The 270719-nt window shown below is 49.0% G+C and overlaps 16 protein-coding genes and 1 pseudogene across 32 annotated transcripts; 8 read left to right on the top strand and 9 right to left on the bottom strand.

Annotated features, from left to right (window-relative positions):
- Positions 1-1533: 1533 nt before the first annotated feature.
- Tmem134 (transmembrane protein 134) lies at positions 1534-7273 on the top strand. Of its 4 annotated transcripts, none has more exons than XM_057780001.1 (7): positions 1534-1768; positions 2639-2703; positions 3096-3185; positions 3291-3367; positions 6612-6656; positions 6805-6858; positions 6973-7273. In XM_057780001.1, exons 1-7 carry the CDS (start codon positions 1595-1597, stop codon positions 7011-7013), a joined length of 546 nt encoding a protein of 181 aa, XP_057635984.1. In that variant the 5' UTR covers positions 1534-1594; the 3' UTR covers positions 7014-7273. The 4 variants fall into 4 exon arrangements, with proteins under 4 accessions (XP_057635984.1, XP_057635983.1, XP_057635986.1 ...); XM_057780000.1 differs by having other exon boundaries at positions 6938-7273; XM_057780003.1 differs by lacking the exon at positions 6612-6656.
- A 4541-nt stretch (positions 7274-11814) lies between these two features.
- Cabp4 (calcium binding protein 4) lies at positions 11815-16179 on the bottom strand. The gene is made up of 6 exons (XM_057779347.1): positions 15826-16179; positions 15394-15424; positions 15169-15312; positions 13208-13317; positions 12225-12372; positions 11815-12124 (listed from the first exon to the last, which is right to left on the bottom strand). Exons 1-6 carry the CDS (start codon positions 16177-16179, stop codon positions 12096-12098), a joined length of 816 nt encoding a protein of 271 aa, XP_057635330.1. The 3' UTR covers positions 11815-12095.
- Positions 16180-19680: 3501 nt separating this feature from the next.
- Gpr152 (G protein-coupled receptor 152) lies at positions 19681-21288 on the top strand. Its single transcript, XM_057779025.1, has 2 exons — positions 19681-20904; positions 21091-21288. Exons 1-2 carry the CDS (start codon positions 19681-19683, stop codon positions 21286-21288), a joined length of 1422 nt encoding a protein of 473 aa, XP_057635008.1.
- Positions 21289-26276: 4988 nt separating this feature from the next.
- Coro1b (coronin 1B) lies at positions 26277-32077 on the top strand. 3 transcript variants are annotated; one of them, XM_057779022.1, is made up of 11 exons: positions 26277-26414; positions 27064-27266; positions 27601-27723; positions 27827-27956; positions 28160-28341; positions 28426-28545; positions 29085-29189; positions 29272-29417; positions 30142-30199; positions 31036-31299; positions 31404-32077. In XM_057779022.1, exons 2-11 carry the CDS (start codon positions 27066-27068, stop codon positions 31527-31529), a joined length of 1455 nt encoding a protein of 484 aa, XP_057635005.1. In that variant the 5' UTR covers positions 26277-26414; positions 27064-27065; the 3' UTR covers positions 31530-32077. The 3 variants fall into 3 exon arrangements, with proteins under 3 accessions (XP_057635005.1, XP_057635006.1, XP_057635004.1); XM_057779023.1 differs by having other exon boundaries at positions 26333-26407; XM_057779021.1 differs by having other exon boundaries at positions 26333-26421.
- A 222-nt stretch (positions 32078-32299) lies between these two features.
- Ptprcap (protein tyrosine phosphatase receptor type C associated protein) lies at positions 32300-34558 on the top strand. The gene is made up of 2 exons (XM_057778971.1): positions 32300-32780; positions 33879-34558. The coding sequence occupies exons 1-2, from the start codon at positions 32778-32780 to the stop codon at positions 34482-34484; spliced, it is 609 nt and encodes a 202-aa protein (XP_057634954.1). The 5' UTR covers positions 32300-32777; the 3' UTR covers positions 34485-34558.
- A 185-nt stretch (positions 34559-34743) lies between these two features.
- On the bottom strand, positions 34744-41584 carry Rps6kb2 (ribosomal protein S6 kinase B2). 2 transcript variants are annotated; one of them, XM_057777975.1, is made up of 15 exons: positions 41435-41584; positions 41126-41166; positions 40911-41031; positions 40566-40634; positions 38617-38764; positions 37283-37340; positions 37106-37206; positions 36892-36982; positions 36719-36809; positions 36499-36606; positions 35957-36019; positions 35769-35846; positions 35571-35678; positions 35368-35480; positions 34744-35142 (listed from the first exon to the last, which is right to left on the bottom strand). In XM_057777975.1, exons 1-15 carry the CDS (start codon positions 41510-41512, stop codon positions 34953-34955), a joined length of 1458 nt encoding a protein of 485 aa, XP_057633958.1. In that variant the 5' UTR covers positions 41513-41584; the 3' UTR covers positions 34744-34952. The 2 variants fall into 2 exon arrangements, with proteins under 2 accessions (XP_057633958.1, XP_057633959.1); XM_057777976.1 differs by having other exon boundaries at positions 35571-35675.
- A 1264-nt stretch (positions 41585-42848) lies between these two features.
- On the bottom strand, positions 42849-53658 carry Carns1 (carnosine synthase 1). Of its 2 annotated transcripts, XM_057779804.1 has the most exons (10): positions 53602-53658; positions 53214-53240; positions 51200-51473; positions 50458-50547; positions 49726-50213; positions 49316-49490; positions 49144-49229; positions 48291-48522; positions 47917-48197; positions 42849-45696 (listed from the first exon to the last, which is right to left on the bottom strand). In XM_057779804.1, exons 2-10 carry the CDS (start codon positions 53214-53216, stop codon positions 44470-44472), a joined length of 2856 nt encoding a protein of 951 aa, XP_057635787.1. In that variant the 5' UTR covers positions 53217-53240; positions 53602-53658; the 3' UTR covers positions 42849-44469. The 2 variants fall into 2 exon arrangements, with proteins under 2 accessions (XP_057635787.1, XP_057635788.1); XM_057779805.1 differs by lacking the exon at positions 53214-53240 and having other exon boundaries at positions 53602-53657.
- A 6962-nt stretch (positions 53659-60620) lies between these two features.
- Positions 60621-67263, bottom strand: Tbc1d10c (TBC1 domain family member 10C). Of its 2 annotated transcripts, none has more exons than XM_057778962.1 (10): positions 67228-67263; positions 66871-67048; positions 66124-66223; positions 65892-65999; positions 65689-65795; positions 65406-65520; positions 64726-64791; positions 64407-64596; positions 61545-61699; positions 60621-61267 (listed from the first exon to the last, which is right to left on the bottom strand). In XM_057778962.1, the coding sequence occupies exons 2-10, from the start codon at positions 67020-67022 to the stop codon at positions 60920-60922; spliced, it is 1341 nt and encodes a 446-aa protein (XP_057634945.1). In that variant the 5' UTR covers positions 67023-67048; positions 67228-67263; the 3' UTR covers positions 60621-60919. The 2 variants fall into 2 exon arrangements, with proteins under 2 accessions (XP_057634945.1, XP_057634944.1); XM_057778961.1 differs by having other exon boundaries at positions 67210-67234.
- Positions 67264-68407: 1144 nt separating this feature from the next.
- Positions 68408-71420, top strand: Ppp1ca (protein phosphatase 1 catalytic subunit alpha). The gene is made up of 7 exons (XM_057779312.1): positions 68408-68546; positions 69008-69139; positions 69286-69516; positions 69971-70075; positions 70471-70694; positions 70774-70908; positions 70982-71420. The coding sequence occupies exons 1-7, from the start codon at positions 68492-68494 to the stop codon at positions 71090-71092; spliced, it is 993 nt and encodes a 330-aa protein (XP_057635295.1). The 5' UTR covers positions 68408-68491; the 3' UTR covers positions 71093-71420.
- Positions 71421-71436: 16 nt separating this feature from the next.
- On the bottom strand, positions 71437-77675 carry Rad9a (RAD9 checkpoint clamp component A). Of its 2 annotated transcripts, XM_057779310.1 has the most exons (11): positions 77526-77675; positions 77362-77432; positions 76802-76930; positions 76321-76435; positions 76135-76234; positions 73644-73753; positions 73446-73555; positions 73308-73372; positions 73079-73213; positions 72158-72365; positions 71437-72069 (listed from the first exon to the last, which is right to left on the bottom strand). In XM_057779310.1, exons 1-11 carry the CDS (start codon positions 77557-77559, stop codon positions 71974-71976), a joined length of 1173 nt encoding a protein of 390 aa, XP_057635293.1. In that variant the 5' UTR covers positions 77560-77675; the 3' UTR covers positions 71437-71973. The 2 variants fall into 2 exon arrangements, with proteins under 2 accessions (XP_057635293.1, XP_057635294.1); XM_057779311.1 differs by lacking the exon at positions 76321-76435 and having other exon boundaries at positions 76135-76202.
- A 13627-nt stretch (positions 77676-91302) lies between these two features.
- Clcf1 (cardiotrophin like cytokine factor 1) lies at positions 91303-100607 on the top strand. Its single transcript, XM_057779154.1, has 3 exons — positions 91303-91370; positions 97326-97492; positions 99272-100607. The coding sequence occupies exons 1-3, from the start codon at positions 91355-91357 to the stop codon at positions 99764-99766; spliced, it is 678 nt and encodes a 225-aa protein (XP_057635137.1). The 5' UTR covers positions 91303-91354; the 3' UTR covers positions 99767-100607.
- An 8495-nt stretch (positions 100608-109102) lies between these two features.
- Positions 109103-110702, top strand: Pold4 (DNA polymerase delta 4, accessory subunit). Of its 2 annotated transcripts, none has more exons than XM_057778967.1 (4): positions 109103-109376; positions 109642-109731; positions 109913-109983; positions 110356-110702. In XM_057778967.1, the coding sequence occupies exons 1-4, from the start codon at positions 109280-109282 to the stop codon at positions 110413-110415; spliced, it is 318 nt and encodes a 105-aa protein (XP_057634950.1). In that variant the 5' UTR covers positions 109103-109279; the 3' UTR covers positions 110416-110702. The 2 variants fall into 2 exon arrangements, with proteins under 2 accessions (XP_057634950.1, XP_057634949.1); XM_057778966.1 differs by having other exon boundaries at positions 109913-110024.
- Positions 110703-138994: 28292 nt separating this feature from the next.
- Positions 138995-146713, bottom strand: Ssh3 (slingshot protein phosphatase 3). Of its 2 annotated transcripts, none has more exons than XM_057779755.1 (14): positions 146465-146713; positions 145978-146015; positions 145200-145428; positions 143630-143745; positions 143483-143554; positions 143223-143288; positions 142951-143139; positions 142781-142874; positions 142498-142626; positions 142338-142384; positions 141568-141714; positions 141157-141357; positions 140790-141063; positions 138995-139898 (listed from the first exon to the last, which is right to left on the bottom strand). In XM_057779755.1, exons 1-14 carry the CDS (start codon positions 146528-146530, stop codon positions 139614-139616), a joined length of 1953 nt encoding a protein of 650 aa, XP_057635738.1. In that variant the 5' UTR covers positions 146531-146713; the 3' UTR covers positions 138995-139613. The 2 variants fall into 2 exon arrangements, with proteins under 2 accessions (XP_057635738.1, XP_057635737.1); XM_057779754.1 differs by having other exon boundaries at positions 145978-146018; positions 146465-146712.
- Positions 146714-147837: 1124 nt separating this feature from the next.
- Positions 147838-157748, bottom strand: Ankrd13d (ankyrin repeat domain 13D). Of its 4 annotated transcripts, none has more exons than XM_057779609.1 (15): positions 157511-157748; positions 156837-156972; positions 156622-156746; positions 155843-155888; positions 155619-155762; positions 155226-155415; positions 151788-151854; positions 151053-151144; positions 150799-150860; positions 150573-150696; positions 149279-149436; positions 149057-149173; positions 148805-148968; positions 148630-148721; positions 147838-148207 (listed from the first exon to the last, which is right to left on the bottom strand). In XM_057779609.1, exons 1-15 carry the CDS (start codon positions 157598-157600, stop codon positions 147994-147996), a joined length of 1821 nt encoding a protein of 606 aa, XP_057635592.1. In that variant the 5' UTR covers positions 157601-157748; the 3' UTR covers positions 147838-147993. The 4 variants fall into 4 exon arrangements, with proteins under 4 accessions (XP_057635592.1, XP_057635591.1, XP_057635593.1 ...); XM_057779608.1 differs by having other exon boundaries at positions 150799-150942; positions 151063-151144; XM_057779610.1 differs by having other exon boundaries at positions 150573-150703; positions 151063-151144.
- Positions 157749-161498: 3750 nt separating this feature from the next.
- Grk2 (G protein-coupled receptor kinase 2) lies at positions 161499-182160 on the bottom strand. Its single transcript, XM_057778669.1, has 21 exons — positions 181821-182160; positions 169899-169975; positions 168448-168521; positions 168231-168332; positions 168037-168111; positions 167819-167880; positions 167185-167236; positions 166830-166921; positions 166337-166436; positions 166174-166252; positions 165958-166088; positions 165634-165728; positions 165457-165564; positions 165189-165255; positions 164853-164953; positions 164129-164195; positions 163954-164049; positions 163554-163716; positions 163273-163409; positions 162881-162994; positions 161499-162804 (listed from the first exon to the last, which is right to left on the bottom strand). The coding sequence occupies exons 1-21, from the start codon at positions 181931-181933 to the stop codon at positions 162640-162642; spliced, it is 2070 nt and encodes a 689-aa protein (XP_057634652.1). The 5' UTR covers positions 181934-182160; the 3' UTR covers positions 161499-162639.
- An 11362-nt stretch (positions 182161-193522) lies between these two features.
- On the bottom strand, positions 193523-269348 carry Kdm2a (lysine demethylase 2A). 3 transcript variants are annotated; one of them, XM_057777257.1, is made up of 21 exons: positions 269258-269348; positions 266378-266481; positions 243575-243713; positions 242709-242787; positions 242208-242254; positions 236751-236929; positions 232260-232366; positions 231693-231786; positions 230405-230558; positions 229026-229141; positions 224884-225010; positions 222321-222715; positions 209349-209432; positions 207000-207269; positions 206461-206592; positions 204724-204813; positions 202083-202789; positions 200064-200227; positions 198382-198540; positions 197522-197737; positions 193523-196668 (listed from the first exon to the last, which is right to left on the bottom strand). In XM_057777257.1, exons 2-21 carry the CDS (start codon positions 266417-266419, stop codon positions 196487-196489), a joined length of 3483 nt encoding a protein of 1160 aa, XP_057633240.1. In that variant the 5' UTR covers positions 266420-266481; positions 269258-269348; the 3' UTR covers positions 193523-196486. The 3 variants fall into 3 exon arrangements, with proteins under 3 accessions (XP_057633240.1, XP_057633242.1, XP_057633239.1); XM_057777259.1 differs by lacking the exon at positions 269258-269348 and adding an exon at positions 268546-268673; XM_057777256.1 differs by lacking the exon at positions 269258-269348 and adding an exon at positions 267675-268422.
- LOC130879144 (60S ribosomal protein L36a-like) lies at positions 233760-234080 on the top strand (annotated as a pseudogene).
- Positions 269349-270719: the final 1371 nt, after the last annotated feature.

Here is a 270719-nt window from a genome sequence, read left to right as displayed (position 1 = left end):
GAAAAATGTAAACAACAGAATGAGCTTGGTACGTGACACCATGTTTGTAAACTGTAAACACATCACACAGGAGACAGTGCCATGTGTGGGACAGGACAGGCATGGTCTGCTGAAGCCCAGAGAGGCGAGGAGGAAGATGAGGGAAAAATGAACCACCATAACTAGATGGGAGCCTCTTTCACAGTAAGGAGGTGCATAAACTGAGAAATGGAGTCGCCTAAGTTCTTTATAGGAGATCATAAAATGAGAGCGTGGGTGGGCATGGGGGACAAAAACTTTGTGAGCTAGGAAGATGTGGGTTCTGATCCCAGATGCTCCACTTTGGCAACCTGCCCATTCAGTCTTGCCACGTGTATTTATTTACTGAGCATGAACTCAGTTCCAAACACTCCTGGGCACTGAGGAGAGAGCAGTGAACAAAAACTAGGGGCTACAGAAATGGTTCGGGGAATTAAGAACAAGTACTGCTCCTGCAGAGGACCTGGGATCAAGTCCAGCTCCAAGGGACACGGTCTTCTGGAGTCGGCTGGTACTCACATGTGCACACACACCACATACATGGAAGCCGCCACTCAAACACAGTGACGGGAGAATGAGCAAGAGCATTGAAAGTCTGAGGCCAGCCGGGAACTCACACACATACACACACACACACGCTTGTCTACGATTCAGTGACCCTAGGTTCAAATGCCGTCATGGAATAAACCAGGCATGGTGATACAAGATGGCAGCAGAAGCAGGAAAAGTTCCAGGTCATTATTCCATTACATATTGACTTTGAGAGTTTGAGAACAGCTGCATGCACTACAAGAAATCTTGTTTTAAAACACACACAGAGAGAGAGAGAGAGAGAGAGAGAGAGAGAGAGAGAGAGAGAGAGAGAGAGAGAGAGAGAGAGAGAGAGGAGAGAGATATCATGGTGGTTGGTGTATGCCTGTAATCACAGTACTAGAAAAGTTGAGGCAGAAAGATTCAGAGTACAAGGCCAGTTTGAGCTACATAGACAGACCCTCTCCCAAGAAAAATTAAGATAGAAAGGAGTGCAGACGTGGTGCGAGAAAGAATTTAAAAAAAGAAATCACTCTGCCTGCCTCGCGAATTCTGAATTCGAGGAAGCCATGTAAGAACTGAGCTTCAGTTTCTATATCTGCAAAAAGACAAGAACATTCCACCGGAAGCCGTGGTGAGTAGCATGGAGGAACAGGTCCATAAGTCTCGAAGACACAGGACCGGTATTCAGGCCACACCTTGAGGCCTGAGCCACTGGCATGGGCACTCCTCCCTCCTTCCCGCCCCTGCAAGCGGGAATCTAAATTGTGTCTGGTCACAGTCCGGGCTGTCGCTCACCAAGGCAGCCTCTAGGTGGCGCCGCGGGTTCCGCCTCCCGCGAGACGCTGACGTGATCCCGAATCAACTCGGCGCTCCGCCGCTCAGGCCTGCGAAGAACGAGCGGGCAGGGCGGGGCCGTTGTAGAGGGCGGTACTTCTCGCCTAGAGCGACGGGGCGGGGCCTCCGGGGGCGGGACCTGTTTGGTGGGCGGGGCTGAGGCGAGCTCAGATGGCTGCTGCGCTGGGCGCCTAGGCGGGCGGGGGCCATGAGCGCCACCCGACCCCAGTTCAGTATCGATGACGCCTTCGAGCTGAGCCTGGAGGACGCGGGGCCTGGACCCGAGTCCAGTGGGGTCGCCCGCTTCGGGCCGCTACACTTCGACCGCCGGTCCAGGTTCGAGGTGGCTGATGAAGACAAGCAGTCCCGGCTGCGCTACCAGGTGAACGGCCCGGCCCATCTCACCCTCTTGTCCGGGATAGGGCGGGACTCCATGCCGGGCCCCGGAGAACCCTAATTCCGGAGACTCTTCCTAGAGACCCCAACGGAGCGGGAAACTTTTCCCCAGTCGTGTCTGCTCATCCAGAATTATGGCCTTGCCCTCTGAACTTGAGTTCGGTCCCCATGCAGCTTTGGAGAGCCACAAGCCCGGACCAAGAACTCAGACCTCAGCAACAGTGGAGAGCCCACCTATCCTGGAGAGTGACACCCCACTACCACCCCTCCGGGTTTGGGGAGCATTTTGTATCTAAACCAGACCTTGCCATTCCTTGCAGCATTCCTTGAGCCCCAGGCTACACGACCTAGGTAAAATCTGCATCCTGTTTTGAGACTCATCCTGGCAGTGGAGGACCGCTACCCTTGACGTGTTTGCTCATCTCTTAACTCCAACTACACCATAAATCATTGTCCCAGATAGCCTCCCCCATCCCTAGCGCTCTTTGAAACATGGGAATTAGAGACCTGTGCTCTACTACACCAATTCCAGAACCTCTCTGTTGGACCCCAGAAAAATCCCAAGAACCCCATTTGGGTGGTCACCTGCTCCTGGGATCCATGGTGAGAGTCAGCAGGAGCTCTCCACCCACTCCCGCTGACTTCTGTGCAAAGCCCCCAGCGGACACCTACTTTCTATCTGGGTTTCAGTTTCTGTCATCAAACCGGTTGTGCTGGGAGGGCAAGGAGAGGCAGGAGAGCACCTGCCAGACATGCCAGGCAGCAGTTGTCTGGCTGGCACCTTTTCTCCTCTCCCGAGAGGAGAGTGAAAAGGCCCAAACCCAGCAACCTCTCTGAATCTTGTGTTCTGCAACAGAACCTGGAAAATGATGAGGACGGAGCCCAGGCCTCTTCAGAGCTCGATGGGGGAGTCAGCACAAGGTCAGGGCCAGGTGGGGACCCACCCTTCATCCCAAGCCCCATGTCTCTAACTCCTGTCTGCAAAAATCTGCCCAGTCCCCACCCCACTGTACTCATCTGTCCTATAAGGAGCCCCTCCTGGGATCGCCTGGCCAGCTGGGTCACCTTACCCTAGAGCCCAGTGTCTCCAACTTACCATCTCCTAGGAATCCTCAGTTTAACTCACCCCCCTCCTTCCCTCTTTCATTTCTCTTACACACACCCCACTCTATAATTCACTCTCACCCCCAAGCTTGTCCCCTTTTGGGGCCCTCTATCCTGCAGGGTTTCGCCTCAGCCCCTGCACACACACCTATTTTATCTTGACTCTATCGTTTTCTTTCTCTCTCCCTCCCCATCCTTTTGTCCCTCAGGGATTCTGGGCGCATATCCATCCGTAGCTCTCAGTGGTCCTTCAGCACCATCAGCAACACCACCCAGCGTTCCTACAATGCCTGCTGCAGGTGAGAGCCCTTCACTCGGAGTTCAGCTGCTTCTGTCTGCCAGCCAGCCCTGGCTCCCCACCTGCTTCCCCTCCTTGACATCTGTCCATCTCTCCTGCCACCCAGCTGGACCCAACATCCTTTGATCCAGAAAAACCGACGGGTAGTTCTGGCCTCCTTTCTGCTCCTGCTGCTGGGGCTAGGTGAGTGTCCTGGTGGCCTGGCTTCCCTCCCTCCCATAAGCAGGCTCTGTAGCCACCTGGCATTTTGGGCTTCCCTGTTAGAACTGAGCCCCAGGGTCCTGATCATCTGTCCCAAGAGTCACAAAGGGTAAGACTGGAACCTGACTTGGGCTTTTTAAATTTTATTTTATTTGGTTTTTTTGAGACAAGGTTTCTCTGTAGTTTTGGAGGCCTGTCCTGGAACTAGCTCTTGTAGACCAGGCTGGCCTCGAACTCACAGAAATCTGCCTGCCTCTGCCTCCCAAGTGCTGGGATTAAAGGCGTGTGCCACCACCGCCCAGCTTAAATTCTTTTTTTAAAAGTTTTTTAAAATTTATTTTGAATATTTATTTTGTCATCGCTTCTCGGCCTTTTGGCTAAGATTAAGTGTGATATTTATTTTGTATGTGTATGTACATGTATGTATTTTGTATGTGTATTTTGTATGTACATGTACCATGTGCTTGCAGTCTCCAATGAAGTCAGAAAAGGGAATTGGATGCCCTGGAACTAGAGTTGTAGAGGGTTGTAAGTCACTGCGTGGGTGCTAACCAAACCTGGGTCCTCTGCGAGAGCCATCTCTCCAGCTCCCCTACCCCCTTTTAAGTTTTTTGAGGCAGAGTCTCGTGTAGCCCAGAAAGTGAAGTATGTATCATCTTGCCCCTGCCTCCCACATTCTGGGATTACAGGTGTGTCCCACCATGCCCCTGCCTCCCACGTTCTGGGATTACAGGTGTGTCCCACCATGCCCCTGCCTCCCATGTTCTGGGATTACAGGTGTGTCCCACCATGCCCCTGCCTCCCATGTTCTGGGATTACAGGTGTGTCCCACCATGCCCCTGCCTCCCATGTTCTGGGATTACAGGTGTGTCCCACCATGCCCCTGCCTCCCATGTTCTGGGATTACAGGTGTGTCCCACCATGCCCCTGCCTCCCATGTTCTGGGATTACAGGTGTGTCCCACCATGCCCCTGCCTCCCATGTTCTGGGATTACAGGTGTGTCCCACCATGCCAGCTTACTCTCTTTTTGTTTTAATTAATAGATTTATTTATTTATTTATTTATTTATTTATATTTATTTATTTTGAGGCAGGATTTATCTGTGTAGCTTTGAACTTGCTCTGTAGACCAAGCTGACCTTGGTCTCAAACTCAGAGATCCTGCCTCCGACTCCTGAGTGCTGGGACTAAAGGCGTGTACCTCACCCCTCCTCCCAAACCCCACTCCACCTCCTGGCTTATTTTCTTTTTAAATTTGACCTGTTTATAAATCTACCAGAGGACCCGAGAATGGAGAGGTAACAGCTTCCATTTATTCTGTGTTACCTATTGGCAGGTTCATTTTCCCTACCTTACAGAGGGGGCAAGTGAGAGGCAGAGTCTGGAGCCTGATTATGAAGTCAGGTCCAGGGTTCAGGATACTAGTGTCCCTGAGGTCAGGTATCAGGCCTGCTTCTTCTTTTTCTCGGGTCTGTGATCTGACCAGGACCTTTCTCCACCCCACCTTGTTTAGTGGGGAAACTGAGGCCCAACACAGGCAAGTTTCACAAATAGATATTTCTACTTCTTTATGGGACTGAGATGCAAATTCCCCCAGAATATCCAAGGTTGAGGTCAACAGGGGGCCATAAGGAAGGACCAACTATGGCTGCTACCCTAGGTCCCCTTCCCTTCCTTCTCCAGGAAGATCAAAGACCCCAGCCAGCTAGGTCTCCTGGCCAGAAATCAAATCTCCACCTCTAGATATTTGAGTGCAGGGGACAGAGCTGCAGCTTGCCAGCACCACTGCAGGCCAGGCACTGGTGACATCTACTGCCAGCTTCTCCCCCAACCCAGCAAGGCAAGCATTGATAGCACCCTGGTTTTGGAAGTAAGGACACAGGCTGGGACTGCAGAGGGCCTTCCTCAGGCGGTAGCTGGAGGAGGATGAGCTGGGATTTATGCCCACACCTGTGACTGCCAAGCCTCGGGATCACCAGAAGGCCACCAAGAGCTCTAGGGAATTAGAAAAAGATGTTTAAGCAGAAGCCAAAGCCCTGAGCCAGGGGCAGGGAGTGAGTGTGAACCCCCTTCTGAGGTGTTCTTTGTAGAACATGGAGTCTACAAAAGTCCACGGTAGCCCCAGCCCCGTGGGCCCACTGGCTCCACCCTAATCCATCAGTTCTCAAGGACGGATACAAAAAAATGTGTCCAGGTCTGACCTCTCCACCAAAGGCCGTATCCTTGCCTGGGACAACAAGCCATCCCAGACCTCTCCAACCCAGGGTCCTGTTTAGTCTCATCCAGTGCTGGTGGATCTTAGAAAGCTAGGTTCCCTCCAGACTCCAGATCTGAGCCTTGGCTGTACTGTCACCTCTGTCCTGAATTCTTCCTCTGCTTGTATGATGGCCACAGCTCAGCTTCTCCTGGGTCCCACTGGGTCATGGTTAGTCTACTAAGGCACCGCACAGAATGCATAGCTCGGGGCCTGGCAGTGCCATGTTAGTGCTCCCTGGGCTGACGTGAGGCAGCTGCTTCAGGCTCCCACAGACCTCTCCTACACGTGGATCTTGTTGGTCCCTCCAGTAAGAAGGGCTGCCAGACAAGCACCTATCTGCCTTTCTATTACATTTCCTCAATTCTTTGTGTGTGTGCAGGGGTAGAAGGAGGGCGCGTGCATGCCGCAGTCCAAGGGTGGAGGGGTCAGAGGATAATTGCAAGACTCAGTTCTCTGTTTCCACTACCTGGGCCCAAGGGCAAGCTCTTCTACCCACTGAGCCATCTTGCTGCCCCCCATTTGCCCTTTTCTTTTGGCTGGGAGAAACAGCCCTGGTTGTCCTGGAACTCCATATGTAAACCAAACTGGTCTCAAACTCACAGATCTGTCTGCCTCTCCCTCCTGAATACTGTGATTAAGAGCATCCATTACCATGCAAGGCCCCATCTGCCTTTTTATGATGGAATTCTTGGTACCTGGCATGCAGAGGGTGTTCTGTAAGTGGCTGTTGAGTGACTGAAAGTCACACCAAACAGCAGTAGAAACTCCCATTTCATAGCTACTTCCCAGGGTCTGCCAAGTATGCTGCCCTGAAAACACAGCTTGGTAAGCATCCTGGGAAGATATTCTGCCAGGGGGGCATCAGTTTAGGTAGGAGATACATCTGGTGGGAGCCGGGCTGAGAGTCGGGTGTGGAAGACCCTACCCTCACCCCTCCCGTCCTTCCCCTCCACAACCTCGTGTGTACAGTGCTTATCCTGGTCGGCGTGGGACTGGAGGTGGCCCCCTCTCCAGGTGAGCGCCCCTCCTGCCTGGGTCCTCGGCAAACCCTCCCAACTTCTAGCACAAATCAGCCACCTTCCAGGAGAGAGGGAGGCCTTCCCGGGCAGCCATCGCCCCTAGGGACCCCTAGTCCTGAGCTGTCCGTTTCTTCCTGCTTCAGGTGTCTCCAGCGCCATTATCTTCGTGCCAGGTTTCCTGCTGCTAGTCCCGGGAGGTGAGAGAGTGACGTGAGGTGGGGCGGGGCATGGGTGGGGCGGGGCCAGATCCACTTACTGACAGACACCGCCCCTCAGTTTACCACGTGATCTTCATCTACTGCGCTGTCAAGGGCCACCGGGGCTTCCAATTCTTCTACCTGCCCTACTTTGAAAAGTGAGCTGCAGCTGCCAGTGGGATACCAGAGCTCGACGGCCTCAGGCCGCCTCCACATGTCCCCGGGGCGGTTCTCCAACCTACGCCCGGATCTGTCCCTTTCACTTGGAAGGAAAAGGCCTTCTGGGAGCCTCAGCCACCAGCACCTCTGGATTTGCTCAGGAAGCTTGGGGCATGCCAGTCTGGGGCGTTGCCCCTTAACCTGGGCCCTGGACTCCTGGGTTGGTGTAATTTTGTGCTAATAAAAGGGTAATTTATCCCAGCGGGACAGTTGCAGTTTACTCTCCCACCAGGTCTGGCCCAGCCCCTTCTACATAGGTTTAGTGGAGGACTCACCTGGGGTGTGGAGGACCACCAATCTCTAATGGCATCTAGGACAACCTGGTGATCTCAGATGTGCCAAGGTCACCATTATGTCCAGGGCAGAGCTGAATGGAGAAGTGGTCAGCCTTCCTGCCTTCAACCCTGAGGAGATTCAACTGGCCCCATCTGTGTAGCATGCCAGCACTTGTCCTGGTGGCCTTATCAAAGGGCACTGAGAGATGACGCAGGCCTGGGGCCTGGAGGCTGGTATCCCAGTTCCAGCCTGACTCTGGGGCCCTAGGCTGCCGTATGCATCTCTAAATAAGGGTTATGTGGGACAGTGCTCCCCCACCCACTGCCCTACTTCCGATACCCAGCAGCTGGGAGGACTAGGGAGCTGATGGGGGGGTGAGAGCACAGCTCCTCAGCGGCTGGGAGGACTAGGGAGCTGATGGGGGTGAGAGCACAGCTCCTCAGCGGCTGGGAGGACTAAGGAGCTGATGGGGGTGAGAGCACAGCTCCTCAACAGAGCACCACACTGACAAAGACTTTTGTCACCAAATGTTTGAAATACCATCTTAGATTTTTGGAAAATCTGGTCCTCTAATAATGTCTAAAAGTTAAACAAAACCTAAAACAAACAAAAAACCCAAACTCTGTATGGAAATCTGGGCTCATGGTAGTGCTCACGAAACAAGCTGTGAAAGCACTTCCCTAATCAAGTCTTAGAATCCTACTGCCTCAGCATCATCTCACACACACCCCAAGGCCCCCAGTTTACAGGTGAGAACCAGCTCTTCAAGGATGAAACACAACCTGAGCCCCTTCTGAAACTCAGAGAGAGGGAGAAAAATGGAAGAAGGCTGGTGACCTCTGCAGGCCACCAAAAGAGCAGCTGAGTGGTGTTCCCTCCAGACAAAAGCAGGAATGTCCACAGAGAGATCAGGCGGCTGGGCACCTGAGTCCTCTGCCTTTGCTGAATGAGTAGACACCTAGTCTTTTCACCTGCTCCTCTCCTGACCACCCCAAACCTCCAGTCAGAACACCTTAAGTAACTTACCATTCTGCAACCAGCCAAGGCAAGGACCGTAGAGGTCTGGTGAGATGGCACCATGGGTTAAGGCACTTGCTGCCAAGCCTGACAGCCCGAGTTCAATCCCTGGGACCCACAGGATGGAAAGAGAACAGACTCCCACAAGCTCTTTGCTGAGTTCCACATATGTTCCATGGGATGCTGGAGCACGCAAGCATGCACACACCATAAAGAGAAAACCGAGGGATGTGCTGGAGAGATGACTCAGAGGTTACCAGCACAGGCTGCTCTTCCAGAGGTCCTGAGTTCAATTCCCAGAGACCACATGGTGGCTCACAACCATCTGTAATGAGATCTGGTGCCCTCTTCTGTCATACAGGTATACATGCAGGCAGAACATATTATACATAATAAATCAATAAATAAATCTTTTTAAAAAATGAGGAACCGGGAGATGGAGCAGTGGATAAAGCATCTGCTATGCAGTCGTGAGGATCTGAGTTTGAATCTCCAGAATACACAAAGCCAGACACAGTGGATGTCTGTCATCCCAGCTTCTACAGAGGTGGAGGTGGAGGCAGGAAAGTCCTGGTATCTTTAGTTCCAAGACAGCAAGAGCCCTGCCTATCTCAAAGTGGAAGGTGAACAACTGAGATTTTCTTCCTTCCTTCCTTTCCTTCATTCTTTCTTTTTGTTTTTGTTTTTCAAGTCAGGGTTTCTCTGTGTAACAGCTCTGGCTGTCCTGGAACTCGCTTTGTAGACCAGGCTGGCCTCAAACTCACTGAGATCCGTCTGCTTCTGCCTCCATAGTGCTGGGATTAAGGGTGTGCGCCACCACTGCCCAACTCCGACTGAGGCTTTCTTCTGAACTCTACGTCTGTGTTATGGCATCCTCCTGCCCCACCCCCTAGATTTTTTTAAATTTAGATTTATTATTTTGTGTGAATGAGTGTTTTGCCTGGGTGTATGTCTGTGGGCCACATGTGTGCCTGGTACCCAGAGAGGTAGTGAGGCTCCATGTGGATACTGGGAATTAAACACAGGTTCATTTACAAGAACCACTGAGCCAACTCTCCAACCTGATTTTTTTTTTTTAGAAAAGTGAAAAAGACAAAATCCAAGCCCACAGTTTGTATTATCAGTACATTCACACAGTTATCGTCCAACAAACGACGAGAACATAGAAAAAAAGGGACATTTCAAAACTGTTCATTGAAAAGAGAGCTGGCAAGATGGCTCATTGGGTCAAAGCACTATTGCCATTACACATCCCAGACAGCTTGACTCTGATCCCCAGATCTACTGTGGAGAGAGAACTGACTCCCCAAAACTGTCCTCTGTCCTCTACATGTGCACCATGGCAGGCACTCGTCTACACTCGCAAACAACCTTAGCCTATCCAGGACTCACTCCATAGACCAGGCTGGCCTCGAACTCAGAGGCCCGCCTGTCTCTGCCCCTCAAGTGCTGGGATTAAAGGCATGCGCCACCACGGCCCGGCTATGATAATGTTTTTTAAAAGACAGTTGCACAGTGTACTCTGGCTGGCCTGGAACTCGCTCTGTAGACCATATTGGCCTCAGATTCACAGAGATCTACCTGCCTCTGTCTCCCCAGGGCTGGGATTAAAGGTACCTGTCACCATGGCTAAAAAAAAAAAAATAAGTAAATAGATTCAATTCCAATTCCATTCTTTGACCCAGTATGTATCACTTAAAGCTGAAATGTAACCAATGAGCTTTCTTCTTTTGTTAAAGTTACATCATTCATTTAGGAAAGATTCACACACTTGTGTGTGTCAGAGGACAACTGTGGGGTCATTCTCCCGTGGCATGTGGAGCCCAGGGACTGAACTCAGTCTTCAGGCGTGGCATCCGCTCAGCCATCTCGCTGATCTCGCTGGCCCTCCTCTCTCTCTCTCTCTCTCTCTCTCTCTCTCTCTCTCTCTCTCTCTCTCTCTCTCTCTCTCTCTCTCTCTTTCCTTTTTTAGTGAGGCTCTCAAGCCCAGGACCTTGCCAATGTTATGCAGGCACTCAGCCACTAAGTCACCCTCCAGCCCAGAGCCCAGAGCTAGCCTCTTGCTGATTAACCCATCTCACCCAGATTACTCTGACCATGAGACTTCTCTAAGATCTGAACAGACACGCAGACACAATAAACAGCATCCCATTATCTCGAGGCACACTCATAGGAGAAACAAGTATTTCCTTAGCGGCTGTGGGTGGGTGGGTGGGTGGCGCTGCCTTTAATCCCAGCATTTGGGGCGGGGCAGAGGCAAGAGGGTCTCTGTGAGTTCCAGGCCAGTCAGGCTGTCCAGTCTCAAAGGAGAAAAGAAAAAAAAAAAAAAAAAAACAACTTATCTCTTCCTCAGCCTTCTCATTTAAATCAAAATTCTTCATTTTCCTCCTTGCCTCCTCTGTAATGGTATATTCTGTGTCCCTCATCCCCCAGGCTAAGCTTCAATGAAGTCCCCTGCCGCTCGCTCTACCCTTCTCTCCGACACCTGTAGAAAAGGTCCAGGTCACATCTTTCCTTTGTGTTACTTTTGCCTCTGCAGAGACTTTTTTCCACTCAAGGCCCTGACCGCCCTCAACATGCCCGTTTCTCATCCTCGAGGCCTCTTTGCTTGGTTGACTTTTCAGACTCTGGATGTAAGCGGGTGGTTCATTACCCCCCCCCAGACTCAAACGGGGGTCTATCACTCGGGAGTGTTAGAGCCCAGGCCCCCAAGCCTCAATCCAGGACTGAATCCCCCAGTGTCAGTTCCTCCAAGAATCCACACGGAGGTCCCCAAGCTTTGAGGATCTAAGAGCAGCCCCTCCTTTCCCGTTCTTTCACTGTTGGAACTTCTAACTCTCTTGCCTTGGCCTCCTGTACTGAGATTAACCAGCAGGTTCTGCCACACCCACATTCCAGTTCACTTTTCATTTATGGCAAGGGGTGCGTGGTGGGCAGTAGAGGGTGCATGGAGGGCGGCGGGAGTGTGTGGTGGGCAGCAGGGGGTGGGTGTGGACAGAGCATGTGCATGCCAAAGAACAACTTTATGAAGTTGGTTCTCTCCTTCCATCATGTGAATTTTTTGTTTGTTTTTTGTTTGTTTGTTTGTCTGGGGGTTGGTTTCTTTTTTTTTCAAAGAGGGTTTCTCTGTGTATCCCTGGCTGTCCTGGAACACACTCTGTAGACCAAGCAGGCCTGGAACTCATAAAGATCTACCTGTCTCGGCCTCTGCCTCCCAAATGCTAGAATTAAAGAAGGGTGCCACCACTTCCCAGCCCCCACCATGTGAATATCAAGGATCCAATACAGACTTGGTGACAAGAGCTTTTACCTGCTGAGCCATTTTTACCAGGCCCAAGTTCATTTCTCAAAACAGCACTTTCTGCACACAAGTAGTGGGAAGTGATTTGGCCACCCTCTCAATCCACCAGGTCCTAAGAATTCCCCACAACACACTCTGCCTGGTTTATTCAAATACAGCCAACGCTGGGGAACTCCCTACCTCTCCAGGGCCTGGAGAGATTTCAAATCTTGTTCTCTACTGAGAACTGCACCCAGCTGGGATTTTTCCCTCCGCAGTTTGGGAGTGGGAGGAGAAAACAGTGCTGCAGACACGAGAGGCAGGCCTACTCAGGGATAGCCGCAGCCTACAGTTGGGGAGGAGCTCCCAGCCTCAGGAAGGGCGTGGTTGTCTGGTTCTCGCAGGTATGTGGGCCTCAGGGGCAGTAGGTCGCCCTGCAGGTGCCTCAGCCAGTAGATAGCATCATTACAAATTCTGCAGGAGAGAGGGGTAGAGAAAGGCCAACCCAGGTCAGGGATTGAAGGAGATCCAAAGTGCCTGAGGTATGGGCGGGGTGTCTGTGAGGCTGACTCACCGTCAAAGTCTATGGTGCCATCCCCATTGAGGTCCATGTCTCGCAACATCTCATCCAGCTCAGCGCCCTCTAGTGGTTCCCCCAGCAGTGCAGGCGCTGCCTGTCGCAGCTCCGCCACTGTGATCAGTCCATCCCTGTCCTTGTCAAACTGTCAAGAGAGAGAGTCCAAGCAGGGTTCCTACCCTGTTGTCTCTGTATGTGGCTCCATTCTGGTTTGGTTTCTTTCTTTTTTTATTTGAGATAGTGTCTCACTATGACATCCTGCCCAGGCTGGTCTCAAACTCACAGAGTCTCTTTTGCCTCTGCCTCCCAAGTACTGAAATTAAAAGTGTGGGCCAGGCCGGGCTGTGGTGGTACATGCTTTTAACTCTAGGACTTGGGAGGCAGAGGCAGGAGGATCTCTGTGAGTTTGAGACCAGCATGGTCTACAAAGTGAGTTCCAGAACAGCCAGGGCTGTTACACAGAGAAACCCTGTCTCGAGAAACCAAAAAAAAAAAAAAAAGTATGGGCCAACATGACATGCTTAACCTCCTTGGGTTTGTTTAATCGTTTGGTTTGTATTGTTGAGACAGTGTCTCAACTCACTATATAGTGGATACAGCCTTGAACTCCTTCTCCTCCGGCCTTCACCATCTCCCAAATCCTTGGATTATACGTGTGCACCACCATGCCCTGGCTGTGTTTGGTGCTAAGGATTGAGCCCAGGGCTTTGTGCATACTGGATATGCACTATGCCAACTGAACTACATCCTGTTCTCAGTTCTGTTCTTGCCACTGCCTGACCCAGGGCCATGATGCTCCCCGCCAGGTATCTAAACCTCTCCATCCTCAGAGATCAGTTTCCCTGACTGAAAACCTCACAGGGTATGAGCCACGTCCTCTCTACTTGTCTCTACACCCTAGTCTTGCCTCTCTGGACCCCCTGAAAGCAGGGATTTCCCAGTAAATGTAGTCCATGCTTACCACCGCTTGTACCCCTTACCTCTCGGAAGGCAATGCGCAGCTCTCGTACACCCAACATGTGAGCTGTCTCCTCCCTCAGCTTTGGGCTGATCAGCTCCACAAACTCTTCAAAATCCACAAAGCCACCCACTGTGGACCCAGGCAGAGTGTCAGAATCTGTTCAGGGAGGATGCTGTATTCTTCTGCCCCGCCCCCTCCAGGGCTCTGAGCCCAAGAAGGCACATCTAGTTCCTCACTCAAAGAGGGGTTTCTTGGCTACTGGGGGTCAGGGATGCTCCTCTTCTCCATGAAGCCCCAGTGGGCCAGAAAGAGAAGGCAGCCCAGGTTCAAATCCTGCTGTATGAGGTCTTGGGTGGTTTACCAATCCTCTTGCTCTCTGGGAGGGGCCTGGAAGGTGCTTCACGGAGCAGTGCTACAGCTGCTGGAAATCAGGGCTCAGCTGGGTGGAGCTGAGCAGGAAGCACAGATTGTTATGGGATATTTGTACACTGTGTGAAGATGTATCATTGTGATTGGTTTAATAAAGAGCTGAATGGCCAATAGCCGGGCAGGAAGAGGTTAGTTGGGACTTCCAGGGATAGAGAGGACTCTGGGGAAAAGAAAGGTAGAATCACCAGCCACACGCAGAGGAAGCATTATGGGCAGTATAGAGAGATGAGGTAATGAGCCATGAGGCAGAACACAGATTAAAATAGATGAGTTAATTTAAGTTATAAGAGCTATTGGGGTAAGCCTAAGCTAAGACCAAGCTTTCATAATTAATAATAAGTCTCTGTCATTATTTGGGGTTGGCAGTGGGGAAAAAAAAGTCCATCTACACTAAATCCTTTAAAAAGCACAGCCATATCGGTGTCGTCCCTCAGTTCTAAGATGTCATTAGTCCCCTAAGATTCCAAGGATCAAGCAACACCTTTGGGGGAAAGAGACGCACGGCCCTAGAATGAGCACTGTGCTTCTTGCTTGTGTTTGAGGCATGGACTGTGTTAATGTTAACCTGGAGCTCAGTCTGCAGCCCAGGCTGGCCTTGAACTCACAGAGATCCTCTGCCTCTGCCTCCCCAGTTTGGGATTATAAGCATGTGCCACCACGCCTGGCTCTGGTTAATTTTTTGTGTGTCATTTCGGAAGAGGGAACTTCAATTGAGGAAATGCCCCCATTAGAGTAGCCCATAGGAAAGCAAGTCTGTGGGACATAATGATTGATGTGAGAGGGCCCACTCCTGGAAAGGTGGTGCTGGGAGGTATAAAAAGGGAACTGAGGGGCTGGAGAGATGGCTCAGTGGTTGAGAGCACTGGCTTTTCTTCCAAGGGTCCTGAGTTCAATTCCCAGCAACCACGTGTTAGCTCACAGCCCTTTGTAATGAGTTCTGGCACCCTCTTCTGGCCTGCAGGCATATGTGCAGACGGAATACTGTGTACATAACAAATAAATAAATCTTTTAAAAAAACAAAAATAAGGAAGGTAGCTGGCCAGGAACCTGGAGATAAGCCAGAGAGCAGCAAATGTCTCCACAGTTTCTGTTTCAGTTCCTGTCTCCAGGTTCCTGACTTGAGTTTCTGCTCTGACTTCCCTCAATGATAGATTATAAACTGTAATACGAAATAACCCCCTTTTCTCTCCATGTTGCTTTTGGCCATGGTATTTATCACAGCAATAGAAAGCAAGCCAGGGTGTGTACATCAATGGCAAATCCCATGCTCGTTTTGAAATTGTTGTAAAAAAAAAAAAAATGATGGCTCCATGAATAAAGATTCCTGTCACCAAACTGGATGACCTGAGTTTGAGTAGATCCCTGGGACCCACGCAATAGAAGAACTCACTCTTGACAGTTGTATTCTGACCTCCAGATGCATGCTATGGCACACACACACCCCACACACTAATAACTAAAATTAACAATAGCATGGATGTAGCCCACCCCTGCTCTAGGTAACCAGTCTGGCTCCCAACCCCGTCACCCAGCAGGGCTCCGCCACTGACTGCGCATCTTCACGTGCTGCGACACTTCCAGGAGCTCCATCTCCGTGGGCATGTAGCCCAGCGTCCGCATGCAGTCACCCAGCTCCCGGTAGCCGATGCAGCCATCCTGGTCAGTGTCAAACTCCTCAAAGGCAGCCTGCAGCTCTGTAGAAGTTAGCGAAGTCAGACCAGGAAGTCGTTCCCAGGGTCACTTTCCACCTCCCAGCAACAGTGAGAGACACTCACCCTCCAGCTCCTCAGGACCCAGTTCCCGATCCTGTATAGGAATAAGGCAACATGTCCCCACTTGCCACAGCTCCTCTAACCTCCCACCCCAAGTGCACTGTGCAGGGCTGGCCCCACCAAAGCAGCTGAAGATGGCTGAAATCCTACAGACCCCAGGAGTAGACAGCCACCTTCTCCCATGCTCTTGGAGCTCCAAATGGGTTCTCCAAGATGCCGGGTGTGAGGAGGACTTCTGCTCCCTATGCCAGTTGGTCAGAAGCCAACCTTGTCCCGCAGTCACTCCCTCCCCCCCACCCCCGTCTGGGTACAAGAAGCCACAACTCTGCCCTGTCCTGTCTTTCCCAATCTGGGACAGGAGGCCCAGACAGTAGGGTCAGGAAGGAATAAAGATAAGGAGAGTTAGTCTCAACCCCCCACCCCTATACCCCTGACCTTTCCGAAGATGCGGTTGAGCAGGGGCCCATAAGTCCTTTGGGCAGCATCCTGCTGGGGGTCAGAACGATGTCGGTGGGACTGTCGGTGAGAGGCTTGCCTAGGTGGTGCTGAAGGTGGCTCACCCTGCCCCACTTTGGTCTTTGGGGCATTCCTGCTGCTTCCCGAGGCCTCGGAGCCTTGGCCAGAGGACTGCTTCCCAGAACTGGCCTTCTGGGACCCTGGCAGTCGCCTCTCCTTCTTGCTCCTTCTTCTGGTCAAGGTGGGACCCTCAGCAGCACTCCCGGGAGATACAACTCCTTCAGGGGTCTTCTGGTGGCCAGGAACCCGCTGAGAGCCATGCTCTGTTGCCATGCAGAGGATAACGGGACTTAGCGATGCAGCTCCCTGAAGTGCCCTTGGTTCTCAGGGCCCAGAAAACTGCTTAGGGGCCCCGCAGGCTTGAGATGATCACCTGGGATCCACAGTGAGGGGGATTAGGGTAAACGAATCAGGCAGCAAGCCTAATCTGTGCCCTCTGCCCTAGGGTGTCCTGGCAGCACCAGATGGGTCTTGAAAACTGTTCTTAGGAGTGAGGGTACCAGGACACAGCAGCTGCAGTGGGCTCATACTTAAACTCAACCACTTCTTACCTAGTAGAAGCAGACAATTCATCCTTCCAAGTCTCAGTTTATCCATCTATGAAATGGGAGCACACTACTGCAGAGTTAAGCACTCATCCCAGAGTGTGACATAGCTAAGTTTAGTGTAGCAAAGACCAGTGAAGGCCCCTGAGGCAGGATGAGGACTACTAGAAAAGACTGAGAGTTGTCACCTTGGGTGTGCAATGGAGTGACCTCCTAGTTGGAGCAGAGGGCATTTGAAACTTTAGAAAAGAGGCCTTGGATGCTGACAGAGGGGTGGGATTGACATATTGTGCCCTGGACTAGAGGAGCCCCAAGCAAAGGGTCTCTGTTACCTAACCTTGTTGGGATGGGGGGCCCTGGCTGGTGACTTAGCCCTATGGGGCCACGGTTAGAGTTTCCCAGAGAGAAGACCCATGAATGATTGATGCTCCCTCAGCTTGGGTTTCCTGCCTGTCCGCCTTCATATCTCCACTGGGCGCCATGCGGCAGGCCCCATTGTGGGGCTGGTTGGTGGCGGACCTTGGGCAATCAGGCAGCACCCTGCTCCTTCTACCTGGCCTGCATCTCCCAGGTAAGCCAGGAAATGCTACAGGCCCTGAGGGAGGGGCATCCAGGCTCTGAAGCCATCAGGGCTAGAACTCATACAGGAGACTCTGCCAAGAAAGAGGCGGCGGTGGGAAGCTGTGGGGATAGTGGCTGCAACTGTGGGTTCCAGGCATGATCCAGCCGTATTCGGTATGTAGCTGGTAGCTAGTCCCTCTCAACCCTCAAAGGGATGCTTTCTTCCCTCCACCAGCTGGGGGAGGTAGAGTAAGGACAGCAGAAGACACTGGGGACTCATGCCTGGGCGCCCCTCCCCCACTTCATTGTCATCATCCCACTGAGTCCACTGCCTCCTCTCCATAGTAGCTCCAGGGACAAACACGGGGGCAGCACGGGTGGCAATGCAAGACACTGAAGAATCCTAAGCTGCTCTCAGGACACTCCGGGCCAGCCTGCCAGGGTCTGGAGGCACAGACCTCACCTGGCGTCCTGAGGAGGGCACTAATAGCACTGTCCCTCCGGGAATTCTAAGCATTTGAAACCCCATATTAGGATCACGTGAAAGGGTAATCCAATAGTTTTCTTTCTTTTTCTTTCTTCCTGTTTTGAGATGATGTCTCATGTATCCCAGGCTGCCCTCAAAATCCCAACTATCAAAGGCTAGTCTTGAACTCTTGATCCTCTTGCTCCACTCTCCAAATGCTGAAGCTTCGGATGTGCACCAGTTGCTGCTTTTGTTTGAGAGAAGGTTTTAAAATCCTGTTGTCTAGGCTGACCTTGAACTCATGGCAATTCCCCTGCCTCTGCCTCCCGTTTACTAAGATTACCAGCATTGTTACCTTTAAACGGTTTTCTTTTCTTTTCTTTTCTTTTTTTTGAATTTTTCGAGACAGGGTTTCTCCGTAGCTTTTGGTTCCTGTCCTGGCACTAGTTCTTGTAGACCAGGCTGGCCTCGAACCCTTTAAACGGTTTTCAAACCCTGTCTTTGCGCACACTAGGGGGTTGCTCCTGCACCTTTAATTGGAGCACCCCTTCTCCATCCATGGAGATGGCACCCCTTCTCCATCCATGGAGATGGCACCCCTTCTCCATCCATGGAGATGGCACCCCTTCTCCATCCATGGAGATGGCACCCCTTCTCCATCCATGGAGATGGCACCCCTTCTCCATCCATGGAGATGGCACCCCTTCTCCATCCATGGAGATGGCACCCCTTCTCCATCCATGGAGATGGCACCCCTTCTCCATCCATGGAGATGGCACCCCTTCTCCATCCATGGAGATGGCACCCCTTCTCCATCCATGGAGATGGCACCCCTTCTCCATCCATGGAGATGGCACCCCTTCTCCATCCATGGAGATGGCACCCCTTCTCCATCCATGGAGATGGTCCACTCCAGTGCTTTACCTTAGAACAAGACTTGGAGCTGCAGGGAAAAGAGCTAGGCTGGGCCTGATGGTGCACTCCTTAGAATTCCAACACTCAACAAGCAGAGGCAGGAGGATCATTTAAACTTTGAGACCAGCCTGTCTTGTCTCAAAGAAACAAGAGGCAGGGTCAGGAGATGTGAGTCAGTTGGTAGAAGGCGTGCCAGGCACACACGAGGCCTTCGGTCCAATCCTCTCAAGCCTGTATAAGGTGAACACAGTGGTGCATGGCTGTAATCTGAGCGCCAGGTAGCGAATACAGGAGGACCAAGAGTTCAAGGCTACCCTCAGCTCTGTAATGAATCTGAGGCCATTTTGGGCTACGTGGGATCTTGTCTCATGCCACTGCCCCCCGGCTTGTCTCAAAAATTGAAAAACTGGGCTAGAGAGATGAGATGGCTCAGCTGTTAAGGCATTTGCTGCTCTTGCAGCAGAACCAGGTTCAGTTCCCAGCATTTGCATGATAGCTCCCGACTGCTATGTAACTCCAGTTCTAGGGGACCCGATGTCCCTTTTTGGGCTCCACAGGCACCATCACACACAAAGTGCATGTATATACATTCAGGTAAACACTCATACCCATAAAATAATAAATAATTCTTTTTCTTTTTTGAGACAGAGTCTCACTATGTAGCCCATAGCTGGCCTGAAACTTGCTATGTAGACCAGGCTAGCCTTGAATTCAGTCCCCTATGTCTGTACTTCCCAAGAACCAGAATTAAAGGCATTTGTCACCATGCCTGGCCCCAAAAAATAAATTAAAAAAAAGTCAAAGCTGGCATGGTAGTACGTGTTGGTAACCCCAGCATTTAAAAGGCTAAGACAAGGATGGTTTCAAGTTTGAGGCAGTCCTGATCTACACAGCAAGTGCCAGGCCAGCCAGGGTTCCACAGCAAGACCTTATTTCAAGACAATATTTAACAGCCTCCTCAATAAACTTGAAAACCTCTGGTTTAATCTACTTCGGCATGTGGAATCTATGTGGCAAGATGGTTAAGTCTAGACTGAGTTGCTGACAATATCTGGAACCTTCACCAAGTCACAGAGTTAGTGGGCAATCCTCTCCTCGCTGGTAACATTGATTATAGGGGGACCACATGAGATTATGTATGTGAGTGCCGGGCACGGGCTAACCGCTGGCCCAGAGAGGAGCAGTGCCTGGTCGGGTGGCCAGCACCACCTCTCTCACACCCAGCCATCGCATTTGTTGATTCAGCAGACTGGCAGTCCATGTCCAGCGCTACCCTGAGGAACCGGAATGGACGCTGCTATGGAAGCCAACCTGGGCGCTGCTGGCCACGGTCCCCGCACAGAGCTCAATGACGAGGACTACTACCCTCAGGGCAGCTGGGACACTGTCTTTCTTGTAGCCTTACTGCTCCTGGGACTACCAGCCAATGGACTGATGGCATGGCTGGCTGGCTCGCAGGCCCGACACGGGGCTGGCACGAGACTAGCCCTGCTCCTGCTCAGCCTGGCCCTCTCTGACTTCTTATTCCTGGCAGCAGCGACTTTCCAAATCCTGGAGATCCAGCACGGAGGGCACTGGCCACTGGGCACTGCCGCCTGCCGTTTCTACTACTTCCTATGGGGTGTGTCCTACTCCTCCGGCCTCTTCCTATTGACAGCCCTCAGCCTGGACCGCTGTTTGCTGGCACTATGCCCACGCTGGTACCCAGGGCACCGCCCGGCCCGCCTGCCCCTCTGGGTGTGCGCTGGGGTCTGGGTGCTGGCCACACTCTTCAGTGTGCCCTGGTTGGTCTTCCCTGAGGCTGCTGTCTGGTGGTATGACTTGGTCATCTGCCTGGACTTCTGGGACAGCGAGGAGCTGCCTCTGCGGATGCTTGAGATCTTGGGGGGCTTCCTGCCCTTCCTCTTGCTGCTGGTCTGCCACGTGCTTACCCAAGCCACCACTTGCAGGACCTGTTGTGGGCACCAGCCTAGGCCTATGGTCCGCCATGGCTTTGCCCGTGTGGCCAAGACCATTCTGTCCGCCTATGTGATTCTGAGGCTGCCCTACCAGCTGGCGCAGCTGCTCTATCTGGCTTTCTTATGGGATGTCTACCCTGGATACCTGCTCTGGGAAGCCCTGGTCTATTCCGACTACCTGATCCTGCTCAACAGCTGCCTGAGCCCCTTCCTGTGCCTGGCAGCCAGTGCTGACCTCCGCGCCCTGCTGCGCGCTGTACTTTCCTCCTTCGCAGCTGCTGCCTGTGAGGAACAGCCTGGCAGCTTCACACCAACTGAGCCACAGACCCAGGTGGCCTCTGTGAGCCTGACTCCGCCAAGACAGACAGCTGAAGGCCAGCCACGGTTAGATCCCGTGGGCCAGCCTCAGATGAATCCCTCTGTCCAGCTACAGTCCGATTCTGTGGTCCAGCCTGAGGTGAGCCCCTCAGTACAGCCACGGTCAAACTCTGCGGTCCAGCCTGAGGTGAGCCCCTCAGTACAGCCACAATCAGACTCTGTGGTCCAGCCTGAGGTGGACTCCCTAATCCAGTCACCATTGGATCCTGTAGTTCAACCTGAGGTGAACCCTTTAACCCAGTCACAGTTGGAACCCATGGATCAACTTCAAGTGACTCCTTCAGCCCAACCACAGTCAAATTCTGTGGTCCAGACTCAAGTGGACTCCCTGACCCAGGCACAGTTGGATTCTGTGGCCCAGCCACAAACAAGCATGGAGGCCCAGACCCCTGCCTATGGGGCTGAGTCAGCCTCTAACCCTGGTGAGGAAAGCTCCCCAATTCCATCCCCAGATCCCAAGCTTGGGGCCCCTGAGAACCTAGATGAGCCGGCTATTCTTGAGGGAGAAGGCCCGAGTAATGTCCCACCACAAGAGGCCCCCAGCGTCGGTCCTACTTGAGTGACTTGGAAGCCCAGGCTTGCCAGGGCGGAGGAAGAGTCAGAGAGAGCCAATGGCGCAGCTAGGCGAGAGGGGGAACATGAAGAAACAGTGAAAAACCCCATTGATCCCCGTGAGCCTGCCGGGAGGGCTGAGAAGAAGTGAAACCGGTTAGCCAAAGGTCCAAGCTAGGGTGTTGTATCTCCACGCTGGCCTCACCAGGCTTTCCCGTTACGACCCCCCACACTCACAGCCACCCCACATCCTTGTCCTGCTGGGTTCCAGTGCCCCCAGATCCATGCTTCCCCTTCTTGCCTCCATCCTGGTGGAGGAAGACAGCAGGGGGCACTTCCTCTGATGGCCCTCTAACCTTTCCCTCACTTTCCGCATCCCTGTCCGGTTCTCTAGCTTGGGCATCAAACAGAAAAGGCCCTATAGAGAAGAGAGGCTTCTAGGAGCCCACAGCAGGAACCAGTTGGCTGAGCCCAGCCAAGCTGACTGAGACATTCTCCTGCCCCTGACACACAGAGCCTGGGACATGATTTCCCTAGCAAGGTGCAGCCAAGAGTGGGGAGCAACCACACAAAAGTGAGGAGCGGCCAAGCCTGGATTCAAATCCAGCTCTGCCACACCCTGGCCTGGTAACTGGGCAAGCTTTGGGGCTGTTTGAGGGTTAACTGAAAGAGTGAATGGGGTACCTACAGGAGCCTGGCACATAGCGAAGCTCTGGGCCAGATGACCTTTACCTTCACTGACATACAAACATGGCTCTTCAGGGGCTGGGACTGGATAGCAGAAGGACAATGCCACCCTCTGCCCGGAGCACCCAAGATCCTCTGATTGCTTAGGTTGACAAAGTTAGAGGGAGACTCACAAATCTTCAAAGTCTGACTCCATCCAAGAGCCTAACTAACGTCACCTGCTTCCAGCCTTCAGTGACGGCCAAACAGGATCGGGGTGGGGGTGGGGGTGGGGGTGGGGGGAGCTGCAGGGTGCAGGGTGTGCTGGAATTTGAACCCCAGGACACACAGGCAGAGATCCCTGGGCACCATGGTCCCTGGAAGGGCAAAAGCTCCCAGAGTCATAAGGCTGAGCCAGTTCTTCCTCTCCAGCTGCAGATGCTGCAAGGGAAAAGCGAAACAGGAAGTGCTGCAAATTGTTTGCCACCCACCCCCCTCCCATCAGCCCCTCTTCACCCAGACGAGTGTTCTCCTCCCAGCCTCTCCCAGACCAGGTCTCCCTCTCTGCCCCCTTCGCATTTGTGAGTGGATGAGAGAATGACCTCAGCAGCAGGTGTCGCTGATGATGGAGTTGATGGGAAATTTTTCCTGGGAAACTTGCATCTTAAAAAGGCAAGGTGGCAGGCTGTGCAGGCAGCGGGGAGGGGTGCAGTCAGATCTGCATGTCTGCCGAGTTTCTGGTCTGTAAGATGGGGGTGATGTGCCGGGCATGGCTCACTCCTGCAATCCTAGCACTCAGGATGCCAAGGCAGGGGTCTCATAAGTTTGTCAGCCTGGGCTACATAGTGAGATTCTGGGTCAAAAAGCCAAGGGTTAGTGAGACTGGAGAGATGGCTCAGCAGCTAAGAGCATATAATATTCTTGTAAAGGACCAAAGTTGGTTCTCAAACCCCACACATGGCAACTTACACACATGAAATTCCAGCTCCAGGGACTCTAGTGCCCCCTTCTGATCTCCATGGGACCTGAACACACATGTGTACATATACACATGCAGACAGATACACATATAAATTGGATTAAATAAATCTAAAGAAAAGAAAAAAAGGAGAGACTGGGGATATAACTCAATAGTAGGAGGCTTGCCTAAAACATTCAAGGCCTGGGCTCAGTCAGCAGCTCTGCAAAATGATGGTATGCTCTCTTGCTGGTGATCACAAGTATGGGGTACACTCATGAGAAGGCACAGAGTGGCCGTGGCAGTTTCAAAACGTAATAGTAGCCTGATGGGATGACAGGCACTGTCTTAGTCACTGTTCTGTTGCTGCAAAGAGACACCATGACCAAGGCAATTCTCATTAAAAGAAAGTAATTGGGGGGCTTACTTGTAGTTTCAGAGGCTTAGTCCATGATCATCACGGCAGGAAGTAGTGTGGCAGGCATGGTCCTGCAGAAGTAGTCAAGAGCTACATCCTGGTCTTCAGGCAGAAAGAATGAAATGGGCCTAGCATGGGCTATTTATTTATTTATTATGTATATAGTGTTCTGGGCACCAGATCTCATTATAGATGGGTGTGTGTCATCATGTGGTTGCTGGGAATTGAACTCAGGACCTCTGTAACAGCAGTCAGTTCTCTTAACCTCTGAGCCATCTCTCCAGCCCCATGGGCTTTTTAAACTTCAAAGTCCACCTCAATGACACACTTCCTCCAACAAGGCCACACCTCCGGATCCTTCTATCAGTGAATCCTACTCCTTGGTGACTAAGTATTCAAATATATGAGCCTATAGGGGTCACTCTTATTCAAACCACCACAGGCAACAAAGTCAGTGGGAGAGAGAGATTTCTGAAGTATTTGTTGAATTAACTCCTCTAACGAATATATATATTTGGTTTTTTAAGACAGGGTATCTCTGTGTGTGGTTCTGGCTATCCTGGAACTCACTTTGTAGACCAGGCTAGCCTCGAACTCAGATCCTGAATGCTGGAATTGAAGGCATGTGCCACCACTGCCTGACTCTAACAAATATTTAATGACCATTTACCTACCAGATAGCTTTCTGACCTGCCTTGCACTTTAGAGATTCATGTTTACAGTTCAGGGTGTCGCTAAAAGTTGCTGGGCCCTGGCTTCATCATTCATTCATTGTGTGGCCTTCAGCAAAGCTCTTTGACTTTTGGGGACTTGTTTTGCCCATTTGTAAAATGGGTATTATAATGATTGGCCTCTCTGTCACGTTTGGCTCTTTGGTAGAAAGTAAGCCTTCAATCACGGCCAGTCGTTAAATTTGATTTGCAAATGGGCACCCTGAAACCAAATGAGGCCTAGGCCAGTGCCCTCCTGGCAGGTAGCTTGGGCACCAGTTTACCCATCTCCTTACACTACCATGGTGCCTCCTCCTCAGGAAAGGTTCACCTTCCCCCTGTCCCTGTCCATTTGCTGGAGTTCACAGTCTCTGAGGGCAGAGCCTAGATTTTGGTCTCCTTTGGGGTACTCTTCAGGGATCCTATCCCTTCTCCTGACAGGGGTCCCAAAGCCTTCTCAACATCAGATCAGAAAATAAAACTTCCCTGCCTTCAACTGTGGCCCACCCCACAAGTTCTACCCCTTAAGGAGTGAGCCAGCCCTACCTCCAAGTTCCCCAGGGGGAGTCTCACCGGTATGGGAGAATTGCTACCCAGAAGAAAGAGCTGCACCCTGGGAAGTTTACAGGATAAAGAGGAGTTTTCCAAGTGGTCCACAGAACAGGTTTGTGTTGAAGAAGATGGAGCCAGAAAAGGAGAGCACAGCCCCCAGCTCAGGGAACACACCCCAGGGGACTTGCTGCCTTCTGGGGGACTCCTTCCTCCAGGTAAGATCCCTGTGTCCCCCCAAAGGAACCAGATGTTGGTTCTGAGGACTGTGAATATTAATATTTTGCAATTCTATCTTCAGGCCTGCTGCTCATTTATTCTCCAGCATGAAGTGGTTTGACACTGGGTGCTGGGCGGGGTCTTCTTCTGGGTACCAGAAGGACAAGGCGGGGGGGCCCAAAAGGGCCCTCAGCGGAGGTAACACCTCAGCGGAGGCCTGGAGTCATTGAAGGATGAGCCCTCCTCCAGGCCAGGAAGAGCTTCCAGAAGGAGGAAGGGAACAGGATGTGCCTGCCTGAGGAGGCAGTGAGGGTTTGTATCACTAGATACATGCTGAGAGAGGACAGTGGTAGGTGTCCCAGATGGTCGGCAGGAGTCAGGCAGGAATTCTGGGAGAGGAACATGGGGACTGTGGATTCTATTTGCAGTGGGGTGATGTGGGGGAGGGGAATATTTGGAATTGTCACACCTGACCTGATGTGGGCTTCCCACAGAACCCCTCAACGCCTGTTATGCCACATCCTGACTGCCTGGCTCCGGGGTTTGTGAACAGTGAGAAACCCAAAGTCTTTGGGAATAACAGAACAAGATGGAATCCCAGCTGGGAGGCCTCAATCAAGCAGCTGTCCCGGCTTCTTTCTTCACAGAGTGTGGTGACCACTGAAAAGGGTCACAAGTCCACCTCCCTCCCACACACAGGGGCGGGCTGGGGGGCTTCGTGTAGGCTAAACAAAGCACTTCTTACCTCCCTGCTCTTGCTTCCTCCCATGTACCTGTTTTCTTTCTGGGAAAGACACCCACTATCACCACTGGTCACCCAGGGAGGTGGCCGCAGAGGAAGGAATGCTATCTTGTGGGTCCTAAGGGGGCCCCTAAGTTCTCCAGGATAAGACAAGATAGGCGAATCTGAGGAGGCAAACAGGCAAACTTAGGCTCCTATGAAATGGAGGAAAGGAAGGTGCACAGGAGCCACAAGTCATCTTCTACTTCGACTTTTACTAAGCCCACGCAGGAACCACACGTGCCCACCAGGATGTATGATGGACTTCCACTTCTTCGGGTTACATAGTTAACCGACATCATGCACTCCCAACCTTGAAACTGGCACCTATGGCTGGGTGTGGTGGCATATGCCTTTATTTGCAGCACTTTGGAGGCAAACGCAGGCAGGCAGATCTCTGTGCATTCTGTGCCAGTTCCAAGCCAGCCAAGTGTGCATACTAATAGGGTCCTGTCTCACACACAAAACAAAAAACACGTGAAAAGGGTGAAGGCGGAGCGAGAGGATCCTGGCCGGTAGCAACGGGTAGGGAAATCGGAGGGCAAGTTTCACCCTTCTCCAGGAGACTCCCACGGTTGTGGCTGTACCTGTGCGGTAGTATGAACCAGGCCCAGCCCGGTGCAACTCTGCTAGTTGAGTGAGGGCCTAGCGACCAGGCCTCGCCCCGTGGGCGGGTCATTACAAAGCCCCGCCTTCTGCGCGTGACCTGCCCCGCCCCCGCTCCACTCCTCTGTCACTTCCTGATTCCCGCTTCCTGCTTCCCAGAGGCTGGGATCCGGAGCCGCCCGAGGTTGCAGCCGCAGTCCCGGGCGCCCCTGGCGAGCAGTGAGCGGTGAGCGGTGAGAGCGGCAGGGCCGGAGTAGAGGCGCAGACGTGGGCTGGGGCGGGGGGCATGAGTCAGAAGAGCGCATCCCCTCCGCGGCGCCCCACCCTCAATCCCAATCCCCCTCCCCCAGCGGCCCATCTTTCCTTTCCTGGGCAGGGATCTTTGGAAGTTGGGTCTCTGGTATTCTTTGGACGGTGCTCTAAGGCCACTTTGAGGACCTGGCAGCATCCTCGAGATCCCTGTTCTGCCAGGGTCTCTATGCCGGACTTCCTGCACCTCTTTACACATTCCCTGGGACTCAGCTGCGGCCTAGTTGGAAGACCAAACCCTTATGCTGCCTTGTCTCCCCATCACCCAACCTCCAAACTCTGGTCGTGTAAAGCTGCTTGGAGTCATTTGGGAGCTATAGATCTAAGCTCTGTGTTCCTTGCAGCAGCATCGGCGTGCGCAGGCACACACACACACACACACACACACACACAGAACAGAGCTACGGAAGGCCTTGGGGGGAAGAGTCTGTTGGTCTTCACCTATGAACCCATTCTATATGTGGGGAAACTGGAATTCCCAATGTCATCATGACCACTTCCCTGGTAACATGGCTCTGTGTGTCTCTTTGGAGGCCAGAGCTGATCCAGGTGTCTCTGCCCTGTAGACATGTCCTTCCGAAAAGTGGTGCGACAGAGCAAATTCCGGCATGTGTTCGGACAGCCGGTCAAGAATGACCAGTGCTATGAGGACATTCGAGTGTCCCGGGTCACCTGGGACAGTACCTTCTGCGCCGTCAACCCCAAGTTCCTGGCAGTGATTGTGGAAGCCAGTGGCGGGGGAGCCTTTATGGTGCTCCCTCTAAGCAAGGTGGGCCGTAGGGGGTCAGGGTGGAGAGGAGGAATGAGGACATGCTGGCCACACCTGTGGACAGGGTAGTTTGTGCCATTTCTTGGCCCATGGCTACTGCTGGACAAGTTATAGTCCAGATTTATTGCCCAGAAGGTGTTGGTGCAAATAAAAAGTGTTTATTGCCACCAAGTTTGGATGGTAGGCTGCAGGCATTTCCTGCACAGAGTCACATCTGGGCCACCAGAAACGAGGGTAGTCACCTCATTCTTTCATCATGAAAGGGCCACAGATGCTGGGAGGAATGGGGACTGGGGCTGTTGGTTCCTCTCTGACTGCACCTTAATGCCTACAGACAGGCCGCATTGACAAGGCCTACCCAACAGTGTGTGGGCACACGGGACCTGTTCTGGACATTGACTGGTGTCCCCACAATGATGAAGTCATTGCCAGTGGTTCAGAGGACTGCACAGTCATGGTGAGCATAGGACTGTTCAAATGAGGGTCTCGGGGTGTAGCCAAAGGTTGCTGGCAGTGGGGCCAACACAGGCCTGCGCCCATCTTCCCTCTCCCTACCACAGGTATGGCAGATTCCAGAGAATGGGCTGACCTCACCTCTGACTGAGCCAGTAGTGGTGCTTGAGGGGCACACCAAGCGTGTGGGCATCATCACCTGGCACCCCACAGCCCGGAATGTGCTTCTCAGTGCAGGTCTGCACACTCCCTGCCCCTTCATACCCTTCTCCAGGGTGGCTGTGAAATGTTCAGCAGCCTCTCACAGGCCAATCCGGAAATTGATGCCTACAGAGAGGGAAACCTAATTTAGAACCAGTGGGCAGAGTGGGTCTAGTGGGCTGACGGCCCCACAGCTGTAGCCCTAAGCCTGATAGAGCTGCTGATCGTTTGCCTCCCAGGTTGTGACAATGTGGTGCTTATCTGGAATGTGGGCACTGCAGAAGAGCTGTACCGCCTCGACAGCTTGCACCCTGACCTCATCTACAACGTGAGCTGGAACCACAATGGCAGCCTCTTCTGCTCAGCTTGCAAGGACAAGAGTGTCCGCATCATCGATCCCAGGCGGGGCACCCTGGTGGCAGTAGGTATCCCAGAGGGCAAGAATGGCAATATAGAGACTCAGGGTCCTGACCTGCACTGCACTGACCACCTGTCCATCCCACAGGAGCGGGAGAAGGCTCACGAGGGGGCCCGGCCCATGCGGGCCATCTTTCTGGCCGATGGCAAGGTGTTCACCACCGGTTTCAGCCGCATGAGTGAACGTCAGCTGGCACTCTGGGACCCAGTGAGTGATTTGCCAGCCTAAGGCGGGCAGGCTTGAGACCTGGGCCTCACCCTAGGATACTCCTCCCTGGGCCAGGCAGACAGAGATCAGCATTGAGGAGAAGCCTGCACTGCTTAGATCCTCAGCCTGGCCCTTGAGACTTCCCTCCCTTCCCTGACTCCAGCTCTCTGGCTCTCCCTGGCTCTCCTCCAGTGCCTCCTACACTCTTCTTTCTGCTTGCACAAACCATAAAGGTACCCTCCTCCTGGGAGCCCCCAGGCCCTGCCCTGCTACACTCTGTCTCTCAGCAAAGTGAACTTGAGGGCCCCTTTGATGGGCTAGTACCATCTGGCCCTTCAGCCTTCCTGTAACCAGACTTTCTCAGCCCTTGCCTGTTGGTTTGGGAATAGGATTACGGCCCAGAGAAGGCTGGGAGTGGAGAAAACCATTAGCATGTTGGGGAGTGTTGCGGTCTGTTGTGTGAGACTGGCTGATGCCAGCCCTGGAGGGTTCAGAATGAGAAGATTCTGACTTGGCCCCATTGTCCCCCATGTACTTAGGACAACTTTGAGGAGCCTAAGGCCCTGCAGGAGTTGGATTCAAGCAATGGGGCCCTGCTGCCCTTCTATGACCCAGACACCAGTGTGGTCTATGTCTGTGGCAAGGTGAGGCTCGGTGGGGCAACAGACTGGGGCTGAGAGGCCGGGAAAGGGTCTGGTCAAGTGCTCAGCTTCTTTACCCCCACAGGGTGACTCCAGCATCCGGTACTTTGAGATCACAGACGAGCCTCCCTATATCCACTTCCTGAACACATTCACGAGCAAAGAACCCCAGAGGGGTATGGGTAGCATGCCTAAGAGGGGCTTGGAGGTCAGCAAGTGTGAAATTGCCCGGTAAGAAGGTTCTCTGAGGCAGCTATCTATAGGCAGAGTTTATTTGAGGACTGACCCAGTCAGGATTGGGAGGGGCGGGTTGGCTCAGACTGAGCACGGCCAGGTCATCAGCATCCACAGTAAGAGTTCAGATGATGGAGGCTAAGTTAGGCATGGTGCCATACACCTGTCATCCCAGCATTTGGGAGTTCAGAGGACTGCAAGTCCAGAGGCTAGCCTGGGCTACATAGTAAGTTCAAGGTCAGTCTGAACTGTATAGCAAGACCTTGTCTCAAGAAGAAAGCAAGGGAAAGGGCTGGCAGTGTAGATCAGTTTGTGGCGTGCCTGCCTTGTGCTAAAGCTGCGGATCCTGAGGCAGAGCTGGGAGAATCAAAAGTTCAAGGTCATCCTTGCCTCTACAGGATATCCAAGGCCAGCCTGGGATATAGGAAACCATGCTTCAAAAAAATAAAAGGAATAGCACAGGCCTTTAATCCCAGTTTCCTGCAGAGGCAGGCTGGTCTCCATGAGTTTGAAGAAAGGACGGTCTACATAGTGAGTTTCAGAATTCCACAGCTGTACAATGAGGCCCTGTCTCAAAAAAAAAAAAAAAGAAAAATCACAACCACAAAGTTGCCTAGAATCACTCTAGAAGCACCCTTAAGAGAGGGAGGCCATAAGCAGAAGTCACCAGGCAGCCTGTAGAAATGTCCAGGTTCCACCGTGGCTCCCCTCCCTTTTCCAGGTTCTACAAACTGCATGAGCGCAAGTGCGAACCCATAGTCATGACTGTGCCAAGAAAGGTAAGGCTGTTGACCCTGCCCCCCATGCCCTTCCCAGCAGAGGGGCCACGCCAGGGCAATGGGCAAGGTTGGGAGATAAGCTGGAGGGATGACACAGGGTGCGCTGAGGCCCTGCAGTGACAGAGGCCAGGCACTAAAGAGCAGGGTGGCAGGGATAGAGGGCCTTCATAGGAGGAAGGACCAACAGTAGGACTGGGTGGTGCTCTCTTGGGAAGGGGCTAGAAGGACAGGGGCTCTGGCCTTGAATCCCATTGGGGAGGGGCCTGGCTACACATGACTTGTCCTCAGATGCCGAGCCTGGAGCCTGGAACACATTCCTGCCGTCCTCCATTTGGTATTCACAGGCTCAGTGTGCCAGGCACGTCCTGGAGCAAAGCCCACAATCCTTCTATGGGGCTCGCGGGACTCACAGAGCCATACAGCTGGCCCTTGTGGTCTGCCGGAGAGGGTGCCAGCAAGGGCTGTGCCCAGGAGGATCCAACAAGACTTGAGTGGGAACGTTGGAAAAGAAAGTGAAAGGGGAGATTGGTGCTCTCAAGGTCCCTGGGGATCAGATCTTTGGAGGATGGGTTGATAAGAGTCCACAAGTCAGACTGGGCGGTGGTGGCACACACCTTTAATCCCAGCGCTCAGGGAGGCAGAGGCAAGTGGATCTCTGAGTTTGAGGCCAGTCTGGTGAATTCCAGGTCAACCAGGGCTACACAGAAACCGTCTTGAAAAAGAAAGAAAGAAAAAAAAAGTCAGGAGGGTGTTGAGGATGCAGCTACTTAGAGACCACATGTGAGAGCCCTCGTAGGGCCCCCAACTGATTCTGACCTCTCCTGCCTGGTGCGCAGTCTGACCTCTTCCAGGATGATCTGTACCCTGACACAGCCGGACCTGAGGCTGCTCTTGAGGCAGAGGATTGGGTGAGCGGGCAGGATGCGGACCCGATCCTGATCTCACTACGGGAAGCCTATGTGCCCAGTAAACAACGGGACCTGAAGGTCAGCCGGCGAAATGTGCTATCGGACAGCCGGCCTGCAAGTTCCAGCCGTCCTGGAGCCGCCACCGCTACCACAATTACGGATGTTCCCATTGGCGCCCTTGCTGGGGCTGGTGTATGTGTCCTATATTTGGGGGTGCTTTCCAATTGGCTGGGCCTTGGGCCTTTACTGTAGGGGTAGGTTATGGCTGGTGCCCTCTAACTTCCATGTTTTTGCAGGAATCTGGGAAACTGGAAGAGGTGATGCAAGAGCTTCGGGCACTCCGGGTGCTGGTCAAGGAACAGGGGGAGCGCATCAGCCGCCTGGAGGAACAGCTGGGCCGCATGGAGAATGGGGATACATAGGACCACCAGGGACCTGCTCCCGACACTGCCTCCTCCGCACCCCCTCTCACCTAGCTTCTGTGGCCAGGTCACAGCAGGCAGTTTGCTGCTTAGTGCCTCTGGGGCAGGTCATGGCCAGTTTGCACCTCTCCACAGCCTGGGGCCCAGGTTGGAAGCACCATCTGGCTTTTGGAAGATTTTTGTACCAAGGCAAACTCCCAAGTACTTCAAGGGACCATCTTCTCGACCTGCCCAGCCCACTGCCCCCTCCCCAGATAAAGCAGCAGAGATGGTTCTATATTTTCATTTTAAATAAAGTGCTCTTTCTAAAGCCAGGTTTGACCTGCTGCTGTGGAGGGTTGGGGCGCACTAGGAAGGAAAACTGCAAACTTTATGTGGAAAGTAGCTCCTGCGTACTTGGATTCCATGCAGAGAAACTGAGGCAAAAAGGCTGTGAGAGATGGGTTAGTGGATAAAATCACTTGCTAAGCAAGCCTGATGACCTGAACTTGATCCCTGCAACCCACGATAGAGAGAGATCTAACTTCCGTATATACCCACATGTGCAGGCATGTGCAGAGTTGTTTTCCTGAGACAGGGTTTCTCTGTGTAGTCCTGGCCATCGTGGTACTCACTCTGTAGATCAAGGTGGCCTGGAACTCAAGAGATCTTTGCCTCTTGTTTTGATTTTTTTTTTTTTTTTTTTTTTTTTTTTTTTGGTTTTTCGAGACAGGGTTTCTCTGTGGCTTTGGAGCCTGTCCTGGAACTAGCTCTGTAGACCAGGCTGGTCTCGAACTCACAGAGATCTGCCTGCTTCTGCCTCCCGAGTGCTGGGATTAAAGGCGTGCGCCACCATTGCCTGGCTCTTGTTTTGATTTCTAAAGGCTAGTCCGGTACACACCTTTAGTCCAAGAACACTCCAGGGGTAGAAGCAGGAGGATCACCTTGAGTTCTGGCCAGCCAGAGCCACACAGTGGATGTCCTGTTTCAGTTAGATGCATACTTCCTCCCTTTGGAGTTCTGGTCTTAGATCCTGTGGCCACAACCTCACCTAGAGAGGCCTGGGAAGATTTGGTATGGGTCTGGGGATCCTGAGAGGCTGAGACCCCATGAGGGTCCTATGATAGGCTAGAGTGGGTGGGGTGTTTCAGGCAGGAAACGGAAGTGTCAGTAACTCCTACTAGCTACTATACTTGAGCGCGCTCCGGAGCTCACTTCTCACTAAACAGCCAGTCAGAGGTGGGTGCCCGTGCAAAGGCCATCGGATCAATGGTGAGCTGTGGAGCCCTCTGGGTTCTTGGGGCACAGGGGGCTAGGGATGGACTTTCGGGATTTCAGAGCTAAAGGGTCCCCTCACAAGAGACCTGGGGTAGAAATGCCCAGGACTAACATAGGGTAGAACCTGGCCCTCACCTCAGAGCTGGGCTTCCTGGAATTCAGGGTAGGTCCTGCAGTACCTCATTCTAGTTGTGGCCTTACTTCAAGACCCTTGGAATAATCCCTCATCTGATCCCCTCGCGAGCTGAGTTTGGGTGTGACTCCTTTCCTGGAGCCTGGTGTGCTAAGGGAGGCTTGCACCCAGCACCCCTCCCCCACCCCTACCACACCCCCCACCTGCTTTGTTCCAACCGCAGGCTTCCTTTGATAGCTGTACGTGCTGCCCCAAACTGAGTCTTGGCTCTGCACAGCCTGAGGCCCTCCAGGGCAGAATGGGGAGCTGAACGGAAACCCTGCAGCTGGGGCAGCCCCATGGTTGAGAGGAGGGGCTTCAAAGATTCCCCCCATCCTAGGACCAGTCGACCTCTGAGTTGATCTAGATACCTCCATCATGGCCTCCAGAGAGTCACCTGCTTCTTGGGCCCCCAGCTCCCTCCACTGTCCAGGCAGGCCATTTTAACACATTCAGCTAATGGCCACTAAACATCTAGGTGCCATCATGGTTTTAAGTGGTATCCCCTCCCAATTCCATCATCTAGGAGCTTATTCTGATGGGAAAGGGAACAGAATAATCCATTTTTCTCTGGTGTGGGATCTGATGGGAGAAGAGTAATTAAGGGGCCGGTTAGCTGTAGAGGTCTGGTGGGTCTCATCAGCCATGGCAAGCAGGCAGGCTTGAGGCTGTGGAAGTCCAGCATCTGAGCAGAGGGCCAGCCATTGCACAGGCCTCAGGCAATGGCAGACCAGGGGCAGTGAGAAGTGACTGCAGGGTTGAGTTGAAGGCAGTCACACTAGAGCAAGGCCTTAACCAAATAAGGGCTGGGGATTTTCTGCTTGACTGTCCCTGTTTTGCCTGAGGCAACTAAGGACTGTGTCAGAAGAGATCAGAGATGGTTGGTTTCATCAGTAACTTCTTCCTGCTGTCTCCCACAGGCTCCGCCTGGTACCCTCAGATTTAGGGTGCTGTTAGCCCTGCCCGGGGCCCTGGCCTCCGGGGTAGGCACAGAGGATGGTGCAGGCTCCAGTGCTGTCACCATCATCCTGCTGTTCCTGCTGCTGCTGCTGCTTGTCACTGCCCTGGCCTTCGCCTGGCATCGCCTCAGTCGTGCCTCGGGGGGCTACTACCACCCAGCTCGCCTGGGTGCTGCGTTGTGGGGCCACACCCGCCGCCTGCTCTGGGCCAGCCCTGCAGGCCGCTGGCTTCGGGCCCGCACTGACCTGGGATCCCCAGAGGAACCAGGGCAGCAAGAGGATGAGCAGAATGCAGAAGAGGATTTCATGATGGATGGTGGCCCTGAGGAAGCTGGTCCCCAGGAAGAGGAGCAGCGGTGTGAAGCCGGAGCTCAAGCAAAGCAGGCCCCAGCAGCATATGACACAGACAGTGAAGGGGGCCTGGGCCTCAGCTCGCAAGGTCCCGTGGGCTCAGGCAGCAGTGCTGAGGCCCTTCTGAGTGACCTGCACGCCTTTTCAGGTAGCGCGGCCTGGGATGACAGTGCTGGAAAAGCAGGGGGTCAGCGCCTCCATGTCACCGCACTGTAGGAACCAGCCTGCTGTCCTGTCCCGATGAAACAAAAACCAGCCTGGACCACCATCATCCCACGCAGCTTCTCAGACTGCCACCCCGACCAGTTCCCAGAGTGCCCCCTCCCCTCCCCAGGTACTGGGCAGATACTGAAAATAAAACTCCTTAAGTTCTGAGGTCTGGAGTCCTTCAGCAACCCTCCTCTCCCTCCTCTCCCTCAATGGGCCATTCTGGGGTCCTGGGGTCCAGAGAAAGCTACTCTGCCATGATTCAGTCCTTTAATTCTCTAAGGGCACAGGTGAGGTCCCTTCTGGTGGGATGGGCATTAGACCCGTGGTGAGTCGCTGCCAGGGCTGCACGCTGCAGCCCTCCAAGTGCATGATTACAGGGCTCAGTCACCCAAGAGATAAACACCCAGGTGGGAGGTGGTCGGGTCCTCATAGCCGACAGGGAGCCGGCCTCAGGGCTGCCCACTTCCTCTGTTCTCAACGTCCTGGGCGCCCACGGCCCTTCTTGGATTTCTTGGTCCCTGAGGGGGGACGAATGGGAAGAGGGGCAGTGCTTGTGGGTGGTGGTGGTGATGGTGGTGGCAGGAGTGGAGGTAGAGATGGCTCCATGGGCTCTGGTGGGCCAGGGCTGGGCCGGAACCCCTCAAAGGGAGAGAACTTGAGGGGGCTGCAGGAAAAACCAAGGCAGAGTCAGAGCCTCCTAAGCTTAGGTAGGAATACTGGCAGTAGGCCCACAAACTGCCGTTTTAGCAGCCCATTGCAAATGTACGGGGACTGGGGTCCCGCGGTGGGCAGGAGACTGAGGCTAGCCCTAAAGAACAGCTTGGCCAGCAAAGGTAGTCTGTGCTAGAGAGACCCACCCCAGTCACACGCCTGCCCTGTCCCTGGGTACCTGATGGGGGTGCGGGGGCTGCTATTAAGGCGCCTGGGGGAACGCAGCTTGGGCTGGAAAGAGAAGCCTTCCTTGATGCTGTCCAGGACAGAAGGTGCCACGTACGTGAAGCCCTGTGGGGAAAGGCCAGGTCAGCTGACGCTTGGCATTTCAGTCTCTGGCTACAATCCCTGCTCTGGTCCCCATACCCCCCACGCCCTTACCAGGAAGGCTTGGTTGGCACTCTCACTGAGGGCTGTGTCATCTGGACTATCTACTGGAGTCTGCCGTGTAAAACGGGTATCAAACTGGCTCACGTCCTCTTCTGACTGCTGTGGGAAGATCCATGTTGAAAATTAGGGGGACCTAAAGGGCAGAGTCTCCACCTGCCATGGGGGCTAAAAGGATCCCCAGATACTCACCAGACTCGGCCTAAAGGGAGGGTCCACCCGGCGGGCTAAGAGGTCATCCCAATTGATGTGCCGGAAGAAGGCGTGCCTCTGAGGGTGGAGGGTGCCCAGGAACATGTCAGAGACTCACCTTGCCTAGCTCCCTGCTTTAGCCCACATCATCCTCTGGCCCCAACTCCTTATGCTATCCCCAGACTCACCTGCACCTCAGCAGCATCTCCTGGGCCACCCCCAATTCGCTGAACAGGATTCCGCTTCAGAAACTGCAGAATCAGAGAAGAGGTGAGGGTGGATGCCTTGTCTCCAGAATGGGGAGAAGGCAAGAAGAAACAAAGTATAGGCTCTTGAACATGGCTTCTGCCCACTGAACTCCTCAATACTTTCAGAGCTGGGTTGAGTGCCCTCTTCATGAAGCCTTGGCAAAGCTCCTGCTCAAGGCCACCTCAGAGAGCTTAGGATCTATGTGACACTCCCCCCTTAACAGGATGATAATGGTGTTTCTGATGGAATACAGCTAGCTCACAAGAATACCCTGCTGATGAAGACAGACCCAGGACTGCTCAGGGCAGTGGTGAGGCTCTCAGAACCCAGGCCTGAACTCAGTGCTCCTATTATTTCCAGAGGCAAACTGCACAGGATGGGCCTGGCCTTCCCCAGGGCCTAAGGACACTCAAGCATATGTACAGGATTACTGACAGGGCTTAGGGGAAGAGATGGGAGCCTGGACAGGAGGGAGCCCCACCTTTTTGACAAGGTCCCGGGCATCCGGGGTGAGGTAGGGGGGCAGCACCAGCTTCCCTTTCATGATTTTATCCATAGTTTTCTTTCGGTTCTCTGCGGTGAAGGGCGGCTGGAGGAGGCAGAAGGTGAGAGCAGCCTAGGGGGTCTTCCCACCCAGTCCTGCCCCAGCCTGGAAGGGGGTCTCCCCAACACCCACCCTCCTCCCAAGGAGCTGGACTTGCCGATCCAGTGAGCATGTCGTACATCAGGGCCCCCAGGCTCCACCAGTCCACTGCCCGGTTGTGGCCGCTGCGCACTAGAATCTCTGGGGCCCTGGAAGGCAGGTGAACTGTCAGTAAGGGCAAGCCCTCTCTGGTTATTCTCTCAGACCCAGGGCCAGTCAGGTGCCACTTACATGTACTCGATGGTGCCACAGAAGGTGTGCGTGATGGCACCGTCATGAATGGACTCTTTGCAGAGTCCAAAGTCTGTCAATTTGATATGGCCTGAGAAAGAACATTAAAGGGTAACACGGGGTGAAATATGGCCCAGGCCTACGGGTGGGTTCCTCAGCCCTGCCCCGCAGACCACCAAGACAGGGGGTGAGCATGCGCCTGCAACAAGCTCACCCTGGCTGTTGAGCATGATGTTCTCCGGCTTGAGATCCCGGTAGATGATGCCTTGGGAATGGAGATGGCCCAGGGCCAGTGTGATCTCAGCCAGGTAGAAGCTGCAGAGACAGGACAAGGTGAAGGCAGGGCAAAGGTGGAGTGAAGGCAAGGACAAGCATCCCCCCAGAGACCCACCAGGCTGTGTCTTCCAGGAAGATGCCTTCTCGCTCAAGATGTGTGAAGAGTTCGCCACCTGTGACGCAAGCACAACCGCGGCTGTGTACTCAGGCCCAGCCCTGCTGCTGTCAGTTTCTTCTAGAGAAAAATGGGGCGTGTAGATCCCACCCTACCTGCCTCCCAGAGCTGCCGTGGGGACTCAATTCAATCAGCAAACATCTACCGTCGCCTACTCACTCGGTGCCTGGCCCTGTGCTGGGTGAAGCTGGGGCAGAGTTGAGGAGACCCAGCCATTGCCCTCAGGATGCTCAGTCTGATGGGGAGACAGATATGCGCACAGCACTCTAGGATGACAGGCGCAGGTAACAGCTCTGAGAACTTCACCACGGAAGCTAATCTCAACACAAAGATGGAGAAAGGGCAGCGCAGGTGTGGCTTTCGGGGTGTCGATATAGTGAAGAAGGATGCCGAGCATGCATAGAAGCTCATGGAGCTCAGCTGGTACTAGAGAAGCAGGTAGAAAGAGTGGGCCTCGGTCACCCTTGGTAAGCAGTGGTGTGACCGAAAAGGCCAAGGCTTTGTTTGGGTAGATGCGTGCTCTAGGAAGATGGCCTTTGCAATTAGTGGAGGATATACAAGAACCCAAGTGGGCTAGACCCTCAAAGCCAGTTTAGAAACAGACTTGCTGGGTATGGTGGCACATGCCTTAATCCAAGACAGGGACAAGGAGTGTCTTTGAGTTCTTTGTGGTAAGTTCCATGTCAGTCAATGCTATACAATGAGACCGTGTCTCAAAAGGTCAAAACAAGTAGGTGTAGTGGCACACGCCTTAACCCCAGCGCTCAGTATGTAGACACAGGCAGATCTCCTGAGTTTGAGGATCTGAATTCAAGATGGATCTCCTGAGTTTAGGGCCAGCACAGTCTACATAGTAAGTTCCAGGCAAGCCAAGACAACATATAAGCAGACCTTGTCTCAAAACAAAAACAAAAACTAGACCTTATAGAAACAGTAACTATCCATGAGACTTCCAAGATGAAGAAGGATGCAGCTAGATGGGGACCTGGCACATGGGGGACAGGCAGGAAAGGTAGCAAAACTGGATGGAATTCCCTCCAGACATCTAGACAAACTCCCACCAGACCCATACACCCCACAAACACTAGGCACTGGATGGATGTTTGCTGAATGAATGAACAAATGGAGGACAGACAGATGGACATATGGCCAGGCATGGTGTTAGATCCTCCCAGCCATCCTCCACCACCACGTCTCTCAGGATTCCCTAAGTCCTCATGCTCCCCATGCTCGTCCCCTGCTCCCCCACTACTCAGCCTTGCCCACACACCTACCACTGAGGCACTCCAGGATGAGGTAGAGTTTGCCACCTGTCTGGAAAGCATAGGCCAGCTCCACAATGAAGGGATGCTTCACAGATTCTAGAATGTTCCGCTCAGCCCGGGTATGTGCTGTGTCCTTGGCATTGCGTACAATCTTGGCCTAGAGACGCAGGACTGGGTTAGAAGGTGAAGTACCAGAGTGATTTCCTTTTGCCTCTGCTGTTTTACTGTTTTGTAGAACGTTCAACCCCAGTATTCAACCATGTTGGTGTTCTAGTAAGTACAAGGGAAGTCAGGTTTCAAATATATATTAAAATACAACTTGGGGCCGGGCGGTGGTGACTCACACCACCCAGCATTCGGAAGGCAGAGGCAGGCGAATCTCTGTGAGTTCGAGGCCAGCGTGGTCTACAAGAGCTAGTTCCAGGACAGGTTCCAAAGCTACAGAGAAACCCTGAGTCAAAAAAAAAAAAAAAAAAAAAAAAATACAACTTGGTTATATAAGCGTCTAGACTCTAGGTCTGTGTAGACATGGACATGCAGTGATGTCATGATCATCTCATCAGGACAAGATGACTAAAGGACTGGGGACAAGGCTCAGATGTTAAAAGTACATGCTATGTAATCATGGAGATCTGAGTTCAAATCCCCAAGTATCCACATAAAAAGCCAAGGGTGGGGGGCTGGAGAGATGGCTCAGAGGTTAAGAGCACTGACTGCTCTTCCAGAGGACCCGGGTTCAATTCCCAGCACCCACATGGCAGCTCACAACTGTCTGAAGATCTGGTTCCAGGGGATCTGACACCTTTACACCAATGCACATAAGATAAAGTTAAATAAACGATAAAAAAAATGTTTAAAAAAAAAAAAGTCAAGGGTGAAGCTGGGTGGTGGTGGTGCACGCCTTTAATCCCAGCACTCAGGAGGCAGAGGGCGGCAGGCAGACCTCTGTGAATTCAAGGCCAGCCAGATTTACAAGAGCTAGTTCCAGGCTCTAAAACTACAGTGACACCCTGTGTGTGTGTGGGGGGGGGAGCCAAGGATGGCTGTGTGTGCGCCTGTAACCTTAGCACTGTGGGAGGTGAGACAGACAGATCACTGGGGCTTGCTGGCCACCAGTCCAGCTCCAGGCCAGTGAGAGACCCTGTGACATGAGAATAAGAAAGTGATAGAGCAGGGGTCCTACGCTCCCCTCCGGCCTCTGTCACGTATAAATCACACATTGGTTTAAGATGATCAGGATTTGTGAAAGATCGTTAGTCAGTTGCAGTTAAAGGCTGCCCCACTACCACACCTGTCTTCTTGCTTCTCAGCCACGGCCCTTCTGCTATCTTTTTTTTTTTTTTTTTCGAGACAGGGTTTCTCTGTAGCTTTGGAACCTGTCCTGGAGCTCGCTCTGTAGACCAGGCTGGCCTTGAGCCACCGCCCGGCCCTTCTACCATCTTTTGCCACTCAAATTTCTGTGTAATCCTACTGCTATGAGTAGTAAACCTTTTCAGGAACTGGTTTATCCTCTCAGTTCCTCAACCTTGACACTCTGTTTGTTGTATCATTAAGTAGCCCAGGCTGTCCTAGACCAACTCAGAGCCTCCTCCTGCTTCATCCCATCAAGTCCTGAGACTACAGGGTGTATCCTACCAAATTCAGCTGAACTACTGACACACTGAGCCAGACAAGTCTTTGTTGTGGGTTCCTATTTATCTGCCTCTCTACCTTCTAGTCACCGAATGTCAACTGCACTTCCCCTACTAGTCCTGGCCATCAAAACTTGCCAATGTGCCCCAGCAGGCAGGTTGCTCCCATTTAAGAATGACTGAAAAACAGTACGTGAAATAGCTACTAAGCCAGCAAGTGACAAGATAGAGTTTGTCTTTATCATATTCACAGTTGTCCTCCCAAAGCTTGGAACAGGTTGTGGGGTGGAAGCGACTCAGCATTTGCTGGCTGGGCAAATAGCTCACCTTTCTCAAGACTTTCATGGCGTATATTTTCCCCAAGTTGGTGCCTTGCACTTTTCTCACCTGGAACACCTGTAGGACAGGGGAGGCAGGATCAACATTCCTCACACATCCTATTTTCAAGGAGCCCCACCCTAAAGCTCTAGGACTGGGACCAAAAGCACTAAACTCAGCTCAAGGGTGGAGCATTTAAGATCTCTATCAGATCGAGAGGACCTGCCCTTCCCTCCTTCAGGTTTCCAGCTCTAAATCGCTTCAGAGGCTCCACACAGAAGCCTGTTGGGTGTGAAGGATGGTCTGCTGCCTCAGGCTAGAGCTGAGATCACCATGAGAGGAAGGGGTGCGTACCTTCCCATAGCCCCCCTTGCCCAGCACACTCAGAAGCTCAAAGCAATGGGGCCCGATACGTTCAGGGCCCAGGTTCACGCTGCTCTCTGTCAGCTCCACTTCTTCATAGTGTCCCACCGTCCTAAAGACACAAAGTTAATGAGAGCAAGGCTCTGGTGTACCCCAAGTCCCATCCCCTACTCCGAGCCCCGGTCCCCAGAAAGACCCTCACTCACTCCAGGCCAGCAGCCCTCAACTCGCCAACGGGACACACCTCCTGTGAGAAACCGAGGGGTAAGAACCATGGAGATGCAAGAACATCTCCCAATTTAGGGGGAACTGCTTGACCCAGGGGAAAGGACCAAGAATGGAAGACAGTAATGGGGAAAGGGTAGGGAAGAGCGACCAAGGGCAGAAAGGGAAGACTGGGTCCAGGGGCTGGGGCTGGATCTGGGAAGGATGGGGCACTCAGAGTAGGGAGTGCCGTGCCTTTGGTTAACCGGCTGGACTCCCGGGTCCAGTCGTGCCCGGCGGGAAACACTCACCGCAGGGCTGAACTCCGGCTCGCCCTCGCCTTCGCTGCCTTCCTCGGTTTCCAAGTCTAGGTCAAACACGGCTGCCATGGCCCCGCCAGCCCCGCCGGCCCCTTGGCCCGGACCAGGCGGAGTTCTGACTGACAGCCCTAGGCTTGGGCGCTGCGTAATCTCTCCGCGACGGCAGCTGCGCGCGCTGATGACGCAAAGTAGCTTCGCCCACTCTCTCGCAAGCCCTTTAGCCAGACGGGGAGGAAAGATGGTGGCTGTCGCAAAGTCTCTCGGGAGTTGTAGTTCCCTAGATCTGGACACGCCATCCTGCAGTCTTCTGAACAGGCTTTACTAGACTGTCTCTTCCTAATCCTGCTCTCCCGGGTCCGCACCCGACGCAAGCAACGCAGAGCCTCCTATTTTGGCTCTGGGGCAAGTTCGAGATTGAATGGGCAGAATCACAGGCGCTTGCAAGTTTGAGTTAAAATGGCAAATCGTCAGCTGTTCTTGGAGCTGAGTTGCCAGGCAAGTAGTGACTGCCAGAAACCAGTTGACTGTATTAGGGACACTCCCCACAATCTCCCTAAAGCTCACAGACCCTGCAGGTCTGACATTTGCTGGGTGACTGCCTGGGCTTTGTTACCAGGCTCCCGTTCTGAAGGACTCAGCAGACCGAAATAAATATGGCCTTTTATGAACTTAAGCATAGTAAGTGTTCCTGCTTCCTGGTTCAGAATAGGTACTTAAATAGAATGAATGTGTTTGAAAGGCCAGGCGGTGGTGGCCTTTAATCCCAGCACTCGGGAGGAAGAGGCAGGCGAATCTCTGATCTACAGAGTGAGGTCCAGGACAGACAGTCTACACAGTGCAACCCTGTCTCAAAAACCCAAACCAAACCAAACCAAAGCAAAAGAATATGGTTGAAAATATGAAAGAGAGATGGTGAGATGGTTGGGCTGGGGGGTAGGGGGATAGGAGGGTGGGGAGGTTGGAGGGTAGGGGGGTAAGGGGGTAGGGTGGGGTAAAATCACTTTTCACACAAGCCTAACTACTTGGGTTCTATTTCAGACCACATCTGTGATTTTGGATTTGAGTCTGTCTGGATGGATCGTCCCACTGCACGGGGGAGGCCCCTCGTGATGCAGGGTGTGAACTCAGATGTACAGAACTTATGGGTGTCCAGGCCAGCAGAGTGTTTACTATCTGGATGTGACATAGGACTGTAGTTCAAGCAAAAGAAAACCTCAAATTTAGGCCTAGATGTTAAGTATAAGGGAGGCCCCTGCCAAAGGTCAGCCCAGGGGCTCAGACAACGGGGTGTTTTTCCTACCTCTCCCTCCCTCTCCCCAGCTCCACACCTATTGAACCTGGGCGGGGCACTGTCGGAAACAAACCTAGCCCAGAAAACTTAATTAGTTGACAAGTTTTTATTGGGTAGGCATGACTCGGGAGCTGTCCACAGTTCCTGTGCTGGGCAGAAGCAGGCATTTTCAGAGTAGGTTCCCAGAATGCAGAAGGCAGTGCCAACAGAAGTCCTGCAGCCAGGCTAGTTAGGTACCCAGAGGGCAAAGCAGCGGAGCTGGTAGAGAACGTGTGGAGTTCACCAGAGGAAGGTGTCAGGAGCCCGAGTGCTGCTTCTGAGTGGGTAGGACCTGGAAGCTGAATGAGTGTGTAAAATAGTAAACAGGCCAGGGTGGTGGTGGCGCACGCCTTTAATCCCAGCACTCAGGGGCAGAAACAGGCAGATCTCTGTGAGTTCAAGGCCAGCTCCAGGACTGGCTCCAAAGCTACTGGAGCAAGACTGTCTCAAAAACAAAACAAAACCCAAAAAGCAAAACAGTAAACAGAAAAGGCTGGTCTGTGCATCCTGTCTACATCCACTGAGTTGGCTTCCTCATCCGTGACACGGGGACATTAGTGTCTGCCTGGAGGTGTAAAGGGAGATGGTTATTCCTGCTGCTCAGGCCACAGTCACAGTGAAGCACTGCTGGACATTTTCAGCAGGCTTTACAACTATCCTAGACTTTAGACAGGAACGCTAATCTCAGGTTTCATGGGCTTTGACCATGGACAGAGATCCATGTAGGTTCCCTCCTCCTATAGGTGACATGAAGAGACAGACCTGAAGGGGTAGTGGGGAAGACCTGGGTTTGGACCCACTGCCATCTGGACTGGGCACGACAGTGTGGACATGAAGCTGCTGTTTGTTAGTTACTTAAAGGCTAGAGTGTCCCAGGCTTTATCTTTTAGGCCACCAGCCAGCTCTCATATCATGACACGGAGAATTCTTATTAGTTATGAAAGCTTGGCCATAGTTTAGGCTTCTTTCTTGCTAACTCTTATAACTTAACCTGTTTCTCTTCTTTTGTTTTGCCTCAGGGATTTTTAGCTTTTTACCTTTCTTTCTTTCTTTCTTTCTTTCTTTCTTTCTTTCTTTCTTTCACTGCTTTTTGTGTCTGGCTGGCTGGCAGTTGCCTGGCTTCTGGCCCCAGGTGTGTCCCTCTCTTTCTCCCTTGTTCTCTCCCCCTCTTCTCTCTCAAGCCTAGAACTTTCCTCGTACTTATTCTCTCTGCCAATGAGCCCTGCATACCCCTCGGCTTTCTATTAGACCAATCAGGTGCCTTAGGCAGGCAAGGCGAAATAACACATCTTTACATAATTAAACAAATGCAACATAAACAAATGTAACACATCTTTACACCATTAACAAAGGCAGCAGAAACAAATGTAACTCACTTTTACATAGTTAAAGTAATATTCCACAGCATAAACGAATGTAACACATCTTCGCCTAGCTAAAATAATATTCCACAACACTAGAGTTCTGGGGATACCTGGGAATAGATGGAGGCTTTTGGGAAGTCAAGAAGACCCAGAAACGTCCAGATATTTGTTTTATGGTCCTTGAGTCCAGAAGACTATGATGTCAAAATAGCTCTACTGCTCTGGAATAGACCTGAGGCAGAGGAGTGTGCTGAACTATGTTTGGGCAAGGTTTGGAAGGAGGGGCAGAGAAACAGAGCATCACAACCCCTCCCCCTAGCACTTCATCCCTGCTATTTGAAATGAGACAGGAAATGGGCAACTGGGTAGTTGGGTCTGTCAATGCCCAAGCCCTGACAGATGCCCAGCAGGCGGAGACGGGCCTCAGCAGGGCTGGACCCAGCACAGGCCACATTGCAGTAAGGCTCCTCATACTGGCCAGGTATCAGGGCCTCCTCCAGCAGGTTGAGTCGCAATAGACCCTGGTCATGGAGGGCTTGCAGAGTCTCTCGACTGCTAGGGGAACTCAGCATATCTATGTGCTGGGACACCAGGCACATGATGCCCACCAGGTAGCCACGGGCACGAGGGTGGGCAGGCAGGGCCGGCTGCAGGCCACAGGCCACCATGGCAGAAGCCAACAGCAAATCCACACCATAGATCTCCAGGATCCAGTCTCGAAGGTAGAACCCTCCCATGCGTGGGTTGATCTCGATGAGCTTTGGCCCGGCCCCAGTCATCTTGAGCTCCACATTGAAAACTCCATCTAGCAGCCCACAGCCCAGGCAGCAGCGAAAAGCTGCCTGTACCAGCTGGGCCTCCTGCTCTGGTGCTAGCCCAGTGGGCATGCAGGCTGCAGTCTCCGTGAAGCCAGGCAGCCTTGTGGGGCCATTATCAGAGACAAAAGCAGCCAGCAGCCGTCCACCAAACACCACCAGGTCCACATCGTGCTCTGTGCCCTCGACAAATTCCATCAGCAGCATGGCATTGCCCCAGCCCAGCCCGATGCCTGGGTGGTCAGCTTCACCCTGCAAGTCATGGAGGATCCGGGAAAAGTGCTCGTGGCACTGGGGCCCATCCTTTACCAGCTGCACACCCACCGCTCCTGAGCCAAACTCCAGTTTCATCACACCTGGCAGGGGTACCTGGTCGATGGCTCTCTCCACATCAGCCTCACTCTCCAATGGGCAGCAGGCCACAGCATGGAGGGAGGTCGCAGGCCAGGGTGGGCCCGGGCATCGCAATAGGTGTAGCTGGGTACGGCTCTTCTGCTTCGCCAGGTACATGGCAGCTGGGGGGCTGCAGGGCAGACCCAGCTCACAGCAGAGCAGAGCGGTGAGCACCAAGCAGTCATCCCAGAAGGAGAAGCAGCCGTCTAGCTTCAGATTGCGTGCCCGTACCAGCTCAGCCAGCTGCTGTGCGTTCTCCTCATCTCTCCGGTGCTCCGTCACATCGAAGTGGATGAAGGTCTGCACCAGCTGGGATGCAAAGTGGTTAGGGTCCGATTCCACCAGGTGCAGCTGCAGAAACAGAAGCGAGCAGGAGGGACCTCTGTGTCAGCAGGTGTCGGGTCATGGAGGAGACAGGATGGTGTCCCACAGGGGAGGCTGAATCATAAACACCAGGAGCTCAGAATAAGTTTATTGATGACGTGTTGAATAAATGGGAAATGCAGAGGTGGGACACCTGCTTCAGACTGGAGGGGCAGGAAGTCAGAAGGAAAAACTTCGGGAGGAAAGAGCAGGCTGGGCTTGAGGGGCCAGGAGCAAGGAGAGAACACCAGAGGGCTCACTAGGACATGCTCACAAGCAGCCCCCCCTCTCCCGCCCTCCCCACACCCACCGCAGGGCTTGGAGACCAGCCATTAGGGCTGGGGCTGGAGACAGGTGGCTTGGTTATCACTCATTTTGCATGTTCTAACACTGTAAAGTGATGTGCAGGACTCCTGAGGGGCCATGTCCCCAAAGCTTGTGGTTTGCTGGAGGAAACACAGGCACAAGGCAGCTGATACTCAGGGCAGAAGCAGCCACTGATGAGGGGAAGGGGCTCTTTGCAAGGTAACTTGGCATCAGGAGTCTTTCAGTACTTCAACTGGCATACACACTATCAGGTAGGAACTGTGATGCCAAGGCTGTTTGGGAATTCCTCAAGGACCGTGCATGGTGGGAAAAAAGGTGAGGAGGCCACTGTGGTGGACTAGGGCCAGCCTGAAAGAGCCTCAGCTTTCCTGTTTCAATAGGAATGAGGAGGTCTGTTGCCTGGTTAACTCCATATCCTACAGTGTGAGTCCCTGCTCTCCCAACAGTAGAGTTGACTTGAGATCTGCAAACTACTCTTTTGCCCCCAGAGGACCCTATGTGCCAAGCTGCAGGAATTCGACTCCAAAGACCTTTTTCCCAAGGCAGAGCTAGACTCCTTAACCAGTTGTTCCAGACCTAGGAGCTACAAGGTTTGACAGTACACAATTGTAATTCCAGCATTCAGGAAGCTGAAGCAGGAGGATTGTGTTTTGAGAGCCAAGTCTACATAGTGAAACCCTGGCTAAAAAATAAAGCATGGAGGGGCAACTCAAGAGAGTAATCCCAGCCCTTGGGAGACAGAGGAAAGAGAATCTCCAAAAGTCAAGGCCAGCCTGATTTTCCTATTAAGTTTCAGGCCACCCGGGGCTGCAGAGTTAGACCCTGTCTGACATAAATAAACAATCACTGAAATAAACAAAAATAAAATAACATGTCTGAAATCCCAGAATCTGGAGATGGAAGCAGGAAGACCAATTCAAAGGCAACTGCAGCTATTTGAGGAGGCTGAGACCACCAAGAGCTATATAAGAACCTGTCTCAAAGATCCCAAACTACTGAGGGCTGGAGAACTGGCTTAGCCACTAAGAGCGCTTGCTGTTTTGCAGAGGACCAGAATTCAGCACCCACATTAGGTGGCCTGGATCCGATGACACCCTTCTCTGGACTCCACTGACACCGGCACACACTTGTGCATATCCCACACATACAACATACATTTGAAAAAGTAAAATAAATCAGGGCTGGAGGGATGGCTCAGCAGTGAAGAGCACTAGCTGCGCTTCCATAGACCAGGTTTGAGTCTCAACACCCACACGGCAGCTAACAACTGTCTGTAACTCCGGTTCTAGGGGATCGATGCTCTTTTCTGGCCTCGGTGGGCACCAAGCACCACTTTGGTGCACAGACATGCACGCAGGCAATACACCCATATTCATAAAATAAAAAAAAAATAAGAAAAGAAATAAAAACTGGGGCTCTAGTTCAGTGACAGAATGCTTGCTCGCATAGAATACGCAAGACCCTAAACTCAATCCCTAAAACAGCAAGGGAAAACAAAAACAAAACAATTAACAAGGTGGTGCACACTTTAATGTACCAGCACTAGGGTGGAAGAGGCAGGAGGAGGATCTCTGGGAGTCTGATGCTTGATTACATAGCGAATCCAAGACCTCTGCCTTCCAAGTGCTGGGATTAAAGGCGTGTGCTACCACAGCCCGGCAGACCCTTTTCAAAAATAAAGAAAATAGAGATCTGAGCTCCGCGACTGACCTGGAGTACCACCTGCTTCTGGCACATTCCAGCCAATCTGACCCACCTCTTTTCCTTCTTTGCCTTCTGAGGGGCCTTTCACAGCAACCGGTCCCGCCTCGGCGAGGAGGCCCCGCCCCCACCTTCACCAATCAGACCGCGACTTGGGGGTCGGGATCCGCCCCCGCCCACCTTCAGTCCGTAGTCGCGCGCCGCCTCCCACACGAACTTCTTGCTGACGCCGCCGGCGCCGATCACCAACAGTTGCTTTCCTTCCATCAGGTGGCGCCCCGAGCGCCGCAGCATGGTCTCCACCAGCGATGCTGCCGCCGCCTCCTTCACCGAGCGTCCCAGGCGCGGCGCGGCCCACAGCCCCTCAAGCGCGCCGCACGCCTCCAGGCACAGGCCACTGTTCAGCTTAAGGACCGCGGGGGTCAGCGTGCGGCCGGCCACTGTGAGAACGAAGTCCACGCCTGGGCCGGGCGAGGATGCGCGGACTGAGCATCGCCCTTCCCCTCAACCCGGTCCCCACGCCACTCAGACCGAGCCGCGCCTCCGGTGCTCACCGAGGAAGTCGATGTGCACTTGGCGCCCACCGCGCTGCTCAACACTCAATCCGGCCTCCAGGGCCAGCACTGCGGCCAACGCGGCTTCTGCTGCTTCTTTGATGCGCTGCCCCAGGAGCGCCACCTGCGCCGCTTCTTCCAGGCCGCACTGGGCCAGCGCCACCTCCAGTGTTCTCGGCAGGGTGTTGTGATGCCGCACGAGCTGGTCCCCACGGCCCACACCGCACACCACCTGACCACAGTGCAGCTCAGAAGGGGCTGGCCAAGACTCACCTTTCTAAGTACCCCTTCGACCCCTGAGCATCTTCCCTGCACCAAAATACAGGCCCCACCTTCTCTGCACATCAAGAACTCCTTCTTCCATCAAGACTTAAACTGTATAAATCACTCTTGGCTTCACACTGGCCATCTGGTCCCCAGATCCTTCGGGGTTATGCTGGCTTCCAGGCCCAGCTCGAAGATTCCAAACTTGCTTGCTCCTACCTGCTATGGCACTCTGGTTTTTCCTAGCCTTAGGGTGTCTCTTGAAGACCCTCCTCATCTCCTCTGGAGTTCTGCTGAGTACCCAGGTCCCCCCAGCTTGGAGCCCTTCCTGTGGGACTGACCCTAAATAGGTTTCTTCTGTAAGGAGGAACATACTGGAAAAGGAATCAGGCCCCTGGGTCCTGAATGGGGGTTGAGCAAAGGGGCCGCAGGCTCCTGATAAAGAAGGGATCAGGAGAGTTGAACAGGAAGAAATGTCAACCTCAGGAGTCCCCACAAAAATCATTTCCTCTCTGCACCAGGCCCTCATTATATCAGTGGGATTGGGCAGAGCTGGGGAGGACAGGGCCACGTCTTATGCAATTCTCACCTTGCTCAGTAGGGGCCTATCACCCTGAATCCGACACACCACTGCGCAGATGCGCACAGCCAGCTCGGGGCCAGGTGCGGGACTGCCTGGGGGAACAGTGAGAAGTTAACCGGGAGACGGGGTGTAGGAGGCCAATCTCTGCTCCCAGTTCCCGGCTAGCACAGGCGAGAACCTGGCAAGGGCAGGCGGGCAGGTGGGCACATGGCCTCCACAAGGACACTCTCCTCCTCCTCCAGCTTCTCCAGCAATGCCAGCACGGTGTTCACCACTGCAGACGGCTCCACCCGCAGGTGCAGGCGCAATGCTTGCTGTCCCCGCCAGCGCCAGCCGCTAAGCCTCACAGCCACCTGCAGCAGAAAAGGGAGGACCCTCCTCACCACCACCTCATGGGCCTGAAATGTAGGGTGCTCATGCCACTATTCAGTATGTAAACTGAGGCACAGGGCACTGCTGTGGAGAAATGGGGCAGTGGCAGAGCTGAGAGTTTGGGATTGTTTCCCAGTAGGACTTGGTCATCGTCACATGGGTTCCCTCCTCTGGGTACCCACAAAGACCTCAGCGCAGAGAGGGATCTCCTGTTACCTGTGATGCTTCACCCAAGGCCTCGGAGTGCACAAAGGCCTCTATTTCCTCTTTCACCAGTGTTTCCTGGCCCTCCTTCCCACTCAGCTCCACCAGCCGTAGTCCAGGGCTGGCATCCCCTCCCCGAAGCAGCCCTGGAGGCCTATAAGTGAAAGCCAGGGTAGCTGGCACCGCCACACCGGTCTGCTGGGACAGCAACCACCTCGTCAACAGCCGGTCCTCCAGCAGTCGTGCCAGCTCCGCTGAGGCTCCTGTGGGGCAAGTGAGGTTCCGAGCCAGCTCTGCCGCCTCCCTGCCATGGCCAGATTCTGGCCCCAGGCCTGCCAGGAAGTAGGTGGCATGCCGAGGGGGAACAAAATCATCCAGGAATGTCAGGCCCCCTGGATAGAAGCTCACAGCCTTGGAGACCAGCAGGGACGCCTCACCCTCTTGGCCTGGAGCTACCACCTTCATCAGCCATGCAGGGGACAGGCAAAGGAGCATGTTTCCTGTGGGCAAAGGGAAGAAAGTGGCTGGCCAGGGAATGCTAAACGGTGCCAACACCCTCCATCTCCTGCCCAGGCTTCAGTGTCATGAGAGTCAGTGACTCCCAGAACCCACCCCTGCTCAGAGCAGCTGGTCCTGTGGAATGCAGGCAATTGCCAAGGTTGGTGGGTATTTTGGGATATGGCCGGGCTAGGGCGGGGCTGCCCTTTCTGTAGGAGAGAGTAGGGAACTTGGGCACACACTCACCAGGGCTCTGGACCCCACCCTCCAGCAACAGAGACAGAAAGGTGCTGGGGGAACCCAGAATGCACAAGGTCACCTCTGCTCCAGGGCGGCCTGAGGGAAGAGAATATCGCCATGTCCTCCTCTTGGCTGCCCTTCTGCCCATTTTCTGTGACCTCCCCATTCCCACCCTCAGAGGACAGAGGGAGCTCAGCATGAAGTGGGAGGGATCTGCCATCCTGCGTTGAGACTGACTGTTTTATCTGCATCTGATCCAGAAGACTCATCCTCCAGAATCTAACCTGAGTTTGGATTTTGCATGTGATCTCAGAAGGGTCACTGTTTCTCTAAGCCTCAATTTTCCAGTCTGTATGATGGGAACAAGTTTGTGTTCTAGCTGCAGATCATTTGGTCCACACAAAATTATTCATGACCCACCTGATCTATGAAACAAGGAGGCATCTTGGGATCGCAACTGCTCAGCTGCCTCCATAGCATCTCCTAAGACATCATTCTAGACGTTTCTGCTCCACAGTATATGCAAATGGTACCGTGGAATTCCAGGGAGCAGGTGGGGTAGGGTCGGACATGGTGGGGAGCCCTGACCGGATGTCCTTGGAGACAATACCTGCCTGCCTTAGGCCCTCTGGTTTTGCCTTTAGACAGACCAGAGCCTGGGGGAGACAGCCTGAACAGACAGAGAAGCGACTGGACTGAAGGTCCCTCCCTGTCTCTGGAACACCCCCTTTGTGGAGCCCAGAGGTACCTGTACAAGGTGCCTGGCTGCGGTCCTGGGTCTCAGGAAGGCCAGCTTGCTGCAGACAGCTCTGAAGGAGACCATAGTAATACACAGTCCAGGCCCGAGCCTCAGCCTCTTCTGGGGACCCCTTGCAGTCCAGGCTAACATCCTGGCGCCAGGGCCCAGGGAAGCACCCAGTGGGTGGCAGGGGAGCGCTTCCTTTCCATGGTCCTTCCTTTCCATCCAGGTCCTTGGAGCCCAGGGGACAGTCCCACTCCGTACTCAGTGGATCCTGGCAGAGCTGAGCGGGGGCAGAAACGGTACATCTTGGGCAGGATCGGCAAGGGAGCACTTCAAGTCACTTAATGGTATAAACCTGCCTCCCAGTCTTCCCACCTGGTTCCCTTTCAAAGGACCAGAAGAGGGTGGAGGGAAGGCGTACGTGGCTAGACGTGGTATCCTGAGGCTAGTCGCCTGTTAGGACTGCCGAGCCCCACCCTACACTAACTGGCTTTCCAGGGGCCCAGGGTTTGTTCTTTGCATCACTGCAGTCCCAGTTCCACACAGTGCGGACACACAGTAACTGCTCCTCAGATGGCTACTCACTAAAATACCTCAACCATTGTCCAGCTCTGGTCTCTCTGGGCCTCAGTGACTCATCTACTATCATGGACCTTGCTGTCACCTATTACCCATTAGGTGTATTTATTTTCTATTCATCACCCCTATGCAGGGCCTCTGGGTGAGGACTGGAATCCTTTTCTTTTCTTTTTCTTTTTCTTTTTTTTTTCTTTCTTTTTTCTTTTTTTTTTTTTTGAGACAAGGCTTCACATAGTTCAGGCTGGCCTCAAGCTTGTACGCTATGGAGCATGGCCTTGAACTTCTGATGTATCTGTCTCTCCTTCCAAGTACTGAGATTACAGGCATGTGCCACCATGGCAGTTTTACATGCTAGTGCTGGGGCTGGAACCCTGCCTCCTGTAAACTGAGCCAGCCCTCTGCCAACTGCCTTCAACCTCAGTCCCTCCATTCAATCTTGTTCTTCTTCATTTTTCCTTTTCTTTCTTTCTTTCTTTTTTTTTTTTTTGAGAAGGGGTTTTGCTCTTTTGACAAGGCTGAGAACTCAAGGCATTCCACTTCCCAAGTGGAGAGATTACAGGTGTACCCCACTACATCTGCTCTCATGGGGAGGGGGGATTAAATCAGGGCCCGCCCACTACATGCTAGGCCAGCATTCCTCTAAACAAATTATAGCCTCAGCTCTGTTTTGCTTTTGTTGTTTTGCTAAGTGGCCCATGCTGGCCTTGAACTGTCAATCCCACCACACCTGGCTAAATATCTCTATAGGCGTCTGGTGTCCTGGCACTGTCTTCTTTGCAGGAAGTCTGACACCCCCATCCCCTCTCTGAGGCTGGGAGTCTCAGCATGATAGAAATGGGGACATCACTCCTTGCAGTGTCTGGACCTATACAAGCCTGGAAGCTGGGCCTCTTTCAGGAGATAGACTGAGCCACCTTGGACAGGTTGTTTCTTTCTCTGGCTTGGTTAGCTCTCACCTGGATGCCTGGTGCATGACTTATTCCCACCCCATTGGTTCCAAAGAAATATCAGGCCTGAGGGGGGGATCATCTATTGGTTCAGAAACTGTAAGCTATGCCCCAGACATCCAAGGTCTGGGCCTCAGACCTTCCATGCATCTCAGGACACCAGGCCTGAATTCTTTGTGTCCTTTCCTAGAAAAGTACTCTGATGGCACGGACTGTAGGTTCATCGCTGTGTCCCCAAACCCAGACCAGTCCTGGGCACACAGGTGGTAGTTAATAGGTGCTAGCGGAATGAGGAACTGTCGTTGGACTGACAGCACCTACCTCCTGGGAATAATGTGGCCCAGGTGAGCGCCATGTGCACTGGGTAGGGGTCAAGGAATGGAGCTGGTTATGGGGTGGGAGCTGTCAGAAGCAGGACTCTTTGGGTGCCAGTTCTTGCCCTCCCTCTATCCAGGGACTTGGGCCTTTGTGGGAAGGGACCACAAGAGACTCACCATCTTGAAGGTGGAGAGGCTGAGAGACTAAGGGACAGAGAGACAAAGCAGGGATCAGGGCAGCCAGGTCCCTAACAGACCTTTCAGCCCTGAAGACTTTAAGGAACCCAGATACCCTCTGTCCTATCCCTGCCCCACCCCCACCTCAAGGAAAAAAGAGAGACTCTGCTCCATGGACCCCAAGAGCCATGCACCTCTGAGTCCTCCACCCCACCCCACCCCCTGTGTTACTCCAGCTATACTGGGGTGTTGGCTCAGCCCCTGCACCCAGGGTCCCTGTGAGTATGTAAGGTTAGTGTCCAGCTCTACAGGTTCTCAGGGTCCCCAACCTGCATTCCCACTTATCCCTGCTCCCTGCTTCCCCTGGGGTAGGACAGGAACGGGGTACCTGCTGGTAGCAGCAACTGAGCCAAGCTGGGCAGTCGAGCGAGCGGGTAGGCAGAGACCGAGGGAGTGCGGCAGTGGTGGAGGCACTATTGCTAGTGGTGTGCCCTTATATAGTGAGCCTGACCATGCTGGGGCGGGGCAGCCTGCATTCATGCCAGGGCCCCGCCTCCCCCTTTCCCTTGTGGCTCCCCTTCTCTGCACCTCAGGCTTAGGACAAGGGACTTGTGGGCCCGAGGTGTTGGGATCCTACGACTGAGAGAGGTAGTTCACAGGACAGAGGGGTATCCTTGGACACAGCCCTGATCCCAGGCAAAGACTGTCCAGACACAGACAGATCTACAGTGAGATCCACAGGGAGAAGGGAGGAAAAGCCGAGGGTGATCACGGTGAGGAGAGGCAGTGTGGGGAGGGCTGAGTCCAGCCTAAAACTGGCACTGACTGCCTGGGGTCGGGCGCAGGCTGAAGCCTATCTTTAGTTGGAGCAGAGCTCCTGGTGCTCCCAGCCAGGCAGCTGTCAATCCTAATCAGGAGTCCCTGGCTACCGGGGACACTCTCTCACAGTGCCTCCTGAGTCAGGGTCTCTGCCTATTAGGTAGCATGAAGGCAGCCCAATAAAATGCTGGTGTGAAGCCAGCAATACACTGGTTTCCATGGCAGGGCCACCAGCCAGGAGCAGAGCTTCCAGAGGCCCGCACACCTGATCCCTGCACCTGCAGGTGCACCCACTGTCTTCCTGAGAACCACACAGTCCTATTCGGAGCTCGTGCTGTCTGCTGTGTGTATCATTTACCTGAGCTCTGGGCTCAGAATCTGGACATCTGCCCTTCACTTTCCTTCTGCCCCAGATTCACCGTAGGGTCTAGCCCCATATGGCCTCTACCTTCCCCCAAGCACTCTGATCCTCCCTCCCCCTGCTTAGCTTCCCAGAACTGTATTGTTCTCAATACAGTACAGCAGCTTTGCAAGGAGAGCATTAAGGAGGCCCAGCATGCCTTGGGGACAGAGGTAGCAGCTTTTGTAGTTTCCCAGTGAGTGCCAACACAGTAGCCTGTGAGGGCCCCCTGTCTCCCTCCCTGGGCTCCCTAGTCCTGGTCAACCCGCTGGACTTTTCCTGCTATGAGAAATCCCGCTCCAGGTCCACACCCTAATTGTCACCATTCTGAGTCCTACAGTGAGGGGCGCCACCCCGGGAACCCCACCCATTCCTTGCTGTGTGTATGGCCTGAGCTCCAGAGGGTTCTACTGTGGGGACAAAGTGGAGTACAGAGGGGTCGTGCAGCCTCTGGAGACTCAGTTTCTCACTTTCAAATGGGGGTTACTGTGCATTCTTTACAGGTCTGGCGGAGTAGGGGTTCTGGATACTAGGTGAGCTTGTGATTCCAGCAAATTCTTTTTTCCTTCCTTTTCTTTCTTTTTTTCCTAATTTATTTACTTTTATTTTATTTGCATGTATGTCTGTGTGAAGGTGTCAGATCTTGGAGTTACAGTTGTTAGCTGTCATGTGGGTGCTGGGAATTGAACCCAGGTCCTCTGGGAAAGCAGGCAGTGCTCTTAACCACCAAGCCATCTCTTCAGTCCTTCCCCCCCCCACCCCAAGACAGGGTTTCTCCGTGTAGTCCTGGCCATCATGGAACTCCCTCTGTAGACCAGGCTGACTTCAAACTCAGAGATCCACCTGCCTCTGCCTCCACAGTGCTGGGTTAAAGGTGTGCTCCACCACCACTGCCCGGCCTGCAAGTGCTTATTGCTGTAACAGGCCTGTGTGAGAGCATGCAGTAGCTCGGCTCCTAACACTGCAAAAGCTGCTAGGGCTCTGCCTGCACGCGTAGGGAAGCGGGAAGCAGGCTCAGAGAGGTGGTGTGGTCTGTCCAAGGTCACACAACTGGTAAACGTTAGCTAGCTGGAATCCTTCCTGTGCTCCACTGTGTGTGCTGCTCAGGGAACAGCATGGGAACAGCATGGTGCCGTCTACACCCCCCCCCCAAAGCCCGGAGAGGCGTCAGGGCCACTTGTGTTTGTCTAGCAGGTGAAAAAGAAAATTCTGAGATGTCTTAAATGTACCTACAAGTAGTGGAGGGGAGGGGAGGGAACAGAAGTAAACAGCTAGCAGCTTCTAAACTGTTGAAAGGTTGGGCCACACTCCAGGAGTTGAACCATGAGGGTGCCATTGTTTTTACAATCCAACCAGTTAAGAAGCAATATTGCAGCCCAGCACTCAGAAGGCAGAGGCATGTGGATCTCTGTGAGCTTGAGGCCAACCTGATCTACAGGGCAAAGAATAAGTTCCAGGACAGCCAGTGCTACACAGAGAAACCCTGTCTGGAAAAACCTTAAAAAAAAAAAAAAAATCCCAGCACTAGACAGGAAGGAAAATTGCTGTAAATTTCAGGCTAATCTTGGCTATTTAGTTGGCTTACTAAGCTTACTGAGTTTGTGGCCAACCTGGTCTACATAGTGAGTTACAGTTACAGCCAGGGCTACACAGACAGCATTTGGGAAGCAGAGACAGGTGGATCTCTGAGTTTGTGGCCAACCTGGTCTACATAGTGAGTTACAGTTCCAGCCAGGGCTACACAGAGAAACCGACTTGAAAACACAACCAAACAATAACAAAACCCAACAAGACAAAGACACTATAGCTGGGTGTGGCGATCCCAGCAATCAGGAGGCTGAGGAAATACGGTGTGTTGAAGGCTAGCCTGGGCTACATAGAAAGACCCTGGCTTGAGGGAGGCATGGTAACCCACACCTGTAATCCAAGCATTTCAGAGGCAGGTAGGAGGATTAGGAGGAGTTCAAAATCATTTTGGGTTACATATGGAGTTTGAGACCAGTCTGGGCAACATGAAATTTTGTTTCGAAACACAAGCAAATAAGGCCCTGTCTCAATAAGAGAGAACCAGCCAAGCATGGTGGCATTCACCTGTAATCCTAAAGTAGGAGCACCATGTCTTTTTGGTTTGCTTTGGTTTTTTTTTTATTTACATGAAAGGATAATATTTATTTAAACAGAGCTCAAATGGGGTAACCATGGTATCATCAGAGTGCATCCAAAGGAAAAAAAAGGGAGGAAGAACCAAATGAGCCTCAATCAACGGCACTCCCACACCTTAACTGTTTGATCTACACTGCCAGTAACCACATAGGGTGCCGTCTTGTGGAAATCCAAGGAGGTAATAAAGTATTCAGATGCATTGAGGGTCTTCATGCATTGCTTGTTCTTGTAATCCCATACACGGAGAGTTTTGTCATCAGCACAACTCAAAATAAACTTACCCCCAGAATGGAACAGAACTCCACGTACCCAATTATCATGACCCACTTAGTTTTGATTGGTCCTATCCTGTTCCTTTCCCATCTTTCTTCTAACCTTTCTCCATTGTGCCCCTTTGCTTTCAATATTGGTTTTGGTTTTTTGAGACTGGGTTTCTCCGTAGCTTCTTGGTTCCTGTCCTGGAACTCAGTCTGTAGACCAGGCTGGCCTCGAACTCACAGAGATCCGCCTGTCTCTGCCTCCTGAGTGCTGGGATTAAAGGCGTGCGCCACCACTGCCTGGCGTATCACCATGTTTTTGTAGCCAGCTTTGTCTACAGCAAGTTTCAGCCCAACTTAGGTTACCTATCAATAGCCTGTCTAAGAGAGAGAGAGAGAGAGAGAGAGAGAGAGAGAGAGAGAAGGAAAATAGCCAAGTATAGTGTACACACCTGTAATCTCTACTTGAAAGATGGAGGCAGGAACAGGAGTTAAAAGTTCAAGGCCAGCCTTGGCTGCATTAGCAAGTTAAAGGTTAGATGTTGAAGAGATGGCTCAGTGTATGGCTTAGTCGTTAAGAGCACCCACTTTTCTTCCTGAGGGCCCAGGTTCAAATCTCAGCACCTACATAGTAGCTCATAACTGTCTGCAACTCCAGTTCCAGGGAATTCAACATCTTCTTCTGACTTCCTTGGACATCAGTCAAGCAATGGTACATATATATACATACAGGTAAAACATTCATATACACAAACAAAAATACCTGATAAGATGATTCAGTGGGCAAACACACTTGCTGCCAAGCCTGATAACCTGACTGCAATCCTGGAAGCCATAGACCCAACTCCTGCAGGTTGTCCTCTGACCTACACACATGCTGGGCAACGGCAGAACTGCTCCAGTCTTCGGGCCAGTATCATTGTGGTGGTTCAATAAACTATATTATTTCAAGGACATCTCTGTCTCAAGAGTTATGAAAGGATGACCAATCCAAGTTGAGCAACTTGAGTCTGAGCTTAGGGCACTGATTTGTGGGCCAGGCATATGGGAAGAGCTGTGTCAATGTCTGCCTGGCAGGGTTAGGACAGACTCTGCCTGGTGTCATTATGAGAGTAAAACGGGCAGGGAACCAAGAGGGAAGCTGGAATGGGGGTGGTAATCTGCCCATTACCTGTAGGGGAAAACTGAGTCTCAGAAAGATCCTGAAAGTCTTTCCTGTTCAAGAACTTGGCAGGAAATCCAAATCTGGGCTCTGAACCTGGGAGGCTGCGGGATCGGAGATGTTTGTCGTGGGTGAAAGCACAAGATGGAGATCAGGATCAGAAGTCCCCTTCCCGCCCATCCTAGGGGGAGGATTCACTTGGCCTTCCACTCATTGCTGAGCCCTGCTCCTGTCCCAGTTCATAGCTTTTGTAATGTTACAGGTTGACAGACACCTCTGGCTGTCATCCCAGCTTGTCTCACAGGCTGACACCTTAGGTATACTTCCTGACTCAGCCCCTTTCCAGATAGTTTTTTTTTTGTTGTTTTGTTTTTTGTTTTTGGGGTTTTGAGACAGGGTTTCTCTGTGTAGCTCTGGCTGTCCTGGAACTCACTCTGTAGACCAGGCTGGCCTTGAACTCACAGAGATCCACCTTCTTGTGCCTCCTGAGAAGTCCTAGCTGCCTCTGCCTCCCATCGTGGCCTTGGGCTGCATGCTAACTTCCCTCCTGACCTCCTTTTCTCTACTAAGGCTGTCAGGACCTGTTCAAAGCTGGGCAGAGATCTGAGCAACAGCCTTATGAACCCCACATAAAATAATAACTAAGCTGTAGATAGATACCCTAGTGAGTGACGAAGAGGCAGGAAAGGAGGCCCCAGAAGTCCTATGTCTTTTTTCTTTCCCTTATTGCAGTGGGGATGGACCCCAAGGTCTCGCACAAGCTAGACAAGTGCTCCTCCCTAAGTGGTTTGCAGCCCTCTATTTACTTTCTTGTTTTGAGATGCAGTCTCCCTAAGTTACACAGGCTGACCTTGAATTCAGTAGGCTGGGCAAGACTTGAACTTGTGACTCTCCTGCCTCGGTCTCCCATGTAGCTGGGAGTACAGGCCTGCACCACCAGGCCTAGCTTTTTGAGATGTTTAACACAGGCCATCCTGGAGAGTAGGCCAAAGTGGATGTCCAGGGTTGCGGGAGGAGGGACTGCTGGTTCATGGGATGCCAAGAGTGGAGGTTGACTTTAGGACTGACATGGTAGTAAGGATTCAGCCAAGTTCACTCTACTTCTAAGCCTCAGCCTCCCTAGGGAAAGTATGGATAAGGCTCTGGCCTTCTGTAACTATTTCCTCCAGACCAGGCTTCATGTGCGGGACACAGGTCTGCCTGGCCCTGGCAGGTACCACAAAAGTGTATATGAGGTGCTTTGCTTTTCTTCCTTTTTTGGGGAGGGGATAGGAAGGGGCGGTTTAAACAGGATCTCACTAGGTAGCCCAAGCTGGCCTTGAACTCCTGATCCTCTTGCCTCCACTTCCTAGGTGCTGGGGTTCCAGGTGTGCATCATCTGGTTTGGCTCCCAGGGTGCATTTCTACAGCCCCATCACTAGAACATTCCAGGTTCTGACGGGACCATGCCAGAGTCCCAGCACGGCTGATAGGGAACCTCCCACCTGAACCAGGGACCCACACCTATTACCCCCAAGTGTGTAAAACTGGTATGTGGTTTCCTGTTTGCACACTTTTTCTTTCTCCAACACCGTATCACAAAAACTGATACCAGGGACTTTGTCATGACCAGGGTAGTGCCACCATACCTCCAAGGACACACTGACCTCTAATCCGAATCTTACACAGGAGAAAAACTCAATTAAAGAAACAAAGCAAAGAAACAAACCAACCCACTCCTGAGCCATGGAAGAGTACCAGGTCTTAGCCCATTGCTTCATAAGGTCTCTCCCTTTGTGTGGGTGGGGGTGGATTGCTAGTCTCCCTCCAAATCAACACTGTCTGTCCCTCCCTCCTCGAGTGGACATCTCCTTCTTCCCTTCACTCTGCGCAGCCTCATTTCTGTTGCCTCCACCACAGCCACTGGATGGTTTCCCTCGGAAAGGAGGGCAACCAAGCCCTTCTCCCCAACTCCTGTCTGGCTCCCACTTCAGGGTGCTAGGAAGCTACCCAGGGGGCAGCCAGGACTGGGCTCTGTGGAGAAGAGGCAGCATCAGAACCAGCTCTGTTGTCTTGACAATGGCTCATGTCCCAGGCACCCTAGGCACCCACAGGGGCAATTACTGAGTGTAGGAGAGGGTTTCCATGGTGGCGGTCCCAAGGGGTACACCAGGCTTAGGGGAGAACAAGGGCTGGCAGGACCTTTCTCCTTTGTCCTGAGCACACTAGGTCTTTGTTCTTGTCTCGCTCTCTTTGACAGATGGGACCAGGAGCATGGCTGGGGAGGTCAACATGGCTTAGAGTCCCCTGCCCAAGGGAGGCCTGAGTCATCTGGGGGAGGTAAAGAGAGGCTGGAGTCCCCCTCTGGGGCCCAGCTCTCATTGGGGAGCCTTCCTCTGGCTTGTAGAGAAGCCTGTCCTGTACCCTGGAGGCTGCCACTCATGGGCTTGCAGCTCACTCCTTTCCCGTAAACACCTTACCCAGCAACCAATGGGTAGCCTTGGCGTGTCCCCATATGGGACTATGACAGGAAGGGGGGACGTGGGCAGGGGGGAACATGGCAATAAGTCCAGGGTAGAGAGTGGAGGAATATTTGATCCAGCTCTATCCAAGCATCTTCTGTCAGGTTTTATTTGAGGTTCCCCAACAAGAAGCCCCTGGGGGTACCATATCCCAGCCAGAAGCTTCACCCCTACGCTCCTTCAGTGCTGGCTTTGATGCTGGCAGGCACCAGGTCGCTCCTCACAATATCCACTCGGTATCCTTCCTTTATCTTTGTGCCTGACACAGTCCCTCAGGTGGGGAGATTCTCCCCTCCTCTAGGTGCTCCCTGCTGGGAAGAGAGCAGTCACACAGCTCCGAAGTAAAGTGCAATACACATTTCTGGAACTGGCATGGCTCTTCAGATGATTAAGATATGGTACGCTCAGAAGCGGGTGTCCAGGAAAGAGGTGGAGCCTCGGTGGGACCTGGAGGGACCCTCAATAGGGGGTCCCCGGGCCCTTGTCAGGAGCCCATGGAAAGTCTTGCCACGAGTCTGTGGTTTGCGCCGTGGTGGCCTGGGCTCCTCTGGGGGCTGCACCACTATTCGGGGTATCTCAGGTTTGGCGCTTCCTCGAATCCTTGCCAGTTGCTGGGACTCAAAGATGGCTTGGGCTCCAGGAAGGCGGGCCTGTGGCAGAGGTGCTGGCCCAGGAGATGACTTGGGCAGCTGGGCCAACTGGATCCTGATTTCCCGTTGCAGATCTCGCTCAGACAGGGCTACACTGTGCACCTGTGAGGAACAGTTGACGCTGCCTTTGCCTGGACTGGGGTGGCAGGGAGCAGGAAGCCTTGAGGTCCCCATGGGCAGGCAGTACACCACCCCAGGAAGTGGCTGAGGGCTGAGACACAGCTTGGCTGGGACCCGAAGAAAGACGGCTGGGGCCTGGGGTTCTCACATTCTCTGCAGCTCAGAGTGCAGGAGCTGCACAGGCCTCACCTGGGCTGTGTTCCCAGCTGTGCAGCATGGGCAAGGCCACTGAGCCTGACTAGCTGAGAGAGATACCCACCTGGGACATGAAGGCCTCTTCCTGCAACTGAGTCGGGGGGATGGCTCGAAGGGCCCCCAGTGTCTCCAAGAGTCCCGGGCATGCTGCACGCTGTTCTACAGTGCCCAGTGCCAGGCGCATGAGTGTCAGCCCAACACGGAACAGAACCTTGGCACCTGCAGGGAGGGGAGTTAATCACTCCCAAGAAACCAGTCTGCCCGATCAGTTCTTCAGCTGAGTCAGCCCTCAGACATGCACCCTCTTACCTCACTCTCCTCAGCTCAAGTCAGGAAAAACGGCCAAAGACTGCAATTTGTTAATTTTTGGAGACAGGGTCTCATGTAACCAGGCCTCAGTCTGCCTATGTAGCTGAGATGACCATGACCTTGATCTGAGTCCCCGTCTCTTCCTTGCTGGATTACAGGCACGTGACACCAAAGTGCCTGGTTTTTTGTCTTTTTTGAGACAGTCTTAATCTGTATCCCTGTCTGGCTGAAACTTAACGCATAGCCAAGGTTGGCCTTCAACTCACGGTGATCTATTAGCCTCTGCTTTTGAAGGCTCCGATTAGAGGTGTGTGCTACCAAGCTCCATTTGTTTTGTTTGGTTGAGACAGGGTCTCACTGTAGCCCACGCTGGCCTGGAATTCATTATGTAGCCCATGCTGGCCTTGAACTTGCAACCATTCTTCCACCTCTGCCTCCTGAATACTGGAATTACAGGTGTGTGCCACCACACCTGGTTATCTATTTAGTGTGTGTGTGTGTGTGTGCGCATGCGTGCATGCGTGCATATGTGTCTGTGTGTGTATGAACTGCCATATCACATGTGTGAAGGTCAAATAACCTCTTCTAGAGGTTAAGGGCACACTGTTAATCCCAGCATTTGGGAGGTAGAGGCAGGCAGATCTCTGTGAATTTGAGGCCAGCCTGGTCTACAGAGTGAGTTCCAGGACAGCAAGGGCTATTACATAGAGAAAGAAACCTGTCTCAAAAAATAAGTCAATTCTTTTCTTCTACTGTGTGAGACCTGGAGGTCAAACTCAAGTCATCAGACCTTACCTGTTGAGCCATCTCATCAGCTCACGCATCTGGCTTTTTGTTTTCTTGAGATAAAACTCACTCTGTAGGCCATGCTGGCTTGGAACTACGTGACCCAGCCTTGCCTTGAATTCAGAGCAATCCTCCTGCCTTGGTCTCTGAGCTGGGATAAGACACGTGGATTATGATGCCTAAGGAAGACTAGAATTTGAGGACACAGGACCTGTAGGGGGTAAGCCAGTCTCAGGACACTAGACACTCACAGGCAGGGCAGCCAGCCAGGAGCCAGGGACTGCCAATAATCTTATGCCAAGCCTTCTCAGAGTCTCAGTATCCTGTCTCCTCAAGGAGCAGTTGGGTTGGTGCCTATTAAGGCCTTTCCATCTTGAATCTGCCACCCTCTAATTCTAGGAAGGTTCTAGGCGGAACTTCATTTCTTCCTAAACCAAGAACACAAAACTCATAGCACTTGTGAGCGTGTGTGTGTGCACGCACACACACACATACAGAGAGAGAAGAAAGAGAGAGAGAGGAGGGAGGGAGAGAGAGAGAGAGAGAGAGAGAGAGAGAGAGAGAGAGTAACCTTGGCCAGTCCTAGGGCCTCATAATCCCTTTCCGGCATCTTCTGAACCACTAAGAGCAGATAGGATGTCAGGGAGACCCAGAGACAACTGTGACTTAGAAAAGAACAATTGCCGCCGACAATGTCATCGATGCTATTAAAGGGACCTGTGCAGTGCTTGTCCCCAGATAGAAGGGATAGGGATCAATTGGACCAGGATCAGCCCTACCTCTTTGGGATTAGAGGCTAGAGGAGAGGGGATATGTATGCTTTGGGTACCTAGGCCAGGATTTTTGTTCGTCTGCTTTTAAGATTTGGAGACAGAGTTTCATATAACTCAAGTTGGCCTTGAACTCAGTGTGTAAACAAAGAGGATCTTGAACTTCTGATTCTTTTGCTACTGCCTCCCAAGTGCTGTGGTGACAGCCATATGACACCATGCCTAGTTTTACACAATGCTGGAAATTGGGTTAGGAACTTATTGCATACTAGGCAAGCTAGCTATATCACCAGTCCAAACTTGAACCTGACTGTAGGAGCAATCTCTAGACATATGGAGCAGCAGAAAGCAGAGCCCTAAAGACCCATAGTCCAGCTTGGCTCTGCTCTGATGCCCCTTCCACTCTCTTTTCTACCCTTACTTCTCCATGCCCTTCCTCCTAAGAGTCACTTGAGTTGGCTGTGACCTGATCTCCCCGCCTGTGGTGGCCTTCCTGGCCTCTAACTTCCACCTGCGTGCCTTCCAGTTTACCACCTTCACAGAGAAGCCAGAGCCATCTTTAAAAACAGCCACCACCTCCTGCTGCTCTCCTGACACCCTGTCACATCCCTTGATTTATTTTCTTCATGGCACTTATGACATTCTATAAATATCTTCTTAATTCGGGTACTGTCACCTCCTAGCCCCACCCCCACCAGAACGAAAGTTTCACAAGCTAGCTGTCAGCGTCAGCTTGCAGGGCCACTCAGGAAGAGCCATGCCACAAGGCCCTGAGGAGCATCTCCTACTGCTGTGGACCATGCCTCAGGCCTGTACATCCTGAGCCTCTGACATTCCACGTGTGTCTCAGCCAGTCTGGCTGTTGCCTAACAGACCCCTGGCCCCCATCCCCATCCTTGCACTCAGCTGCCCACTGTGTCCTTGTGACAAAGCAGAGGCTCTCGCACGTTACTCTGGGATTGAGTCAATGAGGTGGACACACTTAGGTCCATGTGATGCAAGGCTCCAAAAGGGCCCAGCAAATTCAGAAAAGTGAGCTAGCCCCCCAAGGCCCCACTCACCCTCACTAAGGAAGGCATCCCAGATGCGCAGCACTGTGGGGAAGGGCAGCGAGCGGGTGAAGAGGCACAGGAACCACTCGGGCAGGTAGAGCAGCGGCCCAACGCCTACCTGCTGCAGATGTTGGTACACACGTGGGAGCAGCCGCCGCAGAAGGGCCATGAACACCTCAGCATCCAGCTGCACTGCCTCCTACAGCCAGGCTCCTCATCAGTCTGGCTTGCCAGTGCTGCGAACCTCCACTCCCCAAACCCAGGCTTCTGATCCCTCACTCCCCCGAGCCCTTACTTCCCATTTTCATATCCCTACCCAGCCTCTCACCATGTGGGGCCCATAGTAGCCAGGGAGGTAGACCTCGCAGATCTGCACCAAGCACCAGAAGGCTTCCTGGGGGCAGGGCGCATGCCTGTGAGCCCTCATGAAGGGAGGGTCCAGAGGGGGAGAAGAGGTAGGGAACAGGCACAGGGGCATGGACTCAGGCCACTCCCACCCCACTCAGAGCCTGCCCTGTCTTGAGGTTGAGGGGTTGGAAATCACAGGGCCTGAGATTCTGTATTTGGGGGCCATAAGGCCCTCTAGGAAAAAGTTGGGAAGTTTTCAGAGTTTATATCCCAGAATCCGAAGGCCACTGGCATCCCACCCTGGGCCAAGGCCATGGTGCTCCAGACTCCCGGCTCAGTGTCACAAACCTTAAGCTAGGGAAGCCAGTGTGAGCAGATGCTCCTGGCCAGCCTGGGCACAGAACAGAATTCAAAATGCCAAAGTGAAATTTTCTTCACTGGGGTAAAGGTCAGGGTCAAAGGTCCCAGGTTTAGAAGTCAAGGATGATAGACTTAAATGTTACTGAGACTGGTGGACATGAGGCTTTGGTCACTAGAATAGGGCTTGGAAGTAAAGGACCACAGTTCCTGAGGTCCGAATACCTGGGGTTGGAGCTCAGGACCCTGGGGGCACAGGTGAATAGGGACTGAGGATCTTAGAGCAGGGTCAAAGTCACTCACCTCTGGGGGCAGATGCATGAGCAGCACAGCAGCTACAGGGCCTTGAGCCTGGCAATAGCCCTGCTCTGGCCGGTACAGAGTGTAGGCCTTGAGAATCTGCAGCAGCCCCTGCTGCCTGTACCAGAAGATCTCATCAGGGCTAGCCTAGGCACCCTTCCCTGCCCTTCGGGTCCTCTTGCCCAGGCCATCGTCTCCCTCAGTCAATGGTGTAACTCTGGACTAGGGAACTGGCTGAAGCATCTAGCATGAGGACTTGGGGTCAGTGGGTATTCCTGGCCCATACCCGTGTCCCTGGGGTGACACAAACATCTCGTGCAGAGGGAACTGGCGGTGCAAGTCCCTGCCAATGGTCTCCATCCACTGCGGGTCTCCAGGTGCCGCTGCTAGCTCCTGTGGGTGGTAGGAAGGTGGATGTGAGGACTTAGGGTAGCAAGGAGTTCTGAGAGGGGAGGAAAAGGCAAAGCCGGCCACTGCCAACTTCCTCACCTGATAAGTGCCGGGGTTGTTGTTCTGGCACATCTGGGCCCCGCACAGCAGGGGCCAGCACCGGGCTCGCAGGGCAGATGGGATGCCCTTCCGGCACTGCATCTTTACCTGCGGGTGAGGTCCAGTCGTTATGTTAGGGCAGCCTCTCTCATACCTTTCCATTGGCCAAGGGGTCAGAGGCAGCGGGGATTAAGAGCTAGGGGGACGTAGACACGGACCCCTCTTCCCTCACCTTCTTGTATCGTCGAGACATGGTCTTCTCCCAGTGTGAGGTCATCTCCACCCACTTCATCTCCCGCTGGCGGATGAGGTCTGCAGAGGGTTGACCAGGCCTGGAGGCACATGGCACAGCATTCCTTGGAACATATACCTTCCCGTCCCAGGCCATCAGAGAAACCCCAGCTCCTGGCTTGGGGATCGCTGAGGAGTCCTGGACGGGCATCTGTGGCCCAGAAGCTGCCAATGGTTGTCATGGTTAAAGGAAGGGAATTTGGCTTCAATGGGGAACAGGAACAGGAGACTGAGGGGGTGAGGAGGTATGTATTGAGGGAGGGTCTGTTTGGCTGTCACCCACAACAGAGACAGTTCACAGGGATGCTGACTGGACAGTGCCCTGGCCTGGAAGCCAGAAGTCCTGGGTGTGAATCTGCTCCTGTTTCTGATCTGCTGTGTGATGTGGGGCCGTTTCTGTCTGTCTCTGGACTAGCTGTCTAAGGGAAACCTGAAGAAGCAAAATGAGAAGAGGTACAGACTTCCACCTGGTGCTCTGGGGCCAGAGATTAAACAAGGGAAGATGTGCAGCTATAGGGGAGCGTTCAGACCCTCGGAGGATAAAAGAGCCATGAAGGGACATTGCCTCCACTACCCTTCTTACCTGAGCTCTGGGTTAGTCTCTACAGCCAGCCCCTGAGGCCGGGCCTACCTTCAGAACTCAGTCCTCAGTCTCTGTACCCTGTCTCCCTACCCATGACTCACTTACCCCAGTTCTGCTGAGTTGCCACCAATGAAGCCATAGCGGTCAGCCTGGCGATATGGACCGGGCCCACTTAGCTCCGAGTCAGACCCTAGAGAGCTAGAATCATCCTGTAGTTCTGATGACAGCACCAGGTCCTCCCCCAGGGTCTGGGCCATTGTGCCCTAGACCCCAGTGTCACAGGCTGCAAGACATACAGAGAGCCAGCGTGAGCAGCCAGAAGCTGTCAGGCTGAGGCCGGGGATTCCAGTCACCAGTACTCAGCCACAGGAGACTAAGCCTCCTCTGTCACTGGGGAGTGGGCCAAGCCCCAGGTGCAGCCCCAGCCCCAGCAGCCCACCTCACCTCCTCGCTGCACCTCACCTCCTCCTCTCACTTCCTCCTCAGTCTCAACTTCAGCAGCCTGTTGGGGGCCCCTCCCAGGTGGGGGGAACTCCCCCCTTCCTCTATGAGGCTCTTCCTGCTTGCCCTAGTGCCCGAGCCTTGAGCTCCTCCCATCCACAGGATGCTGGGTGTGATGAGTCCCTTAGCTCACCAGAGATGAAGATGACAGGCCACTAGCAGGTAAAACCCAATTCATGGTTCCAATAAGAATTATGCTTTAATGTTTTGGCTCCTCCCTACTCCGCTTTCTTTCTTTTTGCGGAGTGAAGGGGTTACTGTCTGGGAATGAGGGTCTCATGTCACCTGGGAAGAAGATGAACTCTCTATATACTTGAGCATGACCTTGACATTCTGATCCTCCTGCCTCCAGAATCCTGATGCTGGGATTTCAGGCACTGGAATTTCAGGTTTATGACACCATGCCTACCTTAATGTTTTACTGTTTAAAAACAATATCTTTTTCTTTCTTTTCTTTTTTTTTTCTTTTTTTTTTTTTTGGTTTTTCGAGACAGGGTTTCTCTGTGGCTTTGGAGCATGTCTAGCTCCAGAACTGGAGATGGAACTTAAGGTCTTGCACATGCTAGGCAAGTCCGAATACTCCACAAAGTACTTACAACATGAACGCGGTGCAATACTATTACATCACTCACAGAAGAAAAAAAAAATTGATGCAGCAGGTACCAAGGCAACCTGGACCAAAACACGCTCAGAGTTCAGTAGCAGGTGTCCATAGCCACAAAGCCCGAGGTGAACATAAGGCCTGGGTCTGGAGTCCACTGTCAACATCACTAAGCATTAGTAATATCATTAAGCCTTGGCTTGAGAAGTCAGCGATTAGCCTGCTCACACCACAACCTCACGGAGGGCTGGGGTGAGAAGAGACCTTTGAGAGAGAAAAACAATTTCCACAGTACTTCCGGCCCTAAGGCCTCGGAACGCGGCAGGGCGAGTCCTCCGGGGTGGAACCAACTCAACCCCGCCCTACCAAGCCCCGCCCGCCACCTAGCTAGGCTCCGCCGACTCCCCCGAGGCCCTCCGAGCTGCGGCGCTTGCCGTCCAGCGGGGGCGCCAGAGAGCAGAGGACGGCGGGCGCGGCGGGGCGGGGCGGCCAGCCGAGAAGGCGGGGCGGAGGGCTGGGGGCGGGCTGGGGCGGGCGGAAGGAGAGCCAGGCCGGAAGGAGGCTGCGAGAGGGCGGGAGGCAGGAGAGGGCCTGGAGCTGCTGGGCAGGAGCGGCGGCGCCGCCATGTCCGACAGCGAGAAGCTCAACCTGGACTCCATCATCGGGCGCCTGCTGGAAGGTGGGCAGGGGTAGGGAAGGTGCGCGCGCGCCATCCCCGGGCCCGTCGCCGTCCGGAAGTGGCGCGCGGGCGGGCCTGCGGCTCCCGGGGGCCAGCGTCGCTTGGGCGGGGACAGGCCGTGAGGTTCCGTGGACACGGCCACCTCCCCGTCCGCGCGCCGGGGCTTTGGAGTGGGCCCCGGGGCCGGGGCCGCACGCGTGGCCCGGACTCAGGGTGAGAGGCCGGCGAAGCTAGCTGGGAAAAGGGCCCGGAGCGGGGAGGCCTCGGTTGACAGGCGTACTGAAAACAGGCGTCTCTCTCAGGCCTCCTGGGTGGCTGAGAGGGTCGAATCAGCCTTCGGAGGCCTGAGGCAGAGGTTTCGGGGCGGCTCCCTGGCAACAGTTGCCCATGATGGGAGGGTATGACGCCTACCCCGATCCTGTCTGCGAGGTTAGGGTCCTAAGACCCCATTCCGTACCCAGTGCAGGGCTCACGGCCTGGAAAGAATGTGCAACTAACAGAGAACGAGATCCGTGGTCTCTGCCTCAAATCCCGGGAGATTTTCCTGAGCCAGCCTATTCTTCTGGAGCTTGAGGCGCCTCTCAAGATCTGTGGTGAGCCCTTGCTCAGAACCCCCTCGCTTCCTGGAAATAGCCCCCACTCCCGCCCCACTGCCTGGTTTTCTTCTGCTTTATAGCCTATTGCTGGCCCTGGGTTCAAGTTTAGATCTTGCTCCTATCTAGCCTTCTCTGGTTCCTAGGTGACATCCATGGCCAGTACTATGACCTTCTACGGCTGTTTGAGTATGGTGGCTTCCCCCCAGAGAGCAACTACCTTTTCTTGGGGGACTATGTGGACCGTGGCAAGCAGTCTTTGGAGACCATCTGCCTGCTGCTGGCCTATAAGATCAAATACCCTGAGAATTTCTTTCTGCTCCGTGGGAACCACGAGTGTGCCAGCATCAACCGCATCTACGGCTTCTATGATGAATGTGAGCTGCCCAGAACTACATTCCCTGCTCTTCATAGGACCCTTACATTGGTCTGGTGCCCAGAGACCCCTCGTGTACCATGACATGCTGTCATCACTGACACTTAGGAAGGGCTCCCCCCACAGTCCTGCCTGATGACACTCACCTCTGTTAACTCCCTTACCTGAGCATCTAAGGTATCTATCTGTAGGGTGCCTGTATGAATAAACCAGACCTGCTTTTAGTTTGCCCTGTTTGTGGGAGTGGGTGCCAACATCGACCTTGGGCCAGACTGGAGTTTAGGTTCCTGTGTTAGAATTCTGGAAGGCAGGATTAGGAGGACTGTGGATAGTGCAGGGAGGGGGGCTCGAGCCCAGAGTAACCCACACAATACCCTGGGGTGCGCAGAAAGCTAGCCCGAGGGTTGCATGGGGTGGGTGGTCTTCCCTGTGAGACATCTCCTTCTCCTGTGCAGGCAAGAGACGCTACAACATCAAACTGTGGAAAACGTTCACCGACTGCTTCAACTGCTTGCCCATTGCAGCCATTGTAGACGAGAAGATCTTCTGCTGCCACGGAGGTGAGAGTGGCAGTGGGGCCGATGCTTGGGGTTCCTGGACTACATCCTTAGGGGCCTTGGAAAGTTGTTGGCATAACTCAGTTTCCTGGAATAGCTCTCCTTGAATCTCATCTTGGATGTCACTTATTGTAGGAAGTCACTCACCACCCCCCAGTTTGGCTGCACTCTTTCCTGTTGTGGCATTTGGCATCCTGTAGGCAACTCACTCATCTCCTTTCCCCCATGGAGGTCTGCTCCTTGCTCTTTTAAAAGCTGAGGGATAATGAATTCCACCTGCCTGAGGAGTCCAAAAGAGGAGCCCATTGGTGGTGGGGAGGGAGGGACTGATCCCTCAAGAGCTTCTGGGCATGGGAGAGCCCTTGCTTTTCGGTTTAAGGAAAACCTCCTTCCTCCAGGCCTGTCTCCAGACTTGCAGTCCATGGAGCAGATCAGGCGTATTATGCGGCCCACAGATGTGCCTGACCAGGGCCTCCTGTGTGATCTGCTGTGGTCTGACCCTGACAAGGATGTTCAAGGCTGGGGCGAGAATGACCGTGGTGTCTCCTTCACCTTTGGGGCCGAGGTGGTGGCCAAGTTCCTGCACAAGCATGATTTGGACCTCATCTGCCGGGCGCACCAGGTGGGCAGGTGGTCCTACGGCAGGCTGGGGATGGCCAGCTACCTAACTTGTAGACTAAACATTTCCTATCCTTGCCCAGGTTGTAGAAGATGGCTATGAGTTCTTTGCCAAGAGGCAGTTGGTGACACTCTTCTCTGCTCCCAACTACTGTGGCGAGTTTGACAATGCCGGTGCCATGATGAGCGTGGATGAGACTCTTATGTGCTCCTTCCAGGTGGGTGTGGGGAAGACGTTGTCACGACTACCTGACTTAGTGCCAGGAACCTGACCCGCCTTTTCTCTTTCAGATCCTCAAGCCCGCTGACAAGAACAAGGGGAAGTATGGGCAGTTCAGTGGCCTGAACCCTGGAGGCCGTCCCATCACCCCACCCCGCAATTCTGCCAAAGCCAAGAAATAGCCTCCATGTGTTGCCCCTTTGCCCCAGATGATGGATTATTTGTACAGAAATCATGCTGCCATGGGTCACGGTCCCCTCAGGCCCACCCATCATGGGGAACACACAGCGTTAAGTGTCTTTTCTTTTTTTAATGAATCAATAGCAGCGTCTAGTCCCCCAGGGCTCCCTCCCACCAGCACCTGTGGTGGCTGCAGTGGAATCCTGGGGCCAAGGCTGCAGCTCAGGGCAATGGCAGACCAGATTGTGGGTCTCCAGCCTTGCACGGCTGGCAGCTGGATCCTGGGGCAACCCATCTGGTCTCTTGAATAAAGGTCAAAGCTGGATTCTCGCCATGGCCTCTGTCTCACTCATCCCAGACAGTGGGCCAGCAGCCCTTTGGTACGAAGCCACCTGGGGAGGCAGACTGACTGGCTGGACATGGGCCCAGCCAGGGCAACCCCACTGGCATGCTCAGGTCTAGAGGCTATTAGGATGCCAAGCCAAGGCCCAAGTATTGGGAAAGCAAGAGAAATCGTTCCTACCAACCACAGAAGGTCCCAGAGGTTTGATAGGAAGTTCATGATTGGCAGAGGGTAACTAGCACTTTTTAAAGAGGCAGGCAAGCCTGAGGAAGGCATGGCCTGTGGCTCTACAGTAAGAAAGAGGTGAGGAACCTATCTGGTGGCAGTTGGGCACCAGAAAGAGACATGATTGACACAGTTGAGTGAATAATATAGAACATAGACCAAGCGTGGTAGCCTAGGCAGCTCTGAGATAGCTAAGTGGGGCCTACCCTAAGCATAGCCCCTTTTCCATGCCCAGGGACTGAGGACCAGCCCTGCCACTGGCTGGGCCTGCTTCTGGTCCATGGGCCATTGGATATAGGCTTCAGTTTCTCAAGTTCAGCCTTCACCATCACTGTCTTCAGCCAGCACAGGGCTGGGACCCTGTGGGGAGTGCACAGGGGCCAGGATGGAACCAAAGAAGAGTGAACGAAACTGGAAAGAGAATAGAGAAAGCCCAGTCAGTTCTAGGAGCAGCTTCCTTCCTCACCTCACAGTTCCTACCCCAACTTCCAGCTCCTACCTTCTTGGGTGGGGGAGTCCCAGGCACTGTACTGGGCTCAGCTTCCTCCTCTTCCTCTGAGGAGGGTGCAAGGTCATGGGAGGGCTGGGAGGCGCGGGGGAGGGAAGTGGAAGGCTGCGCCCGGGAGCCCTCGCTGCCCACGGTGGTTTCCATGGCAATCATGTAACAGTCGATGTCATCATTGGTAAAGTCATCTAAGGGGGGTGTGCTGTAGGCAGAGACAGTATTAGCAAGGAACAGGGAAAGAAGAGGGATCCAGAGCAGGCCCCACTTTGCAAGGGCTTGAGGCCTCAAGACTGCTGGTGAGCTTTTGGTTTTATTACTTCCTGATTTGGCTGGGAGGAAAGGATGCAGGGGTTAAGTGGGAGCTTCCTGCAGGGGGTGGAACTGGAACCCCTTTGATCAGAGTTCAGGTAGAGGCCTGAGGGAGGCATCCTGGGGGCCAATTTAGCTCAGCTGGGGGAGGGAAGCAACAGTCCTGTGAAGAGGGCCACATGGGGCCCAATCCCTCACCTTCCCAAGGGAGAGGAGCTGGAGAGCACCAGAGCCCGGGGATATGCTGGGCCACAAGCCAGACCAGACTTCCTCTGCTTCCACTACACTGATCCCAGCCTCCCCAACCCACCTGCCCTTCCAGCCACCTGCTTCCCAGCACCAGGCAGCTCCCTGCCTCCCAGCAGCCCTTTCCCTCCTATCCTGGGAAGAGGCTCAGAGGGGTGGCCTCAGCCAGAGAAGGAAGCCAGCAGGACCTTGGGGATGCCTCTTTGGATGGGAGGGGTCTCAGTACAGCTGACCATGAAGGCTGGGAGCCCTGCAGAGGCTGGGGCCTGACAGGAAATCTGTACTGGGGGAGGTGCAGAAGGTAGCAGTAGCAGGCTCAGCCTGAGGGGCAGAGAGGGAGAGCAGGGTGGGTGTCCTTACCTGTGAGCCTCCTGAGGCACTGGCTGGCAGGGCTTTGGGGAGCACAGGTCCTGGGAACATGGGTCTTGTTCTAAGAGTGTGGCCAAGACAAAGTGGCCGTCCAGCAAAGAATCCTCAATGGTAAAGATGACTGGCCTGAGTCAAGGAATGGGGGTGAGCTAGGCCAGCCTGCTCTGCTCTGGACATCCCAGAGCCCTCTCTCCTACCCGGTCGCCAAGCCTAGAATTACCTGCCTGGAACATCAAAGTGGACGCTAAGAGACAAGTTTGCCGACTCTGCAAAGCTCAGGAGACCCTGGGATGGAAGAAGCAGGCAGTGAGAGCCTATGTTGGGTAGAAAGACCAGCTGGCGGTGCTAGAGAACTCACCCGAAATTCCTTGAGGCAGAAGGTGACAGCTATCCCTTCTGGGGCCTGCAGCTGCTGGAAGTCCTCCTCTCCAATGCTGGTCTCAGTCACCATGGCTTTGTTGGCGTTATCTACAGGGCAGGCACAGGGGGAGCTAAAGGTCTTGAGCTCTGGCCTCAGCCCAGCTGTTCCCTCTTGGGGGAGGTCTAATTCCCTCACCTGCCTCCTCCTCCTGGTAGCTGCGCAGGATGACCCGCTGGCCATGGCCAATGCCCAGTGTGACCTCAGTCAGCGCAGGGGGAAAGGACAGAACAGCCTCTGCCAGAACCCTGTGACAAAGGACACAGCAGATGTACGTGAGGTGCTTTGTCCACTCGAGGACTGGGGAGGTATGAGTCAAGTATGTACAGCCTCAACAAAGCCAGGGCACGCAGGATGGGCCGGCAGCGCTGCACGGTGTGGAACAAAGGACTGTTTGCTAAAACAAAGCCTGGGCCCGCAGGATGGGCCGGCAGCGCTGCACGGTGTGGAACAAAGGACTGTTTGCTAAAGGACCAAGAAACACAACTACAGGGCAAAGGCCCGGCACATCCCTAGTACAAAAGGGGGAAAATGGGAAGCTGGGTGCAGGGCACACTGCTCTTCGTCGCAGCTACTTTGAGGGGTGGGTGGGGTCGTTTAAAAACATGTTCTCTTTATGTAGTCCTGGCTGACCTCAAACTTGGAGCAATCCACCTGCCCTCTTCTTAAATAGCTGGGATCACAGGTGTGCGCCACCATACCCAACCCAGCTACTGAACCCAGGAGCTCCCGGTCAACTTGTATAAAATAGCAACACCTTGCACCCACACACAAAAATGGAAAAGGGTAGATCCTTTTTGTTTTGTTTTTGAGACAGGGTTTCTCCAGCCCTGGCTGTCCTTGAACTAGCTCTGTAGACCAGGCTGGCCTCCAACTCACAGTGATCTGCCTGCCTTTGCCTTCAGAGTGCTGGGATTAAAGGCGTGTGCCACTGCCACCTGGCCTGGTTCTGGTGTTTTTTGAGACAGGGTTTATATAGAGCTCTGGTTGGCCTGAAACTCATAGAGTTCTGCCTGCCTCTGCCTCCCAGGTAATAAGATTAAAGGTGGGTGTCACCACACGAGGCCTTGGCTCCCACCTTCTAATGATACATATTACTGAACGTGTGCAGAAAGGTGACACCTAGATTTGCTTCAGGAGCTGGAGCTGGAGCTCAGTGGAATGTGCAGTCTTTGGGTTACAGCCGAGCACTGGGGGCAGGGGAAGAGCACCTGGTATCTATATTTGGATTTTCAAAAATCATTTTTGTGGGCGTGCATGTGCTGCGGAGGGAAGGGGCGTGCAGATGCCCTGGCGCACAGGTGCCCTGGCGCACAGGTGACGATCCGGGACAACCCACAGGAGTCAGTCCTCCTTCCGCCGTGTGGGTTCTGGGATTTTAAACTTGACAGCTCAGCCCAACTGCTGAGCCAACTTACTGACTTCTGTATTTGAAATTAAGTTAGAAAGAGAAGCAGCTGGGGCTGGGAATTTAGCTGGGTGGTAGAGTACCTAGCAAGCACAAGGACCTAGGTTCTGGAGCCAGTACTGAGGGGGGAAAATATGACAAAATTGCAATTGCTAATTTTTAGTAAGAAACAACCCCTAGTGCAAATTTCTCTCCATCACTATTAACAGACCCTTGGAAAGCTGATATTGGGACCTGAGGGGACTTTCAGTCACTCAATGAAAAGTGTCCAGCATGGGCAGGTGAAGAGTCCACTGTGCTCTGGACTGGTCTTCAGGGACCTTCACCTCTGCTGGAGCCCACATTCTCCTTGCCCTGCAGTCTCTTGATGCCGGCTGGTGAATTGCCCACCTAGATTCCAGCTTCCTTCCCAGGCTCTTCCTTTAACTCAGAGTCTAGACCCTGGTAGTTAGGAAGCAGCTGCTTTAAGGACACCTCAGAAGAACAAGCAGATCAGAGGGCTTTGAAGCTGTGACACAGGTCAAGGACAGACTTCAAGGATACTGAGGTCATACAAGAGATCCTTTCTAGAAAAGTAGTCAAAGCATGCCTGAGCAGCAGAGAGCCAAGCCAGGCATCTGGGATACAGAAGGCAGAACCCCATGTCAATGGGCATGGGGGTGGGCAGTAGCCTATGTTTTTGAAGAGCCAGGTAAGGGCCCAAATGTGCACTGAGCTGGGAGGTCTTGACACAGAAACCTCGTTTCCCTCATAAGAAAGCGGTGTCTTGCCTTTATGTATGTTCTATCGAGCAGAGTCAGCCTTCCTCGGGCAGTGGGCCTTCTCAAGTCTGTGTTTATTTGAGACAGAGTCTTTCACTGGCCTGGGGTTGTGAATCCCAGGAATCTTGTTTCTACCCCTGCCCCCCAAGACTAGAATTACAAGTGGACAGCACACATTTTTATAGGGGCTCTGGGACTCAAAACCAGGCCCTCACGCTTGCTCATCGCTTGCTCATCGGACTTGCTGAGTTATCTCCCCAGCACAGACGCCCTTGTTGAGAGTCTCACAGTATCTGGGTTAGTCTATAAACTCACTGACCTTGAACTCCTGATCCTCCCAAGTCCACCTAAGAACTTCTGGGATGACAGGCGTAAGTTAACCAAGCCTAGTGAAAACGGCACATTCCCAGAATGACACTTAAAAGCCCCAAAGACGAAGCCTGAAGCAGGGCGTACTCACCGTGCTGGGGCACGGAGCAGGTGGGGGCAAAAGGCTGGGTTGAAGACAGCTTGTAGGGACTCACAGTCCTGGAAGGAGAGGTTGTGTGTTTTCTTGACCCCTGGAAAAGGAGAAAGGGTGTCAGTGGGCTTGACAACCTTCACTTCCCCCACACCCACGAAGGGAACTGGTCAGCCGCTTGCTCACCATACTTGCAGTGGAGCTGGACCACCAGGTGGCTGTTGCTGCCACTGAGTGAGATGCAGCACTTCTCCACAGACTTCTCCACCATCGCCAGAGAGCGGAAGACGGACAGGAAGGACTGGGTAGGGTAGGACATCAGCCTGGCACTGTGCCTCCATGAACCAGATCTACATCCCATGTAGGTCCTGGTCCATCACTGGCCCAACAAAGCTTTAAATGGGGCTCCCACTGAATGCAGGATGTCTGCACACTTCCAGGCCATGTCCATGCTGTTTCCTTTGCAGGGAAGCGCTGCTAACCTTTTCTTGACCAACTCGAATGTCACCACCCTCTCCACAACTCTTACAACCTTCTAATGTCTAGACATCTTTACATCCCTGCACTTTGCATGGAATTGCTCCCATATGAGGCTAACTCCCTAGTAATTATTCACTGAGTGAACTGGCAGAGGCACAGCTGTGAAGATGCTTCGGCTGGTTCTCACCTTCATCAGGATCTTACAGCGCAGCAGGTCCTGACCAGGGGAAGCTGCCTGGTACTGCTGGAAGAAGAGTGGAGCGAAGAGAAAGCAGGCATAGGCAGAACGGGAAGAGTTCACAGTCCGCAACGAGAGCTGAGACACAAAAAGCAGGGAAGATACAGTCAGGGGCAACGGCAGGCCCACCCCAATGGTCTTCTTTTTCACCCTATGGCCCTCCTCTTCCATCGCTTACTGAAATTCTCCTTTCCTCCTTCCGTATAGCAAGACCTTCTGCATGTGAACCTCCCAGTGTTCCGTGGCCCAGGGTCTGCCATGCTTGCTTTCCCCGTTACTTCAGCCCCACCCTGCCTACCACTTGGCGCTTTAGGGAGGGCAAGTGCCCTCTGTACACACATGCAGCCTCAGAAGTCAGGGCCCAAGCTGATGCCCCACCAACCCCAGAGGAAAATAACTGCGCCGAAACACCTGCCCACACCATCATATTATGCAAGGCCGAGAGTGAGGGCCAGTCTAGGCTCCCCATTCCCCATCGAACCCGCCCCCACTCGAGTCCCACCTCTTACCCCGTCCTTCAAGGGTTCCAGATAGAGCTCGTCCCCGATTCGGGATAGCGAATGGACAGCCTTGCCCAGCACTGCAGGGAGATTAGGGGGAAATTAGCAGAAAGAGATTAAGGGGCTCCTAGGGCTTGTTCACGTGTCCCGCCGCCAGGCACATCCAAACTCACCCTTCACGTTGCCGCCGGTGATCAGGCACCTCATGGTTCACCAGCACTGAACTTGAACCTAATTTGCAACCATACCCGGACCAGACCTGACCCACAGCGAATCCCAGTCACTACGAACGAACACTTGAGTTCCCTTCCCGCGCACCGTCTCCTTCCTTCCCTCCGCCCCCCGCCAGTCCGGCCTCCGCACCCTTATTGGTCCACCCGAGGCACCTCCGTCACGTGAGAAAAACGTTCCTTGGTTCTGGTGTCACGTGATTCAGTCAGTTCCCGGGGTGTGGCCTTTGTCACGTGACTCCAGAGTGCGAGCTCCTGAGTCATTCATCAGGTGTGGGTCCCCCCTGCCCAACTCTAACTTTCCACCACGCCTTGCAGAGCCCTGCAGCTCCACTGGGCTCCGCTGGGCACATGGGACGATGGGCCCATAGGACGGAGCTCCGAAGAGCAAGGTGCCTGCCCCAAGGATCAAGCCCTGGACCAGAGTCCCGGGACGAGTAGACCCTCCCCGGTCGTTAACTTACAGTAAAAGGGGTTACAGGGTCAAAGCAAGACAGCCCGTGGACTGGGAACTGAAGTGGCTGCAATCACCAGCTCCTCCGAAAAGTTAATGTAACTTGCTTCAAGAGCCAGGAGAAGGAAGGGCTGTTCATTCTGGTTTCAAGATCCTTCATTGATCTCCATAAATACACGGATTTATGGGTTCTGGGGCAGAAAAAAAGGTACAAGCATGGACCTGACAGGAGGAGCAGAGGTGCAATTGAGTGGGGGCATATCAGTAGGTGGAAGGTCCTGAGTCTTGGTTGGGGCTGAAGCCATGAACTGGGAAGCCTTGCAAAGGCTAAAGCACTACACATGGTTTGTGTACATCTTTTTTTTTTTTTTTTTTTTTTTTTTTTTTGGTTTTTTTCGAGACAGGGTTTCTCTGTGGCTTTGGAGCCTGTCCTGGAACTAGCTCTGTAGACCAGGCTGGTCTCGAACTCACAGAGATCCGCCTGCCTCTGCCTCCCGAGTGCTGGGATTAAAGGCGTGCGCCACATCTTACCAGTTACCCGAGACTGTGAAAGGATGAGGGTTATCTGCTGGAAGACCTTCGCCTTGCCCTGGGTTCGTTCCTTCAAGTATTGAAGGGACTGCTCGGAACAACATATCTCCCATTACCCCTGTAGTCCTGTGGATGATAGGAGGCTCTATTTGTTACCCAGCCCCTCTTTGTTTTTCTGGGCTCTTCTTGCTTTCCCTTTCCACATCCAAGGCACCCAGCAGTGTAAATGTAGAAGCCAACCTTCAGCTCGTTAGGCTGGGAGTTAGCCTGTGCAGTCCTGCCCACTCCATTGTTCAGTAGCCCCTGGCTGTCATCTCCAGGACAGATGGCAATATGGCCTCTCTTCCCTCTCCACTGCGCTCCTTTCAAACACACAGTTTCCAATGATCTGCCTCCACCATTAGCTCTCCTGGCCGGAGTCCAGTCTCAAGATCTTGAATCTGCAGGATCCAGGTCCCACCCAGTTCGCCCACCTGGGATCACCTAACCCAAAACCCTGTCAGGCCCTTTGGCTGTCACTTCAGTTGCTTCCAAGGTTGTGGCCTTCTGCCTCTCTCATGCTGGCATCTCCTCATGGGCTCAGCAGCAATGGTTCCCTTTGTCACCATGGTGTTTATCGGTTTTCCTTTGTGTTTAATATTTGTGTTCCCTGCTATTGTGGCAGCTGCATGTAGGCAGGGACTGCTTCTGTTTTGTTTGTTGCTCTGTGTTCCTCAGACACAGCCTAGGATTCATAGGTGTTTAGCCAGGTATGATGGCTCATATTAATCCCTATCTCTAGGGAGACTGCAAGTTTGAGAGGCCAACCTGGGCTACATAGCAAGACACTGTCAAAAAGGAAAAAAAGAAGTTGCCAGGCAGTGGTGGCATGCCTTTAATCCCAGCACTGCATTTGGGAGCCAGAGACAGGTGGATCTCTGTGAGTTCTGTCTACAGACTGAGCTCTAGGACAGATTCCAAAGTTACACAGAAATCCTGTCTCAAAAAACAAACAAATAAATAAATAAATAAATAATTCACTCTAAGTGGTAAGAAAAAGGGATCCAGCTTGCACCCTCTGCTCATAGCACCCCCTTTCCTTATAACCACCCCCCATACTCAATGCACCCCCAAACATAACTGCAGAGTCAGGCATGGTGGCATGTGTTTGTAATCTCAGCTTCTTGGGAGGCTGAGGCAGAAAAATCACAAATTCAGCCGGGCGGTGGTGGCGCACGCCTTTAATCCCAGCACTCGGGAGGCAGAGGCAGGCGGATCTCTGTGAGTTCGAGACCAACCTGGTCTACAAGAGCTAGTTCCAGGACAGGCACCAAAAACTATAGAGAAACCCTGTCTCGAAAAAAAAAAAAAAAAAGAAAAAAGAAAAAAAAGAAAAATCACAAATTCAAAGCCCATTGAGATTACATAGGGAGTTCAAAGCCAGCCTTGGCAGCTTAGGGAGAAAGGTGTGGTGGGCCAGGGTGACTCGAGTGCTTGCTGTGCAGGTCTGACAAGACCAACCCCGGAAGCCACAGTGGAAGGAGAGGGCTGATTTCTAAAAGTTGCCCTCTGCCACAATTGCTCTGTGTCATGTATGTACCAACACTCTCAACACACTAATAGAGGAAAAAACTAAAGGACTGGAATGCATCTCTGAGTAGAGCACTTGCCTAACATTTTAAAAAGCCTTGGTTTAAGCCAGGTGTGGTGGTGGAGCACGCCCTTAACACCAGCAATTTTGAGGCAGACGCAGTCAGAAACCAGTTGATCTACAGAGTGAGTTCCTGGGCAGCCAGAGCTATACAGAGAAACCCTGTCTCGAAAGCAAACAAAAGCCCTGGGTTCAATCCCTAGTCCTACACTGACACAGATTTGGCTGTTGATTTCCTGTTTCTTCCTCCCAAAATATTCTCCCACCCTAGCCAGGATTGGGTAAGTGTGGTCCTCAGACATTCTCTGCTTCCTCCCCTGACTCCTGCCTGAGCAACCAGACTCAACAGGAGGCAGACCGCAAGACTCAGTGGAGGCGAGGAATAAGGCTGTTGACCGGTACACTTCTGCCTGACACATCGAGCCCAGGCACTGTCCACCTGAGGTCATATGCACGGGCAAAAGGAGATGGGGATGCTTTGGTCACCCTCCCACTCACCTGCTCAGTGCTGGAAACCATCTGAACCTTCTACTGTACACTGGACTGTGGGGGTGGGCTGGGGACACAGGGAACACAGGATGCTCACCCTGACCCCTTCCAACCTGACACTTAGATCCTTGCAGGGCTTCCCTGTGCTGTGCCTCGGCAGTGGTCTAGTGGGAAGGGTTCTAATCCACCTCTCTGCCTTGCGGTCCTCACATCCAGCCATGCACTTTTGCCCCAGGAGCACAGTGGGAGAGGAGGAGCTGGGACCCACAGAGACCTTGTCCATCCTAAAAGGAGAGCAAGGTGTGGTTCCAGCTCTACACATAAAGGACCTGGAGCGAGTCAAGACCCCTCTCCGCATCTCCTTTTCTCCCTCGAGTGCAGTTGGATGTGATGCTCTCTTGGAATTCAACTCCCAAACTTTAGAGTGCCCACCTTCCCCACGTTAGAGGCAGCTTCCTACAAGTAGGTACATCTGTGTAAACAGAAGTGTATCTGGAGATGGCAATGCAGAGTGGCCACCATTTCAAACCTTGTGAATCATTATCTTCAGGTATCCCTTCCCTTCAATTGCCTCTCCTCATCCAGCTGCTTAGGGCTGAATCACAGGAATCCCAAACCTAGGACTTTGGTGCTCAGCCATTCACTAGTTCAACCCATCCTGGGTGTGATTTCCCAAGTATGCGGCAGAGACAAGATAAAGCTTCCTGCTCTTGGACGACAGACACTGTGAGGGAAGGACAGAGGCATGCTGGTGAGGGGGAGGAGAGCCTCCTCTAGAAGAGCGTGACCAGGTTAGACGTTTTCCTGAAACCTGAGGGAGGGAGCGAGCTGCACCAGTGAGGGTCAAAGCTCTGACCAGCAGTGGAGCAGAAATGAAGGGGACACAGCGGACAACAAAGGCTCACCAAAGCCCCCATGAAGCTGCACCTGGGAGAAGGCCAGGAGTCTGTGACTCTGGGAACATGCTGTCAGTCAGTCAGATCGGGCACATCAAGAAGGCTCTGTCCCTCCAGGGCATGTCCTGTGCAGTCCTACTTATAGTATAGGCGGCCCGGGTGGCGTTGCTCCGGGAGTTCTGCTAGACTGGAGTCATCGAAAAGCAGAAGGGCAAAGGAGTTTGGGGAATTGGGGTTCACTTGGGTTTGTCTTGAGCTAGGCTGTACATACAAGAAATGGCCTTTGTGTACTTACTCTGGGATAGCCAACTGGACAGGGTAGCTCTGACTGTTGGGGCACTAGGAAGGGAGAACCCCACTTGGCCTGTTTGTGATGCATGTGTGCTGCCAACCCCACTGCCAAGTCCTGCCCAGGCTTTCTTGTTTCCTGGCCTTTGTCCCAGCTATCAGAACAATGTTTGGCAGGTGGCATTGGTTTGGTACATTTGTGCTGAATAACCGGAGAGCAAAGATTCAGAACCTTTGCTAGCCTTGAAGGTTGTCTGCTGAGACAGAGTGAGGTCTAGGTGCCAGGGCTGCCCGGGTCTGAATCCTGAATCCATCACAAGTTGTGTAAAAATGGGCATGTGGCTGGTATTCTTAAAGTCGGAATCTTCTACTGTGTTGGACTGGCGGTACTCAGGGTCACTGCTCCCGGGAGCTACTGTGTAGTGCTCTTCCAATGATGATGGTGTCCTACCTACTCCGTGTAACCCATCCTTACTGTAGCCTAAGCTTCAGAGAGGGCAACAGAGAGACCGTCAGTATAGATACAGGATGAAGCACACAGGAATCCTGGAGGAAGGTCTCCCCCGTGAAATGGCATAGAGAAAGGCGTAGAGCGCACAGGCTGGCGAGCCTTCTGCGGGCTCCGGATGGGATAGAAGAAAGAATCAGCCTTGAGAGCAGCCAAGAAAGCTGGCTGCTGCGGCGGCTGCTTTGAGCCACCACATGTGGCTGGCTGCTCAGGTCTGGGCTGTTGCTGGTCCTTAGCCTCCAGAGCAGGGAGAATGGAAGAGCTTGTGGCTCTCAAAAGCTCCCCCGAGGCTGCCGTGAGATAAAGATGTGGCCGTGCTCCAGACACACAGACACCATGCACACATGAGGGACCAGGTCTTTTCAGGCTGCGTGGCTGGACGTGGAAGGGAGATGGAATGGAATTTTTCAAACCCACAGAGGGATGAAAAGGGGGAAGCTCAGCTTGTTCACCAAAACCTGGCATGCTGGAGTTACAGGGCCCCCTTGGAGTGCAAGTGAGGTAAGTTTAGGACAAATCAAAGGCAGCATGCTTCACCCAGCAGGGGAGGGCACCGATGGAACTCATTACCCCAAGATGTGGTCCCGCTTGGAAATATAAATAGCTTCACAAAAGGTTTAGATAAATCCATGGCTGACAGCTCCATTCATGAGTTAGAAGGGAAAAGAGGCTGTTTGGGGCCCCCTGGGCAGGCATCAGGAGGCAACCTGACCTCCCTAAAGACCACCCCTTGGCGGTCTTGTTAAAGACAAGCCTCTGGGCACAGCATCCCAGAAGGTGATCCTGGGTTTCTGTGCATCAGGGTGTGGCCCGGGTCCCCCAACTGACTCCTCAACTTCCCCACCACCCACCAGCCACTCTGGAGAAGACAAGGACATGGACCAGCTCTGGGGAAAGCAGTTCAGCCAGGCTGTCCCCTATGGGACCAGCAGAGGGAGACAGACACCATCCAGTCGCAGATCCCAGGGTAGGGCCGGGGTGGCTGGCCTGACTGGGGTCAAGCATGCATCTGTGGGTGCCAGTCTTGGACCCAGCCTGGTGATAGGGCCCATAGGGGAGAGGGGGCAGGGAAGGTATCCTAGGGTTTGCTTGTAGACGTGAAAATGGGAAGAGGCTTTCAGGGACACAGGGGCAGAATGGGGAAGGGGTTAAAACCGGGGTGGCTACAGAGCCAAGTTGCCTGCTTCTACGATCTTGAGCAAGTTGTACAATTTGAGCCTTGAATTCCACGGTAAAATGGCAACAGCATCTTACAATAGCATCTGCCTCAAGAGGACCATGTGAGAGTGTCTGTGGGAAGTATTTAGATACTTTTTAATTGCCCTGCTAGACGGATAGCGAGCTATACTCAGTAAGCAATAACTACATACATGCCTGGGAGACCAGAAGTCTCTTGGCTCTCCTTGGAGCTCAGCAACTTGCGAAGCCTTCACTACCTTATGTGAGCCTCATGACAACTTGGAGGATTCTGTGAGGGTGAGAGGGCAATTGTAGTTGGTGTATCTGGGCCTCCACTCTTCCTCCAGTGCAGGAACTAGAACTCGGCCTTGTGCATGCTTGGCCACTGAAAATTCCAGATCCATATACATATGGATCTGTTAGAGTTCCTTGTGAGTTGGAGGTTGAGGAAGGGCCAGCTCCAAGTGCCCTGGACTGCACTGAGCCTCATAGCAAGGGGCCCACATCACTGGCCAGTATTAAAGTCACCTTTCCATATGGCCCTGGAAGGCAGGTTGTCTCTAGGACCACATTGGACAGCAAGGCATACACAGCAGCTATTTTGGGACACTTTGGGAGGTAACGGGACAGCCCAGAAATGGGTACCAGCTTCTCCCAGCTCTGCCTGCTGTCCTGTTTGCCATCAATTTTTCTGACTCCCCAGGGAGGTCTTCCCTGACATCTCCAAACTCCATAGCCTTCCATGTACCCTCAGTCCCCCCGCCTTTTTTTTCTCTTTGAGACAGGATTTGTCTATCCTGGACCTAGCTTTCATAGACCAGACTGGCCTCAAAATCACAGAGATCTGCCTGCCTCTGCCTCCCAAGTGCTGGGATTAAAGGCTTGTGCCGCCACCTCTGGGCCCTCGTTTCCTATTTCATTATCATCGCTTTGTTCTGAGGCAGGAGCTCACTAGCCCTGGATGACCTGGAACTCAGAGGTCTGTCCGCCTTTGCGTCCTCTGTATTATGATGAGCTGTGTGCTTCTCGTGGTTTTGTTGGTGGTACTGTTTGTTGGTGTGCAGTGTTGGGGATCAAACTCAGGGCCTTCTGTATGCTAGGCAAGCACTCTGCCCCTGAGCTCGCACAGTTCCTATCATATTTATGTAACAAATCTGACAAGTTGACCCTGACACAAATTCATGCAGATACTCTATTAAGGACCACAAGAAACACGCTGCTGTCATATTGCCATCACCCCTGTCTTGGCGAGGATACCTAGGACTTGCCTAAGGTCACTTAGTAGAGGAAGGATGTGTTCTCTCCTCTTTCTGCCACTAAGCCTCCTTACAACCATCAACACATCATGGATGGCCTTGGGGAAGGGGGCTGTCTCTGACCCTTGGTCTGGATAGCCTGGAGAGGCCTGAGAAGAGAATAGTGAGGAGAAGGGAAGGGAGAGGGCGGGAGGAGCCAGCAGTGACTCAGCAGGGCAGGATAAGGATCTCCCAGCCCAGGGAGAGGTAACCCCACTCCTCTGCCAGGGGAGACAGAGTCACAGAGCCTGCGGCATGGGCTGGCCAGGGCAATGGAACATACTGGGAGAATGGCAAGGCAAGCAAAGGAGGAGTCAAGCACCCGGGGGTATCCCTTCTGCCTCTGCGCACACCCATCCCCCAGACACCCTGATGGATGACAGAGAAGGCTGTGGTTGGGCAGAGGGGAGACAGCAACAAAACCACACAGCTGGATGCCTCTCTGCCTCCCTCCAGCTTCACAGGGGAAGAAGGGTGGGGTGTCCTTTGGGGAGACCTGAGCTGGGCCAGGTGTGGGTGGGGGAGCCAGGGCAGGGCAGGGAAGTTGCTGAGGTAAGAGGAGTCCTCTGCCCCTGGGGTTTCCGCTGACATCAGGGCCAGTTTAGGGTGAGGCAGGGCCCTCTGGGCTGGAGTGTGCTGGAGAGAAAGGGAAAGTGCCCACTCTCTCCCACCTTCAGCTTCCTCCTTCCCTACTCACAACACTGCAGGAGCCTTTTGTACACCATGCAGAACACTCCCAAAGGATGGCTGAACCTATCTAGGGACTTACTTTGTGTACCAGAATACTTTATTTAAAAATTTTAATTAGAGCCGGGCGATGGTGGCGCACGCCTTTAATTCCAGCACTCGGGAGGCAGAGGCAGGCAGATCTCTGTGAGTTCGAGACCAGCCTGATCTACAGAGCTAGTTCCAGGACAGGCTCCAAAGCCACAGAGAAACCCTGTCTCGAAAAACAAAAACAAAAACAAAAAAAACAAAAAAAAATTAATTATTTATTTATATTTTATAGATGAGTACTCTGCATATATACCTGCAAAGTCAGAAAAAGACATTAGATCCTAGTATAGATGGTTGTGAGCCACCATATGGTTGCTGGGAATTGAACCCCGGCCCTCTGGAAGAGCAGCCGCATCTCTTCAGCCCCCATTGTGGAGCAGGGAAAAGGGAAGCCCAGGTCTTGCTGCTTTGGTGGATGTCTTCTACTCCTACTTTAATGCTCACGTGTGGCTCCTACTCCCTTTCAATGGAATCCAGAATCTAGCTGAGGTTTCCAGTGTGCTTAGGATCTGGCCTCTCTTAGACACAGGAGAGTGATGGTAAGCCTCTCTTAGACACAGGAGAGTGATGGTAAGCCTCTCTTAGACACAGGAGAGTGATGGTAAGCCTCTCTTAGACACAGAAGAGTGATGGTAAGCCATCTGGCCCAGTTGACGTTCGTGTCTGTGGTGGAGGGACCAGGAATCCTCAGGTACTGGAATAATTTCTACAGGTCTCAAGGAACACCTTGGGGCCCCCTGTGCCCATAGGCCTCATAGCCAAGGGACTCAAAAACGTTTGCAACACAAAACCTGCTTTCAAACTCAGTCTCTTCTCTCTTTGGATTCCTCTAAAGGCAGCCCCTAGGTTGGTCCTGCACAGTGCAGTCAAAAGGACATGGTCCCTGAGGTCAGACAGTGCGGGGTTCCCACGCCTGCTCTGTCACTCAGTCTACTGCAGTAGGATGGAGTGACTTTATCAGCTCATCACCTGCTTCTAGGAACCACAAAGGACAGCACCTGTCCCATAGGGTTCTCGCAAAGGTAGGATGAAATGGACAAAAACGGACCTGAAGATGTTTCAAGGTAGTGGTGGTGGGGTCAGTGTTTTAAAAAGCTATAGGTGGTGGTGGTGGTGCACACCCAGCACTTGGGAGGCAGAGGTTGGCGGATCTCTGTGAGTTTGAGGCCAGCCTGGTCTACAAAGTGAGTTCTAGAATGGGCTTCAAAGCTACACAGAGAAACCCTGTCTCAAAAACACCAAAAACAAGCTATTATATTGTTTAAGCCAATAACCCCCAAGAAAAAAATTATCACTGGGGAAGCAGAGACAGATGGATCTGGATCTTTGTACTCCAGAGACAGCCAAGGCTACACAGAGAAACCTGTTTTAAAAAATAACAATGCAGGGGCTGGAGAGATGGCTCAGTGGTTAAGAGCACTGGCTGCTCTTCCAGAGGTCCTGAGTTCAATTCCCAGCAACCACATGGTGGCTCACAACCATCTGTAATGAGATCTGGCGCCCTCTTCTGGCATGCGGGCATATATGGAGGCAGAAAGTTGTATACAGAATAAATAAATAAATCTTTAAAAAAAAATAACAATGCAAAGCTGGGGGGGTGGGGGTAGCGCAAGCCTTTAACCCCAGCACTGGGGAGGCAGAGAGGCAGGTGAGGCCAACCTGGTTTACAGAGTGAGTTCTAGGACAGCCAGGGCTATACAGAGAAATCATGCCTTGAAAAACAACAACAAACAAAAAAAGAAAGAAAGAGAGAGAGAGAAAGAGAGAGAAAGAAAGAAAAAAAGAAAGAGAAAAAAAACAAGGAAGGGGAGAGGGAGAATTACTGGAAGCCACTTGGTGACTCCTGCCTTTCCCACCTACACAGGTCAGCCTCTATCCTTCCATCCCACGGCCCCTTAAAGCTCCTTTCCTTTTCCTTAGCAACAGACACAGAGGAGGCCCTCAGGAAATGTCTCCACACCCTCTGTGGGCTTGTGGGTCTGTCTAAGCCCTCCCTTGATCACCTGTCAAGAGGAGACCAGATCAGAGGTTTCTCTAGCTCAAGAAGTAGAGCCTCCTTGGGCCAGGTTCCCTTACCTGGAGAGCTCCCTCCAATGAGAGCTATAGGACAAGAGAGGAAAGGACCTGAGAGGAGAAAGGGAGGGGTGGGATCATAGCCAGTCCCTGAGCCAACACCCAGTCATTTTTAACCCTTGGTGAGCAGCCTGGCCATCACCTATTGCCAATTCTGCCCCTCACTCACCATACTTCTTGGGTCTGACACCCACCTGTGACCTGCTGTCTAGAAGGTCAGAAGAGGGCAAGCTAGCATCTCAATCAATCACCAACTCACTGATTACTCTTAACATTCAGGAGAGAGGGTAGAGGGGGTCAAACCGGACTGCACCCTGGCCAGTGAACTCGGGTAGCCCGCCCCATCCTCACTCTTCACCCTGCCTGCTGCTGCTGGGAGCTGTGTAGTTGGTACCCAGTGGACCCTCCTTAGGCCTCCTATCAACTTCCCGGGACCCTGAAAGCTGTTCCTACCACTGGGGCTAGTGATGGCATTTAACAAGTGATGCCAAACTTAAGTTCTTGAAGGCAATGTTGAAGGAGTTCATTTCCCCCTGTTACAAGACAGAGCACCACAAAAGCAGCTGAGAAAAGCATCCTTCAGGATCCCACAGGACAAAGAGGATGCTCTGGAGCTGGGGGAGGAGTCTGGTTTCTCCTCCAGCCTCCACTCTACCCCCACTCACACTCGCAGAGTGCTGGAGTTGGAAGGGCCCTGACCAGGTTCTGAGAGTCACCAAAAGTAAGGAGAGAGCAAGAGCAGCATCATTCCTCAGCTGGAAACCAGAAGACAGCACCTGTCCTGCCCCACCCTGATCCACAGAAACCCTGGGGGGCTCTCCTGATTCACTTTCCTTTTTTCCTTCTCCCCCAAATTCCAGCAGCCCACCCCTATTGGGGATTTGGCAGGAGGCAAAGTCTTTACTCCAGCCCCCACCCCACCCCAACTGGCAGCTTCTTGCTTGCTGCCTTTGCCCAGACATGGTAGAGGGGCACTGGCAGCTTGGAGATGGAGTTGATTTTCCCTTTGGCACTGAAGGAGTTGGGGGTTGGCCCCCAATGGGTGAGGGGAGAGGGCAGGGATGCAAGTCCAGACATGGGGCTAAGGGAGAATCTGACTTTCCTAAAATGTGGGGTCACTACCTTAAGAATCAAAACAGGGGAGGCCCAGGCGCCAAGCAGGAACCCAGTTGTCCTGTTCCCCACTGGCCTGGATCTGCCAGAACAGCTGCCCACCGCTCCTGCTAGCCAATGTCTTGAAGACGCCTTGCTGTGGCTGAGTGGGGTAACCTGGAGAAGCCTCTCCCCAGCTTTGCCAAAGGCTGCTGCTCTTCATCCAGTCCTTCATCCCCGTCCTTCACAACTACAGCTCTCCTTATTCTGGCTCCGAGCCATTCCCCTCTGTCTCCTCTCTCCTTTCCCAGGTCCCTTGTCCTGTATCCCTCCTTTCCTCTCCCCCTCAGCCTGCCTTCCTTCTCTCTTCATTGGGGCTGCTTTTCCCACTGACTCAGCAAGGTGCTTTATAAGGTGCTGAGGGGGCTCAGCCAAATCCAAACCACATTGTCTGCAAAGCCTTCCCACCAGGGGCGAGCTGTGGAGCTGTTCCCCTTCCCTTCCTTGCTCCCTCCCTCAGAAGAGGTAGTAGATGCCAGGGGGACCTCCTGGTCCACTCTGGGTCAGTTACTTGTGGGCACCTGCCTTCCTGACCTTGGCACGAGCATCAAGAGATGATTAGGCTCATTGGCCAAGAATGTCATTGAAACTCCAGAGCCCTAGCTGGTGGGGGTGGGGAGGAGGGGGAGAGGGAGGCCAGAGCGCTTTTCATAAGGGCTCCTCCAAGGCACTTTTCATCAGAGCAGCTACTGATGCTCTAGAGTCCCCTGCCCCCACTCCAGACCAGCTCGCCATTCTTAGCTTTCTCTTCTTGTTCAGAAAAAAAAAAGGGGGGGGGGAGATGAGGGAGAGAGAAAGGAAGGGAGGGAAAAAAAATAGAAAGAAACAACCCAACAACAAAGTCTGTCCCACTCCAGTGAGGTAATTGAAAACAAACTTCTTCCCCACCCCCCCACCCCCCCACCTCAGTTCTCCAGTGCAGAAAAGGGAAATGCTGCCCTGGGAAACTAGCACCGGCCATGACTGATGCCTACCCTGACCCACAGGCCGGAGGGGCTGTGTTAGACTGGCAGAGTGCCCTCCTTCCCCAGGGGCACCAGCAGAAGTGGGGGATGAATGTCGCATGCCACTCCTGAGACAGGCATCACCTTCCAGGTCTGGCTGCCACCCGTATCTGCCCCTATTGTGACTACAGATAAACAATACAGCAACTTGTCACCAAATGACTTAATTGGCGGTATGCTTCTACAAGTACCCAAGACTTGGGGACCAAAGGACTGTACCCCAAGAAAAATCACAAAGTGGGGCTGTCTCCAAGGCCCAGATGACAGCTGTTTCCTCTGCACTGCTCTCTTGCTCACTCACTCTCCCTGGCAGCCCTTTGGAGAGGGAGGAAGGGGGAGGAAGGGAGACCCTCCTGGGAGGGTCTGGGCTTATGGGTCCCCTAGGTCTCCCACTCAGTAAGTCCAAACCCAGGCCTGAGGCGAAGGAGGGAGAAGAGCGCTCAGTGCCAAACCACCCCTACCTCACCACCGGAAAAACCAACAACCCCAAACCCCAAAGGGAAGAGGATGCCAAATGTCTCGATGGGGAAGCATTTCACAAATGGGATGCTGGGTCTGGTCTGCTCATGGCCTTGAATCTGCGCGTTCCCGCTGAGTCACCCGTGAAGCCTCTGGTGTTGAAACTGGTCCGGTGCCTTGTGCTGATTAATGAATTACAAATCCCCCACCCATGTGCACTCTCCCTGGTCACTGGGAAGAATGAAAACCCTTGTGAACTTGAGGAAGACGCAGGGCCTTCGTGCCCTCTTCCCTCCTCAGGGGGCATTAGGAGGTGGTTAGTCACCTGCCCCAGCCGCTGGCGGCTCACTTAGCTCTAGCTTTTGGAAATGGGACAAGCATAAGCGGCGGGACAATAGGCAAGGGGGGCGGTCAGCCCAGACAAAGGGCAGCAGGAAAAACACCATCACTTGCTTGGAGGCCAGCTTGCTGGCATTTGAGAGAATGTGTCATTGCATTTACTCAAGTGGGAGGGGGAGGGAAGGTTGGAAATGAAGAGGCAGAGGTAGGGTGGGCACAGGGACCCTAAACCCAGCAGGGAGCAGAGGGAAGGCCGGCATGCCGACACCACGGAAGAAGCCCACACCAAGGCCAGCTCCCTCTCCAAGCTCTCAAGGGTTTGCAGAGGGACGATGCCCTCCCTACCCCCTCCCCCAGGAGGCCTAGGGTGGTACCGTCGCAGCCTTGCCTCACCTCACCCCCCCTCAGTGTTGTGGGAGGGAGAGGAGCCCCAGAAGCCCTCCCTTCCCTCCTCCCCCCTCTCCCCCCCACCCCGGGGAGGGCTGCTACAATTTGTGGTTACAGCTTTACACGTCAGAAAAAAAAAGTTTGCAGAATGTCCCACACCGAAAAAAAAAAATGCGAAACCGAGAGAAAAAAACCTGCGAGTGGGCCTGGCGGATGGGATTATTAAAGCTTCGCCGGAGCCGCGGCTCGCCCTCCCACTCCGCCAGCCTCTGGGAGAGGAGCCGCGCCCGGCCGGCCCGGCCCCCAGCCCCATGGACCTCCGAGCAGGTAGGAGCCAGGCGTCCGAGGCCTCGGCCTCCGCCCCCGCCCAGCGGCAGTGAGATCCGGTTCCCGTCCTCCTCCCCACCCCCGGAGCCCCACGCCGGGGCCCGGCCGGGGAGCAGAGCTCGAGCTGGGGAGGTACGGCCGGGCGCCCTCGAGAGGGGCCGGGTGGGGACGCGGCATTCCTGGAGTCCGCTCGGCGGAGCCGGGAGGTGGCCGAGAGCGCGGCGGGGAGCCTGGACGACCCGCAGACCTGGACAGGCGGCCACCTGGAGCCCCAGCGAGGCGGGGTCCCAGAGAACCCGAGGACACAGAGCCCCGCGCCGGAGTCGGGGCGAGCGACTCCGAGGCGGGCAGCGAGGGTGCGGGGGTGGGGTGGGGGGACAGGACGCGGCGCGAGGGAGGAGGGGGCCAGGAGAGGAAGAGGGAGGGAGGGAGGCAGAGGGGGGGAGCCCGCGGCCGAGCAGCGGGAGGCGAGGGGAGGCCGACACCTCGGGCCGCGCCGAACTCCTTCCTCGGCCGGCGGGGAGGGGAGGAGGGCGCGCAAGAGGAGGGCGGAGGGCAGAGCGAGCCTGGCCGGGCCGGGCGGCCGGGCCGCGGGACTCCCGGCTCCTACGCTGCGCGCGGCGTGGCCGGAGCCCTCCATGCTGCCCACCGCCGCGGAGCTGGCGGCAGGTAGGGGCGGAGCGGCGGGGCGGTCGGGGCCCCGGGCCCGCGGTGGCCTGGGAATGATTACTGCGGGAGGGGGGTAGGGGGGAGACGCAGCCCGGCCGGACCCGTCAGCGGCCCGGGAGCGCCGAGAGCTGCCGGCAGCCCCTCGAGCGGCCGCTTGGCCGGGCGGCCTGTGGCAGGAGAGCGGGCAGGGCAAGGAGTGGACACGCCGGAGCGGGCAGCGGCTCAGCCGAGCCCCGAAGCCCGGCGCCCGGACCCCGCCTCCGCCGCCACTGCCGCTGGAAAGGAGCGGACTGGGGGGCGGGGCCGGGGGCGCCGGGGCCACACAAGGGGAAGGCGCCACCGCCGCCGGGAGGGGTCCGGGATCGAGAGGTCACGGTCGGGGAGGTAGGGCCAGCGACCTGCCAACTCCCACCGCCCAAGTTCTCGGGGCTGAGCACCTCAAGCAAAGTCCGCGCAGCTTCTTCAAAGTCCCCACACCCATGTTCTCACCTACCTTTCTATTACACTGACTTGCAGGAGGCTTCCCTCTGGGAGACCCCCAGTTTCTGTGTTCTCCAGAGCCCACGGGCAGGAAGAACTGCCAGAGGAGGAGGGAGGGCAGACGGTGGAGGCTTGATAGCGGCAGCCCGAATGGTGGAGAGCATCAGGTGTACCTCTTTCGCCCCCGGAATCTGACCTAGGGAAATCTCCGACGTTCATTGTCTCTGACAGGCACCCAATCCAGGACACGCTGCCGCTGCCGTACCGTTCGCCCCCCACCACGGAACACAAGTTCTTATTTCCCAGACAAGTCACACCCCTCTAGCTCTAGTGCCCCGTAGCCACACTTCATCATAGAGGAGGAACAACTAGAAACGTCAGCCACTATCACTGGGCAGCCCCAGAAGCGTCTGCTGACTGGAGTAATGGCCCCCGGGCTGCACATTGTCGTGTCCAATTCGCACTTGTGCAGGCCACCCCTACACACTAGCTACTGATGCCTGACACTTCACATTCTTCCCCAGAATCCCACCTGCCTGCTCACACCCTGGCTCCTGCACTCTGCAACCCCTCCCACACCCTTGTGCACACTCTGACCTCAGCACCCTTTCCAGTTCACCCGCACCCTTGCTCTGAACTATTTTCTTCGTTTCTTTTCGGGCGGCTTCTGGCCTCAGTGGGCTGCTCAGCCTGTGGCTGTGGGCTCTCCTCTGATCTCCCTGAGTGCTTCAAGAGCCCTCTTGTGGCAGGCACATCGGAGCAGCTTTTCCTCAGCCCAAGCGCGGCTCCTGGACTGACTTCACAGGGACCGATCAGCATTGCCTTCTTCTTCTTTCCCTGCCTCTGGTTTCTACTATCTTTTGGACTAGAAAGGAAGAGGATGAGAAAGATGGGCATGTTGGAGAGAACGCGGAAAGCCCCACATGATTCAGCCAGGAGAAACTTTAGCAGGCACAGCGCTGGCTGCTTATGGAAGCCCACAGTCAGTAGACGGTTTGTGGCAGAGCTAGGTCTCCTGGTTTCCAGGCCTACCTTCCCACCAATGCTCCCATCCCTCAGCAGCCTTGGGGGAAGGGAACCTGAGAAGACAGAAGCAAAGGAAGGAAAAAAATAGAAAAGGACAGCCGGTCTTGAGGATGGAAAGAAAGGTCTTTCCCTGGGTAGGATCCCTGGATCTCACACCCCTTCTTTGGCTACTCCCTCCAGCTCCCCTCAGTGGACTTCTCCAAGGTCACCCGGATGCTGGTTTTGGTCTGAATTGAGGGCAGGACCTTTTCTCTGGCTCCCATATTCAGCCTAGACTATAGAACTTCTGGACCCAACTATAGGACGTACAGCTGTTAGCCCCTAGTCCCAGGTGCAGTCTTCCCCCTCAACCCTGGACATCTGCACTGCTGAGCCCCCCACCCTCACTGAGGGTGGTCAGCCTATGAGACGGGCCAGGAGCTGAGAGGAGGTTGGCTAAAGGCCTGCCTGTGTAGCATGTGGGGGTGGCCCTTGGGCTTGATGGGGCTAAGGCAGTGTGTGTGTGTGTGTGTGTGTGTGTGTGTATACATGAGGGGGCCTTGTTTCCCAGGGCCCAGGGATCTGGATAGAATTAGGGGCTGGCCCTGGCAGGGGCCAGGATGGGGAGTGTAGGGGTGCTGCAGCAGGAAACGTGAGCTGCACTCATTAGCTCCTCGTGCTCAGCCGGATTTATAAACACAAGGAGAAGGGGTGTAAACAATCAGTGGGCAGCAGCCAGAGGCGGGACAGGCTGGGGGAGGGGCTGCGATGCAGCCTGATGTGGGGTCCACCTGCACCCGGGAGCTGGAGAGGGAAGCAGAGAGCTGGGCTCTGGGCAGGGGGAGCCCCTGGCTCTGCGGTCACACTAAGCTCAGGTGTTCTCTGTGCAGGCCTTCCAGCTTGGCTGCCTGAGAGCTGGGCACATCTTACCCTGATCAGAGCTGTCACAGGGCAGCTGTCCTGTGCTTCGCCTGTCCTTACTCCTCTCCTGGCCTCCACTCTGATTCCTACGGTTGCTGCTCCTTTCTGCTTCTCTCCAGGACTGGTCGGTCAGTAGGCTCCTTCTGCTCTCCGTGTCTCCCCCTCCCCAAGCCTGCAGTGATACAGTTACCTCAGAACTGAAATATTCCTGGAAACACCGGCCTCGTCTGGTTAATTTCATGAGCCGTTTTTCTGCCCAGATGACTTAGCTTTTGTTTATCCAAAGGCTTCTTCTCCCCTGTTGTCCCCGTGTAAGGAGTTTTCTCCCCAGGGATATCCACAGGGCCCAGGAAAGGAGGGGGAGACAAGCTTCAGGTTGGGCTCCTGACGTTATGGGACAGACAGAGCCTGGTCCAGGATTCCCGATGACGGGGCTGCCTCTGGCAGGGTTGGGTGAAGAGGCCAGCCAAGCCTCCAGTTTTTCTGCTTTGGCAGGACTTTGGCAATGCCACTAACTTCCAGCAAAACCATACTTCATCTTAAAAACTGTCTTGAGGCTGGGAGGGCTGCTGCGCAACTCATAGTTCTAGTCTCCAAACTAGCCCTCCGTGATAGCCGCAGGATTTACAGGGCGTTTGTCCAGATGTCCAGGGCTTGGTACAGAGGACTTGGACGTATCTGGGGATTCAATAATCAGGGACTAGAAAGGAAAACAGTTAGGTAAGAACTAGGGCTGAAAAGGTCCAAGGAAGGAACACGGAAGAAAGTGGAGCCTATTTGCCCAGGAAGCAGCTGAGTGTCTGATCCTGCAGTCTGAAACACATGTGAAATTGCACATGTGTGCACATACACACAAGCTAAGATCCTTTCATTCCTGTGTGTGACTGGATACACACTCTTCCGATGCTCCGCCTGCAAAGCTGACTTAGTCAAGCACCCGAGAGTCTGTAAGGAGTACCAATGCCACAGCAAGAATCCTCAACTGCTTTCTGGATTCTGTATGAGACAACAGTCCTGGATAGTGACTTTTCGCGGCTCCTAATGACAGACTCTAACCATAGTCTTAACTCCAAACCTACCTGAGTCTGACTACTGTCAGATTGTTAAACCTATCTATCCACTTGTTTCTAAGCCATGTGTCGTTACAGAAGAATCTGGAAGTATAAAATGTAAACTAGAGCAAAGAAACCACTTGACCTCATACCTATCCAAGCTTAAAACCCAAACTTTCCCTGCTTTTTGTGACATGCCAAACACCATTCTATCTGATGTGTAAAGCAACAAATTCACAGATTTTACTCTCAGCTAACCTTCTGCCTGCCCAAACCTAACCACATCCCCTTCCTGGACTCAAATCTCAACCACACTCACTCAACCAAATCCCAAATCCAAATTCATCTGAAATGTTAAGACTAGCCTAGTCCTTAAACCTAACCTAGGCCACAGCTAATTATATTCCTACCCTATCCTAGCCCAGATGGGTGCTGATTTTGATCTTGGATCTCACTTAAAAGCGGTGGTGGCGCACGCCTTTAATCCCAGCACTTGGGAGGTAGAGGCAGGCGGATCTCTGTGAGTTCGAGGCCAGCCTGGTCTACAAGAGCTAGTTCCAGGACAGGCTCCAAAACCACAGAGAAACCCTGTCTCGAAAAAAACCAAAAAAAAAAAAAAAAAGCCCTTTAGAAAACTGTTTTCTACTTGACTCTGGCCCATCTAGTGGCCTCAACTCCTGTTTCTGGAACAATCAAGCCTTCCGTTGTCTTTTGTGGGCCCGGCTGCCTCTTTACACCTCTGTCCCCTTGGTGTCCCTCCAGCATCCCAGACAGACAGGGCAGACACTAGCAGGCATGTTGATACAGGCCTGTAATCCCAGCTGCTCCAGAGGCTGAGGCAGAAGGATCGTAATTTCACAAGCAGCTTGGGCAACTTAGGAAGAACCTGTCTCAAAAAACAGAGAAGAGCCGGGCGGTGGTGGCACACGCCTTTAATCCCAGCACTCGGGAGGCAGAGGCAGGCGGATCTCTGTGAGTTCGAGACCAGCCTGGTCTACAAGAGCTAGTTCCAGGGCAGGCTCCAAAACCACAGAGAAACCCTGTCTCGAAAAACCAAAAAAAAAAAAAAAAAACAGAGAAGAGCTGGGCCATAATTCAGTGGTAGAGCACTTGCCTGTATGCCCAGGCCTTGTGTTTGATTCTAACCCTTCAGGGAAAGACAAGAGGGGTATCAAACTTGCTCCTAAGGGGAATACTACATCTTGAGATAACTCCATCAGACCTCATCACACCCAGGAGCGATATCCTAGTGTATACTTACCACTTCTCGCTCCCCAAACCATCTTGGATCCTTCAGCCTGACCTTGGCTGGGAAACCCTACTCCTACCTCTCCTGGTTACAGCCTCTCTCTTCACTCTTCCACACGGCTCACTGCTCACAGCTCGCCAGAATTAACATACGCCATATCCCCAGCCCTTTGTTCCTGCCGCAGTAGGACTAGAAGACATGGAGAAGAGGCCGGGACACACCTGGAACTCTGGCATATTATCATAAAGTCCCTCAGGCCTGGTCTGCCCTTCTGAGTACACGCTTGCACACAGTTTTGGCACATCCAGTGACATACATGCCAAAGTCTCAGCTGACAGATGCAGTCAAGCATCTCCTGATAGACACAGATGCCAGGACTTTGTCCTTGCGCACATACCTCCACACACGCTCTTGGACCAGAACTGTTTCCCTTCCTCCGTCCCCTCCACCTCCCATCCAGTCTCTCAGTCTCACCCCCCTTCCTAGCCCAAGGTGGGGACAGACACCTGAGGGGCTGCCAACTGTTTCCCTGCTTGGGCCTGGGCCCACCCTCATACTTCTTGCCCATCCTGTCCACAGGGGACTCGTGGGGGATGTTAGCTTGCCTATGCACAGTGCTGTGGCACCTCCCTGCAGTGCCAGCTCTTAATCGCACAGGAGATCCAGGGCCTGGCCCCTCCATCCAGAAAACCTATGACCTCACCCGCTACCTGGAGCACCAACTCCGCAGCTTGGCTGGGACCTATGTGAGTATCCTGTCCCCTGTCCGTTTACTTTGGGTACTAGATAAAGAGGGAAGAGAGGCCTTTGGGAAGAGAGAGCATGGTGCAGGGGTCCTGGTGAATGATTGGGTGATGAGAGGCCCTTTGGGTCCACACGGTTTCTCCATCTGGCCTATCTCCTGCCCTTCCCTCTCAGGTGCGCCCCCATCCTGGCCCCAGGACTAGGCATGTGGGCAGGCCTCGAACCCGCCTTGGCCCATTGCCCCACTGGCTGCCAGCCCAGCTGCCTGCCTCCCCCTGGGGGCTGGGGAAGTCTCCTCTGTTTACACCGTGTTGTGGTGTCTCTTGCAAGGGTGGGGCTGGGTGGGGATGGAGGGGCCCCACCTTCTATGCTTGTGTTCCAGCTTGACTCTGCCCCCAGACCTGGGGCCCTGCTGTTCTAGACCCATGGGCCTCCCTCGGTCTGCCTCTCCCATCCTTCACAGGCCTCTTGGGGAGCGGGGGTCGTAGGAAAAGTCTACAGAGAATCCAGGGCAGTCACAGCAAGGGGTTCGGGGTATGGAGGGTGGTTCTACCATAAGAATTTGAGGGTAGTCCAGAGAGGTTCATAAAGCCCAGGAGAGAAGGGAAGAGGATAGGAGGCGCTGAGGACCATGGGGAACAGGCCCCCTCTTCCCGTGTTCCTCTTCCATATCCCAGACCCTACTCCCGAGCCAGGGAAGAAAAGGGGAGGAGGGTGGCGGGGGGGGGGGGGCTGGCTTCAGCCCCAGGATACACCGAGGAAATTAGTTTGTCTCTGTGCTTGTCAGCGTGTGAACCTCCCCCTGGGCCCTTGCCTATCCCAGGCCTCGCCCCTCTCCTCTCCCCCTCCCAGATGCACATCTCCCACATCCCCTTCCCTGGGCCTCAGGCCGATCCCCTGAGGCATTGACAAGGGCTTTGCCCTCTTCCTATACTGTACTGCCTTGCATGCCCTTCCTCCTTCCCCTCTTGAGATGTCCTCAGTTTCTCCCTTTCGCAGCTCTGCTCCTAGCGACTGAGTCCTCTTCTCTGGGGTGTTGGTGAGTATCCTACTATCCCTTGTCCCTTTTGCTTGAGGAACCAGGTTTGTCAAAGAGGAGTTTTGGTGCCACCCAACCCCTTGGCCTTTGATACAGATTCTCCTCTGGCTGGTTTCCTGCACAGAAAACCTCTGCTTGAGTCTGCTACCCTTTCTAATTCCCGACCCTTTCTCTCCGGACATCTTCTGCCAAATTTCTTGAAGGAGTCGTCTACACCCTCTGCCTCCACTTCCTCTCCACCCACTCATTCCTTAACCCCCTGCAATCTGGCTTCCAGGCCACAGCAGCCGCCTCTCCCAGGTCACCAGGCATCCTCTCACCAAACCCGACAGCATTCTCTGCGGCTCATGCTCACATTCTGCAGCTGCCTGCGGAACTCTGCTGCCTTCCTGAGCTCTTCCCTGGCCTGCACTCTCAGAGGCCACCTTCTGCCTCTCCAGCCTGGCCTCCAGGTTCCTCGGGGTCTTCTTCTTCTCTGCCCTGCCCTGTGGTGGGCACTCTCCGCCCAGCCAATCAGCACATCCTTCCTGAGTGGCTCCTTCATGGTTTTCTCTTTCTGCACCTCTCCATAGGAGAGGCCATCACCCCACCGCTTCACCTGTCACCTCCATGCAAACGACACACTTGCTGGAAAAGCTCAGGAGCTCTATGAGGAGGGCTACCATGTTTGGGAGGAGGTGTCTCTCTGGTGGCAGGCTGCAGTCTGCCCTCCTCCTTCCCCATCATGCTCTCCTTTTCACAGCTGAACTACCTGGGGCCCCCTTTCAACGAGCCTGACTTCAATCCTCCTCGGTTGGGGGCAGAGACCCTGCCCAGGGCCACTGTCAACTTAGAAGTGTGGCGAAGCCTCAATGACAAACTGCGGCTGACCCAGAACTATGAGGCCTACAGCCACCTCCTGTGTTATTTGCGCGGCCTCAACCGTCAAGCTGCCACAGCTGAACTGCGGCGCAGTCTGGCCCATTTCTGTACCAGTCTCCAGGGCCTGCTGGGCAGCATTGCAGGAGTCATGGCAGCTCTTGGCTACCCACTGCCCCAGCCTCTGCCAGGGACTGAGCCAGCCTGGGCCCCTGGCCCTGCCCACAGTGACTTCCTCCAGAAGATGGGTGACTTCTGGCTGTTGAAGGAGCTGCAGACCTGGCTGTGGCGCTCAGCCAAGGACTTCAACCGGCTTAAGAAGAAGATGCAGCCTCCGGCAGCTTCGGTCACCCTGCACTTGGAGGCCCATGGCTTCTGATCTCTGACCCTTAGCTCCCCCAGACCCTCTGCCCCAGTCAGCTGTGCTTCCATTCTGGGGTGAAAACCCCTGCATACCAACATTTGTTGAGCCAGGAAACAGACAGTGGAAACTCTGTCCTCCTCTACCTTGGGTGGGGAGTGTGACCCTGTCCCTTGACTAGCTCCTAGAGTCCTAGGGTCTCAGAAAAGCGGTCATGCTCGAGGAGTCAGATGGCTCAGGCGGGCGTAAAGGTGCTCGCTCCCTGCTTTCTGCTCACCACTGCCAGTGCCCACTCCGCTCTTCAGGTGGTACTTGCAGAAACACACCTGGAGGGCATGGGTGGGGCCACTGTGGCGTGTGCCTTTCTGGGCTGAAGCCCCTTGGCTTCCCTCCCTCTCCTTGGATGGGTGTTGCTCCCCTACCCCAGTAACTACATATCCAGTTCAGGAAACAAGATGACCAGTCTCAAGAAGGGTGTGATAGGGAGTGAGGGGTAGGGTCTGTGCTGGAGGTGGCCTAGAAGCCAGAAGATGTAATACTAAGAGAGGTGGGCAGGGACGGACCAGACCCAGCAGTCACCAAGGCGATTGGTGGCACAGGGCGGAAACCGAAAGCTTTTTTGAGCATCAGGACCTCGCCTTGAATTTTCTTGCCAGCATCTCGGTGCCTCCTCTCGGCCGCCTTTCCCAGGGTATCTGTGGTTGCCTGGCCTGGGGAGGGCAGCCATAGCCAAAGCCACAGGGTTTCCTGAAAGTTTACATTGCAGTAGCATTGTGGGGTGAGGGGGATGGCTCCCCAGGCCCTATCCCCAGCCCCACCCACTCATGACTCTAAGTTTGTTGTATTAATATTTATTTATTTGGAGATGTTATTTATTAGATGATATTTATTGCAGAATTTCTATTCTTGTATTAACAAATAAAATGCTTTCCCCAGAACTTGGACTCCGCCTGGCCCGACAGTCTTCCTGGGGCTCATTGCTGGTGACCCTAGCCTTGCCTACCAATTCCCACTGTTTCCTTATATCTGGAGGTACACAGAGCTTGGGGTGCAGGCTCTTCCTGGTGGTCCTGTGCAACACAGGCTCCTGGAACCCATCCACTCCTTTGCCACACCTGAAATGTCTTGGTCCTCCTGAAGCTGTGGGTGTCATGTCTTTGCTTGGCTTCCTTGCCTCTGTACTGCTTTTCTGATCCCCAGGTCTGTCTGGCCGTGAATTTTTCCACTTTGGTTCAGCCTGCACGTAGTGGGGAGGGCCGACTCTTGCTGATCACTAAGCCCTGACATTCAGTCCCAGACTCCCCCAGGCTCCCATCAGTGGCTGCCTGCTGGAGCCCTAACTGCAGTCTTCTCCTAGGGAGGGTGATGAACACTAGCCAAGTCCGTGTTCTTTGCTATGGATCTGTTCTTTTCCCACCAATGTAAAAGCCTATTTGGAGGAAGAGAATGTGTATTGGATTGCAAGAGAATTGGAAAGATGGGAGGGATAATCTCAGTTCTAGTGTCATTTTATAGCCCGCTAGCTGGGCAGCCTCAGACAAAGTTTCCTTGCCTTCGGTGTCCCTGTCTTCAGTTTCCCCATCTGTAAAGTGGGAATAATTAAATATGCTTATGCAGTTGTTGGAGAGGGTGATCGAAATCTTAAAGGTGCTTGGCTATGGCAGCAACCACTCTAGTAATTACAGATCAGTTGAAACATCCCTATGTCATGAGATTTTAGTTAGGAGCTACTGGGTAAATTAATGGGTTAATTGCTCCCAGGAAACACATGGCTATTTTATGAGAAGAGCCTCCTAAAGATAATGCCTTAAGCAAGGAAGTAACAAATGATGGAGTGCCAGTCCCCTGACAGATACTTTAAAGACCTAATTACCTGCCCTTCACTGTGCTGGTTGGGTATATTAAAGCCAGAAGACTCAGGCCTAACTTGGCTCCTGCCGCTGTGGAACCTGCAATTCACTTAGGAAGAAAGATCAGTTTCCCCAAAATTATATGGAATAGAAGCACATTCACATGATGTAGTGGATGAGGCAAGGGTGAAGTGAGCGTGTGGGCGGAGGAACTTCTGCAGCCTATGGGCTAACCAACCTCAGTGTCCTGTCCTAGAGTGAGCTGGCCCAAGGGGAACATGCCCTGCTTCTATGGACTGGGATACCTGACCAGACACTCACAGGACTCTGCCTCTTTGCCTGAGAGGCCTGAAAGGGCACCAGGGCTTTCTCTATGCACAGGAAAAAAGGATATTGACTTGTGACATGCAAAACATTACATGGGTAGGAGGAAGGCAATAAGGAAAGCAAGGGTTCTGTCTTCCAGGTCTTTCTCTTTAGTACCCCCCCCCTTTGTTCCTTCTTTCCTTCTCTCTCTCCCTCTCCTTTTCTTCCTTTCCTCTCTCTCCCTCCTCTGTCTCCCCTCCCAGCCTCCTCTGTGGCCTTGGCTGCCCTTGAACTTGTAGTCCTGCCCCCACCCCTGCAGTGCTGGGATAACAAGCACACACCACCATGCTCTGCTCTGCTCTCCTTCCCTCTGTGCAGTACCCAGCTCAGGCTCCAATCTAAAGGTTTTTTCTCATTATTCTGTAACGTAGAACAAGCAATTTAGAAATGGGAGTAGTAGGATGATCTCCCATGATGCTGGGCTATGATGAGGCAGATTTGCTTAAATGTAGAAAGACCTAGGCAATGGGCTGGCAAGATGGCTCAGTGGTTTGAGACACTTGCTGCCAAGCCAAACAATATGAGTTTTATCTCTGGGACCCACATAATGGAAAAAGAATCCACAAATATTAAGAAAGGTAAGAAGTCAAGCAGGCAGACCCATGCAAATGGAAGTCTAGGACAGGGCTGTACCTAATGGGGTGAAGGGTCGAGGCTGGGACCACTTGAGAAGGAAGTAGTACCTGAAGTCATTGATGTATTTAAGTGCCTGGCACAGCAAGCGTTCAGTGCACCCTTTGCATATGGCACAGGGTGGGGTTCAAAACCATTCTCAGAGGGCAGGAAGATTTTGGACGGGTGGAGAAGACAGGGGAGGAACAGGTAAATCTCCTCAGGCAGACAAGCAGACTCCAGGGTTGTCAGCCATACATCCTGATAGTGTTTTAGCATCCTTCCCGTCAGTAAAATCCTTGGTATTTGATTTAACTGGTGGAAAGACTACAACAAGAGCGTTTTAGAAGTTGAGAGCCGATCAGCAGTCTCACGCTCTAGGAAACAGAGAAGGAAGTGGAGGTTTCTGCTGACCACTCCAGTGGACAGCAGATTAGCATGGCTTCTCTCAGTGTGGCAGCTGGGGGTGTGGTCAGCACCACACACACACGCACACGCACGCACGCACGCACGCACGCATCCTGAAAGCCCATCTCCCTAGTTTGACATGGGTCATATGGAGAGAGCCAGGTAGAGCTGAGAAGATGGGGCAGGGAGAAGAGAGGGAGGAGAGCAGCTGCCCAGGGCTCAGTTGGGATGTAAGGCACACCCCATTTCTTTCCCTCTTTTACCCACCCACCCCTTCCTCAGGTCCTGCCACTCACCCTGTGCTGGAGCTCAGTCCAGCTCAGGGGATTCTAGGCAGCCAGATGAACACCTCTGCAAACATACTAGCTCGGGCGGTTAGGAAACCACAGGCAGCTTGTTTGTTTTGGGGTATAGGGAGCTGTGTAGACTAGACTCTCTTAATAAATCATAGTGATCCTCCTGCTTCAGTGTTCTGAGTCTGCCACCATGCCCACCCCATAGGAACCTTTGAAACAGCAGGTGAGAGGCAGTCACCAAAATGTGAGTCCGAGAAAGATACAGTGTGAAGAAAGCCGAAGTAAATACAGAGTCTCAGTGCCCTGTAGTAGAGAGACAGGGTCAGGAAGGCTTATTGTTTGTCTGTTTAAAGAGAAGAGTTCGAAACATGTTATTAGCAAATGTGGAGGTGGTAGCTGAGGAATGGAGAGATCTGGGGTGTAGACAAAACGGAGAGAATCCCAAAGCTTGCTGGGAAGAACCAGGTGATCTTAGCAGACACGTTTTTCTTGAGTCCCATTCGTCGTGGCATTTCCTACCAAGACAGAAATATCTACCAGAGCCTCTACCCAGAGCCTCCCAGTGCTGGCGCTTAGCTTCCAGGAGGCTGCTTTTTCTCCTAGGTGCGGGTTTTTGTCTCCTGTGCATCTTCTCCATGCACATACGATGACAGGGAGGTTTCCAGTGCACAGTGCTGTCTGGAGACAAGGAGGAAGTCAAACCCTTCCATCTCCACTCTTGCTCCTTCCTTTCCCCTCTAAGGACACAGGACTTCTGGACACAGTGCCTCTAGGCAAGAGGTGGGGGCAGAGTGAAGAGGGCATTTTTCAAGCCAAGGACCAGCAAGACAGGAATAGCAAAGTCAAGACATGAGGGACCTTAGGTGCTAGAAATGGAATTGTTGAGCTGCTGCGCCACACATTACAAGCAGCATAGACAGCAGAAGAAACAGGCAGGGAACGAACCGGAAGAGGCACTTCATGGGGAGCACTGGGATTCACACCTAGAGAAAGCTGGGGTGGGGAGGCTCACGGTAGCCACAAGTATGAGCAGGTTCAGAGAGCTTTCCAGAACTTTAGTTTTCTCCTTCCTTCCTTCCTTCCTTCCTTCCTTCCTTCCTTCCTTCCTTCCTTCCTCTTTCCTTCTCTCCTTCCTTTCTTCCTTCTTTCCTTCCTTCCTTTTTTCCTTCCTTCCTTCCCCTTTTTTTCTGGTTTTTCAAGACAGTCTCTTGTAACTCAGGATGACTTTGAATTTACTGTGTAAACCAAGGATGGCCTTGAGCTCAGAGACCCACCTGCTTCTGCCTCCTGCATGCTGAGATTAAAGTCGTGGCACAACCTGTGCTTGACAAGTTACAACTCTTAAGTGTGGTCTGAAGAGTCAGAAGCTCGGGTACTGAGAAACCACCATGCAAATCTACCTGGACCTCTTCAGTGTGATAGAGGCAGGGCGCTGTCTCCAGAAGTCCTGTGTCCTCAGCGGGGGAGGAGCAAGAGTGGAGATGAAAGGGTTTGGTGTCCTCCTTGTCTCCAGACAGCCCATGCATATGAAAACATCACTGTCATCTTATGTGCTTGGAGAAGATGCGCAGGAGGAAAGGCAGCTCCCTGGAGATTGGGTTAGCAATGAGGAAGCGCTGGGTAGAGGCGATTCATCATAGCTCACCAGAAGATGACAACAGCCGGGACGCGGGACCCCTCAGCCACGACAGCCAGGACGCGGGACCCTCAGCCACGACAGCCAGGACGCGGGACCCTCAGCCACGACAGCCAGGACGCGGGACCCTCAGCCACGACAGCCAGGACGCGGAACCCTCAGCCACGACAGCCAGGATGCAGGGACCCCTCAGCCGCGACAGCCAGGACGCGGGACCCTCAGCCACGACAGCCAGGATGCAGGGACCCTCAGCCACGACAGCCAGGACGCGGGACCCCTCAGCCACGACAGCCAGGATGCAGGGACCCCTCAGCCGCGAGGAAACTCATGGATGTGCTCATCTCACACAAACTCATTCACCAGTTGCCACAGCCACAGCTACCCAAAATGGAGAAGGCAGAGAGAGGGCAGTCCTTGTTCCCCTTAGCCTAGAATACAAAGGTCAGCGATTCAGGCCTGGCTGCAGATTCTGATGGCTGTTTCCTCTGAGTTCTCCCTTCTTCTGTGGAGCCATAGTTATCCCTGCCTTTGTTCTCTCAATTCTTGAACTCCCTGACTCAGTCTGGTGTCCGCGTTTCCTAGTAGGAGGGAAAGCTTGTGGCTCAGTGGCAAAGGTGGTGGGGGAATTGTGAGAGATCCGTGGGTCTGGGTTCCAGTCCTTTTATCTTAACCCTCAGGGTCCCTAACCCGGCTAGTTCAGAGATGACTTGGAGGTCCCTCCCCAACTTTCCTTGACCTTCAGGACTTGGCTCTTAGGGACTAACGAGGACGTCTTCCCTTCTGGACAAAGTCTGACACCTGGTGGCCATAGTGAGAAATAACCAAAAGGGTGCTTTTTCGAACCTGCCCAGCATTTCTTCTGAACTGTTTGTAGGCCCGGGGTGAAATGGGAGCTGATCAGCGAGGGTATGGGAAGTTCCTGGGCAGGGCAGAAAGGACACTAGAGGCCCAGGGAAGCCTTCTTGTTCCCCAAGTTCCTACCCTTTTAAATCCATGAAACCCCAAACCTAGCCGGCTAAGGAGCTGTGTCTGAGAGGGTGGAGAGGGACTAGGAAGGCGCTCCTGAGGGAATGTGGCACATGGGGAAAGGAATGAAGGCAGGAAGAGTAAGGCAGGCGTTTGGGGCGTTCATCTGGCTGCCTAGAATCCCCTGAGCTGGACTGAGCTCCAGCACAGGGTGAGTGGCAGGACCTGAGGAAGGGGTGGGTGGGTAAAAGAGGGAAAGAAATGGGGTGTGCCTTACATCCCAACTGAGCCCTGGGCAGCTGCTCTCCTCCCTCTCTTCTCCCTGCCCCATCTTCTCAGCTCTACCTGGCTCTCTCCATATGACCCATGTCAAACTAGGGAGATGGGCTTTCAGGATGCGTGTGTGTGTGTGTGTGTGTGTGTGTGTGGTGCTGACCACACCCCCAGCTGCCACACTGAGAGAAGCCACGCTTAATCTGCTGTCCACTGGAGCGGTCAGCAGTGAGTCTCAGTACCAGAAGGCTGCTGGGCTTCTGCTCAAGTTATTTGTTCCCATGGTCTCACCAGGACTTTGACCTTGGACATGGCAAGGCTTTGGGTATCTCCAAGGTGCAATAGTTAATTCCTTCTGTTTCCATCACCAGCTTTGGAGAGGTCAGTGCTGACCAAGTATACTTTGCATTACAAGACAGAACTGAGCCTCAACACAGACTACCAACCTAATCTCTGATCTGAGAACTGAATATCAATTTGGTAGATGAGCCCAGAAAGCTGCCTGAGTGGGGCTAAGTGTTCCATGTATGAAGGAAAAAAGATAGAAGGCCAAGGGCTAGTCAGTTCCCCAAACACCTCAGAAAACCATCGGATGCTAAGCAGTGCTGACTGGGAGAAGGTGCCTCACCCCAGGTCAGAAGGCCAGTCCTAAGGTCCCTGAACTCAGGTAAACACTCTGGATCTCTCTCTGGGGCTGAAGGAAGCTAAAGCCTGTGGGAGCTCTTTCCAGACAGTGTGGGAGTGGCTAGCTGGGTCTGAGCCAGGCAGAGCTAGGAGGGGGAGCAGGTAGGGATGGCCCTCCACAGAGGAAGTTAGGGTGTCAGGGGCTGCCAAAGAAGAGAGAGGAATGGGCCCAGGAGGTAGTGGGAGCTGCTGTGGCAGCCCAGCGGCACACCCCATTTCACGCTCCCTGGGCGGTGGCAGGCCCCACGGCTATCAGCTTTCAGGGGTGGGAGGAACCAGGAATGAGGAGGGGTCTGCCCCACCCATGGTTCCCCGCTTCCTCAGGGCTTTGTGGACTCAGGAAGTGGGTGCCACATACCTTTGGTAACTGTCCCCAGTCTCTTTCTGAGGCCCTTTTAGGGAGGAGTGGTCAGTCCCACAGAGCCTAGGAGCTAGTCCACTATAGAGCACTCAGCCTGACTAGACCTAATCCTATGCCCTTCCCTTCTTGGTAGAGAATCCTCCCTGTCACCCTCCTCAACTCTGCATGGTCCCTTCTCGCTGGATGTGTACACCCCACCCTGTCCAGGAGACAGATGGGGGGATTAGGCTGGGGCCAACCCAAACAACGGGGCTGAAAAGGGCCTTCCAGGTCTTTGCAGTGTGCCTTGCCTCACAGCTCCTTCCTCCTCAAGAAGCGGATGGAGAAGGCTAGGCCAGAGGGGGCTCCTGGAGACACAGCCTTCTCCTCCCCACTGCTGGGCTCCTCTCTAGAGCTCTTCTCTGAGAGCCCCGGTGCTCGCTAAGGCAGATCTCAGAGCTTCAGAGGAGGGCACAGGCCTGCAAGCAGCCCCCAGTAGACTTTGCACCCTTGGAAAGAAGAACCGGATAGGATCTGCAGAGGGTGATTAGTGCTGGGTCAGCCCAGTGCTGGTTCCCAGACTCCCACTGGCCAGCACTTTCCCCCACTGCCAGGAAGTTGGTGAGGGGGAGGTGGTAGTGGGGGTGAGTCAGCGATGACAGGAGCCCCAAGACAAAGGTCATGGGTGGAGAATTGAGAGACACTGTTTACAGCAATCTGCCTCCTGGAGGTCTTGTCTCGATGCGGCCATCCTCCTCTAGCTCTGAGGAGTCCTCCTGCTCTCCTGTCCCCGACTAACAATTGGATGCCCCTCTACCCTGCAAGCCTGGGAGCTTCTGGAGCACAGGGAGGGCTAGTTACACAGTATCCCAGTATCTGTTACTAAGACCCTAATCACAGCTTACCTACACCCACTTGCAAACTCTTTTGATGTCTATTTTGAGTTAGTTTGTAGGAAACACTTAGGACAGCACTTGGCACATGGTAAGTCCAATATGAGGGTAAGGTTTATTGATATTATTTACTGCCAATATACACATTCATAAGAAAAAGAAAAGATCTGTCAATTAAGAACTGGGGATCTATACCAGGCACACCTTTAATCCCAGCATTCGGGAGGCAGAGGCAGGTGGGTCTCTGTGAGGCAATCTCTGTGAGTTTGAGGCCAGCCAAGTCTACAGACTGAGTTCCAGGACAGCCAGGGTTACACAGAGAAACCTTGTCTCAAAAAAACAAAAAGAAAAAAGAACTGGGGATCTGAACCCATGGGGATTTGGGGACTAGACTTCTGGCGTCCTGTTTGGAATGGAATCTTCCTGACTAGCAAAGTGGACAGAGGCAGGCTGTCGGGCCTGACAGTGGACACAGAAATCGCATGCCTGCGCTGGGTGGACAGAGTCTCTGCCAGCAGACTGTGAGAAAGGAGCCCTCTGAGCCCATGGACTTCTCCAGCCAGGTCTCCTGGGGCCGGTAGGACCAGGGAAAGGCCCGGATTAGTCCAAACTCTCTTTGGACCTACAGATCTGATCCCACAGCACTCTGGGGCTAACCGGCAGGAGTAAAAGGTTCCAGCCGGGCTCAGGGGACTTACAAACTGGCCACGGGGATTAGTGAGGCTGAAAAGAACATTTGCCTAGGAAGGAAAAACGGGAAGTGAGAGGCCGAGGATAACTCTCTATATGTCCCTGGGGACCCAAGTGGACCAATGAGGAACCGGGGGAGGTGGTGAAGTCTGGGGCATCTTGACAGGTCCTTGGTTCTGCCTAAGCCCTCCTCACTCGGAACACAGCAGCAGCTGCCCCGCCCGCTGCCCTCTGACAACTGCCATTGGCTAGAGGTAGGGCCCCGCCCCACAAAAGCCGCTTGCCATTTGCTCAGGTCTCTAATGTTTGCGTACTTGTGGGGGCGGAAGACAGGCGTCATTCTCTGGAGCCTAGGGACTTCCTCTCTCTTGCTTGTCTGGGTCAGCTTGTCTGTCCATCGCTGGCCCATCTCTCTCTGGCCCTCTCTCTCACTCTCAGCAGCTGTCTCTCACAGGCCCGCTGCCCTGCCTTTTCTTTCCCGCTATTGCCTCCTGCTCTGCCTGCCTGGGTGGCCGCCATGGGCCGGAAGCGATTCATCACTGACTCCTACCCTGTTGTGAAGAAGAGGGAGGGGCCCCCTGGGCACAGCAAGGGGGAGCTGGCACCAGAGCTAGGTCTCTGAAACGTGGGGGTGGCAGGAAGAGTGGACGTGCAAGGACCAGAAAGGACTGTGTGCGTGTGCGTGTGCGTGTGCGTGTGCGTGTGCGTGTGTCTTGGCTAGTAGGGGAAGTTAGCATGTCTCGCACTTCCAATGAGCTGTCTGACTGCAGGATGGCAAAGGCTAACGAGTGAGGACACAGCCAGGACACAGTGGCACAGCTACAAGTCCAGGGCAGGGCACAAACTGGGATGGGCCTGAGGAGCCGTATGTTATTGCAGGAGAAGACACCCAGTCCCTCAGCCAAGAGGAAGCAGAGCTGGAGTTGCTGAGGCAGTTTGATCTGGCCTGGCAGTATGGGCCTTGCACAGGTGAGAACCCCACGTCCAGCCCATCTGACACATCCCTGAGCCAGTTCTGTCATCGATGTGTCTCAGAAATAATCCAAGAGCCTGCACAACTCTTGGACACTGCCTCCTGAGACTGACATTTGGGGAGGCTCAGGAACTGCCGTCTGGACTCTCTAGCCTGGACTCTCTGCCCACCCTGCAGGTATCTCGCGGATGCAGCGCTGGCATCGGGCAGAGCAGATGGGCTTGAAGCCCCCTCTAGAGGTGCACCAGGTGCTGAAGGCACACCCCGAAGACTCCCGCTTCCAATACAGGTCAGGACAGACCAGTGCAGCTTTCAGGGGAACCAGGGCTTCTTCAGGAGTTACCACCCTTTGGTCTGTATAGGAGCTGCCCTGACTTGGAGAAATGGGTACAGACTTAGGCAAGAAGGGTCTTCTAGGTAGGTTCCTGGCCCATGATAAACCCCTTTAATGATCCTTACCTCTGCGAGCTATGGTGAGGGGAGAAGTATATACAGGGCCCATGGGGCTATCCATGAGTACTGGGGTTCACCAAAGCCGCAGAACCATAGGTAACAGTTAAGAAGCGCTGAAGGTCCGTCAAGGACTAGAACTGACTCTGCTGTGCCTTCCTCCTCCACAGCCTCTGGCATCTCTACCCGCTCTGAGGTATCACCTAGGGTGTCCTTCTCTTGATATCTAGCTACCAAGAACTTCAGGACAGAATCCATGGCCAGTAGATTCCGCTCTGCTCAGCTCTGGAGAAACAGCAGGCTGACTACGGAGGTCCTCCTGGTTCAGTCTCTTATCTGCCTAAGCAACAGGCTCCTGACACTCCTGAGACCCTGTGTAGCTGAAGTCGAACACCTCAAGGACCTAATCATGGCCACCAGACGCTACACTCGCGACACTTGTACAGCCTGGCACAAAGCCAAATGTCAGCATATGAGAATCAAGGAGTTCACTACTGCTTACAATAAAGTACATTAAGCCTGAAATCTGATCTTTAGTCCCTTAATATGGCTATGTGCTAGCTGGCAGGCCCCAGAAGGTAAGTCGGCAGGAGACCCAGCTATAGTGATAGGACAAAAGTTGCTTGGGTTTTTTTGTTTGTTTGTTTTATGGTTTGGTTTTTCAAGACAGAGTTTTTCTGTGTAGCTCTGAGAGTCCTGGGCTCTCTCTATAGACCAGGTTGGCCTCGAACTCAGAGATCTGCCTGCCACTGCCTCTCGAGTGCTGGGATTAAAGGCGTGTGTCACTACACTACCAGGCTTTCATATCTGGCTTTCTAAGGCAATCTTTTCAAGAGCTGAGCAGCCTCTGGTGTGCCCTGGCCATCCTTAGGAGAGCACTCTGAATCACCGTCCCTGATCACACAGCAAAGCACTGCCGATGTGCCCAGCTGCTGAGACCTGTTAAGTTCCTGGTACCACAGGTCTCCATGGGGCGTTACGACCACTGAAATATAGCGAAACAGACATGGAAACAGCCATGTCAGGTGGTGGTCAGCATTAAGTGGAAACCAGGTGAGGGGTTTGTAGGGGGTCAGAGAATGCCGAGGTAGTACTCGGGAGAAGTTGGACAGGAACAGCCCCGTAGTGAGGTTGTGTTTGAGAAGAGACACTCATTGGGGGAAAGGCTGTCCCTGTGCAAATGTTCCAGACAGAAGGTCTGACAAGAAGAAAGGCTCCGTGGCAGGGACATTTCCAGCCTGCTCACCCAAGCGTGTGCAAATCAACGCAGCAGGGGACGAGGCCGGACAGGTAGCAGGCCAGCCCCCCTGGGCACTGTGGGACCTGATAAGAAGTCTGGATTTTACAGTCAGTGAGAGGAGATCCTGGGTGGCTTTAAGGAGTGATAGTGTTGAACTCATGCGTTGGAAACAGCCTGTGGAGCCGGGGGAGCAGACGGTGGTGAGAGGGCCCTGTTCGGTGGGCTAAGGAGGCCTGCATGAGAAGAGGGGACAGGGATGTGATGTGGAGCACGGTGGGGGAGACAGAGCTGGCAAGAAGTGGCCAGATTTTATTTTGAGGGGACAGCTGACCGCTCAGGGTTGCTGATCTTGACTGGGATTTAAGGGACTGGAGCCAGGGACAACTCCAGTTATCAAGTTATGAAGGTTTTGGCTTGAGTGACGGGAAGATCAGATATCCCATCATAGACAGGATGGTAGGAGGAGGAGAGTAGGAAGGGAGCCAAGAACCAAGAGCTTTAGGCATTTTGGCTTTCTGGGGAGGTGCTGTGTATGGAACCTGGGGTGTTGCCTATAAGAGGCGAGTGCTCTATGACTGAACCACACCCCCAGCCAATATGTTACATTTGAAGTGTTTGCATCCTAGTGAAGATTGGTGTAGGCAGAGGATATGGTAAATCTGGAAGTCTGGAGAGGTCTAGATTTGAGATAAAGCTTTGGAGAACTTTCAAGTGGCATTTAAGGTCACAAGAATGAGCTGGGCACCGTGGCACTCACATGTAATCCCAACACTCTAGAACCTGATTCAGGACTGAAATTTCAAAGTGAGTTTGTCAATATAGCAAGACCTTTCTCCAAAAAAATTCCCAGCACATAGTAGATCTGTGTGAGTTCAAGGCCAGCCTGGTTTATGTAGAGAATAACCGGGCAGTTAGGGTTACACAGACAGATCCTAAAAAGTCTTTTTAAAAAGTCCACCCATCAATCAATATATCAGTTTATTAAGATTATAGAGAGCTGGATGGTGGTGGTGCACGCCTTTAATCCCAGCACTTGGGAGGCAGAGACAGGTGTATCTCTGTGAGTTCGAGGCCAGCATGGTCTAAACAGTGAGTTCCAGGACAGCCAAGGCTAAAATGAGAAACCCTATTTCTGAGAGGAGAGAGATATAGAGAGAAGAGGGATCTAAGGACAGCCCAGCTCTATACTTAGGCCAAAAGAATGGGAGAATAAAGCAAAGGAGATGGGGTGGGGTAGCCTGCAGAGCGGGAGGAAGACCAGAGCAGGTAGAAGGGGTGGAGGGCTTGAGAGTCCTGGCAGAGGGTTTCAGCCTTTAGGTGTTCCCAAGAAGCCAATAAAATGCAATTTGAGAGAGCTGGCCTGGAGCACTGGTCAGAACAGCGCTGTGGTGTGATGGTAAGGGCCGGCCTGGAGCACTGGGAACAGGGAGCTTGTTGGTTTTGGTTTATGTTAAAGGGAGGGAAGATTTATTTTGGCTCATGGTTAAAGTCAGCATGGTGCTAGGGAAGGGTAGTGGCAGAAGTGGCCATGAAGAACAGTCTGGAGTGCCTCACACATTCCACGCCATCCTATCATTCCAGTTTTAGTGCCTGTGCTGCTGGGGTGAGCGCATGCCAATTCTGTGAGGAACAACACTTCGCTGTGAAGGAGTGGGGCTGGGGTGCAGCTAGAAAGGCATGAGATCAGAAGAACCGTTCGGTTTAGGTCTTTGTTACAGATGGAGTAGCCTAGCAGCTTACTTACACAGTGCACACAATCAGGAGTGGTCCCAGGATAGGATGTGCTGCAGTTTGTGAGTGAGGCCATGGTTATGGTAGGGAAGCCTGGAGACTCTAGGGGAATCTACTGTGAACATGCAGGAGGAGGGAGAGGGAGGAGATGCCGTGAGGGATGGGGACATTGGAGGAGCAGCTGCTCACTGAGAGTCTGGACAGCTTTGCTAAGTGCTGTCCCACTGTACCAAATACTGTTATCAGTGAGGCCTGAGAACCCACTGTACTGTTACCAGTGAGGCCCAAGGACAGTCTCATTAGATGACCATTGTCCATGCTTTACAGATAAAGAAACTGAGGCTGAGAGGGAAAATGCCCTGCACACTCAGCAAACAGCAAAGCTAGCCTTTGCAGCTGCCCCACCAGACTAGCCAAACACCTGCACTCCAGATGTTTAGGATGGACTTGATGAGATAAGGCCTACATATGGGGTGTAACACAAGTCCTGCCCCCAGGCAACCTAGGAGTCTACAGACACAGAGGTGCCGATCATCAGGAAGCAGAGAACATCTGGGAGGGGATAGGGCAGCCATCCTGCAGAAGCCCCCAGTGCAAGTGACTCCTCCTGCTCCATTGGACTTGCACGACTTACTCTCATACGGCCGAGCCTTCGGACCCAGCATCCCTGCTTCCTAACCTGCGGCAGCACAGATGCGGTCTCTGAATACTCTCGCTAGTTTTGTCTTTTGTCTTTTTGGGGGCAAGGGTGAAACAGGGTTTCTCTGTGTAGCTTTAGAGCCTGTTTAGCCAAATTTTATCTTTTTAAAATCTGCCAACTTTTAAGCTTGGTGGCCATAGTGACACATGCCTTTAATCTCAGCACTTAGGAGGCAGAGACAGGCGGATCTCTGTGAGTTCAAAGCCAGTCTGGGCTATAGAGGAAGTTACAGTTCAACAAAGGCTAACAGAGAAACCCTGTATTGAATAAATAAATAAATAAATAAATAAATAAATAAATAAATAAATAAGTTTTTATTTAAATCTGCCAATTTTATATTTGACTCCAGTCTCCAGTGATATGTCTGAAGTAGCTGTTTTGACCTAAAAATAAACGAAAACCCTTCAGCAAGATGTGTCTGTGTGACCAAAGACTGGCTTCATAAGTTTCTGACATCTGTCACAGCCTAGTGTGGTCTGAGCAGCACTGTGTAACAGAAACTAAATATTCACCTGGAGGAAATGGAAGTATCTAATCTTTTAAGGGTAAGCTAGAGCCAGAAGGCAGAGAGTGACATTTGGGCTGAACAAACAAAAAGGTGAGGAAGTGGGGGGTGTTCAGTGTTGGTTTTGTTTGTTTGCTTGCTTGTTTTTCGAGACAGGGTTTCTCTGTAGCTTTGAAGCCTGTCCCAGAACTAGCTCTTGTAGACCAGGCTGGCCTCGAACTCACAGAGATCCTCCTATCTCTGTCCCTGAGTGCTGGGATTAAAGGCGTACACCACCACTGCACAGCTTTGGCCATGGTTTTTATCACAGCAGTAGAAATCAAACTAAGATGGGGGCATGGACAGTCAGGAGCGATGTGTGCAGGGGTGTGTCATGTGAGTGATAGGAGTGATGTGTGCAGGGGTGTGTCATGTGAGTGATAGGAGCGATGTGTGCAGGGGTGTGTCATGTGAGTGATAGGAGCGATGTGTGCAGGGGTGTGTCATGTGAGTGGCAGCACAATCAAAAGCTAGCATCTGGGGGCTGAAGAGATGGCCAGCAAGGTTAAAAGCACTTGATGCTCTTGCAGAAGAGCTGACTTTGGTTCCCAGCACCCATGTGACAGGTCACAAGCACTCATAACCCTAGTTCCAAGGATCTGACACCCTCTTCTGGTCTCTGCTGGCACCAGGCACACAAATGGTACACATACATACACACAGGCACAACAAAACAACAACAACAACTACATCTGCCAGCAGACGTGTGTGCTTATGCGCTCAGCACTGGTCTGTGTGTATTTAAAATACACAGTTATTTTAAAGAGGATGCTCAGGTGGAGAGAGGTGAAATAGTTGCTCTGGGCAGCACAGTGTATGAGGTTTGATCCCAGAGTCCAGTTCCAGCCAAGTCTGTGCTCTTTGCTATGTGTGATAAAGCCAGTGAGCCAGGCTCAGATCAAGAAAGGGCTTGTGAGCTGAACAGTGTCTATGGTAATGAGAGTATCTGAAGGTTTCTGGGTAGAAGAGACAAGATCAAGAGAGCCATCCTAAAAAGTCTGTCTGGCCAGGTATGAAAGAATGAAAGAAAGATTGTCATCCAGCATGGTGGCACACACCTTTAATCCCAGCATTCAGGAGGCAGAGGTAGGCAGATCTCTGAGTTTGAGGTTAGCCTGATCTAGATAGCAAGCTGCAGGATATCCAGAGCTACATAAAGAGACCCTGTCTCAAGAGAGAGAGTGGTGGAGGAGAAAGAGAAAGAGAAAATGTGTTTATGTGTGTCTTGGAACAGGGGGAGTGGTACCATATGGAGAAAGGCCAAGTAGGAAGCTCCTGAATATTCAAGGCATGAAGTACCACAACCTTGGATTAACAAGGACAACGGAAGTGACAAGAATGCTGTGAAGGAAGTTGGCAGAGACTAGTATTTGGGAATCTAAGAACAGGAGGAGGCACCAGACATGACTCAGGGTCTGAGTTTGGGTGGTTGAAAGAAAACCGAAGCCATGAGCGGAAAAGCAGTGATGGGAGGGAGACGGGCTGCACTTTATGCATGGTCGCCCTGAGATGATGACAGATATCCCCATGAGAAGTCTGGTAGGCAATGAAAACAGAGTTCAAGTCCAGAAGAGAGGACAGGGGAGGGGGTGACGTCCAGAGAGAGGAGACTCAAATACACACAAGTGACACTGACCCCAAGAATGTGGGCAAATCTGTGTGAGTGGAGACAGCACTTAGGAAAGTTCTCTTTAGAGGGAGGTGAAAGAAAACCCAGAGCTGGGCGGTGGTGGCGCACGCCTTTAATCCCAGCACTCGGGAGGCAGAGGCAGGCGGATCTCTGTGAGTTCGAGGCCAGCCTGGTCTACAAGAGCTAGTTCCAGGACAGGAACCAAAAAAAAGCTACAGAGAAATCCTGTCTCGAAAATCCAAAAAAAAAAAAAGAAAAAAAAAAGAAACCCAGCCACCCAGAAGAAGTCTCCGAATGACAGAAAGACCAGTGCGTGCAACGTCACCAAGACTGACTCGGCAGTCAGCTGTAGAGATCTCTGGGGGCAGGGGCCGTCAGGAAGAACATTCAGAAGAATCCCAGACTCGAGCTCCACATTTCCCCCTCCTCTTTTCTTGGTCTGTACTTGGATGTCATGGCCATGATGAAGACCACACTAACCCTCAGGGACCACGCTGACTTGTTCTCACTGATCCACCCTCAGACCATGCTGCCAGCCAGGGCCAGCCTGATGGGAGGACCCACAGAGGCTGCCTGAACACCACACAGATGAGCCCACAGTGAGGTTCTGGGGGTTTGTAGACCATGGGCTAGGTCGGTCCTAGGCCCTTCTTGGGTCCAAGTTTGGCTCTTTGTAATCTGAAGGAAAAGGCCTCCAGTTCTAACTTTGAGGCTACCTCAGACTCCACAGTAAGAGGTGCTGATGCTCCTCCTCCTGCTGGCTCCAGACCTTCCTGCTCCCTGTGGTGGCCTCTTTGTGTTTGTTAAGGCACATCACGTTAGGACAACAACCCCTGCATTGTCCTCACTGCCACAGGGGGTTTGATCTTTGCCCACCCACCCAGGGTCAGTTCTACAGCTGACAACCTTCCCTCTGCGTGTTCACATCTGGTTTTGGTCTGCTTGTCCCATCAGCCTGTGAAATAATTTACAGGGGGAGGGCTGCTCGGAAGCCTTAGTGAAGCCCTGGCTCCACCTAAATCACTCCTCTGTCCAGTTCAGAAGCAGCCGCTTTCCTGTTTCCAAGCCTTGGCCTCCAGTGGCCAGCTGATCCAGCGCAGCCTATTCAGGTCCACTGAGGGACAGAGTGGAGGCAACCGTCACGTCGGGAGCACCTGTTCTTTCTCCATGTGCTCCTAGGTCACCAGGCCGGGTCCTAACTGCCACAGCCCCACACTGCTGAAGTGCAAATTCATCCAACCTCAAGGATGTTTGTTTGACATCCTTCATTGAAATCATAAACGCGGGCTGGAGAGATGGTTCAGGCATTAAGAGCACTGACTGCTCTTCCAGAGGATTCCGAGTTCAATTCCCAGCAACCACATGGTGGCTCATAACCATCTATGATGAGATACAGCGCCCTCTTCTGACATGCAGGTGTACATTCAGGCAGATACTGTATACATAATAAATAAAAAAATAAATAAATAAACCTTAAAAAAAATCGTAAATGTGGCTATCCCTTCCAGTCTCTATCTGGAAACCAAGCCTGCAGGTTCACTCGCATGTGTAAAATAACACATCTAAAGCTATTGACTGTAACACTCTGTGAGAGCAGAACATAAAGAGCAAAAACCAAAAAGAGTGGGGCCTGGTGGAGTTTAAGTACCTGATAGATACATTCCACAGAGTTCTTCATGTGCTGACTTATTTGAATTAATTCTAAGACATGTAGAGAAGTAAGAAAAAAGATTTGCAGAAAAATATGCATTTGAGCAACAATATGTATGTATAAGGCTGAGTATGTGACTCAGTAGTAAAATACATGTTTAGTGTATGTAAGATCCTGGTAGGTCCCAGCAACACACACAATTTGTTTTATGTATGCAGTCCCTCTAAAAAGGCAGTCAAGAAATTAATGCCATTAGGACTGGCAAGAATGCTCAGTGGTAAAGGCACCACCAAACCAGCTAATCTGTGAGCCTCATGACACACAGAGTGGAAAGAGATGACTCTCACAAGTTGTCCCCTGGCCTCCTCACGCACCATGGCATGTGCCTCCCTACCACTAAAACCAAACAAACACAATGTTTTTAAAGGAATTCATACTATTAGTTGCTGATGTGGGATGTCCTTCTGCACGCTGTGAAAATGCTGTTTTTATTGGTTGGTGAATAAAGTGGCTTTGGTCTATAGCAAGGCAGGAAAGTCAAACTGAATACAGGGAGAAGGAAGGGCGGAGTCGAGAGAAAGACATGAGCCAGTAGTCCAAGAAACAAAATGCCAGCAGACTGGTAAAAGCCACAGTCACATGGCAATGCATAAATTAATAGAAATGGGTTCATTTAGAAGTAGGAGCTGGTTAACAATAAGCTGAGCAACAGGCCAAACAGTTTGTAATTAATATTAAGCTTCTGTGTGATTATTTAGGGACTGGGCAGCCGGGAAGTGAAAGAGTTGCCCTCTAATTATAAGTTGCCTTTGACAGGAAGGTAATTTTTGCCTTAGAAATCATGAATAAATAAATAAATCGTGTAATCTTTAATCTCAGGAATTACTTATCTTGTTTATTTATTTATTTTTGGTTTGGGCCTTTTATTATTTTGGTTTGGTTTGGTTTGCTCTCTTGTTTTTTTCTCCCCACCTTCCAGCAATCAAACAACAGAGGCATGTGGACCTGTGAGTTCAAAGCCAGCCTGATCTACTCAGGGAATTCAGGCCAGCTAGGGCTAGAATATGAGGCCCTGTCTCAAAAAAAAAGAAGAAAAAAATTTGAGTAATAATTTTGAATTATTTAATTAAATTACCTATTCAATCGATTTAAAAAAACACTTATTACCAGATTCATGCCTATGTGTTTAAAGAATATTAATAATACCAGAAATCCCCAGGTGTGGTGAAATATATTTATAATCCCAGCATTTGGAAGGTGGAGGCAAGAAGATCAAGAGTTCAAGGCCAGCTTCAGCTACACAGTGAGCATGGGTAATGATGAGGATGATAACAGTGATGGAGGAGGAAACAAGGTCATGGGGTCAAAGGCCACTGTGCAGCATCTCTGTAGCTGTTGGACTCAGCGCTGCCCTCTGTGCTATGTTCACTGGGAGGGAAGGGGCTCCTGCCTAGTTCTGGGGTAGGGATCCTTTCCAAACTCTTCCTAGCAGTCCAGTTCCCCCTCACATGGCAGTGCCAACACTGGCACAGGGCCAACTTGTCAAGGCCACAGATTTAGCAGAGGTTCAAACATGACGGCTCTAGCATGGACGCAGGTGCTTTCGGTTAGATAGTTAGCAAGCACATACAGACACCTGTTGCTGTGGGCAACATGTGGAAGAAAGAACCCTCCCCCCCCATTAAAATATGCTCAGTCTCACTCTAGTAACCTCAGACCACACCCTCTGCCAGCCAGGTGCAGCGGAAACAGGTAGATGCTCAAAATAGCCTGGCTCTGGGAGGGAGCGTCTGAAGGCAGTGTGGCAATGGCCAATGCCAGTGCAACAACTTCCCCTAAGAATCGCTCCAACAAACAAAGCAGTGTGTGCACAAGCTTGCTCACTGTGGCATTGTGTGCATGTGTGCATGGCAGCACACTGAGAACCAACCCCCTTCCACCCTGCCCAGCATGCCACCATTCCTAGAGAAGAGAAGCAGATTTCCTGGCTGATGTGCAGTGATTGGCTTCCAAGATAAATTGTAAAATATGTAGTCAACTCCCTTTGTTCTAGGGTGAAGTAAACTATGTATTTGATTTAAAAAAAAATCAAAGCCAGGAGGTGGTGGCGCATGCCTTTAATCCCAGCACTCGGGAGGCAGAGGCAGGAGGATCTCTGTGAGTTCAAGGCCAGCCTGGTCTACAAGAGCTAGTTCCAGGACAGGCTCCAAAGCTACAGAGAAACCCTGTCTCGAAAAAACAAAAAAACAAACAAACAAAAAAATCAAAGAAGGGTAAGATAGAAATGTTGAGGCAGGTAAGAAGGGGAGGTGGATGCAAAGCCAAGCTTCTCTAAGGCTGTTTTATACAGTTTGGCTCTTGATCTGTGTTCAAGATGTTATATGAAGAGACTTCTAGGACCTAAATAACAAAACAAAACAAACAAACAAACATAAAGAACTCACAGATGTTGGGAAACCAGTCACATGCTTTGAAAAAATGTGGAGTGGGAAGGAGGGAGAAAATCTTCTGGAGTGGGATTTGGAATTGGAGCTAACAATGTGCATGTAAAGGAATCACATTTGCTGAGGCACAGTTTATCTGCAACATTACAGTTGTTGGTTTTTGTTTGTCTATTTGTTTTGGTAGTGTTGAGATCAAGTCCAGAGTCTTGTGCAAACTAGGCAAGTGGGATCAGATACCCAAACCTCTAAATTGGATTTTAAGTGCACATCTTTAATAAATGTACACACACATCACCATAACCACCAACCCCACGATGATCTAGAACATTCATTAGTCCAGAAAGCTTCTTACTTTTCTTTGTATCTAATTCTTTTCCTCATCCTATGCTGTTTGGTTTCTGTAACCAGAGCTATATCTTGTCTTTCCTAGAACTCACAAATACCACCATGAGCATGTCTGGTTCATCTCACTTTATAATATCTACAAGAGGGCTAGTGAGATGGCTGGGCAGATAAAGGCGCAAGCCAGGCAACCTGAATTTGATTCCTGGACTCACTCCACAAAGCTGGCCTCTGCCTACACAAAGCCGGCCTCTGCCTACACAAAGCCGGCCTCTGACCTATATAAAGTTATTCTCTGACTTATACATGCATGCCCCCCAATAAAACTGTTTTAAAGATTTAAAACTCGCAGTCTCCATGAAACTCAGCCACCCTGTTATGTGCCAGGCCCTTCACTGTGTGTGGAGTGGGGAGTGGCAAGAAGGGAGACAGGGGCGTCAGCCAGAAGAGGAGGCTCGTAAAAATAAAGTAAACCAAAGTGGAGGAAAAGAGAGAAAAGGAGATGGGGAGGGAGGTTCAGGCCACTCTGTCCCTCACTACCCCCAGCCGGGACCAGAAGTCAGTCATGCACAGTGTGCTCAGGAGTGAGATCAGAACGTAGAAAGGTTTGTGTTTTGCCAGCCAGGTAGCCAGAGAATGAGTGGGGCCTTTGTAACGCAGGCCTACTTAGGTAGGAAGGAACACTTGACTTCATCCCCATGGTCACAGGCCATAGGCCTGGGGGAGAGGTGGGTCACAAATGAGTCAAGCTGAACTCAATTAATTTTATGGCTGAGTAATATTCCATCATGTGAATAAGCCCAAATGAATTAGCCATTTATCAGCTGGTGGACATTTTCAATCATTTCTAGTTTTGGGCCCTGATGAATAAAGCTGTTATAAACAGGCATGTACAAGTCTTTGAACACGTTTCCTATTTATTTACTTTTGAAGATGTATTTTATTTCACGTGTATGAATGCTTTGCCTGCGTGTACACTATGTGCACACCTGGGGTCCATGGAGACCAGAAAAGGCATCAGATTCCCTGGAGCTGGAGTTACAGAGGATTGTGAGCTGTCTGTGGCTGCTGGGAACCCAGCCCCGGTCCTCTACAAGAGCAGCTGGTGCTCCTCACCATTGAGTCATCTCTCCAGCCCATGCATATTTTACTTTAGAATAAACAGTAAATTCATCCCCCAAAATGAGTCTACCATTTTACATTCCCAACGGCATACAGGACAGTTTTAGGGGTGTAGGGCAGTGGTTCCTAGCATGTGTTAAGTCTGAGCTCCATCCCAGTACTGAAGAGTGGGTGAGATTTGTGAGCCTTATATTCTCACCAACATTTGGTGGTGCCAACCTTTTAGGTTTCAGTCATTCTTTTAAAAAATGTTGCCGAGTGGTGGGTGGTAATGCACGCCTTTAATCCCAGCACGTGGGAGGCAGAGGCAGCCTGGTCTACAGAGGAAATTCCAGGCTACATAGAAAATCCCTATCTCGAAAAATCAAAATCAAAAATAAAATAAAAATGTCTTTATTGGGGCTGGACAGATGCTCTGCAGCTAAGTTTACTGTTCTGTCAGAGAGCAGGCTATGACATGTATGTGTGCAGGTGTGTGGTCAGAGAGCAGGCTATGACATGTATGTGTGCAGGTGTGTGGTCAGAGAGCAGGCTATGACATGTATGTGTGCAGGTGTGTGGTCAGAGGGCAGGGCATGACATGTTTGTGTGCAGGATGTAGTTAGAAGACATTGCAGAGGACAACTTTATGAAGTCGATTCTCCTTCTACCTTTACATGGTTTCTGGGGACTGAACTTAAGGAGCCAGACTTGGCAGCAAGGGTCTTTTCCCTCTGAGCCACCTCACCAGTCTTAAAATCCCTTTTACACCTTTCGAATTATTTACCCACGCCAAAAGAACAAGGATTTTCTCCTCTGTCTTTTTCTAGATATTTTGTGTTTTGGCATTCACATTTGGATCTAATATTAATTTCAGGTTAATTTTCAAGCTTTCATTTCTGATAATTGGTCATTTGTTTTTATCTTGCCTTTTTACATTTATTGTTAATATATATATATATTTTGGTTTTTCGAGACAGGGTTTCTCTGTGGTTTTGGAGCCTGTCCTGGAACTAGCTCTTGTAGACCAGGCTGGTCTCACAGAGATCCGTCTGCCTCTGCCTCCCAAGTGCTGGGATTAAAGGCATGCGCCACCACCACCCGGCTCAGTATATATTTTTTAGATAGGGTCTCACTATGTAGCCTTGGCTGACCTGAAATTCACTATGTAGCCCAGGCTGGCCTCAAACTCATAGAGATCCTCTGTCTCTGCCTCCCAAGTGCTGGAATAAAAAGCGTGCACCACCATGCCTGGCTCCCTCTATTTAAAAAATTAGTTTTTATAGGAGTTTATTAATTTAATTGTTGTTTTTGAGACAGGGTTTATGTTTGAAGACTTTGCTATCCTTAAACTTTCTCTGTAGACAAGGCTGGGTTTGAACTCAGGAATCCACCTGTCTCTTCCTCCCAAATGCTAAGATTAAAGGTGTGTGTCACTATGCCCGGCTAGTTTTAATTTTCTTAACAACTTTTGTTTGCTAACTTTATCATTTATTTGTGAACATGTGCATGTGTATATGGTGTGCTTATACATGTATGCACATACTTGTGGAGGCAGGACAACCTCAGCTGTCACTCCTCAGGAGTCTTTCATTTTGTTTTTTGAGACAAGGTCTCCTACTGGCCTGGAACTTACCTGTCATGCTAGGCTAGCTGGTCATCCAGCCCAGGGAGGCACCTGTCCCCACCTCTCAAGATCTGGATTACAAGAATGTGGTCTTACACAGGTTCTAAAGCTCCTGCTTAGGCCTGCATGTTTACAGAGCACACTACCCATTGGCTACGCTCCCAGCTCCTCTTTGTGTAATTAAAATAAAAAAAATCTCATTAACAGAGGTAGAGCTCAAGGTTCAGAGATTTTTTTTACAACTTTATTCTTATTTTAATTATGTGTATATGTGTGTGTCAGGGGTGCTGGGTGTGCATGTGAGTGCAGGTGTCTGCAGAGGCTGGATCCCTCTGGTGCTGGAGTGACAGGTGGCTGTGACAGGTGTGACAGGTGTGTGTGTCAGGGGTGCTGGGTGTGCATGTGAGTGCAGGTGTCTGCAGAGGCTGGATCCCTCTGGTGCTGGAGTGACAGGTGTGACAGGTGTGTGTGTCAGGGGTATTGTGTGTGCACGTGAGTGCAGGTGTCTGCAGAGGCTGGGGGCCATATTTTTAACATGATCACTTCATTCAACAACATTCTGATCCCTCCACAAAGAAGCTCTGCAACTACTGTCAGGCAGTTCCAGTCCCCTTGGCAACAGCCAACATATTTTCAATCTCTGTGGATCTGCCTGTTCTGAACATTTCACACAGCAAGAATCGCAGGGCTGGAGAGATGGCTCATCAGTTTAGAACACTTGCTAATTTCCAGCATCCACAGGGCAGCTCATAATGATCTGTATCTTATCTTCAGTACCAGGGGATTTGATGCCTTCTTCTGACATCCAGGGCACCAGGCACACATGTACTTCACACACATGCAAGCAGGCAAGACACTCATACCCATAAAAGAAAAACAAATAAGTCCTAAAAAGGAAAAAAGAAAAAAGCCAAGGATCTGATGCTTCTTCTGGCCTTTGTGGGCATTGCATGCATGCACAGACAGGCAAAATGCCCATAGACATTAAAAAAATTTTTAATAAAAATAAATAAACAGAATCATGTAGTATGTGCCCTTTTATATCTATATTCTTTGATATAATACAAGGATTTAAAGATTCACTTATAGCTGGGCAGTGGTGGTGCACTCCTTTAATTCCAGTACTTGAGAGGCAGAGGCAGGCAGATCTCTGTGAGTTCCAGGCCAGCCAGGGTTGTTACACAGAGAAACTCTGCCTCAAAAAACAAACAAACAAACAAGCAAATAAACACAGCCTCACTTATTTAAAAAAAAATCCAGGCTGGAGAGATGGCGTAGAGGTTAAGAGCACTAGCTACTCTTCCAGAGGTCCTGAGTTCCCAGCAACCATATGGTGGATCACCACCATCTATAATGAGAACTAATGCCCTCTTCTGGTGTGTATATACATAATAAATAAAGAAATCTTAAAAAAAGATTCACTCACAGTGTAGCCTACAAGTACTTGATTTATTTTGATGGCTGAATAATAATAATTCATTTTTAAAAACTTAATTATTGAAGCCAGGTGTGGTGGCATGTGCCTTTAATCACAACACTAGGGAGGCAGAGGCAGGTGGATCTCTGAGTTCGAGGCCAGCCTGGACTACAGAGAGAGTTCCAGGACAGCCAAGGCTACACACAGAAACGCCGTCATAAAAAACAAACAACAACAACAAAAAATTAATTATTTATTGAGTCCTGAGGAGGTGATTTAGTAGTTGGAAGCATCGGCTGCTCTTCCAGAGGACTAGGGTTCAAATCCTAGCCCCCACATAGTGACTCCCAACTTTCTGTAACTCCAGTCCCAAGGGATTAGACACTCTTCTGGCCTTTGAGGACACTGTATACTAATACATGCAGGCAAAACAACCACACACATGAAAAATTTTAAAAATTTAATGTATTTCTTTTATGTGTATGGGTGTTTGGACTGCTTTTATGTATGTACTATGTATATGTCTGGTACCTGAGAATGTAAGAGAATAAAATTCATTGTTATTTGTGAATTACTTGGAGATATTCTATTCTAACAGCACAAAAGAATGAAGACAGGCTTCCATAACAAAGAACCACAGAGTGTAGTAACATTTCATTTGTATTTTAATAAATAAAGCTCGCCTGAAGATCAGAAAAATAAAACCGCCACACTGGCCAGCCTTACAGACCAGGCAGCAATGACACACACCTTTAATCCCAGTGGCCACACTAGCTTGCCACAGAAACCAGGTGTGGTGGTGCACGCCCTTAATCCCAGAACTAGAGAGGATGATAAAATGGGAGGAGACAGATCTCAGTCTCAGTCTCATTCTGAGACTCCTGGAGGCGGTACCAGACTGAGGTCAAGGTAAGAGCCAGTGGCTGGCTCTTTTGCTTTTCTGACCTTCAGGTTGAGCCCCAATTTCTGTCTCTGAGTTTTATTGATCATGCTTCAACAGAGTGCCTCTTTCTCCCCCTCAAGACAAAGTCTCTCTGTGCAGTCCTGGATGGCCTGGAATTCAGGAATATGTAGACCAGGCTGGCCTCAAACTCACAGAGATCCTCCTGCCTCTGCCTCTCAAGTACTTGGATTAAAGTATGCACCATCATGGCCCAGCAAGTTTTAAAAATTTAAAGAAACACTCTATTCTATGTATCTATCTACGTATATATGTATGTATGTATGTATGTATGTATGTATGTATGTATCTATCTATCTATCTATCTATCTATCTATCTATCTATCTATCTTGCTTTCTTTTCAAGACAGGGCTTCTCTGTGTATCCTTGGTCGCCCTGGAACTCACTCTGTAGACCAGGCTGGCCTCGAACTCACAGAGATCTGTCTGCCTTTGCCTTTCAAGTGCTAGGATTAAAAGTGCATGCCACCACACCTGGCTGAATTACTTTCTGTGCATGAGTGTTTTGCCTGCACGTGTGTGTGTGTGTGTGTGTGTGTGTGTGTGTATGAGGGCCTGTGTATCTGTGTGCCTGTGTGAGTATCCACAGAGTCAAAAGAGGGTGCAGGATCCCCTGGAGCTGGTTGTCAGCCACCCTATATAAGTACTTATCCAAACTCTGGTCCTATGAAAGAGCAATTAGAACTCTTAAACAGCAAAGCCATCTCTCCAGCTCTCAGTCCTTAAACTTTAAAAAAAAAGATTTGTTTATTTATTATGTATAAAGTGTTCTGCCTGCATGTATGCCTGCAGGCCAAAAGAGGGCACCAGATCTCATTATGGATGGTTGTGATAGCTGGTGCTGGGAATTGAACTCAGGACCTCTGGAAAAGTTGCCAGTGTTCTTAACCACTGAGTCATCTTACCAGTCCATCCTTGAACTGTTCGGCTGTATTAAACAGGTTTGGTATTGCTTTGTTCTCTAGAAGGGCTTAGAAAAGAGCTGACCTCTTAAAGAGCAAGACAGTATTGCCAGCTATTCCAGCCCATCTGGTCTCTGCCTCTGTAGTGTAAGTCAGCTAGAGAGAGTATGTAAACAGGCAGGCTGTAGTGCCTGTGGTGAGCCAGACTGGGCAGGCTGTAGATTGTCCTCCCAGCTTCTAGGTCACGGTCCCTACAGCAGGGCTTCACTGAGGTCTCATGGCAATCAGAATATTAAAGATGCATTTCCATTCTGATTAGCCCACAATCCAGATTCTCACAGGACTGTGGGGTCTTCAGTATGTCCACGTCACTTCCAATGGTACAGCAATAGTAAATCTCTCCTGGTCTCACAAAGCCGCCCTACACGTGTGTGGCCAACCTTAGCCAAGGATTCAGAGAAGTCCCACAGACCTGGGCATTCTTCTTCTCCATAGCTATCTTTCCTGCAACCTGCTGTGGAATCTCCTTCCCTCAGTGATCATCTCTACCTATTTCTAAAACCCAGTAATAGTGGTCATACATATTTTATCAACTTTAGAGCCACTTAACCATAATGGGAATGCTCTGCCATGGTCTGAATCAGTAGTCCTAAAACTCAGTATTTTTCCCACTTATCATCTATCATAAAAGCCTACAAGCAATAAAACACGGTAGCGACAAACTTATCTGGGAGCTGGAGAGATGGCTCAGCAGTTAAGAGCACTGACTGCTTTTCCAGGGAACCTGGGTTCAATTCCCAGTACCCACATGGCAGCTCACAACTGTCTCTAATCCAGGATTCAACACCCCCACAAGGCATCCAGACAGACAAAACACCAATAAAATAAAAAAGTAAAAACCAGCCGGGCGGTGGTGGCGCACGCCTTTAATCCCAGCACTCGGGAGGCAGAGGCAGGCGGATCTCTGTGAGTTCGAGACCAGCCTGGTCTACAAGAGCTAGTTCCAGGACAGGCTCCAAAACCACAGAGAAACCCTGTCTCGAAAAACCCAAAAAAAAAAAAAAAAAAAAAAAAGTAAAAACCAACAGCAAAATTTGCATATCTGGACTCACTCGTGGTTTCTGCGAACAGCTTTCCTGAGGGTTTCTGGGTACATGGCTGGCTTTCGTCAAGGTAGCTCCAAGGTGTACTGACAGGACGCACAATGTGCTCAGAGACCTGGGACCATCTCGACGAGGTTAAGAGCACACAGGATAATCTGAGAACCAGGAAGAATGAAGTGGGGCTGGAGCCCTGGCTCAATGGCTGCTGCTCTCGCAGAAGATCTGGGTTCCGCTGGCAGCATCCGCATTCCAAAATCAAACTTCTGTAACTCCAGTTCCAGATCCAGCACTCTCTGCTGGCCTCACAGAGAAGCCACACACATGGTGCACGTACAAACACTCAGTGACACACATACACACATAAAATAAATAAGTACTAAATAAATAAATAAATAAGTACTGGTGGCAATGATGTAACACATGGTGCCATTAGGGATAAATGTGACAAGGAAAATCCTTTCACTGGAGAAATAATAGCTTACGACATCAAATACACGATAGAAAATGATGCAACTTAATGATACAATGAAATAAATAATTTAGGCAAGATTATCATCTGATGCTAAAACTGTGGCTAAGCAGTGGAGGTGCAACCTAATAACAGCACGTGAGGCCTTTGATTTGATCCCTACACACACAAAGAAAAGTAAAGGAAAATAAAACCAGTGGTTAAGGGGGCTGGAGAGATAAATAAATAAATAAATAAATAAATAAATAAATAACAGTGGTTAATAGATTATTGAGGAACAGGATATCCACACTTTTTAAAAAATATTTATTTATTTATTATGTATACAATATTCTGTCTGTGTGTATGCCTGCAGGCCAGAAGAGGGCACCAGACCCCATTACAGATGGCTGTGAGCCACCAAGTGGTTGCTGGGAATTGAACTCAGGACCTTTGGAAGAGCAGACAATGCTCTTAACCTCTGAGCCATCTCTCCAGCCCCACACGGTTTTAACTTATCACTTGGAAGAGAGAATAAAAGAGACAAGGGCTTTATTTATTTATTTTTGGTTTTTCAAGACAGGGTTTCTCTGTGTAGCTCTGGCTGTCCTGTAACTAGCTCTTGTAGACCAGGCTGACCTCAAACTCACAGAGATCCACCTGCTTCTGCCTCATGCTCTAAAAGGGTCCCTAGAATACCTTTCCCCTAAGTTTGACTTATACACTTTACACATATATTAGGAATCTCACATAGAGGGTCCACTTTTTCTCGGTGGAGAGTGACCTGGGAGCTCTGGACTCTCCAGAGCACAGGGACCTAGACCTTGACTGCTACATTAATTTCTGCTTAAATTGTGTGTTTGAACTCATAACTACTTCTCTGTCAGATGCCATGTTTCCTGGAAGAAAGGTTGTATCATATATCATCACATTCCTCAGTATACCCCACACAGTACCACATACATAATAGGTATTTAACATGTTCATGGAACTGGGGATGGTGGCACATATCTCTAGTTCCAGCACTCAGGAGGCAGAGGCAGGCTGACCTCTGAGTTCAAGGCCAGCCTGGTTTACAGAGTGAGTTCCAGGACAACCAGGGCTAGACAGAAAAACCTGTTTCCAAAAACAAAAACAAAACAAAACAAATGTTTATGGGACGGGAGAGATGGCTCAGCAGCTTAGAGCACTTGCTGCTCCTGCAGAGGGCCCAGGTTTGAGGCTCAGCACCACATGGGGGCTCCCATGCATTCCTAATCTCAGCTCCAGGAGGATTTGATGCACTTTTCTGACCTCCATGGGCACCAGGCATGCGCACCACACACATACATACATGTAGGATGCAGGCAAAGATGCATTCACATGAAGTAAAATGAATAAACCTGCATGATGTGGGATTCCCCTCTGTATGCTGTGAATGCCATTGGTTAATAAAGAAACTGTCATGTGCCTACACAGGGAACAGAGATAGGCAGGGAAAACTAAACTGAATGTTGGGAGCAGGAAGGGGGAATTTAGAGAGAAGCCATGGAGCTGCCACCAGAGACAGACATTCTGAAAATTTGCTGGTAGGCCACGAGCCTTGTGGTAAAATATAAAATAATGGAGACGGGTTAATTCTAGATGTAAGAGCTAGCTAGCAATAGGCTTAAGTAATTTGCTAAGCAGTGATTTAAGTAATACAGTTTCTGTGTGATTATTTCAGGGCTGAACAGCTGAGAAACAAACAAGCAGAGGGCAGCCAGGAACCAACAAATGGCCTCCCTACAACAAATTGCCGCCCACATAAAACTAAAACTAAGAAAGCTTAGAAGGGACTGGAGAGATGGCTCAGAGGTTAAGAGCACTGACTACTCTTCCAGAGGTCCTGAGTTCAATTCCCAGCAATCTATAATGAGAACTGGTGCCCTCTTCTGGCATGTAAGCATACATGGAAGGAATGTTGTATAAATAAATAAATAAATAAATAAATAAATAAATAAATAAATAAATCTTTAAAAAAAAAAAAAAAGAGGGGCTGGAGAGATGGCTCAGTGGTTAGGAGCACTGTCTGCTCTTCCAGAGGTCCTGAGTTCAGTTCCCAGCAACCACATGGTGGCTCCAAACCATCTGTAAGGAGATCTGGTGCCCTCCTCTGGCATGTGGGTATAAATGGAGGCAGAAAGTTGTATATATAATAAATAAATCTTTAAATAAATAAATAAAGCTTAGAAAAGAATTCTAGACACTAATAAACAAAGTTTAGCTGCATTCCCCCCATATGGGCTCTGCTTGCTAGCAACATGCTGAAGCTCCTTTATTTTTATTTATTTATTTTTCTGAAGCTCCTTTAAAAGAGGCTTTTCTGATTCAGCAGTAGCAGAAAAAAAAAGCTGCAGTTTCAAAATGGCGGCTTCCTGGTTTGCCAGCAGGAATGGCTCTGGTCTTTTGGGAGGTTCAGCTATGGAGCATTTGAATCGGGTTTGTGGGCCCGGGTCCTTGTATGCCCACTTGGGAAAGTAGCTGAGACCATGCCTGCAGCTCAGCACCTCTGGCCTGGGCAGGCAGCAGGATCAGGACTGCTAGGAGTGCACAGGCAGGAGAGCATGGAGGATTCCTGCCACCATACACAGAGATGTTTCCAGGCCACACAGTGCACTGCACGGCATATTTAGCTATTACTTAGATAAAAAGTTTATGTGCTGCATGCTCATTCTCAGAGTTAAAGTGCTGAGTGCAGCTCCTACCTGGCAGTCCCAGAGCTGGCAGTAATGGTACCTTCACCATTTTGAAAGTGGAGAGAGCCAGTATCCAGAGCTGCTGCAACCAAGCTACTTACCATTTTAAAAGCTCTTCAAGACAGTAAAGAGTTACAGATACACAATAAGGACAGATTCAGACATAAAAGACCACTAAATGGGTCACAATGTGTTTAAGAAATGTACGTAGGCTTGGGAGAGAGAAGAAAAAGAATATAGTTATAAAAATAAGTAAATGGGGGGGGTGGAGAGATGGCCCAGCAGTTAAGTGCTCTGACTTCTCTTCTAGAGGACCTGGGTTCAATTCCCAGCATCCACATGGCAGCTCACAACTGTCTGTAACTCCAGGTCCAAGGGATCTGATATCAATGCATATAAAATAAAGTTAAATAAAAAAATAAGTAAATGGTTTTTTAAAAAATAAAACAGTCTTTAAAGAGATAGAGTATAGACTGTCATAGATTAAAAGGAGTAAAAATAATAATAATAAGCCACAAAAAGATGGAATGTACACAGAGAGTCTGGATTATGTAAATTATTGTGTTTTCTTTTAATTTTTTTTGTCTGTGAATGAGCTAAGTACAGAGAGACATTTTATTGTATGGGCTGCTAAGCTAAACTAGCATATATATATTTTAAAGGCATCTTGATTTCAGGATTTGGGTCTAAGGATATGTTGCTTTTTTTTTTTTTTTTTTTTTTTTTTTTTTTGGTTTTTCGAGACAGGGTTTCTCTGTGGTTTTGGAGCCTGTCCTGGAACTAGCTCTGTAGACCAGGCTGGTCTCGAACTCACAGAGATCCGCCTGCCTCTGCCTCCCGGGATATGTTGCTTTGAAAAAAAGGTTCTGCTTTTGTTTCCACAGAGGATGAGAACCTGTGGATTGCTTCCAATCTAATGTGGTTTGATGGACCAAGACCTCCTGAAAGGTCGCTGTGAATACTGCACAAAAATTACTTTTCCCAATAAACAGTAGGAAGCAGTTTGGAGAAAAACTATGCCCATATTCCCAAATACTGTTTATAAATGTTTCTTTACATTTAAAGGGGGATATGCTATAGAGATTTGCATTGGTATGGATCTTGGTTTATTGATACAGATTTAAGGTCAATTTTGTTATACTTTGTATATGTATTTCTGCTCTTGATTAAGGTATTGTGTTTGTGCAGCTCATTTAAAAATGTAATGTATAATTAAGAAATATATATATATAAAGAAATATATAAACAGGTTAATAGATGATTATAATAGTCAAGCTTCTAGTCATGTTAGTTAGGTTTTCAGTTAGATAGGTATTCTTCAAATCTTTCAGAGACCTTCAGAATATGGCATTTAGAATGTTTTAAGTTAATCCCAGCACTTGGGAGGCAGAGGCAGGCGGATCTCTGGGAGTTCGAGGCCAGCCTGGTCTACAAGAGCTAGTTCCGGGACAGGCACCAAAGCTACAGAGAAACCCTGCCTCGAAAAAAAAAACAAAAAAAAAAAAAAATAAAATAAAAAAATAAAATAAAATGTTTTAAGAGCTTAAGACTTTTCATGACAGTGAGACACATCTGCTCCTGGCAGCACCAATTACTTCAAAAGGAAGATGGGCACCAAAGAGGCTCCTCATGGAATTTGCTAGCCATTTGGGCAAGAAACTGCTCTTGCCTGGACTGCTTGATGAATTGAACATGCAGGACCCACAGAGAAATGACTGATAAACTTGCCTAAAGGTGAGACGATCCTTCGGGGTTCCTGCTTCATGAAAGAGTCTGCTAGACACTCTGCAGGACACAGAAGAAAGTGACTGGCAAACTGCCAATATAGGCAGAACTGTCTTTGAAATTTCTTGTCTCGAGACCCACATTGGAGCACCAGGCTGAAATCCCAAGGTCCAAATGAGGAGCAGAAGGAGAGAGAGCATGAGCAAGGAACTCAGGACCGCGAGGGGTGCACCCACACACGAGACATGGGGATGTTCTATCGGGAACTCACCAAGGCCAGCTGGACTGGGTCTGAAAAAGCATGAGATAAAACCGGACTCGCTGAACATAGCGGACAATGAGGGCTGCTGAGAAGTCAAGAACGATGGCACTGGGTTTTGATCCTACTGCACGTACTGGCTTTGTGGGAGCCTAGGCTGTTTGGATGCTCACCTTACTAGACCTGGAAGAAGGTGGGAGGTCCTTGAACTTCCCACAGGGCAGGGAACCCTGACTGCTCTTCAGGCTGCTGAGGGAGGGGGAGTTAATTGGGGGAGGGGGAGGGAAATGGGAGGTGGTGGCAGGGAGGAGGCAGAAATCTTTAATAAATAAATGAATTAGGGGGCTGGAGAGATGGCTCAGAGGTTAAGAGCACTGCCTGCTCTTCCAAAGGTCCTGAGCTCAATTCCCAGCAACCACATGGTGGCTCACAGCCATCTATAGTGAGATCTGGTGCCCTCTTCTGGCATGCGAGCATACATGGAAGGAATGTTGTATATATAATAAATAAATCTTTTTAAAAAAAAATAAAATAAAAAAATAAATGAATTAATTAAAAAAAAAAAGAAATTTCCTGTCTCATGAAAAAGTCTGCTGGATACTTATGGGCCTGTAGGCTGAAGACAGATGCCCCAACATTACAGAAGAATTTTGTGTGACTGTCCAGGTAGCGAGATATCTCTGTCAATTCTAGAGTTTTGGAAGTTGCTTACAATGCACTTCCTGTTTACTTAGGTAAAAATATCATATCCTTCTGGAGTCTTTGATGAAGTTGCAGAATAGATAGTTATTATTATAGTTTTCCTTAGTTATGATAAAAGATAAAGTAGATATAAATATTGTAACATTAATAAGTAAAGAAACTGCTTTGGACCTATAGCAGGGCAGAACTTAGCTAGGTGGGAAAAACTAAACTGAATGCTGGGAGAAAGAAGGGTGGAGTCAGAGAGAAGCCATGTAGCCCCACTGCAGACAGATGTTGAAACCTTGCCAGTAGGCCATGAACCTCATGGTAAAATATAAAATACTGGAGATAGGTTAAATTAAGATGTAAGAGTTAGCAAATAAGCTAGAGCTAATGGACCAAGCAGTGATTTAATTAATACAGTTTCTTTGTGATTATTTTGGGAGTCTGGGCAGCCAGGAAACCAACAAGCAGTCTCCTACAACATCTGCAAACAGATTTCATGGACTAGCTTCTACATAGAAATGTTGGTTAGATGAATGGCCATTCTTTGTGAAGTGATGGAGGACCCACATTAAAGTACAAATAAGGGGCTGGAGAGATGGCTCAGAGGCTGCTCTTCCACAGGTCCTGAGTTCAATTCCCAGCAACCACATGGTGGCTTACAACCATCTATACTGAGATCTGGTGCCCTCTTCTGGCCTGCAGGGATATACATGCAGACAGAACACTGTATGTATAATAAATAAATCTTAAAAATAAATAAATAAATAAATAAATAAATAAATAAATAAATAATAAAGTACAAATAATATTCAGGGGAGATGATTTAGCAGTTCCGAGCACCAGCCACTCTGGTTTGGGTTCCCAGCATCTACATGGCATCTCACTACTGTCAATGCCAATTCTAGAGGCTCTGATGCCCTCTTCTGACCTCTGTGGGCACTGCATGCATGCTATGTAGAGGTCAAACATATATGAATAAAAATATATATTTTTTCAAAACAGAGTTTCTCTGTGCATCTTTGACTGTCCTGGAACTCACTCTGTAGACCAGGCTGGCCTCAAACTCACAGGGATCCACCTGCCTCTGCCTCCCGAGTGCTGGAATTTAAAAAAGCATGTGTGCCACCAGAGTCCAGCAAAACAAATATTTGTTTTTTTTTTTTGTTTTTGTTTTTTTTCAAGACAGGGTTTCTCTGTAGCTTTGAAGCCTGTCCTGGAACTCCCTTTGTAGACCAGGCTGGCCTCGAACTCACAGAGATCCGCCTGCCTCTGCCTCCCAAGTGCTGGGATTAAAGGCGTGCGCCACCACCGCCCGGCCAAAACAAATATTTTCAGAATGTTTTTAAGTATATCCAGCAACTCTCACATCACAACATGTAAGTGCTCACACCCTCTAAGAATCTTAAGGAAGGAAAAGTACCTCCCGCACTACCTGATGCCGGACCTGGGATCGTGCCCATACACTGTGCCTTTGAGTGCCCGGCCTGCAGCACTGATCCTTGAATGAGGAGAGTGAACCTTCCTCTTTACGGTCAGTCTGCAAACACACAATCCCACTAAAAAAGAACAGGAGCGCCCAGAAATAAAAGAAGTTACTTCAAAATGTAGGGATCTGGCCTGGCAGTGTTGGTGCACCCCTTCAGTCCCTGCACTTGGGAGGCAGAGGCAGGAGAATCTCTGTGAGTTTGAGACCAGCCTAGTCTACAAAGCAAGTTCAGGAAAGCCAGAACTGTTACACAGAGAAACCCTGTCTTGAAAAACAAAACGAAACAAACAAAAAAATTAGGGATCTAGAATTAGAATAATGCTTACTGTATATAGTCACTGCACTAAAAATGTAATGTTGTCTCATCTAATCCTTAAAATCCTGAGGTAAACTGGGTGGTAGTAGAGCACGCCTTTGATTGCAGCACTTGGGAGACAGAGGCAGGCAGATCTCTGTGAGTTCAAGGCCAGCCTGCTCTACAGAATGACAGCCAAGCTACAGAGAAACCCTGTCCCAAAAAACCAACCAACCAAACAAACAAACAAATAACCTTGAGGTGTGGGCCTGGCTCAGCACTTAGGGGCATTTGCTGCTCTTGCATAGAGGAACAGATTTGATCCCTAACACCCACATTTGGGGCGTGGAGGGGTCATAACTATCCTTAACTCCAGTTCCAGAGGATCTGACACCATTTCTGACCTCCATCAGCACTCACATGGTACACATACATACATACATACATACATGCAGGCAGGCAGGCGTGACTCCTACACACATAAATAAACAGGCCTTAAGACAAAAACATGGCTTGGCATGATCACTACCCATATTTGTGCCCATGAGGAAACTGAGGCTCAAGAGGTGTAATTAAGTCTGCACCCAAATCACATGCCATGCTGTCATTCTTGCTCTGTCCGTCTCACCCTTTTTTTCTCCTTCTTGCACTTAGTGAGGGGCAGTGACTCTAGTTGTAGGTAAATTGCATGGCTAGAAAAGACCTCGGGGATTATTTCAAGCTCCTTTTTAATTTATTTTTTATTTGATTTATTTTATTTTATTGAGACAAGTTCTCACTAAGTAGCCTTGGCTGACCTGAACTCGATATGTACATAGGGCTAGCCTTGAATTCATGGAGACCCACTTTTCATCTAAAGGCATGCACCACCACATCCTGCTTAAAGGTTCCTTGTTTTAATGAGACTGGAACTTGGGGTCAACGAAATTCCCTTTGTATGGGGCGGGGACAAGGACGAATACTGAAGCTGGGGGTCAGCCTGGGGTTCCAGCTCTTTGGAGGCAGAATCCGGTCCAAGGCCCAGATGCGCTGATCTCCCAGGCAGAAGGGTTCTCCTTCCACATTCTCTTAGCGCCCACTACGCCCGCCCGCTATGCGCTCGTGCAGGAGGAGTACCTGTGTGCGGCGGGCGCCACGCTCTCCGCGACACGATTTAGAGATCGGCTCCTTGCAGGCCAGAGCGAAACACTGCTCTCCGGACGCTGAGGTCCCGGGAGAGCGCGGACGCTGGGACACCCAGGAGAACTTGGCAGCGCTGGTCCCGGGAGGCAGTTCCCCCCACTTTGTCCTCGTAATGGTCTGCAGATTCGGTAACCTAGCTCCTAGCTTCTAAGGGAGCAACATTCTAACCCCTCTTACCCGGGGGTCGAAGTTCCCATGGAAACGAGAAGACGGTCTTTGCGCCTGCGCAGTTGCGCTAGACACGCTGGGAAATGTAGTTTTCAGGTGGGCTCTGCGAGGCCTGAGAAATGGCCACAAGATGGCGCCCGAGCGTCGCGTTTTTTTCTCACGAGCCAGAGTCTGCTTTCGCTGTTGCTGTGGCTTGAGGCGAGGCAGCCGAAGCCTGAAAGGTCAAACTCTGGTTCAGCGTCCTCGGTGCGGAGTAGAGGCGGAAGCGCGAGCTCTGAGGAGGGTTTAATTTTACTGTATTTTTAAACGGCCTAAAGAAGGCTTTGTTTTTTGTTTTTTTTTTTTGATTTTTCGAGACAGGGTTTCTCCGTAGCTTTTGGTTCCTGTCCTGGAACTACCTCTTGTAGACCAGGCTGGTCTCGAACTCACAGAGAGTTCTGCCTCTGCCTCCCGAGTGCTGGGATTAAAGGCGTGCGCCACCACCGCCCGGCTCAGGAGAAGGCTTTGAAGACGGGAACTAGCCCAAGGTGGGGCTACCTTGAGAGATGCGAGCTCCTCCTTACCCCAAGTGTTCAAGTAGGGCCTGCGGTGTCAGGTGGGAATTGAATGGGAATTCGGACCCGGACCGTACACAGGATTTTAATGTCCCTGCCTGTTGGAGTTGGGCGTTTCTAGGCGGTTCTCCACCTCTTGAGCACTATTGTAAAACCAGAGGCTTGAGAAACAGACGTCTCAGTGCCGGGAGTGAGGCTCCTGGATTGAAATCTAGAAACTCAGGATCGGACTGAGGCTCTCCTAGATTCAGTAGCTTCTTCTAAGGCTTGGTTCCTAAACAGCAGTGGTTGTAAGGCCTGCCCTTTGCCCGCCCGTCTGACAGTACTGGAAGGTGATTTGGGCGTTTAGGCAGAATGACCCTTTAAGGAGGTAGACATTCCCACTGCTGTAAATAGGTGCAACTTCCTGGAACGAAATTGGGCAGTGTCTCATGAAATAAAAAAATGCAGTCTTTGCTTTAGCAATCTTAGAAATATGTCCCACAGATTTAGTAGCAAACAAAATATTTTTGTAAACAAAAATACGGACAAGAGTACTTAGTCAAATGTTACTTGGAATAGGATTGATTGATTGATTGATTGATTGATTGATTTTAGTTTTTCGAGACAGGGTTTCTCTGTGGTTTTGGAGCCTGTCCTGGAACTAGCTCTTGTAGACCAGGCTGGTCTCGAACTCACAGAGATCCGCCTGCCTCTGCCTCCCGAGTGCTGGGATTAAAGGCGTGCGCCACCACCCGGCTGTGTCCCTGCTTTTTGAGCCGAGCAAGAAGCAGGAAGCGGGGCTGCCCTCCCAACCCTCATCTCCCCAGCCCTTAGCAGTAGCCTCAGCAGTCTGGTGTGGCTCCTGCTTAGCTGCCGGAGGGAGCTCAGTATCTTGGGTCAGTAATGAACTGGCTTCACTGCACCCCTCTTTCTGCCCCTATGCCTGCCACCAGATGGGTTTAAATGACTCTTATTCCAGAGAGCACTCAGAAGCTGAGCTCTAGCTGTGCCTAAACAAAACCAAAGAGTAGTGGGGGTGACGGTGGGGAGCAGTGCTTATGGCTTCCCAGGTTTGCTTTGTTTTACAAAAACAAACCAACTCTGGGTACGACTTGGAAGTGATATAGCCAAGGCTGAGACTCAAGTCCACCTGCCCCCACACACACCAGACTTCTCCACTTTAAGGTTAGGACAGGACTGGACTACCCCAAAACTGGGAAAGACACTTTGGTGAAACTGGACATGCATGTCTGGAGTCAGTTCTGGCACTGAACACGCTTACCCGGAACTAGTGGAGTATGTCATCGTGCCCTGAAACACAGAGCATCATCTTGGGACTAGGATGAAAATGACATCTCTTTTTGCTTTCGTTTTTCTGAGACAGGATTTCTCTGTGTAACCCTAGCTGTCTGGAACTCACTCTGTAGACCAGGCTGACCTCGAACTCACAAGAGACCCTCCTGCTTCTGCCCCCATGTGCTAATATTCAAGGCTTTGGAGGTGATTCCTAGGACCCAAACCTTCTCAAGAACTAGCATCAAATGTCCTAAGGAAGTCCAGCCTTAAGGACAGGCTTTTTGTCCAGGTAGGCAACACAGTTTCTGCTTCCTCACAGTTAACTCCCTGTGCCAGCAGAACCACAAGTCTGATGCCCGTTATATGCCTGCTCCCCCTGCTCCTGTTGATGGGCAGGATGGCTAACATTTACCCAGGCTGTTCCCTAGAGATGAGGAGATAGCACTGGCCACCCCTTCCCCTCCCACAACACACCACTCAACCAAAACAGGTCTGTGACAGGACACCTGGGAGCAGGTAGGAGAGGGAGTGTGGTGTCAACAGAGAAGGGTCTGATTGAAAGACAGATGGCTTTGTCACCAAATGGAAAAATACTTAGTATGAAAATGCTTTTATTTCTCAGGACAAAGCCAGATACTATTTGACTATGAAAAACTTGCCTGGCCAGAGGTCTTCAAGAATAAGAAGACTCCCTTTAGCCCAGTGCCCTTGAGGGCCACGGAATGACTTAGGGCAGCAGCGGAGACTCTGGTCGGCTGTGGGGGGAAGGGGAGTTGTGAGCCCTCAGAGCCTGTGGGGCTGGGGACTGAAAGTGCTGTCTGCCTCTGTGGCCACTGGTCCCCTGGCCTAGCTGCCTGTACGACCGGTAGGAGAGGGTGGAAGGAGCAGGACAGAACAGCCAGAAGTCGAGGGCAAGGGGGACACGAACCAGAAACTTGCCCTAGAAATTTCTGGCTTTAATTCCATGGCTGCATAAAGTGTTAGAGTTGGTAGGAAATGAAACCAGGGTGTGACTACCCTTAAAGGCACCTGGAATGGGTCTACCCATATACCTTATGTAGAAAAGTCGTGAGCCCTTGACAGGTAGACCCAGGCCTGAGACCTAAAGCTGCAGGAAGTGACAAAGGTCTAGGTACTGCTGGGGAGGAGCTGTATGGAGTGTGCGGGCCCACGGGTGCAAAGGGTGCTCATCTGAGGAGTCTGCTTAGTGTCCAGGGGACATGGTATAGAGGCCTAGGCCCCACCCTCCTCCCTGCTGTCGTCTACACTGGCCTGCCTCACTACTCTCCGGAGCCTCGGTGGAGAGGACATCCCAGCCTCCCCCTGCCTTCGCCCCTGCTCTTGGAAGGCCCGGGTCCTGCTGGCCACCAGGGCAGCACTATGAAGGGCAACCACAGACTGGCGAGACTTGAGGGCAGGCCAAGGCCCCCTGCGAATTCGCTGACCACCTTTGGCTGCTGAAAGCTGAGAGAAGCGGTGAAGAGGCTCTTCATCTGAAGGCTCATGGGAAGAGAAAACCTGGGTGGGAGAGGAAAAGCCACAGGGCGCTCAGAGCCACACTTCCCAAGGAAAAAGCAACACCCAGCCTGTTCCTTGGCTCACCACATGACTTCAGCCACCTTCCCCTCTCACCCCTCTGCCTTTGCACATTCAACCCAGAGAGCCACAGCTGCAACCCTGACAGGTGCCAGGCCTGGAAGGAGCTCTGTGGACACCAGTGGCTGGGTGTCTCAAGGACACTTGCCTCTGACAATACTCACCATCAACCCACGCCTCCCTGTCGGTCCATACCCTGCACCTAAACGTTCTGCCTGCACAGATTCCTTCTTTTGGGTCAGCCATGTGACCTCATGTCACATGTGAGGCCTGGCTTCCTCAGGCAAGGGCCAGCTTCCTGTCTTTGCTTGTGCCAAACAATGCTCAGCACACAACATGCTTGTGACTTAATCAGTAGGTGGACTGTGGGAGTGCAAAGGCCTTCTCTGCTCCTCGGCACACAGGACGAACTTCAGGAACGCTCCCCTCTGCTCTCTAGTGCAGGGAGCTTTTCCAGCCATCAGCTGGCAGTGGAGCTCATGGCCTGGGCACAACGCTCACTCCAAAGCTAGGAGCCAAGGCCCTTAGGAAACGACTGGACTGTTCCATGTTCCAAGTCAGACCTGCAACTGCTTAGCCCCTGGGGCCACTGCTCTTGCCTGGCTTGGCATAAAAGGAGGAGCCCAAAGGTGGTCCCCATCTTTAGGTACTCAGGGTGTCTTGAGTTGCCTGGCACAGAAAAGTGTAAGGTGGTCAGTGTGGAAGAGGCAAGACAACACCGTACTGTGAGGGGCCTACGGGGCCCTAAGTCAAGCTCCAGCACTTGCTCCCATATTCTCTTCTGCCAGACAGAGCTCTCCAGCCCAGCCTCACCTCGGGCAGGTCTCCAGCCTCTGGAGTACTCTCTGGCTCTGAAGATGGCTCCAGGAGACTGATGGAACGCATGACTCCTCGGAGATTGATGCGGGGCCTCAGCCCAAGCTCTTCTTTGGGGGTTTCCTTGCTCTCCTCCAAACCCATAACCATCACCTCCCCACTGCCCCCTGGTTCTGGTGGAAGAGGCGGCAATGGCGTAGAAACTTCAGGTGCCACGGGCTCCTCGGGGGAGACCACACCCACTTTCTGCTCCCAGACATGGCTCTGCCGGCTGTGAGGAGGTGGCTCTGAGTCAGCTTTGAGTGACATAGCAGCCACCCCCCAGTATACACATCAACTTCTCCCTTGTCCCCTCCCCCTATACCTGGCAGTTAGAATGCCCTGGTAGGTCTGTAGCTGGCGCAGGAAGCCAGGGTTGGGGCGCACGATGGGCCGGAGCTCCTGCACGTGGATCAGGGCTTGCTCCAGGCCCCAGCCATACTGTTTCATGGCATAGGCCAGCACCGTGGCAGCAGAACGGCTGACACCCATCTTACAGTGGACTAGCACCCGAGTGCCCTGTGCTCTGTGGAGGTGGGATGTGGTCAGTCCATTCTCCCTCAACCCCAGTAGCCTGTAGACTGGCAAGGGGCAGGCAGATAAGGGAATAGGACCCAGCAGAGAGGACATGAGGATAGAGAGGACAAGATGGGCAGGAGGGCACCAGTCCCCACTGGGAGCTGGGCTTAGCCAGTTCTGTGTGGGCTGGGGCAGCAGAAGCTGGGAGGAGCCCAACCTGGCATCCTCAATGAAGCGGTGTGTCTCCTTCCAGTAGGGCAGCAGCTGTGTGGACTCCTCATCCCAGACACGCACGTTGTGATACTTGAAGCGGTCAGGAAAGAAGTTATCAATCTCTCGGGCCATGTTCAGGATGTGGCTTACCCTGTTCCAAAACCAGACTGATGTGGCCAAGGAACCAGGCTCACTGGCCATCTCTGTTTGGTTCTTGGTTTTGAGTCAGGGGATGACAACACTTGGAGCAGGAAGAGAACTGAGCCAGCAGCCGGTCAACCTTGCGCACACTGTTGACTCTGCTGGGAATGAGTTTCCCTGACGAGGCAGCAACACTAACCCTCTTCCATGATTCTGAGAACCTAAGCTGAGGTTAGGGGCTCTCAGCAACAGGTGATAAAGGCTGTAGCAGGTCTCCCAGAAGCCCATGGTGGGGATGGCAGGTGTGTTTCACAAGTGGCAACCACATCCTTACTAGAAGAAGGTATTTTCTTCTGCCTGAAGAAGTGACCAGGTGGGAAGGAACCTCTTCTGCTTGGCAAGTGTCCACCAGCGCCCCTTGTCTCAGCACAGCTCAGACCTCAGTCCTGCACTGTCATGTGTGAATAGTGGGGCCAATGGCCAGGCTGCTGAGGCCTTAGAACCCAAGTGAATCCAACATCCCCAGGACTTGCTTAAAGCAGAAACAGCAGTGCTGAGGGTGATCTCAGGTTCCAGAAACTGGTCACGGAAGGCTGAGAGAATGACTGGCAGCCCTGAGGCTGGGGACCCTACCTGTTTCTCTGAAGTTCCTCCATATTGGCAGCATTCCACTCAGAGCCCTGTGGAGTGGGAGCAGAAGAGCACCGGGCTCCCGCGGCTTGTCTCTAGCTACAGGACCTGTCACGGTAGCTCATGGGTGACCTGGTCCCTACCTCTAGCAGCCTGCACTCACCAAGTAGAGGTGGGGGAAGATGCGGGAGGCCCGGTCTTGCTGGGCCATGAGCAGCAACATCTGGTTGTCAATAAAGTCACGGTACTGCTGGAGAGGGCATCCCAGACGCAGCTCCAGGGCCTGGCGGATCTATGGGTGTGGCGCAAGGGAGAGAGTTCAGGTCCCCAAGCCTGTGAAGCTTCTGAGGATGGTACCCTGGCCCATCTACACAGAGCTACAGTCAGGGACTGGGGAATGCCTCAGGGCTGGAGTTTCAGGCCCCAGACATAGCCACCCTGCCCACCTCTTTGGAAGTGACACTCTCTAGGTCACTGCTGTCCAGCACCTGCCACAACTCAGCCAGGATCGCCTGCTCCATCTGCTCCTGTTCTGAGGCCCTGGTAGTGATCCTTCAGTAAGAGGTCTTTCCCTCACTGGGGTCCCCCCCCCATCCTTCCCCTCCCCAGCACTGACTGTCCAGGCTCAGCAATAGGTGGTCGCAGGGACTCCAGGTCAGACATGGCCATCCACTCATTGAGGCAACCCTGGTCAGAGTTCAGTTTCTCCTGATAGTGAGTGGCCCAGACAAGGGCACTGCCCCCTGGCACAAGGCCACTGCCTAGAGCCGCCTCACATGCCTGGTGCAACACCTGCAGCGTGGCCCTGGGACAAGAAAGAGAGGCTAAGACACGTGGTCTTACTTGGTTCCCTCTCCTGGCCTAAGGCTAGGCCACTGCAGTACTTACCACATGGTCTGGATGGAGATGGGTTTGAAGATTCGGCTCAGACCACCAGATGTCACACTGAAGCCCCTGCAGGAGACCCAGGGACCAAATACCAGGCTTTCAGAGAACCTGTTCATTTGTCAGGTTGGGGGAGGCTGAGGCCGAGTCAGGTGACTTTCCCAAGATCAAGCAGTAGAAGAGCAGGTCCCAGCCCCAGTCCCATTGCTTTGTAATGCCTGCCTCCCCTTTCTCCTCTTCCCCCTCCTGTTGCCACCTCTTACCCATCGCCGTCCAGGTACACCTGGGTATCACTCCAGAGGGGCAAGACCAGGCCCAGGGTACAGCTGTGAGAGCTAACAGGGGACAGGAGAGCCATTGGCCCTTAGCACCTCACATCTCTGCCCCAACCCTCCTCTCCCTGCTCCTACCTCCTATCAGGAAAATCCACCCCCAGAAGAATGGTCTCCTGACTCAGACACTCTCCTGTGGATACTACCAGCAGGTAGCGGAGTCTTGGGGGCCGGGCTGCCTCCAGCTGGGCTGCCTGGGAAAATGAAAGAAGCCCAGAATCACAGGAGCTCCTGGCTCTGTCCTTCACTCCCACATAGACATACCTTGCTCCTTGCTAGCCCCTGCTCCCCTCAGCTCCCATAGAGCCCATCAGTGGCTACGTGAAGACACAGTGCTACTCAAATTTTGCAGTTTATGGCTCAACTGCCTTTAGAAGCCTTAAATGGGAGTGTAAGGAAAGGTGGGGAAGCTGGGTGCAGTGATACACAACTTTAATCCCAGCACTCAGGAGGCAGAGGCAGACAGATCTCTGTGAGTTCGAGGCCTGGCCTACAAAGTGAGTTCCAGGACAGCCAGCATTGTTACACAGAGAAACCCTGTCTCGAAACACTCTCGTCCCCCCCCAAAAAAGAAGGGAGGATAGCACTAATAGAGGCAGGCAGCCTCGTTTTTCTCCCCCCGCCCAAGGCAGCCTTATTTCTGCCTAGCAACAAGTTGTTTTTTTTTTTTAAATATGTTACTTGTAAGGACGCTTTGTCTGCATGTATGTCTGTCCACCACATGCATCCTGGTATCCAGAAAGACCAGAAGAGTGTCAGCAATCCTGGGACTGGAGTTAGAGATAGTTGTGAGCTACTCAGTGTGTGCTGGGAATTGAACTCAGGGTCCTCTGGAAGAGCAATCAGAGCTCTTAACCCCTGGACCATCTCTCCAGTCCTGCAAGGAGGTTTTAAAAAACCTTGCCACTCGCCAATATTTTATTTGAGAAATGCCTTCTACGAAAGGAACGATGTAGGGCCTCATTCATCCTAAAAGGATTTCATCTTATAATGGGTTGGAACAACACTCCTGGGGCTGGAGAGACAGCTTAGTGGTTAAGAGGACTGGAGTTCAATTCTCAGCGTCCACATGGCAGCTCGTACCCGTCTGTAACTCCAGTTCCAGGGCCGACACCCTCACACAGACATATATGCAAGCAAAACACCAAATAACATAAAAATAAAAAAAGAACAACATTCCTGTTCTGAACTCTGCTTTACCAAAGCCTGCATCTTGTTTTTCATACTTTTACTAACAGCAAGTATCTGCCTACACACACACAAGTTCGGGAGCTGGCTCTTAGGTTCCAGTAAACCCCAGTCTTCTGTGGGAGCTCTGTTTGCCTGCCTGGCACACCAGTTGCCAAGGCGTGCTTCACAAACCCTGGGAGTGTGAGTCCATTTCTGGGCAGCTCACTAGTATCAATAGGGGTCTCCTGTGGATTAACAGAAACCTCCCTCATGTACCCCCATCTCTTGGGTCATGCAGGACAAAGCTCCCTTGTCTTTCACAGTCCTCTGGAGAAAGATAAGCCCTTGCCCTGTTAAGATGCCTCTGGCTGAAATGGCAGAGTTCTTGGGGTTTGGGTAATCCCCCCCAATTGCCTGGGTGAGCCCTAATCTCACAGTATTGCTCCTCAATAGATAAAAACTCTGCTGGGCCCCTTACCAGGCGGATGTCATCCTGTGGCCTCAGCAGCTCCACCATGAGGTGCAGGTGCTGTCTTTGCACTTGTTTCCAGGGGCTCTGGAATTCTTGCCCATTGTCGGTCTGGTCCTCAGTGGGCTGTTTCTCACCCAGGGCTTCCTCCATTGACTCAGAGCCGGCCTCAGCTGTATCATTGCCATCTCCATTCTGAAGTCCCAGAACAGCCCCTCGGAGTACCGCAAAGCTCTGCCTGGCAGAGCGACAGGGAAATGGCTCTGGTCATAGGTTTTCAAACTTTAGCAAGGGTGAGTCCCCTGAAGGGATTGCTGAAATGGATTGCTGGCCTGCTCTTCTGAGACAGCCCTCCCGGAGTGAGGCAGTTTGCGTTCTTAATCAGGACCCTGGCAGTGCAGCACCCAGAGGGCCAGCCTTGGGCTCTCATCGGGGATGTGTCTCTTTTTTGGGTAGGTTCAGATGCTCGAAGCTTGCCTAGGCACCTATACAGCTTCAGGTCCTATCCTGCCCTTGGGCCTGTGATCACTGGCCTGAGCCAAAGTTCTGGTAATGTGTGAAATCATCCACTGACCAGGGCCAAGGTAGCCCTGCTGGTTCTTCCACAAGCCAGGGATGTAATGTTTGCCAGTTCTACCCACAGCACCTGGCTCTCACCTAAGCCTGGGTTTATCTGAGAATACTTCAGTGAGTCCTTGGTCCAAACAAGACACCTGGAGTTCACAATGGCAGCGACCAGGCCACAGGCTACAAGGAAGCCATGTGTCGTGAGTGAGAAGGGACTCACCTGCGCTGGAGACGGCCTCTGCGCCTGACCACTCGGTCCTGCTGAGAAAGCAGCCCGGGGACCGAGTGAGCGAGCAGCCCCCAGGAAAGGAAGCACCCCAAACCTCTCCTCCTCTTCCCTCAGGGAAACCCTAAGTGGGAAGAAAAAAAAATCTCCTCCCTCTGAAGCCGATCCCCTCCACAGGCCTCAGGGGAGTCCCGACCAGGATCCGGCCACAGCGGGGCTCCCAGGGTAGGGGGTAACAGAGTGTGGGAGGGATCTGGGCGAATCTGGGCCTCTGCAAACTGGGCTGGCTCTCAGGACTCCACATCTACCTAGGTCGAGCTCCTGGAAGCTTCAGGACCTCCCATGTGTCCTGGAACGTGAGACTCAAGAAGGTCCCTCTCCGCCTACTCCCAGGCGTGAGGCCGTCTGCCAGGGGCAGGACGTACTCCCTTAGGCCCAGCTGGCAGGCAACTGCGAAAGGGTAAGTCCAAGCTACACTCACCGTGGGTCCCACAGGCGTGGAGTGGCCACTAGCCGGCGGCGAGCGACTCACTGTGACCAGCGCCATAAAGCCAGGCCCGGGTCACCTGGACGAGAACCCGGCACGACCCCTCCCACAGCCCTTCGGTCAGACTCTGCCTTCGCACGACCAGGAAGGAGAGATTGGAGCCACTTGGGCAGTGCACCTACTTGGGAGCGGCCCTTAAAGGGCCCGACTCATGCCCAGTCCGGCCTCACGTAGCTCGTACCGAGCGGCCGCGGCCCCTCCCCTCCAGTCTCGGATCAGCTCGCCCCGCCCCGTCCACGCCGGAGGCGTGGCTGAGGGTGGGGCCAAGGGCGGGGCGCAGGTGAGGGGCCCAGACCTTACTTTCTCCCCCTGGCCTCAATCGCAGTTCCCACAGGAAGCGCCCAACCTCCTTGCTACACCTCGTAAAATCACCTGATTAGCTTTGAACCTCAAGGAAGGAGCAAGAACGATAGTTTTTTGGTTTTTTTTTTTGGTTTTCAAGACAGGGTTTCTCTGTGTAACAGCCTTAGCTGTAGACCAGGCTGGCCTCGAACTCACAGAGATCTGCCTGCTTTTACCCCCTGACTGCTGGGATTTAAGGAGTGTGCCACCACTGTCCATCACTGTCTGGAGTCTTTTTTTTTTTTTTTTTTTTTTTTTTTTTTTTTTTGAGACAGGGTCTTGCTACGTATCTCTGACATGCTTGGAATTCACTATGTAGATCAGGCTGGCCTGGAGCTCACAGAGATCCACCAGCCAGCATCTGCCTCCCAAGTACTGGGATTAAAGACTTCTGCCACCATGCCTCGGGGTACTGAGTCTTTAATCTATAGTTCCATTCCATACTTGTTCTCTTTTTCACTTGGCCTTCTTTCCTCCACTCTGAGGAAATGTAGGAGATAAACAAGCTTCTAAGGAAATGAGTTTGGGTCTTAGCAATAGTCCACAAAGCTCATAGGCATTTCAAGTCCACTGTAGTGGTAAACCAGACAAGGCTGAGCCTCTTCCCCAACTATTGCCGTAGCCGGTGGGGGTGTAACTTGCTTAAAGTCCCTCTGGTAGAAGATATTTGGATCTGGGTAGGAATCTGTGCCTACGCTGCAGGGACGAGGGAGGAAGCTTCCCTAGGAAAGGGTAGAATAAGGGGTCCCAGCCTTTTTTTCTCCCCAGCAGGAGTATGGGCCAGGTGCTGGGGATGCACGCACCCAGGGGAAATCTCGGAATCTCCTGGAACACCGGCTCTGTGAGGGGATGGCCTTATTTTACAGCTGAAGAGCAAGAGGATCCAAAGCTGGAGCTGAGGTCACCATCCTCAGTCGTCCCTCACCCAGTGTCCCCCTGGCTGCAGCCCAAGGAGGACATCAAGCCCACTGCTGACGGTCTCTTTATTTCCACCTCGGCCACACTGCCAGCCTACCTCCAGGGCTCCAGACCCCAAGCTCAGCAGCAGTTTATAAATAAATAAATAGAAAACAGGCAGAAGGAATGACCCCGGAGGGAGAGCCTCTCCAGGGCCAGCCAGCTCAGTGCTCCGTGAGTGACAGCCGCAGAATCCGCTGTAGGTCTTCTTCCTCCTGCTGACCCCGTCGTTCCTGCTCCTCCTGTTCCCTGGAAGACAACTCCAGGGCCAGGCGAAGCTGCTCCTCAAAACTTGGGGGTGCAGGGGATGGAGGTGTTCTCTGAGGAGATACTGGCCCCATGGACTCTGTGGACAACTGCAAGCTCTCCTGGAGGGCCCTTGAGGACAAGGGTTGAGGGGAGAACAGACCAATGAGAAGGCTTGGAGAGAAGCCTTCGTGAGATGACCTCATGTCATCGTGAGAGACAAGAGAGACAAGCAAGACTCTTTAGGCCTGGCCTGTTCCTTTTTTTCGTTTTTTTTCGAGACAGGGTTTCTATGTAGCTTTAGTGTCTGTCCTGGAACTCGCTCTTGTAGACCAGGCTGGCCTCGAACTCACAGAGATCCGCCTGCCTCTGCCTTCCAAGTGCTGGGATTAAAGGCGTGCACCACCATCGCCCGGCTCTGGCCTGTTCCTTGTAGTGATCAGCATTTTGTCTTGGGAAGGTATGGAGCCCTGGGGTTAGAACTCTCTTGTTTCCCATCCCTCCCCTCTACCAGCCAGCCAAGGACCCACACACAGTGTTCCTAGGGGACTTACTGCTCCAGCTGAAGCTGCTCTTCAAACACCGTGACTTGGGGAGGAGGAAGAATGCCAGGCCGCGTGTTGGTCAGGGCTTCCCACACAGTCACCTGCAGCAGCCAGAGCCCAGAACTGTCACCTCAGACCTGTGGCTGTAGAGGTCACGACCTACCTTCCACCTGCATCATCCCACCTGCTCTGCCTCTGTGCCGGCCTCAAGTAGGCTCTGCTGGATGGCAAACTGCAGCAAGTCATCATCCTCATCTCGAAGGGGTTCACTGCGTTCAGCACCCAGCACACTGTACCCCTCAGGTACCTCAAACACAGTGGGGTCCACCTCACATGGAAAAGGGCTTCCTAGGCAGGGTAACAGGGGTCACATTCAGCCCCAAGGCTGATCAGACAGCTGAACAGTCGCCTCGCCCTCCTGGAGCTACAGCCATACCTGAAGTCGAAATGGCAGAACTGGGGGCAGGGACCCACACCGAGCTTACAGGCTCATCACAGCCACACAGGTTACTGAAGGTGATTCGGGCATTGAGCACGTGGAAGAGGGGAATCTCTGAGAGGAGAGAGCCAGGCTTGAGCTGCTTGCCCCCTGCAGTAACCCCAAACCTGACGGGGGTGTCATGCCTACGTCCTGGTTGCCCCTTGGTCGTCTTCTCACCAATCTTGACAGGGAAGCCTGGTGGGAGACGTAGCGTGATGAAATCCCGCAGCTTGGCAAAATGAGCATTGCTGATGGCCATCAGGTCAATGATGGGTGTCACCTGATCACCCAGGGACAGTGGATGCTCCTCACTTAGCCACAGCGTTGCCTTGAACCTATCCAGCCGACCAGAGAAAGTGGGTTAGGACCCCTGGCACCTCACCCTTTCCAGTCACCTGCCTGTGGTGCCCTTCTCCCTGCTCAGCTCCTATTGACTGTTGCCCCTAGGAACTCAGCACTGGTTCTAAAGCCCGAGGTGTCTCAGCCCTTGGCCCATTTCTGGGGCTGAGGGCTCTGTGCCACTCTTCTGATCTGCATGAGGAGGGGCAGGAGCCAGCCTGGGCTCATCTCTGGGCCTTGTCCACAGCCCTGTCTCTGTCTAGAGCTTGTCGGCACTATACGCTTGAGTGTGCTGGCCACACAAACACAAAAGGGCTGTTCTCGACTTCGGGGTTTAAATCCCATCTCCAATCAGTGTGTGAGTAGAGACACCTGAGGCTGCGTGGAGTCTGTTAGATCTGCTCTAAGGCACTGTCGCCGTGACTACATCCGTGTGACATGAACATCTTCTAAAGAAGAAAACAGACTCCCAGGAGGGAAGATCATCTCCTTGGGATATAGACCACTGGGCAGCAGAGCTGTAAGCTCTTCCCGCTCTGCCATGCTCTAGTTCCTGGCACATGCTCACTGAGTTGAACAGAAAAAGAAGCCAGGATTGGTGTAATCCCACCACTTGGACTGTTTTGAGTTGGAGGCCAGCCTGAGCTACATAATGAGCCACAAGCCAGGGCTACAAAGTAGAACCCTGTACCATAAAGCCCAAAATAAACAAACAAAAAGAAAATACGGGCTAGAGAGATGGCTCAGTGGTTAAGAGCATTGACTGTTCTTCCAGAGGACCTGAGTTCAATTCCCAGCAACCACATGGCTAACAACCATCTGTAATGAGATTTGGCACCCTCTTCTGGCCTGCAGGCATACATGGAGGCAGAATGTTGTGTACATAATAAATAAATAAAAATCTTAAAAAAAAAAAAAGGCAAATACATTGGTGATGTCACCCACGTATGACCAACTCCCTGGGCCCAGGTACATGCTGGGTGTCAAACATGCGCCCACCCTCTGGAGCTCGTCCAGAGAGAAGCCGACTAGGTGAGCAGACCCCTCACTGCAATGCACTCCATGCATGGCAGGACTCTGCCGCTGCCCAAGGTCTTCTGGTGGGACTCTCCAACCTGACCCCAGACCTCACCTCTGTACTTTGCTGGACATCTCAATGGGGCGGCCGATGTTTCTTGATTCCAGGCTGAAACTGGGGTCAAAGTACTCCTCGGGGGAAATTGCTGTGGGGTTGGTGGGGCTGGCTGCCTGCTGCACTGGAGCCTGGGTGGACCCCAGGGCAGGACTTAGCCTTCAGTATGAACAGAAAGTGCCCCACCCACCCCAGTCTGGCCCAGCCCTCCCCCAGCCACGCTCACCCCACTGTGGGAGGAGTGCTGCTGGGCCATCCCCAGGAAGGACTGGAACGGAGTCTTCCCCCCTGAGAAGAAGTAGTGGGAACCATGAGGGAACTTTGGGCAACTCCCCAGCCTGTGTTCCGCCATTGTCTGCCTGGGAGCCCCCTGTTGAATGGGAGAGAGAGGGTTCTGGGAGAGAGGGAGGCCTCCCACCCTGCCGGGGTGGTCAAGCCCTGGCCCGGACCACAGAATGACCAGGCGGCAGGCAGTCGCACCTGGGTTTACCTTTGCTCCTTAATTTGTCTTGATCAGAGAGGTGCTCCGTTCTTGTGCGTGTCACCAGCTCCACGTTGGTGGCACTGTACACCTGAGGATCGGGGGATACATGGGGAACGCAGGGTTCAGAGCCTGGTTTTCATCAGCCCAGGATCCAAGTCCTTCTGTTCCCTGAGACACAAAAAATTTCCCCACAGGAGAGCAAATGGTAGGGTCTGAACCCCAGGAGTCACTAACAGGGACATGTAGTCAGAGAGGCAAGAGAAACAAAACAAAAACACCCCTTATTTCATCTCAGAGCCTAAGGAGGGGTCAGCAGGGGCTGGATCTCTGGGCCATAGAAAGTTACTTTGGCAAAAAAAAAAAAAAAAGAAAAAGAAAAAAACAACAACAACAACAACAACAAAAAACAAAACGGGGCTGGAGAGATGGCTCAGAGGTTAAGAGCACTGACTGCTCTTCCAGAGGACCTGAGTTCAATTCCCAGCAACCACATGGCACATTGTGGCTCACAACCATCAGTAATGAGACCTGGTGCCCTCTTCTGACCTGAAGGCATACATGCAGGAAGAACCATGTATACAGAATTAATAAATCTTTTTTTTAAAAAAAAAAAAAAAAAAAAAAAAAACGATCTCACCTCTCTCTCCACAGCATGAAGGGTAAAGGAGCAGCCCCCAGGTCCCACAAGGCTATCCTATCCCTAAGTCCCCTAGCCCAGTAGCCCCTCTTGCCTTGGCCTCATAGCCACTAACAGTCTCCATCTTCTCAGACCGCCATCCCCAGATACCACATTTGTTCCTGCAACAGACCAGACAGGAGTAGTGATGACACGCACCCCTCGCCTAGTACACAACCACAACAGACCAGACAGGAGTAGTGAGGACACGCACCCCTCCCCCAGTACACAGCAAACGTTCCTTCAGCGAGCCGGTGGCCCTGACTACTCAATTGCCAAGGTCCCTGCCCACAGTGACACATGGAGGGGCCTGGACTAGGACTGGACGGCTAGAACATCTGCACAAGGGCAAGACCAGAAGTGAAGAGTAATTGTTTTATTGTTATTTATTGTTAGCTATGACAATGATGTTAAAAATTGTGTGGAAATACAGAAGCATTTATTATTGAGATGATAAAACATCTGGGATGATTGTTTCCTCTTGTTGCTATTTGAGACAAACACATATCCCTGGCTGTCCTAGAACTCACTATGTAAACCAGGCTGGTCTTGAATTCATAGAGATCCACCTGCCTCTAGCTCCTGAGTGGTGGTGGCAATTTGAAAAAAAATATTGGGGCTAGATAGATGGCTCAGTGGTAAGAGCATTTCCTGCTCTATCACAGGACCAGAATTTGAATCTAGTACTTATATCAGGCTGCTCACACACACCTGTTATTTCGGCTCCAAGGTTCTGATACCTCCTTCTGGCCTCCTCAGGCAGTACACACACACATATGCAAGCAAACACTCATACAAATAAAGTCTTTTTGTTTTTTTGTTTGTTTGTTTGTTTTTGCTTGTTTGTTTTTCGAGACAGGGTTTCTTTGTAGTTTTGGAGCCTGTCCTGGAACTAGCTCTTGTAGACCAGGCTGGTCTCGAACTCACAGAGATCCGCCTGCCTCTGCCTCCCAAGTGCTGTGATTAAAGGCGTGCGCCACCACCGTCTGGCTTTTTTTTAGTTTTTCGAGACAGGGTTTCTCTGTAGCTTTGGAGCCTGTCCTGGAACTAGCTCTTGTAGACCAGGCTGGCCTCGAACTCACAGAGATCCGCCTGCCTCCCAAGTGCTGGGATTAAAGACGTGCGCCACCACTGCCCGGCTCAAGTCTTTTTATTTTAATATGAAGGAATTTACTAAAAATCTAGTGGAAATAATGAGTGTAGCAATGTTCAAGAATATGTAACCAATATAAAGTTATGTTTTTATTTTCACTATGAACAAATCTAAACCTTAAGAATGAAGGGTTGGGGAGATGGCTTTTAGTGGTTACAAGCCATATTGCTTTTTTGTTTGTTTTTCGAGACACAGGCTTTCTCTGTGTCTCAGAACTCATTCTGTAGACCAAATTGGCCTTGAGCTCACAGAGATCCACTTGCCTCTGCCTCCTGAGTGCTGGGATTAAAGGTGTGCGCCACCACCACCTGGCTTACATATTGCTCTTTTAGAGGACCCAGGTTCCATTCCCAGCACCCACATAGTAGCTCACAACTTTCCTTAATTCCAGGTCCAGGGGACCCAATGCCCTCCTCTGACCTCCATGGGTACTAGGCACATATATGGTACACACCCATACATGTAAGCAGAATGTTCTCTCATAAAATAAACATATAGATCTAATTGTTTAAAATTAATGAAATTATATTATGATCTGACCGGGTGTGGTGGTGGATACCTATAAACCCCAGGGACTCAGAGACTGAGGCAGGAGATCAACTGCACTTCATTGTCAGGACAGCTGACAAATTTCTGAGTTTGAAGCCAGCAAGGTCTACAGAGTAAGTTCCAGAACAGCCAGGGCTACACAGTGAAAAATCTGTCAACAAACAAAAATAAAACAAGCTCAAGAATTGGAATAGACATTTGTCAAAAAATAAAAATGAATAAAATGACCCAATTTGCACATGAGAAAACTTCAGCATCATTAGTTTTTAGAGAAATGTCAATCAAAACTACAATGAGGCACCACATCCCACTCACCAGCCTAGCTGGAATGCAAGAATCAGATAATGACCAATAGCAAGCATCAGTGAAAATGTGGAGAAACTGGAACCCTCACACTGTTGGAGGCCATATAAAATGATTCAGGCCATTTGGTAAAAAGTCTGGCATTTCCTCATACAAAAAAAAAAAAATTGAGTTGTTATCTAACCCAGCAATTCCACTCAAAGGTTAGGAATATGTCCAGGAGAAATGAAATGTTCACACAAAATTTATATAAAAGTACATAGTTTGATTATTCCTAATAGGCAAACTGTAGGAATAACTCAAATGTCTACTGATGGAATTATATAAATAAAGAAGTAAAGAATAATTATGAGGACTGGAGAGATGGCTCAGAGGTGAAGAACATTTTACCTGTTTTTATAAAACTGGTATCAGTTCCCAGTACTCACATGGTGGCGTACTATCATCTCTCTCCAGTTCCGAGGGCTCTGATGCCTCTTCTGGTCTCTTTGGGCACTGCATGCACACAATGATCATAGATACATGCAGGCAAAAAAACCCTCATACACATAAAATATAAGTGAATCTTAAAAAAAGTAATTATGAGCCGGGCGGTGGTGGCGCACGCCTTTAATCCCAGCACTTGGGAGGCAGAGGCAGGCGGATCTCTGAGTTCGAGGCCAGCCTGGTCTACAAGAGCTAGTTCCGGGACAGGCACCAAAGCTACAGAGAAACCCTGCCTCGAAAAACCAAAAAAAAAAGTAATTATGGTACGTGCACGATCTATTCAGCCATAAAAAAAAGAATGAAGAGTTTCATGCTATAGTTACAGTTTGGATAGACCTTGAAAACAAAGTAACAAATCAATACACAAAAAGCAACATATTTTCAATTTCATTCACGTGCAAATAGCAACAGAGAATAGATTAGTGGATACTTAGGACTGCTTGAAGGCAGACCGCAGGTAAAGGGTTACTTTTTGAGATGATAAAACTTTTAAAAAGTTAACTGTGGCAATGGCATATTTTTTAATACAAACCATAGTAACCCTTGTACCCCAATCTAAGCAGCCTCTAGCGAAGGGGGATCAGCCTCCCATAAGTATCAGGGACCTTAAGGATAGTTCTGCTTTTATTAATGTTGGTTTACACTGGGCGTGGTAACACACACACACACACACACACACACACACACACCTATAATCTCAGCACCCAGGATTTGAAACAGAAAGATCTCTAGTTCAAGACCAGCCTGGGTTACATAGTGAGACCCTAACTTTTTTTTTTTTCCGAGACAGGGTTTCTCTGTAGCTTTGGAGCCTGTCCTGGAACTAGCTCTTGTAGACCAGTATGGCCGTGAACTCAGAGATCCTCCTGCTTCTGCCTCCCGAGTGCTGGGATTAAAGGCGTGCTCCACCACCTCCTAGCTAGAGACCCTAACTTTTTAAAAAATGCGTGTTTTCCTATCTCTCCTCCATCACCACCCATGCTGTGCCAGGCCCCAACTGACCTCTCGAAGGCCACATTGCGAGTGTCCAGGTGGGTGGAGACAATAGGTGAGGTGAGGCGACTGGCTACGTGTTCCTCACTGGGCCGCATGGCAGCCAGCAGAGCTTCCGGTTCATGCAGAGCTGGACCTAGTGTCTCTGTGTGCACCACCTGCCGGTCATGGTCCACCTCCATCACCAAGGCTCCTGCCTCTGTCAGTGGCAGGGGTGTCACAGGAGGGGAACGGATCAGTGAGCTATCCTCAGTCACCTGCTGCTAAGTAGATACACTCTCAGCCCCTGGGTCCCTCTCCATCCTCAGCTTCAGTCTCCACTTCCAGGAAGTGCAGAAGTCACAGGGAGAATCTGAGCATGCCATTCACATCTGTCCATGCAGTAAGTGCCCCAGAGCTCACCCTGACCCCTGAAGATGAAGCTCCTCCGGCCACGTTGCCAGGTCATGTGCTCAAAGCCCAAGAGACTGGTATCCACTCGCAGGCTCTCACCACGCTTCCACACGCGGTATACATCGCTCGGGCACATCTTAGACACAAGGGGTACTGCAAGGAGTCTCATAGCCATCGGGAACCTTCCCCAAAGAGCCCGCTCCAAGCCTAGCAGTCAGTTGGTCCCCACTCACCCCAGCTGGTGAACTCCCACTTCATTTCCACGTAGAAATCAGGGGCCTAAGAGAGACCAAAGCTGCCTGTTAGGGCCTGTGGTCTGGTGCCCTAGCCTAGTAGGCTTTGAGGCTCATAGTCCCCCATTATTCTTTGGGAGCCCACAAATTATGCTGCAATGCCGTGACCCAGCTACACTCCCACTCCAATCACACCCTGCCAAGGAGAGACCCTAAAATATTCTATACATAAGGAAACTATAAGCACCGGTGGCCTGGGGCCAGTCAACGTCAACACGGCCAACAGGCCACTGTGGGGGCCCTCCAGTCAACATCAACACGGCCCACAGGCCACTGTGGGGGCCCTCCAAGGGCCTTTGTCTTTTTTGTGTCTCTGAGTCCTGATCTGGAAAGGGGACACAATGACCCTTCCAGGCACAAGGGTGCTTCTGCCCCTTGCAAGCTTAAGGATGAAGTAGGGATTCCAGGGTCCAGGCCATCTCTACCCAGTCACCCTTCTGGAAATTTACCTTCCCTAACAGGCCCAAGAGATTCCTGGCATCAGGGACCCTTAGTGCTGTGCTGGTAAATGTTTTCCTTCCAAAAGACCAGTCTCATATGCATGGGCCTGGATCCTCTATTGCTTACATGCCCTTTGGCAGAGGTAAACACATAGATGGGAAACATACTGCACAGCCTATGTACTTAACTCTTCAAAGGCCAGGCCTGTCACAGGGACTTGGTGGCCCCTGTTGTGTTACCTCACTTCCTTACTGACCACATCCTGTACCCTACCATACCTGACGGAGTTTATTGAGCAGTTCTGGAATGCCAGCCAACCTCTGTGTGGCCCTCTGGAAGTCCCGATACTGAAGTACCAACTGTACCATCTCAGGGTCTCCAGTGCTGACTGCCTCCTGCAGGACTGGAGATGAATGATCGCTAGGAAAGCCCTCTTAGTGACCCCAGGCTCGACTACTCACTCCCACCCACCAAACCCTGCCCTGCATAGTACCTGCCCAGCCCTGGTGGCTCTCTTTACCCACGTTGGCATTATGTCGAAGAAGGACTCTCACAGACTCCAGGTTCCCCAAGGACACAGCCAGCTCCAGGGGGGTCCGCCCTCGGGGATCCTCCTGTTCAATGTTGTGCTGAGGGAGATGGGACATTCAACACAAGGCAAGGGAGAGCCAAGGCAAGGAGGTCACCGGACTGAAAAGAGCTAGAGTTACTACGGAAATAAGGAGAGTAACCGGGTCAGTGAGAAGATAGAGGGTGGCCTATGTGGGCTGGAGGATGCTGGGTTAAAGGGGGCAGTGAGAGCTAATGACAAGGGTTTGCTCATTTCTCCTGCCCGCTGCTAGCTTGAGTTGGGGGCCTAGCTGCAGAGTCTAGTGAGAGATGTCAAGAGTCTGGATCGACTTGAGGACCAAGAGCAAGGTTCTCATCCTTAATCTAGCTCAGAGTTGGAGGGTGAATCCGGAGCTTAATGCAATATGAAGTGTGCAGAGAACAGAGCTAGGCCCAGAGCGGGGAGATGCAGCTAAAGGGCAGGTGACCTGGGCTTCAGACAGAGCTGAAGGTAAGGAGTCAGAATGCGGCTGTGGAGCAGAGCGGGGGCAAGTGTATTGCAGGATGAATTCCGCACCTCGGCAGGGGGGACCAACCGGATCCACTGCGGGTCCTCACCTGGCGGCTGTGCAGCGCGGCCTCCAGTTCGCGGTGCCGGTTCGCCCAGACTAGCCGGTGCAGTGGGAAGGTGGGGCCCAAGGCGGCCATGCTGGGCCTCAGCGCCGCATCCCGAGTGAACGGCCCAGCCCTTCTTGGCCTGCGCCTGGCACTGCCCCCGCGTCTCCGCTCTGAGCCGCACCTCAGCTGCACCGGCCACAGCCCCGCAGACCCCTAGCAGAGCCGCGGCAGCAACAGCGAGGGCGGCAGGGAGGGCGGGGCTGGGGACGGGGCGGGGCTACAAAGGATGGGGCGTGGCTTTGGGCTCCGCGCCCCCTCGCCTCCTGCAGCCATGGCAACCACTTCAGGCCTGCGTGCTGGAGGCGGGCAGAGAGGAGGGGGGTGTTGTCCAGTCTCCAGGGCAACCATATGCGCCCCTGGAACAGCCGGAACCTCATTTCGAGGCCGCAAGGGTCGGTAGGGGGCGTTCCGGTGGGCGGGGCCTAGCTGCATCTCCTTCAGTGCCCTCAGGCGGCGCCCAATGCCCTGGGCAGACCACCTTTCTAGAGGTCTGGAAAGGGAGGGTAGGGCCGGGAGGGGACGGAGAGCTTGATGGAGCGGGGATTGGGCCTCGAGCCCTATGTATGCAGTGGGTCCTGGTCTGGACCGTCGCCCACACCGTGTCCTTCCACTCAGCCCACTCCTGGATTCTACAAGCACCGACTGGCCTTTTGTGTGCGGGTAAGATGGGAATTCTTGCCGGGCAAGGCACTTAGTTTCTGGAGATGAGCGCCCACCCAGTAGCAGCCCCTACGCTGACCAGTCACCAGTCGAAGCCTCTTCCCCCAAGGAGTTGCCTGGCCCTGATGCCTAGAAGACATCACATCATGAGCAGGGAATCCTCCAACAGCACTGGAGTCAGGAATAGTCATATGGGGTTGGAGAACACAGGCTTTCTCCGTGGGAAATTGGCCGTGATGCACATTGCCACCACGTGGGTCCCTTTTGCAGAGGCTGCATTTTACTGTCAATGGGGAAGGAAGGACAGTTTCAAAACAAGGCCGGCACTTCCACCCACACAGGAACTAGGGTGCAGGCAGTTATCTTAGTTCTGGCCCCTGGTTCTCTTCAGTCCTACCATGGGGTCATTGAGGATCCTGATCTTGGTGAAGCCATAAACCAGACTTTTCAAAGCCGATCCACTTGTCTGTTTCTCCACTTTTAACCTTTACATTTGATTATCCGTTCATTCGTGTGTGCTCATGAGTGCAGAGGTCAGAAGACAACTTTTAAGAGTTGGTTCTCGGGCCAGGCGTGGTGCCGCTCGCCTTTAATCCCAGCACTCGGGAGACAGAGGCAGGAGGATCTCTGTGAGTTCGAGGCCAGCCTGGTCTACAAGAGCTAGTTCCAGGACAGGCTCCAAAGCTACAGAGAAATCTTGTCTCGAATTAAAAAAAAAAAAAAAAAAAAAAATTGGTTCTCTATGCTGGGCAGTAGTGGTGCAGGCCTTTAATCCCAGCACTTGAGAGGCAGAGGCACACCAATTTCTGAGTTCCAGGTCAATCTTGTCTACAAAGCAAGTTCCAGGACAGCCAGAGCTAAACAGTGAAACTACAGAGAAAGGGGGAGGGGGAGAAGGGGGAGGGAGAGCCCGACTGCCACCTTTACCCCTTTTCTCCTTGTGGTCAGGTGGCTTATAGCTCTCTGGAATCTCTGCTACTCACCTTGTGTGGTGCAGACATCTGTGATGTCTGTACTTAGGCAGGAGCTCAAAGGCTTCTCTTGGCCTCTGAGACTGTCCTGTCCCCATGTCCTCTCCACCCTAACCCTGGAATCGCTAGTCTTGAGGATTTCTCCACCAGCTCTTACTTCTCTGACAGCCATGTGGACCTCTCCTGAGAGTTTGTTCCATTCTCCTTCTGCCACGACGCCGCTCCAGAGCACCTCTGGTCATAGGTACTCTATGTTGCCCCAGTAGGTGTCAAAAACCAAATCCCAACAACGCTTTATTTTCCTCCTCCCAGGCCAGTTGTGCTCTGGCCTATCTTACCTCTTTTTCGTCGTTGTTGAGTTTTTTGTTTGATTTGTTGTTTGGTTGTGTTTTTGAGACAGGGTTTCTCTGTGTTGTAGTCCTGGCTGTCCTGGAACTCACTCTCCTAGACCACGCTGGCCTCGAACTCACAGAGATCCACCGGCCTCTGTGTGCCACTACCGCCTAGCTGTTTGTGTGTTTTTTTTTTTTTTTTTTTGGTTTTTCAAGACAGGGTTTCTCTGTGGTTTTGGAGCCTGTCCTGGAACTAGCTCTTGTAGACCAGGCTGGTCTCGAACTCACAGAGATCCGCCTGCCTCTGCCTCCCGAGTGCTGGGATTAAAGGCGTGCGCCACCACCGCCCGGCTGAGCTGTTTGTGTTTCGAGACAGGGTCTCATTATGCAGCTTAGGCTGGCTGGAACTCACTATATAGACCAGACGGGTCTCGAACTCCTACATTCACCTGCCTCTGCCTCCTAAGTGCTAGGATCAAACGTGTGTGCCACCATGCCCAGCTCTACCTTACCTCCTGAATAACATCATGGCCTTCATAATACACTCCAGGTCTGACCACCTACTTCTCATCCCTACGCTTGGCCTGCCTACTGCCCTGCTCAGGATTTTCTCCTCTCTGGCCTCTTTCCCTTCTCCCTTCACTATCAGCATTACAAGACCATCTTCCCTGGATAAGAGCGCTAACCTTGTCTCCTTCTCACAGTGACCAGATCAGTTCTCATGAACTCAGCCTGCCTGAAACTTGAGAACTAGCCAGCCATTACTGGGAGCAGACACTTGTAATCCCAGTACTTGGGAAGTGGAGGCAGAAGGATGAGGAGTTCAAGGACATCCTTGGCTATATAGTGAGTTTGAGACTAGCCTCTGCTAACCACCAGGAGCTAAGCAACTTTAGCTCCTCAGTCTGTTCATATATCCAGGATACAGTCACTGAATATTCTGGGTCTGTGCTGGCCTTTCAGGGCCCCAATGCCTGGTTCCTTCCTTTGTGTTTGCTGACTGAGACACTCATAAGTGCCTGACCTTTTCTGGTCTTAGAAACATCTCCACACCGGGCGGTGGTGGCGCACGCCTTTAATCCCAGCACTCGGGAGGCAGAGGCAGGCGAATCTCTGTGAGTTCGAGACCAGCCTGGTCTACAAGAGCTAGTTCCAGGACAGGCTCCAAAACCACAGAGAAACCCTGTCTCGAAAAACCAAAAAAAAAAAAAAAAAAAAAAAGAAACATCTCCACAAGCTGGGTGATGGTGGCATACGTCTTTAATCCCAGCACTTGGGAGGCAGAGGCAGGCGGATCTCTGTGAGTTCGAGACCAGCTTGGTCTACAAGAGCTAGTTCCAGGACAGGCTCCAAAAGCCACAGAGAAACCTTGTCTCGAAAAACCAAAAAAAAAAAAAAAAGAAAGAAAGAAAGAAAACATCTCCACCAATGACCACTCTGATGCTGGAGGCCCACCTCAAATGCCATAACCCAAAACCACACAGTATCTTCCCTAGAACTATCTCCTCCTCTGTGCACCCCACCCTACACTGGACAGAGCAGGCAATGGTGCTTACATGTTCTGTCACCAGCTCCAAAGAGCTGGAGCAAGGAAACAGGATAAAGAAGTTCATTCTTAGGAGATAGCTTGAAGTTGGGGTATCCCTCAAGCCCAGTGACCCCAGTAAAGGTTGCACAGTGAGGCCAATGGCAGACACAGCCAGTGTGGATAAGAAACACATGCGCTGAGAGGGCATGGGGGGTTGACATATAGGGGAACTTGATAAGGTCAGTATGTCCCCAGCCATTCCAAACATGACAGCTGTTTTGGACCATGGACCATTCCTGCTTACTTGGGAAGTGAGCAGAAGAACCCACTCCTCCAGAGAGGGAAGGATGGGTTACTAAGTTCCTCCCCTCTCAGGCCCCAGACAGAAGGGACTGAAAAGTGATCACCAGCACAAAGAACCAGACAGTGAGGAATCAGGCACCATTTTTTATAAAAACGCATAGTCTCATTTCCACTCTTTAAAATCACATTCAAAAATCGGCAAAGAAACGCCCCGGGAGTGAGTAGACAAGAGGAGGAGGTGCGCTGACCCAGCCCCAGGGGAGAGGGCGCGACACCACACACGGCTGCGCGACTGGTACAAGGGGGCATGCGGTGGGCAAGGTGGCATCTGTGGGCGGTGGCACTGACAGGACGTAGGCTAGGGGGCTGGACAGTGTGGGTGGGGACACACTGACCAGCCAGGACAAGGAGGACTGGCCCCAGCTGGGCTCCTATGCTGTGCCACCCACCTGCCCAAGATGTCCCACTGTGGTCCTGGGCAGGTGAGCCTCACCCAGCCCAGGGCTGGGGGCCTAGGTTCAAGCTAGGCCAGTGTGGCCCAATCCACAATTGCCTTTTCTGTGCTCCTGAGTCTGGGCACGCAATGGGAAGAAGAGGGGACTTGCACAGAGGCCAGCAGCAGCCACTGCCAATGCCAGCCTTCTGACCCAGCCCTAGTGTCCATGAAAGGGGAGAAGGGGCAGTAGTGACACAGAGGCTTTTCCTGAACAAGGACCTAGAAGCCAGTCATGTGGAGACCTCCAGGTCTGGGGAGACAAGGGCCTTCTGTCACCAGTGGCGAGAGGGCAGAACAGCAGGGGGTCTGTCCCTCTGTGGCACGTGCGCTGTGATTGGAAAGTTCAAGTAGTATCCCTAAGTTGCACCTTCCTTCCTAGGGTGGGGGTGCTGGGCCACCCAGTGGTGCCACAGGCTGACCACAGCCCACAGAGCCTGAAGTGGCCCACTACCAAGTGTGGCTTCACCCCATGGAGGTGCAAGAGGGCTGCTGAGGGTTGCTCCTCTTCCCTACAGGAAGACACTGAGAGCGAGGACCCAGGGGAGGGGGCAGGAGAGGAGTCAGGGAGGGGTGTTAGGCAGTGGCTGGGTTGGTGGCAGCAGGAGCCGAGGCAAGCGGACCCCTCCCTGGGGGCTGGGCCAGGCTGGGGCCACAGGAAATCACAATAATTACAAAATAAAACCTTTTCCGCTTTGCGGGAAAACAAATAATAAAAATTCAACAAAATAAATTAGAGGTTTATAAAAGGCGGGTGGGCAGGCGGGCAGCAGATAGGTGGGTCAGAGGCCGTTGGCACTGCCACGCTGGATCAGTGGCACTTTGCTCAGTTCCACCACAGGTGAGCGTGGCTTGTTCTTCATCTTGGGCACTCGCTGCACCAGCTGCTGGGCCTCGCGGTAGGCATCACGCAGCTCTTTTTTCCATTGTACCAGCTCAGGATCACTCTGTGCATGTTCAGGCTCCATCAGCCTCTGCCGGACAGGCACCCGCCCACCTGCACCCGCACCAGGCCCCACTTACGTCACACTGCAGGACAAACTGCTTGCCACCGCGGATCTTCAGCAGGAGACACTTGCGCTCCTTGATCTGTGTCTCTTCCACTGACTGGATCTCTTCCATGGTCAGGAGGCTCTGCTGCAGGATGGGAGGGGCAGAATAGGCTGTGAAGAAAGGCCCTGGGGGGGGCCCGGTGGTTGTGGTGCACGCCTTGAATCCAGCACTTAGAAAGCAGAGGCAGGAGGATCTCTGTGAGTTCAAGACCAGCCTGGTCTAGTTCCAGGATAGCTAGTTCCAGGATAGCTAGGCAGCTAGAGCTACTGCACAGAGAAACCCTGTCTCAAAAGAGAAAGAGAGAGAGAGAGAGAGACAGGCCCTGGAATCTACCCTGTGCCCTCATCAGTGCCCCTTCTTACCGGAGCCTCGCCTTCACCCCGCCACTCAAGTCGGTTGGGGAACAGGTAGAAGTACCGCCGCTGCCACTGGGTCAGGAAGGGATTGCCCATCTTGGACATGTAGCCATGCATGATGCAGTCCTTACCCAGGGCATAGTCTGCACAAGAGATGGGATGTAGGCTCAGCATCCCACCCCACCCCCTTTCTGGCTGTGGTCTTGGTCAGTTTCTTAGCAGAGCCCACTTTTCATTTCTACAATGTGCCAACAGGCCTGGTGTCCCCCATGGTCAGAAGTCCTCACCCTCCTCATGGCCCAGCTGTTTGTTTTTGGCTTTCTTTCGTGCCTCCAGCCGATCTGTTTCAGTATTGATGGTGTCAAAAACAGTCTCTGCCACCTCCTGCTGCCACCGCTCCGAGATGGTGAGAGGGAAGTTGCGGTACAGTTCCTGGTCACTGTCCAGTAACTTCACCAGGTGGATATGGCAGGGAAACGTGGGTAGACAAAGGATGCCAGGATATTGTCAGTCACAGGCCTGCATAGGGCCCTAAGTCAGGGATGCCTCATGTGACCACTGTCCCCAGGGAGGTTGGGGGTTGAGGAACCCACAGGGCTGCCACAGTGTCTCATAGGGACCGAGGAGGGGCAAGGGCCACCCAGAGCAGGCCAGGCTCAGGGTTCAGGGCCGGGCATGGTGCAGTACCTTGATCCCTTTTGTGTCCTCTTCATCAAAGGAGCCAATGTCAAAAGCATCAGCTGCATTCACCTCCCCACGTGGGGGGATCAGTGGGGGTGGGTACTGCAAAGAGCAAGGGTTGGGCATCAGCTGGGGTGGGAGGCCATGGGGTTCCCCATCCTTCCCCTGGAAAGGCTCCTACCTTCTGTAAAAAGACCATCTGCCAGTCCAGTGAGCGGAAAAAGGGGCTTTCTTTTACCTCCTGAGCCCTGTGGAGAGATATACCTGTCACCTGGGCTCTGCACCTCACAAGCTGGGCTAGGTCCAGACTGTGAGGTCATTAGCTCAGGCTTGACTCAGATCTTAAGTGAGTTCCATAACTCACAGTCCGTTAGTTCATCTTGAAATGGGAGACACAGTTCCCACATCCTGGGCTGGTGTGGGTACTAGCACCACTTTGCCTGGCAATTAACCAATATCCCAGCAGACATAAAAAGCTGCTCTTAAGCTGGGTGTGGTGCCACACACCTCTAATCTCAGCACTGAGGAAGTGGAAACAGGAAGATGAGGAGTTCAAGGCCAGCTTCAGATACAGAGTTAAGGGGAGTCTTAGCTACTTGAGGCCTCATCTTGAAAAATAAGCCCCACCTCATTCAAAAACAAAACAAAAAACTATTATAATTATGGTTATCATCACCTCACTACAAAGACTCTCCTGGGCCTTCTGAAAGCTGTTTCTCAGTTGGTTCCAAAAGTGACACACCCAGCCAGCCCTGCCACTTTGAGGATACTGGATAGTGTGGGCCATGACCTCCCTTGTGAGCACTTCACAAGGTTGAGACCATGGAGGAGTTCAAAGGAGGAAACACAACCACTGTTCTAGGGGGTATAGCCAGAGGCCCAGCAGCCTGCAGCACGACACTCACCCACGGCCGAGACAGCCTAACCGCCGATTAACATCCCTCTGCAGCAAACCTTCCAGCAGGGACCGGAGTTCAGGGGAGAAAGAGTCAGGCAGCTCAACAGCCTTCCAGGAGGAAGAGGGGGAAGATGTCAACAGGAGCCCAGGAAGAGCCCTCGGCTCTGGGGGAGGGGTAGAAGCCAGCAGCAGGAGGAGGTAAAGCCCAGCCTCCTGCTGGTCCCCAGCAAGTGTGAGCTTTGGCAGCACAAAGGAGGCCAGAGGCTCCAGGGTTAGGGAAGGGATCACTGGCTCAGGAGCTGTGCTGGCACCACTGTGGCCCTTACCAGTACCCTACACTCACCATTGTCAATGTCATGCGGTCAATCTCATGCTTGTCTTTGGTCTTGTGCTGCCGAAAGGGGCTGTGTCTGGACAAGAGGTCAAAGACCAACGTCAAAGAACAAGAATGGGAAAACTGGGATAGATTACATGAGGAGGTTTGTGAGAAGTGAGGGGCTCCACCCCTCATACCCAGGCCACGGAGGGCTCCCCTCCCTGCCTCCTATCTGGACTGGTGAACAGGGTCTCAGGGCCTCACCCTACTTGCCCACCTGGGATAGCCTACTCACCCCCGCAACAACTTGAAAAGCATGCAACCCAGGGAGAACCAGTCGGCACTGCTGTCGTAGGCCACACCCTTCTGCAGGACTTCGGGGGCCATGTACCCGTGTGTGCCCCTGTGGGAGTATAGGTTGTAAGCGAAGGGGAGGAGGTTCGGGAAGGGAAGGAATGGTCTGGGCACTCACACACTGGCATGGGGCTTCTTCTTGGAGAAGTCACAGGCTAGGCCCAAGTCCGAGATTCTCACATGGCCATGCTCATCCAGGAGAATGTTGGCTGGCTGTGAAGGAAAGCCCAGTGAGCTGCTCGGCCAGGAGGAGGCCAGCTTGGGCCTTCACTGGAGGGAACTACAGGTTTCTGGGAAAGGCCCCAGGTAGGACACGCCACTCCCTTCCCCAATCACTAGTGAATTCAGAAAGTGGTTCAGGCAGGGAGGGAGGAGGGCAAGGCAAGGAGACAAGCTAACCTTGTCACAGACCTAGAGGGAAGGATGGGTGGTGAGCCCTTACCTTTAGGTCCCTGTAGACTACAAAACGATTGTGCATGTGTTCAAGACCCAGGATGATCTCAGCCGCGTAGAAGCGCATGTCGGCCTCGGAGAAGACTCCGTGCTGAGACAGGTGGTAGTGCAGGTCCCCACCTGAGGGGCAGCCCTCCAGGTGAGACTCAGCTTCCTGCCCAGGTCCAGCCCTAGGTCCACCCCCTAGGGCTGGTCCTGGGCTCACCATTCATGAGATCCAGGATGAAGCTGAGCTTGTCTGGTGTGTGGAATGCATACGACATGCACACGATGAAGGGGCAGTCCTAGGAGGGAGGGGAAGGTGAGCAAAGGCCAGCTGAGGCTTGCTCAGAGGTCACTATGGGGGCCCGCTCGGCCTCCCAGCTCACCCCGGTGCTGACGAGGGAAAGCATGATCCGCTCGTTCAGAGCCAGGGTCTCTCCCTGCTTCATCTTGATGCGTTTCTTGTCCAGACACTTCATGGCATACCTATGATGGAGTAGGAGGTCAGCTGTGTCAGCACCCCCTGCAGGGCAGAGCCCCAGGCTGCCTCAGCAGGCTGCTGATGAAGACCAGATGCAGGACAAACACGTGACACAGCCAATGCTTTAGAGAGGGCAAAAGGTGCTGGCAAATTAGTCTCTGAGGAGCCTGAAGGAGACAGAATTGCCAAAGGAAGACAGGAAGGAGGGACAGTGGCAGCAGGGGATAAGGTATGGTTCTAGGCAGAGACTGAACATTCAGCATTCAGGGACAGTAAGCTTGGGACACTGATCCCCGTAACAGCTCTTCCCTAGAAGGTCCCAGTCCCTCATGGTACCTCTAGCAGCCTGACTCCTCCCTCAGGCACCCCACCCAGTGCCAACTGATCAGGGTGCTCACATCTTGCCTGTGTCTGCTTTCCGGCACCCATAGACCTCACCGAAGCCCCCACGCCCGATGATGCGATGCACACTGAAGTCGTTCATGGTCAGCTGCAGGGTGGCAACAGCTGAAGTCACTGCAGGCCTCCTGGGCCCAGCACCACAGCAGAGGTATATGGGCAGCAGGGACAGGCCCTGGTACTAGGATTCCCTACTCTTGAGATCTGGCCACACATCTTTCTCCAGCTGCCCCCACTGGGATCTAACATTGGCCCCCTCCCGTCCAGAGCCACCATGGTGAGGCTGATGGCAGAGCCCTGGCCACTGCATTTCCCCATGGTCCTCCGGCATGCCAGCACCCTCGGCCTACTCACGTGGATGTTGAGCTCTACATTCTTCCACTGGCAAAACCGTGTGAACTTGTCACTGGGAAAGAAGGGGATACACACTTAGGCAAACTTCAAGGTATTGAGAGGCCATTAGAGCCTGTCCCACCCACTGCCCTCCCAGAGCCCTGGCAAGTAGACATGGAGACACCCTGAGCCTGTGGTCAGCTCAGGCCACACACCCTCACTAGCTGAGCCATGGTGGCCTACTGGGATCAGAGAGATAGCCTCCAGTCAGACCTCCACCAGGGCACAGCAACTACTCACACAAAAGCTCATTTCCAGTGAACTCACCCTCTCAGCTACCCCACCCCTTCTATGGCTAGGTAGCCATGACTGCAAATGCTGCTCCTAGCATTCTGCCTAGGCTCTGGAGGTTCGAGCCACAAAAGGCAATGTGTATTTCAGGCCTAGCCCTGCCTAGACCCTGACACTCCACAGAACAGGGAGACCAGCAAGGTGATTCCAGAAAGAGGGTGAGAGAAGAGGACAAAGAATCTGTGTGACCGCCCACAAGCTCCTTTGATGGAGTATGAACAGACCTGGCACCTGCCAGTGCAGAGCCAGAGAAGCTGCCGCTTGTCCTGCTCAGACCCTCTTCTCCCTCTTCTCCCCTACTCACCTCTCAATGAACTTCTGGAACACATCCCCTCGGAGGTTCTGACAAATCTCCTCAATGTATGGCTGTGGGGAGGGAGCTGGGAGTTGGTGACCAAATCTATTAGCCCCTGGTGACCCCGGTTCTGCATCCAGCCCCAGGCTTCAGGACCCCAGCTGGCTAAGGCAGGAGGACCTCACCTGGGGAGGGTGGGGCCATGAGAAAAGGAGCCCAGCACGTACCTGGAAGAGATCTGGAGGCACCTGCTTCTTCACCAGGTGGCCCTGGACATGCTCGGTAGCATTCTTTGAAAAGGGCTGGAGAGGACAGAGGCAGCTGTACATCCCATACAAGGCCCTTTCTTCCCTTCCAACCCCAGGTTGCTGGGGGCCAGTATATGAGCTGGCACCCAAGGGCAGCTGACTAGGACACTCACATGTGAGCAGGCCAGCAGTTCTTTCATGATGTAGGAGTCAAAGATCTCCCGGCTACGGACCACACGCTCCTCCTCTGTCTCCAGCTTCTCATATTTCTTGATCTGGAAGGCACAGCCATAGATGGTCTGTGGCCAGGGAACGGGGCTAGATCCCAAGTGCCTCACAGACTCAGCGAAGGCACCCAAGCACCTCTCTCAGCAGACCTTGACGTCGTACCTCTTCATAGAACTCCACCAAGGGTTTGGCCTCTTCCAGGTGGTTCAGGCAGAAGTCTCGGAAAAGCAGGTACCCTGAAAGCAATCAGGCTTGGTCATGCTGAGCCATGCACACCCTCCTCTAAGGGCCTTCTCATCACCATGGGCATTCCTAGACAGAACTAGCAAAGGCAGCAGGAGAGATGGGCTGTACCTCACTCAGGAAGAGTATAAGCAATCTGAGCACCGAGGCTGTATTTCTACACTATCCCCAGAATCTGCCTCTGGAGATGATGGTTGGAAAACACGGGTACTGTGGCAAGTTAAGAGGAGCGGGGTGTGCTGGCTCTGCATCTCATGCCCTGACAGACACCTCCACCCCCAGCGTGGTACTGCCTACTATGGGGTACGGAGATATAGGGAGGCTCTTCTTCTGTTTGTTTGTTTTCCAAGATAGGGTTTCTTAGTGCAGCCCTGGCTGTCCTGTAACTCTCTCTGTAGCCCAGGCTGGCCTCGAACTCAGAGATCCTCCTGCCTCCTGAGTGCTGGGATTAAAGATATGCACCACCACCTCACCGCTGGGATGCCTGAATTGTGCTGGGTGACTTTCTATGTTCCTTTAAAGCGCATTGGTCGCCTAGTGTTGTTAATGGCCTCTAATTCCAGGTGTCTCTGATAGTACCTACCAGCCATCTTTTCTCCTACGGTTAGCCTGATCCTTTAATGAGGACTTGTGAACAAGGCTATGAGGAGAGTGTGCTTGCTGACATCACTGACTCAGGTCTACCCTGTCTGCACGGGCAACTGGGCTCAGGGTTCCATTAATCAGATTTGAACAGCAGGAGATTGACCCCCAATGCCTGATCCTTCCAGGCCACCCACAGTTCCACACTGAGATCCCAGCCTCAGAAAGCCCAACTCTGTCCCCTGTGTGACTAGAGGCTTCCTGGGATAGGACCCCAAGCTTTCCCTGGGCTGGGACATGGGGTGGGCGGCATACTTCCAAGACGAGGGTATACGCCACACACCAGAGGAAGGACGGAGGGACCAGCTCCAAGGCACGTTGCTCACTTAGGGACTAGGGGGGTGGGAGAGTGGCTCGGGTGGGGGCGGGGCCAACCACAGCTCTACAGGCACCACAGGAAGGGCCCCGCCTCTTCCTGTCAGTTCCACCAACGGCTCAGAGCAGCTGTGGCTGCGCCAAGGGGAAGCTGCAACTCTCAAAAACAAAAAACCCAAAGGAGGAACTTCCCTGGCGCCTGGGGAAGACTCATGGGCCCCCACCCCCACCACAGGGCTCCCTGGGCAGAAGCCATGGGCTGGGAGGCACAAAGGGTCATCACTCTTTACTTGGGGGGAGGGGTAAATAAATGGGGAAACCTCCTGGGTCAGGGGTATATGACAGGGTGACAGGAAGCTAACCCTGGAGTCTTCTTGGAGAGACCTCAGGCTGGGAGAGGTGGCTGCACTTACCTAACTTCTGTGAGAAGATCTTTTCAAAGGTCACCTCTCCTCGGTCCTCTAGGTACTTCTGCATGACGCTGCGGATACTGAAGGCAAAAGGGCACAGTAAGCAGGGCCCACAGAGACCTGAGGCTACAGGCCCTGCCCAGAAGCCTGGATCAAGGAACTACTCATTTTTAAAAAACAAAAGCATTATTTATTGTGCGTGTGAGGGGTGCACACATGCCAGCCTGTGTAGAGGTCAGAGAAGAAGGCATGGGAGTTGCCAGGCATGGCAACAACACCTTTACCCACTGACCACTGAGCCATCTTCTCTGAGGCCTTTTTTTTTAAAAGGTAGAATCACACTATAGCCCACGCTGGCCTTGGGCCCACAGAGGCCCCTGCTTCAGCCTCTCCAGTGGTAAAATTACAGGTAAGTGCCACCATGTCCGGCTTGAAGGAACCATCCTTCAATTCAGTGTCTTCAAGCCCCCCAGGGAGCTCCCAGACCCCCAGCTGGCCTGGTCACTCATTTTGTTCATGGAAGTCACCTCAGATGAACCCAAGGTTACGGTGGGCAGCAGCTCCTCGCAGCCTGTGCCTACTGCCTGCAGAAGTGTGTCACACACTGCCACACACTGACTCTGGTAACTTAGCCAAATGGCAAAGCCAGGACCTGCCCATTAGTTGGATAATGGACAAATCAACAAAATGTGGCTCTGTTCTATTTGGCCATTAGAAGGAACAGAGCATTGAGACACACTGCCACATGGGCGACCCTTGAAGCAGCGGCACTTCACAAGCTCAGGGAGAGGACTCAGATCTGTATGAGCCCACGTGACTCCATGACAGGTTCATTGACAGAAAATAGACTTTAGGTGCTAGGGACTTCAGGGAAACTGCCAAAGGGCCCGTGAGTTTTTTGTTGTGGGTGTAGGTCAGAGGAGAGCTTTGGGAGTCAGGTCCCAGAGGTTGAACTCAGGTTGCTTTACCAGCTGAGTCACCTCACCAGCCCAGGGGTAGTATTTCCCTCAGAGTGAGAGGACACTCTGGGAGGAGGGCAGCACAATACACTGAACACTCACAGAAAACATTGGATTCTGTTTTCACTTTTTTGCTTTTTTCACTTTTGGGGAAACAGAGTCTTGCTGGTGTAACTAAGGGTGGCCTCAAACGTGTAGCAATCCTCCAGTGTTGGGTTTACAAGTGTGTGTTACCACACCCAGTTTCTAATTCTTTTTTCTTTTTTCCAAGACAGGGTTTCTCTGTGTTGTCTTAGTCCTGGCTGTCCTGGAACTCACTCTGTAGACCAGGCTGGCCTCAAACTACTAAAAATCCGCCTGCTTCTGCCTCCTGAGTGCTGGGACTGAAGGTGTGCTCTACCTCTCAGGCTGAATAATTTAAAGTGATGAGTTTATATTGTATTCCATCTTCATCCTAGCACTCAGGAACATCAGGGGTTCAAGACCAGCCTGGGTCACATGAGACCCTGTTTCAAAAAGAAAAGCCCAAGCATCATTGTGTGTCCCTAGCACATTGATAAAAACATGACTCCTGTCTAGGGCCATAGGGGAAGGACTGGTCACCAACGTTCCCGAGACAAACTCCACCATCCCCATCTTGTTGATCTCACTGCAACACTGTGCGGCCTAGGGACGTCTCACTGATACTTTGGGACTCCTTATTGTCTCTACCCTTTTCTTCAGGGTCACGGGTGTGCCGGACCTGCCAAGCTGCCCCAACAGCCATCTCTGCTCACATTTGACCTCCTCTAGCCTAGCTCTTCAGAGAACACATAGCTGCCCAACTGAGGGCACATGAGAAGCCAGGGGCTGGCGGACATGTGAAGCCCAGCAGATCCTGCCCAGGAGACTATGGCTGCTGAGGATTCACAGCCGCGGTCCAGCTCTCCATGTCTGGCACTGCCTCCCCTAGAATCCCTGGCAGGTCAAGCATAGGCTGGCCTGGTCACCCAGGCTAGAGTCAAGGCACTGTTCATGGTGTGAAACCTACACCTGCTTCTAGGCAGGTGTGTCCCTGGTACAGACCCCTTGTCTGTGATATCAATGGGGCTTGTGGTCAGATCAGCTCGGGGTGGCGGGGAGATGCTGTGTGGAGATGGTGGACCTTTGCCGGCTTCCTGAAGTACAAACAGGATGCCATCAGGTGGTGAAGCTCAGGTCAGGTGGGGGTGGGGTGTTAAGACAGGTGAGGAAAAAATTGGCCCAGCAACAAGAGGCCCACAGGTCAGGGAAGAAGGTACAACAAAAACTACATGAGCTAGAAAGATGGCTTGGTGGTTAAGAGCACTGGGTGCTCTTCAGAGAACCTGAGTTCAATTCCCAGTAACTACATGGTGGTTCGCAACCATCTTTAGTGGGATCTGATACCCTCTTCTTGCATAAAGGTGTATATAGAGGACTCATCTACATAAAAAATAAATAAATAAATCTTGGCTGGGCAGTGGTGGCACCCACCTTTAATCCCAGCACTTGGGAGGCAGAGGCAGGCATCTCAGTGAGTTCAAGGCCAGTCTGGTCTACAGAGCGAGTTCCAGGACAACTAAGGATACACTGAAAAACCCTGTCTTGAAAAAAATCACACACTCACCAAAAAACAAAAAACACAAACAAAAACCTGCATGAAGGGAGGACAAAACTCGGGTGCTAGGGATTTCAAAACTAGGGTGCAGTCTGAAGGTATAGCCCTTAGGAGGCTAGATCCAAGATAGAGCAGGAACCTCACTGGGTCACTAAGGAAGTCCGGGTAGACACTCTGATAAGGTGAGGAGGAAGTGGGGCTGGGGAGGTGGCACAGGCTATTGGGCTATGGTGTAAGAGGGGTGTCTGCCGGTCCTACCTTGCACTGTGGACTTCAAAGTTTTTGGAAAGATAACAGCTCCGGTCAAAAGCAGAACTGGAAAAAGCAGTGCCAGGGCACCAGACTCAAGGCCCAGCCCTCCCAGGATCTAGCTTTGTTGGCCTTCCTCAGGAAAGTCCTCTCTAGATAGCGAATTATGCAAAACTGCCAGGGCCCAATCCTGAAACTGTGACACCCGGGTTTGCCAGCTGGGAGACACCACAGCTCCACCAGAGGCTGTCTCTGACCAGAAGTAGGGCTCCGATGACCAGCTCAGGCCTTGGTGACGCTGGATTTCCAGCCCACAACTCCTGCCCAAGCTCAAGGACCCCCACACTGTTGCCAGAGCTGGTTCCAGCTGGGACAGCAAGACCATAATTCTCTGGTACCTGGCTGAGGCACCAAGGTTACAGATGCCCTGGTCCAACCTCTCTTCTTGGGGACCACCATCAAAACACTTCCTCATCCCCGAAGACTCAGAAGGACTCAGGGTAGAGCAGACACAAACCTTACAAACAACAGGAGCTTGAAGAAAAAGCTGTGAGACTTGGAGTACAGCTGGGTAGTTCACACCTAAAATCCCAGCACTCAGTAGGCCGAGGCAGGAGGTTTTCTGTGAGTTTGAGGCCAGCCTAGGCAATAGTGTGAGACCCTATGTCAAATAAACAAAACTTAAATGTGGAGGTAAATGAGACACGCCCACGCTCTGCCTGCAGATGGCAGCCTGACCAGGCAGCCCTCCACATAGCAGGCTCATCTCTCGATCCTGCAAGGCAGTGGCAACTCCTGAAAAACCTGGCAGGAGGGCACAGGAACACGGGGCTCAGAAACCTGCAAAACCGGGTGCCTGGATCTCACCTGGCAGATAGCCCAGGAGGGTGAGACTGTCACCACCCCAAGTCCTGGGTGCTCTGCTTGTCACCTAATCTTTACATTCTGGAACATTTTGGTTCACAGACAGGACAAGATCTGAACAATAAAGGGGGAAAATATCAGCACATCCATCTTCCATGCAGCGGAGGGGCAGATGGACACGATCAGGTAGGGTCAGGTGGGGCTTATGGACAGGAAGATGCTGATGACAGAGATCCCAGCTGTTGGGGACACCTCATCAGGAGCTGGGCAGGGCACCGGGAATGGGGGCCCTGGGTACCACTGGGATACCCTCCCAACCCTATACTGGCTTCCTGAGAACTGGAAAAACAGACCATTTGGTTGAAGGCATGCTCAGCCCGGGTCAGGGAGCTGCCACCACTATCTCTCATCGTATGGCCCAGAGCAGCTGATATGGGTGTACAAAGGCGAGATACAGCGCTTGTAAGAGACCCTGCCTTAGACAGCCAGGGTACCAACAGGGCAGGGCTTTCTGCTTTTTCACTGGGCCTGGGGCCTGCAGAAAACAGAATCTCAGCTGAAGACTGTCCCTCCCATCAAAAGCTACACCTGGGCATGGCCATAGCATTCTTCCCAAAGTACTTTATTTTCTTCCTTATAAAGAAAGGAAAAGTCTTCCTAAATAAGATACTCTCCCCAAACCGAATGTAAGGCCAGGTCCAAGCAGAGTCCTTGAATGGAAGGCCCTCTAGCGTGGCGGTTTTCGGTTTCCGGTCTAGCCCCACAGAGTTGGAGGCTATGGAAGCTGGCAGGTTAGAAAAGGTGTCACTGGACGAAACTCCTGGCCAACAAGCAAGTGTAGGCTTGCATAGGAGGCAGCAGCAGCCTCCTGGCTGGGTCCCTGATGCTGGCAGTGCCTAGAGATATGACATGTTCTGAGTGGCATCTTTATCTCCACCTATTCAGAGGCACATGGCTCTCTAGTTCCCCTCTGGGTCATTAAGAAAATCAAATGTACACTGGGCGGTGGTGGCACACACCTTTAATCCCAGCACTCAGGAGGCAGAGGCAGGCGGATCTCTGTGAGTTCGAGGCCAGCCTGATCTATGAGTGAGTTCCAGGATAGACAGGACTGTAAACACAGAGAAATCCTATCTTGAAAAACCAAAAAAAAAAAAAAAAAAAAAAGTGCTGGCCATGGTGGCAGCTGTTCATAAGCCCAGCACTTGGGAAGCTAAGGCCTGCATGTAGTAAGTTCTAAGTCAGCCCAAGCTACAGAGTGAAGGGCAGTGAGTTTATTACTACTCCTAGGTGGGAGACATTGGAGCCTCTGTTCCTTGGCAGCTGAAAGGGCACCCTGGCCAGGTTCCAAAGAGCCCTTCCCACCTTCCTCTGAAGGTCAAGTCACAAGCTGTTTTATTTACTTTTTGGCACATGTACATATGTGTGGTCACATGACCCATGTATATGCAGAGGCAGGTACTGTGCTCGCACTTAGAAAAGCCAGAGGTTGCTGTCAGATGTCTCCCTCAGGAACTCTCCATTTCATTTACTAAGGCAGACACTTTTTCAGAACCCAGAGCTGGTGACTCAGATGCTCTAGCTAGCTAGCCACCTTGCCCCAGGAATCCTATTGCCTCTGCTGTCCAAGTTCTGGGGTAACAAGTGAGCCACAAGCCAGCCTGACTCTTCTGTAGGTGCCAGGCGTCTAAACTTTACCCACTGAGCCATCTCCCCAGCCCTACTTTAGTTTTCTGATGTGGGTCCTGCTAGTAGCCCAGACTGGCTTTGAACTAGCAATCTTCCTGCCTCAGCCTCCAGAGTGCTCGAGCTTGTGCCACCATGCTCACTCAGCGAAATTATGGACTTCTCTGCTGGTTTCCTGTTCTGTAAAACAAAAGTGTCCAGGCAATGGAACTGTCACTTCTGTACTACATATCAGAAGGCCTGAAAGATCTTGGGGGGGGGGATTTCTGCCCCATTGTTAGCCTTCCCTCCTAGACAATAGGACATAGCTGCCCTAAGCTTTATTATCTGGCACCCCACAACCCCTACCTGCCTACACTACTCCTAGAACATGATCCTGTGCTAAGATAACGAGTCCACACTGTCCTGTACTTGGAGGAAGGGGCTATATAGCCAGGCAGTTTCTTAGGAGCAGAACATGGGCCAGAGCCACTGGCAGGAGGTGAACCAAACAGAGCTGCTGCCGCTCCTCTGACCCTGAGAGTGAAGTAACTCCCTTGACTCCACCCTAGAGCCCATTAAAGTTCTGCCAAAGGATCGAGGGCACCTAGGCCCTGACGTGCTTTATGCTAGGGTGGCTATCAGGTTGTGGGATGTACCTAGCCCCATCCCCATTCCTAGCACCTCTCACATAGTTTGAGGGGTAGGAAGAAGGCAGTGCCCTTCTCAGCAGTGGCTGAGGTGAGAGGACAGCAGGCAGGGAGTGGTGTCTAAGCAGAAATTCTGGTAAGAGAGGTACCACGTGCTTCAGTAGGAGAGCAGGTCCCACACTCTGGCATAGTGGCCTAACACGTCAGGCATGACCCTCACAGATGGCTCCCACACAAGGTCAGGGAGCTTAGCTGTGTGGACTGGGAGGGCCTACAGGAAGGAGTCTGGGGCAAACATGCCCATTGCGATAGTAAGAGGAGTCTATAGGGCCAATTGTAGGCCTGTGACAAAGGAAATATCCAAATTGGCTTTGAGGAATGTGTCAACAGGGCTTCCTCCACCCTCCCGTCAGCCTCCGTGGGGATGCTGGAGGAGGGTCTCTAGGACCAGGGCAGTACCCAGCCTCTTCCTGATGCCTCCCTCCCACCTCACCAGGGACTTTAGGATATGCCTGCCAGACTGGAAGGAAAAAGTCTTGGCTGGCACCATGGTGCTGGTGTTTATATGACAGCGATGCTGTACCACCGAAGAATCTGGTGCAGAGGCTACGGGCCTCCAGGCTGGTGGGTCTCAGCCAGCCACACTGGGAACTGCCACACTCAGGTAGGGACAGTTAACAAGCTGAGGTTGCAGCTGAGGCACTCCCTGGCAACCTTTCTAGGAAACCTGGCAGAGAGGTGGCAACAACAGGAGGATCCCTGGGGCTTCTTATTAATATTTCTTGATGACTCTCCCTGGGGCCTGACAATGTTTTCAGAGCTCAAGGATGGGGCTGTTACCAAAAAAGGAAGACCAATTGTGGCCACCATGTCTGGGCAAACCCTTGGCCAATAAAGGACAACAGTGGTTGACCATGGCAATGTTTAGTGAGCCCCAGACTTCCAGGTTCTCCTGCAGGACATTCAGGAAGACACTACAGTCATCACAAACAATACATAAACAGGCACCCTGCCTATGTGTCTATGACACGAGGCATAGACATCCGGTTAGTGTTCACTGAAAACACAATTCTAAACCGGGCGGTGGTGGCACACGCCTTTAATCCCAGCACTTGGGAGGCAGAGGCAGGCGGATCTCTGTGAGTTCGAGGTCAGCTTGATCTACAAGAGCTAGTTCCAGGACAGGCTCCAAAGCTACAGAGAAACCCTGTCTCAAGAAAAAAAAAAAAAAAAGCCACCACCATCACCAAAAAAAAAAAATACCCACAATTCTAGAGGTCCTTGTTCTGCAGTCCTGAAAGGGGGTTGTTCCCCATTCCAATTCTAGGGCAACTTCCACCCTCAGAGAAATGACCCCCATTTTACCACCGAACACCCATGTCTACATCACCCAAACCGCCCTTTTCAGTAAGCAGTGATGCGAGACAAGATGTCGTTACAGAAAAATGCAGTTGCCAAACGCCTTACTCTTAGGATCTCGTTTGAAGTGGGCCTGAAATAACCTAAGAGTAACTGCCCCAAAGAGGAAATGGCTCTAGGAGCCAGTGGGGAGTAGAAAAGGGGCCCAGGGAGAAACAGCAGGTATAATGGAAGCTGTGCTTTCCTCAAAAACCATCACATGCTCCTGGCTTCGGCTGTTTATTCCATAACATCTTTAAAACAACAGCCATGTGCAGGCAGCTGGAACTCCCTGGGGCCCCCAGGGCTCTCAGCTCCCTATACAGCAACCTGGGCACAGAAGCTGCTGTAGAGTGTGTGCCTACACTTGATGTAAGCCAGGATTTACTACGAGCATGGACTGTGCATTAATAGGACAAATCATTCCTAGGCTGACAGAGCCCAGATTCCTGTGCACGGATCCCAACCTATGACGCTCATGCTCCCTTCAAATCCATTTACTGAGTGCACAGTGGAGAAGCAAGCAGAGCTGAGCAACTTAATAGCAAATCCATGAGAGCCTTGCTCCAGAGAGGAGGACAGATGGGAAAAGGCATCTCAGAGAGCCATTCCCAGGGAGCAGCAGCAGCTTCAAAGGCCCGCAGGGATAGACTGCAGAAAAGATAATCTTGTTTTCAGGGGCAGGAGGGGGTGGGTCCCTGCTACTGGAGTGGAATGTTCTGGAAAAGGATAAAGGCTGGCAAGCAGTGGGCTTTCTCTGGTGATGGAGAAGTCGAGGGAGGAAGAAGAGCAAAAGTCTTCTTAGCACTCCTTCCCCCACCAATCCAGGCAGGAAGTCCTGGCCATAATGAGTTAACAGGAATGAAGAAACGGAGAAGGAAGAGTAGCAGGGTCTGAGGAGCCAGGGGAAACAAGCAAGGGGCGGGCAGCAGCGGAGGAAGCTCATGGTGGGGGAGGGACCAGGAAATAGCCCAGAGAACCAGAAGGCTGCAAGAGGCACCCAGCTCCCACATACTGCTGCTGGGGCTGCTACTGTCACTGGGGAGAGCAGGGACATCTCTTGGGACCGCCCAGGCAGGGCTCCTCGAGCAGGAGCCCTGAGATTAATTACACAGGGCCTCAGTGGTCATATTAAGCAAATGATGATAATTATAAGACTGCCGCAGCTGCTGGGAAAGAGGCAACAGCTTCTGCAGGGCGAGGCCCAGACCACAGTCCCACAGCCCTGGGAGGTCACTGGTGAAGGACCAGCCTCCTGATTTTACCAAAGCAGATAAATTGAGGCAGGCCCAGTCAGGATTAGTGTGCCTGGGGCCCATGTGAACCAGTATTGCAGGAGTGAGGAGCCAGGACCCCTATGTTCTATCCATACAGCACCCCGTCCTGTGAGAAGGTCGGGGAATAGGTCTGTTTCCCCATATCTTCTAGGTGACAGAAGGGGAGGTGCCTTTGCCAAGTTACAGTGGCACTATGCCCAACAGTTCCCATTCCCCAGCCCTGGGAAATAAGAGCTGTGATGCCAAGCTCAGCCAAGCCACAACCCTGGGCACCAGCCACAGAGAAGGCTGCCAAGATGGCCCACCCCAAAGTAAGAACAACTCCCATTGGCACACTGGCACAGGAACGAACCCCATTGCTTCTTTCCCTAACCCTGACTTCATGGTGGGGAAGTAGGATTCTGTATATGATTGGCGCTCGTGGCCTCACCAGGGTAGCCTGTTTCTCGATTTTAGGAAATGGCAAAGGGGTTGGGTCTTGTATACTGTGACAGCTGATGGTGCCAGAAGCCCCTGCTACTTTCAGGTCACCACCTTAGACCCACAGCTCTCAAGACAAGGGGTGCCCCCCATCCCACCCCACTCATCAGTTAGTAGAGGAGACAAAGCAAACAGGAAGACTAGGGCTCCAAGATCTGTGATCCAATCCCAGACCTTTTGTATGACACACCTCAAGACCTTGATCAGTAACTGAGGAAAATACCACCTGCTGGGTCGGCACACCAGGGCTGAGAAGACAAGGCACTTTGCAAACTGGGACATACTGGGCAAATGGGCAAGACCATAACCACCTTCAAGGGCAAGGGAGGTCTGCCTCGAGAATGTGCAGTGTGCGTCACATAAGCTTTCCAGCATGGCAGGTTCTCACGGCGAGGGCCTTGGCCACTGCTGGTTGGCTCAGGGTCCCTCCCTGGCCTGCGCACACCAGTGTTTAGAGTTAGAGGCTCCTCACCATTCACAGACTGAGCAATTGGTTTCACAACATGCTACTTCTGGTACCCTGTACCAATGTCTACGGGGTCATGGGTCCCAAAACTCACAACCTGCCTCCATTCTGCTCAGATTCTCACCCCGTCCTGGTACTGTTGAGCAACTAGTCCACGCAGGCATGGCCTTGCCAACTTTACACGCTGGTTTTTGGATCAACTGAGACAACAGATGTCAAAATAAATAACGAATTAATAAGATCTCCATTCTTATTCCTATCACACCACCACTGCCACCAAACGAAGGGTAAAGGGAAAGAGGTACAGTTGGCAAAGGGGTTGGGTCTTGTATACTGTGACAGCTGATGGTGCCCTCATTTATCAGGGTTCTCAAACACCTGCACAGGCGACCCAAGGCGGGGCCCTTTGGGAGCAATGCATTCTGGGGAAAGATTATCCAAATATGCAGAGTTCTAGAAAAGGCACCACCTCAAACTTTGTAGACCTCACACTTGCACAAGACTCTCCTGGCTGTGGCTGCCCAGGAGGGCTAGGCAGTGCCCCAGATGCTAACTGCACGCCGCGCCCTTCTCTTCCCTTCAGGTTTTGTCATTTCTGAACTCATTTCGTCCTAACTGCTGCCCCTAGACAGCCCTGGCTGATATTCAGTTTAGTTCCTGTTTTGAGAAATCTGATTGCAAATGTCTCAGAAAAAAAGGGGCGCCCAACGGCCTCTTCAAAACGCAGACCAATTTTTCCTCTACTGGGCTTAATTCTCAGTCAATCCGAAACCCAGTGAGCAGCCACTGGCGGGGTGGGGGAGGCATGGTGAGCTGTATGTACAACAGCAACCCTGCAAGCTGCCCACCCTGCTCCAACGCCTGGGGCCACCAGAGGCCTAGTTCACATTGCCCACATTTCACAGGGGTAAAAATCAAGGTCTAGAAAGGAAAAGAACTTGTCCCACGTCCTGTCCTGTGATAAGAATACGGCAGTAAAGTCAGGTCCAGTTCTTGGCTGCTAAAGGGGCTGGCATGAAAAGCTGCTGGGATTGGCCTTACCACCCACCATAAGGCACCCTGATGGGTAGACACATCTGCTCTTCCAGGGGCAGGACATCGAGGCCACCTTTCAGGGCCGGGCAGTGAACAAAATATACAATGAGAAGCTGAAAACCTAACGTGGAGGCCAGGAGCCACCATGGAATACCTGGGTGATACTGCACAAGCCATTCAAGCATTCAAGTGTGAGATGTGCCCCCTCACATACACACCACACACACACCTTGTCCTATGGGCACAACACTACACCTGTCTCACTCAGTCTCTGGTCTTCTGTGCAGTTCAAATGGGAAGGTAAGTCTAACTGCCACAATACACTGGACAAACCCAAGTTACACCTCTCACATCCTGCCCGACTCTGCACCCACATCCTGAACAGTTTAAACTTTGATACCAGGTGTGATGACATCAGTTGTCTTGCGGAGAGGCGGCAGCACAGTCCAGTTGCTGTAGGATAGGATGTCCCCTGGTCAAGAGTACCCACAAGGCACCACAAAAGGGTGAAGAATGGGCTTGCCTCACCCAAGCGCAGCCCCTGGGGATGGCACACATACCAATGCACTGTCCTCCAAAGAGCACTCTCAAACCTAAGCAAGGGCAGTGACACCACCAGAGGAGAAGGCAAAAAAGTCTCCGACTCGTGCTCCCCACTCCACAAACCTCACAAGAGTGCTGTTAATCACTCTGAGAGGAGTGAACAGGGCTGTGGAACACCAAAGAGAGGGGTGCTGGGAGTAGGGGCAACAGACTGAGTAAACAGAGGCAGACCTGGGGAAAGGAACCAACCGGAAGGGGACACAGAGGGTGGAGGGCAGAGCCCAGCCCCCAGGGTGGGAAAGAGGGATGCAGCAGAGCCGGGGCTGACAGCGACCAGGCCCCGCAGTGAGATACAGGAAGCGGCAGTGCGGCCCGGGGAGCGCGGCGGGGAGCTTGGAGTTGGGGCGCTCTGGGCTCGCAGGCACCGGGCCTGTGCCGGCCGGGACAGGAGAAGTCCCCGGGTACTGGGACGGCCCGGATAGTGGGTCTCCGGGGCAGAAGGTCCCCGGAGTAGGGGGTCCCCGAATCCTGGGGCAGCCGGGATCGTGGGGTGCTTGGGGCAGGGGATCCCCCGGGCCTGGGGCAGCCAGGATAGTGCGGCCCCTGGAGCACAGGGTCCCTGGAATAAGGGGGTCCCCAGGGCCTGGGGCGGCAGGAAGAGAGGGGTCCCCGGGGCATGGTACCCGGGTCGGCGCGTGGGGCCCGACACTGGCGGGCTCACCTGGGCTCTGGAAGCAGGATCTTCTTGCTGGCGCGCGCGGCCGGCGTGGCCTTGCTCTTCTCCATGGCCATCAGGTAGCTCACATCGGCCAGCACCGCCTCCAGGTCGGCCATCTTGGCGGCGGCGGCGCTGTTCCTCCCGCCGCCCGAGGCTCCGCTCCGCTCCCGCTCGCTCGGCCCGGCCCGGCCCGCGCGGCTTGTCGGCCTCGGCGCCGCCGCCGCCCCGTCCGGTCCCCGCTCGTCGCCCGCTCACAGGCGGCGCCGCCCCATGGCGCCGGCTCGGGCCCGGCCCGGCTCGCGCTCCGCTCCCGCCGGGACTGCAGTCGGGGCGCCGCCGCCACCACCACCACCCGCCCTCCCGCCCGCCCGCGCCCGGAGCTGCCGCCGCCGCCTCCGGCCCCGCCTGCCGCGCACAGCGCCAGCGAGCCGCCGAGGGGCCGAGCCGGGCGGGCGGGCGACGGGCAGGCGGGCGGCAGCGCCCCCTAGAGGCCGCGCCGCTGGGGTCCGGGACGAGGGTGGCAGTCCAAGGCTGCATCTAAGGACTCCAGGACGACCCCAAGCCGTGCTCACAAACTCGGATCCTGTCCACGCTCCCTCCAGGCCGTTGACTCCAGACCGTGTATCATAACAAGAATCCTGACGCCGGCCTTGACCCCAGACTCAGAGTTCAGAACATTCTCTCAGGATCACACCATCACATCTACCTCTGACCCCCAGACCTTGTGTGGCAATCCTGATTTCAAACTCTCAACTGAGCTCCAGACGCAGACCTTGGGCCACACTCCTGACTATGAGCATTTTGTTGTTGTTTTTCTTAATTCAGACAGAGTGTTGCCATATCTTTCTGGGTGGCCTGTAACTCACTACGTAGACCAGGCTGGACACTAAGTCATAGAGATCTGCCTGCCTCTGCCTCCCAAGTGTTGAGATGGATTAAAGGCATGCTCCACCAAACCACACTCTGATGAGGGCTGAACTTTTTAAAAATTCCATTATTTATTTATTTACTTACATATGCACACATGGAGGTCAGAGGATAGACAATTTGACAATCAGTTTTTTTTTTGTTTGTTTGCTTTTTTTTTTTTTTTTTTTTTTTTTTTTTTTTTTTTAGCACATGGGTTCCTAGGGATGGAACTCAGGCTTGGTGCCCTACTCTGTGTCTTCTTCCTGAGCCAGCTCCTGCCTATTCTATCCTCCAAGCACTTGGGAGGCAAAGGCAGGTGTGTTTCTGTAAGGTGAAAGTCAGCCAGTGCTATGTCTCAAGCAAACAAATAAAAAAAAAATTAAAAAATTGAAACTACATACACCTCCCTAGGGTACCTCTCTGATTTCCAAGCTGCCAGAATACTTCAAACCCAGCTCTGGACACTTAGAAACTGATTCTTGTGCCAGTTCATGGGCCAGCAAAACAAGTACTCCTGCTCCCTTTGTACTTCTCGACTACTGTGAATCAATACAAATCAGATGGGGGGCTCTCAGTGGATGATATCCCCGGACATCCAAGTCAAAACCTAGGCTGCTTTTCCCTGACCCCTGCCTCATCCTCCCGTCTTCCCTACTTCATCACTACAGTTTCCCGAGAATCCTGTGACCTGCTCATAGCTCAGGGCCCCTACAACCACAGTCCTGTTGGTGCAGGCTCTGACAAGAACAGCTGCTCCCAAATCTAGGTCTGATGTGCTCTACCTTTAGTGCCAAGCGACTGTTGTCCAGCCCCCAGGCCTACTGAGAGTGGAAAGTATTGGTTTTTTTTTTTTTTTGAGACAGGGTTTCTCTGTAGCTTTTGGAGCCTGTCCTGGAACTCCCTTTGTAGACCAGGCTGGCCTCGAACTCACAGAGATCCGCCTGCCTCTGCCTCCCAAGTGCTGGGATTAAAGACGTGCGCCACCACCACCCGGCAAAAGTATTGGTTTTTGTCACTAGTAGACCAGAAAGACCTTGAACTCAGAGATCTGCCTGCCTCTGACTCCTTAGTGCTAGGATTAAAGGCATGGGCCACTAACGTGGCTGAGAGTGTCAAGTCTTTTATTACTATTATTTATTTTATGTATACAAGTGTTTTGCCTGTATGTAGTCTGTAGTCTGTGTACTATGTGTACCTGATGTTTGTGGAGACCAGAAGAGGGTGTCAGATCCCTTGGGACTGGAGATACAGACAATTGTGATCTGACATGGGGGTGCTGAGACTTGAAACCAGGTCCCGGGGAAGAACCAGTGTTCTAAACTTCTGAACCTTCTCTCCAGCCCGAGTGTCAAATCTTTTTTTTTTTTTTTTTTTTGGTTTTTCGAGACAGGGTTTCTCTGTGGTTGTGGAGCCTGTCCTGGAACTAGCTCTTGTAGACCAGGCTGGTCTCGAACTCACAGAGATCCGCCTGCCTCTGCCTCCCGAGTGCTGGGATTAAAGGCGTGTGCCACCACCGCCCGGCCCGAGTGTCAAATCTTAAGGGGGCACTTTGGACTCCAATCTTCCGTTACTCAAGTCAGGTTAGATGAATGAACAGTATCTTGTTTTTTGTTTGTTGTTTTTGCTTTGTTTTTAGAGACAGAGTTTCTCTGTGCAACAGCCCTGGATCTTCTGGAACTCCCTATGTAGACCAGGTTGACCTCGAATTCAGAAAGATCAGACAGCCTCTGCCTCCAGAGTGCAGGGATTAGTGTGTGCCACCACGCCCAATGTATTTTGTTTTTTGAAAGAGTCTCACTATACAGACCAGGCTACCTTGAACTCATAGAGATCTGCCACCCTAGTGCCTGGCATTGGCAAACAATCTCATTGTTAGTTCTCTACTCTGGGTCCCTGCTCTCCCCTGACCTGGAAGCCGTTTATGTGCCTTCTTCTCTAGCCCACTCCTGCCCATCCTTTCAGACCCACCTTCCTGCAAGAGCCTGCTGTCCTGACTTCCAGACCCTAGCTGGACACATGCTCCATTTTACACTGACCACTACCAGGCCCTATTGCTTTAGTTTGAAACCATCACCAATCAAAACATACATTGGCTGGGTGATGGTGGCTCACACCTTTAATCCCAGCACTCGGGAGGCAGAGGCAGGCGGATCTCTGTGAGTTCGAGGCCAGCCTGGTCTACAGAGCTAGTTGCAGGACAGCCAGGGCTACCCTGAAAAACCCTGTCTCGAAAAACCAAAAACCAAACCAAAACAAGACAAAAAACAAAAACAACCCCCCCCAAGCAAAAACCATATATTGTTGTAAGTTTTCCAGTGGGAAGAGGACAGATAATATGTTATTGCATGTCTGCATCCAAATGTCAGGATGCTAATAGATGGGAGAGATAGCCACTGTCTTCTGCTTTAATTGAAGTTCCATGCTTCATCTCTTTCTTGTGTGAGCATGTGTGTTACAAGCATGTATGCATGTACATGTGGATATGAGTGCATGTTACGCTCAAGTGTGTGTTTTTGTGGAGGCCTGGTCAACCTTAGATATTATTTTCAGGAGTCATCTGTATGCTTATTTATTCATTTACCTATCTATTTATTTATTGGTTTTTCAAGACAGGGTTTCTCATAGCCTTGGAGCCTGTCCTGGAACTCACTCTCTAGACCAGGCTGACCTCGAACACACAGAGATCCACCTGTCTCTGCCTCCTGAATGCTAGGATTAAACGTGTGTGCCATCAATATCCAGTTTATTTTTAAGTTTTAACAGGCAGTGGTGGCGCACGCCTTTAATCCCAGCACTAGGAAGGCAGAGGCAGGTGGATCTCTGTGTTCAAGGCCAGCCTGATCTATACAGCAAGTTCCAGGACAACGAGGGCTACATAGAGAAACCCTTCCTTGAAAAAAACATGCAAAAAATTATACATATGCATGTGTATATATATATATCATGCATGTATATTTATCTGAGTGTGGGTTTGTGTACATGAGTGCAGGTGCCTGGAGAATAAAGAGGAGGGTGTTGGATCCAACGAATCTGGAGTTGCGGGAAGTTGTAAGATACCTGCTATGGGTACTGGAAACTGAACTCTGAGTCCTCTGTAAGAGCAGTATATTCTTTTAACCCTTAACTACTGAGCCATCTCTCCAACCACCTAATTCATTTACTTTGAGACAGGGTCTCATATGGGGCATGCCAATTAGGCTAGTTTGGGGAGTTAGCAAGCCTCATAAGTCTACCTGTCTCCACCACCCAGTGCTGGGACCACAAACGTGTGTCACTTTGACTTTCTTTCTTTCTTTCTTTCTTTCTTTCTTTCTTTCTTTCTTTCTTTCTTTCTTTCTTTCTTTCTTTCTTTCTTTCTTTGTTGATAGGGTTTGCCTGCGTGATAGTGCTGGCTGTCCTGGAACTAGCTCTTGTTGACCAGGCTGGCCTCAAACTTACAGAGATCCTCCTGCCTCTGCCTCCTGAGTGCTGGGTTTAAAGGCATGTGCCACCACTACCTGACTGTGACAAGCTTTTTATGAAAGATTGAAGTAAGATTCCCACGCTTGTGCAGCAGGCACTTTGCCGACAAAGTCATCTCTCTGGGGCCCTGGTTCACCCTTTGTCCCCCGTGTTCATCTCAGGACCAGACTCAGACAAGCACCAGTGTTTGATGGATGGATCAGTGACCGCCCTCTTGGAGCATGGGAAGTTTGAAGCAGAAGAGGATTCGATGCTCCAGCAGGACAAGACGCCTGGGACCTTCTCCCAAGTCCTACCTTGACTTTCTGGACCTTGACCTGTAAGAAAGCCCAACCCTGACCTGGGTTTTCTGGAACAGCTCCTATTAAAAAAAAAAATTGCCTGAAGAACTTGTCAGACCAGAGTCTGAGCGTGGGTTTGGAAATGTCAGCCATCCCTTCCTTTCACTACCTGGAAACCAGATGGGCCATCCCACCCACTGCCCCACCCACTGCCCAAGCCATGGGGCCTTCCCAGAGCCAGTGTCGAGGGCATTGCTTAAGGATTCCTGAGAACTGAGAAGGCAGTTTTAGGAGGCCCAGAACCAGAAGACTGTGTAAGGAGGCCTGGCTTGGTTAAGTCTGGTCTTGAGATGGTGCTGCCCTCTGGTGGTGTTCGGAAGCTCGAGTGTAATCTTGACTTTTCAGGCCAGTTTCAATCCTTCTGGGAACCTTTGGCATCCAGATCATGCTGGATTGAGCCAGGATGCTGGCAGGCAGGGCAGAGGGGAGAGAAACACCATTTCTCCTCAGCTAGACACAATCCTGCTCCAATCACCTCTAGGTGATCATGAGTGTTGACATCAGCCCACACTGTTCTGCTCCCACCTCCCCATAAAGCCTCCATTTTCCAAAACCTCATGAATCTTCTTCAATTCCTTGCTTCTTTCCTTTACCTACCCCTGGTCCCCATATACACACCGGCCATCGCCTACGCGACTGGCCTCTTTTCAGGCTCCCTGTCTCTTCACTGCAACTCCACTGACTGAATTAGCCTCTACCTTGACTGTCCTAGGGCCTAGGATGATGCCTGCCCTCTTACAGTGGCCTGTGAGACCTAACAACCCTGACTTCTGCATCTCTCAACTTGGCACCCTCTACTCTTCCGCTCTCCAGCCTCTCTGTTACATGAGCAAATCTGTTATATTGTCCACTTCCCCAGCCTAAGCTGGCCTGGCCCCTGCTCCTCCCACATGGCAGGCTCTTGCTCAACCTAATGTTTCCTGGGCTGAGACGTTTATGCTCAAAGGGCAAAGGGCTCTGGGGTACTGGTACAGTGTTTCACCCCTCAGGCTGGCCTTGAACGTGGAACAATCTTCCTGTTTCTGCTTCCTCAGAGATGGGAGCCAATTACTACCTCCCCACTTCCCTAGTGCAGGGAATAGAATTTAGGACCTTTCAGGGCTGGAGAGAGGGTTCAGTGGTTAAGAGCACCGATTTTTGTCTTCTAGAGCACCTGGGTTCGACTCCCAGCACCCACAGGCAGTTCACAACTTCCTGTAACTCCAGTTCCATCTTCTGACCTCCACAGGCACCAGGTACTCACATGGTACACATATATATTGTGGGCAAAACAAACACACACATGAAATGACATGAAATAAAATAAAAATAAATTAATAAATAAGGAATTTAGGACCTTTCACGTGTAAGGCAAGTGCCCTAGCACTGAGAACTATTTTGTTTGTTTTACATATGTGTGTGTGTGGAGAGAGAAAGAGACAGAGAAAGTTTCTCTTTGTAACAGCCCTGGCTGTCCTGGAACTCACTTTGTAGACCAGCTTGGTCTCAAGCTCACAGAGATCCGCCTGCCTTTGCCTCCCAAGTGCTGGGATTAAAGGCGTGCGCCACCACTACCTGATTTCGCCCCCCCCCCCCCCCCCCCCGCCTTTTAAAAAGAGGATCTCACCAGCCTGGTCTACAGAGCGAGTGCCAGGACAGGCTTCAAAGCTATAGAGAAACCCTGTCTTGAAAAAACAAAAAACAAAACAAAGCAATAAGAAGACCTCACTGTGTCAATCGCTGTCTGACCTGAAACTTACTATGTAGCAGGTTTACCTTGAACTCACAGAGCCCCCTCCTTCTGCCTCCCTAAAAGGCATGCTACTACTGGGGATGTCCGTTTGACACACAAACTAGAGTTATCTGAAAGGAGGGGACCTTAATTGACTTTATAAGATCTGGCTGGGAGGCAATTTTTAGTGGTTGAAAGGGGAGGGCCCAGCCCACTACGGGTGTGGCCATCCTTGGACTGGGTTCTGGATTCTGTAAGAAAGCAGGCTGAGCAATCCATGAGACACAAACCAAAAACAGGACCCCTCCGCATCAGCTCCTGTCTCCAGGACTCTGCTCTGTTTGAGCTCCTGTCCTGACTTCTTCCAATGATGAACAGCGCTGTGAAGTGTAAACCAAATAAACCCTTTCCTCCCCAGCTTGCTTTTGATCGTGGTGTTTTGTCACAGCAATAGAAACCAAAAGACATGTGGCATAAAATTTTTGTTTTCGGGGGCTGGAGAGATGGCTCAGAGGTTAAGAACACTGGCTGTCCTTCCAGAGGTCCTGAATTCAATTCCCAGCAACCACATGGTGGCTCAAAACCATCTGTAATGAGATCTTGTGCCCTCTTCTGACCTGCAGGCAAACATGTGGGCAGAACACTGTATACATAATAAATAAAGTCTTAAAAAAATTGTTTTTGAGAGAGGGTCTTATCATATACCCTTGGCTGGCTTGGAGCTTGCTATATAGACCAAGGTGGTCTTGGATGTTCATCAATTCTCCTGCCTCAGTCTCCAAAGTAACCGAGTTCCAGACAGAGCCACCATATTCTACTCTTTATTTATTTAGAGACAAGGTTTCTCTATGTAGTGGCTGTCCTGGAACCCACTATGTTCAGAAATCCGCCTGCCTCTGCCTCCTGAGTGCTGGGATTAAAGGCATGTTTCACCACCACCTGGCTACCATACTTTTTTTTTTTTTTAAGATTTATTTATTTATTACATATACAGTGTTCTGGTTGCATGTATACTTGCAGGTCAGAAGAGGGCACCAGATCTCATTACAGATGGTTGTGAGCCACCATGTGATTGCTGGGAATTGAACTCAGGACCTCTGGAAGAGCAGTCAGTGCTCTTAACCTCTGAGCTATCTCTCCAGCCCCCTCTTTTTGTATTGTATTGTGTTGTTGTTATTATGTATGTGTGCATGATGAGCTTGTATGGGGGTGTATGTGCCATAACGCGAGTGAAGGTGAGCAGAGAACTTTGCGAGGTTCATTCTCTCCTTCCACATTTACATGGGTTCCAGGTACCTAATTTATGTCCCCAATCTGGCGGGCACTATTTGTTTGTATAAGGTTGGTCTCAAACTCAAGATTCTCCTTTCTCAGGCGACACAGGTTCTTAGCTCCATTGTGGATTTTCACAACTCTCTTCCGAGGAGTAGAACATTCCCTTGGGACCTTAAAAGTCACGCAGTCCCACTACAATCTGCCAGGACACCAGTTACGACCTTCCGGACTTGGGCTACACCCCTAGTTTTGACGTCAGACCTGCCTGGGTTTTGGTCCCGCCCCGTCCCGCCCTCCCAGGCCCAATGCGCATGCGTTCCTGCACTCGAAGCCAATCTAGCTGGGTAGTGTTCGTGGCAGTGCCTTCTATAACTGAACACTGGCAACTGGCTTGTGAATGTTCGATTTACCGTCTCTTAGCCCTCTCGCTGGTGTTTGGTGTGGTGTTGTGGTGCGACGGAGGTTGGGTCTGAGAGCTATCTTCTACTAACTCCGTCCAGTGCCTTGGTCAAGTTGCTTATCCTTTCTGAATCGGCAATGGTGAACTGAGATGATGTGGGAAGCTCTGGGGTAGGGTCCAATCTCAGCCTGCTGACTCTGTCGCCAGTTGGAGTCTTTGGTGTCACTTGTTCTCTAGGCATCCCTAAAGTCTTCTCTCACATTTTCTCTTCTGCCCTCTACCTTTTCTGGTTCTCTCAGGGTGCATTACTGTGGTCCACCATCCTCCTGAATCACTGGAGTCCAGCTGCTGGAGATCTTGCTGTCTCAGCCTCTGGAGAGGGAGCGACAGGACAGGGCGAGGCAGGTGACTGGATCAGAACCTGAACAGGGTCAAGCCTAGAGCTCTCTGACTTCCATCTTGGCTTGGACGCCTATTTCTGTGACCTCGGAATATGTACCCTACGTGGAAGAGGTAGGGCTCTACATCCAGTGGGTATGAAGCATAAGTTGCAGCCTGTACCTAAGTCACACTCAGCAAAGTTGGCCTGGGGGGAATTGGGATCCCTCCCTCACCTCCCAGTATTACATCATTTGAAGGGCCCTATGCAAATAAAATAGTAAGTCTCTAGGCTAGAGAGATGGCTCATTGGTTAAAAGCATCTACAGCACAATCATGGGGCACTAAGTTCAGATTCCAGTAACAAGCCAGGCGTCTTATAAATGCCTGTAATGCCAGCTCCAAGGGATATGATGTCCTCTTCTGGCTCTAGAGCATGAACACCTTCCAATTGAACACATAATACACACACATATGTATTTCCAAATAGTAGACTCTAGGCTGGAGAGATGGCTCAGTGCTATCTCTGAGAGCATCTTTAAGAGCACATACTGCTCTTACAGAGGACTAGAGTTAGAGAGTTCCAGCATTCAAGTTCAACAGCTCACAGCCTCCCATCTTCAGCTTGTGGAGATCCAATGCTTTCTTCTGACCTCTGAGGTCACTGCACTCGAGAACAAACAAAAATCAGGTATTGGGGACATAGCTCAGCAGTTAAGAGCATTGACTACTCTTCCTGAAAGAAGCAAGTTTTTTTTTTTTTTTTTTTTTTTTTTTTTTTTTTTTTCTAGCATCCACGTGGTGGCTCACAATCTGTAACTCCAGTTTCAGGGGATCTGATTATTTTTTGGCCTCCATGGACACTAGGCATGCACATGGTACACAGACATACATGCAGGCAACACACACTAGCCAGTTATAGCGGTGCACAATCTTAATTCCAATACTTGGGAGGTAGAGACAGGTGGATCTCTATGATTTAGAGGCCAGACTGTTTTACATGAGTTCTCAGACAGCCAGGGCTACATAAAGAGAACTTTGTCTCCAAAAACAAAACAAAACAAAAAACCCTAATAAAAAAATTCAAAGACATTTTGAGACAGGGTTTCTCTGTGTAGCCCTGTCTGTTTTGGAACTTGCTCTGTAGACAAGGCTTGCCTTGAATTTGTAGAGATCAGCCTGTCTCTGCCTCCCGAGTGTTGGGATTAAAGGTGAGCACCACCACCACCTGGCTAAAATGAAAACTTCCATGATTTGTTTTTATTATTTTAAATTATGTGTAAGGCATGTGTATCTGCATGTGAACGAGTGTAGTTGCCCTCAGAGGCATCAGATGCCCTGGAACCGGGAGTTGCAGACAGTTGTGAGCTGCCTGAAATGCTTATGGGGAACTGAAAGGGTTCTCTGGAAGAACAGCCAGCACTCTTAACCACTGAGCCATCTCCCCAGCCCCCGTTTCCTATCTTTAAATAGGACAGAGTAGGATTATCATACTATATATAAAGTATTTGTGGTCTTGGATGTCCATTGATCCTCCTGCCTCAATCTCTGAAGTAACCATGTTCAAGTCATGAGTCACTGTATCTTTATTTTCCCTTTTCTGTTCTGAAACAGGGTCTCTGTGTAGCCTTTGCTATCTGGGAACCCACTCTGTAGACGAGGCTAGCCTTGAGCTCAGAGAGATCTGCCTGCCTCTGCCTCCTCAGTGCTGGGACTAAAGGCACGAGTCACCACTGCTTGGTCACTTGTTTTTCAACATTTAAAAAAAAATGCATGTATGTGGCTGTGTGCATGCCATAGTCTGTATGTGGAGGTAGAGTACAAGATGCAGGAGTCAGTTCTGTTCCACATGGGCTCCAGGGATTGAAAGCAGCTCAGCTGCAGGTGCCTTTACCCAGCAAGTCATCTCTTAAACACCAGTTTTAAGTAGGAAGCAGCAGCACCTGGGACAATCATTGAAATATTCTTGCTATTGAGTTGGACTAGCAGTGTTCTCAACCTTTCCAGTGCTGTGACTCTTTTTTAATACAGTCCTCATGTTGTGGTGACCCCCAACTGTAAAATTGCTTTTGTTGCTACTTCGTAACTCTAATTTTGCTAGTTATGAATTGTAATGTAAATGTTTTCGAATGGTCTTAGGTGGCTCCTGTGGGGTTGTCTGAAACCCCAAAGGAATCGTAGCTCATAGGTTAAGACTCTCTGAACTAGAGGCTATTGCTGAGGTACTAGACAGTGGTAGCAAGGATGTAGTGATATAATGGAGGCAAAACTGACAATTCCCTGTTCTTTGCTAACACCCAAACAGCTCCTCTTCAGGAAACTTAACTACAAATCAACTTACACAATGTACTATCTGTTTCTGGAGCATACAGCAGAACTAGACAAGCCTTAGCTGTCAGTTCATGGCAGTAGGAAATGTAAGATGATTTCTGGCAGCAGGCAGTGCTTGTCTAGGTGAGAACTAGTTCTCAATTTACTAAGCAACAGATCTGGTTATATGGCTAAGTTAGATAATAGGGGTAAATGCCAACCACAGCCCACCTGGAAGCTTCAGGCTGGCACTAATAAGCAGGGGCCTAGTCTGTGGTTTTAGTCATGTGGAGGTTGGTCTTCGTTATTGGGGCTAAAAGATGAGAAATGCCCAAGCTGTTCCCAGGCACTGTTCCAATACTGCCTGTTTAACCTCAGCACATAAAATACTTACCCATTCATCAGGGCCAGGTGGTGGTGGCTCACGCCTTTAATCCCAGCACTCAGGAGGCAGAGGGCTGGTAGATCTCTTAATTTGAGGCCAGCCTGGTTTACAGATTTAGTTCCAGGACAGCCAGAGTGGTTATACAAAGAAATCCTCTCACCCGCCCAAGTTTGCTTTAAGCTGGAAAGATGGCTCAGTGGGTAAAGGCACTTGCCTCAAAGCCTGACAATTCACACAGTGACAAAAACTCCTTCAAGCTGTCCTTTGACCTCCACACGCATGCCATGGCATATGTACATGCTTGCAATCACACACAAAAAGTTTTTAAGTTTTCCTCAATGAAGAAAGTACTGCTTTTTGACATTAAGAAAGCTAGTTAAGTACAGACTTTTGCCAGTGCCACAGCTGTTTCTGTCCAGAGTGGAGGGGCCAGCATTCTATGGCCTTGGCTGGACATATCTGTATGACCTTCTGATTTATCCTTTCAGATATTCACATACACCAAAGGAGAAAGGGGTTAGTTTTTGTTTTTAAAGTCTTTTTATTTAAAAACAAAAACAAAAAAGAAAACCAAATCAAAATATTTCTCATTGGAGGCTATTTCTTTCTTTTTTTGTCTTTTAAAAATTTTATTACACAAATATCTCCCACTCCCAAGTGTCAGAAGAAAGACATCTTTGCTCTTTCTAAAACCAAGTGGGGAACTTTTTAGAAAACAAAGCCCAACTAGCTTCCTTTCTTCCCTGACCCAAAATAATGCCAATGTGTCAGCTGGTAACTAAGACTCGTTCCCTTAATGCTTACATTTAATTTAAAAATCTTAGCACAACATTGGAGATTGACTCTAAATAAGCAACAAAAAAATATATATTTACAATATTTCTCCCCCCAAAAAACAAACCCTTTAAACATAGTGACTTTAGGAGTTTTATTTATTGAGCAGTTATTTTTTAATCACCAAGTGATTTTATATTATATATATATAGTTATATATATATATATAATTTTCTTCCTTTCCTTTGTGTTTTTTTTGCCCCAATATGTGGAAAGATGAAGGCAGAGGTCTGATCCTACAGTCTGAAGAGGCCAGGCTCTGGCAAGACCACAGCTAAGAGTAGATGCAGGACTATGAACGTACATGTTCTTGCCCCCAGAGACACTTCTCTCCTTTGCAAGGACCAACCCTCACCTCTAAAAGCCATTCTCCCTCATAGTTCTAAAGAAAAGAAAGACCCAACAAGGGCATCAGTCCATCTGCCGCCACCCTGAGCTCCCTTTTCAGCTGACGAATTTCTGTGTAGTAAAACATTTGCTTTTTCCAAACCTAAATGCAAAGACCAAAACCCCAGACAAGCCATCAGCTTAGAAATTTCTGTGGATGAACTGTCCCAAAGGTCAGAGGCACTCTCCCGGCACAATCCCTGCTCTGAAGGGGTCTCTCCACCTCCCCTTTTATAAAAAGACGACAAACAAAACTTAGTAATTTTAGTATTTTCCACAGGAGCAACCAAAAAGAAAAAAAAAAAGAAAAAAAAAAGAGGCAGGAAGCTTCTAATTATAGGTCATTAATAATATTAATAAGGTTTTGCTCAACACCCAGGGTTCTTTACAGAAGTTCCCCTAATTGAGGCACTCTGGAATAAGTCACTGGCGTTTCCTCAACATTTCAGCCCCAGAATCCTGGGTCCTGAAGACCAATGGAATGGCAGAGTGTCATGGAGGCAGACTGCTGTTTTTTAGGTGCAGCCAAGAGAATCAGCAGATTGGAAGAAACAATGCCACTCCTTGCCAGAACCCAGTTTTCCTGGAAAAATAACTGGTTAATACCAGGGTCAAAGCTCTGCTAAGTGGCAAAGGTGTGTGGGGGGGTGCTTCTGCCTCTATTGCTTTGGCAGTGGCAAGGGTGCAGTTAGCATCTCTCATTGGGCGGTTCACACTTCAGACTCATGGTGCCTGGGCTCTGTCCCCTCCTGATGGAGTTTAGGAAAGCCTAAGGCTGGATTACAGGAAATAGGGTGGGAAGGGGTATGGCTAGGGGAAGAGAAGGCGGGGTAAGGCTGTGCTATCAATCTCCTACAGATGGGGAGCAGAGTGCAAATTTGCATGTATCACTGATAAACTCTGGCCACAGGCCTCTGCTGAGCATCTCCTCACACTCTAAATATTGACCCAGAATAATTCCGACCATTTTTTTTTTTCTTTTTTAAAGTGCAAAAAGCTCTCTGCTGCCCTAGAGAGAGGATCTTTGGACAGGCCGTTCAATGCAAAGTAAAAGGGGGCAGCTGATGGGGCTTGGAAAAGGGTGGTGGAGTGGGAGACACCATGCTCCCCTCCTTCCCTGCACACACGTGCAGCACACTCAGCCAGACACACAGAGGCACATGCACACACACTTCCAAGGCTGCAGGCAGACGGCAGGAAACTGGCTTCCAATCAGGACTCCCCTTAAAAGGCACCAGGTCAGTGAGCTGCTAGGCTGTACACAGGCCTGGTCAGAGGGCTATACTAAACCAGAGGCCTAGAGGAACCTGGCCTGGAGGCAGGTGGGGACTTAACCAGTCCTCTGTTCCCCAAACCTGAGGAAACAGGCTGTTCCTTCTGAGGACACGCATTTTAGGAAAGTCCTGTTCAGGCAGGAAAGAGGACAAGGGCAGTTGGTGGAGGGCTTTGGGAGTGGGGAGGGGAGATGATGCCTGTCTTAGAATATGCCTGGGTGGCAATGAAATGGAGGAGCATTTCTGGGGGTACAGTTCCAGCTCCTTGGAAGAGCTTTTAATAACCCCAGTAAGTGCAACAATAAACTCAGAGACTAGTGGGAAAGTTTAGGGGGTGGTGGCAGACTGGGGACTATATTATGTGAATGAGCATGAGTGTTGGACAGCATCAAGCCCAGGGAAAAGAAAAGGGGCTAGCACAGACATGGAACAACGCTTCAGACACCTCACAGCACCATTGAGACCTGCCAGGCCTGGTGTTCCTAGGGCTATTGGCCCCTCCTGCAGAAGCTGGGAGAGTATAACGGAGGAGAGACACGCAACGGACACCATGAGGAGAACCTGGCCAGGGAGACAAGGCCACCTTTCTCCCTGGAGTTTGCTCAGACCTTCCTCCCTAGAGTTTGCTCAGAACCAGGCACTGCTGGGGGACCATGGGTGAGAAGGAAGGGCTCTTGGCCCAGTGCAGGTGAAAATGCACAAATTCCCCCAAACTGAGAGTCCAGCTTCTCAGCTGGCAGACGAGCAAGCAAGCAGGCACTGGGACAGCACAGCCTGTGCTTTCTCCTTGATCGACCTCTTCTCTCTTTTCCTTGGGAGAAAGAGGAGCAAGCAAGTGACCTTGGTGTCCACCATCCTCTCTGCCCCACCTGTGGGAGAAGGGCTCAGAGAAAAGAGAGCAGAGAGGGAGTGTGTCATTGGCCTCGGAACCTGCGCAGGGAGAGACTCTCCTTGGTGGGAAGGCAGGGGAAGATTTTCCTGTTCAGTCCGGGCTGAGCATGTCTTAGCTAATCTTCTGTATCAGTTTCTCATCAGACAGGCAGTAGAGGCTGTTGATGGACAAGTCTGAGATGAAGTGCTCACAGGCTTTTCTAGTGATCTGTTTGCATCCTCGAAGGTCAATCAAGGTGACATTAGCAATTCGCCTTAGGAAGAACAGGGTCTGGTCTGTCAATTTATTGCAACCTGTGGGCAACATGTCCAAGAGAAGAAAGATTACAAACATGTAGCCGCAGATGCCCATCTCTGTCATTCAGTTCTACTTTTCTCCAAAATGCTAAATCAAAGTCCATTTTGTCACATGCTGAGAGACCACAGGTGCCATAAGCACTGTGACTCTTGCTGCCTTCCTGCAAGCACCATGGGCGAGAGAGCAGCATAAGGGCCATTGGCTAACCAGACTACAGCTGGATGGCAGCCATACATGCAGGCATCTGAGTTTATTACCTGCCTTTGAGATCTTTTGGTTAAAAAGGAATAGAGTCTCTTGTTCTCCTGCAGATGTAAACTTTTTGTTGTTGTTTTGAGACAGGGCTTCTCTGTGTAGGCCTAGCCTAGCTGTCGTGGAACTCACTCTGTAGACCAAGCTGACTTCAAATTCAGAGATTTGCCTGCCTTGTCTCTGAAGAGCATGTACCACTAAAACCTGGCCAAGATGTACATTCTCAAAATGTAATGTAATGTAAAAATTCTCTTTATTATTTATTTTTCTGAGACAAGGTCTCATTATGTAAACCTCGATGACCTCAAACTCAAGAAATTTATCCTCCTCTGCTTCCCAAATACTGGGATTGAAGGTGTATGCCACCATGCCCAGATGCTTTTGTGTGTATGCCAATGTGTGTGTAGGTGCTCAAAGACTAGAAGAAGGTGTCTGATCCTCAGAAGCTAGAGTTACAAGTGGTTGTGAACCACATGACATGGGGATCACTGAGGCACCTCTCTATCCCCAAGCAGATATGAATCAATAAGCAAACATGGTTTAGTTCAGAAAGCAAAGAAACCACCTAATATCCCAAGCATAAAGACCACAGCATACCTGCCATATTGAGCTCTGTGAGGGAGTATCGAGTGGAAGACCCGACAGCAGTGAGTAGGTTGGAGGACTGATCTGTAAGGTGGCTGCAGTGACTGAGGTCGAGTCTAGACAAGAGGGGCATGTGGCGAATGATGAGTCGGAGAGTGGCATCTGTGATGTCAAGGCCTGCCAGCCGGAAGTCAGTCATGTTCCGGAGCTTGCTTCGATTGTCCTGACCTGCACAGGCAAGAAAAGAAGTTTATGCCAGGTGGTAGTGGCACACACCTTTAATCTCAGCACTCGGGAGGCAGACACAGGTGGATCTTTGTGAGTTCAAGGCGAGCCTGGTCTACAGCACGAGTTCCAGGACAGGCTCCAAAAAGCTACAGGGAAATCCTGTCTCAAAAATCAAACCAAAACAAACCAAACCAAAATCTTAGATCAAAACTTTTAATTCTCTACCAAAGCCCTAGGTAGCAGCAGCTATATGCTTGCTTGGACCCCCCTTGATAGGGTTAAGTAGAACTGCCATAGTTAACCCTTCCCATAGGGAGTAAACAATGTTTCTAGAAAATAATATTAAGTTTTCTGTCTTCTCAGTGTCAGATTGTATGCCCCACTTTCAAGGTGATGTGTGGAATGGGCCTATGCTCTTCACAGTCCAGCATACAATTCAATTTCCTACTCTGACCCAGAAGACTTACAAGACTTTCTTAGATTTATGCTCTCTGGGTCTGAACTAAATGCATAGAATGAACTGCCTCCTGCTTGTGGGAGTTATCTGCTTGTATATAACCTCTGTATTTTAGCCTTAGTTTCAAGGTCTGTCCAAAAAGAAAGCTACACCAAGACAGATACAGATAGGCAGGCCCAGATCATACCTGGTTTATCTGTAGGTGGAGTCAGCAAGTCCCGAATTTGAGGGTCTTTAATTCCTACTGCCCACCGAAGATCAAGGGTCCTGAGAAGGGGGCAGCTGGAGCTGCTGAGGGCAGAGACTGCAGACCAGGAACAGCCTGCTAGGAGGAGGTCTTTCAGTCCTGCAACAAATGGAAACAGACACACAACATATTCTACATTTAGAGAATTCAAAGTCTCAGCTACCAGCTGTTCTGGGCAAAAGAAATAGATCTCTAGTTTTTTTTTTGTTTTTGGAGACAGGGTTTCTCTGTAGTTTTGGAGTCTGTCCTGGAACTAGCTCTTGTAGACCAGGCTGGTCTCAAACTCACAGAGATCCGCCTGCCTCTGCCTCCCAAGTGCTGGGATTAAAGGCGTGCACCAACACCGCCCGGCGGATCTCTAGTCTTTTTTTTTTTTAATATTTATTTATTTATTTATTAGGTATACAATATTCTGTCTGTGTGCATGCCTGCAGGCCAGAAGAGGGCACCAGACCTCCTTACAGATGGTTGTGAGCCACCATGTGGTTGCCGGGAATTGAACTCAGGACCTTTGGAAGAGCAGGCAATGCTCTTAACCACTGAGCCATCTCTCCAGCCCTAGGCGGATCTCTAGTCTTAAAGGAAGGACTGTGTTCTAACTCTAGTAACCAAGTCTAAAGATTGCCATGGTGTCTAGGCCTCCAAGTTACAGCTTTTACTTTGGTGTTAAAATGAACTGATGGAAAGCTGGGTGGTGGTGGTGAGTTCCTTTAATCCCAGCAAGGGCAAGAGGATCTCTGAGTTCCAGGACAGTGAGGATTACAAAGAAAAACCTCGTCTTGAAGGAAAAAACAAACAAACACAAAACAAAACAACCAATAATTGCTAGAGCGAGGTGTGGTAGCACACACTTTTAATCCCAGCACTTAGAGGCATAGGCAGACTGATCTCTGTTGAGTTCATCATAGGTTAAGAACACGAAGTGAGACCATCTCAAAATAAAACAAACGAACAAAACACTCAATTGCTGGAGTGGGGTGGGGTTAGAGAGATGGCTAAGTACTTACCATTCTAATAAGACCAGAATTCATATCCCCAGACCACATAAATGCCAGGTAGACATGACAGTCTGCTAGTAATTACAGCATTGAAAAGAGACGGGATCTCCACAAACTGTATCAAAAACTAGCTACATGACATGCAAGCTGTGGGGTATGACTGACAGATCCTGCCTCAAGTGGGAGAGTGATTCAAGGTTCCTGATATCAACTTCTAATGTGTATGTACACACAAATGCACACCCACCCACATCCATATACAAGGAAAGTAAACACCCAACTGCTTAGTTTCTATTGGAGCAATAGATGCTGTGTGGCTTCTGTCCTTCTGGGATCTCAAAATGCTGAAGGGTTTACAAGGGCAAAATCAGACCCAAGTTTCTTCTTCTATGCTCAGGAAATGTGCTGGGCTGGCAGCAGCAACCAATCCATCTAGTGCAGTCACCAATCCAGCAATGCCTTAGAGACTGGCAGGCTCAGTGGCCCTGGGTAAGGCTATCTCTTGCTTTTCGGAAAGACAGCCACAGTACAGGACTGCGCCTCAGCCTCAAACTACACTGCATTAGTTTAAAGCGGTGCTGAAAACAGCCTAATAGCCCCTCTGCTGGTCCTCTGCTCACCTACCTGGCAGCCTATTGACCAGCCATGTCAGCTGCTTTTTGGAGATGTTAGTCCAACTAAGGTCGAGGCTTACTGGCTGGCGCTTGATGATGCCACTGAGAGCTTGGGGTACGATGGCCTTACACCTACTCAAGTCAATTTTTGTCCAAAGTCGTTTATCACAGCACCTGCAAGAGGGAAGAGAATTTAACCAACTTGATATTCCTGTCAAAGGCACTCTCTAGAAGGCTTCTGGTAAAGGCAGAATACCTGAAGGCCATTCCTCTAACTTCTATAGAAAACCAAGGATCACTCATTTTGTGCCACAGAATCAGGTAAAAACTGCCTTGTTTTTTTTTTTTTTTTTACAACTAGACATCTTACAAATCAAGGTTAAGCTAGGTCCACAATAGTATACTGTGTTCCCTTCTTCTGTACTAAAACAGCATGACTTTTGTTGAAAGATGTACAGGAACATTTAATCAATTTTAAAAAATACTTTAATTTTTAAAAATAATTTATTTAAATTTATTTTATGTGCATTGCTGTGAAGGTATCAGATCCCCTGAAACTCAAGTTACAGACAGTTGTGAGCTGCCATGTGGGTGCTGGGAATTGAACCTGGGTCCTCTGGAAGAGCAGTGAGTGCTCTTAACCACTGAGCCATGTCTCCAGCCCCCCAAAATACTTTAATTTTTAAATTTCTTAATTTCTTACTGCTCAGAATGCCTTGGCTTGCTTCTTTCCCTTGTCACTTACAGCTGAGAGAGATCAAGAATGCTACTGAGCAACACTACCTCACATCTTGCTTTGAGCCTATTACTGTCTTGGGCCAAATAAGGCTATCAGTCTAGACAGACCTCTTCCATACTCAGGCATCTGCTTCCTTGCTACCTTGACATCTAGCCAGACCAGTCTAAAACTGAAAGGCAGAGGCCTTTCTACTGCAGTCTACAGATAGTACTATACCATGCAGGCTTCTACTTAATGTTATAGTCCTTGCTCCTGAGTTTAGCCTGCCTGGCAGGGCACAAGGAGATTAATATGTAATAGGAGCCTTATGTGCCTTGGCCTGAAAACCAAGGAGTAGAGCCTGGCAGGCCCGTTTACATGACAAAAAGAAATTAACAGAATATGGGTAGATCACACATTAATTCTAATTCAAGAAATAGCTTTGTATTGGCCAAGTTATTAAACTGACAAAATCTCACTGATAGCACACCAAATATCAATGATAGGAGTCCTTAAATAAATAAATATACAACATGTCAGAACACACTGCTAGAACTATCTGATTCAACAGGCATGGGAACCGTTTTCCTTCCCCAGACCATTTTTTTGCTTCTGTCTCCTGAATGCTGGGATTACATGTATATACTACTGCACTCTAAAAAGCTCCCAGATATATACTTGGCCAGAACACCAAATTTGGGAACAACAGTAATAGAGTGTGACCAAAATAAAAAATATACACCCATATGAAAAGCCTCACAATGTCCCACAGCAATTTAATCAATCATTAGCTCTAGGGATTGTCCCCACTAACTGTCTAACTGGAGACAGGGCCATTAGGAAGGATAATTAAGTATCAGCTTCAGAACTGGGTTCCGCTTGTTGAAGGAATAAGAATTCAAGCTTGGGGGAATAATTCAAACCGGAAGCTGAACTTAGAGGTGGAGACACTAATGAAGACCAAAACTGGAAGATTTAAGCACCTTCATTTTGCAAAGTCTGTCCATTCCTCCTGGTGCAATCCTGGACCACTACCTAGCATGTCATACTCCCAAGCAGCACATGGTTAAGTTAGGGGAGGGAAGACAGGCTTACAACCTCTATGACCCTACATTTTAGAACAAGCCACTTCTTATCAGTTTGCCTTTCCCCAGCAGAGAGAGAAGGAAACAGGGTCAAATTCCACTAACATCTGCAGGTACAATGGACTACATCTTTAACAGCACCCACAGACTAGGTCCCTTCACTAATACAGAAGACCTGCCACCTACTCCCCTGCCCCTATTCCTGACCCCCTGTATCCCTGCTCACCATTTATACCACGTCTTGCACACTCGCATACATTCACAAAGTTCTCTGCGGCTGAGGTAGCGGAAGACAGACATCCAGACCTCCCGCTGCATCCAGCTTTCGTCTCCATCCTGAGCCCAACTGCCCCGGCCATTCAGCCTGGCTGCACCCCCCTCCTCTGCACTGTCATCTTCCTCCTCCTCCTCTTCCTCCTCCTCTCCCCCTAGCCCCTCCTCATCCCCATGCTGGGGGTTTCGGGCTCGGCAGTGCTGCATCAGCACACGGGGGTTTGGGCGAAGGTTGGCAGAGGAAGCTGTGATGGCCTGCAGCTTGGGCACAATGGAAGTCCCGTGGAGCTCTTTGGTGGGCCTCTGTAGCGTGACAGTGAGGTACGATCCCCGGATCTTGGCTTTCTCAACTTCAGACAGCTCCTTTTTGCCGCTGGGATTGTTCTCCTTTTCCCGTACCATGGTGCGCTCTGTGGCTTGCAGTCGCAGCAACTGCCGCCGTTTGAAGCGCTCATCACGGCTGGCACTGTGGTGGTCACTGGGGCCAGCCCCAGGGGATGACCGAGTCACCACACCCCGAGGAGAAACAGGGTCATGGATGAGCTGCAGCATGGAAGTAGGTGAGTGAGGCGGGGGTGTCAGGGGCTCCTCGCAGCTCCTCAGGGGCCGTAGGACTTTGGCTTGCACAGCTTCTTCATCACTCTCTTCTATTTTCCGCTTCTGTAAAATGCCCAGAAAATAAATACCAGTGCTTCCTTTTTTCTAAACCTTCTAAAGTTAATAAGGAGAACCTAAGAGAAGCCAGGTCACTGCTGCCTAAGGGAGCCATTTCCTCAGAGTCTGTGATTCAGCTTACCAAGATCAGCAACTGAACTCACAATCAGGCCATAGAATGCTGATTTCAGAACACAAAATCCTTATATGGTCACTCAGGAAACAGATCTGTGAGAAATGTTTGTGTCAAGTACAGAGAACTAAAATCTAGAACACAAGGTTTCTTGATTCTCTATCCTACGTTATTCATTGCACCTCAATTTTTGGTTATGTCTTTGGGTAAAAAACTATTTTAGCATTACAACTCTACCTTTGTGTAACTTTGTGTCTCTAATTTGGCTCTTTCACAATCAAGTGATGCATCCATGTTGATAAGAGAAAAATTGCTCACATCTAACCACGGACAAAGAAGTACCAGACTTCACTCCTTCTCAGCTGTCAACTCTACAGCACCTCAATTCAGCTGTCCATGAGGAAACTTGCCACTACAGAGATCTGCCTATGATTATGGTGAAGAATCCCGAGTCCCACGAGGCCCAGATGTCATGCTGTAGTACCCGGGCTTTCCAGATGCCTGTCTGTTCCTACAATTATGGTTCCTATCATGGCTATCCTGTGACAAAAATCAGTCAAGATATGCCATTAAATACCCTATTAATAAATCGGATTTTCCATAAGGAGACACTATATTGCCAGCAAAAGTCCTGATTTTTATTTCTTTTGCTCTTTACATTCTTGGTCACTAGGGGAGGAAATGACCACCTTTGTTCTGGAGCTATTTTTCACAGCATATTAAAATGCAATAGGAACAGCATTTGCCACCCTCAACTGCACTAGTGAAGACAAATTCAAAAGCTACTAGTTCAAGAACATGGAATGAGAACTTTAGGAGTAGTCAGCTCCACAAACCCTCACTCTTAAAAATATTTCAACTAGCCTGGCATGATATACACACCTTTAATCTCAGCACTGGAGAGGCAGATGGTTCTCTGTTGAGTTCAAAGCCAGCCTGATCTACATAGTTGAGTTCCAGACCAGCAAAGGTTACACAGTGAAACCTTGTCTCAACATACCAAATCAACAAAAAATATCGACTAAAATTTCAACTGCCCCAGAGCCCAAGTGGAAGAAATGAAAAGACAAGCAATTTCCTTCATGCTTCTTGCTCATGCCTGTGCAGGGTCCTTGAAGAACTGACAGTAAGTAGTCATCACCTGCTGTCTGTGCCCTCAACAGGTCCAGCCTTGCCAGTATGAATAACCAGAGTCCTTTTGGCCCTATGATGTTACTGGTGACCATTAGGGCAACAACCTTAGCTGCCCTGGGCTAAGGTCATGAAGCTAGCTCCACTCTCTCTAGTGGAGTGGCTTTGGAATTACTTCTGAAGTGCACGTTTGGGCACATGGGGCAGGTAAGAACAAAGAGATAAAGATGGGGGGGGGAGAGTAAACCTGCTTAACCGGAAACTCTAGTGTATGAATCTAGTATGTAACAGCACCACAGGCCAGCCTGCCTCCTCCACTAGTTACATTCCTCAGGACAAAGTTGCATACCTAATTCTCCAACTCAGTTCCTGCCTTTCTAATACCCTTCAGAATAAAAAGGACATCAGGAATCCCTACTGGAACAGTACCTAGTAATACAAAAAGCAAAAAACTAAAAGAAAAAAACCCCAAGAACACTAGCAAAACCCCAAAACCAAAACAAAATAAAAACACAAAACAAAACAAAAAACAAACAAAAAAAGCAAAAACCAAACCAAACCAAAAACCCCCACAAACAAACAGGAAAAAAAAAAAATTTTGAATCAGAGAAAGCCCATGCTAACTGTAAAGTCCAGCGAGTGCACAGCAACCTACCAGACTCAACATTTCCTTTACCTGGGCTTTCTCCGAGCTGTCTTCCTGGTAACACTTTGGACACTCCCAGCAATTTGGCAATTCCTCGTTAAGTAACCCCTCTCCATCCATCTACAGGCATATAGAGATGTTAAAACAAAGTTAGTCTCCTCTGCCTTCTACTATTTCTAAACATACTGGTCTACATGGGAATTAAAGACTAAGACTACTGAGCAACAAACAATACTAACACCCGCTGCCAGTCACTGATTCTAGGCTCCCTGCAGAGATTTTTCAAGGACTGGGCCAGTTTGGAGTTAAGTTTCCTCTCTTAAACATCTCATGTCAATGGCACCAGCCCTGACCGCTATCTGTGCAAACTAATGACTACTGAGATTCAGAGATCAATAGTTTAGTCTCTGTAACTCAGGGTTCTCCACTGTAAAATCTAGATACAATGCATCAACTTAATTGCTTGAGTTAAAATAAATCTTGGCTTGTGGTAAGAACTAAATTCAAAATGTTTATGGCTGGATATGGTGGCATTTGCCTGGATATCAGCAATTGTGAGAGAGAGGCAGAGGCAGGATGATCTCAGAAAACACAAGGTCGGCCTAATCTACAAAGTAAACTCTGACCAAATATAACTACACAGGGAGGATGTCTCAAAACAAAAAGAAAGCTCTTCAGAAGTGCTTGGTACTCAGCTCTCTATGAATGATTTGTCACGGGAGGTACTACTTTACCATTTCTTTTCTTTTTCTCTCCCATGCCCTCTCGAGTCAGAGTCTCTATAGTAGTACAGTAGCTCAGGCTACCTTAAATTTAGAATATTTCTGCCTGAACCTACCAAGTACAGAGATTGCAGGCATGTGCCACTTACATCTAGCTTTTATCAATTCAACACACATATTTTTCTTTTCTTTTTTTGTTTTTCAAGACAGGGTTTCTCTGTGTAGCCTTAGCTGTCCTGAACTCACAAGGTTCCACCTGCCTCTGCCTCCCGAGTGCTGGGATTAAAGGTGTAAGCCACCACCAACAAGTTATTTTTCACATTTTAATCTTTCTGAAATTGTGCAGATGACCATCACTGGCAATATCTCATAATCACTAAGTGGAAGTCCTTAATTGTTGATACTTTCTGTCAAACCCAATGCATATCCATCTACCCACCCACTTATCCACCTACCCAATTTTGACATGGGGGTCTGTGTTACCAAGTCATTTCTTCACCTCAGAGTAACTGAGACTATAGGTGTATGTTACCATACCACTTACTCATAAACATGAGACCTACATTTGACAGATACAATTTCATAGACTTGTCATAAAGATTTAGGAAAAAAAAAAATCCATGTAAAGCATGCCTTCTCTTCTTTGGCTACATATCAGAACCACCCGGGGCCACTCTGGGAATATAAAATTTAAGCTAGCTCACATAATTCCATCTTTGAGACTGAGTTCTAACTAAATCTCTATTACCATGGGCTCCAAACAAGGGCACATCCAGAGATATAAAGGACATAGCAGAGATGTCTGGGGATTGAAGCATCCTCAAACAAGTCTGGTTTCACTGTTCACTGGGACATGAACTAGTCTACTTTGTATTCTATCCTCAAACTATCACACAGTCTGATATAAAGTAGACAAAGAACAAGGGGCTAATGTTAAATGATTCTCCTCTGCCACAGGGAGCTGAAAGTCCACAGTAGAGATGGTAACAGCCTCAACTGATAGGTGTCTTACCCTTCTGTCAAGGGCCTTTAGGCATCTCTTTACCTGGAGGCAGCCAGGATGAACTATCTCATTGCAGATGCAGCATTCCATGAGTTTCTTTTCGAAGTCTTGTGTCTCTTCATTCTGATCCACTTCTCCACAGAGAGAACATGTAACTGAATGAGGCAGTCTGGGCTACAAGAGAACAAACATCAGGAGACCAGATTCAGAATTTTTAAATTTCATGTTTCCTTTGAATGAACATGGAGACTTGGTTCACCTGGGATACACAGGGCAAGGTACTAAGAAAAGACCAGCAGAGGCAATTAATTCACTCTTTGGGGGCTTGCCTTTGGCCTCATAGGTCCTTTCTTATTAAGGAGGGGACAGAAAACAGTGAATTGTTATTCAAATGTTGGGGCTGTTTCAACATCAGATGAGCACAGCCAAAATATTAGATTATTTTTCCTACTAGATACCTTCCTTCTGAACTCAGGGAGAGAGGAACTCCATCTCTGCCGACTCTCTGACTTTATGCATTACACAGTTCCTCTAGCAGCAGCACCACTACTGAAAACTGTTTTACCCAGAAGATCACTTACTGCTAAGCACTGTCGGAGGACACAGGATTGCTTCATGCGTCCAGGCCCACCAAACTTCTTCATGTCCCTGCAGTAGTGGCAGACACCACATTCTCCTTGGACACATGCTTTGCATTTCCTACAGCGTACTCTTCTCCGCCTGGCTCCAGACACAATTGGGGAGGCAGCAGCAGGCCTCACAGGTGTTAAGCGTGGAGCTGGCTTCATGGTGTGAGGCTTTGTGATGGGAATGGTAGGAACCCTTACTTTTGGCCTGGTAGGGAATTTCAGCTGGAAAAAGAATGCAGCGAGGTTAACCATATTCAGCCAGAATATTTACAAGGCAGTGTACCTGGCCTAGGATTTGGCAAACTCTTTTCTGTAGGCAACTCTGTTTATTTATTTATTTTTTTTAAATTTTTGAGACAGGGTTTCTCCGTAGCTTTTTGGTTCCTGTCCTGGAACTAGCTCTTGTAGACCACGCTGGCCTCAAACTCACAGAGATCCGCCTGCCGCTGCCTCCCGAGTGCTGGGATTAAAGGCGTGCGCCACCACCGCCCGGCAACTCTATTTTTAAAAATAAATTTTTACTGGAGCACAGCCATATTCATTTATTTTTGTATATTTGGATATTTCCAAGTGTTACAGAACTATGACATCATGACTGTTTGCTACATCAACCTACAGAATTTCAACATTGACAGAAAGATTTGTCAACCCCTGTCCTAATGCTCCGATACCCCTTTTCAATTTGGAGAGCCTTGCCCCTCTCTAAAGCTTTTGGGGTTAAGTGCCTTGTACTGAAGTCACCAAAAGACCCCAAATTCCCATAGTTCTTTATTCAGGGTGGCAAAGTCTGGAAGGTCAAACTAGTCTAATTTATCACTCCAAATGGCATCACACAACTTGTTATACTGCATCTAATAACATTTAAGAGTGGAATAAATGCCAATGTTTGTAATTTTAGCACTTGTGTTTAGTTACCTTGCTAGGGACCTTTCCAAGGGTAAAAAGCATATCTTCTACATCAATTCTTAACAATTTTCTAACATGACTCCTGCACTGAGAAAGAGGTATCTTTCTCTCTTTCTGTTTTTTTCGAGACAGGGTTTCTCTGTAGCTTTGGAGTCTGTCCTGGAACTATCTCTTGTAGACCAGGCTGGCCTCGAACTCAGAGATCTGCCTGCCTCTGCCTCCTAAGTGCTGGGATTAACAGCATGTGCCACCACCGCCGGGGTGAAAGAGGTGTCTCTTTAATGACATTATTTAATCTCAGAGTTTTAACACTTTGCCTAAACACCCCTGGAATGTTATGACTTTGCAACTGCCAGCTAGGAAACACTAAGAAGGAGGCTTAATTTGGCTCATGGACAGACAGAATACACCAACTCTATCACAGACAGTAAGGTAAAAAAAATTATGTAAGATGTAAGCTACAAGGGCACACACACACACACACACACAAAAAAAAAAAGACAATTAACTGATGGAAATTCTTTTTAATCTTAGCTGGGTATAATGGTAACGTACCTGTAATCCCAGACCATAGGAGGCAGAGGCAGGCCATGAGTTCAAGGACAGCTTTGTATACTCTGTGAGACCCCCATTTGCAAAAAGACGAGGATGGTAAATTGTTGGGGTCATGGTCTCACCACAACAAAAAAACCTTCTAGTCTGCTTGGCAGTGGTGGCACATACCATTAATCCCAGCACTTGGGGAGGCAGAGGCAGGCGGATCTGAGTTTAAGGCCAGCCTGGTTTATAGAGTACCAGGATAGCCAGTGCTACATAGAGAAACCCTGTCTCAAAACAAACAAACAAATCACTTTCCAGCGTTACATATATATATATATATACTGATTTAAATTAGTGTTAAACCATATTTAGCTGAATTTCTGGGTTTGAAGAATAGGAAATATCTACTACAGTCAAAGTCTCTGAATCTGGAGAGAGGGCCAATTACCTTGAACTATGAGTCAGAACAGAACCAAGTAATGATTGACTACAAGTTATTTATTTGCTCATTCATTAAGATAGGGTCTTGCTATGTAGCCCCGATTGGCCTAGAACTTACTGAATTCCTTCTCCCTCTATTTTCTGAGTGGGGGATCAAACAGGCCTATCAGGGTTTTGTTGTTTTTTTTTGTGAGAAAGGGTCTCACTATGTAGCTCTGGCTGTCCTAAAGTCACAACGTAGACCAGGTTGGCCTCAGACTCAGAGAGATCCACCAGTCTCTGTGCCACCTTGCCCAACTCTACCAAGGCACTGAATCCCATCTACCTCTAGTTGTCTTTTCTTTTCAGAATGGATGGTACTGATCAAGACACAATAAACTTAAGTGGCTTGAAGATCAAAAGGAAGTCTCTTACCTTATCCCTTTTTGGCCACTGCACTATAGGAACTCCAGTGAGGGCTAACTTGGGATCACTACTGGCAAGTTCCTCCAGCAAAATCTAAGGGTCAAAGAAAAGGAAAAAGCTGAGTATGGTGAACGCAAAGCCATGTGCTCTCAATAGCATTTAGATCCAGTCTTACCCCTGCCCCCCTTCGGCACCACAAAGAAGAGGAGTAGGTTGGCTGCATTTTGCCTGCTACAGGCTACAGCAAATCAAGTAAACAACAATGAAAGAGAACCTCGGACTGCTATCAAGACTTTAACCTTGGTTGGCTGTACAGCCATGAGCCAGTAATTCTAGGACTCAGGAAGTAGATCTACAGATCAAGTTCCACCACAGAGAAGCAAGATAAAGACTTCTTTTGCTCAACACATCTTAATATTTTCTAATACACTGAAGCAAGTAGCTCCTACAGTGTTACAGTGCTACTTGTCAAGCAGTTCTATACAGGACAGTAAAACTTTACATTACTTCCATACACCGTCCCCTCCCCCCAAGACAGGGTTTCTCAGAAGCTATGGAAACCAGTACTGGAACTTGCTCTGTAGACCAGGCTGGCCTCAAACTCACTGAGATCCACCTGCCTCTGCACCCCCCACTGCCTGGCTACTTTTACACTTTTTCGTAGTAGCAATTATTACTAGTTTTGTCTTTAAATTGTAGATGTGAGGAAAGGAGCATCAAAATGAGTGGCTAATATTGGATTAGCAAGACAACATAACCTTAATGTACTGGTTCAATAGAAGACTTGTTTTTTTGGGTAGAAGAGGGAGTTGAAATGGAGATTGAACCCACAATTTCACACATGCACATTCTAGGCTGATTCTCAACCACTGAGCCATGTCCCCAGACACAGACTTGTTCTAAGACTGATTACAGCTGCATGTCCTCTGGGAGTTCACAGAGTGCACACACAGACACACAAACATGCTTTGCATTTATTACTATTAAGGGGAAAGGAACAGTTTTAGACCAATGGTTTTTATGACTTTTAATAAAGTTTGGATGGCTTAGAAATAACTGACAGTTAGAAACTGTCACTTATGTGAATAACACTGGTTGACTTCATTTTGAGACAAATCATTTCATATCTTTGAAACAGACTCTGAATCACAAACCCCCCAGCAGAATAAATACCCCTTTTGATGACATGAACCACAAAGCAATGCTATAGCAAAAGAATATAAGTCTAGGTTACCCTTGTCTTAAGTGCACATAGGCTGTTTCAGCAAAAACCAAACTTTGACCTAGAAGGATCAACATACTTGGGTCATCTTGAAGAAGCATTTTCATAATCAGAACTTTTAATTATTTTCATGCTTAACATAAATATTAAGCTCCAAATTACAGAATTATGGCTCATAAAACCTGTTTATATTCTGAAAGGTTCCTCTATTAAGCTCTCCCTTTGCCATATCTCCAGATGCCTTACACCTTCCCCCAATCGGATCTCATTTTCAGACATTTTATTTACTTCAAGTTGCTATGGCACCCTATTCCAGAGCCTCATGTTAGCGCCATACTGTGTGGGGGTGAAGAGGCAGGGTGTGGTACCACGTGGGACAAGGTTCTGGTCCCAGCTCCTAATCTCCCTAGGATGAAAAATTCAGGTCCATTCAAAATGTGCACTGAGGAGTGCATGGCTCCCCTCCCCCACTTTGCATAGGGGAGGAGTAGGACTCTGCCCATTTCCTCTGCGGGAGAGAACTGAGCTGTCCACAAACAGGGACTTTCCACTTTCAGCAAAGCAGACTGCACAGAAAGACTTATGATTAAGAGAGTAGAAAAGGAACTTAAGTTCACTGAAACAGCCTAATTCTACCTGTGAGACTTTTGTGGGGGGCACAGGGAAGGCTCAAGAGACAAACTCTGTGGGCTGCACTGGGTGGGGGCAGTTAACAGGCACACCACTCAATTACTGGGGTATGTGTGGGTGTGGAGGGAAATGCAGATTTCCTTCCCAGCTTAAATTTGCTGGGGCCAAGTCCGCAATGCTTTCATGAAAAAAAAAAAAAGACTCTAGCTGAGGCCCTATGAGAAACCATAAAAAAGCCACCACCCCTTGCCAGTGGGGATTTAGGATCAAGGAGCGGGGGTGGGGGTGGGTGGAGTGCGGAAAGACTGCTGCCTATCTAGGTTCCAGGCTTTTGGGAAAATATTCAAAACAGGCCCACACCCCACAGAACACAGGAAGAGAAAGAAAACTGGGGGTTCCTAGTCAAGGAGTATGTATCCCCCCAAACCAAGCAACCCAGTACCAAAGCACATCCCACCAGCAAGAGAACAAGTGTTAACAACGGCTCAAGAAACACAAGTAACACAAGCATTGTCCTGGACTCGCCCAGCATGCAGTTCTGCCTCTTACAAGAGACAAAGTCTCCACAGTTACACACACACAAACCAGAAAGGGTTTGCCAACCGACCGCCTGACCTTGCATTTCTTGTCGCTCTGGAGCTGCAGAGGCTCTTGGGTGAAGTTTCCCCAGCGCCTTTGTTTTGTTTTCTGTGTTGGAAGTTGTGCGGAAGGAGTTAGCTTTTCTGCTTCTAGGAAAATCCTGATTTACTTGAAATCCTCAATCTCTCAGAGCAGGTAAAGCAGGGCAGTCCTGCTGTAACCCTTCGGGCTACCCAGAGCAGCGTGCAGCACTCTGAGATCCTTCTAAAGCCCTTCAGCTCAGCCGCGGCTTCCTGTGCCTGCGAACAATGCTGCTGCGTCACCCACATGCAGCTCCCAGAAATGCTTTGCAACGGAAGATGGCAGGAGGGGGAGCTTAGCTCGAGTGAGCCAGCCAGGCACAGGGCCTGGCCGTTCTGCTGCAGCACCCGGAGGGGGTGTGTTTGGCAGCCACTCGCCTCCTTGTGATTGGAGGAAGCACAACCGGGGCGGGAGCTCAGCCAGCCCCTGCCCCAGCTCCTTCCCTCCAACACTGCAACAGGAGAACCCAGAGCCAGCCCCCAGAGGGCTCTTGGTAGCTGACTTGGAGAGGCACAAGTGGAAGAGGACGCTTAAGGCAGCTTAACCCAGTGCGAGTGTGCCATGGTCCCACGCCATTCCCCTCGGGGTAACTTACTGTTCTAACTAGAGCTCTCACAATGGTACACAGATTTCTTTCCTCTATGGGATCCCATCAAGAGTCCAGCCTTGAGGAGGAATCTGGCAGGAGGTTATGATATTCCCCAGCTCTTCCTGAGTCACCTGTCTGCTTCACACCTGTCCACACTCACATAGCACTCCCCACCAGCAAGTATTACTATCAACACTTTCAGAAATTACAGGCAATCAACCATACATATACCTACTTCTAGTTCAGGCAAGGTCACCACTAGCATACTAGAACTGTATATGCAGCAATCTTTTAGCAGTTCCACTGTGACCAAATCAAGGCACTCAGGTGCAATTTAAGATCAGAACACTTTATTCTCTTGCCTCTATACAAGGTACAGGGTCAGGGAATGGCCCCCCACCCCCACCCAACTGCAACAATTTCCTCTGCCCATCAGAATGCCTCATCCTCTAGATACCACTTTCAGCTCTCCTGCCTCATTCACAAACCTACTGCCTCAGCTTTCCTACTGCTGGAATTATAGACATAACTATCCTCTTGACAGTCCATGAAACCAAACAGTCCTGCATCCTATTGATACTTCAATGACACCTTCTACACTGTCTAGGGGTCCTGGAGCCAGGGTGAAGCTCAAAATTTGTTCATATACTCTCACGGGGCTATGGCAGAAAGGGAAGGTTCACACAGGTCAGAGTCCTACACACACTGTATATCAACATGGGAGGAGAAGCTGGGCAAGAAAAGAAGGCTAAGGAGTAGCCTTATTTGGATTTAAATTTGTGTTTCCCAGATCCTCACAACTGCCATTGCTACTTTGACATAAACATCTAGCTCTCACTACCATTCTCCCCCTTCAATTATATTTACTTGTGTGTGTGTAGGTCAGAGGACAACTTCTATCATGTGGGTCCCTGAATGGATGTTGTTAGGCTTTGCAGTAAGCACTATCACCATGGAAATACTTTATTGTCCCCTCCTCAAGAACAGTTATTTTAGTGCATTTCTGGAATAGATTTTTGGGGCCTAATAGGCTTCCTAGGATCTGGGCTGGTGTCAAAAGTTGTGTTTGTGAATACACTATTTTTCATGACATGTTTTCTGTGTAGCCTGGCTGTACTGGAACAACCTATTTAGAACAGGCTAGTCTCAAACTCACATAGATCTGCCTGCCTCCACCTTCCGAGTGCTGTTGTTTAAACGCATGTGCCACCACTGCCAGCCTGCAAGTATACTTTCTGCCACTTTCCCTCTCTGTGTTGCCTGCCCAGAATCAGCTCCAATCCTTGGGAACTCTAGTGATCATCCTAGATTCTACCAGTAGCTGGGATCCTGCATATGCTGCATGTGCTTATTTTCACAGTAGCTTACAGAATGAAAGAGGCACTTCTGTGATCTTCATTGAGTTCTTCCAGGAAATGCTTATATGGTTATCCTGAACTCACTTTTGAACTTCCAATTTAAGACTTAAAGACAAAGTACATGCAGTTTATTTCACAAGGAAGGTTTTTATAACAATAATCTAGCTACTAAGAGGTTTTCTTAGAAAATGCTTATCTAGCTATCCTAGAGAGATGATAAAGTGCTTTAGAAAAACATATTTTGAGCTTCAAGAAAAACTGGCTATAGCAAAATCTACCAGAAAAGCTGAGAAACAAAAATGCCCCTAGCAAATTCACTCCAAGTAAATTTTAAAATTACGTTTTTTTTCTTTTCTCCTCCTTTCCTTCCTCCCTTCTTTGGTTTTTTGAGACAGGGTTTTCTCTGTATAACAGCTCTGGATGTCCTGGAACTAGTTTTGTAGACCAGGCTGGCCTCAAACTCACAGAGACCTGCCTGCCTCTGCCTCCCAAGTGCTGGGATTAAAGGCGTGCGCCACCACCACCTGGCTCAAATGACATTTAACAGGCCCAATTTTCCCCTCCTCTGCAATTAACAATCAAAAATGGCCAACAAAGATTGCCTAAAATGGGCATGGTGGCACACACCTGTAACCCCAGCACTCAGGAATACCGGTAAAGTAAGAGGATGCAACTTCAGGACCAACTCAGGCTGGACAGAGAGATCCCCATCTCCAGGGGCCAAGAAGGACAAACACGGCCTTTTATGACACAGGAAACTTGAAAAAACTTACTTTTTTTTTTTCCCAAGACAGGGTTTCTCTATAGCTTTGGGGCCTGTTCTGGAACTAGCTCTTGTAGATCAGGCTGGCCTTGAACTCACAAGTCTTAGTATTTTTGTGTGCTACCACTGCCTGGATGAAAAAACTTGTACTTTCAAATGCAACCATATTTGACTTAAAACTGAGTTATTTTAAAATTTTCTATCATGCAGTAAGAATGTGTAAATTATTAAATTCTGGAGAAATGGGTGAGCAACTGAGAACACTATTCAGAGGACTAAGCCTGATTAGCAGCTCACAACTACTTGTAACTCTAGTTCCAGCTGGTTATGGTACCCTCTTCTGACTTTTGAGGGTACCCTTAGACATATAGGCGATACATACATAAACACAAACACACAAGCATAAGTAAAAATAAAAAGAAGACAGGCACAGAGGTGCACACCTTTGATTTCACCATTTGGAAAGCAAAGACAGATCAGTCTTTATGATCTGCATGGACAGTCTGGTTTACATAGCAAGTTTCAGAACATTAAACAAGACCCGGACTCAACGGTTAAACAAAATAAGTAAGTAACAAAATAATCTAATAATACCAGAGAGTGGGCAATAAAGTGTCTGCCTTCCAAGTATTAACACTCAATTTCAGTTTCCAGTATCCACGTGGGGTAGCTTACTCCAGTTCCAGAGGAACTGATGCCTCTGGCTGTTCTCCCATTACAACATAGCCACATACATACACTTACTTTAAAAAATAATCTTTGCCGGGTGGTGGCAGTGCTCACTTTTAATACCAGCACTCAGGAGGTAGAGGCAGGAAGATCTCTGTGAGGTCAAGGTCAGCTTGGTCTACAGAGCAAGTTCCAGAACAGTCAGGGCTACACAGACAAACCCTGTCTCAAAAAACCCAAATAAACAGAAAACAAAGTTTTAACAATTTCAGAAAGCTATTGTATAAAGAAAGAACTAGTTTTCATGTCTCTAGTAACTTAATGCCACGAAGTATGATTGGCAAGTTGATCAAAAAGCTTCTTTCATATATGCATATACATTGGAAATTCTTTATCAGTAAAACAGACCAAAATAGATACAGACAAAGCAATAAAGTTCAATTAAATTCTTCCAGTTGACAGTCATCAGTACAGATTTTCCTATTTAAAACAGCTTAGGATGTACCTCTCAAGAACCCTTTGCAGTTAGCATACTTTGCTTTTTTTAATGGACCTATGCCATACACACTACATCATGTTCTGCCTTTCATTCAATATATATTAAGTTGCAACTCTTCTACTTTAGAAACTAAGGCTACCTTACAGTAAAGAGCTTCTTTCTATCTTTATTACATTTCCTCAAGCAGTCAAGGTAACTCACACATTCTCCAGTTTTATCTGTGTTGATTTACTTTATCAATAAGTCAATATTCTTCTTTTTTTCCGAGACAGGGTTTCTCTGTGGCTTTGAAGCCTATCCTGGAACTAGCTCTTGTAGACCAGGCTGGCCTCGAACTCACAGAGATCCGCATGCCTCTATCTCCTGAGTGCTGGGATTAAAAGTGTGCACCACCATAGCCCGGTCTGTCAATATTCTCTAAATGCTCTTTTTTCCCCACGTAATCCCATTCTAATTCTGTATTCTATGATTTTCTTCAACACTGTAAAACTTAACATTTTAGAGTGCTCAAAGCCCTTTATTGCAGGCCGAAAATGGACTTTTCTTCGAGGAAATATATAATTATGGCTATCCTATCTCATCATTTTTCCGTTTATCTCTCCTACTCCCTGTATTTCTGATAAACAGATGGATTATAACAGGATATAATTCCTTTCTGAATAAAGAGTAAGAGTACGCTGCTTCCTTTTGTCCCTCCCACTATAACCAGCTATGTTGTCACAGAGTCCCCAAGTGTCTAATAATTTGACACCTACCAAACCTAATTTTTCTAATGGTTTTTGCTTTTTTGTTTGTTTTTGAGACAGGGTCTCTCACTCCATAGCCCAGGCTGGCCTCAAACTCAGCCTTGTTTCAGCTTTCTGTGAGCTACTGCCTAGCCTTAAAAAAAGAAAAAGAGCCGGGCGGTGGTGGCGCACGCCTTTAATCCCAGCACTCGGGAGGCAGAGACAGGCGGATCTCTGTGAGTTCGAGACCAGCCTGGTCTACAAGAGCTAGTTCCAGGACAGACTCCAAAACCACAGAGAAACCCTGTCTCAAAAAACCAAAAAAAAAAAAAAAGAAAAAGAAAAAAAAAAGTATGGGCATGAGAGCAGGTATTACAGAGTCCAGCCCAGATCTGCTGGAGCTAGTCAGGATGTGGAGCGAGCCAAACAACATGGCTGTTAACAACCCAATATTTGGATCATCTTGTAAAAGTAGCAAAGTAGCAAGTGCTCTTAACTGCTGGGCCACCACTCCAGCCACTTATAATGCCTTAACAACAATTGGCAGAGTCTTACTATGTAGCCCTGACTGGACTGAATTCTGCAATGAAGAATGGGCCAGTCTTGAACTCACAGAAATTGATCTGGCTCAATACATTTTTAGGTGATGCTCAGAGCCCTGAACTTAGTAAATTTCTCATTACACATAACTCATAGAATACAGGATTAACCCATTTCCTTCTCTTAAATGAAACTACCACTTTCTGAACTCTAAATCTGCCGTTTTCTGACACTGGCTTAAGTATTTTCTTTTTACTTTTGAAAGGGGCCCTATTGTCTTGCCAGGCCTGAAACGCCTAGGCTCAAATGGTCCCTTTACCTCTATCTCTTGAGTAGCTATTATTATAGAAAAACAATAATGCCCAGCACTAGAGGCTGCATTCTGACATCTCTTGTTAGACGTAAACAAGAGACAGTGTAGATGAAGTTCTGAAAGAAGAATCCAAACACTATCAGTCTAATTAGTCATCTCATGGGCCACTAGAATCCTCATGTTCCAACGTGTGCCACCATGTTTTAGCCAGTGTTGATAGCTATACTTCCTAGTGATCCTTGATAAACAGAAAGAAGCTCTGCATTTTTCACATGGTTGAAGACCATTGGATGCCAACCCTTAACTTATTCACCTGCCTTTCTGCTGCTTCAAATTTATTTTTTCTGCATTCTCACCTGGTATACTACTGGACCATTATTTCCTTCATTCTCTGTACTTAAGCCAGGCAGCTGGTACATACTTGTAATCAATCCTAGTACCTGGGAGGCCCAAGTAGGAAGATTTCTAATTTGAGGTCAGTCTGGGCTCTCCAGCAAGACTCTGCCTAAAAACCAAACCAAACCAAATCAATTTTTCGTATTTAGCTATTTTAAATACTTGTTTAAGTCAATCAAGACCTGTGACCCTGAACAATAGAATGCTAGAGTATAAGATAGCTTTCTATAACTGGATTTAGTAAAATTAGAATATAGTAGAGTCAAAATGATTCACTCTTTTTTGTTTTGTTTGAGATGGGGTCTTTTCTTTGTAGCTTTGTAGCTTGTCCTTGAACTCACTCTGTAGAGCAGGCTGGTCTCGAACTCTCAGAGATCCACCTAACTCCCACAGGTAGGATGCAAGGCCTGCACCAGGACCACCCAGCCTAAGATATTCACTTTTATAAACAAGAAATACATACACCAAAAGAATGTTATAAGACAATCTTAGGAATTGTTTCTTGTACTTGTGATGGAATAGCTATATAAAATGTGGATGCTGTAGAAAACAGTAGTGTCATGTTATAGTCAATCACCACAAAGGAAAATAAAGCTGGACTTGATGACACACACTTTTAATCCCTGACTGGTAGAGACAGGCTCTCTTCGAGTTCCATGATAACCTGGTCTATATAGTGAGTTCTAGACCAGCTAGGGTTACAGAGATCCTGCCCAAAAAACTAGATAGGTAGATAAGCAGACAGATAGATAGGCAGACTCACCACAATGGAAAATAAAAAATCCAAATTGCCATTGCTTACTCAAAGGTGTAAAGTGAATTGCAATTTGAGAGCCAAAAAAAGGACGGCTAAATTTCCTTTGCTATACACCAGCAATTTTAGAAATAGGATCACACCAACTTGAAGGCCTTGTTATTTTACTTCCTTATATATGAGCCGCAATAGCACCTCCTTTTCCTAAACAACAATATTTTTTAATTCCTATTTGAAACATAGTGTTATTCTATAGCCCAGGCCTGAAATCTATTTTGTAGCCTAAATTAGCACTAAATTTGAAGCATTCCTCTTACCTTAGCCTCGTGAATGCTTGGATTACAGCCATATACCGCCATGTCTAGCTTAAAAGGAAATCGCCCCACCCCCTTGCACTTTGGTTTTTCAAGACAGGATTTCTCTATGTACTTGGGATGCAGAGGCAGGCATGATCCCTGTGAGTTCCAGGACAGCCAGGGCTATATAAAGAGACCCTGTCCCCCCTTCCACTCTCCCCCCAAAAAAAGGAAAAAAGAAAAGAAACATGGGATGAAAGAGATTTACTATTTATAGTAACAACAAAAAACTGAACAGTCCTAGCATAAAAGCTGACCCATAGACCAATGATATAAATCCATACAGGTACGGTACGATGACCTAATTTATTGACAAAGATACCAAAACATGGGTAAAGGGCCAGTAAGACGGCTCAATGAAAAAAGGGCACCTGCTGCTAAACCTGGGGATCTGAGTTTGATCCCTGGAATTCATGTGGTAGAAACAGAGAACTGATTCCTACTAGTTGTCTTTGGATCTCTACATGTGCGCAATGACACATTTGACCACACTCTCACCCACCCACCAAATATTATGCTAAAAAAAAAAAAAAAAAAAAAAAAAGAACTTAGAGGGCTGGGGAGATGGCTCCGAGGTTAAGAGCACTGGTTGTTCTTCCAGAGGTCCTGAGTTCAAGTCCCAGCAGCCAAACACATGGTGGCTCATAATCATCTATAATGAATCTGGTGCCCTCTTCTGGCATGTAGGCATACATGCACGCAGAATACTGCATGTTTAACAAACGAACAAAGAAATAGAGCTTGGAAGCTGAGTGTAGTGGCACATACCTTTAATTCCAGCACTCAGAAGAAAGAGGCAGAGGTAGGTGGCTATCAGTGAATTTGAGGCCAGTCTGGTGTATATAATGAATTCTAGGAGAGTCAGGGCTACACAGAGATCCTTTCTCAAAACAAAACAAAAGGCATCAGTGGTGAGGCGGGGATGACTGGGGCTGGTGAAACGGCTCAGTGGTTAGGAGCACTTGTGGCTCTTTCAGAGGACTGCAGTACACTGACTGGACAACTCAGAAACACCTGTAACTCTAGCTCCAGGGATCTAACACTTTCCTCTGACCTCAAAAGGCACACACGTGTACAATAAATAAAATTTTATAAAAAATTTAAAAATAAAAAAATATACAACACTACAAGATATATTGATATGCCATTTTCTAGCATACCTGGCATAAGAGTACCTTTAATCCCAACAACTCAGGAGGCAAAGGAAGAAGTGTATTTGTGAGTTTGAGGCCAGCTTGGTTTACATAGGGAGTTCCAGGACAGCCAGGGTTATATAGAAAACCCTTGTCTCAAATAACAAAGAGGTAGAGAGAGATGGTTCATTGGTTAAGAGCATGTACTGCTCTTCTAGAGAACCAGAGTACAATTCTCAGCACCTTTATCAGACAGCACACAAACACAAAAACTTCGTTTCTAAGATAATCTGACATCTTTGCGTGCGCGCGCGCATACACACACACACACACACAAATACATACAATGCTATTTATTTTTTTTAAAAAAAAAGTCAAGCAGTGGTGGCATACACCTTGAATCCCAGAACTAGGGAGGCATAGGGAAGTGATTATTTGTGAGTTCAAAGTCAGTCTGGTATACAGAACAGGATCTAGGACAGCCAGGGCTACATACAGAAATCCTGTCTCAATAAAACAAACAAAATCTAAAAAAACCAAAAACACCAAAAAAAAAAAAACCCCAAACAAACAAAATAACAAAACAAACCCAACAAAACAAAACAAAAAATAGGCAAGGACTTTTTGAAGAGGACTCAAATAACAAAGGAAATAAACCTACAAAGTAACAAATGAGAGTTTTTAAGAAATTAAAAAGTTTCTATACAGCAAAGGAAACATGCACCTAGAATAAAAAAGCAGCTTACAAAGTGGGAAATTGACACATCAAACAGGATTAATATAAAAAATAAGTATTAAAAGCTATAAAAATTAAACAAAGGAAATAGAAATGGCTGGGTATGGTGATACATAGCTTTAATCTCAGCACTTGGGAGGCAGAGGTAGGAAGATCTCTGTGAGTGTCAGTCAGTCTGGTCTACACAGAGAATTCCAGAAAGTCATAACCACATAGAGACCCAGTCACAAAAAACAAAACAAAAATAAATACAAATGAGTTCAATGAATATCTGAAAAGTTGTCCAAATTCTCAGTCATCAATACAAAGTAAATTAAAGCTGCTCTGAGATTTCATCTCAACCCAGTCAAAATAGTTACCAAAAACAAAACAACCCCCCCCCAAAAAACCCCAAGAGAACAACAGCAACAAAAAAAAACACCCAATGACCAGAGCTGACTGCAGAAAAGTGCTTATCATGAAATCCAATTCCTACTTCACAGCCACGCATGTGCTCCCCTCCTACAACAAATCATCCAAAAAAGCAAAACCAAAAACCAAACCAAATCAAACAAAAAAACCAATGACAATATATGCCAGTGAGGACCTATGAAAAAGTAATCCTTATATATTGTTGGTGGGACTGTAAATTGGCACAGCTATTATGGAAGTCAGTATGGGAGTTCCTCAGAAGCTAAAAATAGAGGATTATATAATCCAGCTATATCACTGAGTGTATACCTGAAAGACTCCAAGTTACCATATCATAGATACTTAGATACATATTTTTATTGTGGTACTATTCACAATAGCTAAAAAAAAAAAAAGTGGAACCAGCTTAGATGCCTATCAAGAGGTAAATGGATAATGAAAATGTGGCACATAATTACATAATGAAGTTTTACCAACTGTAATGAAAAATAAAATCATGGCATTTCAGAAAAATGGATAGAACTGCAGAATATTATGTGGAATCTATATTTGTGTGGGAAGATGAGGTAGAAAGGTAACCATGAGAGGGGAGGAAAAGAGAAAGGGGAAAAATACACAGGGTAGTGAAATATATGTGACATGAAAGCAGAAAGGTAGGAAGGAAAACACAGGATGTGGTGAGAAGGAAGAAATCAGTTTCTGGCCAGTTTGCCTATGTCTGCCTCCCATTTCACCATAGGCATGTACAAGTACAAATGGGCTCTAGGAATTGAACCAAGGTCCTCACGCTTGTGCAGCAAGAGAATTTACCTGCTGCACCATCTCCTCAGGTCCCAGATGACCTTATGTTCACTACATTTTTGTTTATCTACTGTGTGTGAAACAACAGTTTGCAAGAGCTGATTCTCCCCTTTCACCATGTAGGTTCTAGGAATTATATTCAGGTCATTGGTTCTACTTACTGAGCCAATTTACCTGGCTCTCCGCACTTTCTCTAATTTGGTGATAAGCCTCAAGTTTTTAACACTAAACTTAAGTCAACACTGAAAACACAAATGTTCTCTCATGTTCAAAATGGTGACTTCATATCACTCTAGAAATAGAAACACTGAGCAGCACTAACACTGGCACACATTAACTTCCCAGTACTTGAGGCATCCTTAATCCTAATACTTTCTCCCTCCAAATCCAGAAAGAACTCTCCTAGACAGGTCAAAAGCTGCTTACCTTTACGTCAGCAATCAGAGCATCTTCGTCTTCTATCCCTGTGGGGACGCATTTCTTGTGCAGTGGCAGTGACTCTAACTTATCTACAAGACAGCGAAGACCTTCAAGCTCAAAGTGGGTCAGATGCACTTGCCTATCCTTTCTAGGGCTACCCTGGGGATCCCAAAGTTGGCCATTTTGGGATCCTCGGCTAGAGTCTGAGGATGAGTCTCCTGACAAAGTTTTCTTCAGACTTGGAAGACTTCGGCAGGTTTTGCCCAGTCCATCATAATCCAGGTTGACTCCATTAGCAACAGGACTGGTAAGCACAGATCGCTTACTGTTCAAGCGTCGGGCTTCTCTGTCCACCCCTTCCTCGTCACCATTTCCAGACTCCAACTCATTTAATTCCATATCTACCAATGCAAAGGAAACAAATGCCAGTTGGCTAGATGATTAACAAGAAAAATTACACAGTACACCCAAGTTATAAATGACAAAGTCACTGCTGAAAACCACAGTTATAAATAGAAAAACCCTGTAGCAGTTTACAAGTGGTAATGTACGCCTTTATTCCCAGTGTACTAAAAAGCAGAAGCAGGAGGATCTCTGTGAGTTCCAGGCTACCCTGATCTACATAGTGATTCCCAGTCCAGTTAGAATGAGTCCCTGCCTTACAAATACAAAACAAAATGAAAATTAAAAATGTATACAGAAACTACCATGCCGGGGCTAAAGAGGTGGCTCAGCAATTAAGAGAACTTGTGGCTATTACAAAGGCTCCAGGTTCAATTCTCAGTACCCACATAATGGTTTATAACTATTTAGAACTCTAGTTCCATGAGATCTGATACTATCTTCTGACCACTACAAGCACCAACCAACCACTTATATGGTACAAATATATACACTCACACATAAATCTAATAATTTTTTTTTTAAAAAGCCAAGTAAAAAAGAAACTACCATTCATCCAATTAAGCATTTCTCTTGATATTGAGAAAATGTTAAAGCACAGAGGTTAAAAACAAAGATATTAGAGTCTCACCAGTCTAGTTCAAGGTATGGCTATTCTACTTATTAACTGTAGTATCATAAAAAGTATAAAAATCTTGAGAGTTAAAATTCTAATTTATGCTGGGTGGTGGTGGCACACACCTTTAGTCCCAGCACTCAGGAGGCAGAGGCAGGCAGATCTCTGAATTCAAAGCCAATCTGTTCTACAGAGTGAGTTTCATAACAGCTAGGACTACAGAATGTTGCGGGAGGTCCTTCTGCTCCTCCAGCCAATAGCCGCTGAGATACCAGCCCATTGGGGCGTGGTCTCTTTCCCTTTAAAAAAGCGGCTACTTCCCTACTCGCTCTCTTTACTTCCTGCTCTGGTTCCAGCGACTAGACTTCTTCCTAATTGCGCAGAGGGCTGTTGTCTGGGACGGTGATCTGTAAGTTTTTTACCCTTTAAATAAATACCACCCTATTAATCATAATTCCAAACTGGTGTGGGATTGTTTATGACTTACGCCATCAACAGAGAAACCTGTATCTCAAAATAAAGCAAAACTCCAAAACAAATAACCCCTTTCCCCCAAATTCTTATTTGTAAAACTAGGTTAATTATACCTACCACACAGGTATATACTTATATTACATACACATATAATATATAATAAGAATTTAAACTATAAAAGTGACAAGAATAGACTGTGACCATCTATATATAATAAATATATTTAACTAGTCAAAGGGTTGAACTGTCAGCGGCTGTGATTATACACAATAACTATACAAGACTAGGCCACCAACTTCCATCATGGGTAGGAGGAGATCACAAGGCTCCATCCTCTCATAAGATCTACAGACAGTCAAGTATTGCTAGGGGCTCATAAGCCCCTTTCCTCCCTGAAGATCTTTTGGCATTTTGGTAGTTCATGGTTGTGGGGAAAAGGAGAGACATTTTCTTGATTGGTTCCCCAAGCATCTGTAACTAATCCTTCACACCAGCTTCTACGGTAAGTCTAATCGTATTAGTTAGTACTCCCTACTCCACCCAGGGGCTGAAGAGATGACTCGGCTGTTAAAAGCACTGGCTGCTCTTTCAGAGTATCCAGGGTCAATACCCACAAGGCAGCTGAGAGGTCTTAAATTCAGTTCCAAGGTCTCCAACACCCTTACATACACATACATGCAGGCAAAACACCAGTGCACATAAAATTAAAAAAATAAACTCTCTTTAAAAAAGAAAAGAAAAATCCCCTTTAAAAAAATTATAGTAGAAGGGGACTAGCTAGGAAGAGGAAAGTAGATCTGTAGGTGGAGGAAACGAGACATGAGGGTGATGGGGGACAGCACATGCATGAAGACATCATAATGAAACCCATTAGTATAACTAATATATTTTAATAAAAACAAAACCAGACAATGTATCACTTATCTTGAGAAGATGAATATAGCAACTCAGGCAAGGTGCAGACCCACAATATTTCATTCAGTCTGGTAATTCATATGTAGTTGTGTATTTAGTGCTCAAATGCAGTATATTTCTCAGCTCAAGTGTGTCTTTAGTGCTCACAGGGTCAACACTTACCCATGCTGAGGGATTCTTTCTGAAATTCCTTAGTTAGGTGGGAGCGGTTGGTTATGCAGTATACATATCGTTCCAACACGTACCAACACATTTCGTAGTAAAATGGGTAACGGAATTTATTTGGAACCTATACAGGAAAAGAACCATGAGAAAAGGCAGTGACAATTTTCAAGGTAAGAAAATAAGAAAGACAATCTTGATCTCTGCAGTAATTATTAGCCCAGGAAAAATTCTTGCCAACCTATAAATTTAAGCTGGCATCTGAAGTAAGAACTTAAGTCAATTTTTAGAATGTTGATTTAGAGCTAGGCAAGTAGGCTAGGTGGTGGTGACACACGCCTTTAATCCCAACAGAGGTGGGCAGATCTCTGTGAGTTCGAGGCCAGCCTGGTCTACAAGAGCTAGTTCCAGGACAGGCCCCAAAGCTACACAGACAAACCCTGTTTCGAAAAACCAAAAACCTAACCAAACCAAACCAACAAACAAAAAAGGCAAGGTAGTTTGTATCTGCAACCCCAGTACTCAAGAGGTTGAGACAAAAAAAAAAAAAAAAAAAAAAGTTCAAGGCCAGCCTGGGAGACTCTGTCAAAAAAGAAAAAAAACGGGGATGGAGGAGGGTAAGGACATGTGAATAAATAAAAATAAGGACTAAGGATGTAGATTAGTTGGCAGAATGTTTGCCTAACATACATAAAGGCCTGGGTTGGAAGGAACTATAGGACTGTATAAAACTGGGTACTATGATCTACACTTATATGCTCACCACTTTGGAAGTAGAAGGAGGATAAGAAATTAAAGGCCAGTCTGGGCTACATAAAACCCTATCTCAAAACCTGACACCAAACAAAAACAAAACACAATTAAAAAAGAAAAAAATGCTGTTTTACAGAAACAATCACTATAGACAAAAAGGATTTGCAAAAAACCATTTAGAATCACTAAGAAGCTAACATGGCTAAGTGGGAAATAAAAAAAGGAATTTTAAGGTTTGATTCAAGGGATGCTATAATAAGACACAATAACTAGGTGTTGGGCACAGCCATCTGTAATTTCTGCTCTCTGGAGATAAGAGGCGAGTGAAAAAGAAGAAAGGTATAGGAGCATGAAGAGACGGCAACAGGTGCTATTATTTGCAAAATTATTTTAGGCCAGTATAGTGATCCATGCTTTTAATCCTAGCACTCACGAGACAGAGGGAGGCTAGCCTGGCCTACACAGAGAGTTCCAGGATAGCCAAGGCTACACAGAAAGACCCTGTCTCATAACTAACACACACGCATGCGCACACAAACACAAAATAAAACAAAACATCCTAATTTAGAGTATAAAGGTATTCCAAGCATTTTTGTTTGGCCCCAGTTTTTTGTTTGTTTTCCTGAATCTGAAGCGCACAGGACAAAGAATCTAATGAAAGCTAGGCAGAAGTTATACACTTATAGTAAGACATTATACGCATAAAAGTATAATTTTAAACTATTCTCAAGACTGTATTGTTTAGAAGGCAAGATTGTGCCTCTGTCCAACATCCACCCTCAGCTTTCCTGTCTTGTGCTTTGTAGTATACCTACCTATCAGATTAATAATTTGTGTGGTTTTATTGGTCACTATTTTGGTAGCATTCATCTTTTTTACATTCAGAACATTTCAAAAATTATTTCGGAAATATAATGGTATATTATAATGGTATATCCTTAGGTATACCACTGTCAAGAAAAAGATGAATTAAAATTACTATCAATCAATGAACAAGAAAGATAAGTGTCAGGTACCATTCTAAATGTATCTGCTGTTTAATCCCAGTACCCAGGAGGCAGTGGCAGATAATCTTTGTGAATTTGAGGCTTGCCTGGTCCACATACTGAGTTTCAGAACAGCCAGAGCTAGATAGTGAGACCCTATCTAAAAAAATAAAATTAAAGCCAGGCGTGGTGATGCATGCCTTTAATCCCAGCACTTGGGAGGCAGAGACAGGCAGATTCTAGTCCAGCCTGGTCTACAAAGCAAGTTTCAGGACAGCCAGGGATACACAGAGAAGCCCTGTCTCAAAAACCCAACAAATAAGTAGATAAATAAAATTGAGCCAGATGTGGTGGCACACACCTTTAATCCCAGCACTCAGGAGGTAGAGGCAGTGTATCTCTGTAAGTTCTACGCCAGTCTGGTCTATAGAGAGAGTTCTAAGATAGCTAAGATTGGATCCCCCTACCCCCCAGACAGGGTTTCTCTGCGTAGCTTTGGCTGTCCTGGAACTCGATCTGTAGACCAGGCTGGATATACAGAGAAACTCTATCTCACAAAACAAAAACTTAAATTAAAAAATATATATAACACCCTCTTTATAGAAGTTGCAATTCAAGGCCAAACAGCCCACCTGTCATGTCCAGATATCTTCATAAATTGAAAATGAAAAGAGAATTCCTTTTCAAAGCTTTCACCAGGTCACAGGTATTATTATGAAATAAGGAAATCACTTTCTAGTCATTAGACAAGAGGAATACAACCAATGAAGAATATAACAAGATCGAAACCTGGATCTTTTATGTGATTATGGAGTTAACCAGAAGTTTCTTCTCTCTCACTTAAAAGCCAATTTATTTCTGGCAAGAAGAAAGAGTAGGGAGCTAAGAACTAATAGGTATTGTGCCTCCTTAAACTAAGTACAACACCCTTATGCTTCTCTGTTAGTATTTGAAGTGCATTAATATTTATTGGGAAAGTTCTTCAGTTCAGGAGAAGTATAAATTCTAAAACTGTCAATAAATTTGATGAGAGCTGACTCATACTGACATTTATGATGGAGAGGGAAGGGCCCAATAAGATGGGCTTTACCAGTAGGTAAAGGTACTTGCTGCCAAGTCAGATGACCTCAATTAGTTTTCTGGGACATAGTGACAAAAAAGAGCTGACTTCTATAAGTTGCTTTTTGACCTCCACTCATATCTCTTGGCATAGGAACCCAACATACATGACAAAATAAATAAAATTTAATTTTGAAAAGGTATTTATAAGTTAGGCAATGGTGGTGCATACCTTTAATCCTAGTATTTGAAAGGCAGAGGCAGGTGGATTTCTGTGAGTTCGAGGCCAGCCTGTTCTACAGAGCTAGTTCCAGGAAAGCTAGGGCTGTTACACAGAGAAACCCTCCCTGTCTGGGGGGAGTGGGTGTTAAAATGGGAAAGGGAAAAAGAGGGGAGAGCTGGTAATAAAGGCCAGAACAGGCTTCAAAGCTACACAGACGCCTTTAATCCCAGCACTTGGGAGGCAGAGGCAGGCAGATTTCTGTGAGTTCGAGGCCAGCCTGGTCTACAAGAGCTAGTGCCAGGACAGGCTCCAAAGCTACAGAGAAACCCTGTCTTGAAAAACTAAAAAAAAAAAAAAAAAAAGCTACACAGAGAAACCCCGTCTTGAAAAACCAAAAAGAAAAATTCAAAGTTGTAAAATTTGAATCGATCATCCCATTCCATAAACTATTCATGAGCATAAAAATGAAAAACATGGCTCAAAAGATTAGGACAAATATCCATATGAAGAACTTTAGAGTTAAAAGTCCTACAAAAACAAAAGTCCAGTAAAATCTTCTGATATATCCTCAAAGTATGTGGAAACTTCTTTTTAATGCAAAGAAAATCTAAAAAATTGACAAATTATCCAGGAATCCCTTTCTGGTTCATTTACTGTATTGGGGGAAAGAGGATGGCAGTATATGCAGATGAAGGTTAGAAGGCAACATGCAGTTGTTGGTTCTAGCTTTGTACCGTATGTGTTCTGGGGTTTGTTATCAAGCTTAGTATTGAGTATCTTTACCTGATAAGCCATCTCACCCCATGGATCTCTTTTGATTTGTCTTTTTCTTTGATACACGGTTTTGCTACACCTCAAACTCACAATCTTCCTGTCCCTGAGTGCTACAAAGATTAGAGGCAGTCGGGCATTGGTGGCACATGCCTTTAATCCTAGCACTTGGGAGGTATAGGCAGGCAGATCTCTGTGAGTTTGAGGTCAGTCTGGTCTACAGAGCAAGTGCCAGGACAGGCTCCAAAATACACAGGGCAAAAAAGAGACATGTGTTACCATGCTCACCAAACATCTGTTATATATAAATGTTAATATGATTAAATATTAATAACGATCAAATTACTCACCCGTGTCCGATCTTCAATGCTGTATATTTTTAATTGCATGGGGATATTAAAGCTATGTAAAAAATTGCCTCCAAACACTAATGTGTCTGTAGGAGTATACACAGCATGAATCCAACCTGGAAGATAGAAAATGGAGGCAGGACTGAATGCACATACTATAATATGGTTTCTGGTTTATATTCTTCTCTCTCTCTCTTTGGAAACAAGACCTTGATGCATAACCCAGGCTTTTTTATAATTGGTCAATTTACTTATCTCTCAAAGCATCAATATTCTCTTTAAAACTAGAAATATTTTACTTCATATGGCGGTGAGTATTAAATGAGAATATGTATCTAAGACACAGGTTTTACTTATTTTATTTTATTTATTTATTTTTTTTGGTTTTTCAAGACAGGGTTTCTCTGTGGCTTTGGAGCCTGTCCTGGAACTAGTTCTTGTAGACCAGGCTGGTCTCGAACTCACAGAGATACGCCTGCCTCTGCCTCTTGAGTGCTGGGATTAAGGTTTTACTTATTTTAAAGATAAGGTCTTAAATGCTGCTCTTGCTAGTCACAAACACACAAATAGCTAGGACTACAGGGGTGTGATCCAATACTCAGCATAAGATGTGTTTTTGTTTTTGTTTTTTAATTCCTAGAGATATAACACAGGGTATTATGCAAGTTAAGTACCCTACCATTAAGTTATTTCCCCAGTGCAAGAAACTTTTAATAAATGCTGCTTCCATTTATAAACTACCAACTATGCATCAGCTATGTGTAAGATAGTTTATTAATAATCTCATGTATTCTTCTCAACAAAAAAACCAAACTTACGTATTTGCCAAAGTAGTACTGAGTCTCAAACAGATCAGGGACCCCAAAATTTGTACTCTTTATATGCATTTATTTTAGAATAAGTAATACAATTAAAATACCCCACTCAGGTAGGGAAAGGTGGCTCTTCATTAGAGAGGACACTCCATGTGTAAAGATTCTGAATTACTGGGCTTAATATGTAATCTAAACATGTATATCTTTTGGGAAGCCACCACTGGCTTTAAGCACTGCTTTTAATTTATTTTATTTATTTTTTTGTTTTAAAATACATTCTCTCTGTCAGGCAGTGGTAGCACCCTTCTTTAATTCTAGCACCTGGAAGGCAGAGGCAGGCGATCTCTGTGAGTTCAAGGCCAGCCTGGTCTTCAAAGTGAGTTCTAGGATAGGCTCCAAAACTACAGAGAAACCCTGTCTCTAAAAACCAAAAAACCCACAAAAACCGAAAAATAACATCCTCTCCATGTATTGCATAAAATCAGACAAGCACTCTATTGTTTGCTGCTGACTGTACAAGGGGCTAAGTGCTAGAAAGCAACATACTTTCCCCACTTTGCTTACCTGAGGGAATGACGAAGGTATAGCCCTGCTTGAGCTCAATTCGTTGGCAATCTGACACCCGGTCACCCAGAAAGATGTCTCCCTGTTTCCCTGACAGCAGCCAATTCTCGTACAGCTCCAGGTTGTGGGCTGTAGGGGGGATGAGCCAGAAGACCTGTGAGTTAAAAAACTTCAGTCTGTTAACAGCCATTGACATGATCCAGTCGTCTCCCTCAAATGATAAACAGATATAAAGAAGACTGGAAGGTAGAAGACAGACAAACAATTCTCCCAGCCTACAGACTCAACTATCTGGGTAACTCAGGACCTAACCAAACAGATCTGGTCTGACACCATCTGGATTTCCTGGGATTATGGCTATAGAAGTAAGAATGCAGAACCTATCTACAATACCAAGAGAAAAGGAAAAGTGGGCTTATTACCTCGGCAGTTTCTTAAAAACTCTGGCTATAGGCTTAAGCAGCCCCATTCTTTAGGTGTAATTAATAACTCTAAGAGACCGACCTGACACTGCCCTATCCCAATATAGTAATTAAAATCAACAGAACAAAACTTATGACCCATCTACACAGATGTAAATAAACAAAAGATTTTGGATATAGACCCAGATGTCCTAGGTTATATTCTTGTATACTTTTTAAAATTCCAGTTCTGCTAATAAATGAATGAAGTCACTCCAACTGGAAGAAAGGCTAACACTACAAACCTCAGCTATTAACTCTAGATTTCAATTCTGAAATTAACATTTAGAAAACTTGTGAAAAGATATATTTTATTATTATTGGAATATAACTCTTTAGAACTGAAGGTACTTTTTCAAATCCTCAAAAAAAAAAAAAAAAAAAAAAAAGACTTAATATTTCCTTTGGTCACATTTCAGACCAATATCTTTAGACAGGGAGAGCTGGCTGAATCCTAACTTACTGGATTTTTTTGCCAATATATCTAAAATTTATGTTCCCTTTCTCTACACTACTTTTCTTCTAGGTAAAAAAATGATATTGTCCTCCAAGAATTACCTTTTTAATTTCACCTGAGGAATTCTGCTCTGCAGTCTAGAAATAGTATTACTGAGATTTCTCCAAGTACTGGGCAAATATTGGTGGAATGACACTGGCCTACATAAATACTAAAATTCCAATGGACTAGCCACCAAAGGCAACTGTATCTATAATTCTCTTCTGGTATGAATGGGAATGTTTCCTAACAGACTGATTCCCAGATTATATATATTAAGCATTCAAGTCATATAATCTGTTTCTAATTCCAATCCCAACCATGACCATACCTTTCCACCTTGGTGGATGTGATACCAAACAGAAGTACCACCAAAGTCCACATGGAAGTCAGTATAGCAGCCTCGAACACTCATTAGACAGTACCTGCCCCCAAAGAGAAGGAGCAATATTAGTATACTGATAAAGAGAAACCAGTCACCAAAATGACATTCTCCTTCCTAATGAATTCTACTTTGCATCCAATAAACTACTAGTAGGTTTACTTTCTTTTCATTTTTGTTTTAAGGTCTTTATGCTTCTTGGCTGTCCTGGAACTTTCTACTTAGACCAGGCTGGCCTTGAAACTCAGGAGATCTAGCTGACTCTGCCTCAAGGCATGAGCCATGATATTCTGTTAAAGAAATGCAGTTCAAAGTCACATTTCTAGGACATACAGCTTTTTCCATTATTCATGAGATCATGTGCTATGTAATTTCTCACATACTCTTGATACTATAAAGTCCACTGTTTAAACAATCTACTGATTTGATGATTTAGCACAGAGCAAAGCTTGAAAGGGACAGACTATATTCCTTGCTATCAACACTTAAGAAAGTACACAAGAGTGAATAACTTACTTTTGCACCTTAGGGTACTGCATCTCTAAAATGGCATTTGTTGATTCAGTCTGACTTTCTTTCAAGTGCCTTGGCCACATGTTATCTACCCAGTCAATGAAATCCACCTTTAAAAAGGAAGAAACATTTAAGAGGTGGGGTTACAGAGAATGTTATAGGAAAAAAAAAAAAAAAAAAAAAAAAACTCCTTTAAATATACAGAGCACAAAAGAATATTTAAACATCTGTGACCCTTAGAGACAAAAGACAAACGTTCTGGAAATACATAAAAAAGAGAACAAAGACTAATGGTTCCATTACTGTGACTGTAAAGCAAGCATTGGACAAAATGGATTTAAAACAATAGATTATAACTTCTGTCAATACTGGTATAGCAGGTTGAAACTGTGAATTATAAAATTTTTAAAGGGTAGTCTTTGATGGTAACTGTACACTCACTGTTACAGTAGCTAAAATATAAAAAGATCTGGGCTGGAGAAGTTGGTGTAGAAATAAAGGCACATACCACCCAGCAGAACATCATCAGTTTGACCCTGAGTCTCACACAGTGGAAAGAGACAACCAAGTCCCTTATATGTGTACCATGATGTGCACGTGCACACACTCATATAAAAATGTTTTTTGTTTTGTTCTTGGCATTCCTAAAACTCAATTTGTGGATGTGACAGGCCTTAAAAATCCTGGAACTCACTCTGAAGATTTGACTGGACTTGGGTGGGGGTGGGGTAATCACTAGGCAGTGGTGGCACATGCTTTTTATCCCAGCAACTGGAAAGGTAGAAGCAAGTAGATCTCTGAGCTCAAGGCCAGCCTGGTCTACAGAGCGCGTTCCAGGACAGCCAGGGCTACACAGAGAAACCCCGTTTCAAAAAACAAACAACAAAAAAACTAATAATAATAATAGAATATAAAAAAGAAAAAGAAATTCAGTATGTGATATAAAAACTATTGGGTTAGCAATAAGCTCCTAATTTAACTAAGTTTTGTTATCAAAGCGAGACTGTGATGATTAACTGTAGACAAATATTAAAATCTTTGAAATAGGCATGTTAGCGCACACCTTTAATCCCAGTGCTTGCGAGGCAGAGGCAGGCATGTTTCTGGGAGTCTGAGGCCAAGCCTGGTGGTCTACAGGTCAAGTTCCAGGACAGCCAGGGCTACATAAAGAAATCCTGTCTCATACATGCATCCCTTCAGGAAGGGGAAGTAAACAAGATCTCTTCAGTAACGTGGCAGGAGAGGGTAGTAAGGGAGTGGGAAGGGAAGAAGGGGACAGGGGAGGGGAGAAGGGGAACAGGGAGGAGAACATGAGGGATTGGGAAGATCGAGCTTTGTGAGGACAGAGAGGGAGAGCATGGAAAGAGATATCTTGAAAGAGTGAGCCATTATGGGGTTAGCAAGAAACCAGGCACTGGGTAAAATCCCAGGAATCCACAAGGATAAACCCAGCTAAGAATCTAAGCAATACTTTTTTTCTATGTCGATATCGCACCTGCCAACATGGTGATCATTCCTAAGGCCCGCCGGACATTCTGCAAGAAATGTGGCAAGCGCCAACCCCACAAAGTGACACAGTACAAGAAAGTCAAAGATTCTTTGTATGTCCAGGAAAAGTAGTTTTATGACAGGAAACAGAGTGGCTATGGTGGGCAGACTAAGCCTATTTTCCGCAAAAAGGCTAAAACTACAAAAAAGATTGTGCTGAGACTGGAATGTGTTGAGCCCAACGGCAGATCTAAGAGGATGCTGGCTATTAAGAGATGCAAGCATTTTGAACTGGGAGGTGGTAAGAAGAGATAGGGCCAAGTGATCCAGTTCTAAGCTTATCTTGTTATGAAGACAATAAAATCATGAGCTTTCACTCAAAAAAAAAAAAAAAAAAATTCTAAGCAATAGCGGGAAGGGTACCTAAAATGCCCTTCCCATGTAATCAGATTAATGACAACCTTACTTGTCATCATACAACTTCATCCAGTAACTGATGGAAGTAGACACAAAGATCCACAGCTAAGCACTGGGCCAAACTCCTAGAGTCCAGTTACAGACAGGGAGGAGTGATATTACAAGCAAAGGGTTTGCCAAGACTATGATGGGCAAACCCATAGAAATAGCTGACCTGAGCTAGTGGGACTGACAGCTAGAGAATCTTACTCTGTAGCCCAGGCAACCCTCCCGTCTCCACCTAAATGCTAGGATTACAGGCATGGACCACCATGCTTTGGTTTCATGCTTCCTTTTTACTGAATGCTTTATTAAAAATGATTAGTAGAACACACCATTAATCTGAGCACTTGGGGTAAAGGCAGGTGTAAGCCAGGCTACACAGTGGGACCCAACCTCAAAAATAAATGAATGAATGATAAGAGGTTGATTCCACTGCTGATAGCCTATTCATCAAAGAAGTATTCTTTGTCAATCTTCTTTCAAACCCAACCAGGACAGCCAGGACTACATAAAGAACTGTCATATAGCTACATAGACCCTAGCACCAATAAAACTACAGTGATAATACTGCAAATTATTAGAAAGTATGTATCTATATAAAGACATTACATGTTTTTAACAAAATCTCAATTGTTCGATTTTACCAATAAAGACCTGGGAACCAGATGCTGGGGTGAAAGCCTGCTAACTCAGAGGCAGAGAAAGCACACAGCTGACATCCAAGAAGCCTGTCTTCAACAAGCCCCCTTGAACTGGATATTCCTCCCTTCTCCCCGTGTTATCTCTCTGACTCCTTACTCTCTATTTTTTTTCTTAATAATTCTTGTTTATTTCCTGTCAACTGGTTCCTTGCTCTGTCTCTTGACCTGTGGTTGATTTTATTTAATACTATTTATATTATTCAAGCAGAAAACTCTTGGATTAAAGGTACAGCGTACTAGGGTGGAACCACACAACTAGAAACAGGTTTTTCCAATAAGTAACACAATATTGGGATTCACAGTGTGATCAAATATTCTGTAACAATTTTTGTTTGTTTGTTTTTGAGAAGGGATCTCATCCAGCTGAAGATGACCTTGAACCCCTGATCCTCCTGCCTCCAGCTCATGCTGGGATTGAACTACAAGTTTGCATCCCTCTGCCCAGCTATTTTTGTTTTTAGTCAAAGGCCTACATATAGTTACATTCTAAAAGTGAAGTCAATTCCACTTCCTACACAGTTTTCCCAATAGTGAATAGATAGCCACTATTTTACCAAAAGATAGGTAAAATAAAAATTAACTTCAGGGGCTGGAGAGATGGCTCAGTGGTTAGGAACACTGGCTGCTCTACCAGAGGTCCTGAGTTCAATTCCCAACAACCATCTGTAATGAGATCTGGTGCCCTCTGTGTGCATGCATATATGCAGGCAGAACACTATATACATAATAAATAAACCTTTAAAAATTAACTTCAGGAAAGTAGAATATCAAAAACAAATGAAATCACTACCAGTTTACTACTTGAACAACTTGTTACTTACCTGGAGAAGTGGATAGTTTGGGGGTACAAAATTTACCTTGCTCTAAACCAGTTTTCCCTTAGTTGCTCTTTTTATTTATTGAGATAGGTTCTATATTATGCAGCACATGCTATCCTAGAATTTCCTATGCAGACCAGACTGGACTCAAACCCACAGAGATTCACCTGCCTCTGTCTCTTGTGCGCTATGACTGAAGGCTTATGCTACCACACATGGCACAACCCCCACCCCCAACCCAATAATTTCCTTAAGTTTCTTAGCAAACACAAGACAGAAATTCCTTAAGCAGATTTTCCAGTAACATTTTAAGATTCTTCTTATCACAGAAAGGACAAGTTCCCAAATTAATTTCTTGGGGATATAAATAAGAATGATTCTAATAAAAATTAATTGATTTTGGAAAATGAAGTCTTTTAAAAATGAAAGTTACTATTATCCAATACTCTTTTCCACATTTAGCTTAATCTTGGCATGTGCAAAGTTATAAAAATTCTCCCACTATCAAGACCTTCTGGTGGAAATGAGAATGTGGGAAAATGATAATTGTTGGGGAATATTTTTAGGTGTGTGCCTTTGGTTTATGTTTTACTTAGCTCTGTGAAGCTGTTACTGTGCCTGTCTAAAACACCGGATGGTCCTAATAAAGAGATGAACAGACAATAGTGAGGCAGGAGGAAGGGTGGAGGGGATGATAGGCAAAGAGTATAATAGGAGGAGAAATCTGAGAGGAGGGAGAACAGGAGCAAGAGAACAAGGAGGAGAGGACATCAGGGGCCAACCACCTAGTCACCCAGCCAGTCACAGACTAAGAGGGAAAGAAAGGTATACAAAAAAAAAGATAAAAGTCCACAGGCAAAGGTAGTCAGGAAAATTTAAGTTAAGAAAAGTTGACAAGAAACAAGCCAAGCTAAGGCTAGGCACTCATTATTAAGAATAAGCCTCTGTATGTAATTTATCTGGGAGCTGGTTGGTGGGCCCCTCAAAAACCTGAAAGAGAAAACATCACACAACAGATAATGACTAACCGTGGAAGGTCGCTGTACCATGTTCTCAAGCCTGGTGTGGCTGAACTCTAGGCTAATGACATTATAGAGCTTCTCTCGCTCCTCCTCTGGGGTCTCATAGTATCGTGTCCATTGAGCCATGGTCATTTCAATGCCCTTCTGTGTGTTCACATCCATGACATCAACCATCCGACGACTCCCTACGTGAAAGAAACCCTATTAAGTTAAAATATTCTGAAGTATAGTAAGCATACAATATACACATCAAAATAAACTATGCTTTCTTACTTGAGGTAATTAGTAATACACAAGGACATTACTTGGTCACAACCACAGAAATTGAAAAGGACAATGGGCACAGCTAAAAATATCCATCATTCCCTATGCCATGTTTATTACACTGTCAAGTGCTGAATCTTTTATTCAATAACTCACATAATCCTACAATTATACATGAAAAATGTCAATATTTATTTCATAAAAGATAAAACAGGGATTGGGTAACTTTCAAGACAAAAGATTTATTAAAATACACTGTTTCAATGAAGGTTTAAAGACTGACTTAATCTGTCTCAAGAATGTCAGTTAAGAGCTAGGTGTAGTGGTCTTTAATCCTAGTACTCAGTCAGCAGGCAGAGTCAGGTTGATCTCTGTTTGAGTTCAAGGTCAGCCTGGTCTACAAATCAAAGTCCCAAGACAGCCAGGACTGTTACACAGAAAAACCTTGGCTCAAAAACCCCAAAAAGAATGAAGTACTAATCCACACTATCACACAAATAAACCTGGAAAGTACGCTATGTGAGAAGTCATAGATGAAAGGCTATATATCACATAATTCCACTTATATGAAATACACATATTAGATAAACCCAGATCTAGAAAGCATCAGATCAGTGGTTGTCCAGGCGCCTCAGGGAAGAGAACGAGAAATGACTGCTTAACAGACTTTTGTTTTAGGCGATGAGAAAGTTCTGCAAGGAAATAGTGATAGTAGCTGCTCAATGAATAGATACAATGACACTGAACTGTACTTTATTGATTACAATGGCAATTTTCATGCTACACTTAATCACAATAAAACAAATGAGATGGGAGAGATGGCGCAGAGGTCAAGAGAGTGTACTGCTCTTGCAGAGACCTAAATTCAAATTCCAACATCTTCTATCAAGGGCAGCTCACAGATGCCTGTACCTCCAGTTCAAGGGGATCTGATGTCTCTAGCCTTCTTGGGCACATTCTCTCTCTCTCTCTCTCTCTCTCTCTCTCTCTCTCTCTCTCTCTCTCTCTCTCTCTCTCTCTCTAAGATAAAAGTGAATGTCTTCCTTCAAGAACTCTCTGGGCACAACAAAAACAGTTTTATTTTCTCAGTGTTACCAGAGCAAAACAGTTTTATTCTCTCAGTGTTACCAGAGCATTCAGAACTATGATGTACGATCATTTACATGAAGAATAGGAATTGTGAACGAAGTCGTCTTAGAATGCAGTGTTTTGACAGATACTGTTTCTGTTTTCCCCCAACCCCAATTTATATATTTTATTTTATGTGTATGAGCATTTGCCTGTATGTGTCTGTGTACCACATGTGTTTGATGCTTTTGACCTTGTCTCATGCTTGTGGAGGTCAGAACAGGGTGTCAGATGATCCAGTACTGGAGTTACAGATGGTTATGTGCTGCCATATAGGTGCTGGGAACCAAACCCAGATCCTTTGCAAGAGCAGCAAGTGCTTTTAAACAAAATGAGACATCACTCAAGCCCCAGACACGGTTTCTATGTATTTCACATTTAAGAGACATGAACCACCACACCATTTTTAACTTATTTGAATCTGTGGAAATTCAACGAGTTTCTTGAAAGCATATAGAACTGTTTTGTTTGTTTTTAAAATCTACTCTGCCAATATTTACCTTCTAATTCAAGATTTTGACTCATTAAACTTCAAAGGAAGAATATATTGTCATTCTAATTTATGTCATATGCCTTAGAGCATTTTTTTTGGTATTCTCTTTCTAGACAAGGTTTTTCTGTGTATCTCTGGCTGTCCTAGAATTCTATCTATAGACCAGGCTGGCCTTGAACTCAGATATCCACCTGCCTCTGTCTCCGGAGTGTTGGGATTAAAGACATGTTGGCACTGGCTCACATCTCACTGAGGAACCCCTTTGCATGAAGAGCAACATTCAAGAGTTTTGTCTTTAGCTTTTACAATGTTTGATTTTAACATGTCTCTGTGAGGGTCTTTGAGATCACTGTGCATTCTGGATACTTTTAATCATGTCTTTCAAAAATATAAAAAATTTTCAGGATTTCTTCAAATATTTTCTGTCCCTTTCTCTTCTAATATTCCCATAGTATACAACTGTCTGCTTGATGCTGTCCTACATGCTTCATCTTTATCTGTTTTATACTGCTATAACAGAGTATTTGATAGTCATGTAGCCCAGGTTGCCTGGAACTCATGTTCATCTTGCCTCTCAAATGCTGGAATTACAAGAGTGCAAATCACAATTGGTTTGTGCATATTTAAGACAACTGTTTTTTTTTTTATTTTCTGTGTATGGATGTTTTCCTTACATGTATATTGGTGTGCCATGTATACTATTTTTGTTTTTAATTCTTGAAAGCGCTTTATGTCTTTTTGTTTTTTTGAGCTTGCATTTCCTCCTAAACATGTGTGGTCAACATGTAACTTTCTCCATGAATACTACTGCTTTTGAATATCCTCGTCTTGAATGTTTACTTAGGGGAAGGCATCTATTAGCCTTTTTTCTTCTTTTTGTTTTGTTTGAGATTGGGTTTCTCTGTATAGACCTGGCTGTCCTGGAACTCCCTTTGTAGACCAGGCTTGTCTCAGAGATCTGCCTGCCTCTGCCTCCTAAGCGCTGGGATTAAAGATGTGCAGCGCCACCACCACAACAGTTTTGAGACAGGGTCTATTATATCCTCTTTGTGCCATCACACCTGGCCTTCTATCAGCCTTTTAACTCCTATAGAAGTAACCGGGGTCAAACATAAGGACACTGTAACAGTTTAGAGGTGGACAAACAGCAATCTCTGACAACAGAACAAGTTTCCAATATTTCAATGACAAGACCTTTCTTACCCATCCTGGCTCCTATAAATCTTTATGCTGTGCTTTTTGAAAATATGCATAATTGCTTCATGGGTTATGGTTGGTGAGGATTGGGGGATGTGCAAAACCAGAAATTAACTTTACCGTCTAAATCTTTCCCTGGAAGTCGTAAGCCTTCAACCAAATTCCAAAATAGTTAAAACAGATGGACACACTCTATCAAGGCAATAATCACGTAGGTGGAGAAGGCTCTTACCATATTCCCAGAAACCTCCCTGAGCTTGTACTTTATCCCAGATGATTTTTTTTAAAAGATTTATTTATTATGTATACAACATTCTGCCTCGATGTATGCCCGCACGCCAGAGCAGGGCACCAGATCTCAGTACAGATGGTTGTGAGCCACCATGTGGTTGCTGGGAATTGAACTCAGGACCTCTGGAAGAGCAGCCAGTGTTCTTAACCTCTGAGTCATCTCTCCAGCCCTCCCAGATGATTCTTGTGGAGGTCATTTGTGAAGGACAACCATGAGAATATCTATGCAAGGGGCTAGAGAGAGTTTCAGCAGTAAAGAGCAGGGGCTACATTTCAGAAGACCCTAGTACTATTCTCAGCACTCATGTTATGGCTCACAACTACCTGCATCTCCAGAGGATTCAGTGCCTCTTACCTCTGTGAGCACCTGCACTTATGGACACCACACACATATACACCACTAAAAAATAAAAATCAGCTAGGTTGGTGGAACATGCCTTTAGTCCTATCACTTGGGAGGCAGAGGTAGGCAGATCTCTGAATTTGATGTCAGTCTGCCAAGATGGCTAGGGCTACATCTGAGAGACCCTGACTTAAATAAATAAACAGAAATCTTAAAAGGCAACACAGAAAAGCTATGGATGCCTATTGCCTTACTTTCCTAAAGGTTGACTAAGAAAAAAATAAGATAAGCTGGAGAGACCGCTCAGTGGTTAAGAGCACTGGCTGTTCTTTTTTTATTACATATACAATACAGCCTCCATGTCAGAAGAGGGCACCATATCTCATTGTAGATGGTTGTGAGCCAACACGTGGTTGCTGGGAATTGAACTCAGGACCTCTGGAAGAGCAGTCAGTGTCCTTAACCTCTGAGCCATCTCCCCAGCCCCTGGCTGTTCTTCCATAGGACCCAGGTTCAATTCTTAGCACCCACATGGCACCTCATTACAGTCTGTAACTCCAGTTCCAAGGTACCTGACACCCTTATGCAGGCAAAACACTAATGCACATGAATTGGAAGGAAGGAAGGAAGGAAGGAAGGAAGGAAGGAAGGAAGGAAGGAAGGAAGGAAGGAAGGAAAGGCTGAAGATACTCAGTTGCTGAAAGAATGCTCATCTAGCATGAACAAAGCCCTGGATTTGATCCCCAGCTCCAAATAATCTGGGTAAGGTAGCAAATGCCTATAACTGCAGCACTCAAAAGGTAGGACAGGTAGGTAATTAGTTTAAGGCCATCCATGGCTACATGGTGACTCTGAGATTAGCCTAGTATACACAACCTCTCTGCCTAGAATAACAACAAAAATAAAAAGGGATAATGGTGAGTACTCACACAGAGTATATAAGCCTTCTAAAGGAGCTGTGTTTGAAAGGAATGGTAAGGGTATTGATCACTCAACAGATTTAATGAGCACTTGGTCCATAAGTTCTGCTAGGTACCAGGAAATACATGGGTGACAGATGCTTAGAATAACACAGAGCATTAGGACATGAATAATACAGGGATCAGAAAAATTTGGGCTGTGACTTTCACCTCTCAGATGAAGCAAGTTTACCTAGTAGTCTAACAAGAGTCTAAGTGGCTAGAGGTACTGCTAAAATATTTAATTTCCAAACTAAGAAATAGCACTATCATATACCACAAAATAGCAAGAGTCAGAAGAATTCCATTTTCCATCTATGTTAGTTGGAAATATGAAAGACTTTATACTGTTTTATTGCCTGATCACAGAATATAACAGTTATCATCCATGTCTAGATTTTAGAAGAACTAAATTTAAAAACTTTTGTCTTTGAAGAAAAGTTCCCCTAAATATGTATATTTACTTTTTAACTTTCTCCATATATACTTGTTTTATTATTATTATTTTTTAAATAAACTTTGGTATTCCTTTGAGAGAATAGTTATTTTTTTCTTTTTGGTTTTTTGAGACAGGGTTTCTCTGTGGAACCTTGGCTGTCTTGAAACTGTAGTCTGTTTAGACCAGGCTGGCCTTCAACTCACAGGGATCTGTTTGCCTCTGCTTCCCCGAGTGCTGGGATTAAAGGCGTGCGCCACCACTGCCCAGCTCAAATAGTTCTTTCTAATAAAATATATACTTTGATATTCCTAAACCTCAAAGATGAAGAGGCCAAAAGTTTGTCACTTACCCACACACATTTTGACATCATTCACTGTGAAGTCTGGATCTGGCATCCTAAGAAATAAATACCAGTAAATGGGAAGCACTACTTCTCTAATCAGTATGGATCTGTTCTTAAAAGAACGGAGAACTCTACAAAAATATCAATCTTCATGTTTAGCTTTAAAATATAAATAAATATATATAGAATTTGTTATATTATATAATATATGTAATATAATATATATTATTAAATTATATATAAATTTATATAGAAAGAAAAACAAATATGTTAGTAGCAATTATCTAAAAGTTATAGAGTCAAGAGACTTAAGTTTCTTTAAGCTCATCTACACTTTTCATTTCTAGGTGTATTAATTACTTTTGAAACAAGAGACATACTTCACAAAGCAACTGATAAGTTACTTTGAAATACCTACTGCTCTGGGTTCTCAACATTGCCACTGTCTGAATTCCTGGGTTTAACAGTCATTTTGTAGCCATCTCAGGCCAACACCAGAGCACTTACTTTATTCCAAGTCCATCAGAATTCTTGAAAATCAGAGGGTCTCTCAAGCCACCCCGCTGGATATACTCTACATTAAAATCTGAAAGCATATAGGGGAAAACCATTAGAGAGGAATCACTAAAAAGAGGAAAAAAGATTATAAAAGAATTTTTTTGTTATTTGTTTTTTTGAGACAGGGTTTCTCTGTGTATCAGTCCTGGCTGTCTGGAACTTGTTTTGTAGACTAGGCTGCCTCTGACTACCAAGTGACTACCAAAGCTACACCACATATGAGGAAACCCACCTCATTAAAGGGGTTTCATCGTACCTTTCTCCCTCTCATCAAGGTTTCATGTAAACCAAGCTGGCCTTTAACATTTCCTGATCCTCCTGTCTCTACCTCCCAAGTGTTAGGATTATAGGCATGTGCCACCACGTCTGTACTATTTTTAATTAAACTCAAGCCAAAGGGGGGGAGGAGAGAGGGGAGAGAGAGAGTGGAGGGGGGGGGCTAGTCCCCGGTAGCATTCTTATTCTAGTAAAAGACTATTTCAGCTGGGCAGTGGTGGCGCACGCCTTTAATCCCAGCACTCAGGAGGCAGAGGCAGACGGATCTCTCTGAGTTCGAGGCCAGCCTGGTCTACAAGAGCTAGTTCCAGGACAGGCTCCAAAGCTACAGAGAAACCCTGTCTCGAAAAAACAAAAAACAAAACAAAACAAACAAACAAAAAAACCTACTTCAGATCTAGCAGAATGAGCGCTCAGACAAAATAAATATATACTCAACAGGCAGTATTTTTAAAGTTGCACAGATGTTAAAGCCACAGTTCTTAGAGTCAATGACTTCTCATCAAGGGGCTCTGGATCCGAACCAAAATGATACTGACCTTTTCCCTCCATAAAAGTAACAAAATTGGCATTGTATTTGTTAGTGTGGAGCTTCTCTTCCAAGTCAAAAGTTCTTTTCCCTTCAATTTCATCATCTGAAATGCCATCATCTTCATAGCGACGTCGCATGGTACCACGCTGTAAAAGGAAGGATACAAGGATGAAATTATGTACTTTTCCTTCCTCTCTACCAAGCAGTCACTGCTCCCTAGATGTAGAGTATGACTTCCAGTTTTAGTTGTTAGTTTAAATCATCCACTTTTCTTTCTCCAAGCTCAAGATTAATGGATATTCTCAGAATGCACAAAATAGAATAAGGTTTTAATCAGTCACTGGGTTTCCAACCTGTGAAATTTACATTTTGTTTTAAGACAGGATTTCTCTGTGTAGTCCAGTCTATCCTGAACTCACTCTGAAGTCCACAGTGGTCTCAAACTCAGGTCAGCCTCCCTCTGCCTCTGAGATCAAAGGTGTGTGCCATGACATCCAGTTGAATTTTATTTCTGCTATCTCTTTAAGCCTAAAGAAGTAAATTCACTATAAAACAATCAATTCAGACCTAATAAATATCTATCATGGTTTCTGAGAGTGTGAACATTTAAAGACATTCAAATAAGGGCTGCAGAGATGACTCAATGCTTAGCTGCATACTACTTTCAGAGGACGTTAATTCAGTACCTACTACCTATGTCTGACAGTGCAATTCCAGCTCCAGAGGATCTAATGCCTGTTTGTCTGTCCTCATTCACCAGCACTCACATGCACAAATTCATATGCAGACACACAAACCACCATAATTAAAAATAAATGAATACACGATTTAAAAGACATTAAAATATACAGACAAAATTTTTCACTGACAATAAATTTACCTAAAATTAAATTTGTAAAACAATCTAATTAGGGGCAAGAAGGATGGGTCAACAGTTAAGAGGAATCACTGTTATTTTTTTTGTCCAGAGGATACAAACTCAGTTCCCAGCACCCTAGTAGGAAGCTAACAACTACTTGTAACTCCAGTTCCAGGGTATTCTAATGGCACGTGCCGAAACGCATGCACATATATACTTTATTAAAAATAAAACCTTTTGCCTGGTGGTGTTGGCGCATGCCATTAACTCAACAGGCAGTTCAATCGGCCAGCCTGGTCTACAAAGCAAATTCTAGAACAACCAGAGCTGTTACACAGAGAAACTCTGTTATTAGAAAAACCAACCAACCAACCAACCAAACAAACAATCCCTGAGATTTCTGAAATTTTATGTCCAGAAGTAGAAGCCTTAGAAGGAAATGATGTAAGATCAAGATCTGCACTTAAAATTTACCTCCAAACCCACATACTCCTATACCTCTCATCTCTCATCAGGGTTCTAGCCAAGCTCAGTCTCCTTCCAAGCATTTGTGTCACCCCATTTATACCACCTAAAGCAAAAACGGAGAAAAACCTATGGCTAAACAGACCTAAGAACTTTTTAAATTTTTGTTTTGTCTCTGAAATAAGGTTTTATCTGGCTGGCCTACAACTCCTGGAACCTAAAATCCTAGATTCTGTCTCTTACTGTCAGTAAGATACTTAATAATCATGATTAAATGAGGGAAACCAATGTAAAAAAAAAAAAAAAACCACATATGGACTGGAGATTGGTTCAGTTAGGAAAGTACTTGCCTAGCATGATTGAAACATGGGTTCCATCTCCAGAACCAAGTAAAAACCAATCCAGAACTTGGGAGGTAGAGAAAGGAGAATCAGGATTCTTGGCTACAGAGATCAAGGCTATATAAAACCTTATTCTCAACGTTCAAATATATTAGCAACTGTTGTTCTAAACATGAGTCAACATTGTACCTCACTTCTATTTGCAAAAATAACAGCTTAAGGGGGTGGGAAATAGGAGGCGGGGAGGACGCAGAAATTTAAAACAAACAAAAAACAGCTTAACTGTCTAAAGACAAGACCTACATCATCTTTTCTTTAAATAGCAGGAAAGTTTCTCATTCCCCCAGTAGGCCTCTAATATTTCTAAGTTGAAGCCTTACCTTCTGTGAAGGGCCTTTTTATATTTTTACTTTATGTGCATTGGTGTTTTGCCTGCATGTATGTCTGTGTGATGGTATTGGATCCCCTGGAACTAGAGTTACAGTTGTGAGCTGCCAAGTGGGTGCTGGGAATTGAACCTCGGTCATCTGGAAGAACAGCCAGTGCTCTTAGCTGTTGAACCATTTCTCTAGCCCCATGAAGCTGCATCTTAAAGTATCCTTATACCATGTCTAATCATAAAATCTACCAAATGCAATTTAATATGAAGTGGTCATTCTGATAAGGTGTTTAAAAAAAACCTTTGCTTTATGTGGTAGAACTGCTTAAGGAGAAGAGGTATACCTAACAAAAATGAAAAGATTCAAACATTTTATAACCCACCTTTAAAGATAATTGATATATGCTTGCACATGCTGTAAATCTCAGAAATTATTTCAGAAGCGATAATGCCTTTAATCCTAGCAGCCTTTAATCCTAGCAGTCAGGAGGCAGAGGCAGGCGGATTCCTGTGAGTTCGAGGACAGTCTGGTCTACAAGAGCTAGTTTCGTAACAGGTTCCAAAACTACAGAGAAACCCTGTCTCGAAAAACCAAACAACAAAACAACAACAACAAAACAAATAAACCAGTAAATGGTATAGGTAAACACTATTTCTGGAAATTTTTATTACAGCTAAGTCGATCCATGTGTTATGAATGTTAAACGCATTTCCAGGCTGGGTGTGACTCAATGCTAGAGAGTTCCTCTAACTTGGGCATGGTCCCGAGTTCCATCCTAAGCACCACTTGGGGACAAAAAAAGCTTTTGTTACTACAAATCAGTAAAAAACACTGTAATGCAACATACTAATCTTCCTAATCTATAACCTATGTAAAAATTACATATAATCTATAATCTACAGACTGAAAACTAAGCATTGAAGGAGTCAACTCAACTTATCATATCATCATGCTGTTACTACAGTGAGCACTGAATCTTTTCTGCCACCATCTCACCTACAGCCAATTCAGGCATAAAGAAAGGCAAATGAGAAGCTGGGTGGTGGTGGCCCATGCCTTTAATCCCAGCACTCGGGAGGCAGAGGCAGGCAGACCTCTGTGAGTTCGAGAAGTTCCAGGACAGGCTCCAAAGCTACAGAGAAACCATCTCGAAAAACCAAAAACCAAACCAAACCAAAAGAAAAAAAAAAAAAGAAAAAAAGAAAAATCCCAAAAAAGGCAAATGGGGTCATCCAAACCACCAGCTACAGATACAGGTATTCATTCTTCCCCTCAAAACAGATCACCATAATGCTCATTCCATACATGAAGCGCCTGCCTTACCAGCAAACTGGTCAACTATTCATTTTGGAGTTGTCATTAGGATTACTGTTTCCATCCTGATCTTACAGAATTTCCTGGGTCAAAGCAACAATTAAGTAAGGGCCAGGCCTGGCAGAACATGTGAATAATCAACCCCCAGCCTTTTGTAGAGAGAGCATATCAAGTTTGAGGACAACCTGGACAACATGATACTAGGATAGCCAGATATACATAACAAGACCCCTGCCTCCTCCTCTTTTTTTTTTTTAAGGTAACATTTAAACAGTGGTTCAAGTAAGTTGTAGATCTGTTGCTCTCTTGTCAGAAATAAGTAGGCCCACATCAGGAGAAAACTGCAACAAACAGAAACTGCACGTGGTCTAAGGCAAAGCCTGTCTTCACCAGCAGTTGAATCTTCACACATAGCTTTGGGCATAATTTATGATACCCCAAGAACTCAACAACAATCTCCCTTTGAGACTAACAAAACACATTCTACTGGTGGAAAAAGGCTGATAAAAACCTGAGAAAAGACAGTGAGACAGGACTATAGTTAGCAATAGACCACAGAGGCAAACATTTGTTATGTGGACAATTCAACAGTATTTGGTACATTCACACTCTAATGCAACCACCACCACCACCCACATCCACAGCTTTTCATGCAAGACATGGTAGTGCAAGCCTGTAATGGTAGTAAAGCCACAGCACTGGGACTCAAATTTGAATCCAGCTGGGCTAAGTAGTGGGAATCTCTCAAAAACTTAAAAATAACCTAAAAATATTTGTATCACCCCACATTGAAAATTGTACTAACATGTATGTTTTCACTTTCATTTTATTATTTATTTAGTTTTTTTCAAGACAGGGTTTCTCTGTATAACAGCCCTAGATGTCCTGGAACTCCTCTGCAGACAAGGCTGCCCACGAAATCACAAAGATCTGCCTGCCTCTGCCTCTCGAGTGCTAGGATTAAAGTTATGCCCCATCACTGCCCAGCCAATCTTTTTATTTTTATATTGTGTGTATGTGCAGGAGGAGCATACTGCATAGCATGAGAGTGAGAGAGAAAGAGTGTGAGTGTGTGCGTGTGCATGTGCGCACGCCTGTCATTCAACTTATGGAAGTCAGAGGACAACTAGCAAAATTGGTTCCTTCTTCTACCCTATAGGTTTCCAAGATGGAATTCAGGTGGTCAGGCTTGGCAGCATGTTCCCTTAAGTGTTGAACCATCTTACCAGTCCCTCATAGTTCCTCTTCTGATAACATAATCTAAAATGCACATGTTCAACCCTTAAGGATAAACACATACTCAAAACTGACTTCAATGAAGGAAAGGGGCACGTTCTATGAGAACAGAAATACATTTTTCATCTCAGTCTCTTCTGGACTCAACTTTGAATTTAAAAGGAAACTATCCAGAAAATGTTGAGCTCTTCAATGAGGAAATGAGAATGTGTAAAGTAATTATCACCCATGCAAGGACAGTCTACTGATCTTTGGCAAATAGTCAAAGGAAATTCAATACAGAAAGGCCAGTGTTTTCAACAAATGGTGCAAGAAAAATTCAAAATTCACGTGCAAACAAATAAACATACACTAACTGTATGTTATCTGGAAGCAATGGTTCATAAACCTAAATGTATACTATAAAAATACGCAACTTTAGCCAGGCTTAGGTGGCACACACCTTTAATCCCAGCACTCAGGGAGGCAGAGGCAGGCGAATTTTTGTGAGTTGGAGGCCAGATTAGTCAACAGAGTGAGTTCCAGGACAGCCAGAGATACATATAGAAGCCATGTCTCGAAAAAGGATTAAATAAATAAAATGGGACTTTTAAAAGATAATATAGGAGAAAACCTATGTTTGGCAGTGAGGAATTTGGGTTTTACTGTAAGAAAGGTATCTATCACGTAACCCACTGTCTCACACCTGTTTTGTATCCGTCCAAGGGTCACCTTGAACTCCTGATTCTTCTGTCTCTACCTCCTTCAGTGCTCTAATTACAGATGTACCACCATTTTTTTTTTTCAAGACAGGGTTTCTCTGTAGCTTTGGAGACTGTCCTGGAACTTACTTGGTAGACCAGGCTGGCCTCGAACTCACAGAGATTCACTTGTCTCTGCCCCCCAAGTGCTGGGATTAAAAGCGTGCGCCACCACCATACTCTTAATTCCAATACTTGGAAAGCAAAAGGAGGTGGATTTTAGTGAGTTAGAGGCCACCCTGGTCTACAGAGGAAGCTCAAGGCCATTTAGAACTACATGAGACCCTTTGTCTAGAAGGGAGGGAGGGAAGGAAGAAATGAAGGAAAAGAAAAACTATAGATTTAAAAAGACACATAGTTGCTGATAGAGAAAGGAAGGGGAATGCATAGCAGATTTTTAGGGAGTGAAATGTATTGTACTATAGTAATACATTTGTTAAATGCCACAGAACTGTAGAACAGAGTGAATACTTACTGTGAACTTGAGTTAGCAGGGTTGGGGAGATAGTCCAGCTGGTAAAATGTGTACTGCTTAATGAGGACTGAAGTCAAGAATACACAGAGAGATAGGCAGAGTGGTGTAAACTTGTAATTTCAGCAACATGGAAGTCAGTGACAGGTGGATCCCTGGAGCTATTCACCTAGTCAGTCCAGGCCAGTGAGGAAGGAACTTTTGTCTCAAATAACAAAATGGATGATCCCTGAAGAGTAACAACCAGTGGAAATTTCTGACCTGTACACATAAGCATATACAAACCCACACAAATGGGAATACACACACACAAACACACACACAAGTTATCCTTATTGACCCACTGATTCTAACACACATACCACACTAACGCAAGAATGTTACTCGGGAAAAAGAGTGGAAAAATTCCCACTCCATTATTCAACATACCTATAATTCCAGCATTTAGAGGCTAAAGCAGGCAGATTAAGAGTTCAAAGCCAGAGGCTGGCATCTAGAGGACCTGGGTTTAAATCCCAGCACCTGTAAGCTAGTTAATAATTGTCTATAACTCCAGTTCCAGGAAATGTGACACCCTCTTCTAGCCTCCTCAGGTATCATATATGCAGAATATATAGAAACGTAAAAGCAAGCAAAATGGCCATAAATATATAAAAAATTTTTTTAATTAAAAAAAGTAAGTTACACTAAAAATCAGAAAACAATTTAAGGGCTTGAGGAAATGAGTTGATGGTATACCAACTTGCATACCATGCACAAGGCCCTGGGTTCCATTACAAACAACACAAAAAAGAATTTATTAATTTGAAAAAGTCAACGCCACCAGATGGTGGTGCATCTTTAATCCCAGCACTTGGCGGCAGAGCTCTGTGAGTTCAAGGTCAGCCTGGTCTACAGAGCAAGTTCCAGGACAGGCTCCAAAGCTACTGAGAAACCCTGTCTCAATACTCCTCCCCCTCCCCCAAAAAAGTCAATGCCAAGGGAAGGAGACACAAGTAGAAAACATTTTAAACTTACCAGCCTACGTACTATCTATCATAACACTGCAATTCAGTCACTGCACCAAGAAAGCAAAGCAGCACAGACAACACATAAATGAAAGAGCATAGTTTTTATTTATGGATGTTGAAATTTCAATCTTGGATAGTTTTCATGCCACAATACTGATCTTTTCTTTCCAACCATTTCAAAACCTAAAAAAGGATTCAAATACATATTCACACACATTCATGGTGGCATTAAACACAATCAAAAAGTAAACAAACCATTCAAACGTCCACCAATGTATACACGAATAAATAAGATGTGGTTTAGCTGTATAGAAAGTGTTTAGTCACCAAAAAAGGAACGAAACTCAGAAGTGAACCACAAACTCCTGCTATGTCAAAGAATCCAGACACTAAAGATAATATATGATCCTACTGATAAGAAACATCCACAATGAGTAAAATCCTTACAGACACAGAAATTAATCAAAATGGGTTTCGGAGGCTACGGAGTTATGGGGAGCAAGTCCTTAATGAATACTAAGTTTCTTTTTAAGATGCTTAAAAATTGATGGCTACAATTTTTTTTTTTCTGAGATAAGGTTTTATTTTTACTTTGTAGAGCTGGCTTGAACTCATTATATAGACCATACCATACACTGGCCTCCAACTCAAGAGATCTGTCTTCTTCCTGCTAGAATTAAAGACAGGCACTACCATACCTGGCTTAGAAAATATTTTGAATGTACTAAACACTATTTAATTGTACTGTTGAAAATAGTTAAAGTGTGGCTTTTACTTCTTTTTCTTGTTTATTTTCTTTGGGAAGGGGGTGGCATAGAGACAGGGTTTCTCTTGTGCAGCTGTGGCTGTCCTGGAATTATGTTGACCAGGGTGGCTGGCCTTGGACTCAGAGAGCCCAAAAGCATTCTTTACTAAGACTGGCTAGTTTTACCTCCATTTAAAAAAAAAAAAATGATAAGGACTCTGAGTTCAAGGTCAGCATAGTTTGTGTAAGTTGTAGGTCAGTCAAGGCTCTATCGAAACACAAAAAGATCCTGTAAAAATCTTTTACTTGATGGATTTTACAAAATCAAATAGCCGGGTTTGTTTTGATGGTTGAAGTGTTCACTATTCTAAATTATGAGAGCCTAGAGTCAATAGTCAAATGTAGTATATAAGCCTGGACTGAAATGGGAGTGGGAGATAAGAGCTTTCCATTTTTTATTTAGGCCAAATGTGGTTCGCATCTGAACCTCAGAGTTGGAGGCTAGCATGGTCTACACAGTGAGACCCTGTATCAAAACACGAGGACTCATTTAGGACAATTGGAAAATTCAGACCATTTGTCATTAAAAAAATGACAATTTCCTCAGTTATGACAATATATTTCTGGTAAGATCATGTTCTTATTCTCTGGCAAGATATCCTATAGTAAGCCAGGCATAGTGGTATACATCTGTAACACCAGACCTTGGGAGGCTAAGGGATGGGATCAAAAGCTATCAGGCAGGGCCAGATGGCGGTTGTACAAACCTTTAATCCCAACTTACAGGAGGCAGAAGTAGGTGAATCTCTGTGAGTTCAAGGCCAGACTGCTCTACAAATCCAGTTCTAAAACAGCCAGAGCAGTTACACAGGGAATCTTGTCTCGTTAAAATAAAGTTAGCAGGTGGAAACTTGAGAAATGGCTCAGTGGCTAAAGGGGGGGGGGGCTGTTGCTGCTTTGCTGAGGACCTGAGTTTGGTTCCCACACCAACGTGGTAGCTTACAGTCATCTGTAACTATAGTTCCAGGTGACCCAGAACATTAAGCATGGACAAAGTGCACTTACAAACATGTAAACAAAACATTCATATACATAAATAAAAAACAAAGACTTCCAGTCATGTTATGATACTACCTTAAAAATTTAATAAGTAAATAAAACCTAGAGAAATTTATTTTAAATTATTTTTCATTTTATGTGTATGAGTGTTTTGCCTACATATATATCTCTGCATAACGTTTGTACCTTGTGTCTGTAGAGGTCAGAAGAAGGGACAAATGGTTTTGAGGCACTATGTGAGATCTAGGAACTGAACCTCATGTCTTAGACAAAAGCAAAAGTGCTCTTAACTGCTGAACCATCTCTCCAGCCCCCAATCTATAGAAATTTTAAGTGCTAAAATAATTAGAGACACTGTACCATGATGTTCAAATTAGTTGCAAATAATTCAGTCAACAGTAATATGCCAGGTGGTGGTGATGCACACCTTTAATTCCAGTACTTGGGAGGCAGAGGCAGGTGGATCTCTGTGAGTCTGAGGCCAGCCTGGTCCACAGAGTTCCAGGACAGGCTCCAAAGCTACAGAGAACAGAGAACTCCTGTCTCGAAAAACAAAAAACCAACCAACCAAACAAACAAACAAAAAAGAAAAACAAAACAAAAACAAAAAAAGTAATATATAGCTATTTAGGTGTGGTGGTACATACCTTTAATCATATAATTTGGGAAGCACACAGACAGACTAAGGTATTTATCAACCACAAAGGATAAGTACATCCTTGATCCCTGATCTGAACCAACAAACCACTGCAAAAGCAGCAATTGAAGAGATGTGAGCAACGGAAATATTTTAAACTATTCTTTGTTTTTCAGTAAGAATTGTTTAAAAATAAATTTTTAATTTTTTTTAATGTGTATGAGTGCTTCACTGCATGTATGTCTGTACACCACGTGTGCTCTGGGTACCCTGCCAGAAGGCAGCTCCAGACGCCCTGGAACCATAGTTACAGGTGGTTGTGAGCCACTGTGTGGGTTCTAGAAATAGAGTCCATGTCCTCTGCAAGAGCAGTCAAGAGCTCTTAACTTCTAAGCCATCCCTACAGCCTTTTTTTTTTTTTGCTTTGTTTTTCTAGTCAGGGTTTCTCTCTGTAGCTCTCTGACTAGTCCTGGAACTCCCTCTGTAGATGAGACCTTCCTCTGCTCCTTGAGTGCTGAATTGTACTTTTTTTTTTCAATAAAGCAGAGAGGGGTTTATTTGAAAAGCTTAAAAAAGATTTAAGCACAAGAATTAACAGAGTGCTTAGTGTGGGTAAAGGCATCTCAGAATAGTTGTTTGATTATGCTATTAACTTACCCCCCACACACCTTTTTTTTTTCCTTTTGATTAAAAACCAGAAATGGAGATGGCTCAATGGCTAAGAGCTAGCTGTGCAATCATGAGGACCAGTGTGGATTGCAGCAATTTAGGCTGGATGTGATGGCACCACCTGTAATCACAGCACTGGTGAGACAGAGACAGAAGAATGAGAAGTTGTAGGCCAGCCTAGGTTACATGAGATTCTATCTCAAAAAGAAAAAAAATTAATAAAAAATTCTATATTACTACTAGTTAATATAAAGTCTTTAAAATTTAGCAATAAACAAAAAGAATTGTATCTAAACTAAAGGAATTTTCCTCAGAAATTCAACAGCAGCTAACACACCTAAGACAGTGCTACTTATTTTCAATCTGATGACAAAGAACCTATCTCTTGTGTAATCAAGAGATTTTTATTTCAAAGGGACATATATCAGAGGTCACCATTCTATATGTAGAAATCAATGAATTTCATTAATAGGCTAGGCACACAAAAACCATTCAAATGATTATTAGATCAGAATGAGACCAAAAAAAATTTAGACACTAGTTCTGCTTTAAGATGTTTCTAAAATTGTCTCTTCCCAAGTGAAGGGTATGAAGAAACCACAATTTGAAAAGAAAAAAAAAATCTATGAAAAAGGAAGATGTCTATTTTTTGTAGATATTTAAAATTTTTATGCATATGTATGTCTGTGTGGTTATGTGGTCATGAGTATTCAGAGGGACTGTGGTGTCCATGAGCTCATCAGGCTTTACCCCCACCCTATACCACCCCCAGGCACACCCTGCAAAGATGTAGTTATAGCCTCATCTACTGTGTTGGGAACTTAACTTAGGTCCTCTACAATAGCAGTAAATGCTCTTAACCACTGAACAACTCTCCAGTCAAGGGTATCCTTGGCTAGTGATTTCAAGACCAGCCTGGGATATGTGAAACTCTGACTCAAAAAAAAAAAAAATTAAGTCAAGTGTTATTGTTGGTTTTATTATTTTACTGGTTGTGCTTTTTATTATTATTTATTGTTGTTTGAGACAGGTTTTTGTTTGTTTTGTTTTTCGAGGCTGTTTCTCTGTAGCTTTGGAGCCTGTCCTGGAACTAGCTCTTGTAGATCAGGCTGGCCTTGAACTCACAAAGATAGATTGATAGCTTCTGAGATCTAAACCATCAACATGCTGCAGTTACTAACAGTACCCAAGACATGGAAGCAGCTGAAGTTATCTATCAACACATGAACAAACAAGAAAATGAGACATATAAACATCTTTTTCAGCTATAAAACAATAAATTATAATACTGACAGGAAAAGAAAATAAGACTCAGAAAGACAAAAATCTCATGTTTTCTCTCATTTCTGGGATTTAATATTTACATTAGAAGCAAGATAAAACAGCATAAAAGTAGAAAGACAACCAGGTGCACACCTTTATCCTTTAATCTCGGCACTTGGAAGGTAGAGGCAGGTGCATCTTGAGTTCCAGCACAGCCAGGACTGTTATGCTAGTCAGAGAAACCCTATTTTGAAAAATCATAAAAAAAAAAAAGCAAGTAAACATATCTTGAAAAGATATGAGCAAGTACATGCATGAAAATGTCACAAGGAAAGTCACTTCTTCATGGAAAACAAAAAATAAAAAAGAGGGATGGACATGGTGATTCATGTTTTAATCCCAGCAACTAGAAGGTAAAGGCAGGCCGATCTCTGGGTTTATGACCAGCCTGGTTAACAGAAAAGTTCCCCAACAGCCAAGGCTAAACAAAAAACCCTGTCTCAGTTGGGCAAGGTGGTGCAGGCCTTTTTAATCCCAGCACTCAGGAGGCGGAGGCAGAGGCAGGTGGATCTTTGTGAGTTCAAGGCCAGCCTGATATACAAGAGCTAGTTCCAGGACAGGCTCCAAAGCTACAGAGAAACAGCCTCGAAAAACAAAACAAAAACCTGTCTCAAACAACAATAAATAATAATAAAAAGCACAACCAGTAAAATAATAAAACCAATAATAACACTTGATTTAATTTTTTTTTTTTTGAGTCAGAGTGTCACATATCCCAGGCTGGTCTTGAAATCACTAGCCAAGGATACCCTTGAACTCCTGCTCCTATGGCTTTCATCTCCCAAGTACTGAGATTACAGGCTGTATTATATGTCCTGTTCCAAAACTTTTGTTTTGAGATTTGTATTGCTAAAAAAACATCAGGCTGGCCTCACAAGGAACTCAGGTAATGAGGTTTGGTGTCAAGTACCTGTTGAACCATCTAACTGGCTTTTGTTTTTTAAAATCCCCCCTCTTCTTTTTTTCTCCCTCCTCATAGCATCTCCACAGACTCATATGGCCTAAATAGGCCTCAAATATTGTCCTTTGGCCTCTACCTACTCCCAGGGGCTAGGACTATAAGTATGTGACATTATACCCAGCTATTTTCAATATATGGTCCCTGATCCCATTATCTGGGAAATAGGTAGAAACAGAATGCTCAAATCTTGTGCTAGACTTAATCAGAAATTCTGGGAATGGGGATCCAGCAATCTGGCTCAGGTTGCTTCCAGATGGTTGGGTTTTTTTATAATTATAAATAAGTTATACCACCTAAATATTTCCCTTATTATAGAATTATGCTAATAATATATTCAAAAAACTCTCTACTTATGTCTATGCTATCCTGGGTTAAACTGGAACTTTCAAGAACTCACAGTAGTAATGAACCAAGGAACTCTACAATGTGGCCCAAAACTAGCTGTTAATTCCAATTCCACCCTCGTCTGGCTTCTACAAGCATATGGAGGCAAAATACCACATACTTTAAATACTTTTTAAAATGTTAATTGAAGGCAAGGTCAGGCAGTGATGGTCTACAGAGTGAATTCCAGGATAGCCAAGGCTACAAAGAGAAACCCTGCCTAGAAAAACAAAACAAAACAAAATAAAACGTTTATTAATGTAGAATTCAGGGAGGCATGGTGGCTCATGCCTATGATTCCAGCACCAAGGAAGTTAAAACAGGAAAATTAACACGAGTTTTAGGCCAGCTTGTGCTATTGAGAGAGCTCTTATTTTAAGACTGAAAAAAGGCAATTAGGTGTGATGGTGCTGCGTGCCTTTAATCCCAGAACTCCTTAGAGCTGAAGAGAAAGCAATGTTAAGAGCACTGTTCTGGCAGATGACCTTAGTTTGTTTATCAGCACCCATGTTGAGTGGCTCACAAGCACCTGTAACTTCAGCTCCAGAGGGATTTGACACCTCTGGATGATGTCTTCATCTATGGGCTCCTGAAGTCACATGCACATATACATAATTAAAAATAAATTTTCTAACCAAAAGCAATCTACAGATTCAACTCAATGTCCATCAAAATCCCAGCAAAATTCTTCAAAGACCTTGAAATAATGGTACTCAACTTCATTTGGAAAAGCAAAAAACCCAGGATAGCCAAAACAATCCTGGACAATAAAAAAACTTTTGGAGACATCACAATCCCTGACTTCAAACTCTACTACAGAGCTACAGTACTGAAAACAGCCTGGTATTGGTATAAGAACAGACAGGAGGACCAATGGAACCGAATACAAGACCCGGATATCAATCCACACATCTTCGAACACCTAATCTTTGATAAAGCAAAAAATATCAAATGGAAAAAAAGAAAGCATATTTAACAAGTGGTGCTGGCATAACTGGATATCAACATGTAGATGATTGAAAATAGACCCATATCTATCTCCATGCACAAAACTCAAGTCCAAATGGATCAAAGACCTCAACATAAAGCCAGCCACACCACATCTTATAGAAGAGAAAGTGGAAAGTACACTTGAACGCATGGCACAGGGAACCACTTCCTAAATAGAACCCCAACAGCACAGACACTGAGAGAAACAAATAATAAATTGGACCTCCTGAAAGCTTCTGTAAAGCAAAGGACAGCCTACAGAATGGGAAAAGATCTTCACTAACCCCACATCAGACAGAGGGCTGATATACAAAATATACAAAGAATTCAAGAAATTAGACATCAAAAGATCACATAATCCAATAAAAAAAAAATGGAGTACAGACCTAAACAGAGAACTCTCAACAGAGGAATCTAAAATGGCTGAAAGACACTTAAGGAAATGTTCAACATCCTTAGTCATCAGAGAAATGCAAATCAAAACAACTTTGAGATTCCATCTTACACCTGTAAGAATGGCCAAAATCAAAATCACTGATGACAACTTATGCTGGAGACGTTGTGGGGAAAAGAAATTGAATTCTGCATTGCTGGTGGGAATGCAAGCTGGTACAACCCCTTTGGATGTCAGTGTGGTGATTTCTCAGAAAATTAGGAAACAACCTTCCTCAAGACCCAGCAATACCACTTTTGGGTGTATATCCAAAGGATGCTCAATTGTGCCACAAGGACATGTGCTCAACTATGTTCATAGCAGCATTGTTTGTCATAGCCAGAACCTGGAAACAACCTAAATGCCCCTCCATCAAAGAATGGATAAGGAAAATGTGGTACATTTACACAATGGAGTACTACACAGCAGAAAAAGTAACATCTTGAATTTTGTAGAAAAATGGATGGAGCTCGAAAACATTATTTTGAGTGAGATAACCCAGACACAGAAAGACAATTATCACATGTACTCACTCATAGGTGGTTTTTAAACATAAAGCAAAGAAAACCAGCCTATAAACCACAATTCCAGAGAAATTAAGACATCAATGTGGACACTAAGAGATACTTACATAGATATAATCTACATGGGAAGTAGAAAGTATAAAAAGACAAGATCTTCTGAGTAAATTGGGAGCATGGGGACCTTGGGGGAGGATTAAAGGGGGGAGGGGAACAGAGAAAAATGTAATTTCAATAAATATCAATCAATAAATAAATTTTCTAAAAAGCCAGGTGGCTGGTTTGAGATAGGTCTCACTATCTAGCTTGACTATCCTGGAACTCTGTGTAAACTAAGGAGGCCTCAAACTCATAGAGATCTACCTGTTTCTGCCTCTGCCTCCCCAGTGCTGAGACAAAAGATATGTAGCACCCACCACACTTGGTTTAAAATGCCAATTCTTGTTAATTTACCAAACATGTCAAAAGATATGTACCACCACACTTGGTTTAAAAATGCCAGTTCTTGTCAATTTACCAAACATGTAACACTTCATTATGTTCTTTTATATCTGTTAAAAAGTAAGGGTCGGGAGCCGGGCAGTGGTGGCACACGCTTTTAATCCTAGCACTTGGGAGGCAGAGGCAGGTGGATCTTTGTGAGTTCGAGGCCAGCCTGGTCTACAAGAGCTAGTTCCAGGACAGGATCCAAAGCTACAGAGAAATACTATCTTGAAAAAACGAAACAAAACAAAAAAAAAAGGTCGGAGAGATGGCTCAGTGGCTAAGAGCACTGGTTGCTCTTCCAGAGGTCCTGAGTTCAATTCCCAGCAACCACATGGCGGCTCACAACCATCTATAATGAGATTTGGTGTCCTCTTTTAGCCTGCAAGCATACATGCAGGCAGAATACTGTATACTAAATAAATAAAATCTAAAAAAAAAGCACCTGCACATTAAGAAAAAAAACTAAGAAATAAAATGCAGATTCTAGTAAGTACTAAACATAAAAGATACTCTATGCTATAAGAACTTAATAGGGGCCTAGAGAGATGCCGCAGCAGTTAAGAGCACTGGCTGTTATTCCAGAGGTCCTGAGGTCAGTTCCCAGCAATCACAGGGTGGCTCAGAACCATCTGTAATGAAATCTGGTGCCCAATTCTGGCATGCAGGTATACATGCCAGCAGAACACTGTTTTCTTAATAAATTAATTTAAAAAATAACTTAATAGGAAGCTCTGACCTGGGGGAAGACACTTCATAGGGTTGGAGAGGAGAGACAGCTTGCTTAGTAATGTGTGGGAAGTGGAGGAAGACCTGAGTGAATGTACAGAAACAGGCAAATCCTTAGTGAATATATATTCTTGACATGTCAAGGACCCAATGCCTCAGATCCATGGAAGGCAAAGCTCCTCCCCACTCCCCATTAAGGCTCAGAGGGATGATAAAGTCTTCCTCTGGTCAAGTTCGAACGTTCCAAAAACTAAAAAACTCAGTTCCTTACTCCAAAGTTTACAGTTCTGAGACTGCTCCCCCTATAGACATCTCCTTCTAAGACTGGTTAACTCACCCTGTTCTGTACATAATAAAGGTGTTAAGGTTCTGGGTTGCTGCGTAGTTGGTGCCACTCCATCACAGCCCACCTGACTACAGTTGTTCTGTACAAGTGTCTGTCCTTTCTTTATTACCTGGTAGTTCCAGTCAGGGTTCCAGGACCCAAGGCATACTGGTATTACTGGTGGTCAACAGTACTTGCTGCTCCTTTAGCAGACCTGAGTTCAGTTCCTAATATAGCTCATAAGCACCTTTAATCCAGCACCAGGGACTCTAATACCTACCCTTTCCCGACCTCTGAAAGCACATGCTCCCATGCATACGCACACGAATAAATATTAAAATAAATCTAAAAAATAATATGTTGGGGGCTAGAGTGATGGCTCAGCAGTTAAGAGCACTGGCTGTAGGGACCAGAGAGATGGCTCAGAGGTTAAGAGCACTGGCTGTTCTTCCAGAGGTCCTGAGTTAAATTCCCAGAAACCACATGGTGGCTCACAACCAACTATAATGAGTTCTGGTGCCCTCTTCTGGTGCTCAGGTAGAACACTGTATACATAGTAAATAAATAAATCTTAAAAAAAAAAAAAAAAAGCTTAGCTGGGCTTGGTGGCACACCCCTTTAATCCCAGCAGAGGCAGAGGCAGGCAGATCGAGGACAGCCTGGCTCACAAAGTGAGTTCCAGGACTGCCAGGGCTGTTACACAGAGAAACCCTGTCTTGAAAAACCCATAAATAAATAATAAACAAATAAATAGATGAACAAATAAATAAATAAATAAAATGCTTACGGGGAATAGTGATATACACTTTTAAGCCCAACGCTGGGGAGGCAGAGGCAGGTGGATCTCTGCAACTTCAAGGCCAGCCTGGTCTACATAGTAAGTTCCATGACAGCCATAACTATGTAGTAAGGTTTTGTCTTGGGAAAAAAAAATAATTAAAATAAAACAGTAGTAAAATGAAATGCTTTCCAGAGAAAAAGCTGATTAAGCATAAAGGATAATCCCATAGCAGTTCATATACAAATTCAAATAGTCTTTGTATAATTAGGAGAATCCTTGCAGGTAGGAGAAGTGTTTAAGGATTAAATTACTGCTAAACTGACATTGTTTTCTCCTTAAAAGTACAAAGGAAAGATCTTGGTAGACTAGCATTCAGTTCTACAAGACCAAAAGACTGCCAAATTAATGTCTTCAGGATGTCTTGTACTTCAGTCATGCCTGCTGCTACCCAAGGAAACCATTTCCCAGTATCAAGGAACCAGGGTAAACCAAACTAATTATTACAGTAAACTGGAGAACACATAACAGAGCAAAAGTAACTCAATGGTTCAAGGAACATAAACAGTCTCTGTCTTTTTCTAATGACCAGAAATGAAGCAAAAAGACATAACAAATTAATATTCCTTGGCATTTCCCTTCCCTTTGACTCTTTCCTAACCACCCCTCTCTTGATAATTATAGCACTGCCACCAGTACTTTACCCCAGAACAGATTAAATTGTGTTACATTCTAGTTTGTTCTTGGTGTACTCAGTTAACCAAGTCAGTAATATGAGCGTTTCAATGATATAATGGTACCACTATGTATATGCCATGAAAAAGAATCATGCTTGGCTGCAAAACATACTACACAGATAAAACTGAACTTCCCATCTTATATTCAGTTAGATATCATGAGTCACAGGAAAAATGAGGATCCAAGAGGTTTCCTTCAATATACAATTACTGAAAATTGACTTTAGAGAATAAAACTGGGCCTAGTATTAGTGGCACACACTTTTAAACCCAGCACTTAGGAGATAGAGGCAGACGGATCTCTGTGAGTTCAAGGCCAGTCTGGTCTACAATGTGAGTTCCAGGACAGCCAAGGCTACACAGAGAAACCCTGTCTCAGAAAAAAAACAAACAAAAGTTAAAAAAGTGTGCCCTATCTTAATGAATGTACTACACTATAAGATACAAAGTCACATCTACACCTCCTTTACATTTTCTCAAAACATCTAATAATGAAAAGTCTATGGTTTCTATAAGTATTTTTCTAATCATTCCCTTTAATTCTCCCATCAGCTCTCAATAATCCCATACCAACCTACTACTTGAATCACCAGTGTCCTAACTGGTCACAAATCCATTCCTGCACTCTCCCTGGGTTTATCTAAGGATAGCAATTCCAATCCTTTCTGAAATTCAGTCACAGATATTGTAATCTAAACATACTACCACTCTGTTGAGTCTCTGTCTTCCCAGCACATTCATAATATTTTGTCAATATTCTAACTTCTTCACTTATATAGTTATACTGACCTTTTTAGTTAGTGTTTTAATTGCTTGAGAGGTCTCTCAAAAAGTCAAATCCTGTGAGGTGGCGATAGTGCACACCTTTAATCTCACCACTCGGGAGGCAGAGGCAGGCGGATCTGAGTTCAAGACCAATCTGGTCTACAGAGTGAGTTCCAAGACAGGCTCCAAAGCTACACAGAGAAACCCCTGTCTCAAAAAATAAACAAACAAGCACATAACCAATCAAACAAACAAAAAACAAAAAACAAAGCTAACAGCTTAGTAGACCTTAACTAGACTGTCAACTTTGAATCTTAGCTCTGTCCCTTCTTAGCTAGATAACTAACCCAGGACAAATTACTTAAGGCATTATGCTTGTTTCCAAATCTATAAAGGGAATCACAGAACCCACCTTTGCTGGGCAATCATGGTGCACACCTTCAATGCGTAGGAGGGGAGGGGTGCAGGCAGGTCTTTTTAGTTTGAGGCCAGCCTGATCTACAGAGCAACAACACAGAGAAATCCTATCTTTTGTTTGTTTTGCTTTTTTCAAGACAAGTTTTCTCTGTTTAAAAGGCCTGGCTGTCCCGGAACTTGCTTTGTAGACCAGGCTGTCCTCAAACTCAGAGATTCACCTTCCTCTGCCTCCCGAAAGCTGGGATTAAAGGCATGCGCTACCACTGCCTGGCTGGAGAAATCCTGTCTTACAAAAAACCAAACAAACAAAAATTCACCTTAAAGGTTGTTGAAAAACAAATTAGCAAATGGTTTTGCATCACTTAAAGACAGAGATACACTCTTAAAACTGAATTATACTGCAAATGCACCCTTATAACATCATAGAGCATACTTACACACATAGTATATCTGTCCGCAATGTCATTATGACACATCACTGTAATCATTAACTGTATTGTATGGGAATAATAACAAAGATGTCTGTACATGGTCAACACAGACACATTCTGTTTTCAAGAGTTAGTGGATCATGGCTGGTTGGACTAGGAACTTTAAGGACCAATTGCACATTCAACTTATGTGTATTATTATCCAGTAACAATGAGCTATTTTTCCTACCACAGTGTGATACTTCTTTTATCTTTATCTATAACTCTTTAAGGACAAGAAAAAAATAATCAGTATTTTCATTTTTTTTTTAACATTTATTTATTGTGTGTATATAGCACGTAGTATGTAGCATGTGCAGGTAAGAGCCCTTGCAGATCTTAAAAGTGCATCAGACCCACCTGGAACTAGAGTTACAAGCAATTGTGAGGCATCATGGGGGTGGGGGTTGACTAGGAATTGAACCTTCACGTTAAGTCTTAAAACTCACTTTAAAATATAGTATATCTTACTTAAGACCCAGGTATAGTGTATGTAATCCAATACATGATAGAGGGAGAAGCAGGATCACTAGAAACTTGAGGCCAGTCTTATTTGCATAGCAAACCCTATTTTTTTTTTTTTTAAGACAAATGCTTAAAAAAAAGTGTGTGTGTGTGTGTGCATTAATTTTTAAAAGTTACATTATAAGGGCCTGGAGAGATGGCTCAGTTGGTAAAGTGTTTGCCCTGCAATCATGAGGACCTCAGTTTGATCTTCTGCAGTCTGGTAAAAGCTGAGTGAACATGGTGAATCATGCCTATAATTCCAGCAGAGGTGGAAGCAGAAGGATAAATTCAAGGTCATCCTCGGAAACCACGGTCTCTGTGAGACCCTATCTTCAAAAACAAAACAAAACAAAGGCACCAAAGTGAAAGCTGGCCAATCGGTTTAACCAAAATATCTTTTCTAAAAAATACAGGGAGAGCCGGGCGGTGGTGGCGCACGCCTTTAATCCCAGCACTCGGGAGGCAGAGGCAGGCGGATCTCTGTGAGTTCGAGACCAGCCTGGTCTACAAGAGCTAGTTCCAGGACAGGCTCCAAAACCACAGAGAAACCCTGTTTCGAAAAACCAAAAAAAATAAAAAAATAAATAAATACAGTGAGAGCAGTAAAGGAAGACATAACATCTGGCCTCCATACTTACACTCCAGGTGGGCACAAATATGGGCATGGGCACACACAAAATAGACAAAGTGAAGTGATCAAGGCCTCCACATGCAAGCATATACATATACACAAGCACAAATGTACACATATACAAAAATACAACATATTATTTTACACGACACTGTGAAATAGCTCATTAACTAAGAAGAAATATGCTAGTAAGGGTGGCATGACACAGGAAGAAATTACCTTACATAAGTTAAAAAAAAAAAAACAGGACAAAAGTCTCACAGAATCTCTAGATATTCTTACTTCAAGACTTCTCTACTTTGTTAAAAATGTGAGATGTTTTGTTTGCTGAAAAGGCTTTTCCTTTAAACACCAGACTTTAAGATCCTTTTTAGGTAGCTATCAAACAGTTCAATAATTCTATAAACTTGAAAAGTTAATTTCAGAGGCTAGAGAGATAGCTCAGCAGTTAAGACCACTTGTTCTTGAAGGAGACCCAAGATTAGTAATTCTGCACCCACATAATGGCTCACAAAAGTCTGTATTCCAATTCCAAGGGATCTGGCCTCTGTGGCATTTGTATGCATGTGGTAACATAATACATACATACATGTAGGTAGACATATACATAAAACAAATCTTTAAATTTATTTTAACTGTATGTATTTGTATTTATAAATAAATATTTGATTGGGTGTGGTGGCACACGCCATTAATCCCAGTACTTGGGAGGCAGAGACAGGTAGATCCCTGAGTTCGAGGCCAGCTTGGTTTATAGAGTTGTACAGGACAGCCAGGGCTACACAGAGAAATCCTGTCAGGAAACAAACAAAACAAAAAACAAACAAAAAAAGATTTTATTTATATATTACACAAATATTTATTTACATAGGTATCTAGATATATATAAGAGAGACAATTTTTTTTCTCTGTATAGCCCTGGCCATCCTGGAACTCACTCTTCTAGACCAAGGCTGGACTCTAACTCAGAGATCCACCTCTCTCTGCCTCACAAGCGCTGGGATTAAAGGTGTGTGCCACCACCACCCAGAATAAAATCTTATAAATGGATATGGATTCAGGGATATAAGATAAATCCCTGCAATACAGCTAACCAGAATATATGCACGTCAGATATACTTGCTGATACATGTCAAAGCATAAAAATTAGGTATTTTATGTGTTTTGTATGTCTGTGCATGTGTGTGCTTGGTACCCAGGTGGTCAGAAGAGGGTATCAGATCCTCTGGAACAGGAATTAGTTACTTGTGAGCCACCATGTGGTACCGGGAACTAAACCAGGTCCTCTGCAAGAGCAGCAGAGTGCTCTTAACCACTGAGCCATCTCTCTAGCCTTCCATACCAAATCTTTTTTTTTTTTTTTTTTTTTTTTTAACAAGCACATTAAAAGAAAAAGAAAAAAGAAAGCAGGCAAGGTAGTTCACACTTGAAATACCAGCATTCATGAGGTTGAGGCAGGAGGACTGCCACAAATTCCAGGCCACCATAGGCTATAGTGTGAGAAAGTATCTCAAAAAAGCAAACAAAAGAAACCTGTAGCCTTTTCTCTAAGAGTGAAGATCACCAGAAAATGGATTAGGGAACTATTTACTTACTTTTCTTCCAAACAGTCTAAACACAGAACCCAATAAAAATCACATAAGTTCTTCAGTAATATTCTAAGCCTATGAGTTCACCAGATCTCACATACAATTTTGTGGCTCTCCTACCCCACTCTACAAACTCAAATTCAAGTGTTTAAAATAACTGCACGGGGAATAATGCTAACAAAGGTCTCTATGACTAAGGAGAGACAACAACTCCTAGACTGCAGCAGAGAGGTCCTGAGAGGGAAGCAGACTAGAAACACCCAAATGCACATACAAGCTAATCCCTCCAAACTGCAACAAGAGTTCTTTCAGTAACATGTCTCATAAATTCCTTCCAAAATATTATGCCACAGAACTTAAGCAGCATCCAGTATTGCCCTCAATCAATCACATCAATAATCCTCCAAACTCACCAAACTGTTAACTTATTAAAACAACCAGTTAACTTACCCCCCAAAAATCCATAGCTTATTAATGCCCTAGCTCAAAACTTACAAATTTTAAATAGTCAAATAATGCTAATTTATTGAATAAAACTATCCTTCCTTGGTTTTTCCCAAAATTTACATTCTAATATAATGTATTCAATTAGATTTACAACAGTATTGCCAAGTTAAGAATCTTAGTCTGGTTGCAATCCACAAAAACCTTTCATTTGCAGTTTGCAATGATTTCTATAAAAGTTTAGGCTGTAATTCCATTTCAAAACAGGATGAATTAAGGGTCTAACTACTTGACAAAAAAAATAGTAAGATATTATTATACCTTCACCCCTCCTCTGGTACATGGAAAAGCCATTTAAATAATTACTTTCAAAAAAAGGGAGCTGAAAATACTAACCAATCTCTGGCTGTACCGAATCCTTTCTTCTTCAGGTTCCATCTCTTACTCTTCTGATGAAAGTACTGTAAAGAAACCACTCTGGGACTGCCTTCCTCTTCCTCCTTAGGAACCAAATTGCAAAGGAAATGAACAGATATAAGAACTCATTCTCAAACTTAAACATCCCTCATTAAGTTGAAAGTTAAGAATCCTTTCCCAAATTTGGAGCCTTTACCCACATGGGCAAATGGTGCCACGTCTTGTCAACATTAATCACATCACAACTATAGAACCCGGTCACATCGTTTGTTTCTGCCCATAGGATTGCAGTTAGCAAAACTTTCCGGCAACATCAGCAATAAATAGGTTAAACAGATTAGATAGACAGACAGACAGAGGAAAAGCCTCAGGACTTACTCCCCGCCTCCCAATTTTTTTGAAATGGGGTCTCTCTACATAGCCTGGCTGTCTTAGAACTCAGTATGTAAATCAGGCTTGCCTCAAACTCAAACGAGATCCGACTGCCTCTGCTTTCCGAGTGCTGGGATCAAAGGCGCGTGCCACCAAACCCAGCAAGGACTTTTATTTCTAAAGCCTGAATGACCAGTTGGAAGTACGCGCAAAACTAATCCAGATGCTAAACAAATGAGTTCTCAAACAAGTAATGAAAAACTATCAGCAAAAAGGGCAGATTACTTTCATCAAAAAGAGGGCAAGAAAAAACAGTTTTTACAGAAAGACTCCAAACCAATGCCCCATAGCCTTCTAGTAAGACTGCGCACAGTTGTTGCCTTCCCAGAACTACCCTCCACAACACAAGGTGTACAACTCGGAAACAAATTTGAGAGTTGCAATACGGAGGCAAAAACACCATCTGATCCAGATGGGTAAATAATAAATGAAACGACTATTAAATAAAGACAGGTTGGCTCGTCAATCAATCCATAACACCAAGAAAGGGTTTTGATTTTTCTAGATATTCTTTTTGCTGGATAATGGCTTCCATTGGGAATGCAAATGTTTTTCTCTCTTGTAAATATATTACGGCCACGTTAACGGAATCCTTTCAGGGGACCCGATGACATAGTTTGAGAGTGCAGTCCGTGGCACTGCCTTCCTCTGCCTCGGTCGTGAGGGCCATAGCCTGACCCCGGCAGGGCTGGACAGGAAAGCGGCAAACCTCGACTGCTCCCCCAGGGAAAAGGCGTTTCTATGGTTCACCCCTTGCAAAGAAATAAAAACTTTACATCAAGTCTTTAGATCAGACAGGGAACCAAACTTCCCAGGGCGGGGGAGGGGGAGGGGAAAATCTCACCGGGGATTTTGTTCTTGAGTTCTTGTCCAAGAGAGAAGATTCCAAAAACAGAAAAAAATTAAATCCCTAACGTCGTCTTCGGTTTTTCTGTGTATTAACCCAGTATCCAGACACGGGTCAGAGCGACCCGGAAAAGAGGAAACAGTTACTGAATCAAACCTCCTCTTCGGGCTTTACAGACTCGGAGTCCGAGGCGTTAGGAGAGGAGAGCAAGACACTCGGCGACTCCCCCGGGCCGGCAGTCAGCAGCCCCAGCCCGAGACCTGGGCACCCGGCCGCGAGGAGCACCCTCCTCTCGGTACCCTCGGCAGAGCGCAGACGCTTCCGAAGCCCAGGAGCCACGGCCGATCAGCTGAGATCCACCCGGCCGACGCTCCCCGCGCCGCCCGGCCCCCCGGAACGCGGGCCCCGGCCCCGGGGGGCGGAGGGGGCGGGAGGAGCGAAGCGCTCTGACTGGGGGCCCCCGGGTGCCTTTGCGTCGTCCCCTAAGCCGGGGCTCCGCGCTGCGGGACGATCCCCCCACCCCCCCGGCTACTCCCCAGTCGCAGAGGAGGGACTCCGGGGGATGGGCCCCCTGTCGTTGCCCTTCCACCAGCGGAGCCCCCTGCCCGGGAGAGGAACAGCCGCGACAGGCCCGGGAGCTGGAAAGGTGCTCCGCGACCCGCCGCTACCGCCGCTGCTGCTGGGGAGGGGTGTTGTTTCCCTCACACAGGAGGATCCGCTGAACCAGCCGCCGCCATTTTGAACCCGTCAGATTCTCACATACACACAGCTCCTCCGGGCTCACTGCGCAGGCGCCGTCTCCTCACCCCCCCCCCACCCCCGTCGTCTCTCCACCCCCACCTCCTTCAAGCCTCCCTGCGCTCCTTACCGCTTTCCCGGACACACGTGAACGCGCACGCGTCACTCCCCTCTAACGCGGACACGCCGCCGGCGCGCGCACGCGCGGATGCGTCGGCCTCGAATCGCCCGCGCCCCGCGACGCCGACGCGGTTCCCCGCCCTCCCCACCTCGCGTCAGCCCGCAAGCCCTCTGGCCGGCCTACCGCCCCCGCTACCTGCCCGCCTCCTTCCAGGGCACCGGCGCGGCGGGAGGCCTGCGCCTGCGCGCAAGCTGCGAGCCTCCTCCGCGGGCTCCCTCCCCCACGCCGCACTCTCGACACACACACGCACACACATGCTCACACGCGCGGGCACACAGGCACACACACACAACTTCGCCTGTGACCCCGCCCACCGCCGGCCGGCTGCGCCGGCCGCCCTCCCCCACCGCTCTAGGCATGGCTGTGACCCCCGACCCCCACAAAACACAACGTCCCCCCACACGCAGTGGGGAAGCATCTCCCCTTCCCCTACTGGCATCTCTGCCCTAGGCGCCCAGACAGCCAGACGACCGAGGGCCAGGCGGCCTGTGCCAGGGCAGCCGTTGGCCGCCTCAGCGCGGGGTCCCCCGGGGTCATGCCATGGGAATGGGCCAGAGCCGGGCGCCGCGCTCGGGCCTGCTCAGCCCGAGGGGGCGCAGAGAGGCGGCGTCTTCCCGCCGGCCGCCCTCCCTCGCGCGCCGGCCGGTGGACCGAGGCCCACCTGCTCGCCATTCCGGAGTAGGCCCCAGCACTCCCGCTGCAGGGCCTGGCCGCCGTTAGCACGGGGGGTTCCTCTGTGCAGCGACCCGGTTCCGCCTCACCCACTCCTTGCCGCTCCGAAGGGGCAGGAAACGGGAGTAGTAGCATGTCTGTCCTAGGCTCCGCTCCCTCAGGGGAGCTCCAGACGCTTGACAAGGGCGTCCACAGGTGCTGTGCGCGACAGTGGGATCCACGACGGCTCGGGGGCGGCGGCGGCCAGCGCACCCACCGCGGGCCACAGGCGCCCGGGGAGGTGGCCCAGGAAGCCCCTGCTGTTGGCCACGCTCAGGTTTCCGTCGCGCCGGTGCCCTCGGCGGCCCGGGTGGGACGTGACCCCGCCCCCGGCGAGTCGGGGCGCCCCCCACTGAGAGGGGCGCGGGCCGCCCCTAACCCCAGGGCCGCGGCTGTAAGGGAGGCCCAGCCGGGAAAATGTCTCCGGTCTGTGTGCGCAGCTTCGCGCGAGGGTCAGCGGTGGGGCAGCGGCGGCCCAAGCTACTCGGCCCTGCCCACGAACGGGCTCCCACGGCTCGACAGCTGCCCGACGGGCTAGCAGGCTCCGGACGTCGACGAGCCCAGCCAGAGGTAACAGAGCAATGCCATGCGAGCAGCCCAACTGCGCTCAGGGCAGTTCCCCAGCCAATCTCGTGCTTTGAGGCCCGTTTAAATTGTAAATCCCACAAAGGACGGTGGCCTGGACGCTACACATCCAAGTGCTTGAGGTTGGCACCTTCCCCTTGCTGAGTGGTGTCACACAAATCTTTTTCTCCCTGCCTTGATTTCCAACTCTTCAGCTTGATCCTGTAGAGTGTGGAATGGAAGAGGAAGAGCGCCGTGTATCTATCAAAAAACGTCCATAAACAGCCTTCTAGGTCTTTTAGGAAGACGTTAGTGATTGACAGTTGGAAAAATGATGCTTTTTCTATCACACTTTGAACTGACGTAAAGACTCTCCTTAAACACAAAGTATTATTTAATAAAGCATAAGCTTTTTGCTAAGGCATACGGGATTTTTACAGACATTCTCTGCTTTGTTTCACATCTTTAGTAGACAAGAGAAAGAACTTTGTGTTTTTAAACTTGTTTTAAAGATAGACAATTGAATTATAAAGTAAACCGCCAGCGTAATTACTGGGAGAAGAGATCCACAGTTGTGCGGCTGTCAACAGAAACATCTCACAACAACAATGGTTGGTTAGTATAGATTCATCATCCTGCAGCCAGCGAGCACTTCATCAGTTGAGCCATTTTGCCAGCTCCAGTGTCTGTCTTTTTTTTTGCTTGCTTGTTTGTTTTTTGAGACAGGGTTTCTCTGTATAACAGAGCCCTGGTTGTCCTGGAACTTCTCTGTAGATCAGACTGACCCGGAACTCAGAGATCTGCCTGCCTCTGCCTCCTAAGTGCTGGAATTAAAGTTGTGTGCCACC

Source organism: Chionomys nivalis, chromosome 8 (assembly GCF_950005125.1).
Source record: "Chionomys nivalis chromosome 8, mChiNiv1.1, whole genome shotgun sequence".
NCBI classification, from domain to species: Eukaryota; Metazoa; Chordata; class Mammalia; order Rodentia; family Cricetidae; genus Chionomys; species Chionomys nivalis.
The sequence above is the reverse complement of the archived record's forward strand: the minus strand, read 5'-3'. Positions and strand labels throughout refer to the sequence as shown.

Excerpts from the sequence above, each read along its gene's own strand:
- Tmem134 (XM_057780000.1), top strand. The coding sequence starts at position 1,595 with ATGAGCGCCACCCGACCCCAGTTCAGTATCGATGACGCCTTCGAGCTG. Across the intron at positions 3,186-3,290 it reads TCCTACAATGCCTGCTGCAG|CTGGACCCAACATCCTTTGA; the intron begins GTGAGAGCCCTT and ends CCTGCCACCCAG. Across the intron at positions 3,368-6,611 it reads GCTCCTGCTGCTGGGGCTAG|TGCTTATCCTGGTCGGCGTG; the intron begins GTGAGTGTCCTG and ends TCGTGTGTACAG.
- Cabp4 (XM_057779347.1), bottom strand. The coding sequence starts at position 16,179 with ATGGCAACAGAGCATGGCTCTCAGCGGGTTCCTGGCCACCAGAAGACC. Across the intron at positions 15,425-15,825 it reads TCAACCGCATCTTCGGAAAG|GATCGGGAACTGGGTCCTGA; the intron begins GTCAGGGGTATA and ends ATTCCTATACAG. Across the intron at positions 12,125-12,224 it reads TGGCACCATAGACTTTGACG|AATTTGTAATGATGCTATCT; the intron begins GTGAGTCAGCCT and ends TCTCTCCTGCAG.
- Gpr152 (XM_057779025.1), top strand. The coding sequence starts at position 19,681 with ATGGACGCTGCTATGGAAGCCAACCTGGGCGCTGCTGGCCACGGTCCC. Across the intron at positions 20,905-21,090 it reads ACTCTGTGGTCCAGCCTGAG|CCACAAACAAGCATGGAGGC; the intron begins GTGGACTCCCTA and ends TCTGTGGCCCAG.
- Coro1b (XM_057779022.1), top strand. The coding sequence starts at position 27,066 with ATGTCCTTCCGAAAAGTGGTGCGACAGAGCAAATTCCGGCATGTGTTC. Across the intron at positions 30,200-31,035 it reads TCATGACTGTGCCAAGAAAG|TCTGACCTCTTCCAGGATGA; the intron begins GTAAGGCTGTTG and ends CCTGGTGCGCAG. Across the intron at positions 31,300-31,403 it reads GCGCCCTTGCTGGGGCTGGT|GAATCTGGGAAACTGGAAGA; the intron begins GTATGTGTCCTA and ends ATGTTTTTGCAG.
- Rps6kb2 (XM_057777975.1), bottom strand. The coding sequence starts at position 41,512 with ATGGCAGCCGTGTTTGACCTAGACTTGGAAACCGAGGAAGGCAGCGAA. Across the intron at positions 37,207-37,282 it reads TTCCTGGAAGACACAGCCTG|CTTCTACCTGGCTGAGATCA; the intron begins GTGGGTCTCTGG and ends CTGTCTCTGCAG. Across the intron at positions 35,481-35,570 it reads GTGCCAACCAAGCCTTCCTG|GGCTTCACGTACGTGGCACC; the intron begins GTAAGGGCGTGG and ends CTTTCCCCACAG.
- Carns1 (XM_057779804.1), bottom strand. Across the intron at positions 48,523-49,143 it reads ATAGGCCCCTACTGAGCAAG|GTGGTGTGCGGTGTGGGCCG; the intron begins GTGAGAATTGCA and ends CACTGTGGTCAG. Across the intron at positions 48,198-48,290 it reads AGTGCACATCGACTTCCTCG|GCGTGGACTTCGTTCTCACA; the intron begins GTGAGCACCGGA and ends CGCCCGGCCCAG.
- Tbc1d10c (XM_057778962.1), bottom strand. The coding sequence starts at position 67,022 with ATGGCCCAGACCCTGGGGGAGGACCTGGTGCTGTCATCAGAACTACAG. Across the intron at positions 65,521-65,688 it reads GTGTCACCCCAGGGACACGG|GCAGCAGGGGCTGCTGCAGA; the intron begins GTATGGGCCAGG and ends CTTCTGGTACAG. Across the intron at positions 64,597-64,725 it reads GCTACTATGGGCCCCACATG|GAGGCAGTGCAGCTGGATGC; the intron begins GTGAGAGGCTGG and ends GCCTGGCTGTAG.
- Ppp1ca (XM_057779312.1), top strand. The coding sequence starts at position 68,492 with ATGTCCGACAGCGAGAAGCTCAACCTGGACTCCATCATCGGGCGCCTG. Across the intron at positions 69,517-69,970 it reads CTACGGCTTCTATGATGAAT|GCAAGAGACGCTACAACATC; the intron begins GTGAGCTGCCCA and ends TCTCCTGTGCAG. Across the intron at positions 70,909-70,981 it reads CTCTTATGTGCTCCTTCCAG|ATCCTCAAGCCCGCTGACAA; the intron begins GTGGGTGTGGGG and ends TTTCTCTTTCAG.
- Rad9a (XM_057779310.1), bottom strand. The coding sequence starts at position 77,559 with ATGAGGTGCCTGATCACCGGCGGCAACGTGAAGG. Across the intron at positions 77,433-77,525 it reads CACCGGCGGCAACGTGAAGG|TGCTGGGCAAGGCTGTCCAT; the intron begins GTGAGTTTGGAT and ends ATCTCCCTGCAG. Across the intron at positions 73,214-73,307 it reads CACTTTGATGTTCCAGGCAG|GCCAGTCATCTTTACCATTG; the intron begins GTAATTCTAGGC and ends TCCTTGACTCAG.
- Clcf1 (XM_057779154.1), top strand. Across the intron at positions 97,493-99,271 it reads GCAGCTTGGCTGGGACCTAT|CTGAACTACCTGGGGCCCCC; the intron begins GTGAGTATCCTG and ends TCCTTTTCACAG.
- Pold4 (XM_057778966.1), top strand. The coding sequence starts at position 109,280 with ATGGGCCGGAAGCGATTCATCACTGACTCCTACCCTGTTGTGAAGAAG. Across the intron at positions 109,732-109,912 it reads GCAGTATGGGCCTTGCACAG|GTATCTCGCGGATGCAGCGC; the intron begins GTGAGAACCCCA and ends CCCACCCTGCAG. Across the intron at positions 110,025-110,355 it reads GACTCCCGCTTCCAATACAG|CCTCTGGCATCTCTACCCGC; the intron begins GTCAGGACAGAC and ends CCTCCTCCACAG.
- Ssh3 (XM_057779754.1), bottom strand. The coding sequence starts at position 146,530 with ATGGCGCTGGTCACAGTGAGTCGCTCGCCGCCGGCTAGTGGCCACTCC. Across the intron at positions 145,429-145,977 it reads AGAGGCCGTCTCCAGCGCAG|GCAGAGCTTTGCGGTACTCC; the intron begins GTGAGTCCCTTC and ends TCGCTCTGCCAG. Across the intron at positions 142,875-142,950 it reads CCTATTGCTGAGCCTGGACA|GGCCTCAGAACAGGAGCAGA; the intron begins GTCAGTGCTGGG and ends GATCACTACCAG.
- Ankrd13d (XM_057779608.1), bottom strand. The coding sequence starts at position 157,600 with ATGGCCGCCTTGGGCCCCACCTTCCCACTGCACCGGCTAGTCTGGGCG. Across the intron at positions 155,763-155,842 it reads GTGGGAGTTCACCAGCTGGG|TACCCCTTGTGTCTAAGATG; the intron begins GTGAGTGGGGAC and ends GACTCCTTGCAG. Across the intron at positions 148,722-148,804 it reads CCGGCACAGAGGCAGAGCAG|GTGACTGTGTGGGAAGCCCT; the intron begins GTGGGATGATGC and ends TGGCTGCTGCAG.
- Grk2 (XM_057778669.1), bottom strand. The coding sequence starts at position 181,933 with ATGGCCGACCTGGAGGCGGTGCTGGCCGATGTGAGCTACCTGATGGCC. Across the intron at positions 166,922-167,184 it reads ATGTAGAGCTCAACATCCAC|CTGACCATGAACGACTTCAG; the intron begins GTGAGTAGGCCG and ends GCCACCCTGCAG. Across the intron at positions 166,089-166,173 it reads CATCCTGGATCTCATGAATG|GTGGGGACCTGCACTACCAC; the intron begins GTGAGCCCAGGA and ends GCTGCCCCTCAG.
- Kdm2a (XM_057777257.1), bottom strand. The coding sequence starts at position 266,419 with ATGGAACCTGAAGAAGAAAGGATTCGGTACAGCCAGAGATTG. Across the intron at positions 232,367-236,750 it reads TGGTACAGCGACCTTCCACG|GTGGATTTCATTGACTGGGT; the intron begins GTTAGTCATTAT and ends TCCTTTTTAAAG. Across the intron at positions 200,228-202,082 it reads TGCAAGACGTGGTATAAATG|GTGCTGTGATAAACGACTTT; the intron begins GTGAGCAGGGAT and ends TCCCTCTTGCAG.